At 45.5% G+C, this 288358-nt stretch overlaps 2 protein-coding genes across 2 annotated transcripts in view; one reads left to right on the top strand and one right to left on the bottom strand.

Moving 5' to 3' along the window:
* Nucleotides 1-32274, top strand: part of LOC134353474 (carnitine O-palmitoyltransferase 1, liver isoform-like) — a 138551-nt gene extending 106277 nt beyond the window's left edge. Inside the window, exons 8-10 of the mRNA XM_063061477.1 lie at nucleotides 27601-27714; nucleotides 28339-28431; nucleotides 31575-32274. Of these exons, the coding sequence (XP_062917547.1) occupies nucleotides 27601-27714; nucleotides 28339-28431; nucleotides 31575-31661 (294 nt within the window). The 3' untranslated portion in view covers nucleotides 31662-32274. The remainder of the gene's footprint in view (nucleotides 1-27600; nucleotides 27715-28338; nucleotides 28432-31574) is intronic.
* A 27486-nt stretch (nucleotides 32275-59760) lies between these two features.
* si:ch211-236l14.4 (SITS-binding protein) lies at nucleotides 59761-247554 on the bottom strand. Its single transcript, XM_063062262.1, has 10 exons — nucleotides 246985-247554; nucleotides 229245-229416; nucleotides 189391-189589; nucleotides 170668-170818; nucleotides 131027-131197; nucleotides 111595-111863; nucleotides 108692-108828; nucleotides 89073-89194; nucleotides 77017-77196; nucleotides 59761-61761 (listed from the first exon to the last, which is right to left on the bottom strand). Exons 1-10 carry the CDS (start codon nucleotides 247447-247449, stop codon nucleotides 61540-61542), a joined length of 2088 nt encoding a protein of 695 aa, XP_062918332.1. The 5' UTR covers nucleotides 247450-247554; the 3' UTR covers nucleotides 59761-61539.
* Between the last annotated feature and the right edge of the window lie 40804 nt (nucleotides 247555-288358).

The raw sequence follows: 288358 nt of genomic DNA, 5'->3' as shown, positions 1-288358 counted from the left end.
CAATTTGATATAGGCATAACAGACTGCAGGTGCTGAAATCTGGAGCAACCAACAATTTGCTGCAAGAGCTCAACATTTCACTTAGCATCTTTGGAGGCAAAAGTAATTTTGTCCTCAAAAGACCTTATATTCCATCTGGGTAGCCTCCAACCTGATGGCATGAACATCGACTTCTCTAACTTCCGCTAAGGCCCCACCTCCCCCTCGTACCCCATCTGTTACTCATTTTTATGCACACATTCTTTCTCTCACTCTCCTTTTTCTCCCTCTGTCCCTCGGAATATACCTCTTGCCCATCCTCTGGGTCACCCCCCCCCTGTCTTTCTTCCCGGACCTCCTGTCCCATGATCCTCTCGTATCCCCTTTTGCCTATCACCCTGTCCAGCTCTGGGCTCTATCCCTCCCCCTCCTGTCTTCTCCTATCATTTTGGATCTCCCCCTCCCCCTCCAACTTTCAAATCCCTTACTCACTCTTCCTTCAGTTAGTCCTGACGAAGGGTCTCGGCCTGAAACGTCGACTGCGCCTCTTCCTATAGATGCTGCTTGGCCTGCTGCATTCACCAGCAACTTTGATGTATGTTGCTTGAATTTCCAGCATCTGCAGAATTCCTGTTGTTTGTCCTCAAAATGCTGCATTGGGGCTGAGAGTGAAGATTGGAGTTAGCCAGTTTAAGGAGCGGAGAGGGAGGAATGAACGGGGGTCAGTGACTAATCATGTATTGAGGAGTGATCTGTGACTGTAGTAGTGAGTCTTGACCAAACCTCACTGCTACAGCCATATATTCTTCCGCAGTACCTGATCAACCAAAAGCCACTGTCTCATCACTCTCTCAGCATTAAGGAAGGAGAATGGAAGTCTGGCTGAGTAGAGCCACATCAACAACCTCTCAATCAGTGTCAGTAGGACCAAGGAGCTGATTATTGACCTCAGAAGGAGAAAACAGGAGGTCCATGAACCAGCCTCATCGGGGGAACCAGAGGTGAAGAGGGTCAGCATCTTTAGATTCCTCTGTATTATCACTTCAGAACATCTGTCCAGGTGCAGCATGCAGGTGCCATTATGAAGAAAGTGTGGCGGCACTTCTACTTAGAAGTTTATGAAGATTTGGTATGTAATTTAAACAGGCAAACTTCTATTTATGTGTGGTAGAGAGTATTTTGACTGGTTAAATTGTGGTCTGGTACGAAAACACCAATGCATTGGATGGAAAAGCCTACAGAAAATAGTAGATGGAGTCCAGTCCATCACAGGTAAAGCCCTCTCCACCATTCAGAACATCTACATGGAAGACTGTTGCAGGAAAGCAACATGCATCATCAAGGACCTCTGTCATCCAGGCATGCTATCCTCTCACTGCTGCAGAAGGTATAGGAGCCTCAGGACCTCAACCATCACACTCTTAAATCAGAGGAGATAACTTCACTCGCCCCAAACTTAACATCTTATGGACTCACTTTCAAGGACCCTTCATCTCATGTTCTTGATATTTATTAATAATTTATTTATTTTTATTATTTCTTTTCTCTTTTTTGTATTTGCTGTTTGTTGTCTTTTGTATGTTGGTTGTTTGTCCGTACTGCTGCGTGCTGTCTTTCATTGATTCTATTGCGCTTCTTGTATTTACTGTGAATGCCCACAAGAAAATGAATTTCAGGGTTGTATATGGTGACATACATATATGTACTTCAATGATAAATTTACTTTGAACTTGAACTTTGAACTCTCTCTTTAAACTGGCCATCTTTCCTCTCCACTCATTAACACTGAAGCAAGGTCTCAGCCCAAAACGTTGGCATTTTCTGTCCCCCACTGATGTACTCAACCTGCAGAGTTCCTCCAGCAGATTACAATGTTTACTTGCCTTGATGGTTGAATTTTCTTTTTTTGCTTTGACCTGTAACTCAGCTATGAGTAATGAGGTGTTGGGTGTGGCATTAATCAGCCAAGGCAGCTTGGGATCGGGCTGAGTTGTTTGAGAGTGAGTGGGGGGGGGGGAGGCAGGGCTTGATTTAGACTCTCAGAGCGAAGCAGGAATATGTTTGTTCTTGGAGGTTCTTCAGAGAATTTGTGTCCAAAGAAGAGAATTGTGCAGAGATGTTACAGCTACGGGAAGGATGGATAAGAGGGCAATTCGAGTGGAAAAATTGTAGGAGCCACCTCTACTGTTGGATGTTTTCATCAGGGTCTCCTCTGATGAAGGTGGCAACACTTCTGCAGGCATTCCTCTGGCAGTTCAGGCTCAGGAGTTTTGGAGATCTGGTATTAAGTGACTTGGATGATGGCTGGGGTAGTCACGGAGATTTGGTTAAGAGTCATTTTCAGGGCCCTGCCTGTGACGATGGAAGCTGCTGTGGTGCCTTCAGTGTTGGTAGAATCTGATTCTCTTGTGTGTACATGGTGCCAGTTGCAACTCGGAATAACGAGGTTGAAGATTCTTCAGGTAGTAAAGCAGTTTTGAGGTCACTTGGGTGAGCTGGATTCCAGAATAAATTCCAGGGTACACAAAAGTTCCCAAAGACAAGATCAAGTGCAATCCCCTCCCTGGTAGGACTTTCCACGTACTGCTCAGTAAACATCCATGAAATCATTTTACAAATTCCACGCGACCGAAGCATCTTGTACTAGTCGGGGCATGGAAGTTAAAGGCGATGTGAGGGGCAAGTGTTTTCCACAGAGTGGTAGGTGCAACAATTGTTCATCCCAGTTTGGCAAAAGAATAAATCAAGGAAGGTAGTGCATCCATAGCTGACAAGGGAAATTAGGGATAGTATCAATTCCAAAGAAGAAGCATACAAATAGCCAGAAAAAGTGGCTCACCTGAGGACTGGGAGAAATTCAGAGTTCAGCAGAAGAGGACAAAGGGCTTAATTAGGAAGGGGAAAAAAGATTATGAGAGAAAACTGGCAGGGAACATAAAAACTGACTGTAAAAGCTTTTATAGATATGTGAAAAGAAAAAGATTGGTTAAGACAAATGTTGGTCCCCTACAGACAGAAACAGATGAATTGATTATGGGGAACAAGGACATGGCAGACCAATTGAATAACTACTTTGGTTTTGTCTTCACTAAGGAGGACATAAATAATCTTCCGGAAATAGTAGGGGACAGAGGGTCCAGTGAGATGGAGGAACTGAGGGAAATACATGTTAGTAGGGAAGTGGTGTTAGGTAAATTGAAGGGATTAAAGGCAGATAAATCCCCAGGGCCAGATGGTCTGCATCCCAGGGTGCTAAAGGAAGTAGCCCAAGAAATAGTGGATACATTAGTGATAATTTTTCAAAACTCTTTAGATTTTGGACTAGTTCCTGAGGATTGGAGGGTAGCTAATGTAACCCTGCTTTCTAAAAAAGGAGTGGGAGAGAAACCGGGGAATTATAGACCGGTTAGCCTGACATCAGTGGTGGGGAAAATGCTAGAGTCAGTTATCAAAGACGTGATAACAGCACATTTGGAAAGCGGTGATATCATCGGACAAAGTCAGCATGGATTTGTGAAAAGAAAATCATGTCTGACGAATCTCATAGAATTTTTTGAGGATGTAACTGGTAGAGTGGATAGGGGAGAACCAGTGGATGTAGTATATTTGGATTTTCAAAAGGCCTTTGACAAGGTCCCACACAGGAGATTAGTGTGCAAACTTAAAGCACACGGTATTAGGGGTAAGGTATTGATGTGGATAGAGAATTGGTTGGCAGACAGGAAGCAAAGAGTGGGAATAAACGGGACCTTTTCAGAATGGCAGGCAGTGACTAGTGGGGTACTGCAAGGCTCAGTGCTGGGACCCCAGTTGTTTACAATATATATTAATGACTTAGATGAGGGAATTAAATGCAGCATCTCCAAATTTGCGGATGACACGAAGCTGGGCGACAGTGTTAGCCGTGAGGAGGATGCTAAGAGGATGCAGGGTTACTTGGATAGGTTAGGTGAGTGGGCAAATTCATGGCAGATGCAATTTAATGTGGATAAATGTGAGGTTATCCACTTTGGTGGCAAAAACAGGAAAACAGATTATTATCTGAATGGTGGCCGATTAGGAAAATGTGAGGTGCAACGAGACCTGGGTGTCATTATACACCAGTCATTGAAAGTGGGCATGCAGGTGGTGAAAAAGGCGAATGGTATGCTGGCATTTATAGCAAGAGGATTCGAGTACAGGAGCAGGGAGGTACTACTGCAGTTGTACAATGCCTTGGTGAGACCACACCTGGAGTATTGTGTGCAGTTTTGGTCCCCTAATCTGAGGAAAGACATCCTTGCCATAGAGGGAGTACAAAGAAGGTTCACCAGATTGATTCCTGGGATGGCAAGACTTTCATATGAAGAAAGACTGGATCGACTAGGCTTATACTCGTTGGAATTTAGAAGATTGATGGGGGATCTTATTGAAACGTATAAAATCCTAAAGGGATCGGACAGGCTAGATGCAGGAAGATTGTTCCCAATGTTGTGGAAGCCCAGAACGAGGGGTCACAGTTTGAGGATAAAGGGGAAGCCTTTTAGGACCAAGATTAGGGAAAAACTTCTTTACACAGAGAGTGGTGAATCTGTGGAATTCTCTGCCACAGGAAACAGTTGAGGCCAGTTCATTGGCTATATTTAAAAGGGAGTTAGATATGGCCCTTGTAGCTAAAGGGATCAGGGGGTATGGAGGGAAGGCTGGTACAGGGTTCTGAGTTGGATGATCAGCCATGATCATACTGAATGGCGGTGCAGGCTTGAAGGGCCGAATGGCCTACTCCTGCACCTATTCTCTATGTTTTCTATGTGCCTGGGATGGGTTACCGGGTAGTGTAGAAACAGGTAGTACATTTTGGTGCAGTTTGTACGTGTCTCCTGTCACCCCAGACACCGTGTGTGTCTCCTGTCACCCCAGACACCGTGGTGTTTCTCCCGTCACCGTGTGTGTCTCCTGTCACCCTGGACACTGTGTGTGCCTCGTGTCACTGTGTGTGTGTCTCCTGTCACCCCGGACACCGTGTGTGTCTCCTGTCACTGTGTGTGTCTCCTGTCAACCCAGTCACTGTGTGTCTTTCCGGTCACCCCCGTCACCGCATGTGTCTCCTGTCACCATGTGTGTCTCCTGTCACCGAGTGTGTCTCCTGTCGCCCCGGACACTGTGTGTGTTTCCTGTCGCCCGGTACACAGTGTGTGTCTCCAGTCGCCCCGGTCACCGTGTATCCTCTGTCACCGTGTGTGTCTCCTGTCACCCCGGACACCGCATGTGTTTCCTGTCACCGTGTGTGTCTCCTGTCGCCCCGGACACCGCATGTGTTTCCTGTCACCGTGTGTGTCTCCTGTCACCCCGGACACCGTGTGTGTCTCCTGTCACTGTGTGTGTCTCCTGTCAACCCAGTCACTGTGTGTGTCTCCTGTCACCCCGGACACCGTGTGTCTTTCCGGTCACCCCCGTCACCGCATGTGTCTCCTGTCACCATGTGTGCCTCCTGTCACCGAGTGTGTCTCCTGTCGCCCCGGACACTGTGTGTGTTTCCTGTCGCCCGGTACACAGTGTGTGTCTCCAGTCGCCCCGGTCACCGTGTATCCTCTGTCACCGTGTGTGTCTCCTGTCGCCCCGGACACCGCATGTGTTTCCTGTCACCATGTGTGTCTCCTGTCGCCCCAGTCACTGTATGTGTCTCCTGTCACCGTGTGTGTCTCCTGTTGCCCCGGACATCATGTATGTCTCTTGTCGCCCGGACACCGTGTGTGTCTCCTGTCACCGTGTGTGTTTCCTGTCGCCCCAGTCACCGTATGTGTCTCCTGTCACTGTGTGTGTCTCCTGTCACCGTGTGTTTCCTGTCGCCCCAGTCACTGTATGAGTCTCCTGTCACTGTGTGTGTTTCCTGTCGCCCCAGTCACCGTGTGTGTCTCCTTCACTGTGTGTATCTCCTGTCACCGTGTGTGTCTCCTGTCACCCCGCTCACTGTGTGTGTCTCCTGTCACACCGCTCACCATGTGTGTCTCCTGTCACCCCGGTCACCGTGTGTGTCTCCTGTCACCGTGTGTGTCTCCTGTCGCCACGGACACCGCGTGTGTCTCCTGTCACCGTGTGTGTCTCCTGTCGCCCCGGACACAGTGTGTGTCTCCTGTCACCGTGTGTGTCTCCTGTGGCCCCGGACATCGTGTGTGTCTCCTGTCACCCGGACACCGTGTGTGTCTCCTGTCACCGTGTGTGTTTCCTGTCGCCCCAGTCACCGTATGTGTCTCCTGTCACCGTGTGTGTCTCCTGTCGCCCCGGTCACCGTGTGTGTCTCCTGTCACTGTGTGTGTCTCCTGTCGCCCCGGTCACCGTGTGTGTCTCCTGTCACCGTGTGTGTCTATTGTCACCCCGGATACCGTGTGTATCTCCTGTCACCCTGCTCACTGTGTGTGTCTCCTGTCACTGTGTGTGTCTCCTGTCGCCCCGGTCACCGTGTGTGTCCCCTGTCGCCCCGGACACCGTGTGTGTCTCCTGTCACCGTGTGTGTCTCCTGTCACCCCGGACACCGCGTGTGTCTCCTGTCGCCCCGGACACCGTGTGTGTCTCCTGTCACCCCGGACACCGCGTGTGTCTTCTGTCACCATGTGTGTCTCCTGTCGCCCCGGTCACCCTGTGTGTCTCCTGTCGCTCCGGACACCATGTGTGTCTGCTGTCACCCCGGACACCGTGTGTGTCTTCTGTCACCGTGTGTGTTTCCTGTCGCCCCGGTCACCGTGTGTGTCTCCTGTCACTGTGTGTGTCTCCTGTCACCCCGGACACCGTGTGTGTCTCCTGTCATCGTGTGTATCTCCTGTCACCCCGGTCACCTTGTGTGTCTCCTGTTACCGTGTGTGTCTCCTGTCAACCCCATCACCGTGTGTGTCCCCTGTCACCGTGTGTGTCTCCTGTCGCCCTGGACACCGTGTGTGTCTCCTGTCGCCCTGGACACCGTGTGTGTCTCCTGTCACCCCGGACACCGTGTGTGTCTCCTGTCATCGTGTGTATCTCCTGTCACCCTGGTAACCTTGTGTGTCTTCTGTCACCGTGTGTGTCTCCTGTCGCCTCGGTCACCGCGTGTGTCTCCTGTCGCCTCGGTCACCGCGTGTGTCTCCTGTCGCCCCGGTCACGGTGTGTGTCTCCTGTCACCCCGGACACCATATGTGTCTTCTGTTACCACGTGTGTCTCCTGTCACCGTGTGGGTTTCCTGTCGTCCCAGTCACCGTGTGTGTCTCCTGTCACTGTGTGTGTCTCCCGTCACCCCGGTCACCGTGTGTGTCTCCTGTCACCGTGTGTGTTTCCTGTCGACCCGGAGACCATGTGTGTCTACTGTCGCTGTGTGTGTCTTCTGTCGCTCCGGACACTGTGTGTGTCTCTTGTCAACCCAGACACCGTGTGTGTCTCCTGTCGCCCCGGACACCGCGTGTGTCTCCTGTCACCCTGCTCACCGTGTGTGTCTCCTGTCGCCCTGGTCACCGTGTGTGTCTCCTGTCACCGTGTGTGTCTCCTGTGGCCCCAGTCAGTGTGTGTCTCCTGTGGCCCCGGTCAGTCTGTGAGTCTCCTGTGGCCCCGGTCACTGTGTATGTCTCCGGTCACTGTGTGTGTCTCCAGTCACCGTGTGCGTCTCCTGTCGCTGTGTGTGTCTCATGTCACCCCGGTCACCGTGTGTGTCTCTTGTCACTGTGTGTGTTTCCTGTCGCCCCAGTCACCGTATGTGTCTCCTGTCACTGTGTGTGTCCCCTCTCACCCCGCTCACTGTGTGTGTCTCCTGTCACCGTGTGTGTTTCCTGTCGCCCCAGTCACCGTGTGTGTCTCCTGTCACTGTGTGTGTTTCCTGTCACCGTGTGTGTTTCCTGTCGCCCCAGTCACCGTATGTGTCTCCTGTCACTGTGTGTGTCCCCTCTCACCCCGCTCACTGTGTGTGTCTCCTGTCACCGTGTGTGTTTCCTGTCGCCCCAGTCACCGTGTGTGTCTCCTGTCACTGTGTGTGTCTGCTGTCACCCTGCTCACTGTGTGTGTCTCCCGTCGCCCCAGTCACCGTATGTGTCTCCTGTCGCCCAGGACACCGTGTGTGTCTCCTGTCACCGTGTGTGTTTCCTATTGCCCCAGTCACCGTATGTGTCTCCTGTCACTGTGTGTGTCTCCTGTCACACCGCTCACCATGTGTGTGTCTCCTGTCGCACCGGTCACCGTGTGTGTCTCCTGTCACCCCGGACACCGTGTGTGTCTTCTGTCACCGTGTGTGTTTCCTGTCGCCCCGGTCACCGTGTGTGTCTCCTGTCACCCTGGACACCATGTGTGTCTCCTGTCATCGTGTTTATCTCCTGTCACCCCGGTCACCTTGTGTGTCTCCTGTTACCGTGTGTGTCTCCTGTCACTGTGTGTGTTTCCTGTCACCGTGTGTGTTTCCTGTCACCGTGTGTGTTTCCTGTCGCCCCAGTCACCGTATGTATCTCCTGTCGCCCCGGACACCGTATGTATCTCCTGTCACCGTGTGTGTTTCCTGTCGCCCCAGTCACCGTATGTGTCTCCTGTCACCGTGTGTGTCTCCTGTCGCCCCGGTCACTGTGTGTGTCTCCTGTCACCGTGTGTGTCTCCTGTCACTGTGTGTGTCTCCCGTCGCCCCAGTCACCGTATGTGTCTGCTGTCACCGTGTGTGTTTCCTGTCGCCCCAGTCACCGTATGTGTCTCCTGTCACTGTGTGTGTCTCCTGTCGCCCCGGTCACTGTGTGTGTCTCCTGTCACTGTGTGTGTCTCCCGTCACCCCAGTCACCGTATGTGTCTCCTGTCACCGTGTGTGTTTCCTGTCTCCTGTCACCGTATGTGTCTCCTGTTGCCCCGGACACCGTATGTGTCTCCTGTCACCGTGTGTGTTTCCTGTCGCCCCAGTCACCGTATGTGTCTCCTGTCACTGTGTGTGTCTCCTGTCGCCCCAGTCACCGTATGTGTCTCCTGTCACCGTGTGTGTCTCCTGTCGCCCCGGTCACCGTGTGTGTCTCCTGTCACTGTGTGTGTCTCCCGTCGCCCCAGTCACCGTATGTGTCTCCTGTCACCGTGTGTGTTTCCTGTCGCCCCAGTCACCGTATGTGTTTCCTGTCGCCCCATTCACCGTATGTGTCTCCTGTCACTGTGTGTGTTTCCTGTCGCCCCAGTCACCATATGTGTCTCCTGTCGCCCCAGTCACCGTATGTGTCTCCTGTCGCCCCAGTCACCGTATGTGTCTCCTGTGACTGTGTGTGTCTCCTGTCGCCCCGGTCACCGTGTGTGTCTCCTGTCACTGTGTGTGTCTCCTGTCGCCCCGCTCACTGTGTGTGTCTCCTGTCACTGTGTGTGTTTCCTGTCGCCCCAGTCACCGTATGTGTCTCCTGTCACCGTGTGTGTTTCCTGTCGCCCCAGTCACCGTGTGTGTCTCCTGTCACCGTGTGTGTTTCCTGTCGCCCCAGTCACCGTATGTGTCTCCTGTCACCGTGTGTGTTTCCTGTCGCCCCAGTCACCGTGTGTGTCTCCTGTCACTGTGTGTGTCTCCTGTCACCCTGCTCACTGTGTGTGTATCCCGTCGCCCCAGTCACCGTATGTGTCTCCTGTCACCGTGTGTGTTTCCTGTCGCCCCAGTCACCGTGTGTGTCTCCTGTCACCGTGTGTGTCTCCTGTCACCCTGCTCACTGTGTGTGTATCCCGTCGCCCCAGTCACCGTATGTGTCTCCTGTCGCCCCGGACACCGTATGTGTCTCCTGTCACCGTGTGTGTTTCCTATTGCCCCAGTCACCGTATGTGTCTCCTGTCAGTGTGTGTGTCTCCTGTCACCCCGCTCACAGTGTATGTCTCCTGTCACACCGCTCACAATGTGTGTGTCTCCTGTCGCCCCGGTCACTGTTTGTGTCTCCTGTCACCCTGGACACCGTGTGTGTCTCCCGTCACCGTGTGTGTCTCCTGTCGCCACGGACACCGCGTGTGTCTCCTGTCGCCCCAGACACAGTATATGTCTCCTGTCACCGTGTGTGTCTCCTGTGGCCCCGGACATCGTGTGTGTCTCCTGTGGCCCCGGTCACCGTGTGTGTCTCCTGTCACTGTGTGTGTCTCCTGTCACCATGTGTGTCTCCTGTGGCCCCAGTCAGTGTGTGTCTCCTGTGGCCCCGGTCACTGTGTATGTTTCCGGTCACTGTGTGTGTTTCCTGTCGCCCCAGTCACCGTGTGTGTCTCCTGTCACTGTGTGTGTCTCCTGTCACCGTGTGTGTTTCCTGTCGCCCCAGTCACCGTATGTGTCTGCTGTCACCGTGTGTGTTTCCTGTCGCCCCAGTCACCGTATGTGTCTCCTGTCACTGTGTGTGTCTCCTGTCGCCCCGGTCACCGTGTGTGTCTCCTGTCACTGTGTGTGTCTCCCGTCGCCCCAGTCACCGTATGTGTCTGCTGTCACCGTGTGTGTTTCCTGTCGCCCCAGTCACCGTATGTGTCTCCTGTCACTGTGTGTGTCTCCTGTCGCCCTGGTCACTGTGTGTGTCTCCTGTCACTGTGTGTGTCTCCCGTCGCCCCAGTCACCGTATGTGTCTCCTGTCACTGTGTGTGTCTCCTGTCGCCCCAGTCACCGTATGTGTCTCCTGTCACTGTGTGTGTCTCCTGTCGCCCCAGTCACCGTATGTGTCTCCTGTCACCGTGTGTGTTTCCTGTCGCCCCGGTCACCGTGTGTGTCTCCTGTCACTGTGTGTGTCTCCCGTCGCCCCAGTCACCGTATGTGTCTCCTGTCACCGTGTGTGTTTCCTGTCGCCCCAGTCACCGTATGTGTTTCCTGTCGCCCCATTCACCGTATGTGTCTCCTGTCACTGTGTGTGTTTCCTGTCGCCCCAGTCACCCATATGTGTCTCCTGTCGCCCCAGTCACCGTATGTGTCTCCTGTCACCGTGTGTGTTTCCTGTCGCCCCAGTCACTGTATGTGTTTCCTGTCGCCCCATTCACCGTATGTGTCTCCTGTCACTGTGTGTGTTTCCTGTCGCCCCAGTCACCCATATGTGTCTCCTGTCGCCCCAGTCACCGTATGTGTCTCCTGTGACTGTGTGTGTCTCCTGTCGCCCCGGTCACCGTGTGTGTCTCCTGTCACTGTGTGTGTCTCCTGTCACCCCGCTCACTGTGTGTGTCTCCTGTCACTGTGTGTGTCTCCCGTCGCCCCAGTCACCGTATGTGTCTCCTGTCACCGTGTGTGTTTCCTGTCGCCCCAGTCACCGTATGTGTCTCCTGTCACCGTGTGTGTTTCCTGTCGCCCCAGTCACCGTGTGTGTCTCCTGTCACTGTGTGTGTCTCCTGTCACCCTGCTCACTGTGTGTGTATCCCGTCGCCCCAGTCACCGTATGTGTCTCCTGTCACCGTGTGTGTTTCCTATTGCCCCAGTCACCGTATGTGTCTCCTGTCAGTGTGTGTGTCTCCTGTCGCCCCGCTCACAGTGTATGTCTCCTGTCACACCGCTCACCATGTGTGTGTCTCCTGTCGCCCCGGTCACCATGTGTGTCTCCTGTCACCCTGGACACCGTGTGTGTCTCCCGTCACCGTGTGTGTCTCCTGTCGCCCCAGACACAGTATATGTCTCCTGTCACCGTGTGTGTCTCCTGTGGCCCCGGACATCGTGTGTGTCTCTTGTCGCCCGGACACCGTGTGTGTCTCCTGTCACTGTGTGTGTTTCCTGTCGCCCCAGTCACCGTGTGTGTCTCCTGTCACTGTGTGTGTCTCCTGTCGCCCCGGACACCGTGTGTGTCTCCTGTCACTGTGTGTGTTTCCTGTCGCCCCAGTCACCGTGTGTGTCTCCTGTGGCCCCGGACATCGTGTGTATCTCCTGTCGGCCCGGACACCGTATGTGTTTCCTGTCACCGTGTGTGTTTCCTGTTGCCCCAGTCACCGTATGTGTCTCCTGTCACCGTGTGTGTCTATTGTCACCCCGGATACCATGTGTATCTCCTGTCACCCTGCTCACTGTGTGTGTCTCCTGTCACTGTGTGTGTTTCCTGTCGCCCCAGTCACCGTGTGTGTCTCCTGTCACCCCGGACACTGCGTGTGTCTTCTGTCACTGTGTGTGTCTCCTGTCGCCACAGACTCCCTGTGTGTCTCCTGTCAACCCGGTCACCTTGTGTGTCTCCTGTTACCGTATGTGTCTCCCGTCAACCCCATCACCATGTGTGTCTCCTGTCGTCCTGGACTCCGTGTGTGTCTCCTGTCGCCCCGGACACCATGTGTGTCTGCTGTCACCCCGGACACTGTGTGTGTCTTCTGTCACCGTGTGTGTTTCCTGTCGCCCCGGATACCGTGTGTGTCTACTGTCGCTGTGTGTGTCTTCTGTCGCTCCGGACACTGTGTGTGTCTCTTGTCGACCCAGACACCGTGTGTGTCTCCGGTTACCACGTTTGTCTCCTGTCACCATGTGTGTTTCCTGTCGTCCCAGTCACCGTGTGTGTCTCCCGTCACCCCGGTCACCGTGTGTGTCTCCTGTCACCGTGTGTGTTTCCTGTCGCCCCGGAGACCGTGTGTGTCTACTGTCGCTGTGTGTGTATTCTGTCGCTCCGGACACTGTGTGTGTCTCTTGTCAACCCGGACACCGTGTGTGTCTCCTGTCGCCCCGGACACCGCATGTGTCTCCTGTCGCCCCGGACACCGCGTGTGTCTCCTGTCGCCTCGGACACCGTGTGTCTCTCCTGTCACCCCGGACACCGCGTGTGTGTTCTGTCACCGTGTGTGTCTCCTGTTGCCCCGGTCACTGTGTGTGTCTCCTGTTGCCCCGGTCACCGTGTGTGTCTCCTGTCACCCCGCTCACCGCGTGTGTCTCCTGTCACCGTGTGTGTCTCCTGTCGCCTCGGACACCATGTGTGTCTCCTGTCACCGTGTGTGTCTTCTGTCACCGTGTGTGTCTCCTGTCGCCCCGGACACCGTGTGTGTCTCCTGTCACCGTGTGTGTTTCCTGTTGCCCCAGTCACCGTATGTGTCTCCTGTCACCGTGTGTGTCTCCTGTCACCCCGGACACTGCGTGTGTCTTCTGTCACTGTGTGTGTCTCCTGTCGCCACGGACTCCCTGTGTGTCTCCTGTCACCGTGTGTGTCTCCTGTCGCCCAGAACACCGCGTGTGTCTCCTGTCACCGTGTGTGTCTCCTGTCGCCCCAGACACCGCGTGTGTCTCCTGTCACCATGTGTGTCTCCTGTTACCCCAGTCACCATGTGTGTCTCCTGTCACCCCAGTCACCATGTATGTCTCCTGTTACCGTGTGTGTATCATGGAACCTCAGACACCGTGTGTGTCCCCTGTCACCCCAGTCACCGTGTGTGTCTCCTGTCACCCCAGTCACTGTGTGTATCTCCTGTCAACGTGTGTGTCTCCTGTCGCCCCGGACACACTGTGTGTCTCCTGTCGCCCCGGTCACTGTGTGTGTCTCCTGTCGCCCCGGTCACCGTGTGTGTCTCCTGTCACCGTGTGTGTCTCCTGTCGCCCCGGTCACCCTGTGTGTGTCTCCTGTCGCCCCGGTCACCGTGTGTGTCTCCTGTCACTGTGTGTGTCTCCTGTCGCCCCGGTCACCCTGTGTGTCTCCTGTCACCGTGTGTGTCTCCTGTAGCCCCGGTCATCATGTGTGTCTCCTGTCATCATCGTCACCGTGTGTGTCTTCTGTCACCGTGTGTGTCTTCTGTCGCCCCGGACACCATGTGTGTCTCCTGTCGCCCCGGACACCGTATGTGTCTCCTGTCACGTGTGTGTTTCCTGTCGCCCCGATCACCGTGTGTGTCTCCTGTCACTATGTGTGTCTCGTTTCGCCCTGGACACTGTGTGTGTCTCCTGTCACCGCGTGTGTCTACTGTCACCCCGGACACCGAGTGTATTTCCTGTCACCCCGGATACCGCGTGTGTCTTCTGTCACCGTGTGTGTCTCCTGTCGCCCCCGTCACCCTGTGTGTCTCCTGTCACCCTGTGTGTCTCCTGTCACCCCGGACACCGTGTGTGTCTCCTGCCACCGTGTGTCTTCTGTCACTCCGGTTACCGCGTGTGTCTCTTGTCACCATGTGTGTCTCCTGTCGCCCCGGTCACCCTGTGTGTCTTCTGTCACCGTGTGTGTCTCCTGTCACCCCGGTCACCGTGTGTGTCTCCTGTCACCGTGTGTCTCCTGTCGACCCGGTCACCGTGTGTAACTCCTGTCACCCCGGACACCGTGTGTGTCTCCTGTTACAGTGTGTGTCTCCTGTCGCCCCAGACACCACGTGTGTCTCCTGTCACCGTCTGTGTCTCCTGTCACCGTGTGTGTCTCCTGTCGCCCAGGACACCGTCTGTGTCTCCTGTCACCGAGTGTGTCTCCTGTCGCCCCGGACACCGTGTGTGTCTCCTGTCACCGAGTGTGTCTCCTGTCGCCCCGGACACCGTATGTGTCTCCTTTCACCGTGTGTGTCTCCTGTCGCCCCGGTCACCGTGTGTGTCTCCTGTCACCGTGTGTGTCTCCTGTCGCCCAGGACACCGCGTGTGTCTCCTGTCACCGTGTGTGTCTCCTGTCGCCCCAGACACCACGTGTGTCTCCTGTCACCCCAGTCACCGTGTGTGTCTCCTGTCACCGTGTGTGTATCCTGGAACCCCGGACACCGTGTGTGTCTCCTGTCATCGTCTGTGTCTCCTGTCACCCCGGTCACCGTGTGTGTCTCCTGTCACCGTGTGTGTCTCCTGTCACCGTGTGTGTCTCCTGTCGCCCCAGACACCACGTGTGTCTCCTGTTACAGTGTGTGTCTCCTGTCATCGTCTGTGTCTCCTGTGGCCCCGGTCACCGTGTGTGTCTCCTGTCGCTGTGTGTGTCCCCTGTCGCTCCGGACACCGTGTGTGTCTCCTGTCACCGTGTGTGTCTCCTGTTGTCCCGGACACTGTGTGTGTCTCCTGTCATCGTCTGTGTCTCCTGTGGCCCCGGTCACCGTGTGTGTCTCCTGTCGCTGTGTGTGTCCCCTGTCGCTCCGGACACCGTGTGTGTCTCCTGTCACCGTGTGTGTCCCCTGTCGCTCCGGACACCGTGTGTGTCTCCTGTCACCGTGTGTGTCTCCTGTTGTCCCGGACACTGTGTGTGTCTCCTGTCACCGTGTGTGTCTCCTGTCGCCCCGGTCACCATGTGTGTCTCCTGTCGCCCCGGACACCGTGTGTGTCTCCTGTCACTGTGTGTGTCTCCTGTCGCCCCGGACACCATGTGTGTCTCCTGTCGCCCCAGTCACCGTGTGTGTCTTCTGTCACCATGTGTGTCTCCGGTTGCCCCGGTCACCGTGTGTGTCTCCTGTCGCCCCTGACACCGTGTGTGTCTCCTGTCGCCCCGGATACCGTGTGTGTCTCCTGTTACCGTGTGTGTCTCCTGTCGCCCCGGTCACCGTGTGTGTCTTCTGTCACCCCAGACACTGCGTGTGTCTCCTGTCACCGTGTGTGTCTCCTGTCGCCCCAGACACTACGTGTGTCTCCTGTCACCGTGTGTGTATCCTGGAACCCCGGATACCATGTGTGTCTCCTGTCATCGTCTGTGTCTCCTGTCACCCCGGTCACTCTGTGTGTCCCCTGTCATCGTGTGTGTCTCCTGTCGCCCCTGACACCGCGTGTGTCTCCTGTCACCGTGTGTGTATCCTGGAACCCCGGATACCGTGTGTGTCTCCTGTCATCCCGGACACCGTGTGCGTCCCCTGTCACCGTGTGTGTCTCCTGTCGCCCCTGACACCGCGTGTGTCTCCTGTCACCGTGTGTGTCTCCTGTCACCATGTGTGTATCCTGGAACCCCGGATACCGTGTGTGTCTCCTGTCAGCCCTGTCACCGTGTGTGTTTCCTGTCGCCCCGGTCACTGTGTGTGTCTCCTGTCACCGTGTGTGTTTCCTGTAGCCCCAGACACCGTGTGTGTCTCCTGTCGCCCCAGTAACCGTGTGTGTCTCCTGTCACCGTGTGTGTCTACTGTCACCCCGGACACCGCATGTGCCTTCTGTCACCGTGTGTGTCTCCTGTCGCCCCAGATACCGTATGTGTCTCCTGTTACCAAGTTTGTCTCCTGTCACCGTATGTGTTTCCTGTCGTCCCAGTCACCGTGTGTGTCTCCTGTCACCGTGTATGTCTGCTGTCACCCCGGACACCGTATGTGTCTCCTGTCACTGTCTGTGTCTCCTGCCTCCCCTTGTCACCGTGTGTGTCCTCTGTCACCCCGGTCATTGTGTGTGTATCTCCTGTCACCGTGTGTGTTTCATGTCACCCCGGACAACGTGTGTGTCTCCTGTCAACCCGGACACAGTGTGTGTCTCCTGTCACCGTGTGTCTCTCCTGTCGCCCCAGTCACCATGTGTGTCTCCTGTCACCGTGTGTGTCTCCTGTCAACCCCATCTCCGTGTGTGTCTCCTGTCACAACCATCACCGTGTGTGTCTCCTGTCACCCAGACACGGTGTGTCTCTCCTGTCACCCCTGTCACCGTGTGTGTCTCCTGTCACCGTGTGCATCGCCTGTCGCCCTGGACACCGTGTGGGTTCCTGTTGCCCCGGTGACTGTGTGTGTCTCTGGTCGCCCCGGACACTGTGTGTGTCTCCTGTCACTGTGTGTGTCTCCTGTCGCCCCGGACACCGTGTGTGTCTCCTGTCGCCCTGGTCACCATGTGTGTCTTCTGTCACCGTGTGTGTCTCCGGTCGCCCCAGTCACCGTGTGTGTCTCCTGTCGCCCCGGTCACCGTGTGTGTCTCCTGTCACCGTGTGTGTCTCCTGTCGCCCAGAACACCGCGTGTGTCTCCTGTCACCGTGTGTGTCTCCTGTCGCCCCAGACATCGCGTGTGTCTCCTGTCACCGTGTGTGTCTCCTGCCACCCCAGTCACCATGTGTGTCTCCTGTTACCGTGTGTGTATCCTGGAACCCCAGACACCGTGTGTGTCCCCTGTCACCCCAGTCACCGTGTGTGTCTCCTGTCACCCCAGTCACTGTGTGTATCTCCTGTCAACGTGTGTGTCTCCTGTCGCCCCGTACACACTGTGTGTCTCCTGTCGCCCCGGTCACTGTGTGTGTCTCCTGTTGCCCCGGTCACCCTGTGTGTCTCCTGTCACCGTGTGTGTCTCCTGTAGCCCCGGCCATCATGTGTGTCTCCTGTCATCGTCGTCACCGTGTGTGTCTTCTGTCACCGTGTGTGTCTCCTGTCGCCCTGGACACCATGTGTGTCTCCTGTCGCCCCAGACACCGTATGTGTCTCCTGTCACGTGTGTGTTTCCTGTTGCCCCGGTCACCGTGTGTGTCTCCTGTCACTATGTGTGTCTCGTTTCGCCCTGGACACTGTGTGTGTCTCCTGTCACCGCGTGTGTCTACTGTCACCCCGGACACCGAGTGTATTTCCTGTCACCCCGGATACCGCGTGTGTCTGCTGTCACCGTGTGTGTCTCCTGTCGCCCCCGTCACCCTGTGTGTCTCCTGTCACCATGTGTGTCTCCTGTTGCCCCGGTCACCCTGTGTGTCTCCTGTCACCATGTGTGTCTGCTGTCACCCCGGACACCGTGTGTGTCTCCTGTCACCGTGTGTCTTCTGTAACTCCGGTTACCGCGTGTGTCTCTTGTCACCATGTGTGTCTCCTGTCGCCCCGGTCACCCTGTGTGTCTTCTGTCACCGTGTGTGTCTCCTGTCACCCCGGTCACCGTGTGTGTCTCCTGTCACCGTGTGTCACCTGTCGACCCGGTCACCGTGTGTAACTCCTGTCACCCCGGACACCGTGTGTGTCTCCTGTTACAGTGTGTGTCTCCTGTCACCGTGTGTGTCTACTGTCACCCTGGACACCGCGTGTGTCTTCTGTCACCGTATGTGTCTCCTGTCGCCCCGGTCACCGTGTGTGTCTCCTGTTGTCCCGGACACCGTGTGTGTCTCCTGTCATCGTCTGTGTCTCCTGTAACCCCGGTCACTGTGTGTGTCCCCTGTCACCGTGTGTGTTCCCTGTCACCCCGGATACCGTGTGTGTCTCCTGTCACCCCGGTCACTGTGTGTATCTCCTGTCAATGTGTGTGTCTCCTGTCACCCCGGACACACTGTGTGTCTCCTGTCGCCCCGGTCACCGTGTATGTCTCCTGTCATCCCGGACACCGTGTGTGTCTCCTGTCACCGTGTGTGTTTCATGTCACCCCAGACACAGTGTGTGTCTCCTGTCGCCCCAGACACCACGTGTGTCTCCTGTCACCCCAGTCACCGTGTGTGTCTCCTGTCATCGTCTGTGTCTCCTGTCACCCCGGTCACTGTGTGTGTCCCCTGTCACCGTGTGTGTTCCCTGTCACCCCGGATACCGTGTGTGTCTCCTGTCACCCCGGTCACTGTGTGTATCTCCTGTCAATGTGTGTGTCTCCTGTTACAGTGTGTGTCTCCTGTCACCGTGTGTATCTCCTGTCGCCCCGGACACCGTCTGTGTCTCCTGTCAATGAGTGTGTCTCCTGTCGCCCCGGACACCGTGTGTGTCTCCTGTCACCGTGTGTGTCTCCTGTCGCCCCGGTCACCGTCTGTGTCTCCTGTCACCGTGTGTATCTCCTGTCGCCCAGGACACCGCGTGTGTCTCCTGTCACCGTGTGTGTCTCCTGTCGCCCCAGACACCACGTGTGTCTCCTGTCACCCCAGTCACCGTGTGTGTCTCCTGTCACCGTGTGTGTATCCTGGAACCCCGGACACCGTGTGTGTCTCCTGTCATCGTCTGTGTCTCCTGTCACCCCGGTCACTGTGTGTGTCCCCTGTCACTGTGTGTGTTCCCTGTCACCCCGGATACCGTGTGTGTCTCCTGTCACCCCGGTCACTGTGTGTATCTCCTGTCAATGTGTGTGTCTCCTGTCACCCCGGACACACTGTGTGTCTCCTGTCGCCCCGGTCACCGTGTGTGTCTCCTGTCATCCCGGACACCGTGTGTGTCTCCTGTCACCGTGTGTGTTTCATGTCACCCCGGACACACTGTGTGTCTCCTGTCGCCCCGGTCACCGTGTGTGTCTCCTGTCAGCCCTGTCACCGTGTCTGTCTCCTGTGGCCCCGGTCACCGTGTGTGTCTCCTGTCACCGTGTGTGTTTCCTGTAGCCCCAGACACTGTGTGTGTCTCCTGTTGTCCCGGACACTGTGTGTGTCTCCTGTCACCGTGTGTGTCTCCTGTCTCCCCGGTCACCGTGTGTGTCTCCTGTCGCCCCGGACACCATGTGTGTCTCCTGTCACTGTGTGTGTCTCCTGTCGCCCCGGACACCGTGTGTGTCTCCTGTCGCCCCAGTCACCGTGTGTGTCTTCTGTCACCATGTGTGTCTCCGGTTGCCCCGGTCACCGTGTGTGTCTCCTGTCGCCCCTGACTCCGTGTGTGTCTCCTGTCACCATGTGTGTCTCCTGTCGCCCCGGATACCGTGTGTGTCTCCTGTTACCGTGTGTGTCTCCTGTCGCCCCGGTCACCGTGTGTGCCTCCTGTCGCCCCGGTCACCGTGTGTGTCTTCTGTCGCCCCAGACACTGCGTGTGTCTCCTGTCACCGTGTGTGTCTCCTGTCGCCCCAGACACTACGTGTGTCTCCTGTCACCGTGTGTGTATCCTGGAAACCCGGATACCATGTGTGTCTCCTGTCATCGTCTGTGTCTCCTGTCACCCCGGTCACTCTGTGTGTCCCCTGTCATCGTGTGTGTCTCCTGTCACCGTGTGTGTCTCCTGTCACCGTGTGTGTATCCTGGAACCCCGGATACCGTGTGTGTCTCCTGTCATCCCGGACACCGTGTGCGTCCCCTGTCACCGTGTGTGTCTCCTGTCGCCCCTGACACCGCGTGTGTCTCCTGTCACCGTGAGTGTCTCCTGTCACCATGTGTGTATCCTGGAACCCCGGATACCGTGTGTGTCTCCTGTCAGCCCTGTCACCGTGTGTGTCTCCTGTCGCCCCGGTCACTGTGTGTGTCTCCTGTCACCGTGTGTGTTTCCTGTAGCCCCAGACACCGTGTGTGTCTCCTGTCGCCCCAGTCACCGTGTGTGTCTCCTGTCACCGTGTGTGTCTACTGTCACCCCAGATACCGTATGTGTCTCCTGTTACCAAGTTTGTCTCCTGTCACCGTATGTGTTTCCTGTCGTCCCAGTCACCGTGTGTGTCTCCTGTCACCGTGTATGTCTGCTGTCACCCCGGACACCGTGTGTGTCTCCTGTCGCTGTCTGTGTCTCCTGCCACCCCTTGTCACCGTGTGTGTCTCCTGTCACCCCGGTCATTGTGTGTGTATCTCCTGTCACCGTGTGTGTTTCATGTCCCCCCGGACACAGTGTGTTTCTCCTGTCAGCCCTGTCACCGTGTCTGTCTCTTGTCGCCCCGGTCACTGTGTGTGTCTCCTGTCACTGTGTGTGTTTCCCGTAGCCCCAGACACCGTGTGTGTCTCCTGTCGCCCCGGTCACCGTGTGTGTCTCCTGTCACCGTGTGTGTCTCCTGTCGCCCCAGTCAACGTGTGTGTCTCCTGTCATCGTGTGTATCTCCTGTTGCCCCAGACACTGTGTGTGTCTCCTGTCGCCCCGGTCACCGTGTGTGTCTTCTGTCACCGTATGTGTCTCCTGTCGCCCAGGACACCGTGTGTGTCTTCTGTCACCGTGTGTGTCTCCGGTCGCCCCGGTCACCGCGTGTGTCTTCTGTCACCGTGTGTGTCTCCGGTCGCCCCGGTCACCATGTGTGTCTTCTGTCACCGTGTGTGTCTCCGGTCACCCCGGTCACCGCGTGTGTCTCCTGTCACCGTGTGTGTATCCTGGAACCCCGGACACCGTGTGTGTCTCCTGTCATCGTTTGTGTCTCCTGTCACCCCGGACACAGTGTGTGTCTCCTGTCGCCCCGGTCACCATGTGTGTCTCCTGTCACCGTGTGCGTTTCATGTCACCCCAGACACAGTGTGTGTCTTCTGTCAGCCCTGTCACCGTGTCTGTCTCCTGTCGCCCCGGTTGCTGTGTGTGTTTCCTGTAGCCCCAGACACCGTGTGTGTTTCCTGTCGCCCCAGTCACCGTGTGTGTCTCCTGTCACCATGTGTGTCTACTGTCACCCCGGACACCGCATGTGCCTTCTGTCACCGTGTGTGATTCCTGTCGCCCCAGACACCGTATGTATCTCCTGTTACCATGTTTGTCTCCTGTCACCGTGTGTGTTTCCTGTCGTCCCAGTCACCGTGTGTGTCTCCGGTCACCGTGTGTGTCTCCTGTCACCATGTGTGTTTCCTGTCGCCCCGGACACCGTGTGTGTCTCCTGTCGCCGTGTGTATTTCCTGTCGCCCCAGTCACCGTGTGTGTTTCCTGTTGCCCCGGAAACTGTATGTGTCTCCTGTCACCGTGTGTGTCTCCGGTCGCCCCGGTCACCGTGTGTGTTTCCTGTAGCCCCAGACACTGTGTGTGTCTCCTGTGGCCCCGGTCACCGTGTGTGTCTCCTGTCACCGTGTGTGTCTCCTGTTGTCCTGGACACTGTGTGTGTCTCCTGTCACCGTGTGTGTCTCCTGTCGCCCCGGTCACCGTGTGTGTCTCCTGTCGCCCTGGACACCATGTGTGTCTCCTGTCACTGTGTGTGTCTCCTGTCGCCCCGGACACCGTGTGTGTCTCCTGTCGCCCCAGTCACCGTGTGTGTCTTCTGTCGCCATGTGTGTCTCTGGTTGCCCCGGACACCGCGTGTGTCTCCTGTCGCCCCGGACACCGCGTGTGTCTCCTGTCGCCCCGGTCACCGTGTGTGTCTCCTGTCACTGTGTGTGTCTCCTGTCACCGTGTGTGTTTCCTGTAGCCCCAGTCACCGTGTGTGTCTTCTGTCACCATGTGTGTCTCCGGTTGCCCCGTTCACCGTGTGTGTCTCCTGTCGCCCCGGACACCGCGTGTGTCTCCTGTCGCCCCGGTCACCGTGTGTGTCTTCTGTCACCATGTGTGTCTCCGGTTGCCCCGTTCACCGTGTGTGTCTCCTGTCGCCCCGGACACCGCGTGTGTCTCCTGTCGCCCCGGTCACCGTGTGTGTCTTCTGTCACCATGTGTGTCTCCGGTTGCCCCGGTCACCGTGTGTGTCTCCTGTCGCCCCTGACACCGTGTGTGTCTCCTGTCACCATGTGTGTCTTCTGTCGCCCCAGATACTACGTGTGTCTCCTGTCACCGTGTGTGTATCCTGGAACCCCGGATACCATGTGTGTCTCCTGTCATCGTCTGTGTCTCCTGTCACCCCGGTCACTCTGTGTGTCCCCTGTCATCGTGTGTGTCTCCTGTTGCCCCTGACACCGCGTGTATCTCCTGTCACCGTGTGTGTCTCCTGTCACCGTGTGTGTATCCTGGAAACCCGGATACCGTGTGTGTCTCCTGTCATCCCGGACACCGTGTGCGTCCCCTGTCACCGTGTGTGTCTCCTGTCGCCCCTGAACACCGCGTGTGTCTCCTGTCACCGTGAGTGTCTCCTGTCACCATGTGTGTATCCTGGAACCCCGGATACCGTGTGTGTCTCCTGTCGCCCCAGTCACCGTGTGTGTCTCCTGTCACCGTGTGTGTCTACTGTCACCCCGGTCACTGTGTGTGTCTCCTGTCACCGTGTGTGTTTCCTGTAGCCCCAGACACCGTGTGTGTCTCCTGTCGCCCCAGTCACCGTGTGTGTCTACTGTCACCCCGGACACCGCATGTACCTTCTGTCACCGTGTGTGTCTCCTGTCGCCCCAGATACCGTATGTGTCTCCTGTTACCTCGTTTGTCTCCTGTCACCGTATGTGTTTCCTGTCGCCCCGGACACCGTGTGTGTCTCCTGTCGCTGTGTGTGTTTCCTGTCGCCCCAGTCACCGTGTGTGTTTCCTGTTGCCCCGGAAACTGTATGTGTCTCCTGTCACCGTGTGTGTCTCCGGTCGCCCCGGTCACCGTGTGTGTCTCCTGTCGCCCAGGACACCGCGTGTGTCTCCTGTCACTGTGTGTGTCTCCTGTCATCGTTTGTGTCTTCTGTCACCCCGGTCACTGTGTGTGTCCCCTGTCACCCCAGTCACCGTGTGTGTCTCCTGTAACCGCGGTCACTGTGTGTATCTCCTGTCAAAGTGTGTGTCTCCTGTCACCCCGGACACAGTGTGTGTCTCCTGTCACCCCGGTCACCATGTGTGTCTCCTGTCATCCCGGACACCGTGTGTGTCTCCTGTCACCGTGTGCGTTTCATGTCACCCCAGACACAGTGTGTGTCTTCTGTCAACCCTGTCACCGTGTCTGTCTCCTGTCGCCCCGGTCACTGTGTGTGTTTCCTGTAGCCCCAGACACCGTGTGTGTTTCCTGTCGCCCCAGTCACCGTGTGTGTCTCCTGTCACCGTGTGTGTCTACTGTCAACCCGGACACCGCATGTGCCTTCTGTCACCGTGTGTGTCTCCTGTCGCCCCAGACACCGTATGTGTCTCCTGTTACCACGTTTGTCTCCTGTCACCGTGTGTGTTTCCTGTCGTCCCAGTCACCGTGTGTGTCTCCTGTCACCGTGTGTGTTTCCTGTCGCACCAAACACCGTGTGTGTCTCCTGTCGCCGTGTGTGTTTCCTGTCGCCCCAGTCACCCTGTGTGTTTCCTGTTGCCCCGGAAACTGTATGTGTCTCCTGTCACCGTATGTGTCTCCTGTGGCCCGGACACCGTGTGTGTCTCCTGTCAACGTGTGTGTTTCCTGTCGCCCCAGTCACCGTATGTGTCTCCTGTCACTGTGTGTGTCTCCTGTCGCCCCGGTCGCCGTGTGTGTCTCCTGTCACTGTGTGTGTCTCCTGTCGCCCCGGACACCGTGTGTGTTTCCTGTTGCCCCAGTCACCGTGTGTGTCTCCTGTGGCCCCGGATATCGTGTGTGTCTCCTGTTACCACATTTGTCTCCTGTCACCGTGTGTATTTCCTGTCGTCCCAGTCACCGTGTGTGTCTCTTCTCACTGTGTGTGTCTCCTGTCACCCCGGTCACCGTGTGTGTCTCCTGTCATCGTGTGTGTTTCCTGTCACCCCGGAGACCGTGTGTGTCTACTGTCGCTGTGTGTGTCTTCTGTCGCTCCGGACACTGTGTGTGTCTCCTGTCACTGTGTGTGTCTCCTGTCGCCCCAGTCATCGTGTGTATCTCCTGTCACTGTGTGTGTCTCCTGTTGCCCTGGACACCGTCTGTGTCCCCTGTCACCCCGGACACCGCGTGTGTCTTCTGTCACCATGTGTGTCTCCTGTCACCCCTGTCACCGCATGTGTCTCCTGTCACCGTGTGTCTCCTGTCGCCCCGGTCACCGTGTGTAACTTCTGTCACCCCGGACACCGCGTGTGTCTTCTGTCACCATGTGTGTCTCCTGTCACCCCTGTCACCGCATGTGTCTCCTGTCACCGTGTGTCTCCTGTCGCCCCGGTCACCGTGTGTAACTCCTGTCACCCCGGACACCGCGTGTGTCTTCTGTCACCGTGTGTGTCACCTGTCGCCGCGGTCACCGTGTGTGTCTCCTGTCACCCCGCTCACTGTGTGTGTCTCCTGTCACCGTGTGTGTCTCCTGTCGCCCCGGTCACTGTGTGTGTCTCCTGTCACCCCGGACACCGTGTGTGTCTCCTGTCACCGTGTGTGTCTCCTGTCGCCCCGGTCACTGTGTGTGTCTCCTGTCGCCCCGGATACCGTGTGTGTCTCCTGTTACCGTGTGTGTCTCCTGTCGCCCCGGTCACCGTGTGTGTCTTCTGTCACTCCAGACACTGAGTGTGTCTCCTGTCACCGTGTGTGTCTCCTGTCGCCCCAGACACTACGTGTGTCTCCTGTCACCGTGAGTGTCTCCTGTCACCATGTGTGTATCCTGGAACCCCGGATACCGTGTGTGTCTCCTGTCAGCCCTGTCACCGTGTGTGTCTCCTGTCGCCCCGGTCACTGTGTGTGTCTCCTGACACCGTGTGTGTTTCCTGTAGCCCCAGACACCGTGTGTGTCTCCTGTCGCCCCAGTCACCGTGTGTGTCTCCTGTCACCGTGTGTGTCTACTGTCACCCAGGACACCGCATGTGCCTTCTGTCACCGTGTGTGTCTCCTGTCGCCCCAGATACCGTATGTGTCTCCTGTTACCACTTTTGTCTCCTGTCACCGTATGTGTTTCCTGTCGCACCGGACACCGTGTGTGTCTCCTGTCGCCGTGTGTGTTTCCTGTCGCCCCAGTCACCGTGTGTGTTTCCTGTTGCCCCGGAAACTGTATGTGTCTCCTGTCACCGTGTGTGTCTCCGGTCGCCCCGGTCACCGTATGTGTCTCCTGTTACCACGTTTGTCTCCTGTCACCGTGTGTGTTTCCTGTCGTCCCAGTCACCGTGTGTGTCTCCGGTCACCGTGTGTGTCTCCGGTCACCGTGTGTGTCTCCTGTCGCCGTGTGTGTTTCCTGTCGCCCCAGTCACCGTGTGTGTTTCCTGTCGCCCCAGTCACCGTGTGTGTTTCCTGTTGCCCCGGAAACTGTATGTGTCTCCTGTCACCCTGTGTGTCTCCGGTCGCCCCGGTCACCGTGTGTGTCTCCTGTCGCCCAGGACACCGCGTGTGTCTCCTGTCACCGTGTGTGTATCCCGGAACCCCGGACACCGTGTGTGTCTCCTGTCATCGTTTGTGTCTTCTGTCACCCCGGACACAGTGTGTGTCTCCTGTCGCCCCGGTCACCATGTGTGTCTCCTGTCACCCCAGTCACCGTGTGTGTCTCCTGTAACCCCGGTCACTGTGTGTATCTCCTGTCAAAGTGTGTGTCTCCTGTCACCCTGGACACAGTGTGTGTCTCCTGTCGCCCCGGTCACCATGTGTGTCTCCTGTCATCCCGGACACCGTGTGTGTCTCCTGTCATCCCGGACACCGTGTGTGTCTCCTGTCACCCCGGTCACCGTGTGTGTTTCCTGTAGCCTCAGACACCGTGTGTGTTTCCTGTCGCCCCAGTCACCGTATGTGTCTCCTGTCACTGTGTGTGTCTCCTGTCGCCCCGGTCGCCGTGTGTGTCTCCTGTCACTGTGTGTGTCTCCTGTCGCCCCGGACACCGTGTGTGTCTCCTGTCACCCCGGTCACCGTGTGTGTTTCCTGTAGCCCCAGACACCGTGTGTGTTTCCTGTCGCCCCAGTCACCGTATGTGTCTCCTGTCACTGTGTGTGTCTCCTGTCGCCCCGGTCGCCGTGTGTGTCTCCTGTCACTGTGTGTGTCTCCTGTCGCCCCGGACACCGTGTGTGTTTCCTGTTGCCCCAGTCACCGTGTGTGTCTCCTGTCACCGTGTGTGTCTCCTGTGGCCCCGGACATCGTGTGTGTCTCCTGTCGCCCTGGACACCTTATGTGTCTCCTGTCACCGTGTGTGTTTCCTGTCGCCCCAGTCACCGTATGTGTCTCCTGTTACCACGTTTGTCTCCTGTCACCGTGTGTATTTCCTGTCGTCCCAGTCACCGTGTGTGTCTCTTGTCACTGTGTGTGTCTCCTGTCATCGTGTGTGTTTCCTGTCACCCCGGAGACCGTGTGTGTCTACTGTCGCTGTGTGTGTCTTCTGTCGCTCCGGACACTGTGTGTGTCTTCTGTCACCATGTGTGTCTCCTGTCACCATGTGTGTCTCCTGTCACCCCTGTCACCGCATGTGTCTCCTGTCACCGTGTGTCTCCTGTCGCCCCGGTCACCGTGTGTAACTCCTGTCACCCCGGACACCGCGTGTGTCTTCTGTCACCGTGTGTGTCTCCTGTCGCCCCGGTCACCGTGTGTGTCTCCTGTCACCCCGCTCACTGTGTGTGTCTCCTGTCACCGTGTGTGTCTCCTGTCGCCCCGGTCACTGTGTGTGTCTCCTGTCACCCCGGACACCGTGTGTGTCTCCTGTCACCGTGTGTGTCTCCTGTCGCCCCGGACACTGAGTTGTCCAGCTCGACCCCTCCTTAAGCCATGCCTCCATAACTGCAACGTTATTGCAATCCCACGTGTTGATCTGCACTCATCTTTCTGACTTCTCAGGGTCCTTGCATCCAACGTCCCCTGCCTCTGTCTGCTCTGCCTACTGGACTTGCGTCTCTTCTTGCTGTGCTCTCATTCTGCATCCTAACCTCTGCCTCCCAGGCGACACCAGTAAACCCACCGCCTTGATATTTCATCCCCCCCCGAGTCAAGATGCACCTGGGCCAGGTCACCTCTGTCCCAGACGAGATCCCAATAATCAAAAACCCTCCCTCTTGTCCCAGCACTTCAGCCATATTCATTTACTGTCTTCCTATACTCACTGCACCCGTCTGACCTCCCTCCCTCTGACTGCTGCCTTCATTCCTAACGTGCCTTCCCAGACAAAACTCAGCAGGTCAGGCAGCATCTATGGAGGAGAATAAACAGTCAATATTTCGAGCCGAGACCCTTCATCAGGACTGGAAAGGAAGGGAGCAGAAGGTGGGGAGGGGAAGAATTACAAGTTAACAGGTGATAGGTGACACTAGTTCATGGTGAAGATGAGAGGTGGGATGATGTGAGAAGATAGGTGATAAATGGAAGAGGTAAAATATTGAAGGAAGAATTGTAATAGGAGATGACAATAGGCCAAGATTTGTGATTATCGTTATCATTCAATGATCTGTCCCCCCTGTCTCTCCACTTCCCTGCAGTCCAGTCTCTGTTCTCCCTTTGTTCCAGTACCTAGGCTCTGTGCTCCCCTCTCCAGTCTTAGCCTCTTCCCCGTTCCAACTTCACCCAATACCCACAAACTGGTAGCTCCATTTCACCCCCTCTGTAATTTATTCCGTGCCTTTCCTGTCTTGCAGGTCTTATCCGAGCCGTGGAAACTCTCCACCAGCCAGACTCCACACCAGCAAGTTGACCTCTTTGACTTGAACCGGTACCCTGAGTACGTGTCCAGTGGCGGAGGCTTTGGACCGGTGAGTCTTGTCTTGGTGTGAAGTTAGTCTGGCCCCCTGCCCCGCACTGCGCTGTTATGGCAGAGGTTTATAGGACCCAGACACAGTGGCAGTAGTCTCAGTGTGTCGGGCAGCAGGGACGGATATTTGAACTAGCTCTGTTGTCACTGTCCTGAACCGGGAGGGGCTGTGATCAGTGAGATGCGAGGGTCTATGGGAACGAATGTGTGGTGCTAAGCGGGCTGTACCTGGCAGTGGGTGAAGGGCTGACCAAACAGGGTTACAACAGATGGAGCAGGATGGGGTTGGGTGAGCTGGAGGGTATAGGGAGGTTGGAACTGTGTGAGAGGCGTGGACAGTGCAAAAATAAAAAGGACAAGAGAGACAAGACTCAGGCTACAAAGGTGATGGTGGAGCTGTTAGAGGATACCGAGAGATCGATGACGGACAGAGGGAAAGGGGATGTTGGGGTTTTGCTGATAGTGGGGAGAGGCTGTGACAGGAAGAGAGGTATTTGTGGGATTTGGTAGAGTGGGGAAATGAGAACACTAGTGAGCATGAGGTGTTTCTAGGTTGGTGGAAGTGGAGCCTGTGGTAACTGAGGTAAAGCACTCCGTGATGTATTGTCTATCTGTGTGTTCTCAGGTTGCTGACGATGGCTATGGTGTTTCTTACATCATGGTCGGAGAAAATCTCATCAACATGCACATTTCAAGTAAATTCTCCAGCCCTGAGACAGTAAGTGTCCCCTCGTTGGGAAGGTGAATGCTTGATATGGTGGTGGGGTTGGTGTGTCAAGGGGTAGGTCATGGTGAAGTTAATTAATGTTAATATTGAGGTGTGAGTGCCCATCAGATTGGGACATGGACTTGATTGTGGGCAGTGTCTGTGAAGGTGGGTGTGAAGACAAATCCAGCAATGTGTAGATGGAGATATCAGTGGGATGGAAGCACTGAGCAAAGTATTGAAACAAGTGTGGGAGCCTTACTCATCCAGGCATATTTACAATATTCCTCCTGCTCCGTGTCTTCTACAGAGGCTTTTGGGGTGTCAGGTGAGACACCCACCCAGAACGCAGAGTCTCTGACCTAACCTTGTATTTGGCTGGTCTAGCTGTGTTCCTTGTAAACTTGGGACTTTAATACTGAATGCAGTGGGAGGTGAGCATTACCACAATACTCATCAGCCGGTCATAATCTTGCTCTGTGTGGGCATGGACGGCTTCAATAGCTGAAGAGTTGTGAACTAGGTCCAGTCTTCAGCAAGCACCCCGTTTGTTCAGGCACCTGTGAGGTTCTGTGTCACTGCCTTGTTCTTGTCCCACCCACCAGTAGCTGCTGCCTTTCACTGTGTAGGACCAACTCTGCTGGTGAAGTGTACGTGAGACACAAGAGACTGTGAAATGTTATAACCTGAAGCACAAAAAAAACCTAGGAACTCCGGTCTTCAACCACCTCTGCTTCCACGGATGCTCACCCAACCCCTGAATTCCTCCAGTAGCTTGTTTATCTCCATGGCTGCTTGATGCCACACTTTATAAAACATTGACTTGATGTCAAGGGCAGGCAGTCTCCCCTCCCTTCTGGAATTCAGATCTTCTTTTTGTCCACACCTGTACCAAGGATTTGATATGGATCACTCTGGGGTCAAGAGACGTGGTAAAGACCAAACTGCATCAAAAAACTGTTTGATAGCAAACTGAAAATGTGAGCAACACTCAGGTCAGGCAGCGTCTGGGGAGAGAGAAACAGAGTCAACCCATAAGGTCAATGACCTTTCATCAGAACTGGTAAAGTGAACAGTCAAACGTGTTTTAAGTTGTAGGGGATGGAGATTAAAAAGCGAATGTCTGTGATAGGATGGAGACCAAGACTGACTAAGGCAGTGGAGCTAGCTGAAAGAGGAGAGTGATGGATCATTAATCTGTAGGTCCAAAGCAAGACACACAAAGTGCTGGAGGAGCTCAGCATATCGGGCAGCATCTATGGAAAAGAGTGAACTGTTGACATTTAGGGTTGAGACCCTTTTTCAGGATCTGAAGAAGTGTCTTGGCCTGAAATGATGACTGTTTACTCTTTTTCCATAGATGCTGCCTGGTCTGCTGAGCTCCTCCAGCACTTTGATGGATCATTAATCCCAGCTGATTTGTCCAGAAGAGGTATAAACAGGAGGAAAAGAATGAGGACAGGGCAGATGAGAAATCTGAAATGAAAATACTGTGAATACTTTGCAGATCAGGTAGCATCAGTGGAGAAATAAAGACTGTTTGTCAATGACTTTCATCACAGCTGGCTGGCTCTGGTTATCTGAAATTATTGAAGTGAGTGCTAAATTCCAACGAGAGATGGTGGGCTGCTTACAGTGCACTTAATAGAACAATGTCTGAGGCGTCAGACAGGTTAGAGTGGATGAATTAAGTTGACAGGTGACTAGTAGCCTTACTGGCAGATTGTAGGTGCTCCACAAAATGGTCATGCCATCAGTAACGTGGAGAAGTGTACACTGAGCACTGAATATAGTAGTCTATGAAACACCCTAGCTTCCTTGGCTGCGTAAGTCTACGAAAGACACTCTCAAGTCCCGGCAAACTCATGAGATTGAGACAGCTCGTACCACCCAAAGCCTGGTTTGTGTGGATACTGTGTAATTTGCTACCCTGTTATAAATTAGTGCCAAGAAATAACAGATAGTACACTGCATACGATTAAAGGAATTATATTTATGAACCTTAACTAAGGGGTTAGTGAAGAACAATAAAAAGAAAAGGGCCCATTCTAATTAAACAGTCAAATATGCACAAGTTAGAGCTCATCTTGAACTTCTCTGTCTCTCACGTGTTGGGCCCTCGGTCAGCGTGAAAGCACCCACCACCTTCCGGACGTCGCTTGTAATCCATCTCAAACAAACGGGTCTCCCACCGGATCATATGCTCCCCAGCGTCTTCTCTCTTCCTCTCCTCTCGAACAAAAGCCCAAGACCAACCTTATTGTCCCTCAGCAAGAAAGCTTCCTGCTGATTGGATGGCACACATTCCACATCAACAATAACCCAAACAGGCTGAAAGCGGAACAGCAGCTCCTACAGCATAACAGTAAAAATGTGAACCAGAGCATTACATCTAGATTGGAAGAACTACAGGTGAATTACTTCACTGGATAGAGAGTTTGGGTCCAGGGACACTGGGATAGTAAGAGTTAAGACGCAGGTGTTGCTTGTGCTCTTGTTGCTTGCTGTGAGGAGAGTGGTTATGGAAATGGAAGAGTGAACCAGAAAGTCATGAAAGGAATGGTCCCTTGGGATTGCTGAAAGAGGGAGAAGAATTTGATGTGTCTAGTAGTGGGACCATCTTAACGGTGGCAGAAGTTACACTTACTGTGTTACTAGTGGGTTGGAAGAAGATGACCAGGGAAGCTCTGCCCTTGTGCTTGGTGAGGAAGGGGTTGATAGCTCTCAAATGCATCTAACCCACTTTTGGACCAAAGGTGGGTTAGGTGCAGTTGAGAGCTCTGCCTAACATGCCAAAGACGAAGAAACACTTGTTGGAAAGTCTCATCATCTGATCAAAAGCAATGGAGAAACTGGGAGGATAGAATGGAGCCCCTATCCCCACATGCAGATTCCCTTCCCTTCGCCCCTGGCTGGAATTCAGCCCAGGCAGTAGTGTAGCAGGTGGAACCACTGACTCTCAGCTGCAAGTTCACCGGTTCAATCCTGACCTCCAGTCCTGTTGTTTTCCCTGTGATCATGTGGGTCTTCCCTATAAGATGTGCTAGTTGGCATGTTAATTGGTGCCTGCAAATTGTGGGCGAATCCAGAGTCTGGGGGAAGTCAGTGGGAGTGTACAGTGGCTTGTGAAATGTGACGTTGTCTCTCTCACACAGGATTCTCACCGGTTTGGAAAACATTTCCAACAAGCCATGCTCGATATCCTTGCCCTGTTCGAGCCGGACAAGAGGACCAGCAAGTAGCGGCAGACCTGGTGTCAGAGCTCAGAGGACCGGACCCCGACCCTGGGGCAGATTGTTTTTTGGTTGATGCTGGCACATGGTGTAGAACCATACAATCATTTTGAACACTGACACATTCATTGGCTCCTGGAGCCCTGTGTTGTTATGTGGGTGTGTCGACAGCTCAGGCCAGGCAGGAGCCTCCAGACTGATGTCACTGAGCAGCTCCTTTTAGGAGCTTGTTATACCACTACAAACTGCATCCCCAACTCTTGGTCTTAGAGTTACTGCACGAGATCAGGTAGATAACTTCCTCTCTCTGCTCCATCATGATCATTACATGGAGCTTTTATTTTGATTGTCTCTGAACAGTGCTTGATCATAATTCTCAGGATTGTTCATGTATCAATGCAGGTCCCAGCCTGTGTGGGGAGGCATTATATTACAGCTTCTTCACTGTTTCTATTAGAAAGTTGTCTGACGGGAACAAGGGAATCACATCCCTCCCTAAGACCCTATGTGGAAGTTTGTTGATTTGGTGTGAATATTGTGTACAGAACCAATGAATGTATTGCAGGTGATCTTGGCTATGAAGTAAATAAAGAGCTGTGGACCATTGCTCACTGCCCACTGTGTGTCGAATTTCCTGGAGCACTGTGCATGAATACATCTCAGCTTGAATGCCCTTTAGAAACTGAAGGCTAATTAAAGCTCATGATGACAACTCCAGAAATCTGTTTTAACCGGAGCGGCTGATTGGCGAGGAAGGCTTCTCACAAAACTTCAGAAATAGGAGCAGCAGTGAGTGGCTGAGAACTAGCGCAGGGGACTGGGCTTCAGATTAATGGTTTATTGGGATCTCTTCTGGGGAAGGTATGACATAAACAAAAAGGATAGGTTACACTTGAACTCGAGGGGAATCAATATCCTTGCGGGCAAGGTTGCTTGAGCTACTGGGGAGGATTTAAACTAATTTGGCAGGAGGATGGGAACCAGATGATAGGCTGAGGATGGAGCAGTTGGTTTACAAACAGAGGCACTGTGTAGTGAGATTCTCAGGAAGGACAGGCAGATGATAGGGCACAATTGCAGTCAGTGGAATAAGTTGCAGTGTAACATGGGGACAAAATCAAAAAGGGTCATGAATACAGGACTGAAGGTGTTATTTGTATGCACACAGTATATAGAATAAGCGGAGATCTTTTGTAGCACAGACATTGGTAGATATGACGTTGTGAGCATCAGTGAGTTGTGGCTGAAAGATCATAGTTGGGAGTTTAACATGCAAGGATACACATTGTATCAAAAGGACAAGCAGAAGTAGTGGAGTGACTCTGTTGGTTAAAAAAAATGAAATCAAATTCTTAGAAAGATGCATCAAAAGATGCAGAATCCTTGTGGGTAGAGTTAAGAGACTGCAAGGGTAAAAATACCCTGGTGGGAGGTATATATAGGCCTTCAAACAATAACCAGGAGTTACAAATTACAACGGGAGATAGAAAACACATGTCAAAAAGGCAATGTTACAATAGTCATGGGGGATTTCAATATGTTGGTAGATTGGGAAAATCTAGTTGGCGCTGGACCACAAGAGAGAGCATTTGTAGAATGCCTATGGGATGACTTTCCTCTAGGGGAAGGATATTCCGAATTCGGTGTTGTGTAATGAGCAGCATTTGATTGGGGAGCTTAAGGTAAATAAACACAGTGGAAGCAGTAATCATAAGGCATTTGATAAGGTTCCCCATGCGAGGCTTATTCAGATCAGTGAGATCTTGAGGTAGAGTGGTGTCAGTCCAGGCTCTGGGTGTTGAGGGTTCTGATGGCTTGGGGGAAGAAACTGTTGCATAGTCTGGTCGTGAGAGTCCGAGTGCTTTGGTGCCTTTTGCCAGATGGCAGGAGGGAGAAGAGTTTGTATGAGGGGTGCGTGGGTCCTTCATAATGCTGTTTGCTTTATGGATGCAGCGTGTGGTGTAAATATCTGTGATGGCGGGAAAAGAGACCCCAATGATCTTCTCAGCTGACCTCACTATCCGCTGCAGAGTCTTGCGATCTGAGATGGTACAATTTCTGAACCAGGCAGTGATGCAGCTGCTCAGGATGCTCTCAATACAACCTCTGTAGAATGTGGTGAGGATGGGGGGTGGGAGATGGACTTTTCTCAGACTTCGCAGAAAGTAGAGACACTGCTGGACTTTCTTTGCTATGGAGCTGCTGTTGAGGGACCAGGTAAGATTCTCTGCCAGCTGAACACCAAGAAATTTTGTGCTCTTCAAAGATCTCTATGGAGGAGTTGTCGATGTTCAGCGGAGAGTGGTCGTTCCGTGCCCTCCTGAAGTCAACAAACATCTCTTGTTTTGCTCACATTCAGAGACAGGTTGTTGGCTCTGCACCAGTCTGTTAGTTGCTGCACCTCCTCTCTGTATGCTGACTCATCGTTCTTGCTGATGAGACCCACCACGGTTGTGTCATCGGCGAACTTGATGATGTGGTTTGAGCTGTGTATTGCAGCACAGTCGTGGGTCAGCAGAGTGAACAGCAGTGGACTGAGCACACAGCCCTGGGGGGCCCCCGTGCTCAGTGTGATGGTGTCGGAGATGCTGTTTCCAATCCGGACTGACTGAGGTCTCCCAGTCAGGAAGTCTAGGATCCAGTTGCAGAGGGAGGTGTTCAGGCCCAGTAGGCTCAACTTTCCAATCAGTTTCTGAGGAATGATTATGTTGAATGCTGAACTGAAGTCTATGAACAGCATTCGAACGTGTGTATCTTTTTTGTCCAGGTGGGTTAAGGCCAGGTGGAGGGTGATGGCAATGACTTCGTCTGTTGAACAGTTGGGATGGTATGCGAACTGCATGGGGGCCAGTGAGGGGGGCAGCAGGGTCTTGATGTGCCTCATGACGAGCCTCTTGAAACACTTCATGATGACGGATGTGAGTGCAACGGGACGGTAGTCATTGAGGCAGGACACTGAAGACTTCTTCAGCATGGGGACAATGGTGGTGGCCTTGAAGCACGTAGGAACAACGGCGCTGCTCAGGGAGATGTTGAAGATGTCAGTGAGAATATCTGCTAGCTGGTCTGCACATCCTCTAAGCACTCTGTCAGGAATATTGTCTGGTCCAGCAGTCTTGCATGGGTTGACGCTGCACAAGGTTCTCCTCACATCGGCCACGGTAAGACACAGCACCTGGTCATTGGGAGGAGGAGTGGTCTTCCTTGCCACCACATCATTGTCCGCCTCAAACCGAGCATAGAAGTTGTTCAGCGCATCTGGGAGGGAGGCATCACCTGCACAGTCAGGTGATGTTGTCCTGTAGTTGGTGATGTCCTGAATGCCCTTCCATATGCGCCGCATGTCTCCGCTGTCCTGGAAGTGGCTGTGGATTCGCTGGGCATGTGCACGCTCTGATGGCCCAGGACAATTTGGCCCTCACTGTTGTTAGGGCTGCCTTGTCGCCTACTCTGAAGGCAGAGTCACGGGTCCTCAGCAGCGCACGCACCTCAGCTTTCACATCCTTTGAATAGTGAGGCGACCAGAACTGAGCACAGTACTCCAAATGGGGTCTGACCAGGGTCCTATATAGCTGCAACATTACCTGTTTGCTCCTAAATTCATGATTGATGAAGGCCAATGCACCGTATGCTTTCTTAACCACACAGTCAACCTGCGCAGCTGCTTTTAGCGTCCTATGGATTCGGATCCCAAGATCCCTCTGATCCTCCACACTGCCAAGAGCCTTACCATTAATACTATATTCTGCCATCATATTTGACCTGCCATACTGAACCATCTCACACTTATTTGGGTTGAACTCCATCTGCCACTTCTCAGCCCAGTTTTGCATCCTATCGATGTCCCACTGTAACCTCTGACAGCCCTCCACACTATCCACAACACCCCAACCTTTGTCTCATCAGCAAATTTACTAACCCATCTCTCCTCCACTTCCTCATCAGATTATTTATAAAAATCACAAAAAGAAAGGGTCCCAGAACAGATCTCTGAGGCACACAACTGGTCACCGACCTCCATGCGGAATATGACCCGCCTACAACCACTCTTTGCCTTCTGTGGGCAAGCCAGTTCCAGATCCACAAAGCAATGTCCCCTTGGATCCCATGCCTCCTTACTTTCTCAATAAGCCTTGTTTGGGGTACCGTCAAATGCCTTGCTAATATCTATATACACTACATCTATTGCTCTACCTTCATCTATGTGTTCAGTCACACCCTCAAAAAATTCAATCAGGCTCGTAAGGCACGACCTGCCTTTGACAAAACCATGCTGACTATTCCTAATCATTTTATGCCTCTCCAAATATTCATAAATCCTGCCTCTCAGGATCTTCTCCATCAACTTACCAACCACTGAAGTAAGATTCACTGTTCTATAATTTCCTGGGCTATATCTACTCCCTTTCTTGAATAATGGAACAACATCCGTAATTCTCTAATCCTCCGGAACCTCTCCCGTCCCCACTGATGATGCAAAGATCATCGCCAGAGGCTCAGCAATCTCCTCCCTCGCCTCCCACAGTAGCCTGGGGTACATCTCGTCTGGTCCCCGTGACTTATCCAACAGAAGGCAACTAAAAAATGACAAGATGAGATATGAAGGTAAGTTAGCCAGTGATATCAATGAGTATTCCAACAGTTTTTATTCAGAAATATAAAGTGGAAAAGAGATGCAGGAGTAGAAATTGGATTGCTGGAAAATGATGCTGGTGATAGTAATGGGGAACAAGGAAATGGTGGACGAACTAATTAAGTATTTTGCATCCATCAGTCCCAGCAATCTCAAGACTATTCCAGTTGTGACTGATCCCTGCTGCTTCTCACAGTTTTCTGTCACAACAGCCTTCCTGAGGAAAGAAGGATCCATTTGCTTTTCCCTCAGCCCACAGAAAGCAGGGTGGACACAGGGATTTGCCACCATTCTAGGCATATACAGATCATCTCTGCTCAGTGTCACTCCTTACAAGAAATACTGGCAACATCTTCCCAGAACCATTTACAGCCCTAAAAGGTCTCCGTGGGCAACTCCTCAAACTCCCTGTTAAGAGGCTATGCCACCCATGGTCAATATTCTCCACTGGTCTCTCACCCTGTTTCTGTGGCTGTTTGCAAAGGGAAAGTATTTCAGGATGTATATTGTATACATTTCTCTGACAGTAAATGTATCTTTTGAAACCTATTGCTGCAGCCCATCCCAACCTGTCCCATCACTGCAACTGTTCTTGAGACAGCACTGCTTGTGTCCTGCCTGTCAGCTGCACAATATTTAGACAATGGAAGTATTTAGCAAGTGCTGATGGAAGAACAACATATTTTTACACCAGTAAACTAATATAGGGGGCTCAAATGGACCAAACCTTTTGAACTTAGTGAAGTTCTCAGTGAGGGCAGGTGCTTGGATGCTGCCTATGCTGGGCACAGAGGCTTTTAATCAGGATTTAATCCCAGGGGAAGTTTTATCTAGAGTATGCAGAAAGCCAGATTGGTACATTAAAGTTACCTCCTTCATCTACATTGCTCCCTTCCTATTTTATGCCCATCTGGATGTTTTCTTACCTCAGTCTATATTAACATAATTACTCTCTGGCCTGATTACTCTAGGGCTCAGAAGGGACAGTTTGTTTCCTGTGGGCCGGTTCTCTCTCTCAGCACTGTGCAGGTGACTCAACTTTAAGAACACTCTTCTGAACTCAATGCACTCATCACTTGCATCACTGATGCTTGAGTGAATCTTCTCTTCCAGACAAAGAATGTTGGAAGCAAGAATCATAGTTCCTGTCCAGAGTAGAAAAGGGTCAATCAGCCCCTCAAATTTACTCCAACGTTTGATAAAATCATAGCTGATTCAGCCGTGACCTCAACACAGGCTCCCTGGCTACAGAATTCCAAGGATTTAAGTCCCCCTACCCCATCACCATCTTAAATATATGACTATTTATTTGAAACTATGTCCCTAGTTCTAGATACCATGACCAGGAGGAACATTCTCTCAAAATCTACCTACCAATCTCCCTCAGATGTTTTAATAAAACTACTTCAGTAGTCTCAACTCAAATATCTATAGATCCAGTGTATCCTAATGACACAGAGGGAGATTATTTGGTCCATCAGCTCCATGTTGATTCTTAGGGAGCATTGTCCCATTTCCACCTCAATACATCCCCATGCACTTCTTGATATTGTCTCATAAATGCTCAACAGCCATGGATTCTTCTTATGGTACATCTACACTGTGACTTACGGTGACCAAGAATGTCATCAAAATGTTGGAGGTGCTGGAATTCCAAGAGAAGTCCCTGCAGTCTCAAGGACAACATGTAGGCAATATCTGCGGTCAGGATGAACTAGTTAAGCTTCTAAGCTTCTCTTCCAAAGTCAACACCTTCATCCTGGGAATCAACCTGCTGTAACTTCTTTGCACTGAGTCATGTGTGTGTGTGTGTGTGTGTGTGTGTGTGTGTGTGTGTGTGTGTGCGCACGCGCATCAAACCTTGCCAGCTTTAGAACATAAAGATCATAAAATATCGGAGCAGAATTGGGCCTGCTCAGCTGACCAATTTTCAGTCTCAGCCCTATTCTACTGCCTTCTTCTTGTAACCTTTCATCCCCTGACTAATCAAGAACCTGTCAACTTATATTTATACTCATAACCCATGCAATAAAGACCAACATGCCAATAACCTACCTAATTACTTGCATACCAGCATGCTAACCTTGTTTCATTTACTAGGACCCCCGGATTCCTTTATAACACATTTTCAGTCTCACTTTATTTAAATAATAATTGCTACATTCATCCTTCCAGTGGATAATATCCAAATTTCCCACATTATAGTTGTGTTTGCCAGCTTTCTGTACTACATTCATTAAACCTATCTGTATCCCATTGCTGAATCTTTCTGTACTAATGACTGGCTAATGCAAATGTATTGCAGTACACTCAGTTTTAGAGTTGTAGACTTACATAGCACACAAACATGCCCCAATGCTCAATTCGTCCATGACAACCACAGAGCTTCCCTGAACTAGCCTCATTTTCCTGTGTTTTGCTCCTATCCCTTTTTATCTACATACCTATGAAGTATCTTTCCTGTACCTGGTTCTACCATATCGTCTGGGAACTTGTTCCATATTCCCATCACCCACTGTGTGAAATAGTTGTTCCTCAGGCCACTTTTAAATCTTTTCCCTCTCTCTTAATACCCATACCTTCTGGTTTTAGATTATCTTACCTTGGGACAAAGACTTTGACCAGCTACCTTATCTATACTCGTCATGATTTTATAAACCTTCATAAGGTCACTCCTCAGCCTCCTACACTCCAGGAAAAATAGCCCTGGCCTATACTTACAACTCAAGCCATCCAATGTCAACATCCTTGTGATTTTTTTGCACCCTTTCCAGCTTAATGAGGTCTTTCCTATAGTATGGCAACCAGAACTGCACACAATACTCTCAAGTATGGTCACACCAACATCTTGTACCACTGTAAGATGATGTGCTATCACTTGTAGTCATTGTATTAACTAACAAAAGCAATCCAAACACCTTCACCACTCTGTCCATCTTTGTGGCCATTTTGTACCTATACCCCTACTCCCCCTATTCTACAACACTCTCCAGGACCCTACCATTTATTCTGTAAGCCCCACCCTTGATATGTCCTGCTTCCCTTCCTAATAAGGGATTCTAGCACTTTCCCAAGGACAGTTGTAGGTTTAAAACAAACAAGATGCTAGAGGAACTCAGCAGGTTAGGCAACATCTGCGGAGGGAGTTGGTCAGTTAATTTTTTGGGTCTTGACTGACAGCTGTTAGGATAACTGGCGTATAATTCCAGTTTTCTGTCTTCCTCCTTTCTCTCTCAGTTTTCCTATCCTCTGGGATCTAGGGAACTTTGGTTGTTTATAACCAATGAGCCCAATATCTCAACAGCCACTGCAGTTAAAACCTTGGGTTACAGCCCATCAGATGTAGGGGACTTGTCAGCTTTCATCACCATTAATTTTCAAAAATCAACACCAAACCAACGTATATCAATAGGTGGATAAAGAACACACTATGGCAGGTAATGAGAACAGAAAACAGGATAGGTCATACAGGAGTACAAAGATTGAAGGAGGTACAATACAACTGAAATCCCCTGGGTTCCTTGGCTGTGTAAGTCTGGGGAAACCACTCTGCCGCCCCAAACCTCGGTCTGTGTGGTGCTGTGTCATTTGCTCCCCTGTTACAAATCAGTGCCACAAAATAACAGACGGTACACTGCACACGATTAAAGGAATTATATTTATGAAATTTAACTTAACTAAAGGGTTAGTAAAGAGAAACAAAAAGAAAAGGGCCCATTTTAATTAAACAGTCAAGTGTGTACAAGTTGGAGCTCATCTTGAACATCTCTGTCACTTGTGCTGGACCCTTCATCTGCGTGAAAGAACACACCACCTTCCAAATGTCGCTCACAATCCATTTGGAACAAACGGGTCTCCCACTGGGTCGTATCCTATGACCGGTTCTCCCCAGTGACTTCTCTCTACATCTCCCGCCGAACCAAAAAAAAACCCATAGTGTCTCTCACCAAGAAAACTTCCTCCTAATTGGATGGCACACATTCCACATCATCCCTCATCTTCAACAATAACCCAAACAGGCTGAAAGCAGAACAGCAGCTCTTACAGAGCTTCTAAATGAAATGCCTACAGCATAACAGTAAAAAACTGAACCAGGGCATTCCAGAACATAGAACATTATACAGCACAATACAGGTCCTTCAGCCCACAATCTTGTGCTGACCTTTTAACCTACTCCTAGATCAATCTAAACCTCCCCTCCCACATAGCCCTCTATTTTTCTATCATCTAAATGCCAATCTACAAGACTCACAAATGTTTCTAATGTATCTGTCTCTACGACCACCTCTGGCAGTACATTCCACGCACCCACCATTTTTTGTGTAGAAAATTTTTAATTATGACAACCACACTATACTTTCCTCCAATCACGTTAAAATTATGCCCTCTCAGGTCAGCCATTTCTGCCCTGGGGAAAAGTTTATGCCTTTTACCATCTTGTACACGTCTGTCAAGCCACCCCTCATCTTCCTTCACTCCAAAGTGAAAAGCTCCAGCTCACTCAACCTATGCTTATGCTGTCCAATCGGCTATCTAGGCATCTATCCTGGTCAATCTCCTCTGCACCCTCTGCATCCTTCCAATAATGAAGCAACCAGAACTCGATGTAAGTGTGATCTAATCAGGGGTTTACAGAGCTGCAACTTACTTTGTGGCTCTTGAACTCAATCCCCCGACTGACACACCATATGCCTCCTTAACAACCCTATCAACTTGCACAGCAACTTTGATCTATGATCTCAGTCAAAATCCTGCCGTTGTACATTCTCCCCATGACCATGTGGGTTTCCTCTGGGTGCTCCATTTTCCTCCCACAGTTCAAGGATGTACCGATTGGTAGGTTAATTGATCATTGTAAATTGCCTCATGATTCCGCTAGGGTTAAATCGGGTTTATTGGGTGGCACAGCTTGAAGGGCCTATTTGACTTTCCAAAGTGAATCACTTCACGCTTCTCCAGGCTGAACTCCATCTGTCACTTCTCAGCCCAGCTCTGTATCCTATCAATTACCTTTGTAACCCTTGTTACGTACCCCGTAACTGGGTTGCCAAACCAGCAGAAATGGATCACTCAGTTGGAGTCTGGAGTACTAGAACTAAGAAAGTTTTATTAAAGAAACAAGCAACACAGTAATCGAAAGGATAATAAATGCAACAATTCAACAATGATAACCACACATGTGCACAGAATTAAGATAACAGCATCAATCAAGCTCTATCGTTGTCTAGGGGTAAATGACCAAATTCAAAATGACTCAAAGTTCAGTCCAGTTTGTAGTTCAGTTCGCAGTAATCGTTGCCATGGCGATGGACAAGGTGGGGGAAGAGAGACATAGAATAGGAACAACTCATCATTCAGCACAGCTTCACTCACAGACCAGCGAGATGGCTCACAAACAGCATTTGGGCGGGTCCTTGGTGATGTCACCTGAGGTCACCGACTGTGACCCCTCCTCCAGATGCGGTCGATCCTCTGCAGTGAACCCGGCACCCAGGCAAGGGCGGACACACACCGGGTTCCCGCTGATCGTACCTTTCCACCCTTGTCGTTGTCTGGGACTTCTCACCCACTCGTGAGAAGCGCACCGCTTCCAGGGTCTCGTTACCTCGGGTGGCGTGTGTGTCTGTCTTAGCGAACCTGTCCCTTTTTATCCCCCTGCTGGGGTATCGCCTGTCCATCACTTCAAACAGTTCAGGGTTCAAAGGGGGGGAGCCGCTCCAGACAGCTCTCCCTCCCACATCCCTTCATTACACATCTCCAGACGCTGCTCCATTGTTCCTTATCTCTCCTTCCCCTGAGGGCAGGTGGCAGACCAACTGCTGATGCCACTGATGCTAGCCCAGGCCAGCAAACATCTTAATTTTATGTGTATTCTCGTAACACTTCCCCCCTTTAAGGATTTTTACCGGGAGGTAAAAATTACAAACATGACTACATTATCTGATACATACACAATATACATCTTTAACAGTTATTTAGCTAATACAGAGAATTTGAAATTGTCAACACCTTGACAGACAGTCATCACATTTTCTGTTCCTTTTACACGTGTTATTAATAATCCCTTAGACCAGGCTCCAACTCAGCAAACTTCATAGTGGCCAAAAACACTGATGAATTGCGACCAATGTAACCTCTCATTTGGTTTTGTCCCGGACCACAACAACAAGGGTCGTCCCATTCCGACTCAATTTTCCCTCGCAAGGGCTTAGTAGGAGGGGGACGGGTATTGACCGCAGAGTTATTGCAAAACTTCCTGCAGTACCCCACCATCTCCAAAAGCCTTCTGAGGGCCCTCTTGTCTGTCGGGGTTGGGAGGTCAGCGATAGCCTGCACTGTAGCTTGCATCACTGCCAGCTGCCCCTGTGTCACCACAATTCCCAGGTAAGTGACATTCGTGTGGCCGAATTCATTTTTTCCAAGGTTCACTATCAAGCTGGCTTCAGACAGCCGTGTTAAATTGCCAATACACACCTCTGTGTTCATCAGCCCTTTAGTCACTGAATTACTCGAAAAATATGGGTGTTGTTTACTTGGCTGCCCTATTGTAACAGACATAACCCAACGTCCCAGTTCTTTGCATTTCCTCGGGACAATCAAACACATGGGTGCGAGTCGTTTAATTACTCCTTCGGGGATTAAGGGAGAGACCTTATCAGTAGACCTGGCCAAAACAATAGCCTTCTCCCATCTGACCGATCCCATCCTAATCTTTTCAAAATGGTTTTTTCCTCTTAGCAGGGGGCCCCTAGCTTCATTGATTTCCACGCTAACACCGACAAGGTTTGTTAGCATATCAAAAGCCGGTGACCGTCTCAGTTCGCGTCGGTCATGATCAATAACATTCTTCCCCCTGGGCAGCCGGTAAATCTCTTTCATGATTCCACCAACTGTTTCCTCCAGCACCGCAAAATGTCCACCGGGGGGTACCTCGTGGGCCATGTTAAAAACCTCATCCCCATAACTCTTTTGCACCACCCCCCATTCCTCATCTGCGGGTACTGTACTTGATTTCCCTTTCTTCCTTAGCACCTCCTTATCCGCACAATAGCTTGTCAAGGCTGTGTCAGAGAGAGCGGTCTCGGCAAAAACCATCAGCCCCTCGTCTCGCTCCTGCGTCTGCACAAATTCTTTCCCGGCTACTGCTACGTCCGTCCCAGCTCCCTCACTACCTCTTATCTCACTACACCCTGTCTCATACAAGGTTGGCAGAAATGTTTCAGCCAAATTCACCATCGCGGGCGGGGCCTCCATGCTGGCAGGCTGACCCGTCAATCCCACGACTGGGAACACGATTCCTCCGGCGATGTCATTACCGAGCAAGACTTCCACGTCTTTCATCGGTAATTCGGACCTCACCCCGATCGTGACTAGTCCAGAGACCAGGTTGCTCTGTAAATGTATCTGGTGCAAAGGGACTGACTCTGTCCCTTCCCCAACACCTTTGACCTCTACCTCCCCAGTCTGGGTCTCTGAGCTAAACTCTAATACACTCTTCAGTATTAGTGACTGACACGCTCCCGTGTCTCTCCAGATCCGCACTGGAACTGGTTTTAACCTCTTTTTCACTGACACCAGTCCGGCCGAGATAAACCTCTCGCGCCCTTCCTGGACTTTTTCAGACCTGTCCTTCCCTAGCGGTTCGCTTAACAGCTCGATACAGCCATTCAAAATTTCCGCTTTTCCTTTCCCCGTCTCCTTCCTTGGGGCAAAGCACCTGGCCGCAAAGTGTCCGACTTTCCCACAATTATAACAGACGACCCCAGGAGACTTCCTACCAGACTGCTCCCGGTCTACCTTATCCTTTTCACTAGTCCCCGGCTTACTTTCTGACTTTTCCGGTGGACTCTCCCCGCCGTCCTGACTACCCTTCTGGTAGCCTTTACTCGGGGCAAACTTCATTTTATGCGTCAACGCATACTCATCCGCTAACTTAGCAGTTGCGGCTAACGTGGCTGCCTCTTTCTCATCGAGGTAGGGTCTCATACCCTCAGGGACACAACCTTTAAACTGCTCAATCAGGATCAGCTGTAGCAGTCTGTCATAATCCCCCTCTACCCCCTTCGAGGCGCACCAACGCTCACAATATGTTTGCATCTCACGAGCAAACTCCAAATACGTGCGGTCCCACCGCTTCCTCGCATTCCGGAACCTCTGCCGGTATGCCTCCGGGACCAACTCATAAATCCTGAGGATGGCCTCCTTCACCACCTCATACTTCTGGGCATCTTCCGCGGATAAAGCTGAGTAAGCTTGTTGGGCTTTCCCTTTCAGTACACTCTGAAGTAAGACAACCCACTTATCCCTCGGCCAGTCCTGACTTATAGCTACTTTTTCGAAGTGGAGAAAGTACCGATCCACATCGGTATCGTCAAATGGGGGAACCAGCCTAACCTCCTGGGTCGCCCGGAACCCTCCACCTTGGTTCGGCACGAGCCCCTGCTCGGCCCTTATCTTTAACTTCTCCAGCTCAAATTCCCTTTCCCTCTGTTTCTCCTCTCTCTCCAACTGTCTGTCCCTCTCTCTCTCTTCTCTCTCCAACTGTCTGTCCCTCTCTCTCTCTTCTCTCTCCAACTGTCTGTCCCTCTCTCTCTCTTCTCTCTCCAACTGTCTGTCCCTCTCCTGCCTTTCTAACTCTCTCTCTTTCTCCTGCCTTTCTAACTCTCTCTCTTTCTCCTGCCTTTCTAACTCTCTCTCTTTCTCCTGCCTTTCTAACTCTCTCTCTTTCTCCTGCCTTTCTAACTGCCGTACCCGGAACTCGTGCTCGAGTCTCAGTTTTTCAAGCTGTACCTGTACCGCGTCTCCAGCAGGTTTTTCAATAGACACCACCCCCAGCTCACCTTGGGGAAACACACCTTTAGATACATAGTGCTCTACAATAGCTCTGTGTATCTCCTCTCTCCTCATTGTCGACTTCACCTTAGCAAGATTCACCCGTTTAGCCACAGCTATCAATTCCGATTTCCTGGCATCCTCTAATGCCTCCAAGGTCGGCGCCTTTATAAATTCCTCAACCTCCATTTCTGCTGTTTGTCTTTTCTTTCTTTCGGGAATTTTAACCCAATCAATTTACTCCGTCCCAAATTTAGCGTTCAAAATCGCGGACGAGAACCCCACTTATGTTACGTACCCCGTAACTGGGTTGCCAAACCAGCAGAAATGGATCACTCAGTTGGAGTCTGGAGTACTAGAACTAAGAAAGTTTTATTAAAGAAACAAGCAACACAGTAATCGAAAGGATAATAAATGCAACAATTCAACAATGATAACCACACATGTGCACAGAATTAAGATAACAGCATCAATCAAGCTCTATCGTTGTCTAGGGGTAAATGACCAATTTCAAAATGACTCAAAGTTCAGTCCAGTTTGTAGTTCAGTTCGCAGTAATCGTTGTCATGGCGATGGACAAGGTGGGGAAGAGAGACATAGAACAGGAACAACTCATCATTCAGCACAGCTTCACTCACAGACCAGCGGGATTGCTCACAAACAGCATTTGGGCGGGTCCTTGGTGATGTCACCTGAGGTCACCGACTGTGACCCCTCCTCCAGATGCGGTCGATCCTCTGCAGTGAACCCGGCACCCAGGCAAGGGCGGACACACACCGGGTTCCCGCTGATCGTACCTTTCCACCCTTGTCGTTGTCTGGGACTTCTCACCCACTCGTGAGAAGCGCACCGCTTCCAGGGTCTCGTTACCTCGGGTGGCGTGTGTGTGTCGCCTTAGTGAACCTGTCCCTTTTTATCCCCCTGCTGGGGTATCGCCTGTCCATCACTTCAAACAGTTCAGGGTTCAAAGGGGGGGAGCCGCTCCAGACAGCTCTCCCTCCCACATCCCTTCATTACACATCTCCAGACGCTGCTCCATTGTTCCTTATCTCTCCTTCCCCTGAGGGCAGGTGGCAGACCAACTGCTGATGCCACTGATGCTAGCCCAGGCCAGCAAACATCTTAATTTTATGTGTATTCTCGTAACACCCTCAATGACCCGCCACACTATCCACAACCCGCCAGCCTTAGTATCATTTGCAAACTTACTCACCTACCCTTCTACTTCCTCATCCAAATTATTTATAAACGTCACAAAGAGCTGTCCATTTTGAAACACTCAAACCCTGGAATAGCCATCAGCCCATCCCTGCTCTTGTGACAGCTAAGCCTTGTAATGGCTACAACATTGTAGTTCTGTGTATTAACCAATGCTCTGTTCATCGCCCTTATTTCTGATACATCTTGCATTAAAAAAGGCACACTTGAACCCATCTAACTGTTGTTTTAAATAAGAGAAAATCGGCAGATGCTGGAAATCCAAGCAACACACACTAATGCTGGAGGAACTCAGCAGGCCAGGTAGCATCTATGGAAAAGAGTACAGAGACTTCTTGGGTTGAGACCCAAGGATCCCGGCCCAAAGCGTCGACTGTACTCTTTTCCATAGATGCTGCCTGGCCTGCTGAGTTCCTCCAGCATTTGTGTGTGTAGTTGCCTGCAATTTTGAGCTATTAACTGCCTATCTGTCCTCACGGTCTTTCTACGTACCTGTACAATAATTCCCCATCTTCTGACCTAGCAATCGGGTTATCATCCCCCTGGCAAACTAGTTCAAACCCTCCCCAACAGCTCTAGCAAACCTGCCTGCAAGAATATTGGTCCTTTTGAAGTTCAGGTGTAACCTGTCCTTTTTGTACAGGCCATACCTTCCCCAGAAGAGAACACAATGATCCACAAATCTATAACCCTGCCTGCTGCACCAGTTCCTCAGCTACACATTCATCTGCCATATCAAACTATTCTTACTCTCACTGGCACATGGCACCAGCAACAATTCAGAGATTGCTACCCTTGAGGTCCGGCTTTTCAGTTTCCTACTCAGTTCCTTATGTTCTTCTTTTTTCTACCCATGTCATTGGTTCCAATGTGTACCAGAACATTAGGCTGCTCACCCTCACCCTTTAGAATGCTCTGAACCCAATCTGAGATGTCTGTGATCCTGGATCCCAAGAAGCAACATACTATCTGGGAGTCTTTCTCACAACCACACAATCGGCCATCTGTTACCCTAACTATTGATCACCCCTATCATCACCACTCTCCTCTTCCCTCCACTTCCTTCAGTGCTGTGTCTTTCCCCTGGTCTTGTTCCCCCATCACTCCAACAGTTTACCTGTTATTGAGGGAAATGTCTACAGTAGTACTCCGTACTGTCTGCCTATTCCCTTCCCTCTCATGACGGTCACCCAGATACCTGTCTCCTGCACCTCCAGTGTGACTACCTCCCTGTAACTATTGATCACCTCCTCATTCTCCTTTATGAGCAGAAGGTCATCCAGCTGCAGCTCCAGTTCCCAAATGTGGTCTATAAGGAGCTGCAGCTCGATGCACTTCACATAGATGTAGCTATCAGGGTAACTGGAGGTCTTCCAGATCTCCCACATCTGGCAAGAACACACTACCTACCTCGGAACCATTCCTACTTCTCTAGCTAGTAATTCTGGAACAAATTATGTTTGAGAAGGAAGGGATATTAGCGATTTTAGTGGGATTAAAAGTGTGGCTAAATTCCTAGAGCTTCATGAGATGTATTGCATGCTGTCGCGGGAGGTTACTGGGGCCTTCATAGATGGTGTCGGTTAATGAAGGACAGCAAATCCTATACCTTTATTCAAGAAGGTCAGTAGGGATAAATGAAGGCAGTGAGCTTAACGTCAATGGTAGGAATACATGCCTTCAATAATCTGTGCACTGATTATAAGAGTAGGGAGATTGCAAATATACAATATATTAGTTAGCTCCTAGCTGGAGTAGTGAGTGTGGTTCTATAGGAAAGATGTGATTTTACTGCAGAGAATACAGAGGAGATTCACCAGGATGAAGCAATTATGAGTAGAGACTAGATTTGTTTTCCTTGGGTACCTGACAGAGGCATACAAAATTAATACAGGCATTATTAGAGTAGATAGTGAGAAACTTCACTTCTTAACAGAGATATGAAATGACCAGAGGTCGTAGATTAAAATAAGTGGTAGGAGGGGAATTGGTGATGAATTCTTTCACATAGACAGTGGTTGAAATCCAGGTGTTGGAGGTAGGTACTCCCATAACAGTTAATAACTATTTAAATGAACACAAAATGCTATGGCATAGTAAGCTATTGGCTGAACACTGAAAATTGGAATTAGTACAGATGGGTACTTGATGGCCAACATAGACACAGTGGGCTGAAGGGCTTGCTTCTGCATTATTTTAACTCAATGATAAGGGTGACCCAATAATGACTGGAAATACTCAGCAGTTCAGGCAGCATCTAAGAAGAGATAAACAGAATTAATGCTTCAGGTAAATGCCCTTTCATCAGAACTGTGTAAAATTAGAAATCAGCCTTGTTTTAAATTGCAGAGGAGTTTGGGGGGGGGGGTGAGGTATTGAAGAGAACAAAAGGAAGGCTGGAAGCCAGGAGAAAATGGATGACACCGATGAGTATCAGCTGAGGGAATTTGAAAAGGGGCTTGGTAATGGCAGGAGGGAGGAGGAGGGAGGAGGAGGGAGAGGGAAACAAACACCAGAAAGGAAACACGTTCTAACTGTGACAACATTGCAGCTACTGGAAGACAGGAGGATGCAGAGAAAGCTCAGTGGATCAGACAGCATCTGTGGAGGGAGAAAAACATCAAGTTACATCACAACTAGCCAAGGATTGAAAAGTATAGTAAAGTGCTGGAGGTCGTGGATGAGCTTGAACATGCATTATTATTATCTGGCATCGTCAGTTTGGTTGCAATAATTTGGAAACTAAAAGTTGATACATTTGCCATTTTATTAAATAATTGAAAAGCCTAATTTTGCAAGATAACTGAGTAAACTGTGAAACATCAAAATAAAAAGCAAAGAATTCAAACCTTAGATATGATTGAGTAAATTTGTATCTATTATGAACCAGATGGCACATATTTAAGGTAATTTGTAGAAGAACCAGTGGGAACTGGAAAAGAAAGAGTTGTAAGAGATGTGACAAGGGAGTTACTCTTCGAAAGAGCCATTTCAAACAAAATATCTGTATGGCTTCCTTTTGTGCTGCATTCTCTCCCAGTAAGATGTTGTGCCATAGTTGGTTTTATTGTGATTCTGTTATAGGGACAAGAGTTTAAAGAAATGGGGTTTTATCTGTTATGATCCTGGGAAACAGATTTGAATGACAAGGAGTTTGAGCCCTGTATTACCCAAACAAGTGATAGATCAGTAAGCATTTAGCTTAAAAGAGATAAGACAATAGATCAATGAATGTATAAATAACATTAAGAAAATAAATTTTAAGAGTCTGTAACAGGCAAGACTATCAAGTGGAGTGTAGTCCTCGCAAGATCATAAGACCATATGACATCGGAGCGGTATTAGGCCACTCAGCCAATCGAGCCTGCTCCACCATTCCATCAAGGCTGATTCATTATCTTTCTCAACTCCAAACTTCTGCCTTCTCCCCATAACCCTTGACACCCTTACTAAGAACTGTTTTAAATATATCTTATGACTTGGCAACCACAGATTCACCACCCTCTGGCTAAAGAAATTCCTCCTCATCTCTGTTTTAAAGCAACATCCTTCCATTCTGAGTCAGTGCCCTCTGATCCAAGACTCCCCCATTATAGGAAACATCCTCTGACATCCACTCTATCTAGTCCTTTCAATGTTCAAAAAAGAAGAATATCCAAGTAACAGCTGCAAAATGCTGGAGGAACTTAGCTGGCTAGGCAGCATTTATGGAGAAGAGTAAACAGTCAACATTTTGGGCCAATACCCTTCATCAGGACTCGATGTTCAATAGGTTTCAATGGGTTCCCCCCACCCTGGGTCTAAACTCCAGCAAGTACAGGTACAGAGCCGTCAAATGCTCATCACTACATTAACTCTTTTATTCCCAGATAATTCTTGTGATCCTCATCTGGAATTTTAAGGGATTCTACAGATATGTCAAGAGAAAATGGATTGCAAGGAACAACAATCAGTCCTCTGGAAGGTCAGAATGGTAATCCATGCATGAAGCCATAAGTGATGGGGAGATCTTTAAAGAATTTTTTGCATCTGTGTTTACTCAGGAGACAGACACAGATTCTATAGAAGTGAGGCAAAATAGCATCAACTTCATGAGCCCTATGCAGATTACAGAGGAGGAGATGTTTACTGTCTTGAGGCAAATTAGAGTGCATAAATCTCCAGGGCCTGACAAGGTGTTCCTTGGACCGTGCAGGAGGCAAGTGCAGAAATTACTGGGGCCCTAACAGAGATATTTAAACAAAACACATAAAATGCTGGAAGAATTCAGCAGGCCAGGCAGCATCTATGGAAAAAAGTACAGTCAAAGTTTCAGGCCAAGACCCTTCAGCAGAGATATTTCAATCATCCCTAGCGATAGGAGAGGTACCAGAGAATTGAAGCATAGCCAATGTTGTTCCGCTGTTTAAAGAAAGGCTCTAAAAATAAACCAGGAAATGGTAGGCCAGTAAGCCTGACATCAATAGTGGCAGTTATTGGAAGGTATTCTAAAGGAGCAGATATAAAAGTATTTGGATAGACATTGACTGATGAAGGATAGGCAGCATTGGTGTGGTAGGTCATGTCTAAAGAGTTTTTTGAGGAAGTTACCAGTAAAGTTGATGAAGCCAAGGCAGTGAATGTTGTCTACATGGACTTTACCAAGGCATTTCACAAGATCCACTATGGGAGATTGGTCAAGAAGATCACTCATCATTCAAGATGAGGTAATAAATTGGATTAGATATTGGCTTTGTGGGAAAATCCAGAGTGGTAGTAGATAGTTGCCTCTCAGACTAGAAACCTGTGACTAATGGAGTGCGGCAGGGATCAGTGCTGGGATTGTTTTTTGTCATTCATATCAACGATCTAGATGATAATGTGATTAACTGGATCAGCAAATCTACAAATGACACAAAGATTGGGGTGTAACAGTAAGGAAGACATCTATGACTTGCAGTGGAATCTGGACCAACTGGAAAAATGGTCTGAAAAATGGCAGATGGAATTTAATGCAGACAAGTACAAGGTGTTGCACTTCTGTAGAACCAACCACAGTAGGTCTTATATAGTGAACAGTAGGACACTGACAAGTTTGGTAGAACAAAGGAATCTGGGATTACAGTTCCATAATTCATTGAAAGTGGTGTCACAGGTAGATAGAGTCGTAAAGAAAGCTTTTGGCACACTGGCCTTCATAAATCCAAGTACTGAGTACAGGAGATGGGATGTTATGTTCAAGTTGTATAAGACATTGGTGAGGCCTAAGTTGCAGTATTGTGTGCAGTTTTGGTCACTTATCTACAGGAATGATGTAAAGAAGATTGAAAGACTGCAGAGGAAATTTACAAGGACGTGGCTGGGTCTGGAGGACCTGAGTTACACAAAAAAAAAATAGGTTAGGACTTTATTGCTTGGAACATAGAAGATCGAGGGGAGATTTGATAGAGGCATACACAATTATGAGGGTTATAGATAGGGTAAATGCAAGCATGTTTTTTCTACTGAGGTCAGGTGGAACTACAACTACAGGTCATTGGTTACGGGTTAAAGGTGAAAAGTTTAATGGGAACATCTGGGGAAACTTCACTCCGAGGATGGTGAGAGTGTGGAACGAGCTGCCAGTGCAAGTGGTGCATGTGAGCTTGATTTCAACATTTCAGAGAAGTTTGTTTAGGTATATGGATGGTAGGGGGTGTGGAGAGCTATGGTCCCAATGCAGGGCGATGGGAGTGGCAGTTTAAATGGTTCGGCACAGACTAGATGGGCCAAAGTGCCTTTTTCTGCGCTGTACTTTTCTATGGCTATCGATTCTTATATAAGGGGCCCAAAATTGCTCACAATACTCCAAGTGTGGTCTGACCAATGTCTTATTAAGTCTCACTTTATATATTCTAGTCCTCTCAAAATGAATGCAAATATTGCATTTGCCTTTCTTACCACTGGCTCAACCTGAAAGTTAATTTTTAGGAATCCAGCATGAGGATTTCCAAGTCCCTTTGAACTTTATATTTCTAAATCTTTTCCTCATTAAGAAAATAGTTTATGCCTTTATTCCTTCTACCAAAGTGCATAACCATACATTTCCCTACACTATATTCCATCTGCCACCTCTTTGTCCATTTTGCTAATCTGTCAAAGTCCCTGCTTCGTCAACACTCTGTCTACTCTTGGAGTCTGTGGATTCCAAGAGTTACAGAGAAATTAAACAAAGGGTTTTATTCCATGGAATGCAAGAGTTAAGGAGAAAGCCATTTGGCTGCATTATTACATTCTTTTTATGGCTCTCAAGATATTAAGGAGAACTAACAGGATGAATAGAGATCAACTATTTCTACTTCTTGAGAAATCCAGGATAAAGCCCAAAATTTTGAGACAGGCCTGTCAAGAATGAAACTACAAATGGTTTGTCTGAAAAAGGGAGGTACAAATATGAACATTTCTTCTGCAACTAATTGCAACTGCTAAATCTCAGAATGAGAGATTATTGATAACCAAAGAAAGGATTTGAGGAAAATGTAGATACAAGGGGTTAGGATACAGGTCATTCTTGATCTCACTCAAAGACAGGCTCGAAGGATAAAATGACATGTACTTGTTCCTGTAAGGTAAATCTTGAGTGATGAACAACGTTCAAAGTACATTGAAAGCTTAGGTGTTGAGGATAGAGTTGGAGTAGAACCACTCATCTTCAATATAGGAAAGCATAAGAGATTATCCTCTTCAAAAAAGCAAGAGCAAGTTTCTTATAAAAAAGATCATCACACTGGAACGTTGAATTTCTCTCTCCATAGATGCTACTGAGCATCTCCAGCACTTGGAACGCAAACACGGGGAAATCTGCAGATGCTGGAAATTCAAGCAACACACAAAAAATGCTGGTGAACGCAGCAGGCCAGGCAGCATCTATAGGAAGAGGTACAGTCGACGTTTCGTGCTGAGACCCTTCGTCAGGACTAACAGCACTTTTTGCTTTTATTGATGATGGTTGTGCGGAGGCCAGAGGTTATGGTTTCAAACCCTTCGCCAGAATATAATTGCCCTGAAACTCCATGAATACATTCAATGCTAATCAGTGTGGGGTTTTTTTGGTAGAGGAGGCAGTGGCCTTGACATCACAGGAATCTTAGCAACCAACAGACACACCTGAAAAGGCTAATGGAGTAATTTACTATTTCACTAAAGGACACCCAACCTTCGTTCAGTACTTTGCTGGGGCTCTAGTTTACATGAATGCTTAAGCAGAGAAGGAAGCAACATTGCTGTTATTGTCATCTGAAACTGAAATGATTTTAAGATCTCCCAAACAGCTATCGATATCAGATGAGGGACTACTGAGCGGATATTGAGTCTTGTCGATGGAAACAAGATAAAGAACAAAAGGAACATTCAATAAACCCAATTTTCAGGGTTGATGATGGTTGTGGCAAACATGGAGAATGCATGCTGTGTACCAGCAGTGAAACATTGAAAAAGTGGAACTGTGGTTTCTCACTATTTATTTATTGCTTGCAAATACAGTGGATTCCAGTTAATTGGGGCAGTTGCTTATTTGGGACAACTCTAGAAGAACAAAACCTTATCAAGAAAATAGCCGAGATTCACTTCTTTTATTGGGCTCATGGTCAGTCATGTGCAACCGTGTGGCCATTCGACAATAGACTGCACATAGTGAAAAGTTGCATCCTGTTGCATATGCTTGTGTTGTGTTATCCATTTGGGCCTACAGATGCTGATTCAGAAACAAGTGACTTTTGATATTTTTTTCTGATTTTGACTTTCAGGAAATTGTTTAGACCTTTGCCAGGGTGTCACAAAACGATTTGACACTAGCTGAAAAATTAGCCCACTGAACCAAATTAAAAGCCACTCTTCATCAGCTGGCAGAGATAACTGGAGTGTCAAACACTTGATACATCAGCAAGGTGAACTGTGAGAAGAATGGGCACTACACGAGGGACAACAGGGAACATCCCAAAAACCAAAGTAAGGATCCAGATGTTGAAAAGGCCCTCAATCAATTGTTTTCCATTGTAATTGAATGAGGTGTGTATGTCAGTGGATTAATGTTAAAAAAAAACAAATCAGAGAAAATAGTCAAGAAGCTGGGCTATGAAGATTTTAAAGCAACAGATGGTTGCTGGTGATAGTGCTGATGCTTTAAGTGCAGAAACTTGAGAAGCTACAAAACTCCCTGACTTGCTTCAAAAATTCTGTTCAGATGATATCTACACTGTCAATGAAAGAGGGCTTTTATGTTTTGTGCCACACCTGACGGTTCCCTTTGCTGCAAACATGCGACAACTATCAGGTTTAAAGAAAGGAATGGATCACATAACTGTGTTGTGCAAATATGTCAGGAACTGATCAAAAAAAAATTATTGGTTATAGGGAAAAGCGTTAAACCTCAACAATTTAAGGGACTAGAATGGATAGTTTACTAATTGAGTATGATGCTAATAAGCATGTGTGGATGCTTTCTGAAATTCTTAAGGAATGGCTGATGAGGTGGGATATTGAGCTATAGCTGAAATCAAGCAAAATTCTTCTGCTTGTTGACAATTGTGCAGCGCATCCTAATGTAGAATGTTTGAGAGACATCCATCTGGAATTTCTGCCTGCCAATCCATTATCCATGGAGCAGCCAATGGATATGGGAACCATAAACAAATTAAAGACGTTGTATTGCAGAAAGCTGATGAACCACATTCCTGAAGCAATTGAAAAAAATATTCTGGCATCTTCTTCAACAGCTAAGGAAGTGAGTGCAAGGTTAACCTTTTACAGGCAGTACAGCTTGTCATTGATAGCTGGCAAGAATTCTGAACTATTTCACTCACTGCAGTTTCAAGCATCCCGGCTTAGAGTGAAAATGATTTTACTACTTCAGCAAGTTGGGAACTATGCAGAATGAAGGTATTAACAACCATCTTGAATGTTACAATGAAAATAAAGATCTGAGAGATGCAATAATCAAAAACACTAAGGTGGGGAATATAAAAATGAGGAAAGTGATGAGGATGTCACAATTAAACCCGAGCTAGTGAGTGCTAGTAAAATTATTGTTGGATTATGACAATACTTCATGCTGGAATGAAATACACCAATGTACTAGGTATCTACATTGATTTTGTTCATTTACAGTTAAAGGAACATGCCAGCATACACTGGATGAATTCCTCCTTTGGTAGCTATTGCAAACTATACAGTTTTATAGTACTGTAGTAATATTTAAATACATAATTTGTTACTCAGTTAAATGGTAGTTTATCTTCTTTATACCTTTTTTAATTATTTCCATGAAACTTCAGATTATTGGGGCAGTCGCCTAACTGGGCCAAAATGTACTGGTCCTAGTTTGTCCCAGTTAACTGGAATCTGCTGTATGTATGCAATCTGGGAGTTATAGAAACATAGAAACATAGAAAATAGGTGCAGGAGTAGGCCATTCAGCCCTTCGAGCCTGCACCGCCATTTATTATGATCATGGCTGATCATCCGACTCAGAACCCCGCCCCAGCCTTCCCTCCATACCCCCTGACCCCCCTAGCCACAAGGGCCATATAGAATGATATCAGTGCAATGTTATGGATTCTATACAGGCAAGGTTCTTAAACAGTGAACCCTTCGACTAATTCCTGGAATTATTCCACTGCATACAATAGCTAAGATTTTTTAATATTAATTGGATTAAAGATAAGAAAGATCTTTTACAGTCTGCTAGTAACACCAGAAAAATGTTATATGCAGTATCTGGACATGGGCTTCACTTGGCAGTCGCTAGGATCAAACTTCTAATGAGAGCAAAGGAATTCCTTATTTTCTGTTATCCCAGAGTTCCAGCAGAGGATCCCATTTCACTGTCTCAACCTAACAAGGAGCTTCATTTCCACAATTGATAGCTACTTTGAGTCAATGGATTGGACAATATTCAGGCACTCAACTTAGAATCTGAATGAATATGGCACAGTTGTCGCCAACTTTATCAAGATCTGAGCGAATGAGTGTGAGCCTTTGAGAACATATGGGATGTACCCAAACCAAAAGATATGGATGAACCAGGAGAGTCATAGTCTGCTGAGGGCTAGATGGTATGGCATTCAAAACCCATGATTCAGAGCTATACTAGAAATCCAGGTACGACCTATAAAGGATATTTTAAGGCTGAGAAAACAATTCCAATTGAAGTTAGAGAGAGAATCAGATGCATGTCAGTTCTGGCAAGGTTTGTAGGCCACTACTTCCCACAAGGTAAAACGCAACAGCATGAATGGCTGAGATGCCTTCACTACCAGATGAGCTCAACACCTTTTAAGTATGCTTTGAAAGGAGAATAAAACGCCTATATGAATCCCTGCAGAATCTCAGGGACAAGGGAATGGTGGATGAACTAAATAAATATTTTGCATCCATCTTCACTGTGGAAGACACTAGCAGAATGTCAGAAGTTTGAGAGTCTCAGAGGACAGAAATGATTGCATTCACTATTACTAGGGAGAGGGTCTTGGGAAGCTGAAAGGTCTGAAGGTGGATATGTCACCTGGACCACATGGACTACATTCAAGATCTGAAAGAGGTCACTGGGGAGATTGTGGCAGCATTAGTAGTGATCTTTCATAATCACTAGCTTCTGGCATGTAAAATTGCAAATGTCACTCCACACTTCAAGAAGGGAGGGAGGCAGAAGAAAGGAAATTACAGGCCAGTTAGCATGACTTCAATGGGTGGGAAGTATTTGGAGTTGATTGTTAAAGATGGAGTTTCAGGGTACTTGGAGGTACATGATAAAATAGGCCAAAGTCAGCATGGTTTAAATAAGGGAACATCTGGCCTGACAAATCTGTAAGGATTATTTGAGAAAATAACAAGCAGGATAGACAAAGAAGAATCAGAGGATGCTGTGTACTTTTCAGAAAGCATTTGACAAGGTGCTGCACATGAGTCTGCTTAACAAGATAAGAACCCTAGGTATTACAGGAAAGATACTAGCATGAATAGAGCATTGGTTGATTGGCAGGAGGCAAAGAGTGGGAATAAAGGGACCCTTTTCTGGTTGGCAGACATCAACTAGTGGTTTTCTGCCTGGGTCGGTGTTGGGCCTGTCTCTTTTTACATTATATGTCAATGATTTAGATTAACGAATTGATGGCGTTGTGGCCAAGTTTGTGGATGATAGAAGATAAGTGGAGGGGCAGGTAGTGTTGAGGAAGCAGGGAAGTTGCAGAGGACTTAGACAGGTTAGGAGAATGGGAAAAGAAGTGGTAGATGGAATACAGAGTCAGGAAGTATATGGCCATGTACATTGGTAGAAGGGACAAAAGCGTAGACTATGTTCTAATCAGGTAGAAAATTCAAAAATCCAAGGTGCAAAGGGACTAGCGAGTCCTTGTGTAGGGTTCGCTAAAGGTTAACTTGCAGGTTGAGTCAGTGGTGAGAAAGGCAAATGCAATTTTGGCATTCATTTTGAAAGGACTAGAATATAAAAGCAAAGATGTAATGCTGAGGCTTCATAAGGCCCTAGTGAGCCTCAGTACTGACAGCAGTTTTGTGCCTCTTATCTAAGAAAGGACATGCTGATATTGGAGAGGGTTCAGTAGAGGAGGCTCACAAGAATGATTCCGGGAATGAAAGGGTTATCATATGAGGAACGTTTAACAGCTTAGGGCCTGTACTCGCTGAATTTAGAAGGATGACGGGGGGAATCTCATTGAAACTATCAAATGTTGAAAGGTAAGTGAATGTGAAGAGGATGCTTCAAAGTGGGGGAATCCAGGTCCAGAAGACACAGCCTTGGAATAGAGGGCCATCCATTTATAACTGAGATGAGGAATTTCTTTACCCATAGAGTGGTAAATCTGTGGAATTTGTTGTCCAAAGCAGACAGGTCATTGGGTGTATTTATGACAGAGGTTGATAGATTGTTGATTAGTCAGGGGGTGAAAGGTTACAGGGAGATGGCAGGAGAATGGGGTTGAGAGGGATAATAAATCAGCCCTGATGAAATGGCAGACAGAGCAGACTCGATGGGCTAAATGACCTAGATGTGCTCCAATCTCTCATGTTCTTATGGACCCTGTGATCTCTGTCCCAGAGGCCAATATCAGAACATCTTTCAAGAGGGTTATTGTTGCTCCTTTCCACGCCTTGTGGCACATCGGGCAGCAACCTTACCATTTCTTTAGCAGTTTGTCTTTTTTTTTTAAATGAGGTTGAGTTGCTAGCTCGAAGCTCAGCCCAGCACATATGGAAAGCATGCAAGGAGCCAGCCAGATTTGAACCCGTGACCACTGGCCTCGAAGTCTGGTTCAGATCCCACTGCACCACCAGCCAGCTTCTTTCAAGAAGATGAACCCTTGCAAGGCATCAGGCTTTGGTGATGTACATGGTAGGGCATTAAAAACCTGTGCCAACCAACTGGCAGGTGTGTTCAAAGATAACTTTAATCTCTCACTGCTGTAGTTGAAAGTTCCCACTTGCTTCAAAAGTGCGGCAATCATACCAGTACCCAAGAGCAGGGTGAGCTGCCTCAACAACTACCACCCAGTTGTACTCACATCTACTGTGATGAAGTGCTTTGAGAAGTTGGTCATGGCCAGAATCAACTCTTGCCCAAGGACCTGACCCACTCTGGTTTGCCTACAGCCACAATAGATCTACAGCAAATACAACCTCACTGGCTCTCCACTCCGCCTTGGGACACCTGGGCAACAGAAACACCTACCTCAGACTGCCGTTTATTAACTACAGCTCAGGGCTCAACACAATCATACCCTCAGTTCTAATAAACAATCTGCAAAGCCTATGTCTCTGCAAGTGGAACCTTGGGAGACCACAGTCAGTGCAGTTAGGAAATAACGTCTCCTCTCTGACAGTTAACGCTGGCACACCTCAAGGAAGTGTGCTTAGCCTACTGCTCTGCTCTCTGTGCAGCAGGAATTCCACCCTGGGGCCAACAGACCCCTCAGTTAATGGTAAGATTCCGTGGCATAAAAAAGGTTGGTAACCCCTGCTCTACACCTATGACTATGTGGCGAGACACAGCTAACTTTGCCGATGACACAACTATTGTTGGCAGAACTTCTGATGATGATGATAAGGCATACAGGAGCGAGATAGATCAGCTGGTTGAGTGCTGTTGCAACAACAACTCTGCACTCAATGTTAGTAAGACCAAAGAATTGAATGTAGACTTCAGGAAAGGGAAGTCAGGGAAACACCCACCAGTCCTCACTGAGGCATCAGCAGTGGAAAGGGTGAGCAGTTTCAAGTACCTGGCCCTGAAGATCTAGCCTGAGTCCAACATATTGATGCAACACAGCAGCTATATTTCACTAGAAGTTTTAGGAGATTTGGTATGTCACCAAAGATTCTCGCAAATTTCTACAGGTGTACCCTGGCCAGCATTCCAGCTGGTTTTGTCACCATGTGGTATTGAGGGTCCACTGCATAGGATTGGAAAGAGCTGCAAACAGTTATAAACTCAGCCAGCTCCATCATGGGCACCAGCCTCCCAGCATCCAGGCCACCTTCAAAAGGCAATGCCTCAAGAAGGTGACACCCATCAGTACCGATCCCCATCACCCAGGACATGCCCTGTCCTCATTGCTACTACTGAGGAGGAGGTACAGGAGCTTAAAGGCACACACACAATGTTTCAACAACAGTTTCTTTCCCTCTGCCATGCCATCATATTTCGGAATGGTGAAAGAACCTATGAACTCTGTCTCAGTACTACTTATCTAATTTATATCGTAATTTATAGACTTTTCTTGCAATGTACCACTGCCGCAAAACAAATTTCACGACCTATGCCAGTGATATTAAACCTGATCCTGAAACCCCTCTGCAGGATGTTCTGCGTCAGCTCACCTTTGTCAGCATTTCTGCGTCACTGGAAGGCCAGCATTAACCACCCTTGAGGTAGTGGAGAACCATGTGGCCCTTCTGCTGAAGGTGCTTCCACAGTGTTCTTGGGAAGGGAGTCCACGGGATCTGACCTGACAATAATGTATCCCATGTTGCATGACTCTCAGTGAAATATGGAGATGGTGGTATTCCTCTATACTGCTGCCTATAACCAGATATGATGGGGAGAAGAGGAGTATAAATCTTTCAGACTGTGGGTATGGTGATGGTGAGGGCTCCTTGGCTGCAGTGCCACACACAGACACAGATGGATAAAAGCAGCTTGATACTGGGGTACTGGATAAGTAGTGTTACGAAATAATTCTAGACTCTACTGTTGACATAGACACACGTAACACATGACCTTTTTGCAGGGTAAAGTGTATCCATGCTGACTCTGCCTTGCAAGTATGTCATAGGACAGTGTAAAGACAGCTTTATTCTGTGTCTATCTTGTGCTGCCCTTGACCTGGGAGTATTTGATGTTACAGTGAAAAGAGAGCTTTCCTCTGTATCTAACCCATGCTGTCCTTGCCCTTGCAGTGTGTGGTAGGACGGTGAGGAGTCATGTGCTGACCCTCCCTTGGGAGTAGTTATGAGACAGTGTAGAGAGTTTGAATTTCTATCTGATCTGGGAGTACATTGTGTGATCTTGTTTCTGCCCTGTGATGTTGGATGGGGTGGCAAAGGGAGTCTAACTGTATGTCTTGTCCTGTGCTTTCCCTGCTGATGAGGGTGAGTGACTGAAATGGAGGTGTTTCATTTCTCAATAACATTTTTCTTTGTAAACTAAACATACTGTAAGCTACAGTTTTGCTATCTGAATGCCTGTGAAAAAAAAGTTAAAGACTATGGTGATCTGTGACTGTGCTGGCCCGGAATCGGGCCTGGTCCTGAACCAGAGCCTGGGTCTGTTCAAGCATGGGCCTAAACCTGAGCTTAAAACTGGATCTGAGCCCTAAACCAAGGTATGAGCCAGAGCTTGGCCTTAACCTTGTTTTGGACATGGGCCACTTCCTGTCCTGTACCTGATGAACACTCAGTTCAGCTATCACCAGTAAACAGTTCAGCCTCACAGGCAACATTAAGGCATGATTGTGGAAGGTTTGGGCCAGAGCTGCTGCACAAATTACAACAGGTGATGGAAGAGCCAGGTTTTGCACCATTCCCTTAGGGAGCTGGTGATCACAGACTGGGCTGTTCCTTTATCACAGTCCATTGATGGCACCTGCTGACACTTAAGACAGTGCAGGCAGCCAAGCTATTGTCAGTAGTGAAAGTCCTGTTGACTGTTCAAGAATGGTGAAGAACTTTGGTCCCTCAGTCCTGGGATGTTACTTGCTGGCTCTCTGCAGATGGTAGATCCCGGGACTCCTGTCTGATGAAAACTGCCACGTCAACCAGGGCCACGGGGTAGTCCTGCAACAGGGTGCCACCATCAAACACCTGTGCTGTATTCACATCTTTCCAGCGGTAGTTGCTTCCTGGTAGGTAGATGTTTCTATGGACTCTGCCCGGCTCCGTCACTGGTGCCACCAGTACCTATATGTGGGAAGCATACATGTTACAGAGTGGGCAGCACACGGCAGGAACCACACACACTTCCAGATATTTTCCCACAAAATGCAGCCATGCTGGAACTTCAGGCAAGGTTTTGTCCAAAACCAGAAATCAGAGGTAGATGCTGAGTAGTGTAAGGGACTTCTGATTGATGAGACTGTCGAGCACCCAGTTTTAACCTCTGAAGTCACCTTCACTTCTCTGCATGTGGAAGTATCATCAGTGTGGGGTTACTGGACAGCAGGCACTTGTGAGTGAGAGGTGAGCATAGCTGCAAGCTCTGTGGTCAAAACCTGACAGAATAGCCTCCTATCTATTACTGTCAGTCATAGAACATAGAACAGTACAGCACTGTACAGGTCCTTCGGCCCACAATGTTGTGCCGACCCTCAAACCCTGCCTCCCATATAAGCCCCCACCTTAAATTCTTCCATATACCTGTCTAGTAGTCTCTTAAACTTCACTAGTGTATCTGCCTCCACCACTGACTCAGGCAGTGCATTCCACGCACCAACCACTCTCTGAGTAAAAAACCTTCCTCTAATATCCCCCTTGAACTTCCCACCCCTTACCTTAAATCCATATCCTCTTGTGTTGAGCAGTGGTGCCCTGGGGAAGAGGCACTGGCTATCCACTCTATTTCTCTTATTATCTTGTACACCTCTATCATGTCTCCTCTCATCCTCCTTCTCTCCAAGGAGTAAAGCCTTAGCTCCCTTAATCTCTGATCATAATGCATACTCTCTAAACCAGGCAGCATCCTGCTAAATTTCCTCTGGACCCTTTCCAATGCTTCCACATCCTTCCTATAGTGAGGCGACTAGAACTGGACACAGTACTCCAAGTATGGCCTAACCACACATCGCGACTCTTAAACTTTATCCCTCGACTTATGAAAGCTCACATTCCATAAGCTTTCTTAACTACCCTATCTACCTGTGAGGCAACTTTCAGGGATCTGTGGACATGTACCCCCAAATCCCTCTGCTCCTCCACACTACCAAGTATCCTGCCATTTACTTTGTACTCTGCCTTGGAGTTTGTCCTTCCAAAGTGTACCACCTCACACTTTTCCAGGTTGAACTCCATCTGCCACTTCTCAGCCCACTTCTGCATCCTATCAATGTCTCTCTGCAATCTTTGACAATCATCTACACTAACTACAACACCACCAACTTTTGTGTCATCTGCAAACTTGCCAACCCACCCTTCTACCCCAACATCCAGGTCGTTAATAAAAATCGTGAAAAGTAGAGGTCCCAGAACAGATCCTTGTGGGACACCACTAGTCACAATCCTCCAATCTGAATGTACTCCCTCCACCATGACCCTCTGCCTTCTGCAGGAAAGCCAATTCTGAATCCACCTGGCCAAGTTGGCCTGGATCCCATACCTTCTGACTTTCTAAATAAGCCTACCATGTGGAACCTTATCAAATGCCCTACTAAAATCCATATAGATCACATCCACTGCACTACCCTCATCTATATGCCTGGTCACCTCCTCAAAGAACTCTATCAGGCTTGTTAGACACGATCTGCCCTTCACAAAGCCATGCTGACTGTCCCTGATCAGACCATGATTCTCTAAATGCCCATAGATCCTATCTCTAAGAATCTTTTCCAACAGCTTTCCCACCACAGACGTAAGGCTCACTGGTCTATAATTACACGGGCTATCCATCCTACCTATTTTGCACAAGAGGACAACATTCGCCCCCCTCCAATCATCTGGTACCATTCCCGTGGACAACAAGGACATAAAGATCCTAGCCATAGCTCAGCAATCTCTTCCCTCACCTCGTGGAGCAGCCTGGGGAATATTCCGTCAGGCCCCAGGGACTTATCTGTCCTTAACAACTCCAACACCTCCTCTCCCTTAATATCAACATGCCCCAGAACATCAACCTCACTCATATTGTCCTCACCATCATCAAGTTCCCTCTCATTGGTGAGTACCGAAGAGAAGTATTCATTGAGGACCTCACTCACTTCCACAGGCTCCAGGCACATCTTCCCATCTTTATCTCTAATCGGTCCTACCTTCAATCCTGTCATCCTTTTTTTTCTTCACATAGTTGAAGAATGCCTTGGGGTTTTCCTTTACCCTACTCACCAAGGCCTTCTCATGCCCTCTTCTTGCTCTTCTCAGCCCCTTCTTAAGCTCCTTTCTTGCTTCCCTATATTCCTCAATAGACCCATCTGATCCTTGCTTCCTAAACCTCATGTATGCTGCCTTCTTCCACCTGACTAGATTTTCCACCTCACTTGTCACCCATGGTTCCTTCACCCTACCATTCTTTATCTTCCTCACCGGGACAAATTTAACATCCTGCAAGAGAGCTCTAAACATCGACCACATGTCCATAGTACATTTCCCTGCAAAAATATCATCCCAATTCACACCCGCAAGTTCTAGCCTTATAGCCTCATAATTTGCCCTTCCCCAATTAAAAATTTTCCTGTCCTCTCTCTGGTTCTATCCTTTTCCATGATAATGCTAAAGGCCAGGGAGCGGTGGTCACTGTCCCCCAGATGCTCACCCACTGAGAGATCTGTGACCTGACCCGGTTCATTATCTAATACTAGATGTAGTATGGCATTCCCCCTGGTCGGCCTGTCCACATTCTGTGACAGGAATCCATCCTGGACACACTTAACAAACTCATCATCAAGTTCCCCATCATCATGCTGAAAATATCTTTATGCCTCAGTTTAGTTTGCAGCTAATCATCCATAGGGAGCACTGAGTTAATAACATGTCAGGTCATGTTCCAGTCTGTACTGAAAGCCACCACCTTACGCTCTTTACCCTCTCTCTCGTCCCCGCCATAATCTTGGTGCTCAGACTCCCACTGACACCCAATCATGGATAAGCCACGATTTTCTCCCATTTATTTAATTATTTATTTACAGATACAGCATGGAATATGCTCTTCCAGCCCAGGAACCCACCTAATAAACCCTAGCAACACACATCAAAGTTGCTGGTGAACGCAGCAGGCCAAGCAGCATCTATAGGAAGAGGCGCAGTCGACGTTTCAGGCCGAGACCCTTCGTCAGGACTAACTGAAGGAAGAGTGAGTAAGGGATTTGAAAGCTGGAGGGGGAGGGGGAAATCCAAAATGATAGGAGAAGACAGGAGGGGGAGGGATGGAGCCAAGAGCTGGACAATTGATTGGCAAAAGGGATACGAGAGGATTATGGGACAGGAGGTCTGGGAAGAAAGACAAGTGGGGGGGGACCCAGAGGATGGGCAAGGGGTATATTCAGAGGGACTGAGGGAGAAAAAGGAGAGTGAGAGAAAGAATGTGTGTATAAAAATAAATAACAGATGGGGTACGAGGAGGAGGTGGGGCATTAGCGGCAGTTAGAGAAGTCAATGTTCATGCCATCAGGTTGGAGGCTACCCAGACGGAATATAAGGTGTTGTTCCTCCAACCTGAGTGTGGCTTCATCTTTACAGTAGAGGAGGCCATGGATAGACATGTCAGAATGGGAATGGGATGTGGAATTAAAATGTGTGGCCACTGGGAGATCCTGCTTTCTCTGGCGGACAGAGCGTAGGTGTTCAGCAAAGCGGTCTCCCAGTCTGCGTCGGGTCTCGCCAATATATAAAAGGCCACATCGGGAGCACCGGACGCAGTATATCACCCCAGCCGACTCACAGGTGAAGCGTTGCCTCACCTGGAAGGACTGTTTGGGGCCCTGAATGGTGGTAAGGGAGGAAGTGTAAGGGCATGTGTAGCACTTGTTCTGCTTACACGGATAAGTGCCAGGAGGGAGATCAGTGGGGAGGGATGGGGGGTACGAATGGACAAGGGAGTCGCGTAGGAAGCGATCCCTGCGGAATGCAGAGAGAGGGGAGAGGGAAAAATGTGCTTAGTGGTGGGATCCTGTTGGAGGTGGTGGAAGTTACGGAGAATAATATGTTGGACCCGGAGGCTAGTGGGGTGGAAGGTGAGAACCAGGGGAACCCTATTCCTAGTGGGGTGGCGGGAGGATGGAGTGAGAGCAGATGTACGTGAAATGGGGGAGATGCGTTTAAGAGCAGAGTTGATAGTGGAGGAAGGGAAGCCCCTTTCTTTAAAAAAGGAAGACATCTCCCTCACCCTAGAATGAAAAGCCTCATCCTGAGAGCAGATGCGACGGAGACGGAGGAATTGCGAGAAGGGGATGGCGTTTTTGCAAGAGACAGGGTGAGAAGAGGAATAGTTCAGATAGCTCTGAGAGTCAGTAGGCTTATAGTAGACATCAGTGGATAAGCTGTCTCCAGAGACAGAGACAGAAAGATCTAGAAAGGGGAGGGAGGTGTCGGAAATGGACCAGGTAAACTTGAGGGCAGGGTGAAATTTGGAGGCAAAGTTAATAAAGTCAATGAGCTCTGCATGCGTGCAGGAAGCAGCACCAATGCAGTCGTCGATATAGTGAAGGAAAAGTGGGGGACAGGTACCAGAATAGGCATGGAACATAGATTGTTCCACAAACCCAACAAAAAGGCAGGCGTAGCTAGGACCCATACGGGTGCCCATAGCTACGCCTTTAGTTTGGAGGAAATGGGAGGAGCAAAAGGAGAAATTATTAAGAGTAAGGACTAATTCCGCTAGACGGAGCAGAGTGGTGGTAGAGGGGAATTGATTAGGTCTGGAATCCAAAAAGAAGCGTAGAGCTTTGAGACCTTCCTGATGGGGGATGAAAGTATATAGGGACTGGACATCCATGGTGAAAATAAAGCGGTGGGGGCCGGGGAACTTAAAATCATCAAAAAGTTTAAGAGCGTGAGAAGTGTCACGAACATAGGTAGGAAGGGATTGAACAAGGGGGGATAAAACCTGTCCAGTTATCACCTGTCCAGCTCTTGGCTCCATCCCTCCCCCTCTTGTCTTCTCCTATCATTTTGGATCTCCCCCTCCAACTTTCAAATCCCTTACTCACTCTTCCTTCAGTTAGTCCTGACGAAGGGTCTCAGCCTGAAATGTCGACTGCACCTCTTCCTAGAGATGCTGCCTGGCCTGCTGCGTTCACCAGCAACTTTTATGTGTGTTGCTTGAATTTCCAGCATCTGCAGAATTCCTGTTGTTTGCATTAATAAACCCTAGCCTAATCACAGAATAATTGACCTGCTAACCAGTACACCTTTGAACGGTGGGAGGGAACCAGAGCACCCAGAAGAAATCCACTTGCTCATGGGAAAGATGTTCAAGCTTCTTACAGTGGACACTGGAATTGATCTCCAAACTCCAATGCTAAGCTGTGATAGTGCACACTAACCACTATGCTACCATGGCAGCCGCCATAAACAAAATTATCGTCTTTAATCTTGGCCACAAATCTGTTCCCTAACTACTGAGTCCATCTTCTCTTTGATAACAGTCACAGGCTGAATCAGGCTGATTACAGTCTTTCGGCTTCTGACCCTACACCCTTTACACCAAGAAAACTGGCTAGTTCAGTTATCCATATCTGACTCATCAAATGCTGAGACTTTTACCATGTTTCTGTTCCCTCGGTGCTGTTTCATTCTTCGCTGTCTGGGCTCACCTCTCTTCCATCACCCCATCAGATCACCCAGAACTCTACCGGCAATGCCTCAATTTCCACGTAAGCAGCACCCTGTGCTCACTGTCCGACCAAGCAATGCCCTCCAACTCCAAGCGTTGAGTCTAGTTTTCAGATTTAGACGACAAGACATAGGAGCAGAATTAGGCCATTCACCCCATAGAGTCTGCTCCACCATTCCATCGTGGCTGATCCTGGATCCCACTCACCATATCCTTTGATGCCCTGACCAATCAGGAAACAATCAACTTCCGCTTTAAATATCCTACGGACTTGGCCTCCACTGCAGTCTATGGCAGAGCTTCCCACAGATTCACCACTCTTAGGCTAAAAAAATTCCTCCTTACTTCTGTTCTAAAGGCTCACCCCTCAATTTTGAGACTGTGCCCTCTAGTTCTGGATACCTCCACCAGAGGAAACATCTGTCCACATCTATCCTGTCTAGTCTTTTCAACATTCAGTAGGTTTCAAGGAGGTCCCCTGGCATTCTTCTAAATTCCAGTGCGTACAGGCCCAAAGATGCCAAACGCTCTTCATATGTTAACCCCTTCATTCCTGGAACCATCCTCGCAAACCCCATCTGGACTCTTTCCATCCTTTCTGAGATACAGACCCAAAACTGTTGACAATACTCCAAGTGTGGCCTGCCTAGTGTCTTTTAAAGGGTTAGGCATTATCTCCTTGCTTTTATATTCTACTTCCCTTGAAATAAATGGCAACACTGTATTTGCCTCTTTACCACAGACTCAACCTGTAAATTAACCTTCTGGGAGTCTTGCATGAGGACACCCAAGTCCCTCTGCACCTCTGATGCTTGAATTTTCTCCCCATTTAGATAACAGTCCACACTATTGTTCCTTTTACCAAAATGCATTATCATACATTTCTTGACACTATATTGCCCAAGTCCTTCTGCAATCACATTGCTTCCTCAGCACTACCTACCCTCCACCTATCCTCATATCATCCCCAAGCCATAAAGCCATCAGTTCCATTATCCAAATCATTAAACAAAAAATGTGCAAAATGGCAGTCCCAATACTGACCCCTGACGAACACCTCTAGTCACTGGCAGCCAACCAGAAAAGACTCCCTTTATTCCCACTCACTGCCTCCTGCCTGTCAGCCATTCCTCTATCCATGCCAGTATTTTTCCTGTACGCCATAGAATTTTAGCTTGTTCAGCAGCCTCACGTATGGCACCTTATCAAATGCCATCTGAAAATCCAATAAATGACATTCACTCCCTCTCTTTTGTCCACCCCGCTTGTTACTTACTCAAAGAACTCTAACAGATTTGTCAGGCAAGATTTCCCTGCAGAAACCATGCTGACTTTGACTTATTTTATCATTAGTCTCCAAGTACCCCAATACCTCATTCTTAATAATAGACTCCAACACTTTCCCAACCACTGAGATTACGCTAAATGCCTATAATTTCTTTTCGTTTGCCTTCCTTCCTTCTTAAAGAGTGGATGACATTTGTAATTTTCCAGTCCTCCAGGACCATGCCAGAATTAACTGATTCTTGAAAGATCATGACTAGTGCATGTATTATCTCCTCAGCAACCTTTCTCAGGACTCTGGGATGTAGTCCATCCAGTCCAGGTGACTTAAGGCCTTTAAGTTTGCCTAGCGGGTAGTGCTGAGGAAACAAAAAGCCTGCAGAGAGACTTAGATAGTTTAGGGGAATGGGCAAAGAAGTGGCAAATGAAATACAATGTTGGAAAGTGTATGGTCAATAGACAATAGGTGCAGGAGTAGGCTATTCAGCCCTTCGAGCCAGCACCACCATTCACAGTGATCATGGCTGATCATCCACAATCAGTACCCTTTTCCTGCCTTCTCCCCAGATCCCTTCACTCCGCTATCTTTAAGAGCTCTATCTAACTCTTTTTTGAAAGAATCTGGAGAATTGGCCTCCACTCCCTTCTGAGGCAGAGCATTCCACAGAACCACAACCCTCTGTGTGAAAAAGTTTTTCCTCAACTCCATTCTAAATTGTCTACCCCTTATTCTTAAACTGTGGCCTCTGGTTCTGGACTTCCCCAACATCGGGAACATGTTTCCTGCCTCTAGCGTGTCCAATCCCTTAATAATCTTATATGTTTCAATCAGATCCCCTCTCATCCTTCTAAATTCCAGTGTGTACAACCCCAGTCGCTCCAATCTTTCAACATATGACAGTCCCACCCTCCCGGGAATTAACCTCGTGAACCTACGCTGCACTCCCTCAATAGCTAGAATGTCCTTCCTCAAATTTGGAGACCAAAACTGTACATACTATTCCAGGTGTGGTCTCACCAGGGCCCTGTACAGCTGCAGAAGGACCTCTTTGCTCCTATACTCAATTCCCCTTGTTATGAAGGCCAGCATGTCATTAGCTTTCTTCACTGTCTGCTGTTACCTGCATGCTTACTTTCAGTGACTGATGAACAAGGACACCTAGAACTCATTGTACTTCCCCTTTTCCTAACTTGACACCATTCAGATAGTAATCTGCCTTCCTGTTCTTCCCACCAATGTGGATAACCTCACATTTATCCACATTAAACTGCATCTTCCATGCATCTGCCCACTCACCCAATCTGTCCAAGTCACCCTGCAGTCTCATAACATCCTCCTCACATTTCACACTGCCACCCAGCTTTGTGTCATCTGCAAATTTGCTAATGTTACTTTTAATCCCTTCATCTAAATCATTAATGTATATTGTAAATAGCTGCGGTCCCAGCACCGAGCCTTGCGGTACCCCACTAGTCACTGACTACAATTCTGAAAAGGACCCATTAATCCCTACTCTTTGTTTCCTGTCTGCAACCAATTTTCTATCCATGTCAGTACCCTACCCCCAATACCATGTGCTCTAATTTTGCCCACTATTCTCCTATGTGGGACCTTATCAACAGCTTTCTGAAGTCCAGGTACACTACATCCACTGGCTTTCCCATGTCCATTTTCATAGTTACATTCTCAAAAAATTCCAGAAGATTAGTCAAGCATGATTTCCCCTTCGTAAATCCATGCTGACTCGGACCTATCCTGCCACTGCTATCCAAATATGCTGCTATTTCATCTTTTATAATTGATTCCAGCATCTTCCCCACCACTGATGTCAGGCCAACCGGTCTATAATTGCCTGTTTTCTCTCTCCCTCCTTTCTTAAAAAGTGGGATAACATTAGCTACCCTCCAATCCGTAGGAACTGATCCTGAGTCTATAGAACATTGGAAAATGATTATCAATGCATCCACGATTTCTAGAGCCAGCTCCTTAAGTACCCTGAGATGTAGACCATCAGGCGCTGGGGATTTAACAACCTTCGGTCCCATCAGTTTACCCAACACCATTTTCTGCCTGATGCGAATTTCCTTCAGTTCCTCTGTTACCCTAGGTCCTCTGGCCATTATTACATCTGGGAGAGTGTTTGTGTCTTCCCTAGTGAAGACAGATCCAAAGTACCTGTTCAGCTCGTCTGCCATTTCCTTGCTCCCCATAATAATTTCACCCGTTTCTGTCTTCAAGGGCCCAACTTTGGTCTTAACTAATTATTTCCTCTTCACATACCTAAAGAAGCTTTTACTGTCGTCCTTTATATTGTTGGCTAGCTTACCTTCGTATCTCATCTTTTCCCCCTATATTGCCTTTTTAGTTATCTTCTGTTGCTCCTCAAAAGTCTCCCAATCCTCTGGCTTCCCACTCATCCTTGCTATGTTATACTGCCTCTCTTTTATTTTTATACTGTCCTCGACTTCCCTTGTCATCCACGGTCGCCCCTTACTCCCCTTAGAATCTTTCTTCCTCTTTGGAATGAACTGATCCTGCACCTTCTGTATTATTCCCAGAAATACCTGCCATTGTTGTTCCATTGTCATCCCTGCTAGAGTATCTTTCCAGTCAACTTTTGCCAGCTCCTCCCTCATGTGTCCATAGACCCCTTTGTTCAACTGCAATACTGACACTTCCGATCTTCCCTTCTCCCTCTCAAATTGTAGATTAAAACTTATCATATTATGGTCACTACCTCCTAATGGCCCCTTTACCTCGAGTTCCCTTATCAAATCTGACTCATTACACAACGCTGAATCCAGAATTGCCTTCTCCCTGGTAGGCTGTAATACAAGCTGCTCTAAGAATCCATCTCTGAGGCATTCCACAAACTCCCTTTCTTGGGGTTCCAGTACCAACCTGATTTTCCCAGTCTACCCGCATGTTAAAATCCCCCATAACAACCGTAGAATTACCTTTACGACATGCCAATTTTAACTCTTGATTTAACTTGCACCCTATATCCAGGCTACTGTTTGGGGCCTGTAGATAACTCCCATCAGGGTCTTTTTGCCCTTACAGACTCTCAGTTCTATCCATACTGACTCTACATCTCCTGATTCTATGTCACCCCTCGCAAGTGACTGAATTTCATTCCTCACCAACAGAGCCACCCCACCCCCTCTGCCAACCTGTCTGTCCTTTTGATAGGATGTATATCCCTGAATATTCATTTCCCAGCCCTGGTCCTCTTGCAGCCATGTCTCTGTTATTCCCACAACATCACACTTGCCAATTTCCAACTGAGCCTCAAGCTCATCCACTTCATTTCTTATACTCCGTGCATTCATATATAATACTTTTAATCCTTTTAAAGTAATACTTTTACTCCCCTCACCTTTCACATAGATTCCTATTGCACTTGGCCATACTCTCCGATCCCTTCCTGACCTTTCTGCCCCTTTAATTCTGTTGTCCTTCTTAACTTTTCTTATTTTCTCTTTCCCTTTAACTCCATCCTTATATTTCCAGTTCATCCCCCACCTCACCTCCACTACTTAGTTTAAACACACCCATGTAGCAGTGGGAAACCTGCCTGCCAGAACGCTGGTCCCCCGTCTGTTAAGGTGCAACCCGCCCCTTCTGTACAATTCATCCTTACCCCAAAACAGATCCCAGTGGTCCAAGAATCTAAATCCCTGCCTCCCGCACCAACTCCTCAGCCACACATTCAGATCCCCTATCTCCCTGTTCCTGCCCTCTCCAGCATGAGGAACTGGAAGCAAACCGGAGATAACCACCCTGGAGGTCCTGCTTTTCAGCCTTCTTCCGAGTTCTCTGAAGTCACACTGCAAAATGTCTCTCATCTTCTTCCTGACATCATTTGTGCCAACATGCACCACCACCTCCGGCTGATCACCTTCTCCCCTGAGGATGCCCTGCAATCGGTCCGTGATGTCCTGGATCCTGGCACCAGGGAGGCAACACACCATCCTTAAATCCCGCCTGTTGCCACAGAAACCCCTTTCTGTACTTCTCACTGTGGAGTCCCCTACTACCACGGCTCTGCCTGACGTCTGTCTCCTCGGCTTTATTTCAGCAGCAATTTTTGACTCAATTTTTGGTCATGCACTTTGGTGGAAGAAATAAACGGGCAGACTATTATTTAGATGGGGAGAGAATTCAAAATGCAGAGATGCAAAGGGACTTGGGAGTCCTTGTGCAAGATACCCGAAAGGTTAACCTCCAGGTTGAGTTGATTGTGAAGAAGGCAAATGCAATGTTGGCATTCATTTCTTGAGGTATAGAATATAAGAGCAGGAATGTGATGTTGAGGCTCTATAAGGCACTCGTGAGACCACACTTGGAGTATTGTGTGCAGTTTTGGGCTCCTTATTTTAGAAAGGGATATACTGACTTTGGAGAGGGTTCAGAGAAGATTCACAAGAATGATTCCAGGAATGAAAGGGTTACCGTATGAGGAATGTCTGGCAGCTCTTGGGCTATATTCCCTGGAGTTCAGGAGAATGAGGGGGGATCTCATAGAAACATTCCGAATGGTAAAAGACCTGAACAGATTAGATATGGCAAAGTTACTTCCCATGGTAGAGGATTCTAGGACAAGAGGACACGACTTCAGGATTGAAGGACGTCTGTTTAGAACTGAGATGCAGAGAAATTACTTTAGTCAGAGGGTGGTAAATCCGTGGAATTTGTTGCCTCGAGCAGCTGTGGAAGCCAAGTCATTGGGTGTATTTAAGGCAGAGATAGATAGGTTCTTGATTAGCCAGGGCATCAAAGGGTATGGGGTGAAGGCAGGGAAGTGGGGATGACTGGAACAATTGAATCAGCCCATGATTGAATGGTGGAGCAGACTCGATGGGCCGAATGGCCTACTTCTGCTCCTGTATCTTACGGTCTTATTTTTTCCTTTGTTATAGCAATAGCACTCACTCTTGCTCCCTGACACTCATGGACCTCTGGCACACTGCTAGCATCTTCCACGGTGAAGACTGATGCAAAGTACCCATTAAGTTCATCTGTCATTTCTATGTTCCCCATTACTACCTCAACAGCATCATTTTCCAGTGGTCCAACATCAACTCTTACCTCCCTTTTACTCTTTATATAACTGAAAAAACTTTTAGTATCCTGCTTTATATTATTGCCTAGATTGTCCTCTTATTTCACCTTTTCCCTTCTTATAGTTTTTTTAAGTTGCCTTTTGTTGGATTTTAAAACCTTCCCAATCATCCAACTTCCCTCTCACTTTTACTACCTTATCTGCCCTTTCCTTGGCTTTTATACAGTTCTCAACTTCCCTTGTCAGCCACGGTTGCCTAGCCCTGCCATTTGAGAACAACTTCTACTGTGGGACAATATCTATCCTGCGCCTTTTGAACTATTCCCAGAAACTTCAGCCATCTCTACTCTGCCGTCATCCCCACCAGTATCTCCCTCCAATCCACCTGGACAAGCTCCTCTCTCATGCCTCTGTAATTCCCTTTATTCCATTGCAATGCTGATATATGTGACTTATGCTTCTCCCTTTCAAATTGCATATGAAGTCAATCATATTACGATCACTGCCTCCTTAGGATTCCTTTACATTAAACTGTGTTGGCGGGTGGTCAAGTGGTTAAGGCGTTGGTCTAGTGATCTGAAGGTCGCTAGTTCGACCCTCAGCTGAGGAAGCGTGTTGTGTCCTTGAGCAAGGCACTTAACCAGACATTGCTCTGCGATGACACCAGTGCCAAGCTGTATCGGCCCCACTGCCCTTTCCTCGGACAACATCGGTGGCGTGGAGAGGGGAGAATTGCAGCATGGGCAACTGCTGGTCTTCCATACAACCTTGCCCAGGACTGCACCCTGGAAACCTTCCAAGGCGCAAATCTATGGTTCACAAGTCTAACGGATGCCTATAAAACATTAAACTCCCTAATAAGATCTGGGTTATTACACAACACCTAATCTAAGATAGCCTTTCCCCGAGTAGGCTCAAGCACAAGCTGCTCTTAAAAGCCATCTCATAGGCATTCAACAAATTCCCTCTCTTGTGATCTGACACCAACCTGATTTTCCCAATCCCCCTGCATATTGAAGTCCCCCATTACAATTGTGATATTACCTTTATTTTCCAGCTCCCTTTGCAATCTCAACCCCACATTTTGGCTACTATCATCATCATCATCATCAGGTGCCATGCCCAGTTTGGGCTTTGACTGCCATGACCCACACACTCCTGTTTCGGGTCAAGTGGATCAATTCATTGGTATTCATTTCTAGTTCTCTGGCTGCTGTCTGCATCATCATTTGTCTTTGTCTTCCTCTTGCTTTCTTCCCTTCAATCTTTCCCATAATTACTGTGCATTCTAACTCCTCTTTCCTAATCACATGTCCAATGAAGTTACGTTGCCTTTTCATGATATCATACATTATTTCTCTTTTTGTGTTTGCTCTGTTCATGACATCCTCGTTAGATATTTGTTTCGTCCATGATATTTTTTGCATCCTCCTCAAAAACCATATCTCTGCTGCTTCAATTCATTTCCTCATGTTACTAGAAATTGTCCAACATCCTGAGTCATATAACATAACTAGGTAAATGTAACATTTCAGTACTCTGAGGTGGGTTGTTATGCCTAGTTTAGTATTGGTCAGTATATGCTTCATTCTCGTAAAGGTGTCTTTTGCCATCCCTATTCTTCTTTTGATGTCCAAGTCGCACCTGCCATCTGATGTCATCCAGCTTTCTAAGTAGCAAAAGTTCTGTACTTGTTTTATGTCTTCCCTGTTTATTCTCAGCCTGCAGATAGGATTCTCCTTCTTTTTGGATATCACCATACAGTCTGTCTTTTTGCAAATGATAGATAAACCCATTTTTGCACTTTCTTCAACAAAAATATCAATTAAGTTTTGTAGTTCTTCCTCCTTACTTGTAATTAACACAGTGTCATCTGCATAATCTGAAATTACTATATGGAGGCCTATATATGATTTCCATAATGTTTTCTCTTACCCTTGCAGTTTCTTAACTCCACCCTCAAGGATTCAACATTCTCTAAGCCTATGTCACCTCTTTCTAAAGATGTAACTGCATCTCTTACCAACAAAGCCTCACCACTGCCTATGCCTTCTTGCCTGCCCTGTTGATACAAAGTATATTCTTTGATATTAAGCTCCCAGCTATGGCCTTCTTTCAGCCACGACTCAGTGATGCCCACAACGTCATACAGCCAATCTCTAATTGTGCCATGACTTTGTTTACCTTATTCTGATTACTACACACATTTAATTACAGCACCTTCAGTCCTGCATTCTTTGCCCTTTTGAATTTTGCCTCTGTGGTACAACTTAACTCTTTGTTTTGTCTGTATTTGTACCCAATCGTTGGCTTGTTCTTCTTTAAATTCATGTTCCACCCGTCATCTGCTTGTAAACCTGCTGGCTCATCCTCAGCTCTATCATACTGGTTCCCATCCCCCTGCCAGATTAGATTAAACCACTCACAACAGCTCTAGTAAACCTGCGCACAAGGATATTGGTCCCCCTTGGATGCATGTGCAACTCGTCCCTTTTGTACAGGTCACACCTGCCCCAGAAGAGGTCCCAATTATCCAGAAATCTAAATCCTCGCCTCCTGCTCCAATTCTTCAATCACACATTAATCTAGGATATCTCCTTGATCTCCTCTTCCCTTTGCCTTCCCTTCTGAAATCCCTTCCAATTCACCAAGGTCTCTGTGCTCCAGATTTCCTCTTGTGAGTTCTTCATTCCCTTAGTCCCACCATTCCTTCACTAAACCACTTTGTCTTCGTTCCTTAAACCCAGTTTTGATGGGGATTTTAGCTGTAATCCTTTACTGTACATCATAAGTTTCATCATTCTGTTTATGGCTAGTCATTTTCTATCTTGTTGCTTTATTGTGAATTAATTCATGCTACACCCTCTTACTTTGTCTGTATTTGCACTCAACAGCAAATAAAATCAGCCCAACTATAAAAAACAGCAACTGGAAATTACAGAACATAGGTTAAAGGTAAGGGAGAAGGGGTTTAGTAAGGATCTGAGGAAAAATTATTTCATTCAGAGGGTGGTTGGAGTCAAGAACACGTTGCCTGAGGGAATGGTACTTAGCAAGTATCCAGCACTTGAAGTGCCAAGGCATTAGAAAGCTGTAAAATGGAATTCAAGTACATGAGTATTCAGTGGTGAACTTCAATACTGCAGGACTCTTTGTGGCTGTTGATATTGCATTATCAAGGCAATTATCTTCTCTTGAGAAAGCTGTCAAACAGACTAACAGACAGAGACAAGCCTGGTTATCAACAGCACACACTGACCCCCACCCCCCACCATATGCTAGCTTGTAACTGCCACACAAGTAAATTGATGAACAACCTGTTCTTACCTCGTCACCAATCAGAAACTCGTCATTGATTTTAAATGTATTTGGGTCATTTGGGCTGACCCACCACAGGGGCCTAAACACAGGGTGCCCAAGGGATGCCCATTCCGCAGCATATTTCAACAGAAGTGGCACCACAAAAGCCTGATGTCTGTGTATGTATGACCGGGTCACATTCACAACCTGAAACAGAGATTGCCATCAGCCACTGATCACTCTAATAAAGAATAACAGTCCCGGTTACCTTGCACAGGATGATTTATATATAGAAGCAAATTATAGAGCCAAACCTAATCAAGGACTTCAAATTGTTTATATATAGATAAGCAGATATCAGGCTGGAATGTGAACAAGGGTTTGTATGGTTTAAATATAAAGTAACAGACATGCACAAGTAAGTTCAAATGTGGAATACACTAGGGAGTTAGAACATATATTTTAGAACAATTGATGTCTGGTTTGAATATGAAATCACAGAATTCCTGTTTTTATTAGTTTATGAGTTGCTGACATCATGGATAGTGCTGCATAATAAATGGAGTTTTAAAAAAGAGCTACGACCAGCAGCCAATCTAGACATTGGAAGCTTGGTGAGGCGGGAACTTCAATCAGGTCCACTCCTGAAGGATAAAAAGGCAGCAATAGGTTGCAGCTCCCCAAAAGAGCTTTGACCAGCTATCAATCAATGTTTGGGATTGATTAGTAAGAGCAAATTAAAGGAAGTCAGGGACAAGCACAGTAGCTGTCAGAGTGGACATAGTCAGAGTGGTGATCTTGAGGCTTTAGCTCTTCAAGACTTCATCAAAGAGAGGCTTCACTCAGAGAAAGCAAAGGAAAGAAAAGGTCATGTTTTTTTTTCCTTTTCTTCTTTATATCTGCTCAGCGGGAACAGTAGAGATGACAGACAGGATAGTGCAATGCTCACCTTGTGGGATGTGGGAAGGCAGGGAGACCTCCAGTGTCCCTGATGACTACAAATTGCGAGAAGTGCATCCAGCTGCAGCTTCTAACAAACCACGTTAAGGAGTTGGAACTGGAACTGGATGAACTCCAGATCATCCTGGAGGCTGAGCGGGTGATAGATAGGACATAGAGAAGTAATTACACCCAAGGTGCAGGACACAGGAGACTGGGTGACAGTCAGAAAGGGGAAAGGGGTTAAGGAACCAGTTCAGAGTACCCCTGTGACCATCCCCCTCAACAACAGTATATCACTTTGGATACTGTCAGGGCGGGGGGTGGTAGAACACAACGGAGGAAAGTCACAGTGGTCAGGTCTCTGGCACAGAGTCTGCCTCTGTGTCTAAGAAAGGAAGGGGGTACAAGAGGCACATTGTGGTGGCAGTGGATTCATTAGTTTGGGTAATGGACAGGAAGTTCTGTGGGCGAGAATGAGATTCCCAGATGGTACATTGTCTCCCAGGTGCCAGGATCCAGGATATCTTGGATCGAGTCCTCAGCATTTTTAAGTGGGAGAGTGAACAGCCAAAAGTCATAGTCCATGTAGGTACAATGACATGGGTAGGATAATTGACAAGCTTTGCATAGGGAGCTTAGGGAGTTAGGTGCTAAGTTAAGGGCAGGACCTCCAGGGATATGATCTCAAGATTGCTACTCATGTCATGTGCTAGTGAGGCCAGAACTAGGAAGAGTATACAGTTTAATATGTGGCTAAAAAGTTGGTGTAGGAGAAAGGGCATGATATTTTTGGATCATTGTGCTCTCTTCCAGGGGTCTGTAAAGGGATGGTTTGGAACTGTAAAGAAAGGACAGTTTGTACCTGAACAGGAGGGGGGTTAATATCCTTGTGGGAAGATTTGTTAATGCAGCATGGTGATGTGTAAATTAGAGTTGCAGAGGATGGGAACCAGAATGCCAGAACAGTTAGTGGAGAGGTTGTGGAGGCAGATGTTGGTAAGACTCCAGAGAAAGTTAGGAATTGAAAGGTTGAGCTTGTTGCAGCTAGTATCCTGAGTTGTCTGTATTTCAATGCAAGCAGTATGGTAGGAAAGGCAGAGAATAGGGCTGAAGATAAGGTTTACAAACAGAGGCAATATGTAGTGAGGAGAGGCTGCTGACAGGGCAAAGTTGTAGTCAACAGGATGAGTTGCAATGTAAAAGGTAAGACAATATTGAAAAGGGTGAATACAGGACTGAAGGTGCTGTATCTGAATGTGTGCGGTACATGAAATAAGGCAGATGAATTTGCAGCACAATTGCAGATTGCCAGGTATGATGTTGTAGGCTGCACTGAATCTTGGCTGAAAGATTATAGCTGGGAGATTAATGTTCAAGGATACACATCGTATTGAAAGGACAGGGAGGAAGGCAGAGGTTGCTATGTTGGTAAAAAATGAAATCAAATCATGAGAAAGAGGTGACATTGGGTCAAAAGGTGTTGAACCTTTGTGAATAAAACTCAGGAACTGCATGGGTAAAAAGACCCCGATGGGAGTTGTACACGGTAGTAAGTATGTGGTCTACAAATTACAATGAAAGACAGAAAATGAATCCCAAAAAGGTAATATTACAATATGCAAGTAGATTGGGAAAAGCGGGTTGGCCCTGGGTTACAGAAGGGGGAATTTCTAGAGTGCCTACAAGACAACTTTTTCGAGCAGCTGGTGGTTGAGCCCACTGGAGGATCAGCTGTTCTAGATCGGGTGTTGTGCAAATGAACCAGAATTAATGAGAAAGTATAAAATAAAAGCATCCTGAGGGGCAAGAGATCATAATATGGTCGGATTCACCCTAAAATTTGAGAAGAACCTAAAGTCAGATGTATCTGTATTATAGTGGAGAAAAGGAAATTACAGAAGCATGAGACAGGAGTTGGCCAGAACTGATTGGAAATGAAGTCTGACATGGATGATGGCAGATCAGTAATGGCTGGAACTTCTGGAAGCAATTTGGAAGGCAATTTGGATATATTCCAAAGAGAAGAGGTATCCTAAAGGAAAGATGACCATGGCTAACAAGAGAAGACAAAGCCAATATAAGCCAAAGAGAGGGCATATAATAGAGCAAAAATTAGTGGGAAATTAGAGTATTGGGTTTTAAAAACTAACAGAAGGCAACTAAAAAAGTAATTAAGTTGGTAAAAATGGAATATGAAAGTAAACTAGCCAATAATATTAAAGAAGATACCAAAAAGGTGAGTGGATATCAGACTGCTGGAAAATGATGCTGCAGAGGTAGTAATGGGGGACAACGAAATGGCGGATGAACTAAATTAAGTATTACGCATCAGTATTCAATATTCGAAGAGCAGATAGAGAGTCAGATTCTGGAAAGGTGTAATAATAACAAGGTTGTCATGGTGGGAGATTTTAATTGCCCAAACATCGATTGGCATGTCCCTAGAGTGAGGGGTTTAAATGGGGTGGAGTTTGCTGGGTGTGTTCAGGAAGATTTCCTGACACACTATATAGATAAGCCTACAAGAGGAGAGGCTGTACTTGATCTGGTATCGGGAAATGAACCTGGTCAGGTGTCAGATCTCTCAGTGGGAGAGCATTTTGGAGATAGTGATCACAATGCTATTCCTTTACCATAGCATTGGAGAGGGATAGGAGCAGACAAGTTAGGAAAGCATTTAATTGGTGTAAGGGGAGATATGAGGCTATCAGGCAGGAACTTAGAAACATAAATTGGGAACAGATGTTCTCAGGGAAATGTACGGAAGAAATGTGGCAAATGTTCAGGGGATATTTGCGTGGAGCTCTGTATAGGTACGTTCCAATAAGACAGGGAAAGGATGGTAAGGTGCAGGAACCGTGGTGTACAAAGGCTGCTTTAAATCTAGTCAAGAAGAAAAGAAGAGCTTATGAAAGGTTCAAAAAACTAGGTAATGATAGAGATCTAGAAAAGTATAAGGCTCGCAGGAAGGAGCCTAAGAGAGGATTTAGGAGAGCCAGAAGGGGCCATGAGAAGGCCTTGGTGGACAGAATTAAGGAAAACCCCAAGGCATTCTACAAATATGTGAAGAGCAAGAGGATAAGATGTGAGAGAATAGGACTAATCAAGTGTGACAGTGGAAAAGTGTGAATGGAACTGGAAGAGATAGCAGAGGTACTTAATGAGTACTTTGCTTCAGTATTCACTATAGAAAAGGATCTTGACAATTGTAGGGATGACTTTAAGGCGGACAGAAAAGCTTGAGCATGTAGATATTAAGAAAGAGGATATGCTGGTGCTTTTGGAAAGCATTAAGTTGGATAAATCACCAGGACCAGACAAGATGTACCCCAGGCTACTGTGGGAGGCAAGGGAGGAGATTGCTGAGCCTCTGGCGATGATCTTTGCATCATCAATGGGGACAGGACAGGTTCCAGAGGATTGGAGGGTTGCAGATGTTCTTCCATTATTCAAGAATGGGAGTAGAGATAGCCCAGGAAATTATAGAACAGTGAGTCTTACTTCAGTGGTTGGTAAGTTGATGGAGAAGATCCTGAGAAGCAGGATTTATGAACATTTGGAGAGGCATAAAATGATTAGGAATAGTCAGCATGGCTTTGTGAAAGGCAGGTCATGCCTTACGAGCCTGATTGAATTTTTGAGGATGTGACTAAACACATTGATGAAGGTAGAGCAGTGGATGTAGTGTATATGGATTTCAGCAAGGCATTTGACAAGGTACCCCATGCAATTCTTATTGAGACGGTAAGGGGGCATGGGATCCAAAGGGACATCGCTTTGTGGATCCGGAACTGGCTTGCCCACAGAAGGTAAAGAATAGTTGTAGACACATCATATTCTGCATGGAGGTCGGTGACCAGTGGTGTGCCTCAGGGATCTGTTCTGGGACCCCTTCTCTTCGTGATTTTTATGAGTAATCTGATGAGGAATTGAAGGGATGGGTTCATAAATTTGCTGGTGACACAAAGGTTGGAGTGTTGTGGATAGTGTGGAGAGCTATCACAGCTTACAGCGGATGCAAAACAGGGCTGAGAAGTGGTAGATAGAATTCAACCCAGATAAGTGTGAGGTGGTTCATTTTGGTAGGTCAAATATGATGGCAGAATGTAGTATTAATGGTAAGACTCTCGGCAGTGTGGAGGATTAGAGAGATCTTGGGGTCTGAGTCCATAGGACACTCAAAGCTACTGTGCAGGTTGACTCTGTGGTTAAGAAAGCATACGGTGCATTGGCCTTCATCAATCTTGAGATTGAGCTTAGGAGCCGAGAGGTAATGTTACAGCTATATAGGACCTTGGTCAGACCCCACTTGGAGTACTGTGCTCAGTTCTGGTCACCCCACTACAAGGAAGGATGTGGAAACCATTGAAAGGGTGCAGAGGAGATTTACAAGAATGTTGCCTGGATTGGGGAGCATGTCTTATAAGAATAGGTTGAATGAACTCAGCCTTTTTTCCTTAGAGCAACGGAGGATGAGAGGTGACCTGATAGAGGTGTATAAGATGATAAGAGACACTGATTGTGTGGATAGTCAGAGGCTTTTTCCCAGGGCTGAAATGGCCAGCACAAGAGGGCACAGTTTTAAAGTACTTCGAGTAGTTACAGAGGAGATGTCAGGGGTAAGTTTTTTTACGCAGAGAGTGGTGAGTGCGTGGCATGGGCTGCCAGCGACGGTGGTGGAGGCGGATACAATAGGGTCTTCTAAGAGACTCCCGGACATGTACATGGAGCTCAGAAAAATAGAGGGCTATGGGTAACCCCAGGTAATTTGTACGGTAAGGACATGTTTAGCACAGCTTTGTGGGCCAAAGGGTCTGTATCATGCTGTAGTTTTTCTATGTTTCTAAATAATAAGCAGGACAGACAAAGAAGAATCGGCTGATGTTGTGTATTTGGATTTTCAAAAGCCTTTGACAAGGTGCCACACATGCTTAACAAGCTACAATCCCATAGTATTACAAGAAAGATTCTAGCATGGATAAAGTAGTGGCTGATTGGCCGGAGACAGAGAATGGAAATAAAGGGAGCCTTTTCTGGCTGACTGCCAGTGACTAATGGTGTTCCACAGAGGTCTATGTTGGGACTGATTCTTTTTACATTATATGTCAATGATGTGGATGATGGAATTGATGGCTTTGTTGCAGACTATATGAAGATAGGTGGAGGGGCAGGTAGTTTTGAGGAAGTAGAGAGGCTACAGAAGGACTTAGATTAGAAGAATGGGCAAAGAGACGGCAGATAGAATAGTGTCAGGAAGTGTATAGTCATGCACTCTGGTAGTAGACTTGCGAGTCCTTCTGCAGGATTCCTTAAAAGTTAATTTGCAGGTTGAGCCTGGTGAGGAAGGCAAATGAGATGTTAGCTTTCATTTCAAGAGAATTAGAATATAAAATGGTGTAATGTTGAAATTTTATAAAGCACTAGTGAATTGAATTGAATTGACTTTATTTCTTACATCCTTCACATACATGAGTAGTAAAAATCTTTACGTTACGTCTGTCTAAATGTGCAATTTATAGTAATTTGTAATAAATTGTATGTGGAAGGGGTTTCTTCTTTTATATTACTGCGTAGGCTAATCAAAATGGCTTCTTTGTTATGTTAACTGCTGAGAAAGTTCTCTCACTAGCAGCTTGTTTGGGTTATAGAGGGAGTTGTATTCAGTTGTTAACCAATTGGGATAGATGTTATTCTCTTTGTGTGTCTGTAAGCTATTGTGATGCGCGGGTTTTGGAGCAGAAGGCGCAATGGGGGGAGAGAGAGTGGACGCGATGCTGTGAGCTGGCCAACAGGTAGGACCCTGAGTCGGAGTCCGAGGTCCAGGGTCTTCGGCGAGGAGAGGAGACAAAGACAGACTCGTGTGGAGCGTCTGGTCGACCACCGTGGTTGGTCCCAGGTGGCGGGTGAAGGTGGTCAGAGGGGATCGAATGGTGAAGAGAGGATCGTTACTAGAGCTCCAACTGTTTGTGCACGAAGAGATTGAACTTTGATAAGTTTGGCGCCTTTTATTTTCCTTTTATATTTTATCTCTGTTAATTACATAGTTCCAGTAATACCTATAAATTCTAATTCATTTAATCGTATATGGTGTATTGTCTGTTATTTGGCGGGGTGGGGTACATCACACAGCATCCACACAAACTTAATTACCCAGTTTGGCGGGGCCAAGGGCTGTTTCCCTAGACGACAGTGAGTTGAGTGACACTGAGGCTTACCGGGGGGCTACATATGTACTACAGGACAGTCAATATAACATAGGAATACAATTGTATCAGCATGAATTAATCAGTCTGATGGCCTGGTGGAAGAAGCTGTCCCGGAGCCTGTTGGTCCTGGCTTTTATGCTGTGGTACCATTTCCCAGATGGTAGCAGCTGGAACAGTTTGTGGTTGGGGTGACTCGGGTCCTCAATGATCCTCCGGGCCCTTTTTACATACCTGTCTCTGTAAATGTCCTGAATAGTGGGAAGTTCACATCTACAGATGTACTGGGCTGTCTGCATCACTCTCTGCAGAGTCCTGCGATTGAGGGAAGTACAGTTCCCATACCAAGTAGTGATGCAGCCAGTCAGGATGCTCTCAATTGTGCCCCTGTAGAAAGTTCTTAGGATTTGGGGACTCATGCCAAACTTCTTCAACCGTCTGAGGTGAAAGAGGCGCTGTTGTGAGTTACTCACCACACAGCCAGTATGTACAGACCATATGAGATCCTCAGTGATGTGTATGCCAAGGAACTTAAAGCTGTTTAGCCTCTCAACCCCAGATCCATTTATGTCAATAAGGATTAGCCGGTCTCCATTCCTCCTGTAGTCCACAACCAGCTCCTTTGTTTTTGCAACATTGAGGGAGAGATTGTTTTCTTGACATCACTTCTCTGTAGGCTTCTTCGTTATTATTTGAGATAAGGCTAATCAATGTAGTATCAATGTAGTATTGTCTGCAAATTCAATTAGCAGATGAGAGCTGTGGGTGGCGACACAGTCATGGGTATACAGAGAGTAAAGGAGGGGGCTCACTTGGAGTATTGTGAGTAGGTTTGGGTACTTTACCTTAGAAAGTATGTGCTGAAACTGGAGAGGGTTCACGAAAATGATTCCAGATTTCAATGGCTTGTCACATAAAGAACGTTTGATGGCTCTGGGCCTGTATTCACTAGAATTCAGAAGAATGAGGGGTGACCTTATTGAAACCTGTTGAATGGAGAAAGGCCTTGGTAGAGTGGATGCCGAGAGGACGTTTCTTATGGTGGGAGACACAGCCTCTGTATAGAGGGTGTCCTTTTAGAATGGCGATGAGGAGGGATTTCTTTAGCCAGAGAATGGTGAATCTGTGGAATTCTTTGCCACAGGCAGTTGTGAAGGCAGAGGTTGATAGTTTCTTGATTGGTCAGGGAATGAGGGCATACAGGGAGAAGGTGGGAGATTGGGGCTGAGAGGAAAATTGGATCAACCATGATGAAATGCCAGTAGAGACTTGATGGGCCAAATGGCCTAATTCTGTCCTTATATCTTTTGGTCTTATTATCCATCCCTAATTGCATCTGAATTGAGGGATCAGTTGGGGGTCAACCTCAGGGTTAGGACTGGTATCACAAAAGATTACCTTTCCTGAATGACAAATCAAATAGATTTTTCAGTTATTTCATTGTGTGACTGAGACTGGAGAGATGGTTACGATGGAGGGCTTTACATTCTTGAGGAATAGAGATAATGCTAGGGTAAATGGGACCTCAAAAAAACCAGACAGCTCACATCTTAACAGGGATATGACCAATACCCTTGGGGAGATGTTTGTTTGTGCTGTTGGGAGGGCTAAACTTGTTTGACAGGGAGGTGTACTGTAAGTAGAGTCAAGGGGATAAAAGCTAAGCTAGAGATAGAAGGTAAGGGTTCAGACAAGGGAAGATTTAGGAATTTTTTTTTAAAGTCAGTTGAGCAGAGCAACGACATGGGCGATGATAATTATAGTGAATCAGGAAGGGGATAGAGTGGGGAAGCATTAGAATGCATCAGCAAATAAAGTTGAAGTAAGGAAAAGATGATAAGATAAATTAAAGACAAATGTGCAAAAAGAAATGCAAAAGACCGATCACATAAGGTTGGATGAAATGTGTAGATTTTATGGGGTAAAATTTTTAAGTAATAAATACATATGGTATATTATCTTAGGCAGTACCTCCAGATCAGGCTCCATTCTAGTTTTGTGGATTTTGAGCTTTCTGTATATGTAAAGCTGGTGAATGATGAATGTATAGAGTGACAAATAAGATTAGTCTACTGCAGGCACAAACAGCTGCAAGGGAATATGATGTGGTGTTAATAACAGAAACTTGGCTCAAAGATAAAGTAGGTGTAAGCATTAGATATTCTTGGATAGAAAGTGTTCAGGCAAGATAGGGAAAGAAAGAAAGGAGGGATGGCTGTGTTGACTAAAGAAAGTATGCTATAGATAGCAAATGTGTAGAGGGGTCAGAGACAGAAGAAACAGCTGAAGGAATTTTCTATAGGTTACCAAATAGGAGAGACATATAGGAACAATTATGCAGGCGAAGTAGAGAAGTGCAAAAATGAGATATAATGGGAGTCTTAAATCATCCCAGCATAAACTGGAATAGCAATAGTGTTAAGGGCAGAGAGGCTAAAGCATTTTGAAATCACATCCAGAATACTTTTTTTTTGTTTGATTTTGGTCCTACAAGGAAGGAGGCATGCTAATTCTGATTCTAATGAATACGATAAGTCATGTTTTAGTGGGGAAACATTTAAGAGAAAATTATCATAAGATTTAGGTTGGGTATAGAAAAGGAGAAGGCATGATCAAAAGTAATAAAACTAATTAGAGGAAAGACCATTCCATAGAATGAATGTGTCTGACCCAGGTGAACTGCAACTGAAAGTTGACAGAACAACGAAGAAGAGGTGGTTCAGACACAGTTCTGGCACATTTCCAGGTACAAAAGAAGGAACAAATCCTGAGCTCCCTAGATGACAAAAGTGATACAGAAGCAAATAAAGAAAAAGAAGCTGCATTGATGTATTTGGTTACAAATGCCAACAAGCACTCAATTGATTAGAAAAGAATCAGAGGGGATTCTGATTCTAAACTAAGAGAGTCATTTCTATGAAAATAAGATTAGATGTCAACATCAATGAAAGTCTAAATGTGTTTTACAGGCATATAAATTGTAAAGGAAAAAGTAGGATCCTAAGGTGAGGACAAAGTGTATGGAGGCCGAGGGTCACAGAGGATACTAAATAAATAATTTGAATTTGTCTTCACCAGGGAAGAGGCTGCTTCTGAAGTACAAGTGAAGGAAGAGGTAGTTGAAACACTGCACAAACATGGAGGTATGAAAAAAGTTTTGGCTGAACTTACAGTCTGTAAGTCACCACAACCAAATGAGATGCATTCTAGGGTCTTGAGGGAAGTTAAGAGAAAATTGTGGGGGCACGAATCATAATCTCACTGTGCTCTTTGGATACTGAGATTAGAATCAGAATCAGATTTTAACATCACTGCCATATGTTGTGAGGTGTGTTGTTTTGCAGCAACAGTAAATTACAATACATAATTAAAACTACAAATTACATAAAATATATGTATCTGTAATTAAATAGTGCAGAAAGAAAGGGGAAAATACTAGGATAGTGTTCATGGGTTCATCATCATCTTTTCAGAAATATGATGGCAGAGAGGAAGAAGGTGTTCCTGAAACATTGATTGTGTGTCTTCAAGCTAATGTACCTCCTCCTTGATGGTACCAATGAGGGGAGGGCATGCCCTGGGTATGGGGTCTTTAATAAGGGATACTGCCTTTTTGAGGCTTTGAAGGTGTACTGGACAGTGGTAAGCTAATGCCCATGATGGAGCTGGCTGAATTTACAACCGTCTACAGCTTTTTCTGACTCTCCATACCAGACAGTGATGCAAAAGTTATAGTGCAAAAGGGTGGGAAATAGAAAATGTTATTCCCTTGTTTGAAAAAGAGGGTAAGGTTAAATCCAAAAAAAGCCCCAGTTCAACCTCAGTGGTGGGAAAGCTTTCAGATACATTGATCTGGGATAGAAGCAATAGTTACCTGCGGAGAAAAGAATTGCCTTAGGCAAACCAGCATGGAATTTTAAGGGGAAACTGTTTAACCAATTTATGAATATTTCTGAAGAGATAATAGAGAATTGATGAGGGTGATGCAGTTGATTTCATATAAAAGGCCTCCAGAAGGCCTTTGATAAGATGCTACATATATATCAGCAGAATTGAAGTGCATGGTATAAAAGGGTCTGATAGTATGGATATGAAGCTGGAGGAAAGTAAAGACATTCTACAGAAATGGGTGTTAGAGCCACTGATTTTTTTTGTTGTTCTAAATTAGTAAGCTAGACTTAGGGATACAAATCACAATTTCTAAATTTATAGATGGAATGTAACTCAGCAGTATTATGAATTGTAACGAGGATCATGATCAATTGCAGCTGGATACAAAGGCTAGTGGAATGTGCAGACATGTGGCGGACAAAGTTTAATATGAAGAAGTAAGTGATACTTTTCAGTGGGAGGATGAGACTGTATGTTTAAACGTACATGTGACAAATGAAGTTAATCTGAGGAGACAATATGGAACAAATGCCATTCTAAAAGAGGAGCAGAAGCAGGAAGTACTGGGAGGATGTTGGCAAGTTATTGAAAATGGCAGGTCAGGTTCAGAAATTAGTTACTAAGGCATACACAGCTCTGGGTTTTATCAACGGAAGTTCAAAAACAGGGAAGTCACACCAGGAGGTTAGTAAAATAGCAATCCCATCTCAATTATGGTTATTTCATTATAAGAAGGATGTGAAGTTATTAGAAAGGGAGCAAAAAAAAATCACAATTATAGTTTCGAGGATGAGGGATTAGAAATGATGAGGGTAAGAGAGGCTGGGTCTTTTTTACAATTGATATAGGCTGAGGGAAATCTGATAAACGTATATAAAATGATGTGGAGTGCATGCAGAATGCATTATGGGAAGATACCTCCAGTAGTGGAAGAGTTGAGAATTAGAGGTCACCTTCCCATATTATAACCTCTTTCCGTCACTCTCCCACCTCTCTCTCATGCATTCCCACCTTCCCCCACCATTCTCATCTCTCTCCCACACATACCCAGGTCTTCCCAAATGCCCATGGCGGCATGCTGAAAGACATCACAGGTAGATAAGTTACAACCTGCAGCCACCGGATAAACAGCTCCTCGTCTGCAAGAAAGCCATTTGTCAGAGAACCTCCTGAAAGAACAAGTGCATAGAGCAGAGGTCAGCCAATAGATTGACCCAGAAACATAGGTATGTATAAGTTTGTGTTGTAGAGAAGTACAGCACAGAAACAGGCCCTTCAGTCTGTTTAGTCCATGCCAAAACCACTAACACTACCTACTCCCGTCAATCTCACCGGGACCATAGCTCTCCCTACCAACCATGTACCTATCCAAACTTCTCTTAAACATTGAAAACGAGCTTGCATGCACCACTTGTGCTGGCAGCTCATTCCATATTCTCATGACATTCTGAGTGAAGAAGTTTCCCCTCATGTTCCCTTTTTTTTTTCACCTTTCAGCCTTAACCCATGAGCTCTGGTTGTAGTCCCACCAAACCTTAGTGGAAAAAGCCTGCTTGCATTTACCCTATCTATACCCCTCATAATTTTGCCTACCTCTATCAAATCTCCTCTCAATCTTCTACATCCTAAAGAATACAGTCTTAATCTATTCAATCTTTTCTCATAACTCAAATCCTCCAGACCCGGCAATATCCTTGTAAATTTTCTCTGTATTCTTTCAACCTCATTTTATTTCTTTCCTGCAGGTAAGTGATCAAAACGGCACACAATACTCCAAATTAGGCCTCACCAACCTCTTAAACAACTTCAACATAACATCCCGTCACCTGAACTTAATACATTGATTTGTGAAGGCCAATGTGCCCAAAGCTTTCTATGTCCCAACCTACCTGTGGCACAACTTTCAACAAATTATGTACCGGTATTCCCAGATCCCTTTTTTCTACGACACTCCTCAGTGCCCTGTTGTTCACTGTGTAAGACCTACCCTGGTTGGTCCTACCAAAGTGCAAAACCTCAAACATGTCTGCATTAAATCCCATCCGCCACTTCTCAGCCTATTTTTCCAGAAGGTGCAGATCCCTCTGCAAGCCATGATAGCCTTCCTGGCTGTCCATTACACCCCCAACCTTGGTGTCATCCACAAACTTGCCGATTCAGTTGAACACTTTGTCATCTATATCAATGATCTGGATGATAAACGGCCCAGCACTGATCCTTGCAGCACACCACTAGTCATAGGCCTCCAGTCAGAGAGGCAGCCATCTACTACCACTCTCTGGCTTCTCCCACAAAGCCAATGACTAATCCAATTTACTACTTCATCCTGAATGCTGAGCGACTGAACCTTTTTGACAAACATCCCATGCAGGACCTTGTCAAATGCCTTTGCAGTGTTGCTAAGGATGATTTAAATATCTCTGATAGAGCTTCAGCAATTTCTGCTCTTGCCTCCTGCAGGATCCAAGGGAACACCTTGTGTGGGAGTAATGGACCCTAATTTGCCTCAATATAGTAAACATCTCCTCCCCTGTAATTACTACAGGGTCCATGAAGTTGATGCCACTTTGCCTCACTTCTATAGACTCTATGTCCATTTCGTGAGTAAATACAGATGCAAATAAATTATTTAAGATCTCCCCCATTTGTTTTAACTCCACACATGGATTTCCATTCTGGTCTTCCAGAAGACCAATTTTGTCCCTTGCAATCCTTTTGCTCTTAACATATCTTTAGAATCCTTAACACCATAAGACGTGAGAGTAGAATTAGACCATTTGGCCCATCAAGTCTGCTCCACCACTTAATCATGGTTGATCCTCTTTTTGTCCCTCCGCAGCCCCACTCCCCGGCCTTCTCCCCATAACCTTTGATGCCGTGTCCAATCAAGAACCTATCAAGCTCTGCCTTAAATACACCCAAAGACCTGGTCCCACAGCTGTCTGTGGTAATAACTTCCACAAATTCACCATCCTCTGGCTGGAGAAATTTCTCCGCACCTCTGTTTTACATGACGCCTCTCTATCCTGAGGCTGTCCTAGACTCCCTGACCATGGGAAGCATCCTTTCCACACCTACTCTGTCTAGACCTTTCAACATTCTCCTTTATGTTGTCTGCTAGAAAAATTTCATACTTTCTTTTAGCCCTCCTAACTTCTTTCTTAAATGTTCTCTTGCATTTCTTATACTCCATAAGCACCTCCTTTGTTCCTACCTACCTATACCTATGACATACCTCCTTTTTTCTCTTAACCAAAGCCTCAATATCTCTTGAAAACCCAAGTTTCCCTACACTTGTTATCTTTACCTTTTATTCTGACAAGCACTTATAAGCTTTGTACTGTCAAGATTTCTCTTTTGAAGGCCTCCCACTTTCCAAGTACACCTTTGCCAGAAAACAGCCAGTCCCATTCCACCAAAACACCAATTTAGAATCAGACCTTATCATTTTGCATATTTACTTTGAAACTAATGGCATTGTGGTCACTAGATGCAAAGTGTTCCCTACACAAACTTTTGTCACCTGCCCTGTCTCCGAGAGGGAGGAAGAACAATGGACCCAATTGGATAGATACAGTTAATTACAGGGAATGACTACGACCGAGAGCTAGGATAACAGGCTCTGAGTGTCCAGTGTGTTGTGTGTGGGAGAGCGTTTTCCAGCATTAAAGGTTTACGAGTCCACCAAGCGAAGTTGAAGTGCTATTCCATCTCAGTGGATGAAGATGAAATTACTTCACCAAGCACAGATGATGTGGTCTTTTCAACCACTGACTCACAAGCCACAGCAATTCGCTCTGGAGAGAGTCATCATACTCCAGGTCAGACGAGAGATAACCCAGGCCAGGTTTCAGACCACAGTACCCAGGTAGATCCTTTGTATGATAGTGGTGGTGAGGAGGTCGAGAAGAGGAAGGTCAAGTGGCAGATGAGAAAGCTTGGCGTGTATTTGATGAGGATATCAGTATGATGTTGGAGAACACTCTCAGGAGAACATCAAAGAGAAAGTTGGAAGTGATGGGCGATATGATTTACGATGTTGGAAAGTACAGGTTTGGTTTGGTTGAGTTGAAGAAAACAAAGCCTACACAGCAACCAAGCAGGCACCAGAAGGAGATTAGTAGGTTGAGGAGAGAGCTTAGATCGTTGAGACAGAGGTGGAATGTAGCAAGTGAGGGTGACAAGCCAGGGCTTGCTGACCTCCGAGAGCATTTTCGAATAAAGTTAGCATCACTTTGTCGTGCAGAGTCACAACGTAAAAAGAGAAAGAAGAGAGAGAAGGCAAGAAAGTTGTTCTTTGAGAACCCTCACAAGCTCACAAAGAAACTGTTTGAACAAAGTAAGAGCGGGCAGCTTAACGTCTCTCAACAAGAACTTGAGGATCACCTGGCAAACACTTACTCTAACGAACAGCGGGAGGCTCCTTTGCTTGACATTTCAGGGCTTGTGAAGCCTATCAAGCCAGGAGTGAAGTTAGATCCGTCAGAACCCAAATTGGCAGAATTTGAACAGTTCATCAGAAAGGCAAGGTCAGGCTCAGTGCCAGGACCTAATGGAGTGCCGTATAAGGTGTTCAAGAAGTGTGAAGAGCTGAGGAAATACTTGTGGAGATTGTTAAAGGTGGTGTGGAGACAAGGTGTTGTTCCTTCGTCATGGAGTGAGGCTGAAGGAGTATACATCCCGAAGGAAGAGAATTCTACTACATTGAATCAGTTCCGACCAATTTCACTCCTGAATGTAGATGGAAGATTATGTTTGGCATTCTGGCAGAAAGAATATCTTCATTTGTGATAGAGGATGGATTAGTAAATACATCTGTGCAGAAGGCAGGAATACCAGGATACCTTGAACATTCTAGTATGATATGGCATACGATCCAGGAGTCAAAAAGATTGAGCAGAAATCTGGCTATAGTTTGGCTTGATCTTGCAAATGCATATGGTTCTGTTCCCCATGTCCTGATTGAGTTTGCGAGGGAATTCCTATGGATTCCTGCCAAGGTGAGGAACTTTGTTATGCAGTGCTGCAACGATTTCCGGATGAGGTTTTCCACTCAGCAGTTTACAACTAGGTGGCAGAGCTTGGATATTGGAATCCCAATGGGATGTGCAATTTCACCCATCCTTTTTGTGTTAGCCAAGGAGGTCATTGTGAGAGCTGCAGTATCAGTGGGACCAGGTATTGCACTTGATGGCGGAGGGGAGTTACCACCAAGACAAGTGTTCATGGACAATCTCACCCTTTTGGGTCCCAGTACGGAGGCAGTGGAAAATGTACTATCTAGACTCGAGGAGCTAATGGATTGGGGAAGAATGAAGTTCAAGACCAAGAAGTCAAGGAGCCTTGTTCTCAGGAGAGGAAAGCTGGTTGTCTTTCATTTCACCTTTTGTGGAGAGGAGTTTCCATCCATTCAGGACCAACCAGTTAAGAGCCTCGGGCGATGGTACACAGAGGAGCTGAGAGAGACCAAGAGGGTTCAAGAGACAGGAGAACAGATCAGCAGAGGTCTGATGTCTGTTGACAAGTGTGGCTTGCTTGGCAAGTTGAAGTTGTGGTGCTTGCAGTACGGACTGATGCCATGGATAATGTGGCCACTAACTGTCCATGAAGCGGCATTGTCCCATGTTGTGGCAATGGAACGGAAGTTCAAAAAGTATGTGAAGAGGTGGCTTGGAGTACCGAGCAGCCTCACCAATGTTGCATTTCACAGCAGGCAGACAAAGCTTACCATCCCAGTGCAATCCCTTGTTGAGGAGGTCAAGGTAGTCAAGGTAGCCAAGGTAAGATCATTCTTGATGCTTCAAGACTCAAAAGACCCTGTCATCAAGAACATCCAGCTGGATGTGAGATCAGGCAGGAAGTGGTCAGCCCGTGTAGCAGTTGATGAGGCAGAGTCTAGACTGAAGCACAAGGAGACGGTTGGGGCTATTCAGCTGGGCCGCCAGGGACTTGGATGGACAACCCAAAAGTGGTGATCATCTCCTTCAGGTAAGGAGCGCCGTGAGCTTGTAACACAAGAAGTACGAGAGGTAGGAGCGGTGAAGAGGTTAGCTAAAATAGCTGGCCTAGCCAAACAAGGGGCTTGGACCTGGTGGGAAAGTGTTGAACAACGACATCTATCTTGGAACGTTCTGTGGCAGATGGAACCGCTCCGCATTTCTTTTCTATGCAGAGCAGTGTACAATCTGCTCCCAACACCTGCCAACCTCAGCACCTGGTATGAAGATAGGACAGACAGGTGTGCTGCTTGTAGCAAGAAGGGAGCACTTCAACATATTTTGAGTGCTTGCAGAGTCAATCTTTCCAGTGGCATGTACACTTGGAGACATAACAACGTTCTCAAAGTTGTAACAGAAGCGGTTGAGCAGAGAGCACTGGAGCACAACTTATCTCATGCCCCATGCTGCACAGAACATCGCATGTCATTTGTGAAAGAAGGCTCCAAGTCAAGGGTGTACAGCGCAGGCTCATGATCAAGCATACTTTCTTCAGCCAATGATTGGTGTGTCGAGGCCGACCTGGACGGGAAAGGCAGTTTCCTGGAGCAAATAGCTTTCACAGCGTTGCATCCAGATATAATCGTATGGTCTGACACCAGTAGAGAAGTGGTTATTGGTGAAATCACAGTCCCCTAGGAAGACAACATCGATGAAGCCCATCGGCGCAAGTTAACCAAGTATGCAGAATTAAGATCAGAGTGCAGAGACAGAGGGTGGAAGTTCTCATGCTATCTATTCGAAGTAGGCTGCCGTGGGTTTATTGCGTTCACTTTCCAGAAGTGGCTGCGTGACCTTGGCTTCACTAGAAGAGAGATCAAGTCAACCAGCAGGGCTGTAGCTGAGGCAGCAGAGAAAGGATCAGCATGGGTGTGGACCAAGTATGTCCAGAGGGGCAGATAGTCAGATAGTGTATACATATCTTGCAAACCCTTCAGTAGTTTCATAGACACCTGAACAGCAGACTATCTGTTGGATGGAAGTGACCAATAGAGGCAGATGCCAAGTTTTTAAGCTCACCAGTGGGAGGTGGTGCTTTAGCACTGCTGGCCCACCACCTCGAGGGAGTCTTGATCATAAGCGGGCCGAAACTCCTGAAGACAGGTGGCAGATCAACTGATGATCCCACTGGTGATAGCACAGGACAGTTAACATCTTAGCCCACGTGTATCTTTAATTCTAATTCATACCAAAGAAAACTTTCCTTAACACATTGGATAAACTGACTCATCTAGTCCTTTTACAATATGGGATTCCCAGTTAATATGTGGAAAGTTGAAGTCACCTACTATAACAACCTTATGTTTCTTGCAACAGTCTGTGAGCTCTTTACAAATTTGTTCCTCTAAATCCCTTGGACTGTTTGGTGGTCAGTAATATAGCACCATTAAGGTGGTCATACCTTTCTTATTTCTCATTTTCACCCATAATGCCTCACTGTCCTGACTGAGCACTGCTGTGACATTTTCCCTGACTAGTAATGCCACCCCTCCTCCTTTAATCCCTCCTGCACTGTCATGTCTAAACCAAAAGAACCCTGGAATATTGAGCTGCCAGTCCTGCCCCTTCTGCAACCAAGTCTTACTAATGGCTGCCATGCTCAACCTTTTGATTCTACACCTTGTCTGAGGTCTTACCAACATCTCTCTCCACAAACGCTCCACTAACTGTTCTGGCGCTCTGGTTCCCAACCTTTACCAATTCTAGATTAAACCCCACTGCACAGTATTAACAAACCTTCCTGCTAGAATATTATTCCCCTCCAGTTCAGGTGCAAACTATCCCTTCTCTACAGGTCTCACCTTCCCCGGAAGAGAGGCTAATAATCTGCAAATCTTATGCCCTCCCTCTTACACCAACTACTTAGCCACATGTTAAACTGTATAACCTTCCTAGTTCTGGCCTCACTAACATGGCACAGACAGCAATCCTGAGATCACAACCCTGAAGGGCCTGCACTTTAACTTAGCACCTGACTCCTTGAACTCCCTATGCAAAACTTCATCACTCTTCCTACCCATGTCATTGGTACCTATATGGATCACGACATCTGCTTGTTACCCTCTCACTTGAGAATGCTGAGGACTCGATCTGAGATGTCCCAGACATTGGCACCCTGGAGGCAACATACTATCCAGGAATCTGGTTCTCACCCACAGAACCACCCTTCTATTCCCCTAAACAAACATATCCCCTATCACCACAATGTGCCTCTTCTCCCCACCCACCTTTCTGTCTGAGTCACAGAGCCAAACTGAGTGCCAGAGACATAGTTCAAGGCCAAATATTAAGAAAATGTGTGAATCCTGTCCGCCACGGCACATGCTTCCCTAGTGCATCTATATTCCATCACAAGGCCTTGGGTACCCAGATAGTTGCTGAGTCATAAGCCCCCAATGCCCAGGGCATTGGTAGCAATTCACCATCACAAGCCATTAGCTGAGCTATCAGCTGTCTGGATCCTGCAATAATTGTATCCAAAACCAGTCCAGGATATCTTTAACTTACAAAAGGCAAAAGTGTAGAGGTTACAAAACTGGCTACTGAAATAAAGAAAGAGAGTTAGGCAACACACATCAAAGTTGCTGGTGAACGCAGCAGGCCAGGCAGCATCTCTAGGAAGAGGTACAGTCGACGTTTCAGGCCGAGCCCCTTCGTCAGGACTAACTGAAGGAAGAGTGAGTAAGGGATTTGAAAGTGGGAGCGGGAGGGGCAGATCCAAAATGATAGGAGAAGACAGGAGGGGGAGCGATGGAGCCAAGAGCTGGACAGGTGATTGGCAAAAGGGATATGAGAGGATCATGGGACAGGAGGCCCAGGGAGAAGGAAAAAGGGAAGGGGGGGAACCCAGAGGGTGGGCAAGGGGTATAGTCAGAGGGACAGAGGGAGAAAAAGGAAAGAAAGAGAAAGAATCTGTGTATATAAATAAATAACGGATGGGGTACAAGAGGGAGGTGGGGCATTAGCGGAAGTTTGAGAAGTCAATATTCATGCCATCAGGTTGGAGGCTACCCAGACGGAATATAAGGTGTTTTCCTCCAACTTGAGTGTGGCTTCATCTTTACAGTAGAGGAGGCCGTGGATAAACATATCAGAATGGGAATGGGATGTGGAATTAAAATGTGTGGCCACTGGGATATCCTGCTTTCTCTGGCGGACAGAGCGTAGGTGTTCAGCAAAACGATCTCCCAGTCTGCGTCGGGTTTCCAATAAATAGGCCACATCGGGAGCACCGGACGCAGTATATCACCCCAGCCAACTCACAGGTGAAGTGTCGCCTCACCTGGAAGGACTGTCTGGGGCCCTGAATGGTGGTGAGGGAGGAAGTATAAGGGAATGTGTAGCACTTGTTCTACTTACAAGGATAAGTGCCAGGAGGGAGATCAGTGGGGAGGGACGGGGGGGACGAATGGACAAGGGAGTCGCATAGGGAGTGATCCCTGCGGAATGCAGAGAGAGAGGGGGAGAGAAAGATGTGCTTAGTGGTGGGATCCCGTTGGAGGTGGCGGAAGTTACAGAGAATAATATGTTGGACCTGGAGGTTGGTGGGGTGGTAGGTGAGGACCAGGGGAACCCTATTCCTAGCGGGGTGGTGGGAGGGATGGCAGGCTGGTCACAGGGGTGGGGGGGGGGGAGAGAGCTCAGGATAACACAAGAAGAAGGACCAGGAACAGGCCATCCTTTCTCCCAATCAAAGTTGTGTCTGATCTTCTACCTCAGCATTATTTTACACTGCACTATCACTATATCCTTTGATTGCCTTAATGGCCAGAAAACTATCAATCTCTCTATTAAATGAATCCCATGATTTAGCCTACAGTGCAGAGAACACCAGAAAATCACCACTGTAAATGAAAGACATTTTCCTCACATCTGTCTTAATCCTTCTTATAAGACCATAAGATATAGAAGCAGAATTAGGCCATTTGTCCATTGTAAATAATACAGTACCACTCTACTCAATCTCTTCTCTTATTCCCAAATCTGCCATCCCCAGAAACAAGTACTGGTCACTTAGGTAGAATAAGACAGCTGAATATTGCAGGACTGGTCTCAGAGGAGGTCCATTATCACAGGACTTGCCACATGAGACTTAGTATTAAGATACTGGATACTGGAAAGGACTCAGCATTACAAGACTGGGAGTGTCTCAGAGTTACACTACTGGTCATGAAGGACTCAGTATTATAGAATTTGGCATGGAGGGTGCTCAGTATTACAGGACAGTTTGCTGGGAGAGGCTCAGGATTACAGACTGATCACTGGGAAAGGCTCAGTGTTAAATGACTAGTCACTGGGATAGAGAATAGGAGGAGGAGAAGATGGCGGCACGACGGCAGCGTGCGCGGCCTCTCCGGTGAATGATAGCTGTTATCTGTCAAGTAGGGGACCGTGCACAATCCTGATTTGATGGAGATAGACTTGAGAGTACGGGGGAACATCTGGAAAACTTCTGAAATGTCCACTTTGCTGCCGCTGCTACTGTATGGTAACTGGAATCTCCGGAGCAGAAGGCCCCGAATCCTCGCCTTTGCTCGTTTCAGTGGCCAGGGAGAGGTCGAAGGCGCTCGGCAAAGGATGGCGCTTGGGAGGCTGTATCAGAGGGGCTGGTCGGAGGTTCGAAGTTTTCGGACAGACAGACTCAGTGTCGGCTGTGGTCGGCTGCTTCCAAGGCATCGGTAAGTTGACAGTGCCTGGAGGTTTATGGCAGGGAGTTTCCCTCTTTTGCCACCTGCTATCAGGGACTCGGGGACTCGGGGACTTTGCGACTTTTTTTTCTACCATGCCCATAGTTTGTTCTTCATCAAATTATGGTATTGTTTTGCACTGCTATAAACTATATGTTATAATTATGTGGTTCTGTCAGTGTTAAGTCTTTGGTTTGTCCCGTTTTCTGAGCTATCACTCCGGAGAAACATTGTATGCATTTCTAAATGACAATAAAAGAGGACTGAGTGTTCTCATAATCTAATATATCAAGAGCAGTGACTAAAATGGAGAATGATTTCAAGGAATGATCAGGAACTGAATCAGAAAGATAGTCATGTATAAAGCGCCTTTAGAGTGATAAGCCCAGCAGACATGGAGGAAGTCTGGATTGGAGTAAGTAGGAAAGTGAGAAAGCAGGAGAAATGGTGATCATTAACCCGTCAAAATAGGGAGTGCTTCCTCCACCTCCCAGCAGCTTCAGGCATTCACTGAGATGCCCATCTCCAGCTTTCCAGAATGACCCAGGATGGCCAGCAGTTCTCACAGAATGGCTCACTATTTGACAAGGTGTCTGTTTCAACTAAATGCTTTAACATTCTCATATTTTTTTAGAGACTTCCGGTAGCGCTCATGGAGTGAAGTTGCGTTCTTGACTCGCTCCATTACCTCTGAGTTTTTTTTCTCTATGGTCAGCTATACTTTAATTAACCATTAAGGCATCAATTCTTACAATACTTTGAATTAAACTGAATTCTCCGACAATTGGATGGAACTTAGATCTGCTATGTCTAAGAACGGGAAAAACGGCAAGGATGGTAAACCTCCGGTTAAACCGAAAGCTACGGATCTCCCCCCGACTGAATCACCGGTGACTTTGAAAGCGATATCGGAGTTAATTCAGAGGGAAATTTCAACCTCTGTTAGGGAGATGATTCGTACGGAAATTGCAGGCTCTGTTAAAGACCTGATTCATACGGAAATCTCAACTAATTTCCAGAAAATTGCCGATTCAATTGATAAGATGCAAACATTTATTGCGGAACATCAGTCGGCTATATCTGATCTTCAAAAATTCGCGCAACAAAGTGAGCTTAAGATGGGGAAAATCGAAGAAACAATTAATGTAATGAAGAAGAAACTTGACTTTTTGACTTTTAAAAACTCTGACTTGGAATCTAGAATGCGACGGCAGAATTTACGAATGATCGGGGTGAGGGAAGCCGTGGAATCCAACAACCCCATGAAATATTTCTCCCAACTTTTAAAAGATTCATTCCCTACTGTATTTCCTGACCAACCACCGCTTCTGGATCGTGTTCACAGAATCCCATCATATTCGTCTAGGTCAGATAGACCTAGGCATGTTATTTTACGTTTTCATTATTTTCAAGACAAGGAGAGACTGTTTCGATTCGCTCGATCTAAAGGTTTCATTGATTTTTCGGATCTTAAGTTCCGATTCGTGGAAGATTTCAGTAAACCAATCTGGGACCAACGGGTTCGTTACAGATCCGTGATGTCGGAATTCTACAAGATGGATTTAAGACCAGCGCTGCTGTACCCTGCACGTCTAAGGATTCGCATGTCAGATGGAGCCCTTCGTTTTTTTGATTCTCCATCGGATGCCCAGAGTTATCTGGATCAACTTTCATCTTCAACATCTTAATTGCTTTTTTTTAATTATCTCCGTTGATCGGAGGCTGTGAATTGGTTGGTTTTAACTTTTTCGTGCCCTATTTGGGCAGAAAAGTTTACTTTTGATTTCTTAATATGGTTGCTAAACTTTCTTTTTAACTGCGTCATTTCTTTCTTTTCCCAGGGGATTCTGGGTGGTTACTTCCCTTTTGTCATCTTACGTATTTCCTGTGTGGCCTTAAATTTTGTAGTTTTTTTTAAATTTTATTCTGTTTTGCTTTTTATAACCACTTTATGTCAATAATCTTATTGTTTCTTGTTGCTGTGTCTATTCATGGGTTTGAGGTTTATTGTGGTTTTTTTTTTAATATATATTTTCCGGCTTTTGTTCTGTTCTGTGTGTATTTTAATTGAGCTACCTTTTTTTTTACTTTTTTACTGTTTTACAATTAGCTGATCCTTTTCATATTTATACCTTTTTTTTTAGGGAGCGTATACCGGAAGTCATGGGGGTAGTTTTAGCGCTTGCTTCTTTCTGGCGGGTCTGCTTTAGATTTTGCCTTGGGGTCTTGGGGTGGGGGTGGTGGGAGGGGCTTCACGTTTTAGTTTGTTTCTCTTTGGACTATATACATTACTGAAGTACTGGTTGCGTCCTTTTTCCCGGTATCTTTTGTATGTTCTGTTTCCTCTCCGGGTTTGTGGGTCGCGCCTATCGTCAATCCTCCTTGTTGTGGGTTGACTTTAGGATTTATGGAGTCTATTATTAATTTTGTCTCCTGGAATACTAATGGTCTTAATCATCCTATTAAAAGGAAAAAAGTTTTTAAAGTGTTCCGGAGACTTAAAGCACAAATTTTATTTTTACAAGAGACCCATGTACGGAGGGGGGACAGACTACGTTTTTTCAAATTCTGGAAGGGAAAACAATTTCATTCGAACTCCAATGCTAAGATTCGAGGCGTCTCTATTTTTATAGATTCCTCAGTTACTTTTATACAACAGGATATTATTTCTGATCCGAATGGTAGATTTTTATTGGTTAGTGGTTTACTATTTAATAAAAAAGTAGTTTTGGTTAATGTTTATGCTCCTAATATGGATTGTCCGGAATTTTATAAATCATTGTTCGATCAGTTTCCGAATTTGAACGAGTTTTCATTGATCTGGGGCAGAGATCTTAATACCTGTTTGTCTCCAGCTTTGGACCGTTCGGCTCCTTTACGGACTTTACCTAATAAATCTGCAAATCTGATTAATTTTTTCCTTTCTGATTCTGGGTCGACGGACATTTGGCGTTTTCTGCATCCTCAGGAAAAAGATTTTTCCTTCTTTTCACATGTTCATCATTCCTATTCAAGAATTGATTATTTTTTCATTGATTCTCGTCTTATTCCTTCAGTGATTAAATGTGATTATGATTCTATAACCATTTCGGATCATGCTCCACTTAAGCTTTCTATTAAAATTATGGCCAATATACCGAATAATAGACAATGGCGTTTTAATTCGCTGTTGCTTCAGGACTGGGACTTTGTTAATTTTATGAATGAACAGATTGAGCTTTTTTTTACAATTAACCATACAGAAGATATTTCGGTTAACACTCTTTGGGACACTTTTAAAGCCTATATTCGGGGTCAGATTATTTCGTATTCTGTTGCTTTGAGGAAGAAACAGAAGCAGGAGGAGATGGTAATTGTGGACAAGATTAAAGAAATTGATAAGAAATATGTTATGGCTCCTTCTGAGGAGTTATACAAACAAAGAACTGAACTTCAAATGGAACACAGTTTACTACTCTCGTCCTCGATTGTAAACCAATTAAAGAAAACAAGAAGTGACTTTTATGTTCACAGTGACAAAATTGGCAAGCTGCTGGCTAATCAATTGAAATCTAATTATGTTAAATCTCAAATCAATCAGATTTATAACCAAAATGATCGATTGATACTGGATCATGTGGGGATTAATCAAACCTTTTGTGATTTTTATTCTTCTTTATATCAATCAGAGTCTCCTCGAGATTCTAAATATATGAATGATTTTTTAGATAAGTTAGACTTCCCTCAGATTTCACAGGATATGTCTTCCTTATTAGATACTTCCATTACAATGGATGAGATTAAGAATGTTATTTTTTCTATGAATCTGGGGAAAGCTCCTGGCCCTGATGGGTTTACCGTTGAATTTTATAAATGTTTTGCTTCTTTATTGATTCCTTGGCTCGGTAGGGTTTTTGAGGCTTCTTTGAAACTTGGTAAACTTCCTGAATCTTTTAATAGAGCATCAATTTCTCTAATACTAAAGAAGGATAAAGACCCTGCTCAATGTGCATCTTATAGACCAATATCTTTATTAAATGTTGATTCTAAAGTTTTTTCTAAGTTATTAGCAAATAGACTAGAAAAAGTACTTCCTTCTATTATTTCGGAAGACCAAACGGGTTTTATTAAAGGTCGTTACTCTTTTTATAATATTCGTACATTGTTAAATATCGTTTATACTCCCTCACAAAATGTTCCTGAGTGTGTTATTTCTTTAGATGCCGAGAAAGCTTTTGATAGAGTAGAATGGCCTTATTTATTTAAGGTGCTTGAAATGTTTAATTTTAGCTTGAGATTTATATCCTGGATTAAACTGTTATATCACTCCCCTGTAGCCTCGGTTCGTACTAACTCTTTAAACTCACCTTTTTTTCCTCTCTTTCGTGGTACTCGACAAGGCTGTCCTCTTAGTCCCCTATTATTTGATATTGCATTAGAACCTCTTGCAATTGCTATTCGAGAATCTTCAAATATTACTGGGATAACTCGGGGATTAAAGTCCCATAAATTATCACTCTATGCTGATGATTTACTTTTATATATTTCTAATCCTGAGAGATCCATTCCTGCTGTTTTAGAGTTATTAGCACAATTTGGTCTTTTCTCAGGTTATAAATTAAATCTTAGTAAGAGTGAACTTTTTCCGATTAATAAACATCTTCCCTTATATTATAAATTTCCATTTAAATTGATTAATAATTACTTTTCATATCTTGGGATTAAAATTACTTGTAAATACAAAGATTTATTTAAGACTAACTTTTTACCATTAATAGACCATATTACTCAACTTTCATCTAAATGGTTTCCTTTATATTTAACTTTGATTGGTCGTATTAATGCGGTTAAGATGTTTTTTTTGCCAAAATTTTTATATGTGTTTCAGGCATTACCAATTTTCGTTCCAAAATCTTTTTTTGATAAAGTTGACTCTAAAATTTCTTCATTTATTTGGCAGAATAAGAATCCGAGACTGGGTAAAATACATTTACAGAAAGCTAAGAGAGATGGAGGTTTAGCATTACCTAACTTTAGATTCTATTATTGGGCTATTAATATTCGACATATGAAATTTTGGTTACTTGACCAGGACATACTATCTATTCCTAAATGGGTAGCATTGGAATTACAATCTGTTCAGGGTTATACACTTGGTTCTATTTTAGGCTCCTCTCTCCCTTTTGATTCGAAACGTCTTAAGCAGGTCTCTAACCCGATAGTTAAATATGCTTTGCGCATTTGGTTTCAATTCAGAAAATTTTTTGATCTTAATCAATTCGGGTTAGCGATTCCTATTTTAGGTAACATATTTTTTCCTCCCTCTTTTACGGATCGCGCTTTTCAAACTTGGAAGACTAAGGGTATTTTACGGTTTTTGGATTTATTTTTAGATGGTTCCCTTATGTCTTTTGAACAATTATCTAATAAATATAACTTATCAAGAATACATTTTTTTAGATATTTACAAGTTAGAAATTTCCTAAGTACTATACTTTCTTCCTTTCCAATGCTTCCTCCTACATATATTTTAGATTCGATAATTAACCTTAATCCATGTCAGAAAGGTGCATCGGCTATGATTTATAATATTATTATGAAACTTAGGAAAGCTCTATTTGATAAGATTAGGGTAGATTGGGAACAGGAATTGGGGCTTACCATTTCTGTGGATGATTGGGGGCAGATTTTACAATTAGTTAATACTTCCTCTATTTGTGCTAAACATTCCCTAATTCAATTTAAAGTGGTTCATAGAGCATATATGTCCAAAGATAAGTTAGCGCGTTTTTACTCGCATATTAATCCTTTCTGTGATAGATGTTCGGGGCAGATAGCCTCTTTAACTCATATGTTTTGGTCTTGCCTTGCTTTGGAAACTTTTTGGAGAGATATTTTCAATATTATTTCTAAGGTATTAAATATAGATATCTCTCCTCACCCTATTACTGCTATCTTTGGACTACCTAAAATTTCTAGTAATCTTTCCCCTTCAGCCCGTAGAATGATTGCATTTCTTACTTTAATGGCGAAAAGATGTATTTTACAACATTGGAAAGAGCTTAATGCTCCAACTACCTTTTTTTGGTTTTCTCAGACGATTTTATGCTTGAATTTGGAGAAAATTAGAAGTAACCTTTATGATTCTTCATTTAAATTTGAACAGATTTGGGGACCTTTTATTCGATATTTTCATTTAATGTAATATTTACCCTTCTTGTTTTTTTTTCACTGTTTTTAATGGAGGTCGGGATTGAGGACGTGATTTTAAGTTTAACTCTGTTTGGTTTCAAGTTAGCCCATTGCTTTGCTTTGCTTTTAGTTAGCTGCACGGTGGGTTTTTTTTGGGGGTTTTTTTTTTCTTTTTTTTTTCCATTGATATATATAAAATTTAGTATACTATTATGTTATCTTGGTTTCTTATGTTTAAATTACATTGTTTGTAGTAATTTCTTTTTGGTATTGATATCTTTTGGAATATTATTATACTTTAACATTGTATTCATGTTTATATGGCTTACCTTTTTTGTATACTTACTCAATAAAAAGATTTAAAAAAAAACATGCAGGTTAACTCTTTGAGTGATTATGCAGAAAGTTTGAAGTTAATAACTCCAGTTAATAGCCCATCAGGGGTGATTGATAAGTTCGTGGCCTAAGGTAGGCGATGAGTTATTAACTTCAAACCTTCTGCATAATCACTCAAAAGGTTGACCTGCAAGTGCATGTAACTAGAGCTGTATAACTCATCTCCTTCTACCTTAGGCCACGAACATATAAATCACCGTGTGTGTGTGTGTGTGTGTGTGTGTGTCTCTATATATGTACACACACAAATTTTAAAGCATTTTGTTTGATTTAATTATTTTAGTTTAAGACTTCTATGGGCATTTTTCCATGTTTCTTCAAGCAGGAGGCTTGGCAACAGCTGCTGCTAGGGAATTGCCTGGTTACAGACACACTTCTCAGAAGCAGGCAGACTTTGATGGATTATCCCATTACAGCTGTCAGTTTATTTACTACAGATAAAGATTCCAGTGATACAGTTAGAATGAGCAACAAATGGATATCAGATGGAATAGTTTAAAGATCAGAGGATGAACTTCAGATGCATGTGTATATACTAAAGGGATGAACCTCTGTTCTTGTATACTAGGGGTAAATTGACATTTGAATATTAAGGCCAAATGAGAGAGCATGTTCTGGAAGGAAAGTCTTTCATGAGTGCATGGAGACTCATGATAGGTGGGGTTAAATGAAAGTGTTTAAGTACAAAAAGGATGGGCTTGCATTAGAAGATATACAAAGATAGACTTCAATAGGAGAATTTACAAACCAGTGAACAGCTTGAATGACAGATTATACTTAGATAGATGATCAACTGGCATAGTTAGAAGAGCTGCTGTCTCACACTCCAATGGCCTGTGTTCAGTTGCTACTGGGGATTTTGCACATTTTCTCCGTGACCACGTGGCTTCCCTCTGGGTGCTTGTGTTTCCTTCCACATTCCAAAGATGTGCAGATTGATAGAAAAAATGTAAACTGTAAGTAGTGTGTAGGTAAGTGGTAGAATCTGGAGTAGCTGGTGGAATGTGTCCAGAGGAATAAAATGGAATTAGTGTAGACTTAGCATTAATGGGTGTTAGATGGCTATCATAGATTCAAGTGGATTGAACGACCTCTTTCCACATATGCCAAAAAATGAGCTTATACCTAGAGGAATAAGTTTCAGTGCAACAGTTAACATTCTACAGGAATGAGCTTCAATGGCAGAGTTTATATGCTTGAGGATGGGTGGTGGGAGACTATGTACTGGTAGGGATGGGTCTCTGGGAGATTTTATTAAAATTGGAGGGACGGACTTCATTGGGAGAGTTTATACAGTACATAGAGGACCACTGGAAAAGCTTACATACAGGAAGAATGCTTTTTTATGTGTAACTTTATACATTAATGGGCTTCACTTGGAGGGAATCTACTAGGACTGGTTTCAAAAAAAGAGTTTATAAATAGAGGAATGCACCCCAGTGCCAGAGTTTATTTTCTAGACTGTTGGTCATTCTTTGGGGCACTTCTCTGTTTTTGTGGATGTTTGCAAAGAAAAAGCATTTCAGGATGTATATTGTATACATTTCTCTGACATTAAATTCGACCTTTGAACCTTTGAAATTTTAAGATGAGAGGGGTGGAATTCAATGGGGAGCGGAATGGTGATTATCTGGAATAGCTGCCAGAGGAGGTAGTGGAAGCAGATACAATCACATCATGTGATCACACCTGTAAGGGGAAGCAAGCAGACGTCATTTAGCATAGATAGGCACTACAATCAGTACTGAGGTGGGCTGAGACGGCCAGTTTCTGTGTTTGTCACATATCATAAACTCGAGAGATTCTGCAGATGCTGGAAATCTTGAGCAACACACACAAAATGTTGGAGGTACTTGCAAGTCAGGCAGCATCCGCAGAGGGGAATACACATTTGACGTTTTGGGCTGAGACTACACGAGGACTGGAAGTCTCCAAACAAATGGCATAAACATTGATTTCTTTAACTTCTATCACCTTCCCCTTCTTTCCTTTTCCTTTCCCCATTCTGGCTCCCCTCTCAATGCTTTTCTTTTCCTTACCTGCCCATCTCTTCCCTCTGGTACCCCTCCTTCTTCCCTTCCCTTTCTTTCATGGTCCACTGTCCTTTCCTCTATTCCTCCTTCAGCCCTTTACCACTATCACCTATCACCTCCCAGCTTTTTACTTCATGCCCCCTACCCGGATCTGCCACCTTCCCCCTCATCCCACCAATTACCTGCCAGCTTGTACTCCCCCACCTGTCCTCTTTCTTTCCAGTCCTAATGAAGGGCCTAGGCCCAAACATCGATTGTTTTTTCCCCTCCAGGAAAGCTCGACTAGATGAGTTCCTCCAGCATTTTGTGTGACCAGACCCACTATTCTGTGATACAAAGTGATAAAGGAATGGGAATTTGAAGGTCAGAAAGTCCAGAATTAGAGCAATTCCAAACATATAACTAATTTCTGTAGTGGAGCAGAGCTTTGGCAGTAGGAATGCATCCCAACATCACTGTGACAGACAATATCAGGAGGGGAAGTTACAACCTCTGAAAGATATACAGAAAATTGGTCAAGTTACCAATAACAAACCAGAAAACTATTGAATCCACAAAGTAGAATGACAGATCTTTGCTTAATGTGAAGTAATGAAATTATTCGTTCTATTTAAAGAAAAGACTCGGGGGTGGGGGGGAACCTTTCAGCTATATGGAGGAATTTCTACTCCATGCATAATCTATACTGTTGCTGTACTGAGAGCACTTGATGGGACGGTTTAGAGGATGCAACCATCCTAAATGGTTCCTAGCCTGTGCTGTAGCTGTCTGGATATCTTTATTTATAACCAAATTTTGCCACTCTTGATCAAGAATTAAGAGGGTAGGTTTTGTTTATATCAAGTGAAGCTGTAGTTTTTAATGGATGTGTTCATTTCTCCAAATGGCAGAGAAGTAGCAATATTTTGAATTGCAATGGTGGGAAGATATTCTGGAGAGTGATGAGGATGGCTAATGAAGAAAGAGGGAAAGAGTGGAGTATGTGGAGACAGTGATAAGAGAGAATAAGGAGAATGGGAGAAGAGTAGGGGAGAATGTGAACACAGTGATAATGGAGCAGGGGAACGCGGGAACAGCGGTGAGGGAGCGGGGGAACGCGGGGATAGCGGTGAGGGAGTGGGGGGGAACGCGGGGGCAGCGGTGAGGGAGCCGGAGGAATGCGGGGGCAGCGGTGAGGGAGCGGGGGGAACACGAGGACAGCGGTGAGGGAGTGGAGAATGTGGAGACAGTGATAAGAGAGTAGGGAGAATTGGGGATGGGTAGGGAGAATGTGGAGAAGATGGAGGGACTGGGAGGAGAATGGCGAGTGGAGAACGGCATTATGAGGGAGAGAATGAACAAAGCATCTGTCAAGAACACATCACATATCACTGTTACATTACCTACTGCATCTGGAATAAAGAAACTGTATCCCAGCAAACTGTAGTGAAGGACAGAGGGAATGAGGCCCTTTAATCCTGCATAACTCCAGTCAGACAGTCGAGGTACCATTCGAACAAACATTGGCAAGTGAGCAGACCTAGAGTACACAAGACAGAAGCATTAAATGAGCAACCCTGTCACATCTTTAATTAAATCAACCTAAAATGAAATTGTGTTACATTACATGACAATTTAAGGGGGCAGGAGTAGGTGCGGGCTGGGACCCGGAGTGCCGGGGGCGGGGGGGGGGGTGGCCGGGACACAGAGTGGGGTGGGGGGCCGGGACCCGGAGTGGGGTTGGGGGGCAGGGGCGATGCCAGGACCCAGAGTGCGAGGGGGGGCGTGTGGGACCCAGAGTGCAGGGGGGCGGGGGGGGCGTGCAGGTCCCAGAGTGCGGGGGGGCGGGGGGGGCGTGCGGGACCCAGTGTGTGTGGGGGGGGGCACGGGCTGGGACCAAAGGGCAGGCCGGGAGCAGAGAGGAGGACTGCTGCGTAAATGGTCTGAGTGAATAAAAGTTGAGGGTTACTAGCAAAAGAAAGAAATGGAGCGGAAGGACAGAGTCTCAAAAGATAAAAGGAGGGGGTAGAGACAGAATGCTACACATGTGGTGATAAGGGGTGATAGAAACGATCCTAAATGGAAATGGTTGCTGCACACTGGATGAGAGACAGTGCTGCAAACGTTAAGATCTTATTATTAGATATGCATAGCTATAGCAGAAGAAAGTTTTATTCTGTGAGTTACATTGGAAATGAGGAATTGTACTGCTGCAGAGGGAAATAGAGGGAGAGAGATATGGAATTACTGGGTGAAGGCTGCTATACACACGAGGGCACAGCAGGAGAGATTCGCATAGAGGAATATTGAATGGGAGATTACATTGATACATTATGGAGAACTGACTTGTATATGGTCTCAGTAGTAGAGATCTCTTAGCATCCCAGCTAGTATCTCAATCAAATCCAGAATGAAAACCAATTTTCCCAATGTTATTTGCAAAAGAGTACTGTATTACAGATGGCTGTTACATTTATTATCTTCCCTTTGTGAACTCACCATCCATGGTAAACCATCTGTGAGGAGCAGCAAGGCACTATGGAAAAGCACACCCTTCTTTTCAGTGGACAATATTTACCTTCACATGACTTTCATTAGCAGTGACTGGAAGACAATGTGGTGTAGTCCTCTTATGTGACAGTCTCCATCTAAAGTGCTGTGCCAGATTTGGATTCTGAGCCTTCCATTTCTCTGGTAACTCTTTGTCCAGTCCCAATTCTCTCTGATCCCCACCCTCTCCTCCAGTTTATTCTTGGTCAGTAGTGCCCAGCTCCCAGTGCACCCTCTTCACACTCCTCAGCCCATGTTACACTCCTTGCAGTTCAAGTTTCACTCAGACTGCAGTCTGTTTATTCTTAGACACTCAGTGTAGATACACTTAGCTACAGTCACACTGCTCCAGTACAGGCAACCATCTACATCAATCCAGTTACTCTCTCTGCATTACGTTAACTGAGAACAACACAGTTACTTTCAGTTCACACTCCCTTGTTTCAATCACTCCAAGTTGCAATTTGGGTTAATCATAGTCTCAGTTCCCTGTTTGTGTTACCCTTAGCGCTAGTCCTGCTTGTTGTCGACCCTCATTCCAGACTACTCGTAAGAGTAGGCCCATATAATCAATGACAGAGCACAGACACAGTCCATTAGCCCACTTACCCTGCTGAGCTAGTCCCGATCAAAGTTCAAAATACATTTATTACCATTGACACAATGGTACAACACTGACAATTATTCTCTTGTGGGCACATTCAATACATCCAATAACCATAACAGAATCAATGAAGACCGAATCAACTGGTGCAACCAGTGAGCAAAAGTCAATAAACTGTGCAAATAAAGAAAGAATAATAATAAATAACTAAGCAATCAGTATTGAGCACATGAGATGAAAAGTCCTTAAAAGTGAAACCATAGGTTGTGGGAACATTTCAATAATGGGGCGAGCGACATTGAGTGAAGTTATCCCCTTCGTTTAAGGAGCCTGATGGTTGAGGGGTAGTAACTGTTCCTGAACTTGGTGATGTGAATCCTGAAGCTCCTGTACCTTCTTCCTTGCTTGTGTTTGGGCTATTCTCCTCTAAAGCATTTCTATTCATGTACTGTACATGTATAAATGTATTTTAAACATTGTAATTGCACCACCTCTATAACTTCCACATACCCATCATGGACTGTGTGAAAAGCATGCCCTGATGACCTCTTAAATCTTTTCTTTCTCGTGCCCTCCAGTTTTAGACTCCTCTATCCTGTGGGGGAAAAAACTGTGACATTCACCTTATATACACCCCTCATGGTTTTATAAACTTCTGTAAGGTCAACACTCAGCCTCCTTAGCTCCATGGAAAAATGTTCAAGCATTTCCTTATAATTCAAGCCCAGGCTGCCCTTATAACTCGAGCTCTCCAGTTCTGATAATATTCTCCAAAATCTTTTCTGCATCCTTTCCAGTTTAATGACATCTTTCCAATAAACTGATACCAGAACTACCCACAAAACACCGTGTGGCCTCACCAATGACTAGTACAATTTTAACATGTCTGTGACCCCTGTGTTCAATGCCCAGACCGACAAAGTTAAGAGTGCCAAACACCTTCTTCACAACCCTTTTGACCTGTGTCTCCACTTTCAATGTACTATGTTTGCTGTATCCTTAGATCTCTCAGTTCTACAACACACTCCACGATACTATTGTATGTCCCACCCTAGTTTAAATTATCAGACACGACTACACTCATTCTATAACCATAATTCTGGTTAAACTGTGTCCCATTCTTGTATATTCTCGGTCTCTGGTCTAACATACCTAGTAGCAGCTGATATAATTGTTGCATTTCCCAGCTCCTCTGCCAGCAGTGCGAACTGGTTGATGTATTCATCTCCACACAGCCGGCAGGAATGATGGCATGCCTGTCCCATGTAGGGGCTTCCCACTCCAACTTCCAGACTGATATACTTGATCTTCATTCTCCTCTGTAGGCTGCGCACCTGCTCAATGAACCAGTCCTTTGCCTCCTCATTGCTGATGTTCAACTTCACCGCAAACCTCCCCCTCCACTTCATCAGGATGGGCCCCTGGGCAAAACAAGGAACAGAGTGATTTGGACCTGTACACAGAGTGTCACTATACAAATTCACCAAACAACCCTGTACACAGAGAGTCACTATACAAATTCACCAAACAACCCTGTACACAAAGAGTCACACTACAAATTCACCAAACAACCCTGTACACAGTGAGTCACTCTACAAATTCACCACAGACCCTTGTATACAGAGTGGCACTAAAAATTCACCAAACAACCCTGTACACAGTGTCACTATACAAATTCACCAAACAACCCTGTACACAGAGTGTCACTATACAAATTCACCATAAACCCTCGTACACAGAGTGTCACTCTACAAATTCACCATAAACCTTTGTACACAGAGTGTCACTCTACAAATTCACCATAAACCCTCGTACACAGAGTGTCACTCTACAAATTCACCAAGGACCACTGTACACAGAGTGTCACTATACAAATTCACCACGGACTCCTGTACACAGAAAGTCACACTACAAATTCACCACGGACCTCTGTACACAGAGTGTCGCTATACAAATTCACCAAGGACCCCTGTACACAGAGTGTCACTATACAAATTCACCAAACAACCCTGTACACAGAGAGTCACACTACAAATTCACCACGGACCCTTGTATACAGAGTGTCACTCTACAAATTCACCACAGACCCCTGTACACAGAGTGTCACTATACAAATTCACCAAGGACCCCTGTACACAGAGAATCACACTACAAGTTCACCATAAACCCTCGTACACAGAGTGTCACTCTACAAATTCACCAAACAACCCTGTACGCAGTGTCACTATACAAATTCACCAAACAACCCTGTACACAGAGTGTCACACTACAAATTCACCATAAACCCTCGTACACAGAGTGTCACTCTACAAATTCACCCAGGACCCCTGTACACAGAGTGTCACTCTACAAATTCACCATAAACCCTCGTACACAGAGTGTCACTCTACAAATTCACCCAGGACCCCTGTACACAGAGTGTCACTCTACAAATTCACCAAAGAACCCTGCCCACAGAGTGTCACTATACGAATTCACCACGGACCCTTGTAAACAGAGTGTCACTATACAAATTCACCAAAGAACCCTGCACAGAGAGTGTCACTATACAAATTCACCACGGACCCCTGTCCACAGAGTGTCACTCTATACATTCACCACAGACCCCTGTACATGGAGTGTCACTATACAAATTCACCAAACAACCCTGTACATGGAGTGTCACTATACAAATTCACCAAACAACCCTGTACACAGAGAGGCATACTACAAATTCACCATGGACCCTTATATACAAAGTGGCACTCTACAAATTCACCATGGACCCCTGTACACAGAGTGTCACTATACAAATTCACCAAGGACCCTTGTACACAGTGTCACTATACAAATTCACCAAACAACCCTTTACACAGAGAGTCACACGACAAATTCACCACAGACCCTTGTACATAGAGTGTCACTCTACATATTCACCAGACAACCCTGTACACAGAATGTCACACTACAAATTCACCAGGGACACCTGTGCACAGAGTGTCACTATACAAATTCACCTGGGACCCCTTGTACACTGAATGTCACTCCACAAATTCAGCAGGGACCCCTGTACACAGAATGTCACTATACATATTCACCAGACAACCCTGTACACACAGTGTCATACTACAAATTCACCAGGGACATCTGTACACAGAGTGTCACTATACAAATTCACCAGAAAACCCTGTATACATAGTGTCACACTACAAATTCACGAGGCACCCCTGTACACAGAGTGTCACTATACAAATTCACCAAACAACCCTGTACGCAGTGTCACTATACAAATTCACCAAACAACCCTGTACACAGAGTGTCACACTACAAATTCACCATAAACCCTCGTACACAGAGTGTCACTCTACAAATTCACCCAGGACCCCTGTACACAGAGTGTCACTCTACAAATTCACCAAGGACCCTTGTACACAGTGTCACTATACAAATTCACCAAACAACCCTTTACACAGAGAGTCACACGACAAATTCACCACAGACCCTTGTACATAGAGTGTCACTCTACATATTCACCAGACAACCCTGTACACAGAATGTCACACTACAAATTCACCAGGGACACCTGTGCACAGAGTGTCACTATACAAATTCACCTGGGACCCCTTGTACACTGAATGTCACTCCACAAATTCAGCAGGGACCCCTGTACACAGAATGTCACTATACATATTCACCAGACAACCCTGTACACACAGTGTCATACTACAAATTCACCAGGGACATCTGTACACAGAGTGTCACTATACAAATTCACGAGGCACCCCTGCACACAGAGTGGCACTATACAAATTTACCAGAAAACCCTGTATACATAGTGTCACACTACAAATTCACGAGGCACCCCTGTACACAGAGTGTCGCTATACAAATTCACCATAGACCCTTGGACACAGAGTATCATATACAAAGTCACGAAGGACCCCTGTATACGGAGTGTCACTATACAAATTCACCAGAGACCCTGGTACACAGAGTTTCCCTATACAAATTCACTTGGGACCCTGGACACACAGTGTCACCATAGAAATTCACCAGGGACGCCAGTACTCTACAAATTAAACCGTGAGCCCTGCACACAGAGCGTCACTCTACAAATTCACCAGAGACCCCTGTACACAGAGGGTCATTATACAAATTCACCAGAGACCCCTGTAAACAGAGTGACACCATACAAATTCACCAGGGACCCTTGGACACAGAGTGTCATATACAAAGTCACGAGGGACACTTGTACATAGAGTGTCACTATACAAATTGTAACAGTCAGTGAAAAACTGATTTGGACCTGTACACAGAGTGTCACTCTACAAATTCACCAGAGACCCCTGTACAGAGTGTCACTATAGAAATTCACCAGGAACACCTGCACACAGTGTCACTATAAAATTCAACAGAGAACCCTGTATACGGAGTGTTACAATACAACTTCACGAGGGACCTCTGTGCACACTGTATCACTCCACAAATTCACCAGGGCCCCCATACGCAGAGTGCCACCAGACATATTCACCAGAGACCCCTGTACACGTAGAGTGACTCTACAAATTCACCAGGGACCCCTGTACACAGAGTGTCACTAGACAAATTCACCAGGGCCCCCATACGCAGAATGCCACCAGATATATTCACCAGAGACCCTTGTACACATAGATTGACTCTACAAATTCCCCAGGGACTCCTGTACACAGAGTGTCACACTACATATTCACCACGGACCCCTGTACACGGAGTGTCACTAGACAAATTCACCAGGGACCCAGGTACACATAGAGTCGTTCCACAAATTCACCATGGACCCCTTGGCACAAATTTTAACAGTCAGTGAAAAAGTGATTTGCACCTTAACACAGAGTGTCATTATACGAATACACCAGGGACCCCTGTACAGAGAGTGTCACTCTACAAATTCACGATGGTCGCCTGTACACAGTGCGTCACTATACAAATTCACCAGGAACCCCTATACACAGAGTGTCACTCTACAAATTCATGAGGGACCACTACACACAGACTGCCACCAGACATATTCATGAGGGACCCCTGTACAGATACAGTCACTCCACAAATTCATCAGAGACACCTGTACACAGAGTGCACCCAGACAAATTCTAACAGTCAGTGCAAAAGTTATCACGACCTGTACACAGAGCGTCACTTTACAACTTCACTAGGGACCCCTGCACACAGAGCGACACTCTACAAACTCACCAGAGAGCCCTGTACAGAGTGTCACTCTAGAAATTCACCAGGGAGCCCTGTACACAGACTGACACCAGACATATTCAACAGCAACCCCTGTACACAGAGTGTCACTCTACAAATTCCCCAGGGAGCCGTGTACACAGAGGGTCACTTCACAAATTCACCAGGGACTGCTGTACACAGACTATCACTATACAAATTCACCAGGGACCCCTGTACACAGAGGGTCACTTCACAAATTTACCAGTGTCCCCTGTACACAGAGTGTCACAATACAAATTCACCAGTGTCCCCTGTACACAGAGTATCATTATACAAATTTACCATGGATGCCTGTATACAGAATGTCAGTATACAAATTCACGAGGGACACCTGTACACAGAGCATCACTACACAAATTCTACTAGTCAGTGAAAGAGTGATTTGGACCTGTAAACAGAGTATCAGTAAACAAATTCACCAGCGACACCTGTACCCAAATTGTCACTATACAAATTCATCAGGGACCCCTCTACAGAGGGTCACTATACAAATACACCATGGACACCTGTACACAGACTATCACTATACAAATTCACCATGGACACCTGTACACAGACTATCACTATACAAATTCACCATGGACACCTGTACACAGACTATCACTATACAAATTCACCATGGACACCTGTACACAGACTATCACTATACAAGTACACCATGGACACCTGTACACAGACTATCACTATACAAATTCACAAGGAACCCATGTACACAGAGTAGCCCAAGACAAATTCTAACAGTCAGTGAAAAAGTTATCTGGACCTGTACACAGAGCGTCACTATAAAAATTCACCAGGGAGTCCTGTACAGAGTGTCAGACTACAAAATCACCAGAGTGTCACTCTACAAATTAATGAGGGATGCCTGTACGCAGTGTCACTCTGCAGATTCATGAGGGACGCCTGTACACAGAGTGTCAGTATACAAATTCACGAGGGACACCTGTACACAGAGCATCACTACACAAATTCTACTAGTCAGTGGAAGAGTGATTTGGACCTGTACACAGAGTGTCAGTAAACAAATTCAACAACGACCTCTGTACCCTGATTGTCACTATACAAATTCACCAGAGACCCTGTACACAGGGTGCCCCCAGACAAATTCTAAGAGACAGTTAAAAAGTGATTTGGACCTGTACACAGAACATCACTCTACAAATTCACTAAGGATCCCTGTAAACAGAGTGTCACTCTACAAATTCACCAGTGTCCCCTGTACACATAGTATCACTATACAAATTCACCAGAAACCCCTGTACACATAGATTTACTCCACAAATTCACCAGTGTCCCCTGTACACAGAGCATCACTCTACAAATTCCCCAGGGAGCCCAGTACACAGTGGGTCACTTCACAAATTCATCAGGGACCGCTGTACACAGAGTGTCACTGTATAAATTCCCCAGGGACCCCTCTACATAGAGTGTCACTCTTCTAATACACCAGGAACCACTGCACAGAGAATTCACCAGGGACCCCTGTACACATATTATCACATGACAAATTCACCAGGGACCCCTATACACAGACTGCCACAAGACGTATTCACCAGGGACACCTGTATACATGCAGTCACTGCACATGTTCACCAGAGACCCTGTACACAGAGTATCACTATACAAATTCACCTTGGACCCTTGTACACAGTATCACTCTGCAGATTCACCAGGGAGCTGGGTACACAGAGGGTCACTTCAGAATTTCACCAGGGACTGCTGTACACAGAGGGTCACTATACAATTTCACCAGGGACCCCTGTACACAGTGTCACTATACAAATTCACCAGGGACCCCTATACACAGAGTGCCACCAGACATATTCACCAGGGACCCCTGTACACATAGAGTCACTCCACAAATTCACCAGAGACCCCTGTACACAGAGTATCACTATACAAATTCACCAGGGACCCCTGTACACATAGAGTCACTCCACAAATTCACCAGAGACCCCTGTACACAGAGTATCACTATACAAATTCACCAGGGACCCCTGTACACATAGAGTCACTCCACAAATTCACCAGAGACCCCTGTACACAGAGTACCACTATACAAATTCACCATGGACCCATGTACACAGAGTACATCAAGACAAATTCTAACAGTGAGTGAAAAAGTTATTTGGACTTGTAAAGCAAGTGTCACTATACAAATTCACCAGGGAGCCCTGTGCACAGATGTCACTTCAGAAATTCACCAAGGACCGCTGAACACAGAGGGTCACTCCACAAATTCACCAGAGACCCCTTTACACAGAGTATCACTATATAAATTCACCATAGACTCCTGTACACAGTGCTCCCAGACAAATTCTTTTCAATATTTTTGTTAGTTTTTACATAGAAGAATACAGAGTACAAGAAAGTATATGTAAATGGTCAAAAAAGATAAGAAAAAACTACCAATTACATTATTATTCATAATAAAAATCTTATTACCCCATATTAGGTTAATCAATAGTTATATTGAAATATACTAATTTATTACAAAAAATGAGTCTAACCCCTACCAGGACCGAAGCTGTTTATTAAGGAGAAACAAGGGCAAAATACATTCTCATATGATAAAAATTAATAATAACCAACATCTAAATTTAAACAATGAATTGAGAGCTTTGAAAGTTTGGAAAATAATTCAGAAAGGGTCCCCACAATGTTTGAAATTCTTGACAAGATTCAGAAATTGAACAACGAATCTTCTCTAAATCTAAGCAAGACATAACATCGCATAACCATTGAGCATTAGTAGGAGGAAAAACATCTTTCCATTTAAACAAAAGTGCCCTCCTAGCTATAAGAGAGCTAAAGGCCAAAATATGCAAGTCAGATGTTTTCAGCTTGATATCTTGCCCTGCAACAATACTGAGTAGGGCCGTCAGAGGATTCGGCTTAAAATTGACTTTGAAAAGTAAAGAAAAAGTTTGAAAAACTTCCTTCCAATATTTTTCAAGACATGGACAAGTCCAAAACATATGAATTAATAAAGCTTCTCCATTATTGCATCTATCACAGTAGAGAGATATATCGGAATAAAAACAAGATAGCTTATCTTTAGTCATATGGACTCTGTGTACCACCTTAAATTGTATGAGGGAATGGCGAGCACATATCGATGAAGTATTAACCAGTTTAAAAATCTCATTCCAAGTTTCCTCAGATATTGATGTCTGTAAATTCAAGCATGATGTCTGTAAGTCTTATTCCCAGAGATTCTTAATTTTGTTTAAAAGAACATTCCTCGTCTCCAGTAACATACCATAAATATTAAATATTGAACCATTATGAAAAGGTGTCAAATTAAAAATTACGTCTAGTAAGTTCTTATCTGAGTTTATAGGAAATGTGCATAATTGAGATCTTACAAAGTCTCTGATTTGTAGATATCTAAAAAAGTGAGTTTTGGGTAAGCTATATTTAGCTGACAATTGCTCAAATGAAAAAAGATTTCCTCCAATAAACAAATCCCAAAAACATTTAATACCCAACCTGTCCTATTCTTTAAAAACTAAATCAGTCATGGAGGGTTTAAAAAAAATTAGAATAAATGGGACTAGAAAGAGAAAATCTCAATTTAAAAAAATGTTTTCTAAATTGTATCCAGATCCTCAGAGTAGGTTTACCTATTAGATTATCAGTTAGTTTACTTACAAATAAAGGAAGTGAGGATCCAAGAAGAGAAACAATAGAAAATTTATTAGCAGAGTTAGCTTCTAAAGAAACCCATACCGGACAGTCTACACAATTAATATTATATAGCCGAAACATAGGATTTTGTATATTAACTGCCCAGTAATAAAACCTAAAATTAGGTAAGGCTAATCATCCAGACTTCTTAGGTTTTTGAAGATGAACTTTATTTAAATGAGGACGTTTATTTTTCCATATATAGGAGGATAAAATAGATTCAAGAGAGTCAAAAGACGATTTAGGAATAAAAACGGGTAAAGCCTGAAAAAGATATATAAATTTAGGTAGAATATTTATTTTAATAGAATTAATTTGTCCAATCAACGATATTGAAAGAGGTGATCAATGTAATATCGCAAACACGAAGTAATCTGCAGATGCTGGAATTTCAAGCAACACACATAAAAGTTGCTGGTGAATGCAGCAGGCCAGGCAGCATCTCTAGGAAGAGGTACAGTCGACATTTCGGGCGGAGACCCTTCATCAGGGCTAACTGAAAGAAGAGCTAGTAAGAGATTTAATATCTTTTTTACATGGTTCAATAAAGTAAGAAAGTTTTCTTTAAACAGGTGTTTGTAATTCTCAGTGATTGTTACACCCAAATAAGTAAATTGATTCCTTACAATTTTAAAAAGAAGATTAGTATTAATTGATACCAAATTATTTAAAGGAAATAATTCACTCTTATGTAGATTTAATTTATATCCTGAAAACTGGCTAAAACGGGAGAGTAAAGAAAGTACGCAAGGTAACAAGGTCTCAACATTAGAGATAAAAAGCATCAGTGTAAAGCGAGATTTTGTGGGTGATACCTCTCCTTAAAATACCACAGATGTCATTAGGTTCTCGAAAAGCAATGGCTAGGGGTTCTAAAGCTAAATCAAAAAGCAAAGGACTCAACGAACAGCCTTGTCTAGTTCCGTGGTAAAGTTTAAATGGTTTGGAATTTTGAAAATTAGTAAGAACTTGAGCAGGAGATAAATAAAGTAATTTAATCCATTGAATAAAATCTGGTCCAAAATTAAATTTTTCTAAGGATTTAAATAAATAATTCCATTCAACCCGATCGAAGGCCTTCTCAGCATCTAAGGATATCACACATTCCGATATCTCCTGAGAAGGAGATAAATAACATTTCATACACAATGTATATTAACATGGGAATGTCAGTTTTTAATAAATCCAGTCTGATCATCAGAAATAATAGAAGGTAAAATATTTTCAATCCTACGAGAAAGAACTTTAGAACTAATTTTAGTATCAACATTGAGTAATGAAATTGGCCTATATGAAGAGCATTCAGTTGGGTCCTTGCTCTCTTTCAGGATAAGCGAAATAGAAGCTTCATAAAAAGCTTGAGGCAAACTACCCAATTTGAAAGAATCCAAAAAGACTAAATGTAATTGCGGTATAATTAATGAAGAAAAAGCCTAATAAAATTCTCCAGAAAATACATTTGGACCCAGAGCCTTCCACGAGTGTAATGAACGTATAGCCTCAGCGATTTCCTCATAAGAAATGGGTTGATCTATCTGTTTGCAATTATTTGCAGAGGGTGCACGGATATAATTAATCTAGAAAATTATTCATTACAGTATTATCTTTAGGGGAATCAGAATTATAAAGTTTAGAATAGAGTTCTATAAAGGTATCATTTATTTCAGAGTCATCAGTTGTCCTATCACCCTTAGTTTTGCAAATTTCTTTATTTTGTCGTTTAACTACAGAAGTTTTTAATTGGTTGGCCAATGCTTTGCTTGATTTATCTCCATGAATGTAAAATTCAGTTTTATCTTTAAGAAGCTGAGTTTCAATTGGATATGTTAACAGAAGGTCATATTTATCATATTTAATTTTAACTTCAACACGTCTTTTATATAAAACAGGCTCTGGAGCTATAGCATATTTTTGATCTAATTGTTTCAATTGATTGGCTAATTCAATTCTTTCTTTATTAGTTTTATTCTTAACACTCGCAGTATAAGAAATAATTTGTCCTCTAATATAGGCCTTGAAAGTATCCCATACAATAAGATTAGATGTCTCCTCCTTTTTATTCTCTTCAAAAAACAAAATAATATGCTTCTCTAGAAATTTTTAAAATTCCTTATCAGATAACAAAGTTGTATTAAAACACCAAAATCTTTTGGTTTGAAGAAGACCAGGGAGTTTTAAAGATAGAAATATAACAGGATGATCTGAAACAGCAATCTCTTTATATTCACAGGAACGAACTGATGAAATCATTTGACTATCAATAAAACATAATCAATCCTGGCATATGTATGATGAACATGGGAAAAATGAATACTCCCTATCTAAAGGATGTAAAAAATGCCAAACATCAACTATATCACACTTCAATAAAAAGGATTGAATAAACAAAGCTGATTTATTAAGAGATGCTGGTCTAGAAGATGATCGGTCTAAAATTGGGTCTAGTCAACAGTTAAAATCTCCTCCCATCACCAAAGAATAAAGATTCAGATCTGGTAAAAACGAAAAGAACGCTCAAAGAATCCTGGATCACCTACATTTGGGGCATACACATTGGCAAATTTATTATCTAGTTTTCCTGAAACTATAACAAAACGTCCATTAGTGTCAGACATTACTTTATGTTGGACAAAGGAAAGTGTACTATCTATAAGAATCGAAACTCCTCCAGATTTGGCCTAAAAAGAAGAGTGAAAACAAAGTCCGTTCCAACGGCTAAAAAAAAATTCACACGCGTCACCATGCAAATTCTAACAGTTAGTGAAAGAGTGATTTGGACCTGCACACAGTGTCACTACACAAATTCACCAGGGACCCCTGTACACAGGGTGTCACCAGACAAATTAACCAGGGACATCTGTACACACAGAGTCACACTACAAATTCACCAGAGACCCCCGTACACAGATTGTCACTATACAAATTCACCAGGGACCCCTGTAGACAGGGTGCCCCCAGACAAATTCTAACAGTCAGTGAAAAAGTTATTTGGACCTGTACACAGAGCGTCTCTATAGAAATTCACCAGGGAGCCCTGTACACAGAGCATCACTCTACAAATTCACCAGGAACCCCTGTACGCAGAGGGTCACTATGCAAATTCACCAGAGACCCCTGTACACAGAGTGTCACTATGCAAATTCACCAGGAACCCCGGTACACAGAGGGTCACTTCCAAAATTCACCAGAGACCCCTGTACACAGAGTGTCACTATGCAAATTCTACAGCAGCCCAGTGAAAGTGACAGGGAGAAAACAGTCTTGTGAAAGTAACAGGGAACACTGGAAATATTCAGCAGACCAGACAGCATTGTATGAGATAATAACAAAAGTAATTTTCTGGATTAATTAACTTTCATCAGGCACTGCTGCACACCTGATAAAGGCATTGGCCTCAGAAGTTTTCTCTCAAAGACACACAGACTACTGCGGGTTTGAAGCATTTTCTTTCTGTATTTCAGATTTTCCCTGGCTTCAATATCCTACTTGAACAAATAGGGTTTGATCAGAATTCTTATGGAAGAAAATGAAGATGCTGTAGTCAGCATTCAGGGATTGATTTAAACATATGCACATCCTTCTTTGCTACTTAAGTAACGTGTTTTACTCATTTCAACCCACCAGAGGGCAGCTCCCTTACATCTAGCCTAAACCTGATTCTCTGACACGAATGGTCAAAATAGATCCTCAAGTGGTGTAGGATTAAGCCCAATTTATACTTCTGCGCCAAATGTACACCGTAGGTACGGCGTAGACGCGTACCCTACGCTGTACTCTACGCAGAACCCTATGCCGTAGCCTAAGGCGCACCTCTCCAAAAATGTAACTACGCGTCGAGGCAACGCAGACCACAACTGTGATTGGTCTGCTTGGTAGCATCGCATTTCCTCCTACGCATTTCCGGTTGCTTCTTCTTCTCCGCCATTTCAGAATTGAGAGAGAAGAGAGAAGAACGTGAGTAGAGCATTCTTAGCTCAACATGAGCTCCAACTCCAACACGATGCGCTATTTCAATCGCCATTGTTCGAAGTACAGGAAGAAACTCAACACAGTGGCATAAAAACCCCATCGCCAACTAGCCTTTTGGCGGTGAATTGTAGAGTGATGCAAACACACCGATGCACAAATATAAATGCTCACAACAGCCTAGGCCACTTGCGTAGGCTACGGCGTAGCCCGTATGCACAAGTATAAATCAGCCTTTACTGTGCCTGACCTCACACCTCACACAGCCAGTGCTGAACACTATCTGAGCAGGTACTGCACTGGTTAGATACAGAGTAAACAAACAACTCGCAGAAAAAAATCCGTAATCCGGCACACTTGAGACCTTGGTGATGTCAGATTGGCAGGTGATTTTAAAGAAATGTTACATACCAGAATTATTATTTTAAAGTGGGCCCAAAGGGAACATGGGAAACAAGCTTCAGGTAAGTTTAATGGGAGCATGAGAAACAGAACCAAGGTGACTTTGAAAGGAGCACAGTAAACAGACTCAGGTGACTTAAAAGAGTACACAAGAACGGGGCCTCGAGAAGTGCAAGAGAACGGTGGACCCGAGGCTTTGGTAACTGGACAGAGTGTGGAAGCCCTGGGGAGCAAGCAGCGTGAGTGGACAGCAGTCCCCAGTGAGTGCACGGGGAGGGTGGGGACGGGGTAACTGACGAGTGGACAGGGAGGGTGGGGACGGGGTAACTGATGAGTGGACGGGGAGGGTGGGGACGGGGTAACTGGCGAGTGGACAGGGAGGGTGGGGACGGGGTAACTGACGAGTGGACAGGGAGGGTGGGGACGGGGTAACTGACGAGTGGACGGGGAGGGTGGGGAACGGGGTAACTGACGAGTGGACGGGGAGGGTGGGGACCGGGGTAACTGACGAGTGGACGGGGAGGGTGGGGAACGGGGTAACTGACGAGTGGACGGGGAGGGTGGGGAACGGGGTAACTGACGAGTGGACGGGGAGGGTGGGGACGGGGTAACTGACGAGTGGACGGGGAGGGTGGGGACGGGGTAACTGACGAGTGGACGGGGAGGGTGGGGAACGGGGTAACTGACGAGTGGACGGGGAGGGTGGGGAATGGGGTAACTGACGAGTGGACAGGGAGGGTGGGGACAGGGTAACTGATGAGTGGACGGGGAGGGTGGGGACGGGGTAACTGACGAGTGGACAGGGAGGGTGGGGAACGGGGTAACTGACGAGTGGACAGGGAGGGTGGGGACGGGGTAACTGACGAGTGGACGGGGAGGGTGGGGAATGGGGTAACTGGTGAGTGGACGGGGAGGGTAGGGAATGGGGTAACTGGTGAGTGGACGGGGAGGGTGGGGAACGGGATAACTGGTGAGTGGACGGGGAGGATGGGGACGGGATAACTGGTGAGTGGACGGGGAGGATGGGGAACAGGGTAACTGATGAGTGGACGGCGAGGGTGGGGACGGGGTAACTGACGAGTGGACGGGGAGGGTGGGGAACGGGGTAACTGGTGAGTGGACGGGGAGGGTGGGGAACGGGGTAACTGACGAGTGGATGGGGAGGATGGGGACGGGATAACTGGTGAGTGGACGGGGAGGATGGGGAACGGGGTAACTGACGAGTGGACGGGGAGGGTGGGAACCGGGGTAACTGGCGAGTGGACGGGGAGGGTAGGGACGGGGTAACTGGGGAGGGGACCAGGGTAACTGGCGAGTGGACGGGGAGGGTGGGGACGGGGTAACTGGCGAGTGGACGGGGAGGGTGGGGAACGGGGTAACTGGTGAGTGGACGGGGAGGGTGGGGAACGGGGTAACTGACGAGTGGACGGGAGGGTGGGGACAGGGTAACTGACGAGTGGATGGGGAGGGTGGGGACGGGATAACTGGTGAGGGGACAGGGTAACTGATAAGTGGACAGCGAGTGGACAAAGAATATGGAAACCGGGGTCCCTGGTGAGTGGATGGGAAGAGCAGCAAACACAAGCTTGGACAGGTGCACTTGCCCATTTTGTCTCATTCCTTTCTTTCACTTGAACTGAATTCTGAACTCATTGGGATTTCTAAATAGTCTTGTTGCAGATTACCAGAGTTTTACTGTACATTTGTTAGCACTCAGTAGTAGAGAAAACAGAGAGAAGGTCTCACCTAGCTTAAGGAGACTAGAACCATGCGCAAAATCTCAAAATATGAGACAGCTTGTTTAAGGCTATGAAGAGAAATTTCTTCACTCAATGTGTTAAGAACTCTTGGATTCCTCTACCCCAGAGATCTGTGGAGGCCCATTGTATTCACTTAAAACAGAGTTCGATAGATTTCTGGATATTGAGGGAAACAAGAGATATATTAAGGTAACAGATCAGCCATGATGTTCAAAGTGGTGGTTACAAATCAGAATATTGCAGATGCTGGAAATGTGACTTGTAAACAGACATTGGAAATGCTCGTCAGGATAGAGAGCATCTGCCAAAAGAGAGGATTAACATTTCTGCTCAAAGGTCCTGAAGCTGATGTCCCAGACCTGAGCAAGGGGCTCCATATGGATAGAACTTACCCGCTGCTGGACTCCATAGAATCTTCTGTGCAGAATTTATCTTATTCAACATCCTGGCCTTCATTTTATGCAAGATATGCCTCTCCAATGTGCACCAAGTAGGTAAGGTCAGGCCTCATTGTTTGAGTGTGAAGGTCTTTAGTACGATAATGAATGATATTATCTGGTCCTAAGTTTTGTGATTCTGTGATAGTGGGAATCTCAGGAGAAAATCGAAATGGAACACTTATTCTGCACTTCTGTCTGATCATGACTCAGAGTCATGGTGCATCAAAATATATCCTTCAGCTGCCTGAGTCCATGCTGCCCACCAACCACCTATCTGCAATAATCGACTTTTATTCTTCCCACATTCCCATCAACTCCTCTACACACAATGGGCAATTTACAGTGCCCAAATATCCTACCAATTTGCAGATCTTTAGATAGGTGGCAGAAGCCACAACACCTGGAGGTAACCCACCTGTTCATCCACAGGAAAGACTTGCAGACTCTACAAAGAATTGAACTGGGGTACCAGAGCTGTAAGGCAGCCATTCTACTCAGGGTGCACAGAATGAAGCCTTGTCCTTACCAGTCACATGCAGAGCTCCAGCATCATTGTAGATGGGGATGTTGTTCTCCAGTTGGCTGTTTAAGACTTCCTGTCAAGATGGCGTCAGCGTACAACGCTCCCTTGGTCGACATCTTCCAGGTAGCAAATGAAAGTAGCTTTTTCACTTCTTTTTCATCTGTTTTTCACCTTAAATGTGTTTCTGGGACAGTTAGAGCCTGTTATTTACAGTTTAGAGATCGTTTGAGTAACCAGCACTTTGCTGGCTCTGAGAGGATTCCGGGAAGCGAGTGTGTACTCAGACGGCCTCGATGTGAAGAAACTTCGAGACAGACTGCAAGCCGATGTTTGACTCCATTTCGCTGTTTAAAGCGTCCATCATCAAAGGAAGACTGAGACATCTCGGTGAACCCAGAAGGCGAGTGAGATTTTCAACACCGACCGCCTGCCTTTGGATCGCTGCCGGAGAAGGAGTCTGCGAGCAGCCTATCACCGTGTGGCTTGCTGTGGCAGGCGGGAAGGAGTCTGCAAGCAGCCTATCACCTTGTGGCTTGCTGTGGCAGGCGGGAAGGAGTCTGTGAGCAGCCTATCACCTTGTGGCTTGCTGTGGCAGGCGGGAAGGAGTCTGTGAGCGGCCTATCACCTTGTGGCTTGCTGTGGCAGGCGGGAAGGAGTCTGCAAGCAGCCTATCACCTTGTGGCTTGCTGTGGCAGGCGGGAAGGAGTCTGCGAGCAGCCTATCACCGTGTGGCTTGCTGTGGCAGGCGGGAAGGAGTCTGTGAGCGGCCTATCACCGTGTGGCTTGCTGTGGCAGGCGGGAAGGAGTCTGGGAGCGGCCTATCACCGTGTGGCTTGCTGTGGCAGGCGGGAAGGAGTCTGCGAGCAGCCTATCACCTTGTGGCTTGCTGTGGCAGGCGGGAAGGAGTCTGTGAGCAGCCTATCACCGTGTGGCTTGCTGTGGCAGGCGGGAAGGAGTCTGTGAGCAGCCTATCACCGTGTGGCTTGCTGTGGCAGGCGGGAAGGAGTCTGTGAGCGGCCTATCACCGTGTGGCTTGCTGTGGCAGGCGGGAAGGAGTCTGCAAGCAGCCTATCACCTTGTGGCTTGCTGTGGCAGGCGGGAAGGAGTCTGTGAGCGGCCTATCACTGTGTGGCTTGCTGTGGCAGGCGGGAAGGAGCCTGTGAGCAGCCTATCACCGTGTGGCTTGCTGTGGCAGGCGGGAAGGAGCCTGTGAGCGGCCTATCACCGTGTGGCTTGCTGTGGCAGGCGGGAAGGAGTCTGTGAGCGGCCTATCACCGTGTGGCTTGCTGTGGCAGGCGGGAAGGAGTCTGTGAGCAGCCTATCACCGTGTGGCTTGCTGTGGCAGGCGGGAAGGAGTCTGCAAGCAGCCTATCACCTTGTGGCTTGCTGTGGCAGGCGGGAAGGAGTCTGTGAGCGGCCTATCACCGTGTGGCTTGCTGTGGCAGGCGGGAAGGAGTCTGTGAGCGGCCTATCACCGTGTGGCTTGCTGTGGCAGGCGGGAAGGAGTCTGCAAGCAGCCTATCACCTTGTGGCTTGCTGTGGCAGGCGGGAAGGAGTCTGTGAGCGGCCTATCACCGTGTGGCTTGCTGTGGCAGGCGGGAAGGAGCCTGCGAGCAGCCTATCACCGTGTGGCTTGCTGTGGCAGGCGGGAAGGAGCCTGTGAGCGGCCTATCACCGTGTGGCTTGCTGTGGCAGGCGGGAAGGAGTCTGTGAGCAGCCTATCACCGTGTGGCTTGCTGTGGCAGGCGGGAAGGAGTCTGTGAGCGGCCTATCACCGTGTGGCTTGCTGTGGCAGGCGGGAAGGAGCCTGTGAGCGGCCTATCACCGTGTGGCTTGCTGTGGCAGGCGGGAAGGAGTCTGTGAGCAGCCTATCACCGTGTGGCTTGCTGTGGCAGGCGGGAAGGAGTCTGTGAGCGGCCTATCACCGTGTGGCTTGCTGTGGCAGGCGGGAAGGAGTCTGCAAGCAGCCTATCACCGTGTGGCTTGCTGTGGCAGGCGGGAAGGAGCCTGTGAGCAGCCTATCACCGTGTGGCTTGCTGTGGCAGGCGGGAAGGAGCCTGTGAGCAGCCTATCACCGTGTGGCTTGCTGTGGCAGGCGGGAAGGAGTCTGTGAGCAGCCTATCACCGTGTGGCTTGCTGTGGCGGGCGGGAAGGAGTCTGTGAGCAGCCTATCACCGTGTGGCTTGCTGTGGCAGGCGGGAAGGAGTCTGTGAGCAGCCTATCACCGTGTGGCTTGCTGTGGCGGGCGGGAAGGAGTCTGCAAGCAGCCTATCACCGTGTGGCTTGCTGTGGCAGGCGGGAAGGAGTCTGTGAGCGGCCTATCACCGTGTGGCTTGCTGTGGCAGGCGGGAAGGAGTCTGCAAGCAGCCTATCACCTTGTGGCTTGCTGTGGCAGGCGGGAAGGAGTCTGTGAGCGGCCTATCACCGTGTGGCTTGCTGTGGCAGGCGGGAAGGAGTCTGTGAGCGGCCTATCACCGTGTGGCTTGCTGTGGCAGGCGGGAAGGAGTCTGTGAGCGGCCTATCACCGTGTGGCTTGCTGTGGCAGGCGGGAAGGAGTCTGTGAGCAGCCTATCACCGTGTGGCTTGCTGTGGCAGGCGGGAAGGAGCCTGTGAGCGGCCTATCACCGTGTGGCTTGCTGTGGCAGGCGGGTAGGCCTCTCTGCCTCGTGTGGTGTCCCTTTCTTTCGATGAATGTGGGTGATATTGTAGGACGGTATCGTGGTTCCGCAGTTATGGATTGGACTATTTTTCAGACTATGGTTTTGATATTCTGTTTTTTTTTAAATCGCCCATTCCTTTTCCACTTTGTTGTGTGAGGGGAGGGTGTTTGGGGGTTGATGTTCATTGAGCTGGGCGGGCAGGTTGTTTTGGGGGTCGGTGTTCCTGCTCCCTTTTGTGCAGGGAGGGTGTTTGGGGGGCAGTTGATGATCAGGATGCCGTTCTTTTTTATACGAGTGGGGGTGATGTTTCTCTTGGAATTACTTTCATGTTCTTTCTCTGTTTTACGGCTATCTGGAGAATACAAATTTCAGAGTTGTATACAGATGCATGCCTTGATAATAAACGAACCTTTGAATCTTTGACTAAAGATTAGGTGTGGAAAGATTGCCAGGCTTTGATCTATTGCTGCTTTTATACTGATGAGCATGCCCGTGACCCTGCCTTCATCAGGTTAGAATCTCAGTTTTAAGTATGCCTAGTACTGCTGCCTATCGAAACAGGAATCATTCTTGGCTCAATGGTAATAGTAGAGTTGGTGGGTGGGTGGGAGGAGAAACACTGAGTCACGAGGTTACAGTTTGTGATGGTGTACTTCACTGCCTCTACTGGCAGTCCATAATACCTCGTGGATGACCAGTTTTGAGCTGCCATATCTATCACTGCTAGGTGCTGAGGACAAAGTCAAGTGGGATTTATTAGTTCACTCACTACCTGCGACAAACCCAAAATGGCATTGTAACCTTCAGGACTTTCCCCACTCAGCTCACTGAAGTCCCCCGAATACATTTTGCTTCTTCCCAGTGTTGTTGAACAAAATGAAGCACTGATTTGTCAGCTAAGAGAAGATGACAGCTGGTAATCAGAAGGAGTATTCTTTCCCCTTGTTTGGCCTCTTGTCATAAATGAACTCCTCGAATCTGGAGTCAATGCTGAGGAATTCCAAGGCTACATCCTCCTGCCTGCATTTTATCATAGCAGCCCCTTGCCCTTGTCTGCTACCCAGACACATTGTGGTGAGAGGTGGGTCCATTTGAGGGCTCTTTATGTAGAAGTCATCCCCTTTACATTGAGAACTTCAGCGAGAGAGCAATCAAGCTTATGCAACAGGATTTTAAACAGGGTCACAGATTCCTAGGCTGCTTATAATTCCTGCACACTGGATGTGCCTGTGGAATGTAGGAGGTTTTAGTCGGAGTATTTGAAAGAGTTGCTCATCAGCTTGTGGCTTCACTTCAGTTCCAGATTCATGATCACCTGATGCAGAGAGGGTTGGCCAGGAGGATCTCCTTGATAGTTAAATATTGGGCATACCTAAGATGGCCATTCACAGGTCGAGGCAGTGGGTGGGTTGTCAGAGAATTTATCCATGCTTACTACCTCTCTTTTCTGAGGCTGGGTTTTGTGCTCAGATGAGGGAGCATGTGGTATTCCTTGGAAGTCTTTTGAAATCTTTGGGCAGGGGTTGGAGTTCACTCTGACAGGATGGATAACATTTTAATTGTTTTAACAAAAGCAAAAACAAAAAACAACTCAAAAGGGAGTTTGAGGAATGGGATGGCTATAGGGTAGAGTTTCCTTTTCATCACTGGAATAAAGACTCTGAACGCTCCCCAAAATGATCTTTCTATTTCCTACCAGCAATCCTAAAACTTGGTGGCGCACTCACGTTGACCTCCAGATATTCAAAGCACCACCTGACAAATAGATGGAGCTTTATTGCTGAAATGTGAACTTCAGCCAGTGAGCTGAAGTTAACTGCATGGAAAGATAACAATGACCAGGCAGAACAACACATTTAATGGAGCAAAGACGCTGCTGTAAATAAACCCAGGATATACCTGAGATCCATTTGCTGCTGATGAAAGAGAGAGCCATAAATTCTCTCGTCCTTCTTGTAGGGAGGTCTGGAAGTGGTAGGAATCGATGCTCGTGAAAGGAGAGAGTGTGATGGACAACCTCAGCTGACGTAGGGCACGGAATCTGTTCTGCAAGTGAAGTGATTCATATGCCTGCAAACAGAAAACGTCAATTCAGACTGAAAGCAGACTTCAACAATTTAAACACAGGGGTGAATTGGTACAAGCTGAAGAGACAGCCCAGTAACAACTCCTCCCCTCTGCAATCTCATTGTTGCTGCAACTTCATCACATTTCAGAAAAACAACGGGGAGGGGAGGGGAAAAGTGAGTCCCTCAGCAGTGCTCACACTCTTAATAATATCCTTCTATCAATACCACCCTCCATTAGCACACCCTCAGCATCTCCAACATAACAGTTCCGCACTGCACTCCCCAACAGTCCAATGTGCCCTCAGTAGTATTCCTTTGACAGTCCAGCCCTCCTGCAGCACTGTTCCTTTATCAGTCTAGCATGCCTTCGACGGTGCCCCTGTAGTAATGCAGAGCTTCCTCAGTCCAGCAATAATTCAGCACTGCCGACCCACACTCCCATACTCCCTCAGTTCTGCCACTCTATCAGCTCAGGATGCTCCAAGCACTGGTTTTTGAACTATCCTGTGCTCTCTTAGTACTCCTGTTCTGACAATCCTGCATTCATTGAATACCATCCCTCAGCAGTCCAGCAGTCTTTCAGCTCCACCTCCTCAACCATCCAACACTGCTTCAGCATTGCCCTTCTGTCAATCCAACACTCTCTCAGTATTGTCACTCCAAAAGTGACCGTTCCCTCAGCACTGTCCCTCCAGCAGTACAGTACTCCCTCAAACATATCCCTCTGAATGTTACTTCAGTGACGTGCTTCCAACACTGACCCTTCCAACAGGCCATATTTCCCAGCACAGTTACTCCAACAATGTCAACATCTCATCACCTCACCTCCAACAGATTAGTGCTCTTTCAGGACTGCTTCTCTGATAGTCCAGCACTCCTTCAGAAATTCCCATGGTCTTCACTCCAATTATCCAATTATCATTGTGAGTTTAGAAGAATGAGAGGTGATTAACTTGTAAAGTATAATATTCTTATCAGGGATAAAAAGAAGATGCAGAGTTGAAATTTCCCTGCCTGGAATATCCAGAATTAGAAATCGCATCCTCAAAATAGGGAATTAAGACAATAAATGTCATATCCTACTGGGTAATGGATCTTTGGAATTCAGGATCTGGAATTTCATGGGAGGCTCAATCACTAAGTATATTGATGACAGAGATTGAAAGACTTCTAGATTTTAAGGAGATGAACGAAAACAGGATTAGCTCAGGAATGTGGCACTGAAGTAAAAGTTAAATCTCATTATTATTGAATGGTAGTGTGGGCATAAGGGGCCATATGGCCTCTTCCTATTCCTTCTGTGTTAATCCAATGCCCTTTTTTTTTTACTACAATTCGTACAGCGGAGAGCCTCTGTACTGCTTTCTTAGTGTCAGCCTGAGCTGACTCCATGGATCGAATGTTTTCCAGTGTGAGATACTGCTGGGTGTGAGGCTGGCAGTGTGCCCTGGAGCTCTATGCTATTCACAGCCAACGACTTCATAAGGTATGGGGAAGGGTCAGGGGGGAAAGGGGAGAAATGCAGTCTCTGATGCCTTCTGGAACCAAAACAAATTCAGAAGGTGATGAGCTGTTTTCAGTTTACAACAGCATCCACATGCACTGTCCAACAACTCCCCTCTCTCCACTGGTATGTGAACACAGCTGACTGCAAAAGGTCATCACACCTAAGGAATAATGAGTACACCATTCAGCTCTGCCCCTCAGTTTATTAGGATAATGATTTATCATTAACCTCACATTCCTGCCCTAGTTCCCTAACTCTCGTTTTGCCTGTGTAAGGGGGTTCTCTGTAATGTTAACTATGCTAACTGCTCAGGCTGATAAAATGGCTTCTCTGTAATGCTAACTGCTGAGGTAATGGGTTTTTCTGTAGCTGCCATGTTTGGATTATAACTACAGATAACAGGGAACTAACCAATGGGGGGACATGTTATTCTATCTTGTATGTCTGGGAAACAAGCTGGTTCGCGGTCTTTTCGTTGAGAAGAGTAGAAGAGAAAGGACGCACGTGGAGCGCTCTGGTAGACCACCAGGAGTGGTCCCAGCCAAGGGTTGACGGAGTTCGGAGGAGATCGGTTGGTGGAAAGGAGACCTGGTTCCGTGAGCTCCAACAAATTTACTTGTGCACAGACTGTTTAAAACCAAATAAAGTGGCCCTTTTTCTTTTCTATTTTGTTTCTCTACTAACCACATAGTCACCGAAAGATTTATAAAGTGTAATCATTTTATTGCTTATTGTGTAGTCTGATTTTTGAATTGTGGGTCTATACTGGGGTACATTACACGGCATCCACAGAAATTTGATTACTCAGTTTGGCGGGGCTGAAAGCTGCTTCCCCTGGACAAACACGAGCTGAGTGAGCCTGAGGCTTACATTTGGGGGCTCGTCCGGGATTCAATCCTATTGGATGCTGTATGAGCATCCTGTTTAAATTACTGTTATTATGGATGCAGCTGAGTTCGAGCGCTGATGTGCAGCTGTAGGCCTGCCAGTGAGTAATGCACGCATGTTGAGTGGAGTAGAGGTTAGTGTTTCTTCAATTTTTGAGTATGGTTAAAGCTGTTAGCAAAGTTGAAATCGTATCACGAAAGTATGATAAAGAGACTTCATAAGGTATGGGGATGGATGTACGGGGGTGAGGGGGGGAGGGTGGAGCTACCAGAGTTTATTGGTGACCTAGCAGAGGCGTGTGCAAACTGTCAGGGAGGGAGAGGCTGGAGCTCAGCGAGCTGAGTTGCTGGCAGCTAGGGGCGGAGATTTGAGGGAACAATTTCTCTTGTTACTGAGGGATGAGGGGAAAGAGTGGTCAGATTTGGAAAGTTTGATTAGTTCCCGTCCCCCAGCGAAAGGTGAGGGCTCTGAGTTGACATCTGCCATTACCTCCCTGGCGAGAAAAGCAGAGGGGCCCTGCCAGAAGCTAAGAATTTTCTCCGGAATAACACCCACCCCCAAAGGTGAAGAGGATTATGAGACGTGGGTGGAGCAAACCTCACAGTTGTTAGGTGAGTGGCAGTGCTCGGATGACGAAAAGCCACAGAGATTGGTTGAAAGTTTGCGGGGGGGGGGTGGTGGCAGCTGAGGTAGTACAAGGTGCGAAGGTTAACCAGCCCTTGGCCTCCCTTGCTGAGTATCTGGATACCTTGGGTTGACCAGGAGTTCCTGGGAGCTCCTCGGGGAGGTTTCAAAACATGGGTCTGGAGAAGGGTGAGAAGCTCTCCGCATACCTTTTCCAGCCAGAGAGACAGCTCAATGGGCTGCAGCACTGGAGGTGGGGGGGGGGAGCATCATTCGGGCTGAGGAGGTGGATCAGTTAAGGACGGACCAGGTAACTAGGGGCGCCCAGGCTGAGGACGAGATTGTTTGGAATCTCCGGTAGTCCTATAAAATGCGGCCCCTCCATCATTCGTTCAGCTGATCAGAGGGGTGCAGAGGGATGAGAAGGCGTTGGTCCTGCGGAAGGACTCTGTCAGCAGGGTGCAGTCCTCAGTTGTAGCCCCTTGTGGTGAAGGGATCTGAGCCAGCTCCACCTGGGAGGTGGTGGCAGAGCTGAGAACTGAGAGGTCAAGGGGGTTCAGGGTAGGTGTGGACCCTTCGTATGATAGGACTGGTAAGGAGGAGCCCTCCCCCCCTTAGGGGACAGACCGCACAGAGGGCTGCGGGTGGCGGGCGTTCCGCGAGAGGAGGGGCGACTGGTAGCGTGTGCTATAACTGGGGAAGAGGGACACTTCCGGAGAGAATGTGAGCGGCTCGTCGCGTGTGCTATAACTGGGGAAGAGGGACACTTCCGGCAGGAATGTGAGCCGCTGGTCGCGTGTGCTATAACTGTGGGAAAGAGGGACACTTCCGGAGAGAATGTGAGCGGCTGGTCGCGTGTGCTATAACTGGGGAAGAGGGACACTTCCGGAGAGAATGTGAGCGGCTGGTCGCGTGTGCTATAACTGGGGAAGAGGGACACTTCCGGAGAGAATGTGAGCGGCTGGTCGCGTGTGCTATAACTGGGGAAGAGGGACACTTCCGGAGAGAATGTGAGCGGCTGGTCGCGTGTGCTATAACTGGGGAAGAGGGACACTTCCGGCGGGAATGTGAGCGGCTGGTCGCGTGTGCTATAACTGGGGAAGAGGGACACTTCCGGCAGGAATGTGAGCCGCTGGTCGCGTGTGCTATAACTGTGGGAAAGAGGGACACTTCCGGAGAGAATGTGAGCCGCTGGTCGCGTGTGCTATAACTGTGGGGAAGAGGGACACTTCCGGCGGGAATGTGAGCGGCTGGTCGCGTGTGCTATAACTGGGGAAGAGGGACACTTCCGGCGGGAATGTGAGCGGCTGGTCGCGTGTGCTATAACTGGGGAAGAGGGACACTTCCGGAGAGAATGTGAGCGGCTGGTCGCGTGTGCTATAACTGGGGAAGAGGGACACTTCCGGAGAGAATGTGAGCGGCTGGTCGCGTGTGCTATAACTGGGGAAGAGGGACACTTCCGGCGGGAATGTGAGCGGCTGGTCGCGTGTGCTATAACTGGGGAAGAGGGACACTTCCGGAGAGAATGTGAGCGGCTGGTCGCGTGTGCTATAACTGGGGAAGAGGGACACTTCCGGCGGGAATGTGAGCGGCTGGTCGCGTGTGCTATAACTGGGGAAGAGGGACACTTCCGGCAGGAATGTGAGCGGCTGGTCGCGTGTGCTATAACTGTGGGAAAGAGGGACACTTCCGGAGAGAATGTGAGCCGCTGGTCGCGTGTGCTATAACTGTGGGGAAGAGGGACACTTCCGGAGAGAATGTGAGCGGCTGGTCGCGTGTGCTATAACTGGGGAAGAGGGACACTTCCGGCGGGAATGTGAGCGGCTGGTCGCGTGTGCTATAACTGGGGAAGAGGGACACTTCCGGAGAGAATGTGAGCGGCTGGTCGCGTGTGCTATAACTGGGGAAGAGGGACACTTCCGGCGGGAATGTGAGCGGCTGGTCGCGTGTGCTATAACTGGGGAAGAGGGACACTTCCGGCGGGAATGTGAGCGGCTGGTCGCGTGTGCTATAACTGTGGGAAAGAGGGACACTTCCGGCGGGAATGTGAGCGGCTGGTCGCGTGTGCTATAACTGTGGGAAAGAGGGACACTTCCGGCGGGAATGTGAGCGGCTGGTCGCGTGTGCTATAACTGGGGAAGAGGGACACTTCCGGCAGGAATGTGAGCCGCTGGTCGCGTGTGCTATAACTGTGGGAAAGAGGGACACTTCCGGAGAGAATGTGAGCGGCTGGTCGCGTGTGCTATAACTGTGGGGAAGAGGGACACTTCCGGAAAGAATGTGAGCAGCTGGTCGCGTGTGCTATAACTGGGGAAGAGGGACACTTCCGGCGGGAATGTGAGCGGCTGGTCGCGTGTGCTATAACTGGGGAAGAGGGACACTTCCGGCAGGAATGTGAGCGGCTGGTCGCGTGTGCTATAACTGTGGGAAAGAGGGACACTTCCGGAGAGAATGTGAGCCGCTGGTCGCGTGTGCTATAACTGTGGGGAAGAGGGACACTTCCGGAGAGAATGTGAGCGGCTGGTCGCGTGTGCTATAACTGGGGAAGAGGGACACTTCCGGCGGGAATGTGAGCGGCTGGTCGCGTGTGCTATAACTGGGGAAGAGGGACACTTCCGGAGAGAATGTGAGCGGCTGGTCGCGTGTGCTATAACTGGGGAAGAGGGACACTTCCGGCGGGAATGTGAGCGGCTGGTCGCGTGTGCTATAACTGGGGAAGAGGGACACTTCCGGCGGGAATGTGAGCGGCTGGTCGCGTGTGCTATAACTGTGGGAATGAGGGACACTTCCGGCGGGAATGTGAGCGGCTGGTCGCGTGTGCTATAACTGTGGGAAAGAGGGACACTTCCGGCGGGAATGTGAGCGGCTAGTCGCGTGTGCTATAACTGTGGGAAAGAGGGACACTTCCGGCGGGAATGTGAGCGGCTGGTCGCGTGTGCTATAACTGGGGAAGAGGGACACTTCCGGCGGGAACGTGAGCGGCTGGTCGCGTGTGCTATAACTGGGGAAGAGGGACACTTCCGGCGGGAACGTGAGCGGCTGGTCGCGTGTGCTATAACTGGGGAAGAGGGACACTTCCGGCGGGAACGTGAACGGCTGGTCGCGTGTGCTATAACTGGGGAAGAGGGACACTTCCGGCGGGAACGTGAGCGGCTGGTCGCGTGTGCTATAACTGGGGAAGAGGGACACTTCCGGCGGGAACGTGAGCGGCTGGTCGCGTGTGCTATAACTGGGGAAGAGGGACACTTCCGGCGGGAACGTGAGCGGCTGGTCGCGTGTGCTATAACTGGGGAAGAGGGACACTTCCGGCGGGAACGTGAGCGGCTGGTCGCATGTGCTATAACTGGGGAAGAGGGACACTTCCGGTGGGAATGTGAGCCGCACGAAGCCCCTCGGAGAGCGAGCCCCCGGGTATCCAAGCAGGGAGAGGTGTCGGGAAACTTAGTGGAGACCCAGTGAGTGAACGGCCTGGTGTCTCTGGGGGAACACGTTCCCAGCAATGTACCAAGGAACTCCTGAAAGCAAAAGACCCTATTCCTGATGGATTAGTGGGACCCCGATCCAGCGTGTCGCTACGGATAGAGTGAATCTATGCTAAAGCCATACTCGACACGGAGTCACAGGTCACGTTACTGTACCATTCATTCTACCGTCAATATCTGAAGCATTTGCCCTTGAGCCCATTCAATGCACTGGAGATTTGGGGTATCAGTGTTGGTGATTACCCATACGATAGTTATTTGTCAGTGAGATTGGAGTTTTTGGAGGTCAGTATGGGAGTGTCTGAAGTTCTTGAGACATTGGTGCTGGTTCGTCCGGATCCGGTTGAGACAGGCAGCGTTTCCATTCTGGTGGGGACCAGCATCCCTCTTGTACGAAGGCTCATGGGGGCCTGTAAGGAGAAGGCGGGGGAGAGCTTTTTGGGACCCTATCTGTACACCCAGTGTTTCGAGCTGCATTTGAGGAAGTGCGTGGCCGCAGTGGGCCGGATACTGAATTTAAACGAGGGACTGTGTTGTGCACCCAGTCGAAGCCTAAGGTGATACAGCCAGGGGAAGTGGCGAGAGTACCGTAGGGCCAGCTGGGGTGCTGGTGAGACCCGAGTTGCAGAGGCTTTCAGTGGTACAGGTGAGCAGAATGGCTATGATTGTCAGGAACACTACGAAGAGAGCGCACCTTTAAGAGAGGGATGCCCTGGCGCACTTGTTCCCAGTGACGGTGATGTCTAGCGCCCCCATGAGGCCCACTGGGGAGAAACTATTGGAAAAAAGGGAAAAGCTGACTGCTGAGGCCTTTAACTTTCGGGACTCTCCTGTGCCGCCGGGTTGGAAACAGAGGCTGGTGGAGAAGATGTTGAAGTTGGAAGGTGTCTTTTCCCTTGGCGAGTTTGATGTGGGTTGTTCCAAGAGCACTCAGCACACTATCTGGGTGTCTGAGGACACCCCGTTTAGGGAGAGGCCGCGGCGACTGGCCCCTGCAGACGTGGAAGACGTGTGGCAGCACTTGCGCAAGTTGAAGGAAGCTGGGATTATCACAGAGTCCCGAAGCCCCTATACGTCCCCAATGGTAGTGGCTCGGAAGAAAAGTGGGAAGGTACGTGTGTGTGTGTGTGGACTACAGGACCCTGAACAGGAGCACCGTCCCTGACCAGTATACAGTCCTGAGGGTTGAAAACGCACTGGCCTGTTTGAGTGGGGCAAAGTGGTTCAGTGTGCTGGACTTGAGGAGTGGATATTATCAGATCCCGATGAGTGAGGCCGATAAAGAGAAGACGGCATTTATACGTCCCCTGGGATTCTTCCAGTTCGAACGGATGCCCCAAGGCATATTGGGAGCCCCTGCCACCTTCCAGAGGGTCATGGAGAAGACGGTGGGGGATATGATCTTGCTTGAAGTGCTGGTATATTTGGATGACTTGATAGTATTTGGGCCCACCTTGGAAGAACGTGAGGCAAGGTTACTGAAGGTGCTAGGGCGACTGAAGGAGGAAGGGTTAAAACTTTCCCTGGACAAGTGCCAGTTCTGCAAGACGTCTGTCAGTTATGTCGGGTATATAATCTCATGAGAAGGAGTGGCTACAGACCCGGCTAAGATAGAACCGGTGACCATGGGGCTGCAGCCCCAGACTGTGAGTGCTCTGCGCTCATTCCTGGGGTCCTGTGGGTATTATCGGAGATCCGTGAAGGGCTACGCAAAAGTGAGTCACCCCTTGAACCAGCTTCTGTGTGGTTACCCTCCCTCGGGGAAGAAAGGGAAAAAAGGACGGGAGGTTGGGGATATCTAAACCCTTCGGAGCCCTATGGACAAAAGTGGGATGCAAAATGTGAGGAGGCTTTTCAATCGCTGAAGGAGGTGCTGACTTTTGCAGACCCCCAATTGCCGTATGTTCTACACACTGATGCCAGCCGAGAGGGGCGAGGGGCATCCTGTATCAGGATCAGGGCACCGGGTTGAGGCCTGTGGCAGCTGTCAGCCAGAGTTTGTCGCACTCTGAGAGAAACTATCCCAATCACAAGTTGGAATTCCTGGTGTTGAAATGGGCGATGGTGGATAGGCTGAGTGACTATCTCTACGTGGCCCCGTTTGAGGTGATGACGGATAACAATCCTCTCACTTATATCCTGAACTCACCGAAACTGGATACCACAGTCCATTGGTGGTTGGCAGCGTTGTCCGTATATGTCTTCAGCCTGAAGTGCCGGCCGGGGAGCCGGAACATCGATGCAGATGTTTTGTCCCGATGGGTGCATGAGGGATTGGACAGGGACGAGGATGAGGAGTGGGAGAGTGTTCTTGCGCCTGGGATGAAGGCCATGGGTCAGTTTGTGATCGCCGCGAAGGCCGAGGACAAGGTGAGGCCGGATCAAGCAGTGAATCAACTGAGGGTTTCTGATGACACTCTGCCCCCATTTACTGTAACCTGACTGCTCTGAAGACCAAGCAGTTGCCTGAATTGAGTTCTGGGGAAGTGGCAGCTGCTCAGCAAGATGACCTGGGCATTGGCACTATTTGGTACGCGGTTAAAAAGGGGGATATGGCTCAGGTGGAGAAGACGAAACACGTTTCGGTGCCTTCACTACTGAAAGAATGGCCTCAGTTGAAGAACCAAATCTTATACCAGGTCACGTCACCCCTAGACCGACCTCGGCGTTGCCAGCTGGTCCTGCCTGAGAAGTATTGGAGAATTGTGTTGAGGTCACTTCATGATGAGTCTGGACATTTGGGGGTGGAAAAGACCTATGGATTGCTCAGAGACCGGTATTACTGGCCCCGAATGAAGTCGGAGGTAGAAAAGTACTGCAAGTCGTGCATTCACTGCATATGGCAGAAGTCACTGCCTGCACAGGTAGCCCTTGCAGAGTGCAGGGCCCCTGGACCTGGTGTGTATGGATCTCCTGTCCACAGAACCTGATGCCAGCAACACAGCGAATGTCTTAGTCATCACGGACCACTACACTAGGTATGCTCAGGCTTTTCCTACCAAGGACCAGCAGGCGCCTATGGTGGCAAAAGTGTTACGGGAGAAGTGTTTTGTTCATTACAGCCTTCCCAGGCGGATACATAGTGACCAGGGACAGGACTTCAAGAGTAGACTCATCTATGAGTTATTGGGCATGCTTGGAGTTGAGAAATCGAGGACCACGCCCTATCACCCGCAGGGGGATCCCCAGCCTGAGAGGTTTAATCAGACCCTGCTAGACATGCTTGGGACCCTAGAGATCAGCAAGAGCAGGTGGAGTCAACATATTGGGCATCTGGTTCACTGTTACAACTGCACATGAAGTGACACTACTGGGTACTCGCCCTATTATCTGATGTTTGGGTGCAAGGCCAGCTTGCCCACTGACCTTTGTTTTGGGACTGACGCGGGTAAACATACCACCAAAGCATTATCTGAAGTATGTGTCTGACATGAGAAAAGAGCTGAAAAGGGCGTACGAGCTGGCTGGGGTGGCAGCTGCCAAACAGAATCAGGGAAATAAGAGGAGGTATGATCAGAAAGTGAAGTTCACCCAACTACTACCGGGAGACCAAGTCCTCATAAGGAATTTGGGACTATCTGGAAAGCACGTTGGATGACTGCTGGGCAGTCACACCTTATGAGGTGGAGAGTCGGATGCCAAACCTACCGGTTTTCCGGGTGAGACCAGGGGAGGGGAAGAGGCCTGTCAAGATTCTCCATCGGAACCACCTATTGCCCCTGGGACAAGAGGTGCAAGTAAACCGAGAGCCTACACTGAGTACGACGACTCTGAGGAACCACAGGACGAGGGAGGAGCACACCGCGGAAGAGACTGGGCCGGGCCCAGCCCCTGAAAGGAATACTGATTCGGAGGATGAAGATTCAGATGTGTGGTACACACTGCCGTTCGCTAACTCCCCTTTGATGGAGGAAGAGACTTCTCCCACTGAGTCAGGTGAGTCGGTGGGGGCCATTGGTGGGCATCCTGGGGTACAGCAGGACACTGAAGGAGAGGAGGTGGGGCCTGAACACAAGACAGAGGGCTCCGAGTTGCAGAGGGGCCTGAGTGATAGATCGCGGGAGGTTTCGCCAGGTAAGCCAAAGTGTGCCCAATAGTGTCTGAGCTGGAAGAGTTACGAGAGGAGGTACGGAGGTCTCAGAGAATTAGGAACCCCGCAGATAGGTTGGCAATGTAGTGCCAGGGGAACAGGGTGTGATCGCTACTGTTCTGGGGAGCTATGTCACTGCTTTTTGCACTTGGATCGGGCTCCGTGTTTTGCGGGAAGGGTTGGCAAATTATCTTAATGTCATGAGGGCATGACTAAATTTGGTGGGGGGGTAGTGTAAGGGGGTTCTCTGTAATGCTAACTATGCTAACTGCTCAGGCTGATAAAATGGCTTCTCTGTAATGCTAACTGCTGAGGTAATGGGTTTTTCTATGGCTGCGATGTTTGGGTTATAACTACAGATAACTGGGACCTAACCAATGGGGGAACATGTTATTCTATCTTGTATGTCTGGGAACCGAGCTGGTTCGTGGTCTTTTCGTCGAGGAGAGGAGAAGAGGAAGGACGCACGTGGAGCGCTCTGGTAGACCACCCGGAGTGGTCCCAGCCGAGGGGCGACGGAGTTCGGAGGAGATCGGTTGGTGGAAAGGAGACCTGGTTCCGTGAGCTCCAATGAATTTATTTGTGCACAGACTGTTTAAAACCAAATAAAGAGGCCCTTTTTCTTTTCTGTTTTGTTTCTCTACTAACCACATAGTCACCGTAAGTTTTATAAAGTGTAATCATTTTATCGTTTATTGTGTACTGTCTGATTTTTGAATTGTGGGTCAGTACTGGGGTACATTACACGGCATCCACACAAACTTGGTTACTCAGTTTGGTGGGGATGAAGGCCACTTCCCCTGGACAAACACTAGCTGAGCGAGCCTGAGGCTTACACCTGCATAACAAAAATAGTGAAAAGGGAAGGGTTGCATTGTCTGCCTACATTTGTGATGGATCATAAGTATCAGATAATCTTTTGCCTGGGGATACAGGCAAAGAGTTACTCCAGTAATTTACTTTCTGCATTACTTCCATTGCATCCCCGTACCACCAAACCCCTCTACCCTTAAGATCATGTGTAGCTCAGACAAGGCACTCCATGGGGAATTGGTCTCAAAGACATTCTGCAGGGTTGGGACCAAGTTCAGAAATAAAAGCACTCTCAGAATGTTGTGAAGAATAGTTCATTACTGCCTGGAATAAGTCCTGAGAACTTCAGAATAAATAAGAAAAATGAGTGGGTTTTCCCTCCTGCTGGAAATCTTCCCTTCTTTAATCCCTGTTGATTTTTAATCATAAGGCACAGGGCATCCTTACAAATAATCTTTTGGTTAAAACAGTGCCAAGATGAGGTTTCTGTCATAGTCATAGCTCAAAATTAGTTGTCTTTGTTTCTTTTTTAAGGCTTGTAGGGATGGCTTTGGGGACAGAGGGGGAAATTAGGACTCGAGACAGGGGATATGGAGGAATTAGAGGACAGGCTGGAGTCTAAGTTCCAAGGCAAGTGATGTGGATGTGGTCAGAGGTTGGGCCAGCCGACCAGTAAGGACAAGAGCAAGTGCTCCCCCAGGTCAGTGAGTCATCGGCTGCTTCTGAGATCAGGTTCCATGTGAGCAGGAGGCACGAGAGACAGTGAATCCCCAGGCACATGAAGCAGCAAGACCAGAGTTCCAGGCCTAGTATTCAGGTCCCATCATCTGCGAGTGCAGAGTTCAAGCCCTGAAGTCCGGGTCCTCATTTGTCAAGCAACACACATCAAAGTTGCTGGGGAACGCAACAGGCCAGGCAGCATCTGTAGGAAGAGGTGCAGTCGACGTTTCAGGCCGAGACCCTTCGTCAGGACTAACTGAAGGAAGAGTGAGTAACAGATTTGAAAGTGGGAGGGGGAGGGGGAGATCCAAAATGATAGGAGAAGACAGGAGAGGGAGGGATGGAGCCAAGAGCTGGACAGGTGATAGGCAAAAGGGATACGAGAGGATCATGGGACAGGAGGTCCGGGAAGAAAGACGGCGGGGGGGGGACCCAGAGGATGGGCAAGGGGTATAGTCAGAGGGACAGAGGGAGAAAAAGGAGAGGGAGAGAAAGAATGTGTGCATAAAAATAAATAACGGAAGGGGTACGAGGGGGAGGTGGGGCGTTAGCGGAAGTTAGAGAAGTCGATGTTCATGCCATCAGGTAAGAGGCTACCCAGACGGAATATAAGGTGTTGTTCCTCCAACCTGAGTGTGGTTTCATCTTTACAGTAGAGGAGGCCTTAGATAGACATGTCAGAATGGGAATGGGATGTGGAATTAAAATGTGTGGCCACTGGGAGATCCTGCTTTCTCTGGCGGACAGAGCGTAGATGTTCAGCAAAGCGGTCTCCCAGTCTGCGTCGGGTCTCGCCAATATATTGAAGGCCACATCGGGAGCACCGGACGCAGTGTATCGCCCCAGCCGACTCACAGGTGAAGTTTCGCCTCACCTGGAAGGACTGTTTGGGGCCCTGAATGGTGGTAAGGGAGGAAGTGTAAGGGCATGTGTAGCACTTGTTCCACTTACACGGATAAGTGCCAGGAGGGAGATCAGTGGGGAGGGATGGGGGGGACGAATGGACAAGGGAGTCGCGTAGGGAGCGATCCCTGTGGAATGCAGAGAGAGGGGGAGAGGGAAAGATGTGCTTAGTGGTGGGATCCCGTTGGAGGTGGTGGAAGTTACGGAGAATAATATGTTGGACCCGGAGGCTGGTGGGGTGGTAGGTGAGGACCAGGGGAACACTATTCCTAGTGGGGTGGCGGGAGGATGGAGTGAGAGCAGATGTGCGTGAAATGGGGGAGATGCCTTTGAGAGCAGAGTTGATAGTGGAGGAAGGGAAGTCCCTTTCTTTAAAAAAGGAAGACATCTCCCTCGTCCTGGATCCGGGGAGAAAGACAAGGCCGGGGGGAAACCCAGAGGATGGGCATGGGGTATAGTCAGAGGGACAAAGGGAGAAAAAGGAGAGAGAGAGAGAAAGAATGTGTGTATAAAAATAAATAACGGATGGGGTACGAGGGGGAAGTGGGGTATTAGCAGAAGTTAGAGAAGTCGATGTTAATGCCATCAGGTTGGAGGCTACCCAGACGGAAAATAAGGTGTTGTTCCTCCAACCTGAGTGTGGCTTCATCTTTACATCTTTCCTCATTTGTCATCATTAGCAAGTCCAGGGTCAGTACTGAAGATTAAAGTCAGAAGGTCAATCGGAAGTCCAGATTGAAGCCCAGAGGTCAATGGCAAGTCCAGAAGTCAAGGCCGCACGCTGGAGCCAAGACTATGAAGTTCTGCAAGTCCACTGGAGAAGTTGAAGGCCCAATGTCTGCGAATCCATGAGTCCTCTGGAGACTAAAGATGGCCTGTCCTAGGGTCAGAGGACTGTGTGTGTGCGTGGATGGGTGTGAGGAATGGGAGTTGTTTTGCTGTTGTTCTGTTTTGTTGTATTCTGTCTTGTCCTGCTGGGCCTGATGGATATCCTACATTGGTGCCCGAAGGTGTGGCAACACTTGCAGGCTGCCCCAATTACATCCTTGGCTGTATTGGTTGTTAACACAAGTGACATTGTTGATTATACATTTTGATATTCATGTGATAAATAAATCTGAATCTGGAATAAGAACTCCTGTGAAGTGGCAAACTCTTCATCTGTGCCTCGTGGATTTGGTGATTCCAGCCCTCCTCTGCACTAACATTAGCTGAGAACATAGCACTGTTGCCTAGAGGTAGATACCAGTGTGTTCTCTCAATCCTTTACTGCACTTCACTCACAGGCTCTGAGAAATGAAGTTGAGAAAGTCCTGGAAGGTGGGGGAAGGGGGATCCAGGCAGTATCAGAAACAGTCAGGGAATCTACTACACGGCTAAGTCAGCATTCAGCATGCTAAACATTCCCAAGCTGCTCGAAATGGACTTGGGCAAAAAGCCACTTCGGTGAGTGGCCAGGCCTATGCGTCAGCACACAGCCCAAGGCTGGAAGGCTCATGGCTCAGAACAGACGTTTGTAAGCTCGGCTGCCGTGATTATTGTACATGGTAAGTTACATGAGCTCATCTGTTCCAAAGCTCACATTCATGTTAGGGAGACCGGTCCACGTCGGAAAATCATCAGCCAGCCAGAGGAGCTTATAAAGGTCTCCCTTTGACTGTCTGTTGAAATTGAGCCAGAGTGCTTAGAAGCACAGAAGCTTTGAGCTGCTCCCAGGCAGTCACTAATGTTATATGAGACAACAGTCCTGACACTAACACCGATCTCTTCCATCCATCCAGCACTCGAATTTCTCTCTGTCCATGCACCAGCCCCCGTGCTGACCCCTTCCTGGATTACCCCATCCCTATTGTACTCACCACCACCTCTCAGCTAGCAGTGGCTGTAGGGAGATTCAGTTACTGCCACTGACAGTGTAAGGATTGGAAAACAGTCTCACAATGAGCCCAAGTCAGAGGGTGGAAGTTAAAACTGTTCACTGCTCCATCATGTACTCCTTACAGCCCTGGCTCAGCTCCAACACTTTAAATAGAGTGTGCCATGGATCCCACTGAAACACCTACTGTCCAGTGCCTGTAAATCTGTTTTCAACCTATAGATCCAGGATAGACTCTGGGAGGAGCCTGTCTGATTATTAGGAAAAGTGCTCACTGGGAACCCATAAATCAGTGCAGACCTTCAATAACCCTCATAGCTCCACGCTCACAAGGCCTGTGATAAATGCAGTTTCCCAATCGTTGTTGCTGCACTTACCGTAACGCAGACTACAGACACCAGAATCTAGCACAAAAACCCACTACTTTAAGAGCTCACAAACAAGAGAAAATTGGCAGATGCTGGAAACCTAAGCAACACAAGCAAAATACACTGGAGAAACTCAGCAGGCCAGGCAACATCTATGGAAAAGAGTACAGTCAACGTTTCAGGCCGAGACCCTTCAGCAGGACTGGAAAAAAAAGATGAGGAGTAGATTTAAAAGGTGGGAGAGGGCAGAGAGAAACACAAGGTGATATGTGACACCTGAAAGAAGAGAGGGGGAGCCATGAAGTAAAGAGCTAAGAAGTTGATTGGTGAAAGAGATACAGGGCTGGAGAAGGGGGAGTCCAATAGGAGAGAACAGAAAGCCATGGAAGAAAGAAAAGTGGGGAGGAGCATCAGAGGGATGAGATGGATAGGCAAGGAGATGAGGTGAGAGAGAGAAAGGGGATGGGGAATGGTGAAGGAGGTGGTGGGGCGGGGGAGGGGGGTGGGGCATTACCAGAAGTTTGAGAAATCGATGTTCATGCTATCAGGTTGGAGGCTAGCCAGACGGAATATAAGGTGTTGTTTCTCCAACCTGAGTGTGGTTTCATCTTTACAGTAGAGGAGGCCATTGATAGACGTATCAGAATGCAAATAGGAAATGGAATTAAAATGGGTGGCAACTGGGAGATTCCGCTTCTGGCGGATGGAGTGTAGGTGCTCGGCGAAGTGGTCTCCCAATCTATGTTAGGTCTCACCGATATACAGGAGGCCATATCAGGAGCACCGGACACTGTATATGACCCCAACAGACTCACAAGTGAAGAGTCACCTCCCCTGGAAAAACTATCTGGGGCCCTGAAGGACAAGAGAAACCCTATCCCTGATAGGGTGGCAAGAGGATGGGATAAGGGCAGACATGAGTGAAATAGAAGAGATGTGGTTGAGAGCAGTGTTGATGGTGAAGGAAGGGAAACCTTTTTCATTGATAAAGGAGGACATCTCCTTTGTTCTAGAATGAAAAGCCTCATTCTGAGAGCAAGTGCAGCAGAGACAGAGGAATTGAGAGAAGGGGATAGCGTTTTTACAAGTAACAGGCTGGGAAGAGGTATAGTCCACATAGCTGTGAGAGTCTGTAGGTTTATAATAGATATCAGTAGATAAGCTGTCTCCAGAGATAGAGAGAGTGAGATCAAGAAAGGGGAGAGAGATGTTGGAAATGGACTAGGTAAATTTAAGGGTAGGGTGGAAGTTGGAAGCAAAGTTAATGAAGTTAATGAGCTCGGCATGGGTGCAGGAAGCAGCACCAATGCAGTCGTCGATGTAGCATAGTAAAAGTGGGGGACAGACACCAGTGTTAGCTTGGAACACAGACTCTTCTACATAGCCAACAAAAAGGCAGAATGTTTTTGTTTGAAGAAAGTAGGGAGCTAAAGGAGAAATTATTAAGAGTGAGGACAAGTTCTGCTAGATGGAAGACAGTGGTGGTGGAGGGGACCTGGTTGGGTCTGGTGACCACAAAGAATGGAGAGCTTTGAGGCCTTCCTGGTGGGGGATGGAGGTGTCATTGAAAAGATTCAGAGTGTGTGAAGTGTCACTGATGTAGATAGGAAAAGACTGATCTAGGGGGGATAAGACAGAGTTGAGGTACGCAGATACGAGTTCAGTGGGGCAGGAACAAGTTGAAACAATGGGTCAACCTGGACAAGTGGATTTGTGGACCTTGGGTAAGAGGTAGAAATGGGAGATGCAGGGTGCGGAAATTATAAGGTTGGTAGTGGTGGATGGGAGATCCCCAGAGTCAATAAGGTTGGTGATGGTGTGGGAGACAATGGCCTGGTGTTCCTTGGTGGGATCCTGTTCCAGGAGTAAGTAAGATGAGGTGTCTGAGAGTTGTCGCTGGGCCTCAGTAAGGTAGGGGTCAGTCCCCTTTATCTGTGGGTTTGATGGTGAGGTTAGGATTAGCGTGGACGAAGTGGAGAGTGAAGTGTTCAGAAGGGATAGGTTCGAATTGGAGAGAGAAGTGTTGAAGACCGGAGAAAGGGTCATCGGTGTGGGGTGGGGAGTCCTTGCTGAAGAAGTAGGCTCGGAAACAGAGACGGCAGAAGAAAAGCTCAACTGTACTTTTTTCCATAGATGCTGCCTGGCCTGCTGAGTTCCTTCAGCATTTTATGTGTTTTGCTTTAAGAGTTCAGCAGGTAAAGCAGCATCTATGGAGGCAAAGTTATAGTTAGTTGGATGACAGTTGCTGAAGGGTTGTGTGGGGAGAACAACCTGTTTGAAGTATAAGTTGGTTAATGAAGGACTCCATGTGCTCTCAGCTCCAGTTCACATTCCCCTCTACTGGCAGCCTCCTCCATCAAACAGAATTTGAACTAAACATCTCTTTTGGCTCCTCTCACCTTCTTCAGACAAAGTTATAGCCAGAGATGCACACGAGCCCCAACAATGCCTGCCTTCTCTTTAAGTACTGAGCAGTCCATGTTCCAAACTTAATTTGACACCGCTCCCCACCTCTTTCTTTGCTACATCAACAATAACTTTGGTGCTGCTTTCTGCACCCACATGAAACTCATGTTTCATAACAATCAAAGTGAGGTTTACTATAGAGAAGTACAGCCCATCTCGTTCTTGCCGAAACCATTGAAATTGCCTACTCCCATTGGCTTGCACTGGGTCCATAGCTCTCTATATCCATACTATCCGAGTACCTATCCAAACTTCTCAAACATTGAAATAGAGCTCGCATGGACCACGTGGCTGGCAGCTCATTCCATATTCTCACGACCTACTGCGTGAAGTTTTTCCTCATATTCCCCCTAAATATCTCACCTTTCACCCTTAACCTATGACCTCTGGTTGTACTCCCACCCAATTTCAGTGGAAAAAAACTTTTGCATCTACCCTATCAATACCCCTCAATTGTGTATACCTCTATCAAATCTTCTCTCAATCTTTTAAGTTCTAGAGAATACAGTCCTAACCTATTCAATCTTTCCTTGTAAGTCAGGACCTCCAGACCCAGCAACATCCTTGTAACACACACATTTGCTGGAGGAACTCAACAGGTCAGGCAGCAACTATGGACTGAGTACAGCTGACGTTTCGGGCCGAAAGCCTTCGTCAGGACACATAATGAAGAATTCCTGCTGAAGGGTCTCGGCTTAAAATGTCGACTATACTCTTTTCCATAGCCTCCAGCAGTTTGTGTATATAGCTTGGATTTCCATCATCTGTAGATTTTCTCTTGTTTGTGGTTGAATATCCTTGTATGTTTTCTCTGCACTCTTTAGACATTAGTTATAGTTTTCCTGTAGGTAAGTGACCAAAACTGCACACATTACTTCACATTAGGCCTCACCAATGTCAACGTGTTATAAAATTTCAACATAACATCCCATCTTCTGTACGCAATACATTGATTTATGAAGGTCAATGTGCCAAAAGCTTTCTTTACAACTCTGTCTACATGTGACACCACGTTGAACAAATTATAGACCAGTATTCTCAGAACCTTTGTTCTACCACACTCCTCAGTGCTCTACTGTTCACTGCGTAAAACTTACCCTGGTTGATCCTACCAAAGCGCAAAACTTTGCACTTGTCTGCATTAAATTCCATCTACTATTTTTCAGCTCATTTTTCCAGCTGATGCAGATCCCACTGCAAGCCATGATAGCCTTCCTCACTGTCCACTACACCCCCAATCTTGGTGTCATCCACAAATTTACTGATTCAGTTACCACATTATCATCCAGATCATTGATAGACAGTGCCTATAAAAATTATTCAACCCCCCCCCACCTTGGAAGTTTTCATGTTTTATTGTTTTGTGACATTGAATCACAGTGGATTTAATTTGGCTTTTTTTGACACTGGTAAACAGAAAAAGTGTCAAAGTTAAAACAAAGTGATCTAAATTAGTTACAAAAATAAAACACAAAATAATTGATTGTATAAGTATTCACTGCCTTCAATATGACACGTCAAATCATCACTGGTGCAGCCAATTGGTTTTATCAGTCACATAATTAGTTAAATGGCAATCACCTGTGTGCAGTCACAGTGTTTCAATGGTTTGTAGTAAAAATACATCTGTATCTGGAAGGACCAACTGCTGGTGTGTCAGTATTCTGGCAAAAACTACACCATGAAGACAAAAGAACACTCCAAGCAACTCCACAAAAAGATTATTGATTAGTTTGTGCCAGCATAGACATCAGAAAAGATGGTTGCAATGGAAATGGTAGAGCCAAGATGTGAAATTCCATGGCTCAGCTCCTAAATTAGCAAAGAAACACACATAAAATACTAACAGAAACACAAGAGATTCTGCAATTGCTAGAAAACTGGAGCAATACATACAAAAATGCTGGAGGATCTCAGCAGGTCAGGCAGCATCTATAGAAATAAACAAACAGTTGATGTTTTGGGCTGTGACTCTCCATCAGGACTGGAAAGGAAGGGAAAAGGAGAAGGAGGGCAGACTAGTAGGTGATAGGTGAAGCCAGGTGAGTGGGAAATGTAAAGGGCTGCAGAAGGAAGAATCTGATAGGAGAGGATTCCGAATCAAAATCAGGTTTAATATCAATTATGCAACACATTATAACATTACAGTAAGAATATACAGAGTCTAGGAAAAGTATTCACCCCCCCCCCCGCCCCCCGGAAGTTTTCATGCTTTGTTTTACAGAATTGAATCACAGTGGATTTAATTTGACTTTTTTAATACTGATCAACAGAAAAAGACTCTTTCGTGTCAAAGTGAAAACAGATCTCTAACGAAGTGATCTAAATAATTACAAATTATAAAACACAAAATAATTGATTGCATAAGTATTCACCCGCCCCCCCCCCCTTAACACCAATCAATACCAGTGCAGCCAATTACTTTTAGAACTAATTAAATGGGAGATCAGTTTTTGGAGACCTGTATGCAGTCAAGGTGTCTCAATTGATTGTAGTAAAAATACACCTGTATTTGGAAGGTCCAACTGCTGGTGAGTCAGTATCCTGGCAAAAACTACACCGTGAAGACAAAAGAGCACTCCAGGCATTCCACAAAAAGTTTATTGAAAAGCACAAGTCAGGAGATGGATACAAGAAAATTTCCAAGTCACTGAATGTCCCCAGTTAAGTCAATCATCAAAAATTGGAAAGAATATGGAACAGCTGTAAATCTGCGTGACCATACAGAAAGGAGACGATTAGGGGAGGCCACCAAGAGACCTATAACAACCCTAGAGGAGTTACAAGCTTCAGTGGCTGAGAGACTGCACATACAACAACTGTTGCCCAGATGCTTCACCAGTCGCAACTTTATGGGAGAGTGGCAAAGAGTAGGCCACTGTTAAAAAAACCTCAAATGAAATTTTAGCTAGAGTTTGCTAGAAGGCACATGTGAGACTCTGAAATCAACTGGAAGAAGGTTCTGTGGTCTAATGAAACCAAAACTGAGCTTTTTGGCCACCAAATTAAATGTTATGTTTGGCATAAGCATCAAAACACACCATCCCTACTGTGAAGCATGGTGGTGTCTGCAGCAGGTTCTGGAAGGCTTGTGAAATGAAATACAGCAAAATACAGGGAAATCCTGGAGGAAAACCCGATGCAGTCTACAAGAGAACTGCGACTTGGAAAAGATCTGTTTTCCATCAAGACAATAACCCCAAGCATAAAGCCAAAGCCACACAGGAATGGATTAAAAACAACAAAGCTAATGTCCTGGAGTGGCCAAGTCGGAGTCCAACCCTTGGTCCAATTAAGAATTTGCGATTGTACTTGAAAAGGGCTGTTCACTCACGATCCCCATGCAATCTGACAGAGCTTGTATGACCTTGTAAAGAAGAATGTGGGGGGGGGGGCGGAAATTGCAGTGTCCAGATGTGCAAAGCTGATAGAAACCTATCCACACAGACTCAAGGCTGTAATTGCTGTCAAAGGGGCATCAACTAAATACTGACTTGAAGGGGGTGAGTAATTATGCAACTATTTTGTGTTTAATAATTGTAATAAATTTAGATCAATTTGAAGAAACTTATTTTCTGTTGATCAGTGTCAAAAAAAGCCAAATTAAATCCACTGTGATTCAATGTTCCCACAGTTTCCCACAGTTGATATCAGACTCACTGGCCTATAGGCCCATAATTTTCTGGTTTCTGTTTAGAGCCTTTTTTAAACAGTGGAACAACATTCGCTATCCTCCAATCCTCTGGTATCTCTCCTGTCATTGAAGAGTTTTAAATATCTCTGCTAGCGCCCCAGCAGTTTCTGCACTTGCCTCCCATAGGGTCAGAGTACACCTCCTCTTCTATAATCTGTACAGGGTCCATGAAGTTGATGCCACTTTGCCTCACTTCTATAGACACTGTATCACTCTCCTGAGTAAATACAGATGCAAAGAACGCATTTGAGATTTCTGTCCGTTTTGCTCCACACATGGATTACCATTCTGGTTTTCCCTCCTTGTGGTCTTACCATTCATGTAGAACCTCTCAGGGTTCTTCTTCATCTTGTCTGCTCGTGCAATTTCATGCCTTCTTTTAGCCATCCTGATTTCTGCCTTAAGTATATTCCTGCATTTCTTGTTCTCCATAAACATCTTCTTTTTCTACTTGCCCATACCTGCGATGCATCTCTTTTTCTCTTAACCAGGGCCTCAATATCTCTTGAAAACCAAAGTTCCCTACACTTGTTATCTTTACCTTTTATTCTGACAGGTACATACAAGCTTTGTACTCTAAAAATCTCACTTGAAGGCCTCCCTCTTACCAAGTCTACCTTTGCCAGAAAACAGTCTGTCCCAATCCACACTTGGCAGATCATTTCTGATACCATCAGAATTGGCCCTTCTCCAATTTTGAATCTCAAACTGCGTACCAGACCTCTAAGAACATAAGAAATAGGAGCAGAGGTAGGCCACGTGGCCCACTGTGCCTGCTCCGCCATTCAATAAGATCATGGCTGATCTGACATGTACTCATCTCCACCTATCTGCCTTTTCCCCTTAATTCCCCTACGATGCAAAAATCTATCCAACCTTGTGTTAAATATATTTACTGAGGTAGCCTCCACTGTTTCACTGAGCAGAGAATTCTACAGATTCACCACTATCAGGGAAAAGCAGTTTCTCCTCATCTCTGTCCTAAATCTACTCTCCTGAATCTTGAGGCTATGTCCCCTAATTCTAGTCCCACCAGTGGAAACAACATTCCTGCCTTTATCTTATCTATCCCTTTCATAATTTTATATGTTTCTATAAGATCTCCCATTTTTCTGAATTCCAGTGTGTACAGTCCCAGGCGACTCAATCTCTCCTCATAGTCTAACACCCTCATCTCTGGAATCAACCTGGTGAACCTCCTCTGCACCGCCTCCAAAGCCAGTAAATCCTTCCTCAAGTGAACTGTACTCAATACTCCAGGAGTGGCCTCACCAGTACCCTGTACAGTTGCAGCATAACCTCCCTACTATTAACATAGAAACATAGAAAATAGGTGCAGGAGTAGGCCATTCGGCCCTTCGAGCCTGCACCGCCATTCAGTATGATCATGGCTGATCATCCAGCTCAGAACCCTGTACCTGCCTTCCCTCCATACCCCCTGATCCCTTTAGCCACAAGGGCCATATCCAACTCCCTCTTAAATATAGCCAATGAACTGGCCTCAACTGTTTCCTGTGGCAGAGAATTCCACAGATTCACCACTCTCTGTATGAAGAAGTTTTTCATCATCTTGGTCCTAAAGGGCTTCCCCTTTATCCTCCCCTCGTTCTGGACTTCCCCAACATTGGGAACAATCTTCCTGCATCGAGCCTGTCCAATCCCTTTAGAATTTTATACGTTTCAATAAGATCCCCTCAATCTTCTAAATTCCAGCGAGTATAAGCCTAGTCAATCCAGTCTTTCTTCATATGAAAGTCCTGCCGTCCCAGGAATCAATCTGGTGAACCTTCTTTGTACTCCCTCTATGGCAGGAATGTCTTTCCTCAGATTAGGGGACCAAAACTGCACACAATACTCCAGGAGTGGTCTCACCAAGGCCTTGTATAACTGCAGTAGAACCTCCCTGCTCCTATACTCAAATCCTCTTTCTATGAATGCCAGCATACCATTCGCCTTTTTCACCGCCTGCTGTACCTGCATGCCCACTTTCAATGACTGGTGTACAATGACACCCAGGTCTTGTTGCACCTCCCCTTTTCCTAATCGGCCACCATTCAGATAATAATCTGTTTTCCTGTTCTTGCCACCAAAGTGGATAACCTCACATTTATCCACATTAAATTGCATCTGCCATGAATTTGCCCACTCACCCAACCTATCCAAGTCACCCTGCATCCTCTTAGCATCCTCCTCACAGCTAACACTGCCGCCCAGCTTCATGTCATCCGCAAACTTGGAGATGCTGCATTTAATTCCCTCATCCAAGTCATTAATATATTTTGTAAACAACTGGGATCCCAGCACTGAGCCTTGCAGTACCCCACTAGTCACTGCCTGCCATTCTGTAAAGGTCCCATTTATTCCCACTCTTTGCTTCCTGTCTGCCAACCAATTCTCTATCCACATCAATACCATACCCCCAATACCGTGTGCTTTAAGTTTGCACACTAATCTCCTGTGTGGGACCTTGTCAAAAGCCTTTTGAAAATCCAAATATACCACATCCACTGGTTCTCCCCTATCCACTCCACTAGTTACATCCTCAAAAAATTCTATGAGATTCGTCAGATGTGCTTTTCCTTTCACAAACCCATGCTGACTTTGTCCGATGATTTCACCGCTTTCCAAATGTGCTGTTATCACATCTTTGATAACTGACTCTAGCATAACTCTAGGCTAACTGGTCTATAATTCCGCGGTTTCTCTCTCCCTCCTTTTTTAAAAAGTGGTGTTACATTAGCCACCCTCCAATCCTCAGGAACTAATCCAGAATCTAAAGAATTTTGAAAAATTATCACTAATGCATCCACTATTTCTTGGGCTACTTCCTTAAGCACTCTGGGATGCAGACCATCTGGCCCTGGGGATTTATCTGCCTTTAATCCCTCTGGCAATGAAGGCCGACATTCCAGTTGCCTTCTTGATGGCCTGCTGTACCTGAAAACCAACCTTTTGTGATTCATGCACAAGTACTCCCAAGTCCTTCTGTACACCAGTATGCACAAATCTTTTACCACCTAAATAATATCTGATCTTCCATTTTTCCTTCCAAAATGAATGACCTCACATTTACCAAGATTGTACTCCATCTGCTAGACCCTTCCCCACTCACTTAATCCATCTATATCTCTATGCAGACACTCCATATCTTCAGCATAACTTTCTTTTCCACTCAATTTAGGGTCATCAACAAACACTACACTTGGTCCCCTCTTCCAGATCGTTAATGTATTTCATGAACAGTTGTGGGCCCAGCACTGACCCATGTGGCACACCACTCACCACTGATTGCCAACTAGAGTAATACCCATGTATCCCAACTCACTGCTTTCAATTAGTTAACCAATCCTCTATCCGTGCTAATACATCACCCCCAACTCTATGCATCCTTATCTTATGTATCAGTCTTTTATTTGGCACCTTATCAAATGCCTTCTGGAAATCCAAGTAAATAACATCCATCTGTTCCCCTCTATCCACTGTGCTCGTTCTATCCTCAAAGGACTCCAGTAAGTTTGTTAAACAGGACCTGCCTTTTCTGAATCCATGCTGTATCTTCATGATGGATCCATTTCTTTCCAGATGCCTTGCTATTACTTCTTAAGGATAGCTTCAAGCATTTTCTCAACTACAGATATTAAACTAACTGGCCTATAGTTATGTGCAATTTGCCTACATCCTTTTTAGAACAGTTGCATGACATTCACCATCTTCCAATCCACTGGGACCTGCCAGGGTCCAGAGAATTTTGATAAATTATCACCAAATCCTGTACTACTACTTCTGCCATTTCTTTCAGTACCCTGGGATGCATTCCATCAGGGCGAGGGGACTTGGCTGTTTTCAGGCCCACAAATTTCCTCAGCACTACTCTTGTAGCTATTGATATCTTGGATAGCTATTGTATCGCAGTTCTCACCCCCACCCCTGCCCCCCATCACATCCATATCATCTCTCTTTGGCATGTTAGAAGTGGCCTCTGCCGAGAAGACCAACACAAAATAGTCATTCAAAGCCTCGGCCATTTCCTCATTCCCAATATCAATTCTCCCTTCTCGTCTTCCAAGGGACCTACGTTCACTTTAGCCACCCTTTAACACTTGATATAATTATTAAAAACTTTTACAATCCATTTTTATATTTTGTACTAGTTTATTTTCATAATCTTTCCTTTTTTAATTGCTTGCTTAGTGGTTCTTTATTACTTTTAAATTTTTCCCAATGTTCCAGTTTCCCACTACTCTTGGTGACTATGAACAGATGAGCTTTTAGTTTGGTGTCTTCTTTTATTTCCTTATGTTATCCAAGGCTGGCTCTCTCCACACTTACCGTCCTTGCTTTTAACTGGAATATACTTTTGTTGAGCACAATGAAAAATCTCTTTGAAAGTCTTCCACTGTTCAACTGTCCCAGCTGTGTTCCCAGTCCACACTAGCCAAATCCTCCCTCATCCCATTGTTTAGCATAATACACTGGTTTTAGATTGAACTATTGCACCATTTGTATGAAAAACTCAAGCATAAAGTGATCACTCTTTCCAAGAGGATCCCCAACTACAAGATTGCTAATTTTTTTCAGAATCAGATTTCTTATCACCGGCATGTGATGTGAAATTTATTAACTTAGCATCAGCAGCAGTTCAATACAATACATAATCTAGCAGAGAGAAAAATAATAATAATAAATAAAATAAAAATAATAATAGGTAAACAAGTAAATCAATTAGGTATATTGAATAGATTTTCTAAAACCTGCAAAAACAGAAATACTGTATATTTTTAAAAAGCGAGGTAGTGTCCAAAGATTCAATGTCCATTTAGGAATCGGATGGCAGAGGGGAAGAAGCTGTTCCTGAATCGCTGAGTGTGTGCCTTCAGGCTTCTGTATCTCCTACCTGATGGTAACAGTGAGAAAAGGGCATGCCCTGGGTGCTGGAGGTCCTAAATAATGGACGTTGCCTTTCTAAGACACCGCTCCCTAAAGATGTCCTGGGTACTTTGTAGGCTAGTGCCCAAGATGGAGCTGACTAGATTTACAACCTTCTGCAGTGTCTTTCAGTCCTGTGCAGTAGCTCCACCATACCAGACAGTGATGCAGCCTGTCAGAATGCTCTCTACGATACAACTATAGAAGTTTTTGAGTGTATTTGTTGACATGCCAAATCTCTTCAAACTCCTAATAAAGTATAGCCACTGTCTTGCCTTCTTTATAACTACATCGATATGTTGGCACCAGGTTAGATCCTCAGAGATCTTGACACTCAGGAACTTGAAGCTGCTCACTCTCTCCACTTCTGAACCCTCTATGAGGATTGGTATGTGTTCCTTCGTCTTGACCTTCCTGAAGTCCACAATCAGCTCTTTCGTCTTACTGCGTTGAGTGCCAGATTGTTGATGGTGGCACCATTTCACGAGTTGGCATATCCCTCCCCCGTACGCCCTCTCATCACTACCTGAGATTCCACTAACAATGGTTGTATCATCAGCAAATTTACAGATGGTATTAGAGCTATGCCTAGCCACACAGTCATGTGTACACAGAGAGTAGAGCAGTGGGCTAAGCACACACCCCTGAGGTGCACCAGTGTTGATCGTCAGTGAGGAGGATATGTGATCACCAATCCGCACAGACTGTGGTCTTCCGGATAGGAAGTTGAGGATCTAATTGCAGAGGGAAGTACAGAGGCTCAGGTTCTGCAACTTCTCAATCAGGATTGTGGGAATGATGATATTAAATGCTGAGCTACAGTCCATAAGACCATAAGACAAAGGAGCAGAAGTCGGCCATTCGGCCCATCGAGTCTGCTCCGCCATTTTATCATGAGCTTATCCATTCTCCCATTTAGTCCCACTCCCCCGCCTTTCCACCATAACCTTTGATGCCCTGGCTACTCAGATACCTATCAATCTCTGCCTTAAATACACCCAACGACTTGGCCTCCACTGCTGCCCGTGGCAACAAATTCCATAGATTCACCACCCTCTGACTAAAAAAATTTCTTCGCATTTCTGTTCTGAATGGGTGCCCTTCAATCCTTAAGCCATGCCCTCTCGTACTAGACTCCCCCATCATGGCCACATCCACTCTGTCCATGCCTTTCAACATTCAAAATGTTTCTATAAGGTCTCCCCTCATTCTTTGAAACTCCAAGGAATACAGTCCAAGAGCGGACAAACGTTCCTCATATGTTAACCCTTTCATTCCCGGAATCATTCTAGTGAATCTTCTCTGTACCCTCTCCAACATCAGCACATCCTTTCTTAAATAAGGAGACCAAAACTGCCCACAGTACTCCAAATGGGGTCTCACCAGCGCCTTATAGAGCCTCAACATCACATCCCTGCTCCTATACTCTATTCCTCTAAAAATGAATGCCAACATTGCATTCGCCTTCTTCACTACCGACTCAACCTGGAGGTTAACCATAAGGGTATCCTGTACAAGGACCCCCAAGTCCCGTTGCATCTCAGAACTTTGAATTCTTTCCCCATTTAAATAATAGTCTGCCCGTTTATTACTTCTGCCAAAGTGCATAACCATACACTTTCCAACGTTGTACTTCATTTGCCACTTCTTTGCCCATTCTTCCAGTCTATCCAAGTCTCTCTGCAGACTCTCAGTTTCCTCAGCACTACCGGCCCCTCCACCTATCTTCATCTCGTCAGCAAACTTAGCCACAAAGCCATCTATTCCACAATCCAAATCATTGATGTACAATGTAAAAAGAAGCCTCCCCAACACGGACCCCTGTGGAACACCACTGGTAACCGGCAGCCAACCAGAATAGGATCCATTTATTCTCACTCTCTGCTTCCTGCCAATCAGCCAACACTCTATCCACGTATGTAACTTTCCTGTAATTCCATGGCTCTTATCTTGTTAAGTAGCCTCATGTGTGGCACCTTGTCAAAGACCTTCTGAAAATCCAAATATACAACATCCACTGCATCTCCATTGTCTAGCCTACTGGTATTTTCCTCAAAAAGTTGTAATAGTTTTATCAGGCAGGATTTTCCTTTAAGGAATCCATGCTGAGTTCTGCCTATCTTGTCATATGCCTCCAGGTACTCTGTAACCTCATCCTTGACAATCGACTCCAACAACTTCCCAACCACCAATGTCAAGCTAACAGGTCTATAATTTCCTTTTTGCTTCCTTGCCCCCTTCTTAAATAGCGGAGTGACATTTGCAATCTTCCAGTCCTCCAGAACCATGCCAGAATCTATCGACTTTTGAAAGATCATCGCTAATGCCTCCGCAATCTCCACAGCTACTTCCTTCAGAACACGCGGGTGCATTCCATCTGGTCCGGGAGAGTTATCTACCTTTAGACTATTCAGCTTCCTGAGTACTTTCTCTGTCGTAATTGTGACTGAGCACACTTCTCTTCCCTGCCACCCTTGAGTGTCCGGTATACTGCTGACGCCTTCCTCAGTGAAGACTGATGCAAAATACTCGTTCAGTTCCTCTGCCATCTCCTTATCTCCCATTACAATTTCTCCAGCATCATTTTCTATTGGTTCTATATCTACTCTCACCTGTCTTTTACTCTTTATATACTTGGAAAAGCTTTTAGTATCTTCTTTGATATTATTTGCTAGCTTCCTTTCATAGTTAATCTTTTCTCTCTTAATGACCTTCTTGGTTTCCTTTTGTAAGCTTTTAAAAACTTCCCAATCCTCTGTCTTCCCACTAATTTTTGCTTCCTTGTATGCCCTTTCCTTTGCTTTAACCTTGGCTTTGACTTCTCTTGTCAACCACGGTTGCATCCTTTTTCCATTCGAAAATTTCTTCTTTTTTGGAATATACCTGTCTTGCACCTTCCTCACTTCTCGCATAAACTCCAGCCACTGCTGCTCTGCCGTCTTTCCCGCCAGTGTCCCTTTCCAGTCAACTTTGGCCAGTTCCTCTCTCATGCCACTGTAATTTCATTTACTCCACTGAAATATCGACACATCAGATTTCGGCTTCTCTTTTTCAAATGTCACAGTGAACTCAGTCATGTTATGATCACTGTCTCCTAAGGGTTCCTTCACCTCAGTCTCTCTAATCACCTCCGGTTCATTACACAATACCCAATCCAGTACAGCTGATCCCCTAGTGGGCTCAACAACAAGCTGTTCTAAAAAGCCATCTCGCAGACATTCTACAAATTCTCTCTCTTGAGATCCAGTGCCAACCTGATTTTCCCAATCCACTCTCATGTTAAAATCCCCCACAATTATCATAACACTGCCCTTCTGACAAGCCTTTTCTATTTCCTGTTGTAATTTGTAGTCCACATCCCTGCAGCTGTTTGGAGGCCTATAAATAACTGCCATCAGGGTCCTTTTACCCTTGCAATTTCTTAGCTCAACTCATAAAGATTCTGCACCTTCCAATCCTATATCACCTCTTTCTAATGATTTAATATCATTTCTTACCAATAAAGCCACGCCTCCCCCTCTGCCTACCTTCCTACCCTTCCGATACCCCGTGTATCCTTGGACGTTCAGCTCCCAGAGACATAGAGACATGCATCCTTTAGCCACGTCTCAGTGATAGCCACAAGATCATATCTGCCAATCTGTAGCTGTACAACAAGATCATCCACATTATTCTTTATGCTGCAGGCATTTAAGTATAACACCTTAAGACCAGTATTTGGTACTTTTCGCTTTGATTTCACTGCAACTTTATTGTGCTGCAACTCATCCCAATGGCTACAAATTTGCCCCATCACCTGCCTGTCTTTCCTGACATCTTTACTGCTCACTATCTTAGATTTATTTCTGTTTTTCCCTTCCTCTGCTCTGTCATTCCAGTTCCCATCCCCCTGCCAAATTAGTTTAAACCCTCCCTAACAGCTCTATTAAACTTTCCCGCCAGGATATTGGTCCCCTTCGGGTTCAGGTGTAACCTGTCCTTTTCGAACAGGTCATACTTCCCCCAGAAGAGATCCCAATTATCCAAGAATCTGAAGCCCTGCCCCCTGCACCAGTCTCTCAGCCACACATTCATCTGCCTGATCCTACTATTCTTGCCCTCGCTAGCACGTGGCACAGGTAGTAATCCCGAGATTACTACCCTGGAGGTCCTGCTTCTCAGCTTCCTTCCTAACTCCTGGAAATCTCTGTTCAGGACATCCTCCTTTGTCCTATCTATGTCATTGGTACCAACATGTACCAAGACAACTGGCTGCTCACCCTCCCCCTTCAGAATATTCAGGACCCGATCCGAGACATCCCGTACCCTGGCACCTGGGAGGCAACACACCATGCGGGTATCTCTATCAGGCTCACAGAATCTCCTGTCCATTCCCCTATGAAATCCCCCACGTCTACCGCATTTCTCTTCTCCCTCCTTCTCTCCTGCAAAACAGCGCCAGGCTCAGTGCCAGAGACCCAGTCACCATGGGCGTCCCCTGTCAGGTCATCCCCCTCAACAGCATCCAGAACAAGATATTTGTTGCTGAGGGGGACAGCCACAGGGGTGCTCTCCACTATCCGGGCATTTCCCTTCCCTCTCCTGACAGTCACCCAGTTTTCTGACCCTGGTAGCCTAGGGATGACTAAGTCCCTGTAGCTCCTGTCTGTCACCTCTTCACTTTCCCTGATAAGCAGTAGGTCATCAAGCTGCAGCTCCAGATCCCTAACACGGTCTCTGAGGAGCTGCAACTCGGTGCACCTGGCGCAGATGTGGCCATCAGGGAGGCTGGAGGTCTCCCAGGATTCCCACATCTGACACCCTGAACAAAGCACTAACCCTGCAGACATGCTATCTAATTCTACAGGAATGAAACAGGAAAAGTAAGTCTACTCACCCACTTACCTCGCCAAACAGACGAACTTTTTAAATCGTTAGCTCGTACCGTTAGCTGTAAGAGCCCTGCTGTTCCTGTCTGTCCAGGCCAATTCGCGAAGGGGGGAGGGGAGAAAAAAAGAGTTGGCGCTTTGCTCTCGCCTCTTCCCATTTACCGCCGAAGCCCATTGAAGCCAAAGCCCTACACTCTGCTACCGCTCACTCTGCTGCCCGTTGTATAGGGTGGTCTCCTTTTTTAAACTCTCCGTGCTGTCCTGTTGATGTCACACGCCTGCGCAGTCTCGTCCTTCTTGCACTTGAAGAAGTTTTTAAAAAAACTGCCTTCCTTCAGAATTCAGCTCGCACGATGCTCTGTAGTCCCGATCCAAAAGACAGTCGTTGGTAGCAACCTTCCTTTTCAAACTCTCTGCGCAGTCCTGTTGACGTGGAGAGCCATTGAGATTGCATCTGCTGTTGACCTATTGTAACTATAGGCAAATTGCAATGGGTCCAGTTCCTTGCTGAGGCAAGAGTTCAGTCTAGTCATGACCAACCTCTCAAAGCATCTCATCACTGTCGATGTGAGTGCTACTGGGTGATAGTCATTAGGGCAGCCCACATATTCTTCTTAGGCACTGGTATAATTTTTTCCTTTTTGAAGCAAGTGAGAACTTCTGCCCCTAGCATTGAGAGGTTGAAAATATCCTTGAATTCTCCCACTAGTTGGTTGCACAGGTTTTCAGAGCCTTACCAGGTACTCCATTGGGACCTTCCACCTTGCAAGGGTTCACTCTCTTTAAAGACAGTCTAACATCGGCCTCTGAGACAGAGATCACAGGGTCATCAGGTGCAGCAGGGATCTTCACAGCTGTAGTTGTGTTCTCCCTTTCAAAGTGGGCATAGGAGGCGTTGAGTTCATCTGGTAGTGAAGCATTGCTGCCATTCATGCTATTGGGTTTCACTTTGTAGGAAGTAATGACTTGCAGACCCTGCCAGAGTTGCCATGCATCCGATGTTGCCTCCAACCTCGTTCGAAATTGTCTCTTCACCCTTGAAATGGCCCTCCGCAAATCATACCTGGTTTTCTGGCACAGACCTGGGCCGCCAGACTTGAATGCCACAGATCTAGCCTTCAGCAGACGACGTACTTTCAGGTTCATCCATGGCTTTGATTTGGGAATGTAGGGTAAATCTTTGTGGGCAGGCACTCATCCACACAGATTTTAATGATGTCGGTAACAACTGCACCATACTCATCTAGCTTTGAAGATGAATCCCTGAATACAGTCCAGTCCTCTGATTCAAAGCTGTCCTGTAGGTGCTCCTGTGCTTCCCTTGTCCATACCTTCTTGGTCCTCACTGCTGGTACTGCAGTCTTAAGTCTCTGCCTATACTCAGGGAGTAGAAGTACAACCAGGTGATCAGACTTCCTGAAGTGAGGGCGTGGAATAGCACGGTAGGCATTCTTGATGGTGGTGTAGCAATGGTCCAGTGTGTTGTTTCCTCTTGTATTGCAAGTGATCTGTTGATGGTAGTTGCTTAGTGATTTTTTCAGACTGGCCTGGTTAAAATCTCCCAAAACGATGGTGAAGGCATTAGGGTGCGCTGTTTTGTGCATGTTGATCCCATTGCTCAGACTGACATTGGCCTGAGGTGGAATGTAAACTGCTACCAAAATGACCCCAGAGAACTCCCGTGGTAGGTAAAAAGGATGGCACTTTACTGCTAGATATTCCAGGTCTGGTGAGCATAATTGAGACAGCACTGATATATCTGTGCACCAAGAAGAGTTGATCATGAGGCATACTCCTCCACCTCTGCTTTTCAGAGACTCTACAGACCTGTCCTGACGGTGTATAGTAAACCTGTCGATCTGAATCGCTGCATCCAATATGGAAGGGGTTAACCAGGATTCTGTGAAACAAAGGACACACGCAGTCCTAATGCCCTCTGATTCAGCACCTTAGCTATAAAGTATAAAGTTTAAAGTATAGCTCTGAGATCATTGATTTTATTCACCAGAGACTGCACATTTGCCAGCAGGATAGTCGGTATAGGGAGTTTAAAACCCCGTTTCCTTAAACATACTTGTAATCCAGATCTACACCCACGCTTCCTCCGAGGTTTTCTCTGTGGGCCCTTCCAACCACAATTGGTGTTGCTTCCATCGGTTTTAAGCAGCAATAGTTCGTTTAAACGCATTAAGACATCTTTGTTGACTGTACTGACCTTGGAAGCAATTGTGCTTTTTAGTTGTATCAGGCTGAAACAGGAATACTTACTTGAGTACTACTGCTACTCAAGTCATGCCTAAACGCCCTGGAAGTAATCACTTGTCTCATTGCACAGGACCAGATCCAAGATAGCACTTTCCCTTGTAGGTTCAGTAACCTGCTGTTCAAAAAAGTCATCACAGATGCATTCTATGAAGTCCTCCTCAAGACTGCCTCGACCAACTGGATTCACCCAATCTATGTACAAGTCAGCCCCCCCATGATATCTGCTGTTCCATTCTTACATGCCTCAGATATTTCTCAGTTTATTGCCTCTGCCACTGTAACGTTATTATTCGGTGGCCTATAGACAACTCCCACCAGTGATTTTTTTTCCCCTTTACTATTCCTAATCTCTACCCAGATGTATTCAACATTCTGATCCTTAGATCTTATATTGGCTCTCACTATTATCCTGATATCGTCTTTAATTAAGAGCGCTACCCCACCTCCCTTACCTTCCGTATTACCTGATATCCTTGGATATTTAATTCCCAATCCCTTCCACCTTGCAAACACGTCTCTGTAATGGCCATTAAATCATACCTCTTTGTACTGATTTGTGCCACAAGTTTGCTGACCTTCTTTCGAATACTACAGGCATTCAAATAAAGTGCCTTTACACTCATTGTGCCTTTAAAATCTTGTAATCTTTACTCTTTTGCACTTGATTTTTCTTCACTCCACTCTTACATTTCTCTTTTTTTATTTTTTTACTTTTTATCTTTATGCACACTTTTCTTTTTTACCTTATCCATACTTCTCCGATCTGTTGAACCCACCCCCCTACTATTTAGTTTAAAGCCCTATCCACAGCCCTAGTTATGCGATTCACAGGAATCCAGATCCCATCACAGTTCAGGTGGAGCCTGTCCCACTGGAACAGCTCCCTCCTTCCCCAATACTGGCACCAATTTCCCATGAATTCAAACCCATTTCTCCTAGACCAATCCTTGAGCCACACATTTAACTCTCTAATCTTCTTGACCCTGTGCCAATTTGCATGTGGCTCAGGTAGCAGTCAAGAGATGATCTCTATTTACTTTGAAACTAATGGTATTGTGCTCACTAGGTGCAAAGTGTTCCCCTACACAAACTTCTGTCACCTGCCCTGTCTCATTCCCTAATAGAACATCCAGTATTGCACGCTCTCTCATTGGGACATCTATGTACTCATTAAGGAAACTTTCCTGAACACATTTGACAAACTCTATCCCATCTAGTCCTTTTACAATATGGGATTCTCAGTCAATATGTGGAAAGTTAAAATCACCTACTATAGCAACCTTGTTTCTTGCAACAGTCTGCGATCCATTTATAAGTTTGTTCCTCTAAGTCCCTTGGACTGTTGGGTGGTCAGTAACATAGCATTAGATATATAACATGTATCATTGTCATAGAAAAAGATGAGATTATGAACAGATGGACTGAGTATATTCAGGAATTGTCTGAAGACGATCGAGGCGAAAAACCAGAAATTAAGAAAAACATTGAAGGTCCAAGTATTTTAAAATCTGAAGTTCATAATGCAACAAATAAGATGAAGAAAGGAAAGGCAGTAGGTCCTGATGAATTAGTAAAAGAACAAATTATCACCCTTGAAGATTATGGAATTGAAAAACTTACTGATTTAATCAATGACATTGATGAAACTGGAATAATACCAGAAGAGACGAAAAAAAATCAGTATTTATCACTCTTCCTAAGAAACCTAGAGCAATAGAATGTGAATTACATAGGGCCATAAGTTTAATGAGTCATATCACCAAGATACTTCTAAGAATTTTGATGACAAGAGCTAAAAGTAAAATACAAGCTGAAATAGGCAAAGAACAATGTGGTTTTGTGAAAGACAAAGGTACAAGAAACGCAATATTCATGTTAAGGATACTATCAGAACGAGCTATTCAAGTGCAAAAAGATTTGTTTGTTTGTTTGTTTTATTGGCTACACAAAAGCATTTGATAAAGTGAAGCACAATAAGTTAATTGAAATGTTACAGAAAATTCTAGATCTAGATTTGAAAGACCTCTGCTTAATCAGAAATCTGTACTGGGAAACAAACTGCTGCTGTAAGAATAGATGGAGAAGTGAGTCAGTTTACGAAAATCAAGAGAGGTGTTAGACAAGGGTGTATTTTCTCCCCTGATTTATTTAATGTGTACAGTGAAACAATATTACAAAAAATAAGAGACACCTTGGGAATCAAAGTTGGCGGTGAAAACATCAATAATTTCAGATATGCAGATGACACTGTGTTAATTGCGAGTACAGAGGAAGAACTACAAAGCTTAATTGATATAATTGTTGAAGAAAGTGCAAAAATGGGTCTATCTATCAATTGCAAAAAGACAGAATGTATGGTGATATCCAAAAAGAAGGAGAATCCTATCTGCAGGCTGAGAGTAAACAGGGAAGACATAAAACAAGTACAGAACTTTTGCTACTTAGGAAGCTGGGTGACATCAGATGGCAGGTGCGACTTGGACGTCAAAAGAAGAATAGAGATGGCAAAAGACTCCTTTACGAGAATAAAGAGTATACTGACCAATACTAAACTAGGCATGACAACCTGCCTCAGAGTACTGAAATGTTACGTTTATCCAGTTATGTTATATAACTCAGGATGTTGGACAGTATCTAGTAACATGAGGAAATGAATTGTAGCGGCAGAGATGCGGTTTTTGAGGAGGATGCAAAAAATATCATGGACGAAATAAATATCTAACAAGGATGTCATGAACACAGCAAACACAAAAAGAGAAATAATGTATGAGATCATGAAAAGGCAATGTAACTTCATTGGACATGTGATTAGGAAAGAGGAGTTAGGATGCATGGTAATTATGGGAAAGATTGAAGGGAAGAAAGCAAGAGGAAGACAAAGACAAATGATGATGGAGACAGCAGCTAGAGAATTGGAAATGAATACCAAGGAATTGATCCACTTGACCTGAAACAGGAGTGTGTGGGCCATGGCAGTCAAAGCTCAAACTGGGCACGGCACCTGATGATGATAATGATGATGATCATTGTCATATGTTGTGAATTTTTTTGTTTTGGAGCAGCAGTACATTACAATACATAATAATAGAAAAAAAGTAAATATAATTAAATAAGTAGTGCAAAAAGAGAGGAGATCAAGTAGTGTGTCCATGGATTCACTGTCCATTCAGAAATCTGACGGCAGAGGGATGAAGCTCTTCCTAAAATAGTGAGTGCATGTCTTTAGGCTCCTGTACCTCCTTCTTGATGGTAGCAATGGGAAGAAGGCATGTCCTAGGTAATGGGGTCCTTAATGATGGATTTTTGAGGCATCACCTTTTTAAGGTGTCTTGAATGCTGGGAGGACTATTGCCTATGATATATTGCCTACTTTCTGCAGCTTTTTTCCAAACCTTGCCCTACCAAACCAGCCGATGATGCAACCACTTAGTATGCTCTCCATGATATATCTGTAGAAATTTGCAAGTGTCTTTGCTGACACATCAATTCTCCTCAAACTCCGAATGAAATATAGTCACTGTTGTGCTTGCTTTGTAATTACATCAATATGGTGGGCCTAGGATTAATCCTCAGAGACATTGATACCCAGAAACTTGAAACTGCTCACCACTTCCATTTCTGATCCCTCTGAAGACTAGTGCGTGTTCCCTCAACTTCCCCTTGCTGAAGTCCACTATCAATTCCTCGGTCTTGCTGCCGTTGAGTGCAATGTTGTTGTTGCAACGCCACTCAACCAGCTGATCTATCTCACTCCTGTACACCTCCTCATCACCATCTGAAACACAGCCAATAATTATGCTGGCAGCAAATTTGTAGATGGCTTTTGAGCTGTGCCTAGCCACACAATCACGGGTATAGAGAGAGTAGAGCAGTGGGCTAAGCATGTATCCTTAAAGTGCACCAGTGTTGATCATCAGTGAAAGGGAGATGTTATTTCTGAACCACACAAACTGTGGTCTCCTGGTGAGAAGTCAAGCCACCAGCATCTTCCACCCTTATCTCTAAATCACTTGGTCCATATCCATCACCTCTCTCCCCTTTCTTGGTCTCTCTGTCTCCTTCTTAGGAAATAGGCTATCCACTGGCATTTACTACAAGCCCACTGACTCCTTCATCTATCTAGACTAACTTCCTCCAAACCACTTGTAAAGATGCCACTCCTATTCCTTAGTTCCTTTGTCCCTGCTGCAACTATATTGAGAGTGAGGCCTTCTGCTCTAGGACATTCTCCTTCTTCAGAAAACGGGGTTCTCCCCACTGCAGTTGATGGAGTCCTCATCCACAGCTCCTCAATTTCCTACACTTCTGCTCTTACCCAGTCATGCTCCCAGACAGAACAGGGGTAGATTTCCTTTCGTCCACACCTTTTAACTCATCAGTCTCCCCAAATTCGACTAGCTACAATGTGATACCACCAGCAGCCACATCTTCCCTTCTTCACCCCTTTCTACTTCCTGCAGGGATCACTCTATCCATGATTCACTAGTCAGCTCATCCCTCCTTTTCCACTTCTTCCCCTCCCAGGCACCTTCCCCCGTGGCTATAGAAGTGTAATATCTGCCTACGTCTTGTTCTTTACCTCTATCCAGGGCCCTAAACAGCCCTTCCAGATGAGGTGATATTCATACATATATCCTCTGGCCTTGATTATAGCATTCAGTGGCCCCATGTGGCATCTACACTGGTGAAACAGGGCACAAATGAGGTGACCACTTTGCCAAGCAGCTGCACTCTGTCCACCATGTCATCTGGAGCTCCCAGTTACTAGCCATTTTAATTCTTCTCCCTATTTCCATACCAGCCTGTCTGTTCTTGGACTCCACCACTGTCTGGGTGAGGCTAAATGCAAATCAGAGAAATGGCACCTCATATTCTGTCCTCAGCCTGATAAAATGCACCATGTTCCAGTAAAATGCTTCCCCTCTTTCCTCCTTTCATCTCCTGATCCATCCAGTTCCTCCTGAACTATATTGGATGGATTGAGCGAATGACACAAGTGTGCATGATCGCGTGGTGAATCGATTGGGCATCCTATGCACAGGGGGCACTTTTTTTGGCACGGGATTTTGAGTCCACATATTTTTTGTCTTGGCAGGCCCAGTTCACAGCTCCCACACTGTAAGTTGCTCAGCATGTACAATGGCTAACATGATTCAGTAAAATCGTTTAATCCTACTGCTCCGTTGCAGTTCTTGCTCCACACATACATAACACCTTCTACACCCACCCCATCTGACCATCACCCATCACACTCCTTCCACTGGGTTCCTTCCTCCAACTACCCCCCTCACTTGATTCCACGGTCCACCATCTTCTCCTTTCAGATTGCACTATCTGCAGTCCTCTGCCTCCACCTATCAGGTCCCAGCCTCTGTCACTATTTCCACTTCCCCTACCTTCATCGGCCTATCACCCAACCACACCTGTATCCACCAAACATCTACTGCTTTTGCCCTACCCCTTCCTTTCACCTCTTTATAGTTGGCTATCTGCTCTCTACCTTTAACTCTAGATGAAGGGTCTTGACCCAAAATGTCAGCTGTCTATTTTGCTCCACAGATGTTGCCTGATTCATTGAGTCCTTCCAGCATATACTTTCTTGTTCCAGATTCCAACATCTGCAGTTTCCTACATCTCCAACCCACTTTGCTGGCTTTAGTTGGACTGGCATAGAGCTGTCAGAAATCCCTATCATCCTGCTCCTTATCATTTTCTAGTGATAACTGATATATGGACAAACACCAGGCAAAAATAGGAATAGGTGTGGATGCAATGCACGTCAGTCAATTACACCACCGAACTGTGCGTGAAAAAAGTCATTGGGACAAGTAGACAGAAACAACCTTAAAAATGTCCACTTCCTGTGGGGTATAATGTCATGGAAGGGTCATTAAACAAAATGCTGCTTTATCATCACTAACTGTTATTGCTGTGGAATATTTGGCTCAGCGTGTCTGAGTTGTGACAGATGGTATTTGTACCTCATTAGACAGTAGCAGCGTAGATTGTTCGCTGAGATCCATCACTCCCTCTCCGAGAACATGATGCTTCAGTTTTCTGGACAAAGCCTTCAGATTATGCTCCAGCCTTAATGCAATGTCAGCAACCCTTTGTGACCTCCAGAGCGGTAGCCTGTGCTCAAGATGAAGAGGGACAAACTTTGTATTATATGTAACAAAAGCAAGCATAATCAACATGTACACAGGAGTCTTATGATGGTGAATATCCAAAGCAACACACAAAATGCTGGAGGAACTCAGCAGGTCAGGCAGCATCTATGGAAAAGAGTCCATAGGTGCTGCCTGACCCACCAAGTTCCTCCAGTGTTCTGTGTGTGTTGATAATCAACACATGTTCAGAAAGACAAAGGAACCAGGGAGAGAGGAAACTGGGTGATGAAGGCAGAGAGGAGAGAGGATAAAAGAGAAAAGGAAAAGAAGGCAAAAAAAAGACAATAGGATAAAAAGGGAAGACTAGATTTTAGGAGAAGCCAGAAATTAAAGAAAAGAGGAGACAGAAACAATCATTCAGAGCTGAAAGGAGAGGACAGACAATTGGGGGAAAAAAGGGAAGCAAGTAATTAAGCAGGGCAGAGAATGTGAGTAAGGTCATAGGCCAGGGGTATCTGAGTGTTACTGTTGGGAATTCTAATATGGTTACTGGAAAAGGTTTGGATTCTGATGCATCACTGGGATTTGCAATGTTGCCTCTGCATCATAACTCATGAGTCTAAGTTGGTTAAATAATAATTTGTAAAAACGAAAAACAAAAGCTGGTCTTGCTAAATGTGACCTCAAACCCAATCTTGTTCAGCAATTAATTTTAAGGAATGGAGCTCACTGACTTTATAGTCAAGTCCATTTTTGATTAGATCCATATTATAACTTTTCTCTGCAATGGACATGCAAGCACTCAATAGCACCAAGAATAAATATAGGAATAAAACTGGACAAACTTCACAGTATTAACCTAGAGCCAGATCTGAAAAAGTCAAAAGTACACAATGCAAACACATCCTCATGAATTTCAGAGGTACCTGGAAGTTGGATGGCCTGTCCGACAAACCAAATCAAGGCCTGATATAGTCACACTCAGAATCATACACTTCACCATAGTCCTAGTCTCCTCCAGCAGAGCTCTGGAATGATTTCCATAATTGGATTAATAAATTTCACCCTAAAAAACGACAAGGTTGACTTCATACTGCACAATATCTCATAATATTAGGTTAAACATACAATAGTACTGGCAGGAAAAACAATCATTGTCCTTGCAGACCCCAGTCAGCTTGGATTTGCAACATCTCCTCCATGATCTCCATAAGCACAGGCACACCACAAGGCTGTGTGTTTAGCCCCCTGCTCTACTCACTTTACATTTATGACTGTTATCTCTTACTCAATGTTAGCAAGGAGTTGATTATTCACTTCAGGTGGAAGATATCAGAAAATCACAGGTGGAGAGGGTCAGCACCTTTAAGTTGCTCAGTGTTATTATTTTGGAGAATCTGCAAGTGCAATTGCAAAGAAAGCGTGGCAGTGCTTTTACTGCCCTAGGAGTCTGTGAAAGCTCGGCATGAAGTTTGACAAATGTCTATAGATCTGTACTGAAGAGTACATTGACTGGCTCCATCACAGTGGAACCACTGTGAACCACCAATGCCCTTGAATGAAAAATCCACCAAAAAGTAGTGTATACGGCCCAGTCCATCACAGGTAAAGCTCTCCCCACTATGGAGCACATCTACACGAACGGCTGCTGCAGAAAAGCAGTATCTATCATCAGGGATGCCCACCACCTCGGACATGGTCTTTTCTCGCTGCTGCCATCAGAAAGAAGCTACAAGAGCCTCAGAACTCACACCGCCAGCTTCTGGAAAAGTTACTACTCCTCAACAATCAGGCTCTTGAACCAAAGAAGATAACTTCATTCAACTTTACTTGCCCCATCACTAAAATGTTCCCACAACCTATGGACTCACATTCAAGGACTCTTCATCTCATGTTGTCGATATTTATTGCTTATCTATTATTATTTCTTTTTGTATTTGCACAGTTTGTTGGCTCTTGCACACTGGTTGAATGCAGTCTTTCATTCACTCTAATATAGTGATTATTCTATTATAGATTTATTGAGTATGCCATCAAGAAAAAGAATCTCAGGATTGTTTATGGTGGCATGTATGTACTTTGATAATAAATTTACTTCTACCTTTTGAATATGTGTATACAAGGAGATAAAAATTCTTCCTAGGCCTTTTGCATCAAATGCCCATGTAGTGGCTGTGGTTATACTTCTCTTCCAGGTTTCAGTTCTACTGACTTCAATGAGACTGAATCTCAGAAGACGGCACAAATAAATATCCTCATCTATATATGGTACTTAGCTAAAGTGGAAGAGCAGGATATTGGGTGTTAGAATGGGAGGAAAATGGCTGCCATGTTTAAATGCTCCAAAGAGCTTTACAGCCAAAGAAATATTTTTGAATATAAATAGATAGGTGGAGGAGCAAGTAGTGTTGAGAAAACAGAGAGCCTGCAGAGAGACTTAGATAGTTTAGGGGAATGGGCAAAGAAGTGGCAAATGAAATACAATGTTGGAAAGTGTATGGTCATGCACTTTGGTGGAAGAAATAAACAGGCAGACTATTATTTAAGCAACACACATCAAAGTTGCTGGTGAACACAGCAGGCCAGGCAGCATCTCTAGGAAGAGGTACAGTCGACGTTTCAGGCCGAGACCCTTCGTCAGGACTAACTGAAAGAAGAGCTAGTAAGAGATTTAAAAGTGGGAGGGGGAGGGGGAGATCCAAAATGATAGGAGAAGACAGGAGGGGGAGGGATGGAACCAAGAGCTAGACAGGTGATTGGCAAAGGGGATATGAGAGGATCATGGGACAGGAGGTCCGGGGAGAAAGACAAGGCCAGGGGGAAACCCAGAGGATGGGCAAGGGGTATATTCAGAGGGACAGAGGGAGAAAAAGGAGAGTGAGAGAAAGAATGTGTGTATAAAAATAAATAACGGATGGGGTACGAGGGGAAGGTGGGGCATTAGCGGAAGTTTGAGAAGTCGATATTCATGCCATCAGGTTGAAGGCTACACAGACGGAATATAAGGTGTTGTTCCTCCAACCTGAGTGTGGCTTCATCTTTACAGTAGAGGAGGCCATGGATAGACATGTCAGAATGGGAATGGGATGTGGAATTAAAATGTGTGGCCACTGGGAGATCCTGCTTTCTCTGGTGGACAGAGCGTAGGTATTCAGCGAAGTGGTCTCCCAGTCTGCGTCGGGTCTCGCCAATATATTGAAGGCCACATCGGGAGCACTGGACGCAGTATATCACCCCAGCCGACTCACTGGTGAAGTGTCGCCTCACCTGGAAGGACTGTCTGGGGCCCTGAAAGGTGGTAAGGGAGGAAGTGTAAGGGCATGTGTAGCACTTGTTCCACTTACAAGGATAAGTGCCAGGAGGGAGATCAGTGGGGAGGGATGGGGGGTACGAATGGACAAGGGAGTCGTGTAGGGAACGATCACTGCGGAAAGCCGGGGGGGGGGGGGGGGGAGGGAAAGATGTGCTTAGTGGTGGGATCCTGTTGGAGATTGCGGAAGTTACGGAGAATAATATGTTGGACCCGGAAGCTGGTGGGGTGGTAGGTGAGGACCAGGGGAACCCTATTCCTAGTGGGGTGGCGGGAGGATGGAGTGAGAGCAGATGTGCGTGAAATGGGGGAGATGCGTTTGAGAGCAGAGTTGATGGTGGAGGAAGGGAAGCCCCTTTCTTTAAAAAAGGAGGACATCGTCCTCGTCCTGGAATGAAAAGCCTTATCCTGAGAGCAGATGCGGCGGAGATGGAGGAATTGCGAGAAGGGGATGGCATTTTTGCAAGAGACAGAGTGAGAAGAGGAATAGTCCAGATAGCTGTGAGAGTCAGTAGGCTTATAGTAGACATCAGTGGATAAGCTGTCTCTAGAGATAGAGACAGAAAGATCTAGAAAGGGGAGGGAAGTGTCGGAAATGGACCAGGTAAGAGAAATCAAAATGCAGAGATGCAAAGGGACTTGAGAGTCCTTGTGCAGGATACCATAAAGGTTAACCTCCAGGTTGAGTCAGTAGTGAAGAAGGCGAATGCAACGTTGGCATTCATTTCTGGAGGTATAGAATATAAGAGCAGAGATGTGATGTTGAGGCTCTATAAGGAACTTGTGAGACCACACTTGGAGTATTGTGTGTAGTTTTGGGCTCCTTATTTTAGGAAGGATATTCTGACATTGGAGAGGGTTCAGAAAAGATTCATGAGAATGATTCCGGGAATGAAAGGGTTACTGTATGAGGAACATTTGGCAGTTCCTGGGCTGTATTCCCTGGAGTTCAGGAGAATGAGAGGGGATCTCATAGAAACATTCCAAATATTAAAAGGCCTGAACAGATTAGATATGGCAAAGTTATTTCCCATGGTAGAGGAGACTAGGACAAGAGGGCACTACTTCAGGATTGAATAACATCCATTTAGAACTGAGATGCAGATTAATTACTTTAGTCAGAGGTGGTAAATCTGTGGAATTTGTTGCCACGAGCGTCTGTGGAGGCCAAGTCATTGGGTGCATTGAAGGCAGAGATAGATAGGTTCTTGATTAGCCCAGGGTATCAAAGGGTATGGGGTGAAGGCAGGGGAGTGGGGATGACTGGAACAATTGGTTCAGCCCATGATTGAATAGCAGAGCACAGAAATCGGCCGAATGGCCTACTTCTGCTCCTATATCTTATGGTCTTTTTTGGAAACATGGAAACTAATTTTGTACTGGCTTATAAAGCTTCCAATGAATTTTCAGAAGCCTTTTAATAAAGTGTCAAAAGTGATTAGTAAGAAAAATTAGAGCAAATGGTGTTAGGGGTTATACACTAACTTGAGGATTGGTCCGGTCAACAGACAGAAAACAATGAAACATTAAATAGATCAGTTATGCTACAATACAGGAAGCTGTCACAATACAAGAGGGGACACTTAAAAATTAGGAGGGCAAAGATGGGGCACTAAATATCACAGGTGGACTAAATTAAAGAAAACGCTAAAGCATTTTATATGAGGGGTGATTGATAAGTTTGTGGCCGAAGGTAGAAGGAGTCAATTTTAGAAAACCTAGCACTTTTATTTCTCAACATAGTCCCCTCCTACATTTACACACTCAGTCAAGCGGTTGGGGAGCTTACGGATCTTGGACCTCCAGAAGTGGTCCACAGCAGGGGTGATTGATAAATTTGTGGCCTAAGGTAGAAGGAGATAAGTTGTACAGTTCTTGTTACATCCACATGCAGTTCAATGCTTTGAGTGTTTATGCAGAAAGTTTGAAGTTAATAACTCATCAGGGGTGATTGATAAGTTCGTGGCCTAAGGTAGAAGGCGATGAGTTATTAACTTCAAACTTTCTGCGTAATCACTCAAAGAGTTGAACTGCATGTGCATGTAACGAGAGCTGTATAACTCATCTCCTTCCACCTTAGGCCACAAACTTATCAATCACCCCTGCTGTGGACCACTTCTGGAGGTCCAAGGTCCGTATGCTCCCCAACCGCTGGACTAAGTGTGTAAATGTAGGAGGGGACTATGTTGAGAAATAAAAGTGCTAGGTTTACTAAAATTGACTCCTTCTACCTTCGGCCACAAAGCTATCAATCACCCCTCGTAAGTATATTACTGGAAATCAAAATACAAGCAGTCATCATTAGGCAGTAATGAGGTTGGAGCTGGAGGATACAGATGAGATTTGAAATGAAAATCTCTCCTCTGTATTTACTAGAAAGAAGAGCATTATAATTATAGAATTCAGACAATGAGAGATTACCAATAAAAAGGAGAATGCATTAGACACCTCACTTTTCCTTTCAATGAAACAACATTGGTGATATATATACTTCCAGTGCTTTGAACTGCCTGCTATAAGAACATAAGAAATAGGAGCAGGAGTCGGCCATCCAGCCCATCCAGCCTGCCCCACCATTCAATAAGATGATGGCTGATCTGTCCACAAAATCAGCTCTATCTACCTACCTTTTCCCCATAACCCTTAATTCCCCTATGTAAAGATCTATCTAACTCTATCTCAAATATATTTAGTGAAGAAGCCTCAACTGCTTCCTTGGGCAGAGAATTCCACAGATTCGTCACTCTCTGGGATTTTTCTCCTCATCTCCATCCTAAATCTTCTCCCCTGAATCTTGAGACAATGTCCCCTATAGATAGGTTATGTCTCAATCGTATAGAAGGACAGGGATTACAGGGGAAAGATTGGGTGCCACAGTAGCGTAGCAGTTAGTGTGATGCTATTACAGTGAGTGCTCATTTCCAATGTCATCTGTAAGGAGTCTGAACATCTTCCCTGTGGAATGGGTTGATTTTCTCTGGGTGCTCTGGTTTCCACCACCCACAGTCTAAAGACATACTGGTTAAATTGCCCCGTGGTTGGGCTATGGTTAAATTGGGGGTTGCTAGGTGGTGTGGTTCAAAGGGCTAGAAGGACCTACTTCACACTGTCTCTCAATAAATAAATTACTTGTTTCTAAATCATTTTGTGCCAGGTTTATGGTCTTCAAATAACCTTTTCATAACTGACTAAATTCTGCTAATGACTGAGGTGCCTGTTTAACTCAAACACAGGGGACTATGGGTTTGGAACACTCACAACACGCTGGAGGAACTCAGCAGGTCGGGCAGCATCCGTGGAAATGATCAGTCAACGTTTCGGGCTGGAACCCTTCGTCAGGACTGTAGAGGGAAGGGGCAGAGGCCCTATATAGAAGGTGGGGGGAGGGTGGGAAGGAGAAGGGTAGTAGGTTCCAGGTGAAAAACCAGTAAGGGGAAAGATAAAGGGGTGGGGGAGGGGAAGCAGTGAGGTGATAGGTAGGAAAGGTGAAGAAGGAATAGGGGAAAGCACAATGGGTAGTAGAAGGAGGCGGAACCATGAGGGAGGCAGTGCATGGCAGCAGAGTAGGCCATGTATGGACATATCCAAATGGGAATGTGAAGCAGGCCATGTATGGACATATCAAAACATGTCCACAGATGCTGCCTGACCTGCTGAGTTCCTCCAGCGTGTTGTGAGTGTTGCTTTGACCCCAGCATCTGCAGAGTATTTTGTGTTTATGGGTTTGGAACGTTCTTCTGGGATATGATACACACAGTAGAATTAGATAATGAGCAGATGGAAACAGAGGTATATATATATTTTTTTTACACATACAGGTCCCTCCAGTTTTTGAAAGTCTGACATACAGTTGAAGTCAGAGGTTTACATACACCTTAGCCAAATACACTTAAACTCAGTTTTTCACAATTCCTGACATTTAATCCTAGAAAATATTCTCTGTCTTACGTCAGTTAGGATCACTACTTTATTTTAAGAATGTGGGACATCAGAATAATAGTAGAGAGAATGATTTATTTCAGCTTTTATTTCTTTCATCACTTTCCCAGTGGGTCAGAAGTTTACATACACTTTGTTAGTATTTGGTAGCATCGCCTTTAAATTGTTTAACTTGGGTCAAACGTTTTGGGTTGCCTTCCACAAGCTTCTCACAATAAGTTGCTGGAATTTTGTTCTATTCCTCCATACAGAACTGGTGTAACTGTGTCAGGTTTGTAGGCCTCCCTGCTCACACACGTTTTTTCAGTTCTGCCCACAAATTTTCTATTGAATTGAGGTCAGAAAATGATGTCAAGTCTGGTTCATCCTTGGGAGCAATTTCCAAACGCCTGAAGGTACCACGTTCATCTGTACAAACAATAGTAAGCAAGTATAAACACCATGGGACCACGCAGCCGTCATACCGCTCAGGAAGGAGATGCATTCTGTCTCCTAGAGATGAATGTACTTTGGTGTGAAAAGTGCAAATCAATCCCAGAACAGCAAAAGACCTTGTGAAGATGCTGGAGGAAACAGGTAGACAAGTCTTTATATCCACAGTAAAATGAGTCCTATATCAACATAACCTGAAAGGCTGCTCAGCAAGGAAGATGCCACTGCTCCAAAACCACCATAAAAAAGCAAGACTACAGTTTGCAAGTGCACATGGGGACAAAGATCTTACTTTTTGGAGAAATGTCCTCTGGTCTGATGAGACAAAAATTGAACTGTTTGGCCATAATGATCATTGTTATATTTGGAGGAAAAAGGGTGAGGCTTGCAAGCCGAAGAACACCATCCCAACCGTGAAGCATGGGGGTGACAGCATCATGTTATGGGGTTGCTTTGCTGCAGGAGGGACTGGTGCACTTCACAAAATAGATGGCATCATGAGCAAGGAAAATTATGTGGATATATTGAAGCAACATCTCAAGACATCAGCCACGAAGTTAAAGCTCGGTTGCAAACAGGTCTTCCAAATGGACAATGACCCCAAGCATACCTCCAAAGTTGTGGCAAATTTGCTTAAGGACAACAAAGTCAAGGTTTTGGAGTGGCCATCACAAAGCCCTGACCTCAATCTGATTGAAAATTTGTGGGCAGAACTGAAAAAGTGTGTGCGAGCAGGAAGGCCTACAAACCTGACTCAGTTACACCAGTTCTGTCTGGAGGAATGGAATAAAATTCCAGCAACTTATTGTGAGAAGCTTGTGGAAGGCAACCCAAAACGTTTGACCCAAGTTAAACAATTTAAAGGCAATGCTACCAAATACTAACAAAGTGTATGTAAACTTCTGACCCACTGGGAAAGTGATGAAAGAAATAAAAGCTGAAATAAATCATTCTCTCTACTATTATTCTGACATTTCACATTCTTAAAATAAAGTAGTGATCGTAACTGACCTAAGACAGGGAATGTTTTCTAGGATTAAATGTCAGAAATTGTGAAAAACTGAGGTTAAGTGTATTTGGCTGAGGTGTATGTAAACTTCTGACATCAACTGTACATACATACATACAAATTAGCATTGGGGAGACTGGAGGTATAGATTTGCTGGCCACTATGAAGCTGCAGGCATTTTCTGCCATGTGAGAACTTGGTTCACATCTGAATTTTTGGCTTTCCAATTGCTTGGGTTACAAGCAATTCACAGGAACAGAACCCTGCCATACTTGCATTCAGAAGATAATGCAGACACTATATGAAACTATAATGTCAAAATGTTTGGGGTTTTCCAGTGAAGACTGAAAATATCATGGATTCAATTTCATCACTCAGATTGAGAAACCAAAAGAATCGTAGCATTGGGCAGCAAAAAGATCCAGAAGCCACTCAGGTTTTTGGGTGCCTTGCTCCATCCGTAGAGATCATTGACTGATGGGCTTCAGAGCGCCATAAAGTTTGTAAATCACAATCACTGCCAGACCTATGTTACAGAGTGCAGCTACAATGAAATGATCTTGAAAAGTGAGAAATTGATGGCTACCATCACACTATCAGAAACAGTGAGAGAAGGCAAATCCAGGAAGAGGTTAGAGTACTGGACCTAACGTTGGGTAATGAGCCTGGTCAGGTGACCAACCTTTCAGTGGGTGAACAGTTAGAGAACTGTGACCACAACTCTTTAAGCTTCAAGATACTGCAGCTTTAGACAAGGATCAATATGGAGAGTATTAACTTGAAGCAGGGCAAATTAAGAGAGTATTGAGCAGGAACTAGGCAGAGGTCATTGGGAACAGTTGTTTTTGAGTAAGTCCACATCTGACATATGGATGGTATTTAAAGACCAACTGCTTAGAGAAAAGGACAGACACGTTCTAGTCAGAAGGAAGAACAAGGATGGCAACATAAGAGAACCTTTGTCCTTGACAGAGGTGGTGAATTTAGTCAAGAAGAAAAAGGAAAGCTATGTAAAGCTTGGGAATCTAGAATCAAACAGAGTCTTTTAGGATTATGAAGAAGCCAGAAAATAACTCAAGAAGGGAATTAGGAATGCCAGGAAGGGGCATGAGAGGTGCTTGGCAAGTAGACTTAAAGAGAATCCCAAGGCATTCTATACATACATCAAGAGAATAACTAGGGTAAGGGTGGAACCACTCAAGGATACAGGGGGAGAACATTTGTTTTGATGCAAAGGATGTGATTGAGGTTCTTAATGAGTACTCTACATCAGTACTCAGCAAGAAGAAGGACATGGAGGATAGGGAGAACTGTGCTAATCATATTGATAAGCTAGGGCATTTTGAGGTAAAGGAGAAGATAGTGTTGGGTCTCTTACCGAGCATTAAGGTGGATAGGTCTCAGGGTCTGATGGGATATACCCAGGTTACTGAGAGAGGCAAGAGAAGCGATAACTGGGGCATTGATCAATATCTTCGTGTCCTCTCCAGCAACAGCTCAGGTTCTGAAGGACCAGTGAATAGCTAATGTTGTTCCATTATGCAAGAAGGGAACCAGGATAATCCTGGAAACTGTGGAACCCACCAGTCTATGTCAGTAGTAGGGAAGTTACTGCAGAGAATTTTTAAAGATAGGATTTATGAGCATTTGGAAAACCACGGCCCAATTAGACAGCTTTGTGCAGGCAAGTTGTTTCTTGCAAACTTATAAAACATAGAACATAGAATAGTACAGTACAGGCCCTTCGGCCCACAATGTTGTGCTGACCCTTAAACCCTGCTTCCCACATAACCCCCCACCTTAAATTCCTCCATATACCTGTCTAGTAGTCTCTTAAATTTCACTAGTGTATCTGCCTCCACCACTGACTCAGGCAGTGCATTCCACGCACCAACCACTCTCTGAGTGAAAAACCTTCCTCTAATATCCCCCTTGAACTTCCCACCCCTAACCTTAAAGCCATGTCCTCTTGTATTGAGCAGTGGTGCCCTGGGGAAGAGGAGCTGGCTATTCACTCTATCTATTCCTCTTAATATTTTGTATACCTCTATCATGTCTCCTCTCATCCTCCTTCTCTCCAGAGAGTAAAGCCCTAGCTCCCTTAATCTCTGATCATAATGCATACTCTCTCAACCAGGCAGCAAACTGATAAATCTCCTCTGTACCCTTTCCAATGCTTCCACATCCTTCCTATAGTGAGGTAACCAGAACTGGACACAATACTCCAAGTGTGGCCTAACCAGCGTTCTATAGAGCTGCATCATTACCTCGCGACTCTTAAACTCTATCCCTCGATTTATGAAAGCTAACACCCCATAAGCTTTCTTAACTACCCTATCTATCTGTGAGGCAACTTTCAGGGATCTGTGGACATGTACCCCCAGATCCCTCTGCTCCTCCACACTACCAAGTACCCTGCCATTTACTTTGTACTCTGCCTTGGAGTTCGTCTTTCCAAATTGTACCACCTCACACTTCTCCGGGTTGAACTCCATCTGCCACTTCTCAGCCCACTTCTGCATCCTATCAATGTGTCTCTGCAATCTTTTGACAATCCTCTGCACTATCTACAACACCACCAACCTTTGTGTTGTCTGCAAACTTGCCAACCCACCCTTCTACCCCAACATCCAGGTCGTTAATAAAAATCATGAAAAGTAGAGGTCCCAGAACCAATCCTTGTGGGACCCCACTAGTCACAATCCTCCAATCTGAATGTACTCCCTCCATCACAACCCTCTGCTTTCTGCAGGAAAGCCAATTCTGAATCCACCTGGCCAAACTTCCCTGGATCCCATGCCTTCTGACTTTCTGAATAAGCCTACCGTGTGGAACCTTGTCAAATGCCTTACTAAAATCCATATAGATCACATCCACTGCACTACCCTCATCTATATGCCTGGTCACCTCCTCAAAGAACTCTATCAGGCTTGTTAGACACGATCTGCCCTTCACAAAGCCATGCTGACTGTCCCTGATCAGACCATGATTCTCTAAATGCCCATAGATCCTATCTCTAAGAATCTTTTCCAACAGTAGTCCACCACAGACGTAAGGCTCACTGGTCTATAATTACTCAGACTATCCCTACTACCTTTTTTGAACAAGGGGACAACATTCACCTCCCTCCAATCCTCTGGTACCATTCCTGTGGAAACGAGGACATAAAGTTCCTAGCCAGAGGCTCAGCGATCTCTTCCCTGCCTCATGGAACAGCCTGGGGAATATTCCGTCAGGCCCCAGGGACTTATCCGTTCTAATGTCCAACACCTCCTCTCCCTTAATATCAACATGCTCCAGAACATCAACCTCATTCATATTGTCCTTACCCTCATCAAGTTCCCTCTCATTGGTGAATACCGAAGTATTCATTGAGGATTTCGCTCACTTCCACAGCCTCCAGGTACATCTTCCCACCTTTATTCCTAATCGGTTCTATCTTCACTCCTGTCATCCGTTTGTTCTTCACATAATTGAAGAATGCCTTGGGGTTTTCCTTTACCCTACTCGCCAAGGCCTTCTCATGCCCCCTTCTTGCTCTCCTCAGCCTCTTCTTAAGCTCCTTTCTTGCTACCCTATATTCCTCAATAGACCCATCTGATCCTTGCTTCCCAAACCTCATGTATGCTTCCTTCTTCCACCTGACTAGATTCTCCACCTCACTTGTCACCCATGGTTCCTTCACACCATTCTTTATCTTCCTCACTGGGACAAATTTATCCCTAACATCCTGCAAGAGATCCCTAAACATTGACCATATGTCCATAGTACATTTCCCTGCAAAACATCATCCCTATTCACACCCGTAAGCTCCAGCCTTATCGCCTCATAATTTGCTCTTCCCCAATTAAAAATGTTCCTGTCCTCTCTGATTCTATCCTTTTGCATGATAATGTTAAAGGCCAGGGAGCAGTGGTCACTGTCCCCCAGATGCTCACCCACTGAGAGATCTGTGACCTGACGCAGCTCGTTACCTAATACTAGATCTAGTATGGCATTCCCCCTAGTTGGCCTGTCCACATACTGTGACAGGAATCCGTCCTGGACACACTTAACAAACTCTGCCCCATCTAAACCATTGGAACTAACCAGGTGCCAATCAATATTAGGGAAGTTAAAGTCACCCATGATAACAACCCTATTATTTTTGCACCTTTCCAAAATCTGCCTCCCAATTTGCTCCTCCGTATCTCTGCTGTTACCAGGGGGCCTATAGAATACTCCTTGTTGTTGTTGTTCGTCCATCGTTGACGTCGATGAGGACCTCGACACCATTATGATGGTGTCGAGACTAGCACGTGATCTGGATTTAAGTGAGGGAGAGTTGCGCAGCGTCAGCCTCACTCTCTCTTCCCAATTCCCATCTGGGTCCAGTGGCAAGACGGAGTCTAGACGGCTGGAGATGGGACTAGGCGCAGTGGATGACCAGGACGTCTTCTGTGTCTTGTCCTGCTCTACAGGTTCCACAATGCTTGCAGAGACCGCCTTCTTGACGGTTGGACCTTCCATTGGTCTCGTCCGCTCAATCCGCCGGAGTCTGTCTTCACAAGCTGGGATAGACAACTCCCTATCTCACCGAGGGTCTGAGACCCGTCGGCTACCCTCACCTGGTTTAGCCGGCTTGTCGAAGCCGTTGCCCGGGGTGTGGCCGCTGTCGCATGCAAACAGCTACGGGGAGCCACAGGTGAGAGCTGAGTGCCAGGTGGGGACCAAAGGTGGACTAACCGCCCTGAAAAGGATGCGACATGTTCCCCCACCCTGACACCCCATATACTCTAATATACTCCTAATAGAGTAACTACTCACTTCCTGTTCCTGACTTCTACCCATACTGACTCAAAAGAGGATCCTGCTACATTACCCACCCTCTGTGTAGCTGTAATAGTATCCCTGACCAGTAATGCCACCCCTCCTCCCCTTCCACCCCTCTCTATCCCCTTTAAAGCACTGAAATCCAGGAATATTGAGAATCCATTCCTGCCCTGGTGCCAGCCAATTCTCTGTAATGGCCACTACATCATAATTCCATGTATGTATCCAAGCTCTCGGTTCATCACCTTTGTTCCTGATGCTTCTTGCATTGAAGTACACGCACTTTAGCCCTTCTACCTTACTACCTTTACACCCTTTATTCTGCTTCTCTTTCCTCAAAGCCTCATACGTTAGATCTTGTTTGATTTTTTTTGATGAAGTGACAAGGGTAATTGATGAAGGTAGTGTTGTGGATGTTGTCTACAAGAATTTTAGTAAAGCATTTGATAAAGTCCCTCATGGGAGGCTCATCTAAGAGATTAACATGCATGGGATCCATGGTGAATTGGCAATTTGGATTCAGAACTGGCTTGCCCATAGAAGACAGAGGGTAATGGTAGGTTTGGAAGTTCCAAAGATTCTTGACATATCCAACAGCGAGACCTAACCACTATTTAATTATGAGTTAGTATAGCTCGCTTACACTTGTATTCAGATCCTTTATTAATAGAGCAAAGAATCCTTTACTTTTTTTTTTGAAACAGCCATCTCAAACTTCAGAAATTTATGTTTTCAGACATCTCTGGTGTTGCAGCCATTTTAAAACTGTACAATCTACATTATGTTGTCTTTTCTCATTCATTGTCTTGAAGATATCACTTCACATTTCTTCATGTCAGATTTCAACTGCTACCCAGCTCTCCTGGGTGGTTGGGTAGAGAAACGTCTCTACCAAAAGGAGGTATAAGGCACTCCTTCCCTCCGCTACCTGCAGGTTGTCCTTGGGTGAGGTGTAGGACCTGCTTAGCGACTTCCCCCCAACCCCCATCGATCAGGCTCTGGTGAAGCCATGGGAGTAGGTTGTGATTGGTCATATGAGCAGTTGGTGCATATCACAAGTCCTGGTCACGCGACCATTGACACCAGGTAGACAATCTCTGAAGAGTTTTTGCAATGGCTGGGTCATTTGTCTTGCAAAGAGACTGTCCAGAAGATGGCAATGGCAAACCACTTTCGTAAACTTGCCAAGAATAATCATGGTCATGCACCATGATCGCCCACGTCACATGAAGAGGAATATGACTTAATGCTCCAGTCTCTGTTCTGATAGAAATTTCTAATTTCCTCACATTGCATTTGAGAGTTTCATGTCATCTACAGACTTTAAAAATATGCCCTTACCTCCATCCAATTTAATAAAACAGCTTTGAGGCCTTATTCCAATTCCTGAGAATACTGCTATAGCAGGAGTCAGCAACCTTTTTGCCTCAGTGGGCCGGATTGCGTATTAATGAGCACTTAGTGGACCAGATAAATGCCATAAAAAACTTGAGATATGGGAATTATCTATTTAAATACATCTAGTTATGTTTTGCCTCAAATTAATGAACAACGCATGCTAGAAAATCATTTGTGCTTAACCAAGAATTCCAATTAGTAATCAAACAGCTCAGTTTAGTTGCAATTTATTTCAATCAAGGCATCCTTTGAATCTATTAAAAGTAGACAAAGAATCTTTAAACATAAAACGTATGAACATGATGCATTGAATGTTGGTAAATTAAGTATAATAAAAAAGAAAATTTTAATGCAAACAGTCGATAAATCAATGTGAAAGTTGATGCTGTTTGTTGCTTGAAAGCTTCTCAATATTGGGTGTCAGACTTGTTGATGCCAAGAGCAAGACATTATCCAGATGGGCATCAGTCAACCTTGTTCTCAAATAGTTCTTGGTGTGCTTCATTTTTGAAAATAATTGCTCATGCAGATAAGTGCTGCCAGACAATGATGCCATCTTTTTTGCATGGTCCACTAAGTTAGGATACTTCCCACTTGGATGAATATATTTTCTATAGAAGTCGAGCACTGACACATCTTCAGAATGAAATTTCAATCTCAATATGTCGTCACACTGCATCTCAATCAATTCCATTTGAAAAATTTCTGATGCAGTGTTCACTTCCACATCAATTGGAGTAGCAAACAGCTTGAACTTATTTGCATGCAAGTGAAAATCAGCAAAACGAGATGAAAACTCTTTTCTCAATTCTTGGACCATAAAGATTTCTTTTCAGGACAAACAATATCCATCACTGCCAGTAAACATTCTTTGACAAACTCTCCGTCTGTAAAAGGCTTCATTTTTTCTGCAATACGTATTGAAACTTCGTAGCTGGCACGGGTATTTCCTTCATTTTCACTACTTTTCTTGGCAAAAAATGGCATTTGTTTTCCGAAACTAGGAAACTAGGCAATTGAGTTCATTCGCTCAACTTCATCTTTCCTTGCTTGTCCAGTAAACTTGTTAAAATTTCCACTATGGCGGATCTCAAAATGTCGCCTGATATTTGCCACCTTCTTCACAGCAACATTTTCTAGGCAAATGAGACAAACTGTTTTCCCAGCTTGCTCGATGAAGAAGTAATCTAGTGACCAAGTGTCTTGGAAATTTCGGCGCTCAGTGTCTACCTTCCTGCATTTTGCATTCATTGCCATTGGAATTTTTTTCTTTGATTTTATTTTGAAATGCAAGTTATTCAACAAGTATCGTAGAACATGTAAATATCTGGATACTTTAGCGTGGATTTCTTGTTAAAACACAGTGACGCTGTTTCTGTTTACAAATTTGAACGATCCCATCTGAAAACCTGCGCATGCACAGAGAGTATACATAGTCTGCCTTCCCGTCATTCGTATATACCAATGTTTGGTTTGGAACAAAACAGAACCTGGGGCCAGTGTAACAACACGCCATGCATGTCCATCAGTGTGGCTGCGTGAAACACTCAGAATAAGGAAAAATCGCTTGCGGGCCAGATAAGCATAGTACCCCAATATTTGCTCGTGGGCTGGTCAAAATACCTTCGCGGGTCGTACGTTACCTACCCCTGTGCTGTAGCTTTCCTTTTACTGTGAAAAGCAACCCTTCACCACCATCTTACACTTTCTTTTCTATATCCAGTTTTGCATTTGAATTACTCTGATCATTTTCATTGCCAGAAGTAAAGAAGATGATCAAGATTGTGAATTCCAACAAGCCCATCTATGCACAAAGTACATTATATATTTTTTATTTTTCCATGGGATTCATTTCTTCCAATCACCTTAAACATCCTGCTTACATAAATTTTATCTTCCTAAGTGAGTATACAAAATTTGATCACTTCATACTTCACCATAGGTTCTAGTGTTAAGTGTGCCAGAAAAGATAGCTCTGATTCTCTGATCCCTTGGGCTTTAATATTTATCTAACATTAGGCAATACTCTTAAATTCATATCAAGTGCAATGCCCTTTTGAAACTCATTACACAATAAACAACTCAATCGTTAGTGAAAAACAATGTTCTAAATAAATCCACGTTAAATATCACTAACTCTTATTTTAAAACATGCCAATTAATTTTGTCTCAAATTACTCAGATTGCAAATTTCTACACCACTTGTGTTCGATGAATAGCTGTGAAATTTGTCTCTCCCACCTCCAATCTGCTACTTTCAACCCTGAGATCACCAAGGCTAATGAACAGGGAAAATACCGATCACCTCCACTGATCAGCCACAGTGTAGTCACTTTATTCAGCGCTGTTTAAAACAGAGCCATATTATATTTGCAACCAGTCTCCTGGCACTACCACATATCTAAGGTAAGACTGTGATTGGAGCCTCTGCAATTTCAACCCTCCCTTCCCACAGTAGGCTAGGAAGATTCCATACAGTCTGGGTAACCTTTCTACTTTGAGCAACACACATCAAAGTTGCTGGTGAACGCAGCAGGCCAGGCAGCATCTCTAGGAAGAGGTACGGTCGACATTTCAGGCCGAGACCCTTCGTCAGGACTAACTGAAGGAAGAGCTAGTAAGATTTGAAAGTGGGAGGGGGAGGGGGAGATCTGAAATGCTAGGAGAAGACAGGAGAGGGAGGGATGGAGCCAAGAGCTGGACAGGTGATTGGCAAAAGGGATATGAGAGGATCATGGGACAGGAGGTCTGGGGAGAAGGATGGGGGGGGGGAACCCAGAGGATGGGCAAGGGGTATATACCACGATCCTCTCGTATCCCTTTTGCCAATCACCTGTCCAGCTCTTGGCTCCATCCCTCCCCCTCCTGTCTTCTCCTATCATTTTGGATCTCCCCCTCCCCCTCCCACTTTCAAATCTCTTACTAACTCTTCCTTTAGTTAGTCCTGACGAAGGGTCTCGGCCTGAAACATCGAACGTACCTCTTCCTAGAGATGCTGCCTGGCCTGCTGCGTTCACCAGCAACTTTGATGTGTGTTGCTTGAATTTCCAGCATCTGCAGAATTCCTGTTGTTTGCGCTTTCTACTTTGAGGACTGGCGAACTTTTAACCACTCCCAGTTTTCACCACCAGGCTTTGCTGCAGCCTTCTCCTTTACACTTACTGGCAGCATTCCCTTCACTAGCAAGAACAGATGTTGAATATTTATCTAATATTTATCTAAAATTTATTTAATATCTTACCCAAGGCCTTTGTCTCCGCAAGGTACCATACTGTTTCCTAATAGGCTTCATTCTCCCTTTTGCTATTTTTTTTTACTGTTCACATTCATAGAGAGCTTTGGATTCATTTTTGTATTGGCTGTTATATTCCCATATTCTTTCCATACTTTACATTCACTTTTTGAGATCAATTTTGCACTTTCTATATTGAGTGTCTCTGACTTGCCTTACTCTAATTAACATCCTGTCCTGTCTTCTCTCTCAGTTTAATACCTAGTTCCCCCAGCTCCCCCAAAATACTTGGGCTGTACTCTTTCTGCTGTTTTTTAAAATTACCACGAGTCATCAGGACTATTTCAGAATCAAAGGGAATACTGAAAATGATCAAACAGAGGAAAATCAGTGTGTTGAAATAATGGACACTTCAGTGAGATGACCATCAGAAATGCACACAGACGTGGCAGCATTTCTTACCATAAAATGCTGGTGTCAGGCTGAACCACAGGGATCACACTGCCGAGTTGTTGATGGGCTGATCTCAGACTGTCACTCACACATATCGTATACCTCAAGGGCACCATCTCAGCGTTGGGTGGGATCCCCAGGCACAAATGCTTTCTGCTCTCAATTCCAGCATGTAATGGGACTTCCTGATGAACACGCACAGCCACACCTAATGCCAGAAATTCACATGAGAAGAAATGAGGGCAGAAGCAGATTTCATCTTCATCCCGCCCCAACACCTTCTCATTCCCACACATTTATCACAGGCGTCAGACATACATGGTTGAGCAAATTACGCAAACACGAGTGAACAGCAGTATTCAGTTTAGTTCAGTTTGGTGCCCCGCCACTAACCCACTATAGGCTGCAGGGTCATTTTTCACTGAAGCACCCCCAGTCCACATCGATCACCCAGCTTAAACTTCTCAAAAACAGCAAAAACAAAAAAAGAGTCACCAGAATTCAGGAACACATGCGACATGAACCCCAAAATGAGACCACAGCCTAACCAATCAGTCCTTGCAACATGGATCCCAAGGCTCCTGACAGCAGATAATGAGAGGGAGAGGAAGAACAGTCAAATACAGGTACACAGCGCCAAACACCCACTCGTCCACCACTCTCATCCTCGTCCACTACTGAATTACACAGCAGGCATAGAAGGTTAAGGGGCTCAATTCTGCTCCTACTGCATATGTTTTCATGGACTGCAGACAGCATTGCCAGTTTTCTTCACTGGATGCCCCAAAGAGTACTAGATCAATAGCAGAAATTTTCATTGACCTAAACTGGCCAAGAGTCCCTGTTACAGCCCAGTAACAAAGGGGCCAAATTCAGATTGGCAAATCCTGATTTGTTTTAACCAGAAGAGAGCCTCCACGCTCTCAAGTGCAAGATGAAGAGTTTAATGTTCGTATGTCTATATTTGGTACAGAAAATATTGTAGGGTTCTCCCTTTTGCCTTTGGCACACTCTAAATTTTGATTTACATGTTCTAGCCGGTGTTTGAGATTTTCTCAGCCATGAGTGCTTTACTTAACTGGTCCCCACCCCACCACATGTCCTCAGAAGAACTACTGACCTCTCTCACATTTCTAAGGCTGACATCACCTGATTGCACTCTAATCCTTGTTAAGCTCCCACTAGCATGGGCAGTCCTGTTCAAAATATTGCACAGTGCCAGATGCAGACTGAAAGCAGCCGCACGTTTACTTGAACAGAAAGAATACACTATAGCTGTATTGACCAGTGTTGAGTCTTCTTTTAGCAGACAAGTGCAAGGTGCCTTCTCAAGTCTTATTCTCACAAAATGCTATGTAGATGTGTGGTGGAGAGGATATTGATTTCATAGCCTGATACGGAAATACCAATGCCCTTGAACAAAAAAAACTACAAAAAGTAGTGGACACAGCCCAGCCAGTCATGGATAAAGCTGTCTCCACCACTGAGCACAGCCACATGAAGTACTGTCGCAGAAAAGCAGTATCCATCTTCAAGGACCCCAACCACCCAGGTCATGCTCTCTCCTCACTGTTGCCATCAGGAAGGTGGTACAGGAGCCTCAGGACTCACACCACCAGGTTCAGGAACAGTTATTACCCTTCAATCATCAGGCTCTTGAAATAAAGGGTTTCATTCGACTTCACTGAAATGATCCTACAACCTATGAACTCACTTTCATGGACTCTTCATCTCATGTTCTTGATATTTATTGCTTATCTATTATTATTTCTTTATGTTTTTGCACAGTCTGTTGTCTTTTGCATATTGGTTGAATGTCCAAGTTGGTGTGGTTTTTCAATGATACCTTTATAGTTAATATTCGATTATGGATTTATTGTGTATGCCTGTAAGAAAATGGATGTCAGGGTTGTATATGGTGTCATATATGCATGCACTTTGATAATAAATTTACTTTGAACTCTCTTTTTGCTGCCCTCTCATTCTCCAAAATCTCAGTCAAGAAATTGATGTCACACTGAAGTACATGAGAGGACTGGGCAATAGATTAGTTGCTCACAATCAAACGCAACGTTATCTCTCCCCCTTCCGACACAGTTCTTAGTAAAGCTGATTAGCAAGATTCCTGTCTTATTTATATTCCACAAGCACTCTACCCTTCCAACAAGCCTCCAATTCCATCCCACACCCACATCTTTCTGGTCCAGATATTCACACGAGCAAGAGATTCATTGCACTCTATCCGTCTACAGTATATGACGCACTAACTGGTTACAACTTGAGAAATGGGAGCAGGGAACACTTCACAGAACAAGGGACTCAGTTTACTCTGGGCAGGACACTTCCCACCTGAGTGCCTCTGGGAGATCCCGGACTCAAACAGCACTTCTTGACTTCATCAAGCAAATGGACCAAGGAAACCCAGTGTCTGTCAGTGAGAGATGAGCAGGCCGGCTGTCACAGTTCAAAAGGACGTATCCTTGACACCCCTGCCTTGTCATTAAAACTCAGTGTTCTTTATATCCTCCCAGATATCAGCTTGTTAATGTGTACAAAATTAGCCAGAAGTGAATGCAATTGCAAGCTCACTGGGGGTAGGGACAGGGGGTCCAGATCATGATAATAATTTGTATAAGACCATAGAGCAAAAGACACAGAAGCACAATTGGGTCATTCGGAAATTGAGTGTGCTCCTCCATTTCATCGTGACCCATTTTCCATCTCAACCCCATTCTCCTGCCTTCTCCCCATAACCTTTCACACCTGACTGATTAACAACTTATCAATCTCTGCCTTAAATCCACTCAATGATCTGGCCTCCACAGCACATGTTGTAATGAATTCCACAGATTCACCACCCTCTAGCTAAAGAAATTCCTTCTCATCTCTGTTATAAATGGTTGGCCCTATATTCTGAAGTTATGCCTTCTGATCCCAGACTCCCCAACTATAGGAAACATCCTCTCCACATCACTATCTAAGCCTTTCAACATTTAATAGGTTTCATTGAGATCCCCCCCATTCTAAATTTCAGTGAGTACAAGCCCAAAGCCATCAAATGCTCATGTAATAACTGTTTCCTTCCCAGAATCATTCTCATGAACCTCCTCTGAACTCTCCCCAAATATCAGCACATCCCAAAAGACCAAAAACTGCTTACAATACTCCAAGTGAGGCCTCACCAGTGTCTTACAAAGCCGCACGCACAACACGCTGGAGGAACTCAGCAGGTCGGGCAGCATTCGTGGAAACAGTCAACATTTCAGGCCGAGACCCTTCGTGACCCCAGCATCTCTAGAGTATTTTGGTCTTACAAAGCCTCAGTATTACACCTTTGTTTTTATATTCTAGTCCACTCGAAATGAATGCTAACATTGCATTTGCCTTCTTCACCAGCGACTCAACCTGTAAGTTAATCTTTAAGGAATCCTGTACGAAAACTCCAAAGTCCTTTTGCACCTTGGCTTTTTTAATTCCCCCCCCCGCACAGTTTCTAAAATAGTCTACACTTTTACTCCTTCCACAAAGTGCACTTCCCAACATTGTATTCCATCTGCCACTTCTTTGTCCATTTTCCTAATCAAAGTCCTTCTGCAGCCTCCCTGCTTCCACACTACCTGGCTCTCCACCTATCTTTGTATTGTCCACAAAGCCATCGATTCTGTCATCCAAATCATTGATATATAACATAAAAATAAGATATTCCAACACCGACCTCTGCAGAACACAACCGTCACCGCAAGCCAACCAGAAAAGGCTTCCTTTATTCACATTCTTTATCTCCTGCCTATCAAATACCTTCTGAAAAGCTAAATACATAACATCCACCAATTCTTCTTTGTCTGTCCTACTTGTTATATCCTCAATTCCAACGGATTTGTCAGGCAAGATTTTCCTTTAAGGAAACCATGCTTACTTTGGCCTATTTTATCTTATGCCTCCAAGTACCCTGAGATCTCATCCTTAGAAATCAGCTCCAACATCTTCCCAACCACTGAGGTCAGGCCAACTGGCCTATAATTTTTTTTTCTTCTGCGTCCCTTCCTTCTTGAAGAGTGGAGGGACATTTGCAATTTTCCAGTCCTCCAGAACCATGCCAGTATCTAGTGGTTCTTGAAAGATCATTACTAGTGCCTCCACAATCTCTTCACTGCCTCTTTCAGACCCCCAGGGTGTAGTCCATCTGGTCCAGGCAACTTATCTACCTTCAGACCTTTCAGCTTCCCAAGCACCTTCTCCATAGTAATAGCAACGATACTCATTTCTGCCCTCCTGACACACTTGAACTTCTGGCATACTGCTAGAGTTTTCCACAGTGAAGGCTGATGCACAATACTTATTCAGCTCATCCACCATTTACTTGCCCCCAATACTACCTCTCCAGCATTATTTTCCAGCAGTCTGATAGCTACCTCCCCCCTCTTTTACCCTTTAGATATCTGGAAAAACTTTTGGCATCCTCTTTGATATTATTTGCTAGCTTACCATCATATTTCATCTTTTCCCTCCTTAGGCTTTTTAGTTGCTTCCTAGTCCTCTAACTTTGACTAATTTTTGCTGTATAATATGGTTCAATGGTTCCATTTAATATCAGAGATTGTTCACAATATACAACCTGAAATTCTTGCTCTCTGCAGACATCTTTAAAACAGAAGAAAAACCCCAAAGAATGAATGACAAAAAAAATGTAAAAACCCCAAAGGTCTCTGCCCCCCACCTCCCATGAACAAGCAGCATCAACCCTCTCTCCCTTCCCTCGAACTATTCAAGCCAAAAACATCAGCAGTCCCAACACCTAACATGCAAGCAATAGCAAAGTACCAATGAAAGACCATGATATACAGTCCATCAAAAGCTATCGTTCATCCCAACAGTTTGATATCCCTCAGACTCTCACTCCCCCTAACAAGGGACAGAAAGATATCATTCCTTCCATAGCGAGAGGGGAAACAGTTCCAATGTTACAGTCTGCCTGTAGCACCTCTTTTATTCTGAGATCCCCCCGATGAGGGGATCACAAGAGTGCGGAAGCCTCCGACAGCTGCACTTGCTGTCTCGATGGTCTGGCTCCCTGCAACGCCACCAGCGAGATATCAGGTAAACAGGGCCACACGCCAAAGGTGCTGGAGAGATCGAAAATGCAGCTGAACGGTGAGCTCCAAGAACAGAACCACAGTCTGAGTGCAACTGCAGATCGTGGATTACAACAGAACTCCAGCCACCTTGAAATAGAAAATATGCCCCCTATTTTGCTTTTATATTGTCTTTGACTTCTCTTGTCAGCCACAGTGGCATCATCATACGTTCAAAATACTTCTTCTTCTTTGGGACATATCTATCCTGCACCTTCCAATTACTCCCAGAAACTTCAGCCATTGCTATTCTGCTGTCATGTGTCCTCTTCTCTCTCATACCTCTACAACTCCCTTTACTACACTGTAATACAGATACATCTGACTCTACCTTCTCCCTCACAAACTGCAGGGTGAATTGGAGGAGTGAGGAAAGATGGCACCAGCAGATTCTGCAGACTCAGGCAACTTCTTCCAGTTGCTCCACGAAACAGATTATTCCTCTTCTCTTATGTCTTTCTTTTCTTTTTAAGGTGGCTGTGGTTCTGTCAGAGTCTGTGATCTACAGTTCAACCTACATTTCTTCACAAGCAGTGGGTTTTCAGACAGACTTTGCAGCCTAGCTGAGGTCAGAAGAAGGCCCTTGTACTCAATCATGGATGGAGAGAGAAAGCCTGTCAGTACTAGAGACAGGAGTTTTGGAGCAGCAATGCAGAAGATAGTAACATCGGAACAGTGAGTTGGTGGTCTCTGCTCTTGTTTCAGGAGCGACCTCTCTCCCTCACCAGAAACAGCCAGCCTGTCTGAGATACTAAAGTGCTGGTATAAAAACTGTAGTTTAGTGGATTTTGGATCAATAGACTCTTTGGTACTTCTGCTGCTGCTCGGATGGTGAGGGGTGGTGGGGTTGGTTCTACTGGTGTGGGTGGGGGGAGAGGTCAATGCTTCTGCTGCTGCTCAGATGGTGGAGGGATGGGGGGTTGGTTCTTCTGGTGTGGGTGGGGAAGAGGTCAATGTTTCTGCTGCTGCTTGGGCAAAGGCGGGGGGGCTTCGGGGATTTAATGTTTATATTATTCTATGGGTTTTTTCTGTTTCATGGATGTCCGTGAAGAGAACAATTTCAGTTTGTATACTGTATAGATACTGATATTAAATATACTTCGATACTTTGAAACCTTTAAATTCTATCATATTATGATCACTGCCTCCTAAGGTTACCATTTCCTTACACTCCCTAATCTAATCCAGTTCATTACACAACACCCAATCCAGAACATCCTTTCCCCTACTGGGCTCAACCACAAGCTGCTCTTAAAAGTCATCTCACAGAGATTCTACAAATTCATTCTCTTGGGAGCCAGCACCAAAGTGATTTTCCAAATCTACCTGCATTTTAAAGTGCCTTATAACTATTGTAATATTGCCCTTTTGACATGCCTTTTCTATCTCCCGTTGTACCCCATATCCTGGCTTCTGTTCAGAGGCCTGGATATATCTCCCATTGGGGTCTTTTTACCCTTGCAGATTTTTTTACTCTGTCTTCAAGAATTCTACATCTTCCAATCCTATTACACCTCTTTCTAAGGATTTGATTTAATTTTTTATGCAACAGAACCAAGTCTTCTCACTGCTTACTCTCCCCCTTTAGAATGCTGTGGACCTAAGCCAAGACATCCCTGACGCTAGCACCTGGGAGACAACATACCCTGAGTGTCTCATTCACATCCTCAGATTCTCGCATCTAATCCACTAACTATGGAATCCCCTAACACTACTGCTATTGCTATTACATACTATGTATTAATTGATTTATCCTCATTTTCCTTCTGATTTTTAATTAGCAACCCAAACACTTGTGTGTTCCATCAAAATCTATTAGATCTTTGTAACAGCTAATTTAGAACTTTCCTTAACCATACAGTCATAGAGAGATACCACATGGAAGTTGGTTCTTTGGCCCACCGAGTCTATATCAACCATCAAGAACCTGCTTTTACACTATTGTATCCCAATCCATTTTATTCTCTTCACATCCCATCAATTCTCCCCAGTTTCTACCACGCATTTACATATTTCAAAGTTTTCAGCAACCAGTTGATCTATCAAACCACACACAGAGAAATGCCGCATGGTCGCGGGGAGAATGTGACACAGTGCCACACAAACCGCAGACAGAGAAATGCCGCGCGGTCGCGGGGAGAATGTGACACAGTGCCACACAAACCGCAGACAGAGAAATGCCGCGCGGTCGCGGGGAGAATGTGACACAGTGCCACACAAACCGCAGACAGAGAAATGCCGCGCGGTCGCGGGGAGAATGTGACACAGTGCCACACAAACCGCAGACAGAGAAATGCCGGGCGGTGACAGGGAGAATGTGACACAGTGCCACACAAACCACACTGGAGGTCAGGGTTGAACCCGACTCACGCAAGTGGGATGCACAATTTTACTAACTGTGCTACCCTGCCTTCTGCTGACTTCTCAGCTTTCAGGAAACCAACCCTCACTGATTCCATCTCTCCACATAAGTGAAGTTGTATATCATTGTTATTATCTGGTTAATACCCTCTCCAGGATCATGACATCCTTCCAAACATGTGCCCAAAACTAAAGGGGATTTGTGAGGAGAAAAGGATATTTCAGTTGTCTTGAATGACACAAGTTAAAGTATATAAAAATCTATGTAATGGCAGGAAAGCATTTATAAATAGCTTTTCTGGGGTTGGGTGGTTGATAGGAACACATATGGTTACAGTTGGAAAGATTCCTCTAAAATACTATATACAGATCTAGACACAACTTCCCAGGAAGACAATATTGGCCTTGGTGTGAGGGCAGCAAAAACAAAAAAATTACAAGAATAATTATGAAGCCAAAACCTTCAGGAGAGAAGTTACTAAGCGTCATCTTGGGCAAAGAGTTGAAGTAGTTTGAAAATCAGTCCCAAAAATGTAGTTGATATTATCTCAATTAATACATTTTAATTTATGACAGATACATTTTCATTAGCAATACTTCCAATAGGCTAGTGAACCAAGGTAAATAGAAAAGATTAAGGAACAGAAAGGATTAAGGGAGAGATCTCTTCTAAGATGGATAAACTTACTGAATAACCATTTCCCACTTCCTGAACTCAGGAATCCAGATTTCACTTACCAACGATAAGGTTACTGGTGATCCATAAAAAGGGCTGAAGAAAACACTGGGATGCCATAACGATAACCATATAAAACTATGCTTTCCTAGGTCTAAAGAGTTCTGTGATAATATCAGTTAATCAGGTAAGGCTGTTGTTATAACTCACAGTATAACCAAGAATGAAAGTAGCATGAAATCCTTACCAGCTTGACATTGTTGATTTAACACTACAACTAGCTGATAGTCTTGGTCTGCAGCAGATTGTGTCAGACCCAACAAGGGGGGGGGAGCATATCCTTGATCTTGTTATGATGGACCTACCCACTAAGGCAACAACTATGGCTCTAGAGGGTTCTTCAGACCATAACCCCGTGCTAGTGAAGTTGGATGTTCCAGTTTACCGTGACCAGCCATACAAGAGGAAAGTTTGGTGTTACGACAAAGCCAACTTTTGGAATATGCGTGGTCATCTTTCATCAACTGACTGGTCTAGCATTCTCAAAGACAGGGACCCTGAGAAGGCTTGCACCAAGCTTACCGAAGTTATATGTGAGGCCATGGACATTCACATTCCCAGCAAAATTGTTACTAAGAAGACTGGCGATAAAGTATGGTTTGATGACAAGGACAGACGAGCAGCAAAGAAGAAACGTCATCTCTACCACCACCTAAAGAAGTGCAACACCCCTGCTAATAAAGAGAAGTCTACACAGGTTAGGCAGTCATACAATCGAGCAGAGAGACAGGCCAGAAGAAACCATAACATTAAACTCAAAAATGACAACCAGTGGTAACCTTAGCAGCAAGAAGTGGTGGAAACTTGTGAACTCTCTCTCAAGAACAGGCCACTCTGACATCCCTGTCACTGAGCACAATGGGTCTGTACATACAACAGCAAAGGATAAGGCCAGTGTTTCCTGTTGGGCTTTTGCAGATAAATGTCGGCTGACAAATGCTAATGACCAGCCACCAGATGTCAAGCAGCTTACTACCACCTCGCTGAACAAAATCATCTTCAAACCTAAAGACATCAGGAAAATTATGCAACACCTTCAGCCTGATAAAGCATCTGGCCCTGACCAGATTCCAACTAGGGTCTTAAAGGAATGCAGTGCAGAACTTGCAAGTCCTCTCTGCCACCTCTTCCAACTATGCTTCTCGAGTAGTGTATTCCCAGAACAATGGAAAATAGCATCAGTAACACCAGTACACAAGCGGGATTCCAGAGCTGATCCACCCCATATCCTTACTCAGTGTCATCAGCAAGGTAATGGAAGCAGCCGTCCACAAACAAGTTCAGAATTACCTACTCCGTAACAGCTTAATTTCAAGTAGGCAGTACGGATTTAGACCTGATCACAGTACAGCCGATCTCCTCACCACCTTATCTCAAACGTGGAACACCTTCTTAGACAAAGGTGGAGAAGTGTGTGTCATAGCCCTGGATATCAAAGGAGCATTTGACAAGGTCTGGCATAATGGACTGTGTTAAGCTGAGATCCTAAGGAATATCTGGAAAGCTGCTTAGATGGCTGCAGAGCTACCTTCATGGACGGACCATCAAAGTTGTTATCTCTGGTCAGGCTCCTGATTCTTCAACCATCTGTACCACAGGGTTCAATATTTGGGCCACTTCTGTTTTCCATCTTTATTGACGACTTGGTTGATGCATGCAGTAACGAGCTATACTGACTCCACACTATTTGCACCAATTAGAGCAGGATAGAGTAATACAGTGACAGCAGGCCTGGATAGGGATCTTGACAGGATGAAAGCCTGGGCAGACGACTGGAATGTCACCTTTGAGCTTACTAAGTGCAAGGCGATGGTGATGTCTAGGAAGAGGAATCCATCTAACCCTGACCTGTATTTTGGGAACTGCAAGCTGGATTCAAAGAAGGAGCTAGTAATCCTTGGTGTTAATATTGACAGCAAGTTGGTGTGGGATAAACACCTTTCCACTATTTCAAACAAGGCTGGACAAAGGCTTGGGGCTCTGCGGAAAGTAGCAGCCAAGTTAAACAAAGAGGGCAGAGCCACGGTTTACAAAGCCCAGGTACGAAGTATCATGGAGAATGCCTGCTTATCATGGATGGATACCTCACAGAGTGTCCTCAACCAGCTTGATCCCATTCAAAGAAAGGCTCTCAGGATTATTGGTGTAGATGAAGCACAGCTCGTGAGAAGCTAGCCATCAGTAGCTTACACCACAGACGACAGGTTGCTGCAGCTACTGTGCTATACAAAATACACACCAGCCACAGCCCTGCAGACCTTCACGCCGTGCTGCCTTCACCTTATGAGAGATGGCGCACCACACGATCAAGTTTATCTGTGCCTGCTCATGCTGTTTCCGTGCCTGATGCGAGAACCTACACACTGGATAGAAGCTTCCTTCACTGTGCTGTCAGAATTTGGAACAGCCTTCCAGAAGCTGTGGTTGGAAACATCTGCGACGATGGGGTCCAAGCCTTCAAGAGTCGAGTGCACAAACACCTATCGTCTCTGGGAGGGAAGTCACATGTTTCTTCATAAGCTATCATGAAGGGGACTAGGATGGCAATTCTTGGTTGTTGGTAGGTAGGGTTAATGCCTGACTTTCAAGAGCACTTGTGAGTTATGCTCCGGCTGGACCTAGTCCTTAAACTGCTGGAGAACAGTGCAGAAAGAACAGGTGCTGTTTTTTCCCGGTAGGGATTAGTTTTTAGTTCCAAGTGCTCCTGCCATGTTTTGTCACCCTGCAACCTTATCCTTCAATCTCTTTGAATTATGGAGGACAGCATGTGTATAAATGTCTCTCTCCAGTAGACATCATCATGACTCCAGTATTTCTACTATTTTTTAATGTTTCTTAATTGTACATATGATTTTTTTTGTGTTCTATCGCTGAGCAGCAGTGAACCATCTGATTGGCCTATCAGGCTACGTCCACACTATGCCGGATAATTTTGAAAACGCCAGTTTCAAGTAAAAACGGCAGGCGTACACACTAAGCGTTTTTCAAAATATCTCTGTCCACACTAACACGGATATTTGGGAGAATCTCCTCTACTGGGCACGCACAGAACACACAGAAAACAAGTGAAGAGGAAACAGTGCACATTTGTCCAGTTACAGAGTAAAAAAACTTAAAAGGAATTACTCTTGGCTCTCGCGCAGGAGGACTTAAAACAAAAAAAAAACAAATACTGGAGCATATGGAGGTCACCGACAGGGAGTTCACGGACAGTATGACCCGGCTGACAACGAACATTGAAAAACTGACTAACTCTGTTGCATTAATAAAGCACCTTGTTAAATGTATAAAACATGTCTGCATCAGTGTTATCTTGTATTTCCATACAATGTTACATAAGGTTGTTACACATCTATTGTCAGAGAAGTACTTGCATAAATAGGTAAACCACCTTCATACAAGCAAGGACAGAAAACAGGGCAAAGTGAGCATACCTATTTATTCAGTAAGCTTTATGGGTCAAAGTATTTGGTGAGTACATTTCTAGCTCTTCTGGCTTCAGTCTCATTGCAGTCTGTTCTGAACTTGTTAGGGTCTGCGAAGCACAGAACCAAATATCACTGTGATGAGAGGAGGACGAGGAGGAGGAGGAGGAGGAGGAATAATGCTGGGCTGCCGCCATCTGTTCCGGCACATCATGACAGTGGTTTTAAAAAGCTCCGGTTACCCCGTACACACTGCAACGAATATTAGGCGTTTTCAGATTTATTCACTCTGGAGACAGTTTCTGAAAATCTCCATTTTCGGGGGATGAAAACGCCGTTTTAGTGTGGATAGAGAGTCAAAACGAAGAGAAAAGGCTTCGTTTTCAAAATTATCCGGCGGAGTGTGGACGTAGACTCAGAGTTGTCTTTGGGAACGAGTTGACTTGATCAGCATTTCTGATCTGGCTATTGTTCACGATTGCATTGAATTTTTTTAAAAAAACCATTTGTACTGATTGTAGTGGTCACCCTCTGATGGGTAATGCTGCACCAGCTCAGAAGTCACCAGGGAAACAGGCCCTTTGGCCCATTCAGTCCACACTATCAGACTGCTAGAGTGAGTCTTTGAGTAGCTGATTCATTTACACTTAAATGGCTTGGCCACCAGTCTCCTGTTTGACAAAGTGCTGTGGATTGAGTTCATTTGTAACAATGCATTTCCTAAAAACTGTGAATACCAGACACTGCTGACGCCTCTGGGATGAAGTTTACAGGTAGTTTCGAAGACAGCATTATCTATACTTCATAGATATGAATTGTCTTCTATGTTAGCATGTAAAATGCCAAATAAATGTATTGTGGATTTAACTTGCATTCCTAAAGGCTGAGTACCAATCCAGACATGTTGGTGTTGGAAGGAAAGGATGAAGTCAGAAGGTGTGATGTTTGTATGTAGCTTCAAAAGGAAGCATTGTCTATGCATTGTCTATAACTTTTTAAGTAGCGATTGCCTTTGTGTTTAGCATATAAATATCGAGCCCACATTGGGCTAGCAGACCTTTCTACTGAAAGCGGCTCCGTCTGTATGATCAAGCAACACACATCAAAGTTGCTGGTGAATTCAGCAGGCCAGGCAGCATCTCTAGGAAGAGGTGCAGTCGACGTTTCAGGCCGAGACCCTTCGTCAGGACTAACTGCATCTGCAGAATTCCTGTTGTTTCCGTCGGTACGATGCCTGCTGTACCTTGTTGTATCGAATAAAGAAGCTGCTTTGCATCTACCAGTGACTCCGTCTCTCCAGTGATTTCATCCACGCCATAACATTTGATGTCAGGAGTGGGATGCTTCGTGACCCATCGTGTGGCCAGCGTTCCTAGCAGTCTAATTTGGTGAGTATTTTTCTAAAATAACACTCACACTTGGATATGTTTGGTCGGCGGTACACTGGAACACGAGGTATCACGAACTCAGAGATCTGAACTGGTAGATATAAAAGTAGTGTGTGCGTGTGCACGTGGGTTTATGTACGTGAGGAATCTTTGCCTGTTAACTTGCTTAACTTGGTGAGACTTGGAGCACCAGTTGTGAAAGGTAGTAACCAACAGTACGGTTCAAAACTCCAGAGTGGGAGTGTGTATACTCGTTCGGGAAGCTGCGTTTTAGTGTATGCGTCTGCAAGTGTGATTCAAAGGAATACAGTAGGCATCATGAGTTCAGGTACTCAAAAGTGGCAGATTGTGGAATACATAAGTTTTAAGTATGTACTGTTTAACTGCTACCCGTCTATGATATTTTGCGTAGTGTGGGGATATCTCAGGGAGAGGTTTTACCCAGATAGATCTACCAGATGACACCTATTAAGGTCAGGCAACGTCAGGTTGAGAACCCTGATGATCCGAGCCAGCCCTTGACCTTGATTACGACTATTCATAAGCCCTTCACCCCCAGGGAGAAACAGAGCATCTTGTCTGAGTTGCCCTCACTTAAAGTCGCCTGTGGGAATTCAGAATTCTGGCGCGAGCTCGAGGAAATGGTTGAAATTCACCAGATGCACCCTAAAGATATACACGCATTGGTAAAAGCTAAGTGCCCGAGGAATGTGTGGGACAGGATGGCCCAGGGGGTGCGGGATGGTACATGGGCATCTACCGGGAGCGCCAGTAATGAAGAAAGATATTGCTCTTTTAAAGGGGAAGTGAGGCAGCGGCTGGGGGGAGGTGAGAATAGCTGGGGAACAATAATGGCAGTGATTCAAAAAGCTGACAAGACAGCCATGGATTATGCAGAACGTAAATACCGAGTGTACGAGGAGTATTCAGAGTTGGATAATCCAGGGAGGGACGACCCAGTTTTCCTAAAAATGCTGAAGAAAGGCCTGAGTACAGCCCACCAGGAAGTTTTAGATGTAGGCATAACGGTAGGGTCCACCTACTCTGCGATAGTTTCGTGGGCCAGTGAGATACCAAAGAAAAGGCAAGAGAAATCGTAAAGTGGGTATAGTGGATGCAGCTGCTCTGATGTCCCAAAGAGTTTGTTTTGCTTGCCGGCAGCCAGGGCACCTAGCAAAGGACTGCCAGACCAGGTATAATACAGTGAAGGAGTTGATATGCTACAGCTGTGGCCTATCGGAACATGGCTGGAGACAGCGTCCAAAAGGGAGGGAGAAAACCCAGGCGAAGGTCACGGCAGACACCCAGTCACTCACCCCATCAGCAACCAGTCTGGATCAGATCAAAGAGTTAGTAACGGCGCCTCTTAGGGCAGAAAAAGATGTGGCAGCAGTCTCCACTGCCAGCGCTGGTGACCCGCAACGGCATTGTTAGGGGGCCGGCAATGCAATATGTTAGTGGACACAGGGGCATCAGTATCAATAACAGGCTTACCCTTACCAACAACCGGACAGGCCAGTCATATCAGGGGTGTAGGAGGGAAAACAGTAATGGAAGAAAGAAGCGGGCCACAAATACTAGAAATCAGGAGAGTGCAGCTTCCAGTGTATTTCTGGGTATGTCCAAATAATGAGGGCACGATCCTTGGAATAAGAAAGAGTCACGGTGGCCCCACCCTGGATTAGACAGATACTACTAAAGTTATATCATGGGGTGATGCATCAGGGAAGGCAGAGCATAATCACAACCCTCCGGCAGGAGTGGTGGTGGCCAGGGATGGGTGGGGATGTTGAGAAATTCTGCCGCCGTTGTATCATTTGTACCCAGCATTACCCTGGTAAGGGCAGAAAGCTACAGCTGGCAAATCAGCCTCAGCCGAGGGGACCCTGGGAAAACATCCAGATAGACTTCACAGGGCCCCTGCCAAAAAGCAGGACACCCGGTGGGTAGAGGCTTTCCCAACGAGGGACTGCACCGCCCGCACCACTGCGCTGCATGGATCCCAGTTCAGGAAATCCTCCCAAGGTGGGGAATCCCAGTTCAGGTGGATTCAGATCAGGGAGCACATTTCACGGGGAAAGTGATGAAGGAATTGTGCTGATTCGACAACGGTTCCACGTACCCTACCATCATAATTCCCTCTAAGCTGTGCGCGCATACGCACGCACACGGGTTTTTCAACCAGAGCACAAAGGAAATTAATGTGCGCACAAAGGTTAGTTACCTAAAATAATGTGGTAGTTAATAATTATACTTAATGAAAATAATCTTCTAACTGTTTCTGTTAACTAGTTAGTCGGTTTTTCAAATACCACAATGCACGTCACTAACTTACGTCACCTCACCTTTCCTGTTCCTGTTTGTACAGCTGCATCACCGCGGCAGCCATGTTAGGCGGACAGTGTTCATATCGTAAAGTTTACAAAGATGCAAAGATGGCAGATGGAGATGCGAAAGGATTTAGAAGGAGTGGATTGGAATAATTTGTTTTATGGGAAGGATGTAACAGAGAAATGGAGGTCATTTAAAGGTGAAATTTTGAGGGTTCAGAATCTTTATGCTCCTGTTAGGTTGAAAGGAAAGGTTAGAAGTTTGAGAAAGCCATGGTTTTCAAGAGATATTAGAAACTTGGTTCAGAAAAAGAGAGAGATCTTCAATAAATATAGGCAGCTTGGAGTTAATGAGGTACTCGAGGAATATAAAGAATGTAAAAAGAATCTTAAGAAAGAAATTAGAAAAGCTAAAAGAAGATACGAGGCTACTTTGGCAAGTAAGGTGAAAATAAATCCAAAGGGTTTCTACAGTTATGTTAGTGGCAAAAGGATAGTGAGGGATAAAATTGGTCCCTTGGCTCTGTGCGGAGCCAAAAGAGATGGGGGAGATTTTGAACAATTTCTTTTCTTCAATATTCACTAAGGAGAAGGATATTGAATTGTGTAAGGTAAAGGAAACAAGCAGGCTGAAAGATGGCAGATGGAGTTTAATGCTGAAAAATGTGAGGTGCTACATTTTGGTAACTAATCAAAATAGGACATACATGGTAAATGGTAGGGCATTAAAGAATGCTTTAGAACAGAGGGATCTAGGAATAATGGTGCATAGTTCCCTGAAGATGGAATCTCATGTGGATAGGGTAGTGAAGAAAGCTTTTGGTTTGCTGGCCTTTATTAACCAGAGCATTGAGTATAGGAGTTGGGATGTAATGTTGAATTTGTATAAGGCATTGGTAAGGCCAAATCTGGAGTATTGTGTACAGTTCTGGTCACTGAATTATAGGAAAGATGTCAATAAAATTGAGAGAGTACAGAGGAGGTTGCCTGGGTTTCATCTCCTAAGTTACAGAGAAAGGTTGAACAAGTTAGGTCTTTATTCTTTGGAGAGTAGAAGGTTGAGGGGAGACTTGATAGAGGTGTTTAAAATTATGAGGGGGATTGATAGAGTTGACGTAGTTAGACTTTTTCCATTGAGAGTGGGGATGATTCAAACAAGAGGGCATGGGTTGAGAATTAGAGGACAAAAGTTTAGGGGTAACATGAGGGGGAACTTCTTTACTCAGAGAGTGGTAGCTGTGTGGAATGAGCTTCCAGCAGAAGTGGTTGAGGCAGGTTCGATGTTGTCATTTAAAGTTAAATTGGATAGATATACGAACAGGAAAGGTATGGAGGGTAATGGGCTGACTGCAGATCAGTGGGAATAGGATAGGGTAAGAGTTCGGCATGGACTAGAAGTGCCAAGATGGCCTGTTTCCATGCTGTAATTGTTATATTTCAAATCCTGTAGATAGCTTACTAAGTTTTTATTGGAAAAAATATTGATTCACTATGTCGAATTCAAAAGAAGCGAAGGGCATGAAGCACAAAAGAACTGCAAATTTGTTTAAAGTTGAATGGCTTAACAAAATAGTAGAAACTGTTACACCGAAAGTTCATGAGGTCATGAATGTTCAGCTACGAGAAATATTTATGTATGATTCGGAAACTGGAGTTATCTGCTTGTATTGTCGTGATGAGAAAGTTGCTGGAGAATTTGCTAGTGGAAAGAAGGGGGATGATATTTGGAAACTTGACTTTTTGAAGCATCATTTGGCAAGTAAATGGCATTTGGATGGTGTACAAACGCTCAGGCAACAGAACCTGTCATTACCCGTTACAGGAGTGCTATGCATGTTACGGTTCAGTGCAGATGAGCGAGAGCGAAAACAATCAAACCCAGAGGAGATCAAATTCGAGGTACAAGAATGGTCAGCTTTTGATTTCTCCGCAATTGCAGATTGTGACATCACATTTGTCGATGAACATTTCAGTGACCAGAGGATAAAGGGCTGAAGACAAAGGAATATGATTAAGCTGCAGTCAGCCTGCAAGGAAAGAGCCAACAGGCACACGAAGGAGCCGCATTCCTAAAAACTTGGAACAGCCTCTCTGCTTAACATTTGGTAGGTAGCGATTAGGGAATGCTAGGATAGATATCGAGGTACATAAAATTGGGGAGGGGGGGGCGGAATTTGGAGACAGGGCATTTTTGCTGCCCTATTTGAGCAGATCCTCCTAGGTTGGCCTTTCCTGGTACAAATTTAATTTTTGTCCAGGAGGGCCAAGAGGAGGGGCTGTTAGAGTGAGTTTTTGGGTAGCTGATTCATTTACACTTAAATGGCTTGGCCACGAGTCTCCTGTTTGACAAAGTACTGGGATTGAGTTCATGTGTAACAATGTATTTCCTAAAAGCTGTGAATACCAGATGCTGCTGATGCCTCTGGGATGAAGTTTACAGGTAGTTTTGAAGACAGCATTATCTATACTTCATAGATATGAATTGTCTTCCATGTTAGGACGTAAAATGCCAAATAAATGTATTGTGGATTTAACTTGCATTCCTAAAGGCTGTGGATACAAACCCAGACATAGAACCATAGAACATTACAGCACAGAAACAGGCCTTTTGGCCCTCCTTGGCTGTGCCAAACCATTTTTCTGCCTAGTCCCTCTAACCTGCACCTGGACCATATCCTTCCATAAACCTCGCATCCATGTACCTGTCCAAGTTCTTCTTAAATGTTAAAAGTGAGCCCGCATTTACCACTTCATCTGGCGGCTCATTCCATACTCCCACCACTCTCTTTGTGAAGAAGCCCGCGCCCCCCCCCAATGTTCCCTTTAAACTTTTCCCCCTTCACCCTTAACCCATGTCCTCTGGTTTTTTTCTCCCCTAGCCTCAGTGGAAAAAGCGTGCTTGCATTCACTCTATCTATACCCATCATAATTTTATATACCTCTATCAAATCTCCCCTCATTCTTCTACACTCCAGGGAATAAAGTAGATAGATAGATAGACATACTTTATCGATCCCGGGGGAAATTGGGTTTCGTTACAGTTGCACCAACCAAGAATAGAGTATAATATAACAATATAAAACCACAAATAATTAAATAATAATATGTAATTTATGCCAGATGGAAATAAGTCCAGGACCAGCCTATTGGCTCAGGGTGTCTGACCCTCCAAGTTGTAAGGTTTGATAGCCACAGGCAGGAATGACTTCCTATGACGCTCTGTGCTGCATCTCGGTGGAATGAGTCTCTGGCTGAATGTACTCCTGTGCCCACCCAGTACATTATGTAGTGGATGGGAGACAATGACCAAGATGGCATGCAACTTGCCCTGCTCTGCTGGGGGAGAAGCTGACAGCGATGCAGGTGGATGCTCCCCTGGTGTCATGGATTCTTGATTCCCTGACTGGCAGCCCACAGTACGTGTGCTTGCAACACTGTGTGTCAGACAGAGTGATCAGCAGCACTGGAGCCCCACAGGGGACTGTCTTGTCTCCCTTTCTCTTCACCATTTACACCTCGGACTTCAACTACTGCACAGAGTCTTGTCATCTTCAGAAGTTTTCGGATGACTCTGCCATAGTTGGATGCAACAGCAAGGGAGATGAGGTCGAGTACAGGCTACTGTAGGAAACTTTGTAACATGGTATGAGCAGAATTATTTGCAGCTTAATGTGAAAAAGACTAAGGAGCTGGTGGTAGACCTGAGGAGAGCTAAGGTACCAGTGACCCCTGTTTCCATCCAGGGGGTCAATGTGGACATGGTGGAGGATTACAAATACCTGGGGATACGAATTGACAATAAACTGGACTGGTCAAAGAACACTGAGGCTGTCTACAAGAAGGGTCAGAGCTGTCTCTATTTCCTGAGGAGACTGAGGTCCTTTAACATCTGCCGGACGATGCTGAGGATGTTCTACGAGTCTGTGGTGGCCAGTGCTATCATGTTTGCTGTTGTGTGCTGGGGCAGCAGACACCAACAGAATCAACCAACTTATTTGCAAGGCCAGTGATGTTGTGGGGATGGAACTGGACTCTCTCACGGTGGTGTCTGAAAAGAGGATGCTGTCTAAGTTGCATGCCATCTTGGTCAATGTCTCCCATCCACTACATAATGTCCTGGGTGGGCACAGGAGTACATTCTGCCAGAGACTCATTCCACCAAGATGCAGCACAGAGCATCATAGGAAGTCATTCCTGCCTGTGGCCATCAAACTTTACAACTCCTCCCTTGCGGGGTCAGACACCCTGTGCCGATAGGCTGGTCCTGGACTTATTTCGTAATTTACTGGCATAATTTACATATTACTATCTAACTATTTATGGTTCTATTACTATTTATTATTTATGGTGCAACCGTAACAAAAACCAATTTTCCCCTGGATCAATAAAGTATGACTATGACTAACTTAGACAGCATCCTCTTTTCAGACACCACCGTGAGAGAGTCCAGTTCCATCCCCACAACATCACTGGCCTTACGAATGAATTTGTTGATTCTGTTGGTGTCTGCTACCCTCAGCCTGCTTCCCCAGCACACAACAGCAAACATGATAGCACTGGCCACCACAGACTCGTAGAACATCCTCAGCATCGTCCAACAGATGTTAAAGGACCTCAGTCTCCTCAGGAAATAGAGACATCTCTGACCCTTCCTGTAGATAGCCTCAGTGTTCTTTGACCAGTCCAGCTTATTGTCAATTCGTATCCCCAGGTATTTGTAATCCTCCACCAAGTCCACACTGACTCCCTGGATGGAAACAGAGGTCACCGGTGCCTTAGCCCTCCTCAGGTCCACAACCAGCTCCTTAGTCTTTTTCACATAAACTGCAGATAATTCTGCTCACACCATGTGACAAAGTTTCCCACCGTAGCCCTGTACTCAGCCTCATCTCCCTTGCTGATGCATCCAACTATGGCAGAGTCATCCGAAAACTTCTGAAGATGGCAAGACTCTGTGCAGTAGTTGAAGTCCGAGGTGTAAATGGTGAAGAGAAAGGGAGACAAGACAGTCCTCTGTGGAGCCCCAGTGCTGCTGACCACTCTGTCTGACACACAGTGTTGCAAGCACACGTCTGCCAGTCAGGTAATCAAGAATCCATGACACCAGGAAAGCATCCACCTGCATCGCTGTCAGCTTCTCCCCCAGCAGAGCAGGGCAGATGGTGTTGAACGCACTGGAGAAGTCAAAAAACATGACCCTCACAGTGCTCGCTGGCTTGTCCAGGTAGGCGTAGACACGGTTCAGCAGGTAGATGATGGCATCCTCAACTCCTAGTCGGGGCTGGTAGGCGAACTGGAGGGGGTCTAAGTGTGGCCTAACCATAGGCCGGAGCTGCTCCAGAACAAGTCTCTCCAGGGTCTTCATGATGTGGGAGGTCAATGCCATCGGTCTGTAGTCATTGAAGCCACTGGGGTGCAGCATCTTCGGCACAGGGACGAGGTAGGACATCTTCGACAGTACAAGAACCCTCCGGAGCCTCAGGCTCAGGTTGAAGACATGGTGAAGTACTCCATATAGCTGGGGGGCACAGGCTTTGACCACCCTTGTGCTGACACCATCCAGTCCTGCAGCCTTGTTTGGGTTGAGACGTTTCAGCTGTCTTCTCACCTGTTCAGCCGTGAAGCCCACCGTGGTGGTTTCATGTGGGGGGGGTGTAGTCATGAGAGCAAGGTGGGGGGCTATGAGGAGGGGTAGGAGGGGAGAGTGGAATATGTGTTGGTTGGGGGCCAACAACAGATGGCTCATGTGGGGGATAGGCAGGGGTCACAATGTCAAATCTGTTACAGAACAGGTTAAGTTCGTTGGCCCTGTCCAAACTGCCTTCAGCTCCTCTGTTGCTAGTTTGCCGGAACTCAGTGATGGTCCTCATCCCCCTCCAGACCTCTCTCATGTTGTTCTGCTGGAGTTTCCACTCAAGCCAACTCCTATACCTGTCTTTAGCCTCTCTGATCCTGGCTTTCAGGTCCCTCTGTATTGTCCTCAGCTCCTCCCTATTTCCATCTCTAAACACCCTGTTTTTAGCGTTCAGGGTGTCCTTAATGTCCTTTGTTACCCATGGCTTGTTATTTGAATAACAAAGGACAGTTCTTGTCGGAACATTGCAGTCCACACAGAAGTTGATATAACCAGTGATGCACTCTGTGAGCCCATCAATATCCTCTCCATGTGGCTCACAGAGTGCCTGCCAGTCTGTCACAATCCTGCAGCACCTCATAAGCCTCCTCCGACCATTTCCTCACTGTCTCGAGGTTGCAAGTTTACTCTTCACCAGAGGCACGTAGCAGGGTTTGAGATGCACCAGGTTGTGATCTGACCTTCCCAGTGGGGGGAGGGGAGAGGAACTGTATGCATCCTTGACGTTAGCGTACATCAAATGCTCACATACTGCGTGAAGTTGGGCAGTGTTCTAGCCATGGTAACATGATTGAAGTCACCCGAGATGGTAATGAGGGCACTCAGGTGCTGGGTTTGTAATCTGGCTATGACGGTGTAAATGATGTTACACGCCAACATCGGGTTGGCAGAGGGAGGGATGTACACAACAACCACAATTGCATGAGAGATTTCCCTTGGCAAATAATATGGCCGGAGTCCAACAGCAAAAAGTTCTATATCCGGGCTACAAACACATTCCTTGATCGTAATATGACCAGGATTGCACCATCTGTTGTTAACCAAAACAGCAAGCCCCCCCTCCTTTACACTTAACTGCTCTCAGTGCAATTCCGGTCAGCCCGAATGGTCTATAGCCCTCCATGGAAACGTTTTGGTCGGGTATGTCCTCATGCAGCCACGTTTCAGTAAAATACATAACATTGCTCTCCCGAAATGTTCTCTGACTCCTGGCTAGCGCCGTCAACTCATCCATTTTATTACCCAGCAATCTCACATTGCCCATGAGAGAGGGGAGACACAGCTTATAACTCCTCTTCTCCATAAGTCTCTGTTATCTCGACCCAATCCTCTTCCCTCACCTTTTTGATCCCTCTCTGCATCCTCTGTGTGTTTTCCTCCAGATTTCAGCAGGGGTGTCTGCCGCTCTGTTCGCTAAACCGGCCAGCATAAGCGCAATCAGCTGGTCCCTGGAATAAACAATGTGACCATACTGCTGCCCCACTAATGAGATGTGGCCGAATGTAACTATTTCCAGCACTAAAAACCCAAATAAAACTTTTTCCACCAGCACGTTACAGCGGGCACAGTTTCAATGTGTTACCGTGAAAAAAACAACAACAAATAACGTAAGTTAAAAAGTAAGAAAATTAGTCGGAGCAGCTGTAACGGGCTGCATGCATAAAGTCCTAACCTATTCAACCTTTCTCTGTAACTCAGTTTCTCAAGTCCCAGCAACATCCTTGTAAACCTTCTCTACACTCTTACAACCTTATTTATATCCTTCCTGTAATTTGGTGACCAAAACTGCACACAGTACTCCAAATTCGGCCTCACCAATGCCTTATACAACCTCATCATAACATTCCAGCTCTTATACTCAATACTTTGATTAATAAAGTCCAATGTACCAAAAGCTCTCTTTACGACCCTATCTACCTATGATACCACTTTTAGGGAATTTTGTATCTGTATTCCCAGATCCCTCTGTTCTACTGCATTCCTCAGTGCCCTACCATTTACCTTATATGTTCTACCTTGGTTTGTCCTTCCAAAGTGCAATACCTCACACTTGTCTATATTAAACTCCATCTGCCATTTTTCAGCCCATTTTTCCAGCTGGTCCAAATCTCTCTGCAAGCTTTGAAACCCTTCCTCACTGTCCACTACGCCTCCAATCTTTGTATCAGCAGCAAATTTGCTGATCCAATTTACCACATTATCATCCAGATCATTGATATAGATGACAAATAACAATGGACCCAGCACTGATCCCTGTGGCACACCACGAGTCACAGGCCTCCACTCAGAGAAGCAATCCTCCACTACCACTCTCTGGCTTCTTCCATTGAGCCAATGTCTAATCCAATTTACTACCTCTCCGTGTATACCAAGCCACTGAATCTTCCTAGCCTCCCATGCGGGACCTTGTCAAAGGCCTTACTGAAGTCCATGTAGACAACATCCACTGCCTTCCCTTCATCCACTTTCCTGGTAACCTCCTCGAAAAACTCTAATAGATTTGTTAAACATGACCTACCATGCACAAAGCCATGTTGACTCTCCCTAATAAGTCCCTGTCTATCCAAATACTTGTAGATTCTATCTCTTAGTACTCCCTCCAATAACTTACCTACTACCGACATCAGATTTACCAGCCTATAATTTCCTGGATTACTTTTAGAGCCTTTTTTAAACAACGGAACAACATGAGCCATTCTCCAATCCTCCGGCACCTCACCCGTAGATACCGACATTTTAAACATATCTGCCAGCGCCCCTGCAATTTCAACACTAGTCTCCTTCAATGTCCAAGGGAATACCCTGTCAGGTCCTGGGGATTTATCTACTCTGATTTGCCTGAAGATAGCAAGCACCTCCTCCTCTTCAATCTGTATAGGTTCCATGACCTCACTACTTGTTTGCCTTATTTCCACAGACTCCATGCCAGTTTCCTTAGTAAATACAGACTCAAAAAAAAACATTTAAGATCTCCCCCATTTCTTTTGGTTCCGTACATAGCTGACCACCCTGATCTTCAAGAGGACCAACTTTATCCCTTACTATCCTTTTGCTTTTAATATACCTATAGAAGCTCTTTGGATTATCCTTCACCTTGACTGCCAAAGCAACCTCATGTCTTGTTTTAGCCCTCCTGATTTCTTCCTTAAGTATTTTTTTGCACTTTTTATACTCCTCAAGCACCTTATTTGCTCCCGGTTTCCTATACATGTCATACATCTCTCTCTTCTTCTTTATCAGAGTTCCAATATCCCTTGAGAACCAAGGTTCCTTATTTTTATTCATTTTGCCTTTAATCCTGACAGGAACATACAAACTCTACGCTCTCAAAATTTCTCCTTTGAAGGCCTCGCACTTACCAATCACATCCTTGCCAGGGAACAACCTGTCTCTATCCACATTTTTTAGATCCTTTCTCATTTCTTCAAATTTGGCCTTTTTCCAGTTTAGAACCTCAATCCAAGGACTAGATCTATCTTTATCCATGATCAAGTTGAAACTAATGGTGTTATGATCACTTGAACCAAAGTGTTCCTCTACACACACTTCTGTCACCTGTCCTAACTCGTTTCCTAATAGCAGAGCTAACATTGCATCCTCTCTAGTTGGTACCTCTATATATTGATTTAGAAAACTTTCCTGAACACATTTTACAAACTCTAACCCGTCTAGACCTTTAACAGTATGGGAGTCCCAATCAATATGTGGAAAATTAAAATCCCCTACCACCACAACTTTATGTTTCCTGCAGTTGTCTGTTATCTCTCTACAGATTTGCTCCTCCAATTCTTGCTGACTATTGAGTGGTCTATAATACAACCCCATTAATGTGGTCATACCTTTCCTGTTTCTCAGTTCCACGCATATGGCCTCGGTAGACAAGCCCTCCGATCTGTCCTGCCTGAGCACTGCTGTAACATTTTCCCTGACTAGCAATGCCACCACATCCCCCCCCCCCCCCACCCTTCAACCCTCTGCCTCTGTCACGTCTGAAAATGTTGGCGTCGGAAGGAAAGGATGAAGTCAGAAGGTGTGATGTTTGTATGTGGCTTCAAAAGGAAGCATTGCCTATGCATTGTCTATAACTTTTTAAGTAGCGATTGCCTTTGTGTTTAGCATATAAATATCGAGCCCTCATTGGGCTAGCAGACCTTTCTGCGGAAAGCGTCTCAGTCCGTATGATGCCTGCTGTACCTTGTTGTGTTGAATAAAGAAGCTGCTTTGTATCTACCAGTGACTCTGTCTCTCCTGTGATTTCATCCACGCTACAACACAGACAACCATCCTTTTAGACAAATCCTACACTCAAAACATTTAATTCTCCCAACGCACCTATTGGAAAAATTTGTCAATTTCACCTACAAACCCATATGTCATTGGGATATTGGAGGAAACTAGAATATCCAAGGGAAACCCACTTTGTCACAAGGAGAAAATTCAAATACCACACAGCACTAGAGGTCAGCACATACACCAGATTGCCAGAGCAGGGAAGCAGCAGCCCTACTATCTGAACCATAAATCCATAAGACATAGGAGGTAAATTAGGGGAATTAGCCCATTGAGTCGATAGCACTATTTGATCATGAATGATTTATTTTCACTCTCAACCCCATAACCATTGACACCCGTACTAATCAAGAGCCTATCAACCTCTGCTCTAAATGTACCTCGACTTGGCCTCCACACCCATTATTCTTCTGAACTACATTGAGTGCAGGCCAATAACCAGAAAATGCTCTACATGCATTAACCCTTTCATTCCTGGGATCATTCTTCTGAACCTCCTCCAGACACTCTCCCATGTCAGCACAACCTATCTTAAATGAGGGACCCAAAACTGATCACAATACTACAAGTGAGGCCTCACCAGTGACTTAGAAAGCCTCAGCATTTCGTTTTTCCTTTGATATTCCAGTTCTCTTAAAATAAATGCTAACGTTGCATTTTCCTTCCTTAATACTAATTCAACCTGCAAATAAACCTTTAGGTAATTTCCAAATTCCTTCACACTAGGACTCCCAAATTCCTTTGCAGCTTCAATTTCTGAATTCACTCCCCCATTTAGAGAATAGTCAATGCCTTTATTCATTCTACCAAAGTGCATGATCCTACATTGTCTTCTATCTGCTGCTTAAGTGCTCACTCCTCTTATGTGTCCACAGCTTTCTACAGACCCCTCATTACCTGCCCCTCCACCCATTTTTATATCATCCATAAACCTGGCCACAAAACCATCAATTCCATCACATAGATTATTAGCATGTAACATGGAAAGTAGGGTAGACCCCTGTGAAATACCACTAATGACTAGGAGCCAACCAGAAAAGTCTCTGTTTATTCCTGCTCTCTGCCCAGTCTTCTGTCCATGTTGGTATCTTTCCTGTAAAACCATGGGCCCTTATCTTGCTTAGCAGTCTTATGTGTGGCACCTTGTTAAAGGCCTTCTGAAAATCCAAGTAAACAACACCCACTGACTCTCCTTTGTCTGTCCTGCTTGTTATTTCCTCAAAGAGTTCCAACAGATTTGTCAAGCAATGTGTCCCCTTAAAGAAAGCATCTTACCTTCATCCTATTTTATCATGTACCTCAAAGTCCACCAAAGCCTCATCCTTAATAATGGACAATGACATTTTGACAACTACTGAAGTCAGGCTAACCGCTCTATAATTTCCTTTTTTGCTTCCCTGCCTTCTTAAAGAGTAGAATGACATTTACAATTCTCCAGTCCTCCAGAACCATTCCAGAATCTTAATGTTTCATGAAAGATCATTACTAATGCTCCACAATATCTTTAGCTACCTCCTTCAGAACCCTGGGGTGTAGTCCATCTGGTTCAAGTGACTTATCTACCTTCAGACCCTTCAGCTTCCCAAGCAACTTTTCCTTACTAGTAGCAACTACATTCATGTCTACCCCTGGTACTGTCGAATTTCTAGCATACTGCTGGCATCTTCCACGGTGAAAACTGGCGCAAAATACTCATTCAGTTTGTCCACTACTTCTTTGTTCCCCATTACTGCCTCTCTGATGTGATTTTCCAGTGGTTCTATATCCACTCATCACTCTTCTACTATTTATTTATTTATATATATCTATCAAAAAGACTTTTGGTATCTTCTTTTATATTATTGGCTAGTTTACCTTCATATTTCATCTTTTCTCTCCTTAGTTTTTTTTTAAAGCTGCCTTTTGTTCATTTTAAAATGCTTTCCAATCCTTTAGTTTCCAACTGTTTTTGCTATATTGTATGACCTCCCTTTCGCTTTTATGCTGTGTTTGACTGCCCTTGTCTGTCACAATTCCCTTTAGAATGCATCTTCTTCTTTGTGATGAATTGATCCAGTGTCTTCTGAATTGCTCCCTGAAACTCAAGCCGTTGCTCCTCTCCCACTACCTCCACTGACCACCCCTGCCAATGGGTCTGATGCTTTTCATTTGTATTTTGTTTCTTCTTATACTTCTTGAATGCAGGCAGAGTTATAGAGAGGACGGACAGAATCCAGAGTGCAACAAACACAGACAGATTTGGGATTTGGGGATTATACTAATGCATGAATAGCGGACTAATTACCAAAAGAAAACTGACCCAATAGGGATCAACAAAAATCAGTTTAGATTTGAAATCCATTACCAAAGAGTCATGAATCTACAACAGAAGGGTAAGATAGCAAGTAGCCATGCTTTACTGCACTAGGCATGTAAGAGATAGTGTAAGTGCTTTTCAGTACAGAGACGTCAATACAAATTATTGCACAGATACGAGGGGAGTAATTCAGTCTGATCTCAACTGTTTGAACAGATGTCAAGGGTAAACATATAGTAGACACTCACAAATTATATCGAAAAAGTCTCACATCATATAGCAACTTTCATGATTTTTGGCATGCATTAAACTGTCACAGAGTCAATAAAGGATTTTCAAGGGCAACGCCATTATTGTAATGGAGAAAACACAGCAAGCAAGATGAATACAACTAGTCTTTCCAAAGAACACCAGACCTAATAACCCACATTGAAGTTCAATCACACAGCCCATGACTTTTCTGAACAATGCAGATGAATTAAGATCCAAAAAAGCTGACGAGATGCAACCAGCTATGATTTTTTTACTGATAGCAATGAATCACGGATCTTTAAGCATGTAATGCCTGTGCATTGAGATTGCTCAGTGGCACGATAATAATTTTAACAGTTCTCCAAAGCATACTTGACAACACTGCTGAAATACTAGAGTCCAAGTGTACAGTGAAAAAAGCACTGATCTCGCCCAGAAAAGCAAGTCCTAATGGGAAGATGTATATCCACCTCAATTCTCCTTAACAGCAAGACTGATATCTCTGCCATGGAAGGCAACAATGGATCAGATTTCTTATGATTTTGCAAATGGCATTTTGGGATATTTTCTGACACTCCAGTCTTTTCCTTTGATGATCTCCTCTACTTAATGTGTAAATGATCACTGGAGAAAAAGGGTAGTTGCTTCAATGTCATAACATATCTCTATGTTAGGTCAGTCCAAGTTCTCCTACTACTTCTATCAGTGGTTCCAGGTTAGAACTGCCCCTTTCGGAACACAAGCCGTGGATTTGTTTGAGCTTCTGCCAAATTCCTGAAATTGCACACAGTTGATCCATGCTAAAGACCTACAAATTGAGGCATTTATGCAGATGCTGCTCTGTCCTTCATACACTAACAAAATAATATTTGCATAGCCTGAATGAACTATTCACAAACTACTGTGAAGTGCTACTTTTGTGCCTGTATTCATGGAAGATGCGATGTCATGCTATTTATTTAGTAGCAATAATGATTAATTTTGTAGAATAAATGATCAGGACACTATGTTCTTCTTCCTTCAAGTGTAGTTTTACATCTAAAAGATCGAAAGTCCTAATTCTACATTCATCTGACAAAAAGCACTTCTATAAGTCTAGTTTAAAAACGCAAACACGAGGAAATTTGCAGGCACTGGAAATTCAAGCAACACACATCAAAGTTGCTGGTGAACGCAGCAGGCCAGGCAGCATCTCCAGGAATCGACGTTTCGATCCGAGACCCTTTGTCAGGACTAACTGAAGGAAGAGCTAGTAAGAGATTTGAAGGGGGGGAGGGGGAGGGGGAGATCCGAAATGATGGGAGAAGACAGGAGGGGGAGGGATGGAGCCAAGAGCTGGACAGGTGATTGGCAAAAGGGATATGAGAGGATCATGGGACAGGAGGCCCAGGGAGAAAAAGGGGGGGGGTGACCCAGAGGATGGGCAAGGGGTATATTCAGAGGGACAGAGGGAGAAAAAGGACAGAGAGAGAAAGAATGTGTGCATAAAAATAAATAATGGATGGGGTACGAGGGGGAGGTGGGGCATTAGCGGAAGTTAGAGAAGTCAATGTTCATGCCATCAAGTTGGAGGCTACCCAGACGGAATATAAGGTGTTGTTCCTCCAACCTGAGTGTGGCTTCATCTTTACAGTAGAGGAGGCCATGGATTGACATATCAGAATGGGAATGGGATGTGGAATTAAAATGTGTGGCCACTGGGAGATCCTACTTTCTCTGGCGGACAGAGCGTAGATGTTCAGCAAAACGATCTCCCAGTCTGTGTCGGGTCTCGCCAATATATAAAAGGCCACATCGGGAGCACCGGACGCAGTATATCACCCCAGCCGACTCACAGGTGAAGTGTCGCCTCACCTGGAAGGACTGTCTGGGGCCCTGAATGGTGGTAAAGGAGGAAGTGTAAGGGCATGTGTAGCACTTGTTCCGCTTACAAGGATAAGTGCCAGGAGGGAGATCAGTGGGGAGGGATGGGGGGGACGAATGGACAAGGGAGTCGCGTAGGGAGCAATCCCTGCGGAAAGTGGGGGGGGGAAGGGAAAGATGTGCTTAGTGGTGGGATCTCGTTGGAGGGGGTGGAAGTTACGGAGAATAATATGTTGGACCCGGAGGCTGGTGGGGTGGTAGGTGAGGACCAGGGGAACCCTATTCCTAGTGGGGTGGCGGGAGGATGGAGTGAAGGCAGATGTGCGTGAAATGGGGGAGATGCGTTTAAGAGCAGAGTTGATGGTGGAGGAAGGGAAGCCCCTTTCTTTAAAAAAGGAGGACATCTCCTTTGTCCTGGAATGAAAAGCCGCATCCTGAGAGCAGATGCGGCTGAGACGGAGGAATTGCGAGAAGGGGATGGCATTTTTGCAAGAGACAGGGTGAGAAGAGGAATAGTCCAGATAGCTGTGAGAGTCGGTAGACTTATAGTAGACAACAGTAGATAAGCTGTCTCCAGAGAAAGAGACAGAAAGATCTAGAAAGGGGAGGGAGGTGTCAGAAAAGGACCAGGTATACTTGACTGCAGGGTGGAAGTTGGAGACAAAGTTAATGAAGTCAACGAGCTCAGCATGCGTGCAGGAAGCAGCACCAATGCAGTCGTCGATATAGCGAAGAAAAAGTGGGGGCAGATACCAGAATAGGTTTGGAACATAGATTGTTCCACAAAGCCAACAAAAAGGCAGGCATAGCTAGGACCCATACGGGTGCCAATAGCTACACCTTTAGTTTGGAGGAAGTGGAAGGAGTCAAAGGAGAAATTATTAAGAGTAAGGACTAATTCCGCTAGACGGAGCAGAGTGGTGGTAGAGGGGAACTGATTAGGTCTGGAATCCAAAAAGTAGCGGAGAGCTTTGAGACCTTCCTGGTGGGGGATGGAGGTATATAGGGACTGGACATCCATGGTGAAAATAAAGCGGTGGGAGCCAGGAAACTTAAAATCATCGAAAAGTTTAAGAGCGTGAGAAGTGTTATGAACATAGGTAGGAAGGGATTGAACAAGGGGGGATGAAACAGTGTTGAGGTATGCAGAAACGAGTTCGGTGAGGCAGGAGCAAGCTGAGACAATAGGTCTGCCAGGACAGGCAGGTTTGTGGATCTTGGGTATGGGGTAGGAGGTAGAAACGGGAAGTGCGAGGTGTGGGAACCATAAGGTTGGTAGCATTGGATGGGAGATCCCCTGAGCGGATAAATGTCGGTGATGGTGTGGGAGACAATGGCCTGGTGCTCCTTAGTGGGGTCATGATCGAGGTGTAAATAAGAGGAGCTTTCCATGAGTTGTCGCTGTGCCTCGGCAAGGTAGAGGTCAGTACGCCGATGACGACAGCACCCCCTTATCGGCAGGTTTAATAGTGTAAGGGGGTTTCATCTTTTATGTTACTGCGGAGGCTAATTAAAATGGCTTCTTTGTAATGTTATAATGGGGAATACTTCTTTGTTATGTTAAACGTTGAGAAAGCTTTGCGCTAGCAGCTTGTTGTGGGTTAAGGGGTAATAAGAGGATGTTATGAGCCAATTGGGATAGTTGTTATGACTTTGGTGTATCTGGAAGTTTTTGTATGCACGGGGTTTTGGGGCAGAAGGCGGGAGAGAGAGACAGAGAATGGACCAGGTGCTGTGAGTCCGCTAACGAGGTCGGACCCCGAGCGAGGAGGGGAGACAGAGCCGGACTCCTGTGGAGCGTCTGGTCAACCACCGTTGTTGGTCCCAGGTGGCCAGTCGAGGCGGTCCGAGGGGTCGCAGGGTGAAGAAGAAGGGTCCTGAGCTCCCACTTTTTTTTTGTGCATGAAGAGATTTAACTTTGATAAGTGTGGCACCTTTTATTTTCCTTTTATAGTTTATTCTCTATTAATTATATATTTCCAGTAATATCTATAAACTGTAAATCATTTAATTGTATCTGGTATATTGTCTGTTATTTGGGCGGGGTGGGGTACATCACACGGCATCCACACAAACTATTACCCAGTTTGGCGGGGCCAAGGGCTGTTTCCCTAGACGACAGTGAGCCGAGCGACCCTGAGGCTGGCCAGGGGGCCTACGTTGTGGGGGCTTGTCCAGGATTGGATCTACTGGTATGCTGTGTGGGTGCCCTTTCTTTAAACCAGTAATTTGTGTCTCTGTGGGTTATTTGCTGGTTATTGCTGTATGCGTGGTGGGCGAGTTCCTTGTTCGAGTTCAGACTAGCATTGACGAGTTGGACGTGGAACTCGGGGCTGTCCATGCTGTTGGGAGAGAGAGGAAAGAGTGGTCTGATTTGGAGGTAGTGTCTGCGAATAAATGTTCTAGCTCTGGCAGGCTGTGCCTGGCATTTGGGATAGTGTCCACCTCAAGAGGGGCGGAGGCGTGCGAGACATGGGCGGAGCAAATCTCACAGTTGTTAGATGAGTGGCAGTGCTCGGTGGAGGGAGAGTGACAGGGATTGGTTGTGTAGTCGGGCTGGTGACGGTGTTAGAGCTGTCAGGTTCACTTACGCCGTAGTGACAGCTGTCAGTTATTTGAAAGAGGGGGGAAAGTTTTCAGTGTCTTCTCTGGCTAGGAAGGCGGCTAAATTGCTTGCAAGGCCAGGGGGATCATTTCAGGGGGTCAGCCCCTCCTTCAGTTGTTCAGCTGATCAGAGAGGTTTCGGGAAATTTAGTGGAGGCCCAGTGGGGAACGGCTTGGGGTCTCTAGGGGAGCATGTTCCCAGCAATGTACCAATGAACTTCCGAAAGGAGAAGACCCTATTCCTGAAGGCTTAGAGGGGCCACACCCTAGGGTGTTGTTATGGATAGAGGGAAGCGATGCTAAAGCTATCCTCGACCCCAGGGCGCAGGTCAAGTTGTTATACAGTTCGATTTACAACCAGTGTCTGAAGCATTTACCCTTGACAACTGCAAGAGCACCGGAGATTTTGGGTACCAGTGCCAGTAGTTATCCAGAAGACGATGATTGGTTAATGACCCTGGAGTTCATGGGGGCATTGTCTGGGCACCCAGCGTGTCAAGTTGCTTCTGAGGACGTGGGTAGCAGCCTTGAGCCGGTACCAAATTTAAGCGAGACCCAGCGGTGATATGGCCTGGGGAAAGTAGCTGAGGGTGAGAACCTCTTAGTAGATGCTCCGAACTACCACGAGGGAGGGGAGTTGACCACTGAAGACACCTCAGTGAGAGACAGGTCGCAGCAACTGGACCCTGGCGGCGTGGAAGATGAAGGCAGCGTGTGTGTGGATTATGCGATGTGGTTTAATGTGCTGGATCTAAGGAGTGGATGTTGCTAGTTCCCGAGGAGTGTGGCTGTCGAGCCGAAGACGGCCGTTATTAGTTCCCTAGGATTCTTCCGATCCGAAAAGATACCCAAGGGCATATCTGGAGCCCCTGCATCCTTCCCGCGGGGCATGAGGAAGACCATGGGGGAAGGGAAGGTGTGTGGAGTTTTGGCATATGTGGATGACAGCCTAGAGCTTGGATTCGCCTGGGGGAACTATGAGGCAAGGTGAGTGGCTGAGCCCGGGTGACCGAAGCGAAGTGTCAAATGTGGAGGAGTTTTTGGCCAGAGGAGTTTGGTGCAATGTGAGAAAAATGACCCGACATACCAGTTGAACTTCCTGTTGTTGGAACAGATGGTGGTGGACCTGGGGATGGAAACCCAGGTCGTCAATCTGAATGAGACACAGGGGAGAGAGGGGATTCGCACCGCTGGACTGAGTGCTCAGAAATGCCGGCCGGAGACTGAGTGCCACGCTTGTGGGACGACCATTGCAGACTTGGATTCACGCTCCTCAACGTGGAGAAGGAGCAACGGAATTCCGAGCCGACACTGCAGTCATGTACTGATGAATTAATCCAGCGAGAAGAAACAATGACCCACCTTCGAAGAGATCAGCAGAAACTCAAGACGTCGATTCAGAAAAGATTGGAAGACTTACAAGTTGGGGAAGATCAGGGAAGTGTTCTGACTAAGGCCAACAGAAAACCGAGGAGGTGAAGAAATGGAGGACAGATCTCGGAAAAGGGAGGCGGATGCTTGAAAGGAACCTGAAGATGACTATCACAAGTTTAAATAAAGTGGAAATACTGAAAGTTGACCTGGAAGACGCCAACAGGAAGAAAAAACTGGAAGCTGAACATCCTTTAACTGCTGCTTTTCAGGTCAGGGTGGAAGAAGCTGGTGGGGTAACTGCGTCCCAGATGGAGATGGTCAAGAACCCTGAGTCAGAACTGCGAAGGCTATGGCGAGAGTTGAAGGAGTCCCCAAAGAAGCTGACGTCTCGACTGCAGGAGGCTGAAGGGGTAGCCCCGGCTAAATGTTTCAGTTTGGAGAAACTTAAACAGCAGCTACAGATCGAGGGAATGAGGAAGAATACAGATTTGAAGGATGATGTGCTGGACATGTGGTACGCAGTTACGCAGTTACCCCATTAGCTTCTTCCACCCTGATCTGAAAAGCAGAGAGAGACAGAGAATGGACCAGGTGCTGTGAGTCCGCTAACGGGGTCGGACCCCAAGCAGGGCATTTGGCGAGGAGGGGAGACGGAGACGGACTCCTGTGGAGTGTCTGGTCAACCACCGTTGTTGGTCCCAGGCGGCCGGTCGAGGCGGTCCAAGGGGTCTCAGGGTGAAGAAGAAGGGTCCTGAGTTCCAACTTTTTTTTTGTGCACGAAGAGATTGAACTTTGATAAGTGTGGCGCCTTTTATTTTCCTTTTATATTTTATTCTCTATTAATTATATAATTCCAGTAATATCTATAAACTGTAAATCATTTAATTGTATCTGGTGTATTGTCTGTTATTTGGGCGGGGTGGGGTACATCACACAGCATCCACACAAACTATTACCCAGTTTGGCGGGGCCAAGGGCTGTTTCCCTAGACAACAGCAAACCGAGCGACCCTGAGGTTGGCCAGGGGGGTTACAATAGTAAGGTTAGGATTAGTGCGGAGGGAGTGGAGAGCAGAGCGTTCCGAAGGAGTGAGGTTGGAATGGGGACAAGGTGCGGTGAAGTCGAGATGGTTGATGTCCCGTCGGCAGTTAGCAATAAAGAGATCCAGAGCAGGGTGTCCATGAAGAGGAGGAGGGTTGAAGACGGGAGAAGGGGTCATCGGTGGGGGTGGAAGAGTCCTTTCCAAAGAAGTAGGCTCAGAGATGAAGACGGCGGAAGAAGAGTTCCGTGTCACGGCAAACACGGAACTCGCTGAGGTGTGGGCGAAGGGGGACAAAGGTGAGGCCCTTACTGAGGACAGAGCATTCTGCCTCAGACAGTTGAAGATCGGAGAGGATGGTAAAGACCCGGCACGGATGAGAGCTGGGATCAGAGGGGGGAGGGGGGAGGCTGGGGGTGTCAGTGAAGAGGGGAGGGTTGAGGTGAGAAGAAGGTCAGTGGAGAGGGGAGGGTTGGGGTGAGAGGAAGCTTATATTCCATCTGGGTAGCCTCCAACCTGATGGCATGAACATCGACTTCTCTAACCTCCGCTAATACTCCACCTCCCCCTCGTACCCCATCCGTTATTTATTTATATACACACATTCTTTCTCTCTCTCTCCTTTTTCTCCCTCTGTCCCTCTGAGTTATTCCCCCCTCCCCCTTTTCCTTCTCCCTGGGCCTCCTGTCCCATGATCCTCTCATATCCCTTTTGCCAATCACCTGTCCAGCTCTTGGCTCCATCCCTCCCCCTCCTGTCTTCTCCTATCATTTTGGATCTCCCTCTCCCCCTCACCCTTCAAATCTCTTACTAACTCTTCCTTCAATTAGTCCTGACAAAGGGTCTCGGCCTGAAACGTCGACTGTATCTCTTCCTAGAGATGCTGCCTGGCCTGCTGCGTTCACCAGCAACTTTAATGTGTGTTGCTTGAATTTCCATCATCTGCAGAATTCCTCATGTTTACACACAAAAAGCTGGTGAAACCATTCAGGGCCCCAGACAGTCCTTCCAGGTGAGGCGACACTTCACCTGTGAGTCGGCTGGGGTGATATACTGCATCCGGTGCTCCCAGTGGGCCTTCTATATATTGGTGAGACCCGACTCAGACTGGGAGACCGTTTCGCTGAACACCTACGCTCTGTCTGCCAGAGAAAGCAGGATCTCCCAGTGGCCACACATTTTAATTCCACGTCCCATTCCTAGTCTGATATGTCTATCCATGGCCTCCTCTACTGTCAAGATGAAGCCACACTCAGGTTGGAGGAACAATACCTTATATTCCGTATGGGTAGCCTCCAACCTGATGGCATGAACATTGACTTCTCTAACTTCTGTTAATGCCCCTCCTACCGTTCTTACCCCATCCCTTATTTATTTATTATTTTTTCCCTTTTTTTCCCCCCTCTCTCTGTCCCTCTCACAATAACTCATTGCCTGCTGTCCATCTTCCTCTGGGCTCCCCTCCCCCCTTCTCTCTCTCTCTCTAGGCCTCCCATCCCATGATCCTCTCCCTTTTCCAGCCTTGTATCATTTCGGATCTCCCCCCCTCCTCCTCCCACTTTCAAATCTCTTACTATCTCTCCTTTCAGTTAGTCCTGACGAAGGGTCTCGGCCCGAAATGTCGACTGCTTCTTCCTATGGATGCTGTCTGGCCTGCTGCGTTCACCAGCATTTTGTGTGTTGCTTCTATAAGTCTAGTATTCCCTTGGTATTACTTTGGAGCATCCTTCTATAATTTTGTCTTCAAATTGCCAATGCAGACTTGAATCCACAATCTCATTGCTCATAAATTTACTGCGGCTGATAGGGGAAAAAAAAACACATAATAAACTTTAAAACACTTTCCATATGGAACACTGAGTCTTCAACAGAATAATAAGTCTGAATCTCAAATATGCTATGGGTTTCTCTACCACTTTGAAAATGTAAATCTACCTTTTCACTTTAAATGCTTATCATCAAAGGTCGTCTACCAATCAATAAGAACTGGCTGGGTTGCTCTTGGAGTATTATGAGCATTTCTGGCCGTTATGTTATAGGTGGAGAAGGTGTAGAGGAGTTTCATTAGATGTTCCTGGAATGAAATAATTCTGTTATGATGAGTGACTAGATAGGTTGTACTTGTTTTCTTTGGAGCAGAGGAGGCTAAGGTGGAGAGAGAGAGGAGGTCTCTCAGAAGAACAAAATTATGAGAGACATTTTTAGGGTAAACACTCAAAATATTTATCCATTGGTAGCAATGTAACAAAACAAGGTTGAAGGTTAGGGAGAGAGTATAAAAGGGAACTGAATGAAAGGTTTTTATTACGCGGTGGTTGATATCTAGAATGCCCTGCCAGAGGAACTGGTAGAGATACACTCACTATGGAAACCCCTTTTTACCGGGCGTCTCTAGAGATGCAGCTTGTTAGCTCTTCATTTACAGCCACTGGACACAATGAGAGAAAACCACCTTTCTCACACTGCATACGTCTAGGGTCAATATGACTTTGGTCCCAGCAAAACCGGGAGGTTGGGATGCTTCACCTATCAGAACCCCAATCTGAACAAACACTGTAAATCTGCCCACTTGCAATTACCTGTCAGCATGAAATAACAGATCGTACACTGCATACGATTATAAAGAAAGTATATTTACAAATTTCAAACAAAATAATCTGCAGATGCTGGGGTCAAAGCAATACTCACAACATGCTGGAGGAACTCAGCAGGTCGGGCAGCATCCGTGGAAACGATCAGTCAACGTTTCGGGCCGGAACCCTTCGTCAGGACTGAAGAGAGAGGGGGAAGGGGCAGAGGCCCTATAAAGAAGGTGGGGGGGGGGGGGAAGGAGAAGGCTGGTAGGTTCCAGGTGAAAAACCAGTAAGGGGAAAGATAAAGGGGTGGGGGAGGGGAAGTAGGGAGATGCCACATGCCCCGCCACATGCAAAAATGCCATTCCCTATTCCCAGTTCCTCCGTCTCCGCCGCATCTGCTCCGAGGATGAAGTTTTCTGTTCCAGGACATCTCAAATGTCCTCTTTCTTTAAGGATCGTGGTTTCTCTTCTGCTGTCATCAATGATTCCCTCACCCGCATCTCCTCCATTTCACGCACTTCAACCCTCACCCCATCCTCCCGCCACCACAACAGGGACAGGGTTCCCCTTGTCCTCACCTACCACCCCACCAGCCTCCGAATCCAGCACGTTATCCTCCGCAACTTCCGCCACCTTCAACAGGACCCCACCACTAAGCACATCTTTCCCTCTCCTCTCCTGTCTGCTTTCCGCAGGGATCGGTCCCTCCACGACTCCCTGGTCCACACGTCCCTCCCCACAGATCTCCCACCTGGCACTTATCCCTGTAAGCACAAGTGCTACACCTGTCCCAACACCTCCTCTCTTGCCACCATTCAGGGCCCCAAACAGTCCTTCCAAGTGAGGCAACACTTCACTTGTGAGTCTGTTGGGGTCATCTATTGCATCCGGTGCTCCCGGTGCGGCCTCCTCTACATCGGTGAAACCCGACGCAGATTGGGGGACTGCTTCGTCGAGCACCTCTGCTCCATCCGCCACAACAGACAGGATCTCCCAGCAGCCACCCACTTCAACTCTGCTTCCCACTCCCATTCAGATATGTCCATACATGGCCACCTCTACTGCCAATATGAGGCTAAACTCAGGTTGGAGGAGCAACACCTCATATACCATCTGGGTAGTCTCCAGCCCCTTGGTATGAATATAGAATTCTCCATCTTCCGGTAATTCCCTCCCCCTCCCTTCCCCTATCCCTATTTCACTCTGCCCCCTCCCCCAGCTGCTTATCACCTCCCTCATGGTTCCGCCTCCTTCTACTACCCATTGTGTTTTCCCCTATTCCTTCTTCACCTTTCCTGCCCTTCCCCTCCCTGCTTCCTCTCCCCCACCCCTTTATCTTTCCCCTTACTGATTTTTCACCTGGAACCTACCAGCCTTCTCCTTCCCACCCTCCCCCACCTTCTTTATAGGGCCTCTGCCTCTTCCCTCTACAGTCCTGACGGAGGGTTCCGGCCCGAAACATCGATCGATCTTTTCCACGGATGCTTTACAAATTTCAGCTTTTTCGAACAGTTAGTAGAAAAGAAAAAAGAAAAAGGGGCCCATTGCTGTTAACCCAGTCCAAATGTGCACTTAAGTTGGAGCTCATCTTGAAGTTGGCTTTAACTCACGCGCTGGACCATTGTCTGCATGAAAGCCCACACCATCTTCCGTATGCCACTCGAAATCTATCTCAACCAAATGGGCTCCACCATGTGGGTATTGGTCCTTCCTCCTTGAAGCCATTCATCTGCACAAAGCACCTTGTGCAACAGGGACGGCATCAACAGCCATCATCCCTCGTGTCCTCTCCCAGCTCCCACCAAAAAGTCTTTGACCCACACTAGTGTCCGTCACAAAAAACTTCTCTGCCGAGTGTTCTCTGGAGCCTTCCCCCAAATTCACCATCCTGATTGGACAAGACTACATTCCTAAGTATGAACATCACAGCCCCTTATCTTTAGCTCAAACCCAAACAAGCTAAAAGAAGAACAGACTGCTCTTACAGAACTGCTAAAATGAAATACCTACAGCATAGCAGTAAAACCTTAACTAGGGCATTACAACTATGTTTAAGAAGCACTTGAGTGACCATGGTAGAAAAAGATATGAAGCTAATGAGGTTAAATCAGGGCTCAAAGATTAACATTCTTCGCCATTTACAATTACATATATTAGGAATTTGCTGTGGTGTGGTGGTGCAACATGCAATAAAAACAACATTCAACAATTGTAAGAATAAAGAATTACATTCAAATAGACTGACTTAAAGATCAAAGTATTTAGAGTTAAATGGGATTAGTTTAGATGGGCAAGATGGTTGGCATGGGCACCGTGAACCAAAGGTCCCATTTCTGTGTTATACACATCTAACTCCATCCATAAAAGTACAACTGCCTTATTCAAAGGTTTATTCTACTCATTCCCAACAGGTTCAGAAAGGCAGGAAAGATGATTAACACCCCTCTTAATTATGCTTTTGGCTATGAATTGTTACACTAATTTATTTATGACTAACCTGCATTCAGCTATGGAACTAAGCTAATCGAAATGATGTATAGTAACATCGGAAAGAAAAGTTACCTGTGGATCCAAGGAAGTATCTCTCTAATACTGATCCATAACCAGTGGGTGTGTCCTGTAGATCACTGATAACGAATGGCTGCCAGTCGATGTCTGCATTGTTTATGGGCCAGTAGTGTAAGTGCATACTTCCTCCTCCATACCAGGATACATTCACCATGGAAAAGCAATCCTGTAAAGAGAATCCAATTACTGCACACAAAACCCAGACTATGCAGAAAATCACATAGAAAGAGATCATCGACCCTTATCAATCTACACTGTTATGTTTTGTATCTAACTCAGACTGTGCAACCTACAACATTTCCACTCATGTACTTATCGGGTTTTCTGCTGTAGTCTCTAGTACTCTTTGTGATAGAAAATTCCACTTTTAATATGCACTCTCAGTAAAGCTTTTGCTGAATTCTTTCTTCTTTTTCTTCTCTTATTCCTAGGCAAACCCTCCTGATTGAGGATGCCTTACATCCATTCCAGTTTTGTGGGTTCTAAGGTGACCAATGCGACTTAGAATCATAGAAAAACTACAGCACAATACAGGCCCTTCGGCCCACAAAGCTGTGCCAAACATGTCCTTACCTTAGAACCACCTAGGCTTTACTCATAGCACTCTATTTTTCTAAGCTCCATATCTCCATCCAGGAGTCTCTTAAAAGACCCCATCGTATCTGCCTCCACCGCCACCGCCAGCAGCCCATTCCACGCACTCACCACTCTGCGTAAAAAACTTACCCCTGACATTTCCTCTGTACCCGCTTCCAAGCACATTAAAACTATGCCTTCTCGTGCTAGTCATTTCAGCCCTGGGAAAAAGCCCCTGACGATCCATATGATCACTGCCTCTCATCATCTTATACACCTCTGTCAGGTCACCTCTCATCCTCCGTCACTCCAAGGAGAAAAGGCCAAGTTCACTCAACCTATTCTCATAAGGCACGATCCCCAATCCAGGCAACATCCTTGTAAATCTGCTCTGCACCCTTTCTATGGTTTCCACGTCCTTCCTGTGGTGAGGCAACCAGAACTGAGCACAGTACTCCAAGTGGGGTCTGACCAGGGATGTATGTAGCTGCAACATTAAACAATTCATGAAGGCTAATGCACCATATGCCTTCTTAACCACAGAATCAACCTGCGCAGCAGCTTTGAGTGTCCTGTGGACTCAGATCCCAAGATCCCTCTGATCCTCCATACTGCCAAGAGTCTTGCCATTAATGCTATATTCTGCCATCATATTTGACCTACCAAAATGAACCACCACACACTTATCTGGGTTGAACTCCATCTGCCACTTCTCAGCCCAGATTTGCATCCTATCAATGTCACGTTGTAACCTCTGACAGCCCTCCATACTATCTACAACACCCCCAACCTTTCTGTCAATAGCAAATTTACTAACCCATCCCTCCACTTCCTCATCCAAGTCATTTATAAAAATCACAAAGTGTAGGGGTCCCAGAACAGATCCCTGAGGCACACCACTGGTCACCACCCTCCATGCAGAATATGATCCAACTACAACCCCTCTTTGCCTATGTAGGCAAGCCAGTTCTGGATCCACAAAGCAATGTCCCCTTGGATCCCATGCCTCCTTACTTTCTCAATAAGCCTTGCACAGGATACCTTATCAAATGTCTTGCTAAAATCCACACGCACTACATCTACTGCTCTACCTTCATCAATGTGTTTAGTCACATCCTCAAAAAATTCAATCAGGCTCGTAAGGCACGAACTGCCTTTGACAAAGCCATGGTGACTATTACTAATCACATTATGCCTCTCCAAATGCTTGTATATCCTGCCTCTCAGGATCTTCTCCATCAACTTACCAACCACTGAAGTAAGACTCACTGGTCTATAATTTCCTGAGCTGTTCCTATTACCTTTCTTGAATAAGGGAACAACATCCGCAACCCTCCAATGCTCCGGAACCTCTCATGTCCCCATTGATGTGCAAAGATCATGATCAGAGGCTCAGCAATCTCCTCCCTTGCTTCCCACAGTAGCCTGGGGTACATCCCGTTCGGTCTCGGTGACTTATCCAACTTGATGCTTTCCAAAAGCTCCAGCACATCCTCTTCCTTAATATCTACATGCTCAAGCTTTTCAGTCCACTGCAAGTCATCCTTACAATCACCAAGATCCTTTTCCATAGTGAATACTGAAGCAAAGTGTTCATTAAGTACCTCTGCTATCTCCTCCGGTTCCATACACACTTTTCCACTGTCACACTTGATTGGTCCTATTCTCTCACGTCTTATCCTTTTGCTCATCACATAACTGTAGAATGCTTTGGGGTTTTCTTTAATCCTGTCTGCCAAGGTCTTCTCATGGCCCCTTCTGGCTCTCCTAATTCCATTCTTAAACTCATTCCTCCTGGCCTTATAATCCTCAAGATCTCTATCATTACCTAGTTTTTTGAACCTTTCATAAGCTCTTCTTTTCTTCTTGATTAGATTTACAACAGTCTTTGCAACTGTCAGCAGGCTGGATGGAGAGCAAGGTGTCTCCCAGTGGAAGTTGGTTGTAGGGGATTCGTAGCCCGTTCTTTAGTTAGAGCCTTCAGCGTTTTGGGCATCGAGGGAGAGAGGAAGAGGAGAGCCATCCGCAGTACCACCGATGCGGCAGAGAGGGCCTCAAGATGGCTGTGGCTCAAAAGAGGGGAGCCATGGAGTCATAAGTAGCTAGCCATCTAGACACAAGCTGGGGTCTGATCAGCCCCGGCTGGGTCACCTGGAGGAGGTTGTATGATGTTGAAAGACCCGAAACACCCGATGATTCCAGGAACATCACTGAAGATGTGTCCAGAAGCATCAATAGATGTATGTGCACAGCTTACACCACAGTTCCTGTACCCTACCACCCTTTCTATCTCATTGGAACGTATCTATCCACGCAAATATCCCCTGAACATTTGCCACATTTCTTCCATACGTTTCCATGAGAACATCTGTTTCCAATTTATGGTTCCAAGTTCCCACCTGATAGCCTCATATTTCCTCTTACTCTAATTAAACATTTCCCTAACTTGTCTGCTCCTATCCCTCTCCAATGCTATGGTAAAGGAGATAGAATTATGATCACTATCTCCAAAATTCTCTCCCACTGAGAAACCTGACACCTGACCAGGTTCATTTCCCAATACCAGATCAAGTACAGCCTCTCCTCTTGTAGGCTTATCTACATATTGTGTTTAAAAACCTTCCTGAACACACCTAACAAACTCCACCCCATCTAAACCCCTCACTCTATGGAGATGCCAATCAATATTTGGGAAATTAAAATCTCCCACCACAACAACCCTGTTATTATTACCCCTGTCCAGAATCTGTCTCCCTATCTGCTCCTCGGCGTCCCTGTTACTATTGGGTGGTCTATAAAAAAAACACTCCGTAGACAACCCCTCCATGACTTCCTCCTTTTCTACAGCTGTGACACTATTTCTGATCAACAGTGCTACGCCCCCACCTCTTTTGCCTTCCTCCCTGTCCTTTCTGAAACACCTAAAGCCTGGCACTTGAAGTAACCATCCCTGTCCCTGCACCATCCAAGTTTCTGTAACGGACACAACATCATCCTAATCCACGCTCTAAGCTCATCCGCTTTATTCAGAATACTCCTCGCATTAAAATTGACACATCTCAAACCATCGGTCTGAGTGTGTCCCTTCTCTATCACCTGCCTATCCTCCCTTTCACACCTGCCCCAGAAGAGGTCCCAATGATCCAGATACCTGAATTCCTGCCCCCTGCTCTAATCCCTCAGCCACGCATTTATCCTCCACCTCATTCTATTCCTATAGTCACTATCACGTGGAACAGACAGTAATCCTGAGATTACTACCTTTGAGGTCCTGCTCTTCAACTTCCTTCCTAACTCTCTGTAGTCTGTTTTCAGGACTTCCTCACTTTTCCTACCTATGTCATTGGTACCAATATGTACCACAACCTCTGGCTGTTCTCCCTCCCACTTCAAGATATCGTGGCCGCGATCAGAAACATCCTGGACCCTGGCACCTGGGAGGCAAACTACCATCCGCGTTTGTTTCCTGTGTCCACAGAATCGCCTCTCTGACCCCCTAACTATAGAGTCCCCAGTCACTGCTGCCATCCTCTTCCTTTCCCTACCCTTCTGAGCCACAGGGCCAGACTCTGTGCTAGAGGTGCGGCCACTGTTGCATCCCCTAGGTAGGCCATTTCCCCCCCCCCCCCCAAACAGTACTCAAGCAGGAGTACTTATTGTTAAGAGGGACAGCCACTGGGGTACTCTCTAGCACCTGCTTCTTGCCCTTCCCTCTCCTGACTTCTACAGATGGGCAGAGAGGTTGTAGCTGGAGAGGTAGTTCACACCTTCCCATATACAGAGGGCTTTTGTGTGTTCCTGAGGTGGACTCGGAGACATCAATACTCCCTGTTGAATGTTGAAAGATTGAGACTACCAAGAGTCAATGGGGATATTGCATTTTTCATGGAAACTCTGAGCACATCTTTGAATCTTTTGCTTTGTCTACCTGGTAATCCCTTTCTGTGTTAGGGCATGGAATAGAGTGTCTCTTTCTGGTGTCAGGTAGGCAAATGGTCTGCCCTGCACAATACAGCTGACTGACAGCAACGTTCTTTACTGCATTTGTTAACAAAGAATCATATCTATGGACTACAGCCTTGAATTTCTTTTTGGTGGAAATATTTAATATAATTGTGGAAAATAAATGGTCCTCTGCTAAACAATTATAAAACAGCAGATTAAATGTTCATTAAATATACTAACCATATACATTTCAGTTTTTTCATCTCCTTCCACCCTCCATATCCATTCGATCCTATAATTGTTTGTATTTACTATTTACACTTCGACAATTCCTTGCTATTTTCACACTGTACTCTCCGCTGTGTAATCTCAGTAAAACTTCCATGTAGACACTAACCTTTAGTGGAGTTTCCTCACCAATTTTACCTCTTGTTAATGTGTATGGCCAGTCTACCAAATCGCCTTTGGTAGGAGTAATTCCCCTGCTTAGTTCAGCCTTTGCCTAACATTTGCACTCAAGCTTGCAAAGGGAATGAAGAAGAATGCTGATTATTTAAGGAGAGGCTGTGTCCTTTGGAAGGTCCTGGCATTGGGTGTCCCCACCACTGGTTATTGTATCAACAGCAAACCAACCTCATTCACCCTTCCTGCCTCTAAACTAATTTTCCCTCCCTTTGTTGCACGTGAATTCAACCCAATAGACTGAGTTACAATAGCCTGAGATCTCCTGAATAGGTTACATACAACGCAGTATTTAGTTATTTCACTGGGACACTATTCCTGATGCTTGAATAAACTAGAGGAAGTGAACTCAAATTTCATAAAGTAAAATGGAGTTTTAATTTATTCAATGGAATTAGTCTAGAAACAAAGAGGAGGCATTGATAAAACTAACTAACTGCCATTCTTGGTTTGGACATGAACATGGCAAAATAGTTGAGGGGTGGGGAAGAGGATGAATCATAAATCCACAGTTGCACAATTAGTTTTATTGATAATATCTTAACAAAGACGTAAATTTCTATAGATGTATGGGTGAGAGCATTCTGACTGGTTACATCATAGCTTGGGTATGGAGGCTCTAGTGCACAGAATGAATCACTTTCTGCATAAAATCTCCTTGTAGTAAATCATTCAGTGGTGCTAAAGCCACTGTTCCTGTAAAATTCCATCAACCGCACTGAGAGAAACTGGGTACTTGGGTACAACCCACTTGACGTGTGCATTTTTTTTAAAAGTTCAGCCATATTTTCAGATCTGTCACCTTGCTAGCATCTCAGTTATAGGTTCAATTTGGAGATTTCTGGCTTGGGGATAAACCAGATCAAAAATAATTCTGCACAACTTCTCCTGACCTTCTTTCAAAAACAATGTCTCTCACAATTACAGTATGCTTAACAGATCTACACAGGGAGTCTGAGTAACCAAAGAAATTGACTGCTAATGTACTTGGCTTTTCTGCTTTGCATGTAAAACAGACTCCAAGGTATTAATTACCAGGGAGATGATTCTTTCCCTGTACTCTTCAAGCTCCATATGAGCAGCATGCCGTGTTTTATGGAAGTATCCAAACCAGTTACAAACTTCTAAAACAACAGGAATTCTGCAGATGCTGGAAATTCAAGCAAACACACATCAAAGTTGCTGGTGAACACAGCAGGCCAGGCAGCATCTGTAGGAAGAGGTACAGTCGACGTTTCAGGCCGAGACCCTTCCTCAGGACTAGTTCACCAGCAACTTTTATGTGTGTTACAAACTTCTAAATTCTAATATGGATGAAAGTCTGACCTCTGAATGGTTCATTAATTCACTTCTGCTTCACTTGTGTTAGTGCAGATGTATAAACATTCAAGCAAATATGAACAGATTTAACAAAAAAAGGGCAATATACAATAATTGATATTTCTATAGCACATTATCACACCGTCGAGATGATATTTTGTATAAAATTAATTTACACAGAAAAATGCCACTAAACACAGTATTAACCAAACATCAGGGATAATTCCAATAATTCTGCCTCTGCCTTAACATTCATTTAACTAAGCCAGCAGCACCATAGTAGTGAATGCACATAAATAACATGTTTACATAAAGTCCATAACTATAGTACAGCAGATATATACAACAGTTCAAGCTTGTAACAGTCATTATTTTATTTTGTTTTGCTTGGAGAACAGGCCTTTCCAGCCCTTCGAGCCACACCGCCCAGCAAATCCTAACAACATCGATTTAACCATAAACTAACCACTGGACAATTTGCAATTATCAATTAACCTACTCGGTACGTCTTTTGGTTATGGGAGGAGACAGGAGGACCCAGAGAAACCCCATGCATTCCACAAGAAGGACGTACAGACACTCCTTACAGAGGATGCTGGGATTGAACCCTGAATTCTGACACCCTGAACTGTAATAGCGTTGTGCGAACTGCAAATCTACCATGGCACTCGTATATTAATTACAAATGCTGTAAATGTAAACAATGCAGCAAATATATGTAAAAAATATATAAAATTAAGTTAAGGTATGGAAGTTAAGCTAATGGTTCAGTCTCCACCTGAAGTCCTGTGATAGCAATGCTCACTAGCTCACTAGCACACCAATACACGCATTGAATCCCAGCCTTTTTATGCATTCATTATGCCAGCATGCATTACGATTCAAATGACGTTGAAGCAGGTGATAAGTGACAAGTCTCATTCATTCTACAAGAGTTCCAGGCAAAAACTATTACCAGTGAGTCTAATCACCTACTGTTGACATTCAATGGTTTAACCATTGCAGCGTGCCCCAATAACAATATCCTGGGGGGTCACTATCGAGCTGAAAACTCAATGACTAGCCAATAAATGCTGCAGTTGTTACACCAACTCAGAGGCTGGTTATCCAGCAGTAAGCAACACAACTTCCTAATTCTTCAAATCCTTTTCTATACCTATACAGCATGTAATAGAACATTTAACACTTACCTAGAAGAACTTGACCATTTAAACTCACTTTATTGATAACTAAACTAACTTCAGTTCCTCCATCGCTGATACACAGTGGCTGCAGTGAGTAATATTTATAAAATGTTTTGCAGCAACAAACTGTCCTCTTCCAACTTCCCAAACCTAGAATTACCCGCACCTAAAGGAACAAAGGCAACAGAGTAAAGGAACTTTCACCACTGAACTGCAGCAGTCCAAGGAAATAGCTTGCCTTCTCTACAAACACAGGATAGGCAAACATGCTGATTTTCCAACAATGCTCTTATTCTACAAATGGAATAAATCTGTAGAAAGAGTGAAATAAAGAGAGAATAAATGATTAGATTGAGAGAGATAAAAGACAAGGACAAATAAATATTTCACTGAAATTATTTCATGGGAATGAAAATACAAATTTGCAATCATTTTAATTGTGAAAGGAGATGACAAATATTCAACAATTTCCATTTATACGATACTTTTAGTATAATGAAATAATCCAAGGTATTTAAAAGTTGATATTATGCAAAATCTGGTACTGCACCATATGAGGATTCATCAACACAGATCGACTGGACTCTTATTTTGCTATAATTTTCTAATTTTATGATCAAAAGCTTAATCAAAGGTTTTTAAAGAAAGGAAATGGAGGGAAGAAGATGGAGAAGTCTAGGGAGGGAGTTCTAGATCTTGGCACTTGATGGATGTCCAATGATCCAGAGTTCAAAGTGCACAAACATCAGGGGGCTATAGAGTTGGAGATAAAGGAGGTAACAAAAGCCCGGACCATGAAAGGATTTCAAAACAAAACTTAGAATTTCAGAATTGCGATGTTGCTTATCTGGGAGTGGCAGCAGGTCAGCAGTCACATGACTGATGAATACATAATTCTTGGCGAGAGTAACAGTGTTTTGGGTGAAAGAAAAGAGAGAACCCGACCAGTGAAAAAAAAACTGATGACCCTAGTAGATGTAACAAAACCACAGAAAAGGATTTTAGCAACAGATGAACAGTGGGTGAAGACACTGGGCAATCATCAGGTGATATTACAATAAGCACTTTTAGATGGCATTAATATATGGTCAGAAGCTCATGCTGAGGTTAAATATGGCGTAGACCTTGTGGACACTGACTTTATTTCAAATAGTTGGAGAGGAACAGACACAAGAGATTTTGCAGATGCTGGAAATCCAAAGCAACACATACAAAATGCTGGAGGAACTCAGTAGTTCAGGTAGCATCCATAAAGATAAATAACCAGACAGTGGCCTCATCATGGTAGTAGGGGAGGCAATGCACTGACATGTCAGAATGGAAACTGGATTGGAGAAGAATAGAATTAGTTTTTAGGTACAGGAGTTCCCGACAAAAAATTAGTTTATGGAAATTTCTCCTCATCCACTACTATGCAAAAGGCAATGGTTTAGCACCTTAGAGACAGTAGCAGAAATAAGGTGGATAGTGGTGAGGTGGATTATGACTTACACCTAAAAGGATACTTAAACCGTAACAGTTTTCTGGCATGTTCACTCAATAAAAATGAAATTTTAGGGAAAGCTCTGAAGGGCCTGGGAGGGGGGAGAAGATGGCACGAGGGCAGGGCGCGCGCACGGCCACTTCGGTGGTGATGTCTGTTATCTGTCAAGTAGGGGATCATGCACAATTCTGATTTGATGGAGACAGACGTGCGAGCACAGCCGAACATCTAGAAAACTTCTGAAATGCCCGCTTCGCTGCCGCTGCTACTGTGTGGTAACCGGAATCTCCGGAGCGGAAGGCCCCGAAATCCTCGGCTTTGCGTGTTTCAGCGGCCGGGGAGAGGTCGAGGGCGCTCGGGAGGCTGTATCGGAGAGGCTGGTCGGAAGCTTGGAGTTTTCGGACAGATGGATTCAGTGGGCTGGGGTCGGCTGCTTCCAAGGCATCGGCAAGTTAACAGTGCCCGGAGGTTTATAGCAGGGAGTTTCTCCCTTTTGCCGCCGCTATCGGGGACTCGGGTGTCGATTGACTCGGGACTTTGAGACTATTTTATTTTACTGAGCCCATGGTCTGTTCTTTATCAAATTATGATATTACTTTGCACTGCTGTAACTATATGTTATTATGTGGTTCTGTCAGTGTTAGTCTTTGGTCTGTCCTGCTTTCTGTGATAGCACTCCGGAGAAACATTGTATCATTTAAAGAGGACTGAGTGTTCTCATAACCTATACTTCGAGTCTGATTTTCCAATTTAACAAACACAAGAAAGTCAGCAGATGCTGGAGATCCAAAGAAACAGACACAAAGTGCTGGAGGAACTCAGCAGGCCATGCAGCATCTGTGGAAAAAAGTAAACAGTCAACGTTTTGGGTCAAGACTCTTCATCAGGACTAGAAAGGAAGGGGAGAAGTCAGACTGAGAAGGTGGGGAGAGGGGAGGAATAAGTACGAGGTGTCAGGTGTTAGGTGAACCAGGAGAGGGGGAGGGGGTGAAGTAAAGAGCTGGGAAAAATTGGTGAGAGAGATAAAGGGCTGGAGATGAGGGAATCTGATAGGAGAGGACAGAAGACCATGGAAGAAAGGAAAGGGGAAGGATCACCAGGAGTTGATGGATAGGTAAGGAGAAGAGGTAAGAGGGCAAAATAGGAATGGAGCATAGTGAAGGAGGGGGACGGGCAATTACCGGAAGTTCAAAAAAATTGGTGTTCATGCCATCGGGTTGGAGGCTACCCAGACGGAATACAAGGAGTTGCTATTTCAACCCAAGTGTGGCCTCATCATGGCAATAGAGGCAGCCATGTACTGACATGTCAGAATGAGTATGGGAAGTGGAATTGAAATGGGTGGCTACAGGGAGATCCTGCTTTTTCTGGCAGACATTTTCACGTGAATAACTATGAGTATTGCTAGCTTTGACATGTTTTATACAGTAAGAATCAGATTATATACAGGAATTATTCCATGTATATTCAGTTTTATCAGTTTAGTAATTAGGGATGCAACTGATCAAAGATCCTGCATCGAGGGGAAATGGAAAGGAAGTAAAACAGCCGATTGATACTTATTTTAATAAGCTAATTATTATGACTATACAGATTATGGGAAATTACATACAAGCTCTGTATACTGCACAGTTTTTGGCCATAACATTGATTCCGGAGAGGAACAGATAGACTCTAGGTATTGTACTGACACCTGATCATAACACATTAACTCTGGATCACTGCACACAAAATCTTATTGGTGCTTGAGGCCTGTAATTCATTCCACAGGTGTTTTGAGCCTCAAGCAAACCAGATATGAAAGAGGGCATTCTATTTTAAGACTCAGCTGTAGACGCTTTGATGGACTTGAAGAAGAGAGATCCTCTTTTGCCAGATGGCACAAGAATGCAGCTTGTAGAGCCACTACCTCGCAGCTCCAGCAGCCCAACTTCAATTCTGACTTTGTCTGTCGTCTATGTGGAGTGTCCGTGTTCTCTCTGCACGTTTCCCCAAGTGCTCCGGTTTCACCCCACATTCCAATATATTGGTTTGTTTAATTTGCTGTTACTGACTGTACAGGGCAGTAAGAAAACTAGAAGAGAATTGGTATGCATCTGAGAGGGAACAGCTTACTGGGAAGTAAGTGGAGGAGCTAAATAAGACTGATGGAAGTGACCCAAAAGCTGGCACAGACATAACGGACTGAACACCTGCCTCCTACGTACAGTTGAAGTCAGAAGTCAGTTTTTCACAATTCCTGACATTTAATCTGAGAAAACATTCCCTGTTTCAGTTAGGATCACTTCTTTATTTTAAGAATGTGAAATGTCAGAATAATAGTAGAGAGAATGATTTATTTCAGCTTTTATTTATTTCATCACTTTCCCAGTGGGTCAGAAGTTTACATACACTTTGTTAGTATTTGGTAGCATTGCCTTTAAATTGTTTAACTTGGGTCAAACGTTTTGGGTTGCCTTCCACAAGCTTCTCACAGTAAGTTGCTGGAATTTTATTCCATTCCTCCAGACAGAACTGGTGTAACTGAGTCAGGTTTGTAGGCCTTCCTGCTCGCACACACTTTTTCAGTTCTGCCCACAAGTTTTCTATTGGATTGAGGTCAGGGCTTTGTGATGGCCACTCCAAAACCTTGACTTTGTTGTCCTTAAGCAATTTTGCCACAACTTTGGAGGTATGCTTGGGGTCATTGTCCATTTGGAAGACCTGTTTGCAACCAAGCTTTAACTTCGTGGCTGATGTCTTGAGATGTTGCTTCAATATATCCACATAATTTTCCTTGCTCATGATGCCATCTATTTTGTGAAGTGCACCAGTCCCTCCTGCAGCAAAGCAACCCCATAACATGATGCTGCCACATGCTTCACGGTTGGGATGGTGTTCTTCGGCTTGCAAGCCTCACCCTTTTCCCTCCAAACACAATGATGGTCATTATGGCCAAACAGTTCAATTTTTGTTTCATCAGACCAGAGGACATTTCTCCAGAAAGTAAGATCTTTGTCCCCATGTGCACTTGCAAACTGTAGTCTTGCTTTTTTATGGTGGTTTTGGAGCAGTGGCTTCTTCCTTGCTGAGCAGCCTTTCAGGTTATGTCGATATAGGACTCATTTTACTGTGGATATAAAGACTTGTCTACCTGTTTCCTCCAGCATCTTCACAAGGTCTTTTGCTGTTCTGGGATTGATTTGCACTTTTCACACCAAAGTACATTCATCTCTAGGAGACAGAATGGATCTCCTTCCTGAGCGGTATGATGGCTGCGTGGTCCCATGGTGTTTATACTTGCGTACTATTGTTTGTACAGATGAACGTGGTACCTTCAGGCGTTTGGAAATTGCTCCCAAGGATGAACCAGACTTGACATCATTTTCTGACCTCAATCCAACAGAAAATTTGTGGACAGAACGGAAAAAGCTTGTGCAAGCAAGAAGGCCTACAAACCTGACTCAGTTATACCAGCTCTGTCTGGAGGAATAGAACAAAATTCCAGCAACTTACTGTGAGAAGCTCGTGGAAGGCTACCCAAAACATTTGACCCAAGTTAAACAATTTAAAGGCAATGCTACCAAGTACTAACAAAGTGTATGTAAACTTCTGACCCACTGGGAAAGTGATGAAAGAAATAAAAGCTGAAATCAATCATTCTCTACTATTATTCTGACCTTTCACATTCTTAAAATAAAGTAGTGATCCTAACTGACCTAAGACAGGGTATGTTTTCTAGGACTAAATGTCAGGAATTGTAAAAAACTGAGTTTATATGTATTTGGCTAAGGTGTATGTAAACTTCTGACTTCAGCTGTCTGTCATATAAAAATAAGAATATAAATCAGAATTTAAAAAATATTGTGAAAGCTGTTGAGGTCATAGTAAACTGATGATACAAAGAACTCATCCTAAATAGCAATGATAGCATTGATACCCCAAAAGAAAAGTACAATGACACAGAGTTTAATGATTTATTTGAGTAAAGTTAATCAAAACATCATCAAATCATTTCTCCCAATAATTGCACAGTGTTGCCATACAATGCACAATATACAACAATCACCATCAATCAGGGCTCCACCAGACATTTAAGAGGCCTCTATGACCTCTCACATCAGCCCAAACCTCACAGACACAATGTTATGCCATACTGGTTCTAAAGCATTACACAATGACCTCTGTGAGGTTATTACATACTTAGATGTGATCATTACATACTTGCACAACATCATTACATACTGATTTTAAATCATCGCACACTTCTTTTTAGCTAGTCCCCATGGGATTGAGAAAGACTAGTAGATTCTAAGTTGTTGGATGAGACCCGGATGTGGGAATTGCAGACTTACATGGATGAGGCAGGAGATGCTCGACAGGGTGAACAGGAGACATTGCACACTGACCATAAATATTAAACACTGATTGAGTTTTTACAAGAGGTTACTAAGAAAATTAATGAAGACAGGGTGTAGAGGACTTTGGTAAAGCTTTAGATAAGGTCCCACACAATAGGCTAGTTCAGAAAGTTAAAATTCATGGTATCTAAGGTGTGTTGTCAAACTGCCTCCAAAATTAGCATGGTGAAAGGAGGCAGAGGGTAGTGGTGCAAGGTTGTTTCTCTGATTGGAAGTTTGAAAAAGTAGCATACCACAGGGATCAATTTTGGGACTTTTGTTGTTTGTTATATACTTAATGGTCTTAGATGAGAATGGATGTGGTCTAATTAGTAAATTTGCTGATGACATAATAATGGTGGAGTTATAGATGGCAAAGGTTGTCAGAGGGACATAGGTCAGCTGGAAAGCTGGATGGAACAGTGGCGAATGAAATTCAATCTAGATTAGTGTGAATGTATTTATGTACCGAATGACCTTGTAGTGCTATTCTATGGCTCCCTGAAAATTGTGACACATATGGATCGGGTAGTGAAGAAGGCACTTGTTATGCTTGCCATCATAGGCTAACACACGGACTATAAGAACCAGGATGTCATGGTCCAGCTGTATGAAACATTGGTCAGATGACATTTGGAGTATTGTGTACAGTTCTGATTACTCCATAAGGATGTGATAGCATTAGGAAGAGTGCAGAAGAGATTCACCAGGATGCTTTGGCTACAAGGCTGTGTTTACCCTCACTGAAAGTGAAGGAAGTTGAGGTATGGCCTTTTAAAGGTTAGAAGATATGAGGGACATAAATAAGGTAAATAATAAGTCTTTCCACACAGTATGGGAATCTAAAACTGAGGGGATACAGTAGGTTTAAGGTGAGAGGGGAGAAAGTTAAAGGAGAGGGGCAGGTTTTCCCCTACAAAGAAGGTGGTGATTATATGGAACAATCTGGTGAAGTAGATAGCAGAGGCAGATACAATTATGACATATAAAAAGCATTTGGACAGGTACTCAGATAGGAAAGGAGTAGAAGGATATGGACCTAATGAAGACAAATGAAATTGGCATAGATAGGCATCATGGTTGATGTGGTCTGGTTGGGCCAAAGGTGCCATTTTCTGTGTTGTACTGCTTTATGACTCTAGAACCTTACACAATATCTCCAGATCAATAAACACTGGCACTAGGTCATTATAAACAAAGCCAGAATCACTACACTCTCACACTATTCTGTACTGTCCCGTGATCATTATATATGGTTTTAGAACACTATACACCAAGTGTGACAAGGAGACATACAGGAATGAGATAGATCAGCTGGTTGAGTGGTGTCACAATAGTAACCTTGTATTCAACGTCAGTAAGACCAAAGAATGATTATGGACTTCAAGAAGGGAAAGTCAAAAGAAAACACACCAGTCCTCATAGAGAGATCAGCAGTTGAAGGGGTGAGAAGTTTCAGGTTTCTGGATGGCAACATCTCTCAAGATCTATCCTGGGTCCAACATATTGATGCAATTACAAACAAGACACGACAGCAGCAATTGTTCATTAGGAGTTTGAGGAGACTTGGTACGTCATGTAAGACACTCTCAAACTTGTATAGATGTACCACGGAGAGCACTGTAACGCGTTATTTTGCCGTCTGATATGGAGGAGCCACTGCAGAAGATCGGAGAAACCTGCAGGAAGTTTCAAGCTCAGCCAGCTCCATGTTAGGCACTAGCCTCGCCAGCATCAAGGACACCTTCGAAAGGTGATGCCTTAAGCAACACATTTCTCAAAACATAGCAGTGATATTAAACACGATTCTGATTCTAACCTATTCAATAACTCAGGTCCTGAAGTCCCAGCAACATTTTCTCTGTGCACTTTCAATCTATTGATATCTTTCCTGTTGGAGGGTGACCAGAACTGCACACAATACTCCAGATTTGGCCTCACCAACATCTTATACAATTTCAACATAACGTCCCAACTTTGTGCCAAAAGCTCTCTTTATGACCCTATCTACCTGTGATGCCACTTTCGAGGAATCATGGATCTGTATTCCCAGATTCTTCTGTTTTACTGCACACCTCAATGCCCCACTGTTCACTGTGCAAGTCCCCTCCTGGTTTGTCCAGCCAAACTGCAACACCTCACACTTATCTGCATTAAATTCTATCTGCCAATTTTCAGCCCATTTTTCAGCTGATCCAAATCCTGCTGTAAGCTTTGATGGAAGTGTAGCTGACTTTGTAATGTTGGAACATGACAGTGTATTTGTACACAGTGAAATCTGAACACAGAGAGATAACAAAAAAATCTGTACTGGTTAATTTAGTGTGGGGAAAATATTTTCCTCGGCACTGAGCAGAACTCCTTCAATCTTCTTTAAATAATGCTATGGAATCTTTTCCATTCATCTGAAAGAACAAAAAAGTCTTCACTTAATATCTCACTTCAAAGATTAAAAGGCATTGGTGTACACAGAGACTTGGACGTTCTTGTACACAAATCACTGAAAGTTAGTATTAAGATACACCAAGCAATTAGGAAGGCCAATTCTGTGTTGGCCTTAATTGCAAGAGGATTTTAATACCAAACAAAAGAGCTCTGCTGCAATAATAGTGCTCTGCATCTGGAATATTGTGTAGAAGCCTGATATCTTTACCTAATGAAGACAATGTTTATGATAAAGGGAGTGCAGTAGACATTACAGACTTGTCAGATTTCTCAGATGAGAAGAGAATAAGCCAACTTGATTGAAGGTCTTGAGTTTAGAAAAATAAGAGACAGTGTCATTGGAAGATATAAAATCAATACAGAGTTTGACAGGGCAGATACAGGATTGATATTTCCACTGCCAAGGACATCCAGAAGTAGGGGCTTCAGTCTCATAATAAGTTGACCATTCAGAATGGACCTTAAAATAATTGTGGCACCCAGAGAATAGTAAACCTTTCTAATGCTCTATGCCAGAAAGCCATGAATGCACATTAATTTGATACAAACAAGACAAAGATTGATTTCTAGATATTAAAAATATCAAGCAGTACGTGCTTAAGCAGTGGTGTTAATGTAAAAGATGAACCATGGTCATACTGAATTGAAGTATGTACTGACCTCTTGCTTCTATAAGGTTGCCGATATAATTACAAAGAAGCTACATAGCCAGTAGCTATATTTCATTTGGAGTTTAAGGAGATTTGGTATATCATCAAAGACTCTAGCAGATTTCTACAGATGTACCGTGGAGTGCATTCTAACTGGTTACATCACCATCTGGGATAGAGAGGCACAGGATCAAAAACAGCTGCAGAGAGTAAACTCAGCCAGCTCCATTATGGGCAATAGCCTCCCAAGCATTGAGGACATCTTCAAAAGGCTCAGAAACGTGGCATCCATCATTAAGCATCCCCAACACAAAAGACATGCCCTCTTCTCATTGCTACCATCAAGGAGATGGTACAGGAGCCTGAAAACACACATTCATTAAGTGATTTAGGAACAGCTTCTTCCTCTATGTCATCAGTTGTCTGAATGGACAACAAACTCGTGAACACTACCTCTCTATTTTTATTTGCATTTTACATTACTTATTTAATTTTTTTCATATATATTTCTTATTTTACTTGATAGCATGTTATGTGTTGCAGTGTACCAATGCTGCAAAACAGATTTCATAACATATATCAGTGATAATAAACCCAATTCTGATTCTTTGGTTCTGACCCAAAAAAATGTTCCCCCCAACTCTGCAGTACTACTTCAATAATGTTCTGCCAACAATAAAGCAAAAGTAGTGAAGCACTCAACATTGTCCCAGCACACGGTGTGGCACTGCCCAGCACCGTCCCAGCACACGGTGTGGCACAGTCCCAGCACTGTCCCAGCACACGGTGTGGCACTGCCCCAGCACCGTCCCAGCACATGGTGTGAGTCGACCCCATCATACCTACCCATCACACATTGCCGCACCACCCCAGCACACCAGGTGGCACCACCTCAGGTTTGCCTTTTTACAATATAACTGCCTCTCTTAATGGAGCAGACTTGATGGGCCGAATATCTTATGGTCTTATTGCCTTGTCTCTGTACTGTTTCTCTCAAAGTGCACCACTCTCTCCAAAAATCACAGCAGACTCCTGGGCACTCAGCTTATCTGAGGTCTCAAGCCTAGAACTTGAACCCACAACCTCATGACTGGGGGGGGGGGAAGAAGAGTGATAGCACTGAACCACAGCTGATAGTTATGTAACTAGATGTATCCTTATGTGGCACATTAAGTCGTGTGAAACATAGAGTCTAAATAGACTGTTTTGTTAATTCCATTAAGCGATCAGAGCAACCCCCCCCCCCCCCACTCCCACGGGCTGCCTCTGAGTGATTACCAGTGGAATTACCTTCAGCGCCACTTGGCAGTGGAGGGGTGTCCACTCTACCCGGTAACACTCCGCCACACTCCGATTCTGTGCATCCAGGGACACCTGGAGTTCGCCCACGCCGTCCCATGTGTAACAGAACCGGGTGGTATTGAACCAGCAGAGATTATTTAGCAGGGTGACTCCTTGGCCAGACAAGTGGCGGGCTTCAATGCGAGCGAAAGTCTTGTCCTGGCTGAGGGACATCAGTGAGAAGGACAGGGTCCTCCTGTCCCACACCAGCCCGCTGACCTCACCCCTCAGAATCCAATTGGTGTCCGGCTTATCCACTACCTGCCAGTAAAGGACGCCGATGGTCATCAGGAAAAGTAAGGCGACCCCCAGGCAGGCGACCGTCCCCTTCCACGTCTCGTTCATTTCTTTAATGCCGGGGTCCAGGCTGGAGTCGCCGGCGGCGCTGGCCATTTCTCTGGGCCGTCGCGCCATCTCCCAACGGCGCCGGGCTCAGGAACCGCGGGAGCTACACTGCCCCGCTCCTAGCCTGAGCCCCGAGCCCCGAGCCCCGAGCCCCGAGCCCCGTGCTGTCCGGCAGAGGGCTTGGTGCGAACTACCGCTGAACTGCTGCGGCACTTGACCCGGGCTGGAGCGGAGCCCGATAAAGCAAAACAAACACTTCGCCAGGAATCAGAGCGGGGAGCATGCGAATTTGCCGACCGGGGTAATCCAGTGACAAAGCAGGGATAGTACTAATCGCCCAGCTAACAACATTTATATAGCGCCCTCATTGTGGTAATACGCCCCAGAGCATGAGTTCAGTCGAAACCGATTGAATCATACCGCTGGGGGAGATAAGAGCCATTAGTGGTTAGGCTTAACTGAAGTACCGAGGCTCCCCATGATTCGGCATCAGCCTTTGTGACAGAGTGCCATGAGTTCTCAAGTACCTTGAGCAGAGAGTCGGGGAAAGGGAATTTTAAGAGGAGATCTTGCAACTAAGAATAGAAGCCGGGGTCATCCTGGCAGTTGAGAGTGATACTGAGGTACGGAACAGTTTTAGCTGGCTGTTAAAGTGCAGAAGGTCAAAGTTCAAAGTAAACATTATCAAAGTACATACAATAGCACCATATACAACTTGAGATTCATTTTCTTACGGGCATACTCAATAAATCCATAACAGAATAATAATCATTGTGATCCAGCCAGAGTTGGTAGATGGTTACAACCTGAGGCTGGTTTCAAGTCTCTGAGAATAGAGACTGTACTAGGAAGAAGAATTAGGGTGAAAGTTAAAACTGAAAAAATGCATAATTTTATGTCAATTTTTAAAAAATGGAAAGCTCAGCTGGTCAGTCAGCATTTGTGGGGGGAGAATTAGTCACGTTTCTGGTCACATATTAGTTTCAAGGAGTCAAGCAAATCAAAGGCCATAAGGCACAGAGGCTGAATTAGGACACTTGGCCCATCAAGTCTGCTCCGCCATTCCATCACGGCTGATTTATTGTCCCTCCAAACCCCGTCATCCTGCCTCTTCTCCGTACCTTTGGCACCCTTACTAATTAAAAACCTATCAACCTCATCTATAAATTTATCCAATGACTTATCCTCCACAGCCACCTGTGGCAATCAATTCCACAAATTCACCACCCTCTAGCTAAAGAAAACCCTCCTCTTCTCTGTTCTAGAGGGACTTCCTTCTGTTCTGAGACTGTGCCCTCTGGTCCTAGACACCCCCCACCCTGCTACAGAAAACATCCTCTCCACAGCACTCTACTAGGCCTTTCAATATTTGATAGGTTTCAGTTAGATTCCCCCCTCTTTCTTCTAAACTCGAGTGAAATCAGGCCCAGAGCCATAAAATACTCTACATACATAAAAACTTTCATTCCTGGGAGTATTCTTGAAAACCTCCTCTGGACCTTCTCCCATGCCAGCACATCCTTTCCTAGATGAGGGCCCAAAAGCTGATCACAATACTACAAATGTGGCCTGACCAATGCCTTAAAAACCCTCAGCATTAGATCCTTGGTTTTATATTCTAGTTCTCTCCTCAGAATCAGAATCAGGTTTACTACCACCAGCATGTGACGTGAAATTTGTTAACTTAGCAGCAGCAGTTGCTGCAATACATAATATAGAAGAAAAATAATAATAATAAATAAATTACAGTATATGGATATTGAATAGATTAAAAATCATGCAAAAAACAGAAATAATATATATTTATTATTTGAGTGTATTTGTTGACATACCAAATCTCTTCAGACTCCCAATGAAATATAGCCACTGTCTTGCCTTCTTTATAACTGCATCAATATGTTGGGACCAGGTTAGATCCTCAGAGATCTTGACACTCAGGAAACACACATAAAAAAACACATAAAAAATGCTAGTGAACACAGCAGGCCAGGCAGCATCTACAGGAAGGGGTACAGTTGATGTTTCCAGCCAAGACCCTTTGTCAGGACTAACTGAAAGAAGAGATAGTAAGAGATTTGAAAGTGGGAAGGGGAGAGGGAGATCCGAAATGAAATTTGACACCCAGAACTTGAATGCTAACATTGCATTTGTCTTCCTTACCATCAACTTAAACTTGCAATTTAACTTTTAGGAAATCCTGCACAAGGACTCCCAAGTCCCTCTACACCTCTGAATGTTGAATTTTCACCCTATTTAGAAAATAATATGTCTTTATTCCTTCTACCAAAATGCAAGACCAGACAGTTCCCTACACTATCTCCCATTTGCCACTTCTTTGCCCATTCTCCCAATCTGTCCAAGTCCTTCTGCAACACTAACTGCTTCCTCAACACTACCTGACCTCAATCTGTCTTTATATCATCCAGAAACTTGGCCACAAAGCATCAAATCATTGACATGTGAAAAGAAGCAGTCCCAACACCGATCCTGTGGAACACCACTAGTCATCCAACTGCACCCAGAAAAAGGCCTCCTTTATTCCCAGTCCTTGCCTCCTGCCAATCAGCCAATCTTCTATCCATGCTAGTATCTTTCCTGTAATGCCATGGGCTCTTATATTGTTAAGCAGCACCATGGGTAGCACCTTGTCAAGGCTTTCTGAAAATCCAAGTATACAACATCCACTGACAACACACATCAAAGTTGCTGGTGAACGCAGCAGGGCAGGCAGCATCTCTAGGAAGAAGTGCAGTCGACATTTCAGGCCAAGACCCTCACGAAGGGTCTCGGCCTGAAACGTCGACTGCACCTCTTCCTAGAGATGCTGCCTGGCCTGCTGTGTTCACCAGCAACTTTGATGTGTGTTGCTTGAATTTCCAGCATCTGCAGAATTCCTGTTGTTAACATCCACTGACTCTCCTTTGTCTATCCTGCCTGCTGAATTTCAACAGATTTATCAGGCAAGATTTCCCATTAAGAAAACCATGCTGGCTTCCAAGTACCCGAAAATCTCATGGTTAATCATGGACTCCAAAATCTTCCCAACCACTGAAAACAGGCTAACTAGCCTATAGTTTCTTTTATTTTGCCTCCCTTCCTTCTTAAAGAGTGGAGTGACATAATGCAATTTTCCAGCTCTCCGGACCATTTCAGAACCTAGTGATGATGTTGGATGCTCGATCCAAGATCTAGGCATGGTGATGGTTATTGTGGGGTGAGAGATGGATGGTGGGTTTTTGAGGAAAGGGTGGTGATAGTACTAGTAACATTTTTCACCTGAAAAGGAGGGTGGGGAAGGAAGTTAAGTTGGTCAGTAGTTCAGTAAGAATAGGATGAAATGAGTATGTAGTGATCATGATAGGCTTGAATTCAGCATGAGAGGCAGCTGGAAAGTGCATGATGTAAATTTAGGGGCTAATCTTGGGAATGTTTACCCCAGTAGTTTAGTGTCATAAAGCATGGAAACAGGCCCTTCAGGCAAGCTCATCCATGCCCACTTGAACTAGTTCTGTTTCCCCATTCTCTATAACTTCCTCTGGCAGCACTTTTCATATACCCAGTTAATGGACCAAACCATCAAGGAGAATCTGTTAACTGACTGCCCAGGAAATCCATCACTGATCCTTTAGGGAATCCACTAACTGTCCCATGACAGAATCTACAAATTAACAGCATAGGGAATCCACTAATTATTCCTCCAAAATCTATCAACTGGCCTACTGGGGAATGCATTAACTGACTTCCCTTGAAACCTACTGTTGTGGAATTCTTAACAGATCTTGAGAAAAGTCCTGAAATGAACTAATTGGCCCACCAACTAACCATTCTTATACATCAACCACAAACAAGACAAAATCCGCAGATGCTGGAAATGCAAACAACACACACGAAATGCTGTCAGACTGTATTCTTTTCCAGAGATGCTGCTTGGCCTGCTGAGTTTCCTCCAGCCTTCTGTGTGCGTTGCTTTACATGAAACAATGTGGCTAGCTAGTAAATCTACTCATTCACCAGCCGATGGAATAATTTAAAGGTTTATGTAATTTATATAGGCATCCGTTAGTCTCATGAGACCATGGATTTGCGCCTTGGAAGGTTTCCAGGGCGCAGGCCTGGGCAAGGTTGTATGGAAGACCAGCAGTTGCCCATGCTGCAAGTCTCCCCTCTCCACGCCACCAATGTTGTCCAAGGGAAAGGCATTAGGACCCATACAGCTTGGCACCGGTTTCATCACAGAGCAATGTGTGGTTAAGTGCCTTGCTCAAGGACACAACTCGCTGCCTCAGCCAAGGCTCGAACTAGCGACCTTCAAATCACTAGACAAACGTCTTAACCACTTGGCCACTTTACTCAAAGAATAACCAGGGGAATCTTAACATTTTAGAATTTGATGGAGGAGGCAATTTGGTACAATATGGCTACGCTGACCCTTTGAAAGATGTCCAGTTTAATCCCACTCCCTCTGGGAGACAATCTAGTGCCTTCTTCTTCTTCCATTTGTGTAAATAGTATGATCCGTACATGCCAATCCACTTGTCAGATGAAACTGTTGCTCTCCACTTGTACTCTCAAAACTTTTGCATGAATGTATTTTTCCTTGACCATTTCTGCATTAAGGAGAGCAATCCAACTTATCTATACAATTGAAGTTACTCATCTCCAGTATCAACCCAGCACACTTCTGCACTCAAGCTGCCTAAAGTCCATACAAATTAAAACCAACAATGCTTTATTAACTTCCTTGTTCTTATTTTCAGTACCCTATCTACAACTGCAAATATCTCATGTATTTACTGAATTGTTAATTACTGCTTTCATTTTCAGGCTGCACCCAGTCTCTATACTTACATCTCCTTAAGCTAATACTGTTTAGATTATATCTCTTCTGCATGTGATACCCCGAGGTGCATCTTTTCAACATAACCTCATTAAATTGCATATATCATGTCTGCCTACTTTACGAGTCATTTTTATGAAACCCCTTCCCCAAAGTTTGCTCCCTTCCTATTTGCTATTTACTGCGTAGGCAAGTTTGGTACGTCACATATTTCAAAAGGTACTTCATGGTTATTTGCAAATACCAAGAAAAGCAGTGGCTTAAATGTTGATTCCTGGGGATCACCACTGCACAACACTTAAACACAGAAAACTGTCCACTCCATGCACTTATACTTTGTTTCCAATCTCTTAACCAATTACTGTATGTATCACTGCCCACTTAATACCATATATTATCTTTTGAATATGTCTCTCAGGTACGTTATCAAATATCTTTCAACCTCCATATGTAACAACCACAAGATGCTCTACAGGAGCATTACCAATATTTAACAATCAACCACATAGGACATTATTCAGACCAACAACCAAAAGCTTGGTCAAAGAGTTGCGTATAAGAAGCATCATATGAGGAGATTTAGAGAGACAGATATTAAATGAGAACTTTAGAGTCAAGCCCTGACAGATGGCCACACTGCTGATAATGGAACTACTAAATTCAAAGATAATGAAAGGGTTAGAATTGAAGAAGGCAGTTAATTGAGATGGAAGGGATTTTAGAAATGGAAAGGAAGAGGGACCTGTAGACAGTTTCAAAAACAGGAGTGTAGGCTCTTGAGCTCTCAATCTGCAACTTTACTCTTTTTGAACATTTGTAGCTCTCCATTACCCCTCCATGACCCTGCAGAGCCTGTGTCATTTACAGTCTTAGTTTGCTTAGTAAGTTAGAAATACCCCATTACACCACACCGTTTCAGTAAGAATACTTTTCTCTTTTATTTTCCTTCTTTCTTTCACTTCCCTTCATGATACTTTTTCCCATCATTATCAAGATCAATGCTGGCCAATGGGAACTGTAGAGTGCCCACCTGACTGAAGCTGCATCTGTCTGTTTCCATTGTTATTTATTGAATTATTTCCATAGATTAACCAGCAATGGCTTCTTATCCTGCTCCCAAGTCACGACTTCCTATGTCCATCAAAGAGCCAGTCATAGAGAGAAGGGGTCCATTAGTGATCATCCCCCAAAGTTCCCTAGATTGTGGTACATTGAAAGGTAGAAAATTGTATGTTCTATTTAGGAAAGAATGAAGAGAAAATATTTGACCGGTTAAACTGATATCAATTGATAGAAAAAAGCTAGTAACAATCATTAGGTGTGCGGTAACTAAGCATATATAAAAAAAAAACAGCCAGAAACAACATATTTTCATAAAATCTAAACTGAAACAAATCTAAGGCGTTTTTAGAACTTGAAATGAGGAGGAGCTGTAAATGCCATATATCTGCTTTATCCAAAAAGTTTGTGTTCAGAGATATAGATAGAAACAGGCCTTTCAAGCCAGAGTCCACACCAACCATCAACTACCTCTTTACAGTAATCCAACATTAATTCCATTTTTTATGCTACTTATATTATATTAACTCCCAACAGATTCTACAACTCACCCTCACACCAGGCACAATTTATAGTGATTACTCAACTGACCAAACACGCATGTGTTTGGAAACCTGGGAGCAAACTGGAAACTCACGTGGTCAAAGAGAGAAGATGCAAACTCCACAGAGAGAACACTTAGAAACTGAATATGGTGAGCTCTTTGAAAGGCTATAAGTAAAATTAACAGAATAAACGTTCAGGAATTAGAAGTAATACATTAGCAGAGTGTGGGCACGTGGCCAAGTGGTTAGGGCATTGGACTAGCGACCTGAAGGTCGTGAGTTCGAGCCCCAGCCGAGGAAACATGTTGTGTCCTTGAGCAAGGCACTTAATCACACATTGTTCTGTGACGACACTGGTGCCAAGCTGTATGGGTCCTAATGCCCTTCCCTTGGACAACATTGGTGTCGTGGAGAGGGGAGACTTGCAGCATGGGCAACTGCTGGTCTTCCATACAACCCTGCCCAGGCCTGCGCCCTGGAGAGTGAAGACTTTCCAGGCGCAGATCCATGGTCTCGCAAGACTAACAGATGCCTTTTTCACATTAGCAGAGATAGATGATTGATTAAAATAATGAACAAAAATAAAATCATTTATTTGTACTTTGGCAGACAGGATCAATACCAGCTATACAAATGGTTTAGATGAAAGGTAGAGTGCAAAGCATTCATATTTGCTCATTTTACAGAGCTAGCTGGGAAAGATCTAGAAGATCTTTCAAGAAGGTAAAAAGACACTATAAAATATCTACAATGAAATATTGTCAAACTAAGCAAGTGTGCAAGGCAGTGGCAGCTGTCACATAGTGCAGAAAAATGTGAGCAACAGACAATATGATGGAGGAACTCAGTACATCAGGAGGCATCAACGGAGGGAAATAGACAATCAATGCTTTGGGACTTTTCATCTGTATTGAAAGATAGAAGGGAGATGGCCATTATGCAAAGTTGTTCAATTAATGAATGAGTGTTTATCTTACTAAATCATGTGAGATTGAAGACTGATGGGGTAAACAGGCGACAGTAAAAGTTGGGTGCTTGAGATTCTATGTCAAAATAACAAGTTAGCAATTTAGAATGGAACGTAGTGAAACTTCTTAACTCAGAGGTTAATTGAGTTGCAATGGCTGTGGATGCAGTTGTTGAATAAATTTTTGTTGAGAATTTTAGGATCTTGGCAAGTCCAAGGGTTCAGGCAGAAAGGATCAGCCATGCTACTGAATAGCAGACCAGCCCTGAGAGGTGGGAGGTCCCACATGTGCTTTTGCTAATGTTTTTGACTTTCTCCTGTTAGTCATCAATCATGCTGTTCCTCATCAATATCACCTGAAAGCAAACCATCATCTTCCACATGTATCAAGGCAATATCAAACTTCCATCATCACTGTCCCCAACCTCTCAACAGAAAGTTTGTCCAGTGCTCAAGAAAATTCTTCTAACTACAAGAGGTCATTGATAAGCTCATGGCCTAAGGTAGAAGGAGTCAATTTTAGAAAACCTAGCACATTTATTTTTCAGCATAGTCCCCTCCTACATTTACACAGCGGTCGTGGAGCATACGGATCCCTTCTTTGTAGAAGTGGTCCACAGCAGGGGTGATTGATAAGTTTGTGGCCTAGGTAGTAGAAGGAGATGTGTTATTAACTTCAAAGTTTCTGCATTATCACTCAGAGAGTTGAACTGCACGTGCATGTAACCAGAGCATTTTGGACTTCCAGGTGGTCCACAGCAGGGGTGATTGATAAGTTTGTGGCCTAAGGTAGAAGGAGATGAGTTATACAGCTCTCGTTACCACTTCTGGAGGTCCAAGGCACCGACTTTTACAAAGAAGTGATCCGTATGCTTCACAACCGCTAGACTAAATGTGTAAATGTAGGAAAAATAACCGTGCTAAAATTGACTCCTGCTACCTTAGGCCACGAACTTATCAATCACCCCTCGTATATATTGATAAGACTTAACCCATTGTCATAAACTCTATTTCCTAACTGTAAGCTCTTTCTTTCTTTCTTTCTTTTTAAATCTTTTTATTGAGTAAGTATACAAAAAAGGTAAGCCATATAAACATTAATACAATGTTAAAGTATAATAAAATTCCAAAAGATAACAATACCAAAAAGAAACTACTACAAACAATGTAATTTAAGCATAAGAAACCAAGATAACATAATAGTATACTAAATTTTATATATATCAATGGAAAAAAAGAAAAAAAAACCCCCAAAAAAAAACCCACCGTGCAGCTAACTAAAAGCAAGGCAAAGCAATGGGCTAACTTGAAACCAAACAGAGTTAAACTTAACATCACGTCCTCAATCCCGACCTCCATTAAAACAGTGAAAAAAAAACAAGAAGGGTAAATATTACATTAAATGAAAATATCGAATAAAAGGTCCCCAAATCTGTTCAAATTTAAATGAAGAATCATAAAGGTTACTTCTAATTTTCTCCAAATTCAAACATAAAATCGTCTGAGAAAACCAAAAAAAGGTAGTTGGAGCATTAAGCTCTTTCCAATGTTGTAAAATACATCTTTTCGCCATTAAAGTAAGAAATGCAATCATTCTACGGGCTGAAGGGGAAAGATTACTAGAAATTTTAGGTAGTCCAAAGATAGCAGTAATAGGGTGAGGAGAGATATCTGTATTTAATACCTTAGAAATAATATTGAAAATATCTCTCCAAAAAGTTTCCAAAGTAGGGCAAGACCAAAACATATGAGTTAAAGAGGCTATCTGCCCCGAACATCTATCACAGAAAGGATTAATATGCGAGTAAAAACGCGCTAACTTATCTTTGGACATATGTGCTCTATGAACCACTTTAAATTGAATTAGGGAATGTTTAGCACAAATAGAGGAAGTATTAACTAATTGTAAAACCTGCCCCCAATCATCCACAGAAATGGTAAGCCCCAATTCCTGTTCCCAATCTACCCTAATCTTATCAAATGGAGCTTTCCTAAGTTTCATAATAATATTATAAATCATAGCCGATGCACCTTTCTGACATGGATTAAGGTTAATTATCGAATCTAAAATATATATAGGAGGAAGCATTGGAAAGGAAGAAAGTATAGTACTTAGGAAATTTCTAACTTGTAAATATCTAAAAAAATGTATTCTTGATAAGTTATATTTATTAGATAATTGTTCAAAAGACATAAGGGAACCATCTAAAAATAAATCCAAAAACCGTAAAATACCCTTAGTCTTCCAAGTTTGAAAAGCGCGATCCGTAAAAGAGGGAGGAAAAAATATGTTACCTAAAATAGGAATCGCTAACCCGAATTGATTAAGATCAAAAAATTTTCTGAATTGAAACCAAATACGCAAAGCATATTTAACTATCGGGTTAGAGACCTGCTTAAGGCGTTTCGAATCAAAAGGAAGAGAGGAACCTAAAATAGAACCAAGTGTATAACCCTGAACAGATTGTAATTCCAATGCTACCCATTTAGGAATAGATAATATGTCCCGGTCAAGTAACCAAAATTTCATATGTCGAATATTAATAGCCCAATAATAAAATCTAAAGTTAGGTAATGCTAAACCTCCATCTCTCTTAGCTTTCTGTAAATGTATTTTACCCAGTCTCGGATTCTTATTCTGCCAAATAAATGAAGAAATTTTAGAGTCAACTTTATCAAAAAAAGATTTAGGAACGAAAATTGGTAATGCCTGAAACACATATAAAAATTTTGGCAACCTAACTGTAAGCTCTAACCGCCTCCCTGACCATTGAATCAAATTGAGCAATCTGTTTATAAACCAGTGTTTATACTTAAATCATAAGATGAACTTGGACACATAATCACATCATCACCACAACAACCTATTTCATAGAATGTGGACTGTGCTCAGAATTCAAGCTGCCATTGAAGATAAATTTATGCCCTTTGCTCCTCAGTTCACTCCTAGCCATACATGTCCTAATCCCAGGAAGCTCCAGTTCTCCCTTCACATTTGTGTTGATCACCTTGCATGGACGAGAGTTATGCATTACCTTAAATTTAAAACTCTCATTCTTGTTTTCAAATCCCTTCACGGCCTTGACCCTCCTTAACTCTCTGAAGCCCTCCAACATAACATGCCTGCACTCTAACTCCTGATCAAACCAAATTATTTCACTGCATGATGACATCCCAAGCTTTGAAATTCCGTTGCTAAACCTCTTTGCAATTTTACTTCTCTTTCCTCCTTTGAACCATTCCTTACAATCTTTCCCTTTGACCAAGTTTTTGGTTATCCAGGTCATCCTATCTTCAGATGAAAGCCAACATGAAAATTTGAATGATAAATTTTGTGAAAGATTTAGGAACAATTAATGATGTGAGAAGTTTTTAAAGAATAAATTGTTGTAGCTGTACTCTCTCCATTACATAGTACTTTGCAGATTAAACCTAGTGAAAATCTAATGTTGTACAATGCTGTCCCCTACTGGGGTTGAAAGGATTACTGAAGGCACAAATAAAACTGAATTATACTGAAGACATTTTCTGTTAAGTTCCGAATTCAGGGCTTAGGTAATGCATGGCAATAAATAATGTGACAAAGGAAATGAAGAATATGCTTAAAATGAGACTTGGAGGAATGGAGAGTTCTGGTTCATTTCATGATTGGAGATGTTAGAAGTTAGGGGCAGCTGAGTTTTGGATGAAATGAAAGCTAAAGAAAAGGAAGTAATTGAAATAGTTGTGTTTAGAGGTAGTAAAGACATGGATAAAGGTAGCAATACTGAGGCAAGGTAGAATGAAGTAAGATATTTTTGTGATTATTAGTATTATGGAGTTAGTAGACCAGACTGGAGTTCAAAACTACCCCATTAAATGTGATCCAAGGAGAGGTATGAAGTGAGTTGTTTGGAAATAAAAGCTGTTTGTGGCAAGGACTAAGGACAATCCTTTTGTTGTGGGGAGAATAAAATATGGGATTAATGTAGGATTAGTGTAAATGGGTGGCTGATAGATTGTGCAGACTACAGACAATATTTTCGACAGTGTAGTTGCAGAAACAAAATAAGAAACTTCTCAGTATATCAGTTACCATCTGTAGAAATAGTAAAAGATGACTTTTTTTAAAATCGGAAACAGGTAACATTCTGAGAATGAGCAAAGAAGAGAAGAGAACAAATGGAAAATTCTGTGATAGGGTTGAAGTGTGGAGAAGTCAGATGACAAAAGATGAAAGTGTGTGATTGATTTAGAGGTGTCAGTAAGAGGAGCAGAATCATTGCTCTGAATCCTGTTCTGACAAAGGGACCTGGTCCTGAAACACTAACTGTATCATTCTGCATAAAGCTGAGTGACTTGCTGAGTGTTTCAACATTCAAGCAGAACAATTTTCTGAAATTATCAATGAAAGTTGCTGAAAATCTGGAATAATAACATAACATGCTTATCACCTGAAATTGTTGAAATTACCATTTGAAGATTGTAATGCACCTGGTTAAGAAAATACTGTTTACTTCACTCTCTCTCATCCTCAGCTCAGGATGAAAGATGAGAATAACCCCAGGGACTATAAGATCAATATGCTCAATTTCAATTTGTTTACATCCTTTGTGAACTCATTGTCTTTCTCCCTATTTACTAATGCACTTCTTTACCTTCCATCAAGGAACTCAGGTACATTGCTCTTGGTCATTTTATCAATTAATATAGTTGTTAATAATGGACGTTCACAATGATAGTAGTTACAACTTGACAGCCTGGATTCAAAGGTTCATTTATTATCAAAGTATACAGATCTGAAATTTTTATTCTCCGTATAGTCACAAAACCAAGTAAGAAAAGACCATCAGCAAGATCGTCAACCACCAGATCCCCCGCATACAAACAAACAACACCAGGCAAAAAACACAGAATTCAAAAAATAAAGTCCACAGTCCAAGATCACATTCAAAACACAGCAACCCTGGGGGACATTCTCCCTCTCCATAGCAGAGCAATCTCACTGGTGATAGAAAGGCAGTCTCCCCTCCCGTGATAAAAAGGCAGTCTGCTGCTGTTTCAATCTTCCTCATCGCTTTAATCGATGAACAATGCAAGCTTTAATCTGCAAAACGAATTCAAACGTCGGCTCGCAGCCTTTTTGCCACGAGGTTCCTGCATGGGGCCTCTGCCTCCCGGAATTCCCTCAGAGACTGCAGAACACTGAAACACCCAAAAGATCTCCAAACTGCAAATCACAGGCTCCAACAGTTCCAGATTCACATCAAGATGAAAAACAAATGAAAAAGACATAAAAGAAGTGAAATATATGGTTTCAGGATACTTACTGGGGGAGGGGGTAGAGAGAAGGGGAGGGTAGACAGAAGGGGTTGGTAGAGAGGTGGGAAGGTAGAGAGAGGTGGGGAGGTAGAGAGAGGGGGAGGTAGAGAGAGAGTTTGTGGAGAGAGAGGGCAGAGAGAGAGGGGAGGTAGTGAAAGAGGAAAGGTAGAGAGAGAGGTGTTGAGAGAGATGGGGGCTGAGAGAAGGGGGGTAGAGAGAGGGGGAGGTAGAGGGTGGTAGTGAGGGAGGGAGATAGAGAGAGGGTAGAGAAGGGGTAGGTAGAGAGAGAGTAGGTGTAGAGAGAGAGAGGGGGTAGCAAGAGAGAGGGGTTAGTGAGAGAGAGACGGTAGCGAGAGAGAGAGAGGTAGCGAGAGAGGGGTTAGTGAGAGAGAGAGAGACGGTAGGGAGAGAGAGAGAGAGAGGTAGTGAGAGAGAGAGAGAGGTAGCAAGAGAGGGGGTAGTGAGAGAGAGAGGGAGTAGCGAGGGAGGGGAGGTGGAGAGAGAGGGGGAGTAGAGAGAGGGGTGAGGTAGAGAGAGTGAGGGGGTAGAGAGAGGGGTTAGTGAGGGAGGTAGAGAGAGAAGGTCATGAGTGAGGGAGTAGAGAGCGGGGAAGAGAAGGGGGTGTAGAGAGAGAAGAGTTAGAGAGGGGGTGAGTTAGAGAGAGGGGTGAGTTAGAGAGAGAGGTGCAGGCAGAGAGAGGGGGAGGCAGAAAGAGGGGATGTAGAGAGAGAGGGAGAGAGAGAGAGAGAAGGGGTAGAACAGAGCAGTAGAGAGAGGGAGAGAAGAAGAGAGGTAGAGAGAGAGGGTAGAGAGGGGGAAGAGAGGGGTAGAGAGAGGGGGTGTAGAGAGAGGAGTGAGTTAGAGAGAGAGGGGGAGGCAGAGAGAGGGGATATAGAGAGAGAAGGTTAGAGAGAGAGAGAGAGAGGGGGGTTAGTGAGAGAGAGAGAGAGACGGTAGCGAGAGAGAGAGGTAGCGAGAGAGGGGTTAGTGAGAGAGAGAGAAGGGGTAGAAGAGAGCAGTAGAGAGAGGGAGAGAAGAAGAGATGTAGAGAGAGAGGGTAGAGAGGGGTAGAGAGAGGGGGTGTAGAGAGAGAGGAGTCAGAGAGGGGTGAGTTAGAGAGGGGGGAGGCAGAGAGAGGGGGTAGTGAGAGAGAGAGGGAGTAGCGAGGGAGGGGAGGTAGAGAGAGAGGGAAGGGGTGTAGTGAGAGGGATAGAGAGAAGGGGTGTAGAGAGAGAGAAAAGGGGTAAAAGAGAGGGGTAGAGAGGGAGGAAGAGAAGGAGAGAGATAGAGAGAGGGGGTAGAGAGAGAGAGGGTAGAGAGAGAGGGGAAGAGAAAGAGGGGGACAGAGAGGGTGTAGAGAGAGGGGGTGGAGAGAGAGAGGTGTAGAGAGAGGGGAGTAGACAGAAAGGAGTTAGAGAGGGGGTGAGTTAGATGGGTGAGTCAGAGAGAGGGGGTTAGAGAGAGAGAGAAGGGGTAGAAGAGAGGGGGAGAGAGGGGGCAGAGAGAGGGGAGGAGAGAGAGGGGGAAGAGAGAGGGGTGTAGAGAGAGGGGCATAGAGAGAGGGGTATAGAGAGGGGAGTGTAGAGAGGTGGGGTGTAGAGATGGGGGGTGTAGAGAAGGGTGAGTTAGAGTGGGGGTGAGTTAGAGAGGGGGTGAGTTAGAGAGAGAGGGGGAGGCAGAGAGAGACAGGGGTGTAGAGAGAGGGGTGGAGAGAGAGGGAGAGAAGGACAGAGGTAGAGAGGGGGGCATAGTGGGGGTAGAGAGAGAGGGTCAGAGAGAGGGGGTAGAGAGAGAGGGGTTCGGGAGAGAAGGGGGAGAGGGGGTAAAGAGGGGGTAGAGAGAGAGGGGTAGAGAGAGGGAGTAGAGAGAGAGGAGGTTAGAGAGAGAGGGGGAGAGAGGGGTAGACAGATGGGAAGAGAGAGGGGTGAGAGAGGTGCAGGAGAGAGAGAGGGGCATCTGAGAGAGAGAGAGAAGGGGGCCTGGGAGAGAGTGTGTGTGTCTGGAAGAGAGAGAGGTGGTGTCTGGGAGAGGGAGAGAGGGGGGTCTGGGAGTGAGTGAGAGAGAGAGAGAGAGATGTGTGTCTGGGAGAGGGGGTGTCTGAGAGAGAGGGGTTGTCTAAGAGAGAGAGGGGGTGTCTGGGAGAGAGCGGGGTGTCTGGGAGAGAGCAGGGGGCTGGGAGAGAGAGGCGGGCTGGAAGAGAGTGGGAGAGAGGGAGGGAGAGGTGCAGAAGGGAGAGAGGAAGAGGTGCGGGAAGGAGGGAGGGAGAGGTGCAGAAGGGAGGAAGAGGTGCAGGAGGGAGGGAGAGAGGTGCGGGAGGGACAGAGAGAGGTGCGGGAGAGAGAGAGAGAGAGAGGTGCGGGAGAGAGAGAGGTGCTGGAGAGAGAGGGGTGTCTGGGAGGGAGAGAGGTGTGTCTGGGATGAAGAGAGGGGTGTCTGGGAGGGAGAGAGGGGTGTCTGGGAGGGAGAGAGGGGTGTCTGGGAGAGATAGAGTTTTTTATTTTAATTTTTATTAAACACAAACAAAAACAAAAACACTGAACATATGCTAACAAAGCCAGGGAATCACACATAAGCAGCAACAAATATATAACTATTAACTTTAAATATACAAACAAAAGAAGAAAATCCACTCTAAATACTGCTGGACAGAAGGAACTATATCTAAAGGGAGTCACAAAATAAAAACATTTACAGAAATAACCCGAAATGTTGACAAATTTGTACAATCTTTACAGCTTTCTGGTTATGGGAAGTTTTCAGAGTATTAATGTATAGTTTGAAGTCTAACGTAAAAAATATAAATGAAGGTTTCTTATTGCTGTATTTGCATTTATGGATATAAAATTTTCAAAACAAAAAGTAAAATCCACATTAATATATTGATCTATAAATTGACAAACATCGACCCAATAAGTTTTAACATATTCACAATCCCAAAACAGATTAAATAAATCCTCTGGATATAAACTACAAAAAGAACAGTTAGTTTCAATATCAGAATTAGACCTTGTCAAATAAACATTGTTTGGATAATATCTATGTATAATTTTAAAATAAATTTCTTTAATTTTATTCCTCAATAAAAATTTATTATATAAGCCCCAATTACTTCTGCACCTCAGATTCTCCAAGTGACTATTCCAAAAACTAACAGCCGTAGGAATTGAAGTAATGTCTTTCTGAAACAAACTTCTAATACACCTACCTCTATTATTTTTTTTTAAAGACAGAGGAAAACAAATTTTTCCTACAGCTATACTAGCTGGATCCAAACTGGGTAATTCAACTACCGAATATGATGTATTTCTAAACAATATAATTACACCTGAGGGAATTGCATCCATAACAACAGCAAATTCTTTTGGAGTCACAGGAAATTCAAAGGTGGATAAAAACTCAGTATAACTCAATAAAGTACCACTTGAATTAAATGACTGTTTAACTAGCAAAATATAATTATCAAACCATCCTTTACAAAACAAAGATTTATTCTTATAAGTTATGTTGTGGTTATTCCAGATAAAATAACTATGAGGAGAAAAATTGTGTTTGTAAATCAGAGACCAAGATAAAAGCATCTGTTTATGGAACTGAGATAAACGGAGAGGAACTTTGTCTATTTTGTAATTACATTAATCAGGTAAAAGAAAAAATTTCAATCCACCAACCTGGGAAAAGACAAAAGAAGGAATACAATTCCATATAGAAGTAGGATTAAGTAAAAATTGTTTAATCCAATTAATTTTAAAAGTATTATTAAGATTGTCAAAATCAAGAAAATTTAGACCCCTCTTGTCATAACTATTCATGACAGCAGATTTTTATACAATGAATTTTGTTTTTTCATTAAAAATTAAACAACATGGTGTCTATCAATTTACAGAATTTTTAATCAACATATAAGGGGGGAGTTATATATAAGCCTGGAAAGACCTTCTGCTTTACAAAGCAAAACCCGGCCTTTCAAAGATAAGTCCCTTTGAAGCCACTGGTTTAATCTTTTTTTGGTTTTGTCTATAAGTTGAAAATTATGCACACACCTTATGTATTCGTTTTTAACAATAGTTATCCCCAAATATGTAACTTTATCTTTTACTGGAATATTATTAATTATAGATTGAGTGCAACCTTTAATAGGAAACAATTCACATTTGTGAATATTTAAACAGAGACCTGAGGCTTTGAAAAATACAGAAATACAATTTAAAGCCAATGAAATTTCAGAAACATCATTTAAAAAAGAGTTGTATCATCTGCAACCTGACTAATCAGAAAATCGGAATTTGCACAGGAAATGCCTTTTAGAGGACTAGACTTGATGGAATAGGTGAGCAGCTGAGCACATAAAAGGAATAGATAAGGTGAGATAGGACAACCTTGTCTCACGCACCCCCCCCATTCACATCACACCTCGGTGAAGTCCCCAACTTCAACTTTATCGAACTAATAGCGTTTGTGTACAAAGCCTTAACAGCCTTACAAAATAATGGACCAAATCCAAATTCACCAGGAGCAGAGAAGATACTTAGTAGCATCAAAAGCTTTGTAGAAATCTAAAGACGTACAAAACTATCATTTTGAACAAGATGAGAATAATCAGTAAGATCTAAAACTAATCTGACATTATTAGAGATATGACGACCCTTCATGAAACCTGACTGTGTTTCAGCAATAATAAATGGTAAAACTACTTTCATTCTATTAGCAAATATTTGGGCCAGAATTTTATAATCACTATTGAGATAGGGAGGGAGTGCCGTCGGAGAGAGAGAGGGGATTCTGGGAGAGAGGAGAGTCGTGGAGAGAGGAGAGTCGTGGAGAGAGGGGGATCTGGGAGAGAGACGGGGGAGAGAAAGTGGTGAGAAAGGGAGGTGGGGAGAGGAAGGTGGGGGAGGGGAGGTGGGGAGAGTGGGGCGAGAGGGGGGTGACAGAGGGGTAGAGAGGGGGAGAGAGGGGTGAGAGAGGGGAAGAGAGTGTCTGGGAGAGAGCAAGGGGTGTCTGGGAGAGAGAGAGAGAGGAAGAATTGCAGGAGAGAGGGGGAAGAGAGGGAGGAAGTAGGAGACAGGAAGGGAGAGAAGGGGAGAGAGGAAGGGAGAGAAGGGGAGAGAGAGGTGGAGAGAGAGAGAAAGATGGGGAGAGAGAGGGGGAGAGGGGAGGGGGTGAGAGAGGGGGAGAAAGAGGGAGAGAGAGGGGGAGGGAGAGAGGGGAGAGAGGGATGAGGGGGAGAGGGGAGGGGGAGAGAGAGAGGGGAGAGATGGAAGAGGGGAGAGGGGAGGGGGTGAGAGGGGAGAGATGGGGAGAGAGGGAGGAGAGAGGAGGGAGAGAGGAGGGGGTCTGTTAGAGAGAGGGGGGTCTGGGAGGGGGGTTGGGAGAGAGAGAGGGGGTTTGGGAGAGAGTGGGGGGTTGGGAGAGAGAGAGAGTCTGGGAGAGAGAGAGACAGGGCTAGGAGAGAGAGTGGGGTGTCAGGGAGAGAGGGAGGGGCATTCGGGAGAGAGGGAGGCATGTCTGGGAGGGAGGGAGTCACGTCTGGGAGGGCGGTGTCTGGGACAGAGGGAGGGGCGTCTGGGAGAGAGAGGGTGTCTGAGAGAGAGAGGGGTGGGAGAGAGAAGGGGCTGGGTGAGAGGGGGGCTGGGTGAGAGGGGTGTCTGGGAGAGAAAGAGGGGCATCTGGGAGAGAGAGAGTGTGTCTGAGAGAGGAGAGGGGTCTGGGAGAGAGAGGAGGGGGGTCCAGGAGAGAGGGGGGTCCGGGAGGGAGAGAAAGGGGGTCTGGGAGAGAGAAGGGGATCTGGGAGACAGAGGGGGGGGGGTCTGGGAGACAGAGAGAGGGAGGAGGAGAGAGGAAGGGAGAGAAGGGGAGAGAGAGGCGGAGAGAGATGGAGAGAGAGAGGTGAGGAGAGGGGGGAGGGGGAGAGAGAGAGGCGGGTCTGGGAGAGAGAGAGGAAGGAGGAGAGAGGAAGGGAGAGAAGGGGAGAGAGAGGTGGGGAGAGAGAGGGGGAGAGAGAGGGAGAGGATGGGAGAGAAGGTGGTGTGGAACAAGGGAGGGGTATAGGGGAGAGAGGGATCTGGGAGAGAGCTGGATGTCTGGGAGAGAGAGAGGTTATAGGAGAGAGAGAGATAAGGCTCTCGGTGAGAGAGAGGGGGGTCTGGGAGAGTGAGAGGAAGAGGTGTGGGACAGAGAGATGGGGAGAGGGGGAGAGGGAGGGAGAGGGGGAGAGGGAGGGAGAGGGGGAGGGGGAGGGGGAGAGAGGGAAGGGGGGTGAAAGGGGGAGGGAGGGGAGAGAGGGGGAGAGAGAAGGGGAGAGAGAAGGGGAGAGAGAAGGGGGTCTGTTAGAGAGCGGGGGGTCTGGGAGGGGGGGTTGGGAGAGAGAGAGAGGGTCTGGGAGAGAGAGAGATGGGGCTAGGAAAGAGGGTGGGGTGTCAGGGAGAGAGGGAGGGGCATTTGGGAGAGTGGGAGGGGCATTCAGGGGAGAGGGAGGGAGTCACATCCGGGAGAGAGAGGGGTGTCTGGGAGAGAGGGAGGGGCATCTGGGAGAGAGAGAGAGAGTGTGTCTGAGAGAGGGGGTGTCTGGGAGAGAGAGAGGGCATCTGGGAGGGGGGGGATGGGAGAGAGACGGGGTATGAGATAGAGATGGGGTATGAGAGAGACAAAGAGGTGCAGGAGACAGAAGGGGGCTGTGAGAGAGAGGGGGGCTGGGTGAGAGGGGTGGCTGGGAGATAAAGAGGGGCATCTGGGAGAGAGAGAGTGTCTGAGAGAGGAGAGGGGTCTGGGAAAGAAAGGAGGGAGGTCCGGGAGAGAGGAGGGTCCGGGAGGGAGAGAAAGGGGGTCTGGGAGAGAAAAGGAGGTCTGGGAGAGAGAGAGAGAGGAGGTCTGGGAGAAAGAGAGAGAGGGGTCTGGGAGAGAGAGAGACAGGGCCTGGGAGACAAAGAGAGAGGGGAGTCTGGGAGAGTGAGATGGGGGTCCTTGATACAGAGAGTGGCGTCTGTGATAGAGTGGGGGGGGGTCTGGGAGTAGGAGAGGGATGTCTGGGAGAGGGAGAGGGGCAGGGAGAGAGGGAGAGAGGGTTGGCTGGGAGAGAGGTCGAGGTGGGTGGGAGAGAGAGGTAGGGCTGGGAGAGAGAGATGGGGCTGGGAGAGAGAGAGGGGATCTGAGAGAGCGACTGGGGTGTCCAGGAGAGAGGGAGGGGACTCTGGGAGAGAGGGAAGGGACTCCGGGGGAGAGAGAGTGCGTCTGGGAGAGAGAGGGTGTCTGGGAGAGAGAGAGCGGGGTCGGAGAGAGAGGGGGGTCGGAGAGAGAGGGGGTCTGGGAGAGAGAGGGTGTCTAGGAGAGAGAGGGTGTCTGGGAGACAGAGGGTGTCGGGGGGGGGGGTCGGTGAAGCACCTTCAGTAACTCCAAAAGACTGAGGTTTGGTAAAATACTGGAAGGCTTTTATTCGCTGTACAATACGACCTCCACGGTGAGTGTCTGTCCCCGGACTGAGGGGGGTGCCAAGGCGAAACACCTTTATACGGGACTCTGTGGGAGGAGCCACAGGGACGGTCAGCAGAGGGGTGTGTCCAGACAGTTAACCCAGTTACAACATATATATATATATATATATATGATTTACCACATTCACCCCTCCTTTTTTTAAAAAGAGTCCCGCGGGGTGAAGTGACTGACAATATTTACAACAAGTATGTTTACAGGTTAAGTCTATCAGGCAGTTGAGTCCGTCGCTGTGATCTACGAAGCACCAGTGGTAATTGCACTGGCAATGGCGGTTATGCTGGCTCCGGCCTGACTTGAGATGTCAGGTTAGGCGTTGTTAATCCCTCGTGCGTGTGCATCGCGCCCGGTATGGGAGAGTCGTGTGGTGCCTGTGTAGGGTTTGGAGTGCGCGGTGTCTCGTGGGTACATACGTCAGTGGGTACGGGGTCAATAGTCACCATGGAGTGTCCAGGGTAGGGGCCCGGAGCTCCTGCGGGCGCCAGGTCGCAGATGGAGACCGTGTCCTCCCGCCCATCAGGTAAAACCACGTAGGCATACTGGGGGTTCGCATGAAGTAAGTGGACCCTCTCGACTATCGGGGAGTATTTATTGCTCCTCGCATGTTTCTGGAGCAGCACTGGCCCCGGGGACGTCAGCCAAGTTGGTAGGGTGGTTCCAGTGGTTGACTTTCTGGGAAAAGAAAAGAGCCGCTCATGAGGGGTGGCATTGGTGGACGTGCATAACAGGGAGCGGATGGAGTGGAGTGCCTCGGGAAGGACCTCCTGCCAGCGGGAGACTGGCAGTCCCTTTGACCTGAGGACTAAGAGTGTGGCCTTCCACACCGTGGCATTCTCCTTCTCCACTTGTCCATTCCCCCAGGGATTATAGCTCGTGGTCCTACTGGTTGCAATTCCCCTAGCCAGTAGATATTGGCGCAGCTCATCACTCATAAACGAGGACCCTCTGTCACTGTGGATATAGCATGGGTATCCAAACAGAGTGAAGAGCTTGCGCAGGGCTTTTATGACTGAAGTGGTAGTGGTGTCGGAGCAGGGGATGGTGAAGGGGAACCGCGAGTACTCGTCGATAACGTTAAGAAAGTCCACATTGCGGTCGGTGGAGGGAAGGGGGCCCTTAAAGTCAACACTCAGTCGCTCAAAAGGGCGGATGGCCTTGATTAGTTCTGCCTTTTCGGGTCGGTAGAAGTGTGGTTTGCACTCTGCGCAGACTTGGCAGTCCCTGGTCATCATCCTGATCTCCTCAAGGGAGTAAGGCAGGTTCCGGGCTTTCACGAAGTGGAAAAGCCGGGTGACCCCCGGGTGGCAAAGATCTACATGTAGGGCATATAGCCGGTCGATCTGCGCGCTGGCGCATGTTCCCCGGGATAGGGCATCGGAGGCTCGTTGAGCTTCCCAGGCCGGTACATGATGTCATAGTTGTAGGTGGAGAGTTCGATTCTCCACCTCAGAATTTTATCATTTTTGATTTTGCCCCGCTGTTGGTTACTGAACATGAACGCGACTGAGTGCTGGTTAGTCAGCAGGGTGAACTTCTTGCCGGCGAGATAGTGCCTCCAGTGCCTGATAGCTTCCACTATGGCCTGGGCCTCTTTCTCCACCGCTGAGTGCCGAATTTAAGGGCCTTGAAGAGTACGGGAGAAGAATGCCACTGGTCTTCCTGCCTGGTTGAGGGTAACAGCCAGCGCAAAGTCAGAGGTGTCACTCTCTACTTGGAAGGGAATGGCCTCATCCACCGCATGCATTGCTGCTTTGGCAATGTCCCCTTTTATGCGGCTGAAGGCCGCGCGGGCCTCGGCAGAAAGGGGGAATGTGGTGGACTTGACCAGGGGGTGGGCCTTGTCTGCGTAGAGACCCATTGGGCGTAATATGAAAAGAAGCCCAGGCACCTTTTGAGGGCTCTGAGGGTGTTGGAAAGAGTGAGTTCCAACAGGGGGCACATACGGTCGGGGTCAGGGCCAATGACTCCATTCTCCACCACACACACAAGGATAGCAAGTCGGGTGGTCCCGAATACACACTTGTCCTTGTTATAGGTGAGGTTGAAAGCTTTGGCCGCTTGGAGAAATTTTTGGAGGTTGTTGTCGTGATCCTACCGGTTGTGACCACAGATGGTGATGTTATCCAGATATGGGAACCTGGCCTTCAGTTGCCACTGGTCCACCATCCAGTCCATTGCCCTCTGGAAGACAGATACACCATTCGTGACACCAAAGGGGACATGCAGGAATCGATAAAGACTGCCGTCCGCCTCGAAGGCAGTGTAAGGGCGGTCCTCCCGGCAGATGGGGAGCTGATGGTAAGCGGATTTTAGGTCTATGGTCGAGTACACCCTGTACTGTGCTATCTGATTGACCATATCCGCTATGTGAGGTAGAGGGTACACGTTGAGCTGCGTGAACCTATTGATGGTCTGGCTATAGTCCACAACCATCTTATTCTTCTCCCCGTTCCGAACAACCACCACCTGCGCCCTCCAAGGACTTGTGCTTGCCTCAGTGACCCCCTCCCTGAGCAGCCGCTGCACCTCCGACTTAATGAAAGCTCTGTCCCCCGCGCTGTACCTCCTGCTTTTAGTTGCCACAGGTTTACAGTCGGGGGTCAGGTTGGCAAACAGCGGTGGGGGAGAGATCCGGAGAGTGGAGACACGTGGCGTTGGTAGTGCAGCATTTGGCATGGTGTTGGGTGGGATGCGCAGGTTGGTGTGTGTGTGTGTGTGTGTGTGTGTGGTCAGTAGGGGGTATGTGACATATCTCTACAAAACTGGGGATTTACGACAGTAATTGGCGGGAGGGGCCCATCATACTTCATTGTCACGCTCTTCAGGTGGCTCCGAAAATCGAGCCCCAATAGCACAGGGGCACACAGTTGAGGCAAGACCAGTAACGTAAGGTCTCCATATTCTGTGCCCTGCATCACTAGTGTCACTACACAACCCCCCCACCCCCGATGTCTGTTGCACGCGACCCGGAGGCCATGGTGACCCTCTGACTTACCAGCCGTATCATGAGTCCGCAATGCTGCACCGTGTCCGGGTGGATAAAACTCTCCGTGCTGCCTGTGTCAAACAGGCAGCTTGTCCTGTGCCCCTCCACCAGGATGTCCATCATTGACCTTGCGAGCTGGTGGGGAGCGCTTTGGTCGAGGGTCACGGAAGCCAGGGTGGGGTCGTTGTCTTGGTCCGGTGCTGTGGGGTGCCCCGTGAGCACCCGTTGGTTGAAGGCAGTGGGAGGTGGCGCCGACCAATATGGCCGCCCCCATGTCTCGCACGTGGTGGCGGAGTGCAGGGAAGATGGCGGCAGGGAAGATGGTGGCCCCCATGTCTCGCACGTGATGGCGGCATGCAGGGAAGATGACAGCAGGTAAGATGGCGACCCCCACGTCTTGCACACGGTGCTGCTCGATCCTGCTCGCGGTTTTGACTTACAGACCTTGGCGAAGTGGCCCTTCTTTCCGCAGCTGGAGCAGGTAGATTGTCGGGCCGGGCAGCGTTTCCAGGGGTGCTTCTCGAGTCCTCAGAAGTAGCACTTCGCGGAATCACGACTGGCGGCAGCCGAGGTTGATTCGCCGGCAGGTTGCGGGGTCTGAGGCGCCCACGAGGCCGTCGGGGAATCACATGCCTGGAGAGCCTCAGAGTTGTGCAGAGCAGCCTCCAACGTATCAGCCAGCTCGATTGCCGAACTTAGGGTAAGATCGGCTTTTTCCAGCAGCCGCTGGCGCATGTACACTGACCTGGTCCCCGTGACAAAGGCGTCTCTCACTAGGAGCTCTGCATGCTGCGCCGTCGTCAGCTCCTGGCAATTGCACGAGTGTCTGTAGTGCCCGGACGAACTCAGCTCTCGATTCCCCAGGCCGCTGTTGCCGTGTCGCTAAGCGGTGCTGAGCATTGACGCTGTTTATCGGCCACAGGTATTGTCTTTTGAGAGCGCTCATTGTGCCATCGTAGCTCGGCTGGTCTCTGATCAGCGAATAGACCCGTGGACTGACCCTGGAGAGTAGAACTCTGCACTTCACTACGGGGTCAGTTGCTTTAATCTCCTCTAGGTACGCTTCAGAGCAGGCCAGCCAGAGTTCGAAAGCGTTTCCAGCTTCAGGTGTTTGTGGATCGAGGTCCAATTTGTCTGGTCTCAGAGCATGTTCCATGCTTTAAAATGTACAGCGAATAAAATTGAAGCACCAATAACTCAATAACTCCAAAAAACTGAGGTTTGGTAAAATACTGAAAGGCTTTTATTCGCTGTACAGTACGACTTCCACGGTGAGTGTCTGCCCCCGGACTGGGGGGGGGGGGGTGCAAGGCGAAACACTTTTATACAGGATTCTATGGGAGGAGCCACAGGGGCAGTCAGCAGAGGGGTGTGTCCAGACAGTTAACCCAGTTACAACATATATATATGGTTTACCACAGTCGGAGTTGGGGGGGGTCGGAGAGAGAGGGAGGTTGGGGAGAGAGAGGGGGTTCGGAGAGGGAGAGGGTGTTTGGAGAGAGAGAGGTGTTCGGAGAGAGAGAGGGGTTCTGAGAGAGAGGGGGGTCTGGGAGAGAGAAGGTGTCTGGGAGAGAGAGAGCGGTGTCAGAGAGAGAGGGAGGTCGGAGAGGGGGGGTCGGAGAGAGAGGGGGGTTGGAGAGAGAGCGGGGTAAGAGAGAGAGCAGGGTCAGAGAGGCGGGGGGTCGGTGAGAGAGGGGGGTCTGGGAGAGAGAGGGGGGTCGGAGAGAGAGCAGGGTCAGAGAGGCGGGGGGTCGGTGAGAGAGGGGGGTCTGGGAGAGAGAGGGGGGTCGGAGAGAGAGTGGTGTTGGAGAGAGAGAGAGAGCGGGGTCAGAGAGAGAGGGAGGTCAGAGAGAGAGAGGGGGTCGGAGAGAGAGGGGGGTCAGAGAGAGCGGGGTCAGAGAGAGAGCAGGGTCAAAGAGAGGGGGGGCTCGGTGAGAGAGGGGGTTCTGGGAGAAGGAGAGGCTCTGGGACAGAGAGGAGTGTCTGGGAGAGAGACAGGTGGTGGGTGATATCTGTTATTTTGCCATTAAGTTTATTTGCTGGCATGCCTTTTCTCTGCCGTCACAAGGTCCAAATAGTACAGCTGGATGGAAATCTTGAAATACATATGCATCTCACAATATTGTAATCAATTCAACATTGATGTTGTCAAAACAATCTCCTAAAAGTGGGGTAACGCTTCCAATTAATCCTGGAGAAATATTCATCAATTTATTAATTGTACAACAGCATTTTTAAAATTGATGATCTCAGCGTATTTAAACCACAGACTATTACTTGATCTCCTGGATTGAAAAAAGGGTTTAAAAATGATTTCAGCTGATTTTTGCAGTCAAAGACAGAGATGCACGCAAAGTTCTAAACACAGACAGTTAGTTTGTCATTGTTTGATCATCTATCAGGATTTGCACAAGTCATTCGTTAATTAAACACAAAGGTGATTTTTCTGGATACTTTAGAGCTGAAGGCCTCTGAGATGTGCAAGATGTGTTGTTCTTAAGCCAAAATATTGATGTAATCTACAGGGTTGGGTAAGAGTTGAAACTGATAATAGCTATACTCACTGGAAAGATAATCAAGATGCAGTATACTCTTCACCCATCTTCTTGGTGCTCATTATGGAGCCTACAATTTCATCAAGAATGTTAGCCATTCTTCCTCATAGCCAGAAGAGAATACCTGAAATAAGCACAGTACTGATGTCAATTTCAAGAGCTACTAGAATTTAGTTTTATTGCTCATTGGCTGGTTTTACTTGGGCTGCTGATAGAATGGGAGAACAGAAGATAGTCAGATTTCAGCCAACTGCAGCAGGGGAGAAGAACAGAAGGGGTGAGTGTGAGAGGTGAGTGTCTGGAAGTAGACAGAACACAAACAGCTATAACAGGAGGGGGACAGAAAGGGATGAAGGAAGAAGACTGAAAACAGGCAGAGCACATCCAGCTACTATACGAAAGATGGACAGGAGGAGAGAGTACACATTTTCACATCTCTTAATCATTTTCCAATTTTATAATACAGTGTCCACAGAAATGGGACAAAGATAACCACAGAGAAACAGAGTCAGTGTGTACATTTTTGTATATATTCTAGGGCAGTGCCAGATATTCTCCACGTTACAGAGGTACTGTACTTTCATATGAGAATGCTGCTTAGATCCCTGTCATACCTATTGCAGTGCTCATGTGGGAGAAATGTCAGTTAACATTAAATGTTATGGGCTTAAATCAACTTACACTCAGTGGCCACTTTATTAGGTACCTCCAAATAGCCACTGTGTGTATGTTTATGGTTTTCTGTTGCTGTAGCCCATGTAGTTCAAGGTTCAATGTGTTGTGCATTTAGAAATACTCACCTGCAAACTATTACTGTAACTATTTGAGTTACTGTCACCTTCCTGTCAGCTTGAACCAGTTTGGCCATTCCCCTCTGACTTCTTCACCCATGGAACTGTCACTCACTGGATGTTTTTTTTTGTTTTATGCACCATTCTCTGTAAACTCTAGAGACTGCTGTGTGTGAAAATCCCAGGAGATCAGCAGTTTCTGAGATACTCAAAGCACCCTGTCTAGCAACAACAATCATTCCACAGTCAAAGTCACTTAGATCACATTTTTTCTCCATTCTCATATTTGGTTTGAATGACAACTGAATCTCTTGACCATATCAATACATGTTTTTATGCATTGAATTACTGCCACATGATTGGCTAATTAGGATGGCACCCTTTAGTCTCACGAGACCATGGATCTGTGCCTGGAAAGTCTTGCTTCAGTCTGTCCAGGGCACAGGCCTGGGCAAGGGTTTATGGAAGACTGGCAGTTGCCCAAGAGCAAGTCTTCCCTCTCCACACCACCGATGTTGTCCAAGGGAAGGGCAAGGGCCGATACAGCTTGGCACCAGTGATGTCGCAGGAGTTGCCAGAGCGAGGTTGAAAGCAATGTCGGACTGTCTTAGGGATTCCAGCTCCGTATTTGTCCTCAGGGTTTACTCCCGAAGCCTTTCCCATGAGTGGGTATGGCCGCAAGGCAGCAGAGGATTGAAATCAGAGTTTTCCCTCTCTTAAATGGACTGCCTTCCCGGGCTGACGAGCTCCATCTACTCAAAGCACTCGTTTTAAGGCACCAGGATCCGCCTTCGCCCTTTCTCCTGTCAGTAGAAACAGTTCCACCGGGCTTAGAGGCTAAGCCACACAAGAAGGCCAGGAGTTGGACTTGGTTGTCAGAGGCTATTTGAGGCGCATGCCGTGAGGAGCACTTTTAGGTAGTGGGAACTTGTCCCCACTACCACTCCTCGACTTGACAACCTTGGAAACATTGGCTAATTAGATATTTGCATAAATGAGCAGATGTACTTAATAAAGTGGCCACTGAGTGTACACTTGGAGGCAGCATTCTTGAGAGACATCACTATGCTGCATGTTTTGGAGTTCATCTCACAAGTGGTTAAAGCATCAAGGCAAACCAGCATTAAGACTGCAAGAGCTTGAGACTTGCAGCTGTAGGTAAAGTTTCTAATGATTCTTTTATTTAACCCTCCAGAAGGTTCCATTTCTGTAAATTGGATGGAACCTTCCAGAAGGACAAATAAATGGAATCATTAGAAACTTTGCCACACAAGGCTTTTCATTCTAATGTGCCAAGCTAGTCAAATAAGAGATACCTTCCCTAAAATCACCTTCCTCCTTGAACTACAGCCGTGTGCATCACTACACATCAAATACACACCCAGCACAATATCACTGTAGCACCTTTACTGGAGTCCTATGATCCACTGGGTAAAAACATTTTCCTTCATCTCTTCTTTAATCCAAACAGCTACTTTCACCAGTTTTTGATACCTCAGATACTACCTCTATCTGGAGCACATGGTAGGATTCTGGTGTATTTCAAATCCCAAATTCTTTTAGGAGCCAGGAACGAGGCATTAAACTTGTCGCTTAACAATCGTTTATTAAGAATTAATAGAACAAAGAAAAGAGAAACAGGGCTGTGATAGGGATCTTAGTACCTCAAAGAGTAGCTGAAGAAAAAGACAGTGCCTAACATAAAACGGCACTCCTACCCAGAGGACAGAGAGAAATTCCTTAGATAACAATGGTCCGATCAGAAAATACCTATTACTAAAATCAGCCAATGAGAAAATACTCATTAAATACTGTAATAAAGTCAGCTAATGAGAAAACACTCCTTCAAACAAAGAAGCCTCCAGAATTCTACTTTGGACTGCCTCTAAAGGCATATTAAACTGTTATGTATATAAAGACTACTTAAAATACAAGCAGATAATTGATTGTTAAACTACAAAGGAAATAATAATTAAAATTAAACAGATGGATCCAACAACTCTGCCTTTGATTCTAAATCTCACATTTAGAATCATTATATCTGAAAATTCAGACGCAGAAAAACTTGTTACACATAAAATAATCAAAACTTAGGTTATGAAATATCAAAGGGTATATATATTCTTCACAGTATTCATAGGATTATATCATGGTTAGGCAGATCTGTAGGCATACTTACATGTTTGAATTATTTTGTTAATGATCACCTTTAAACAAGCAAATATGATGTATTCATACTAATGTGTTTTATCATATTTACAACTCATAATATTGAGTAATGCCATCTTCCCAGACGTAAATGAATCTAGTCAAAGAAATCCCATCCACCAGATTGATGTATTTTAGTTACTTCTTTACGAGTATGAGCAGCCAAATTAGTTATACCTTTAGATTTGTCAGGTATGTAAGTACAACACTCCTTGCCGAGAACTACGCACATTTCCCCCTTAATTGCTAAGAGAAGATCTAATACCACACGATTTTGAAGAACCATTCTACGCAGCATGACCTTTTCTGTTGTTACTTTATTGTACCCAAGGCTTTGGCAGTGTGACTGCTTACTCTTTCTAAAGCTGCAATAACACTTTTAACCTCTTTTATACTTTCTGCAACATTGTAAAATGGGAATAGAATTGATGGAAAAGGATCTCCTTCTAAAATGTCTTGTTTGCTTCCAGACTCTGGCAGGTAAGGGTAAGGTGTATGTATGCCTCATGGCAGGAAAAACATACCCAAAAGAACAGGATCCTAAACCATTACATGGAAGAGAGGTGTCGGCTCAACTTCCATACATAAAGTACATATTGTTCCATCAACTTAGGTCATTTCTTACCACTTTACAAGAGCTCTATTGGATTGTAATATTTTTCTGATGGTCAATAAAAATTACTGTATCATTACCCCATTTAAGAGAACGTAGAGTGTAATTATATAAGCTAACCCTTACTGGAATGGTGCCTTCTGCACTCCAAGTAGGACTGGAGTACTTAATTTCCACTGCTCGAGGATCTGTTTTCCGGCATGTCATGCATCTTTCAAACATTTGTTAAGCGTGCACCCTGAACTTCAGATTCCAGTATAATTGAGATAATCTGTTGATTATCTTTTGCAGTCCAATGTGCCATAGGGAGTGCATTTGCTGTGCCAGATAAGGAAGCAATGTAGTTGGGGCCACTAGTCTACGACTTACACCATCTCCAAACACCATCAATTTTAATTTCCCACCATTCTCCATCCATAACTAGTTTTCCCGTCTGGAGCATTGAATTTACATCACTTGGATATCTTTTATGTTGGTCTGCAATACAGAGTTCATGAATTTGCAAAGTCATGAACAACTCCAAAAACACATCAAGAATCTGCGTAGGTCTTACAGGCTTCAGTCAAAACTTTTAGTTCTGCCTGTTGCACAGAGGTACCAGGATCCACGCTTCCTGATGCTAGTACTTCAGTTCCAAAAGCAACGGCCCACCCAGTCATTTGAATTCCTCTCTCAATCATTGAGAAGTCATCAGTGCACAGAATCAGATCTCGGTTCAAAAAGGGTGTTTCTTTGTAATAATTTGCATTTTTTTGGTATATTATAGTTCTTGCACAGTCATGATCATCACAGTCTTCTATGTCAGCCAATAACAAGTGTAGCTGGATTTGCTGGCTCACCCATTAAATGGTGATATTAGATGTCTTAAGAACAGTAAACCACTTGGACCACTAAGCAGCCGTTACTTGACAGACCCTATTCATAGTCAATAAAGTGTGTTCTGAGTGTGGGTATTGAACATTCAAAATACGATCAAGCATAACGCTACAAACAACCCTGACTACATGATAGGTTGACTGCACTGCTCGTAAACTTGGACCCCATCCGAATGCTACATTATTCAATTTGGCAGAGTAATAACCATCAGGACACTGTCAGTCTCCATGTTCTTGAGTTAAAACTGTCATCATTTAGCCATGTTTCTCGTTGACAGACAGGGCAATTGGTTTACCTAAATCAGGGATTCCTAATTCAGGTGCAGTGCACTTTTAAAGTTTGAAAAGCTTCCAGCTGCTTTTCATCAAAAATCACAGGGTCAGTCCACTTACTGACTTTCAGCAGATTGTTGAGTGGTTGAGCAATTTCAGCACATGAATTGACCCATGCTCTGTTGTAGGATCACAAACAAGAGAAAATCTGCAGATGCTAGAATTCAAAGCAACACACACACAAAATGCTGGAGGAACTCAGCAGGCCAGGCAGCATCTATGGAAAAGAATAAACAGTCAACACTTTGGGCCGAGACTGATGAAGGAGTCTTGGCATTTTGTGTATGTATTGTATGTTCTGTTGTAGTTGTACAAACACAGAAATGACCAGAGTTGCTGAATTACTGTAGGAGGTTTTGCTGACTTAACAGCTTTCAGTGACTTCCCATTTATCTTGTGGAAATATTTTGTCCCAAGTAAATTATTTCCTCTTGTTGTAATTGTGCCTAGTCTAGATTTGCTTTGTTACCCTTGGAGTATAGGTGATCCAACAAATAAAGTGCATCAGGTTCATGCTGGTCTGCAATCAGGCATCATCCACAAATTGTATGATTGCTCGTTCAGATGTGGTCTCAAAGCTATTTCATAGACCATGAGACCGTTGTGAAGCACTTATGGTGGCCCCATCCACTGATATTGCTGATCATCAACTGTAAAGGCCAACCATGGTTGAAATTCAGGCATCAATACTCCTGATCAGAATCCATTTGTCATATCAATGACTGTAAACCACTTGTGTGATGGGTTCAGAGTGTTAGGGTGTTTTTGGGGTTAGGACATACAGCAAATAACTTCAGGCACCAATCTTCAGATCTGAATATAGACTGTAGATCAAATTTAAAATACTTTCGACTATTGAATCCTAGAGCCGTGAAAACAGCAGTTGATTGAAAGCCCAGACACTGTTGGTTAACATTGTCTGGAGTGTTGGTGCGAAGAGGGAGTGTGGGAGTTATGTGTAGTTCAAAGAAAGCATGGTAGATACTTCATAAATATAGAATTATTCTTCGATCTTTAGCATATAGAATGTCATGTAATGTTGAGTTGAGCAGGTCTCTTCCTCCAAAAGGGTCTCAAATATGATGCCTGCTGTGTTCCATAATGTCAAATAAAGAGACTACTTCATATTTACCAGCCAGATCTCTCTGGTGACTTTATTTAAGCGACAAAACAGAGCATTGAAAATAGTTGATGGATCTGTCACTATAGTGGTTGACTTGTCAATACATTGATTAGCAATGGGTTTTTTTTTAATTTTATTTTTACTTGGATAAGGTATTCACAAGTAATACACAAACTTTTTTTACATATATAACTTTTTCCATTTTTTATGTGAGTAAATCTACATTTGTATATTAATTTTTACATTCACAAGGGCACATTGAGATAATATAGAAAATAATTAGGCACTCAAATAGATGTTTACGTGCAATTGTAATTCCACCCTATTAAACTAAATAATGATAATAGTTGTTATAAAAGATATTAATCATAATGGTTGAATACTAATTTCTATGCATCTCTTCTGGTCCAAAATTTCCCCAGATCTTTTCTTTACTTGCGTTAATTCCACATTTTCCAAAAAAAAGAACAGTAAACATTCGTGCCAAGGGTGCTTACGTTAACACTATTACTACGTTGGTGAGACAAACAGTATAAACCATTAGGAGAGTCATCTAAAATCTGCTCGCTCTGAGGTCATAAATTCCAAATTTGATAAACTTTTTCCTTCTGAATTCTCAGAGAGTAGGTCATCTTTTCCATTTTAAATATTTCCAAAATGATTTCATGCCAATCTTCTAATGTAGGTGATTAGCAATGGTTTCATCTTCAGTCCTGTTTTTCCTCACTCCCTTGGTCTTTATTGGAGCAAGCTGTGACATAGCTATCAATCTTATTGTTTCATCACTGTCATCATCTTGTGAGTTGTTAAGCGCCACTGTAAAGTCCATGTCATGTCAATCCTGTAATTCTCTGGAGTTCGGATGGTGGCAATGTACACGGAAACTGCTCGATGTGAGCTGTGATTCCTTGGTTGGAGCTTCAGAAGTAGGTGTTTCCCAGGACAGAGCACCAGCAGCTGCGTCACCAGTTGGACCGCCCACTTGAAGTTACAGCTGCGCTTTTGAAGTTGTTTTAATTTGCTTTAAAATGTCATACAATGCATATCGATTGAACTACCGTAATGTTCTCCCACTAATTCAGTTAATGCAAAGATTTGTTCTTTAGGCTTTTTACTGTCTCTGTCACGTTGTTTCTGAAGATTATCGCAAGTTTTGCATTTCTTTCGATTTGTAAAAGAGCATTGTTAACTTTTTCAATCACTCACACATTTGATCAAACTAACCATACATTATAATCTCTAACTCAGTGGCATTCATTTTTTGGATTTTACTGCATTCCTTCTCATTCTCAATAAACTTAAAGCTGTTGGTATTTTTCATCTGGACTTTTTCAACAATTTTAATCAAACTTAAATGTTTCACTTAGGTAAAAGATCAAACCCTCAGCTATGTACTTTAAGTTCACAATAAATTTATTATTGAAGTACATATATGTCACCATATACAACCTTTAAAATTCATTTCCTTGCAGGCATTCTCATTAAATCCAAAGTAGAATAATAACCATAATAGAATAATTAAAAGACCACACCAACATGGGTATTCAACCAGTATGCAAAAGACAACAAACTGCAAATACAAAAAGAAAGAAATAATCATAATAAGTAAATAAGCAATAAATATCTAGAACTTAAGATGAAGAGTCCTTAAAAGTGAGTCCATAGTTTGTCGGAACATTTCAGTGATGGGACATGTGAAGCTGAGTGCAGTTATGCCCTCTGGTTCAAGAGCCTGATGGTTGAGAGGTAATAACAGTTCCTGAACCATGTGGTGTGAATCCTGAGGCTCCTGCATCTTCTTCCTGATGGTAGCAGCGAAAAGAGTGCAAAGCCTGGAAGGTGGTGGTCCCTGATGATGGATGTTGCTTTCCTCTGCCAACGCTCCATGTAGATGTGCTCAGTGGAGCGGGGGGGGGGGGGGGGAAAGAGGGTTCACGTTTTCAGCCACTGTTCTACAAACCCCATTTCCAGAAAAGTTGGGATATTTTCCAAAACGCAATAAAAACAAAAATCTGTGATATGTTAATTCACGTGAACCTTTATTTAACTGACAAAAGTACAAAGAAAAGATTTTCAATAGTTTTACTGACCAACTTAATTGTATTTTGTAAACATACACAAATTTAGAATTTGATGGCTGCAACACACTCAACAAAAGTTGGGACAGAGGCATGTTTACCATTATGTTACATCACCTTTCCTTTCAATAACACTTTTTAATCGTTTTGGAACTGAGGATACTAATTGTAGTAGATTTGCATTGGAAACTTTGTCCATTCTTGCTTGATATAAGACTTCAGCTGCTCAACAGTCCGTGGTCTCCGTTGTCTGATTCTCCTCTTCATGATGCGCCATACATTTTCAATAGGAGATAGATCTGGACTGGCAGCAGGCCAGTCAAGCACATGCACTCTGTGTCTACAAAGCCACGCTGTTGTAGCCCGTGCAGAATGTGGTCTGGCATTGTCCTGCTGAAATAAGCATGGACGTCCCGGGAAGAGACGTCGCCTTGATGGCAACATATGTCTCTCTAAAATCCTAATATACGTCTCAGAGTCAATGGTACCTTCACATACATGCAACTCACCCAAGCTGTGGGCACTGATGCACCCCCATACCATCACAAATGCTGGCTTTTGCACCTTTCGCTGATAACAATCTGGATGGTCGTTTTCATCTTTGGCACAGAGAACTCGCGCCTGTTTTTTCCGAAAACTAGCTGAAATGTGAACTCATCTGACCACAGCACATGGTTCCACAGTATTTCGGTCCATCTGAGATGAGCTCGGGCCCAGAGAACTTGCCGGCGTTTCTGCATAGAGTTGATATATGGCTCCCTCCTTGCGTAATACAGTTTCAAATTGCATTTCTGGATGCAGCAACGGACTGTGTTGAGTGACAATGGTTTTCCGAAGTACTCCCGAGCCCAGGTGGCTATAATTGTCACAGTAGCATGATGGTTTCTTAGGCAGTGCCACCTGAGGGCTCGAAGATCACGCTCATTCAACAGTGGTTTCCAACCTTGCCCTTTACGCACTGAGATGTCTCTGAATTCTCTGAATCTTTTCACAATATTATGTACAGTAGATGTTGAAAGACCTAAATTCTCTGCAATCTTGCATTGAGAAATGTTCCTTTTGAACTGATACTTGAATATTCTGTGCACTTTTCAATCTTATTTTAACTCTGTCCCAACTTTTGTTGAGTGTGTTGCAGCCATCAAATTCTAAATTTGTGTATGTTTACAAAATACAATTAAGTTGGTCAGTAAAGCTATTGAAAATCTTTCCTTTGGACTTTTGTCAGTTAAATAAAGGTTCACGTGAATTAACATATCACAGATATTTGTTTTTATTGCATTTTGGAAAATATCCCAACTTTTCTGGAAATGGGTTTTGTATTTTGATCTTAATTCATGCATACTTTTTACGACCTAGACCATGATCTTGAAATTTAACAGGTTGCCTGCAACCCGAATTTGATTATTTTTCCCCAGTGTTTCACTAGTTTGCACTATTTAAGCTTTCTCATGCACCCCACTGGCTTGCATGCCTCGAATTTTTTTGTCGCACTTTGCTGCTTGTGCAAATGTAATTTTCTGACATTTCATCGGCTTGCAGATGGCTTCACTGGCCTGCATATTTAATTACAGAATTACAGAACTGTTTTTAAACCAGTGACTTAACAATTTCCTCAATCCTAACGCTGATCCAGCTTTCCATTGAACCATAGAACACAACAGCACAGAAAACAGGCCATTCGGCCCTTCTAGTCTGTGCCGAAACTTTATTCCGCCAGTCCCATTGACCTGCACCCAGTCCATAACCCTCCAGACCTCTCCCATCCATGTATCTATCCAATTTATTCTTAAAACTTAAGAGTGAGCCAGCATTTACCACGTCAGATGGCAGCTCGTTCCACACTCCCACCACTCTGGGTGAAGAAGTTCCCCCTAATGTTCTCCATAAACCATATAACCACATAACATTTACAGCACGGAAACAGGCCATCTCGGCCCTTCTAGTCCGTGCCGAACTCTTACTCTCACCTAGTCCCACCGACCTGCACTCAGCCCATAACCCTCCATTCCTTTCCTGTCCATATATCTATCCAATTTAACTTTAAACGACAACGTCGAACCTGCCTCAACCACTTCTGCTGGAAGCTCATTCCACACAGCTACCACTCTCTGAGTAAAGAAGTTCCCCCTCATGTTACCCCTAAACTTTTGCCATTTAACTCTCAACTCATGTTCTCTTGTTTGAATCTCCCCCACTCTCAATGGAAAAAGCCTATTCACGTCAACCCTATCTATCCCCCTCATAATTTTAAAAGCTCTATCAAGTCCCCCCTCAACACTCCAAAGAATAATGACCCAATTTGTTCAACCTTTCTCTGTAACTTAGGAGATGAAACCCAGGCAACATTTTAGTAAATCTCCTCTGTACTCTCTCAATTTTATTGACATCTTTCCTATAATTCGGTGACCAGAACTATACACAATACTCCAAATTTGGCCTTACCAATGCCTTGTACAATTTCAACATTACATCCCAACTTCTATATTCAATGCTCGGATTTATAAAGGCCAGCATACTGAAAGCTTTCTTCACCACCCTATCCACGTGAGATTCCACCTTCAGGGAACTATGCACCATTATTCCTAGATCCCTCTGTTCTACTGCATGTATGTCCTATTTTGATTAGTCCTACCAAAATGTAGCACCTCACATTTATCAGCATTAAACATCTGCCATCTTTCAGCCCACTCTTCCAAGTGGTCTAAATCTCCCTGCAAGCTTTGAAAATCTACTTCATTATCCACAACTCCACCTATCTTAGTATCATCTCCATACTTACTAATCCAATTTACCACCCCATCATCCAGATCGTTAATATATATGACAAACAACATTGGACCCAGTACAGATCCCTGAGGCACACCACTAGACACTGGCCTCCAATCTGACACATAGTAATCCACCACTGCTCTCTGGCATCTCCCATCCAGCCACTGCTGAATCCATTTTACTATTTCGATATTAATACCTAATGATTGAACCTTCCTAACTAACCCTCTGTGTGGAACCTTGTCAAAGGCCTTACTGAAGTCCATATAGGCAACATCCACCGCTTTACCCTCATCAACTTTCTGAGTAACCTCATCAAGAAATTCAATAAGATTTGTCAAACATGACCTTCCACGCACAAATCCATGTTGACTGTTCCTAATCTGACCCTGTCTATCCAGATAATTATATATACCATCTCTAAGAATACTTTCCATCAATTTACCCACCACTGATGTCAAAGTCGCAGGCTGATAATTGCTAGGTTTACTCTTAGAACCCTTTTTGAACAATGGAGCAACATGAGCAATACACCAATCGTCCGGCACCATCCCTGTTTCTAATGACATTTGAAAAATTTCTGTCAGAGCCCCTGCTATTTCTACACTAACTTCCCTCAAGGTCCTATGGAATATCCTCTCCAGACCCGGAGACTTATCCACTTTTATATTCCTTAAAAGCGCCAGAACTTCCTCTTCTTTAGTCATCATAGTTTCCATAACTACCCTTCTTGTTTCCCTTACCTTACACAATTCAATATCCTTCTCCCTAGTGAATACTGAAAAAAAGAAATTGTTCAGAATCTCCCCCATCTCTTTTGGCTCCGCACCTAGCCGTCCACTCTGATTCTCTAAGGGACCAGTGTTATCCCTCACTATCCTTTTGCTATTAATATAACTGTAGAAGCCCTTTGGATTTATTTTCACCTTACTTTGATTTTGAAATCAAAACCCATTTTTCTCTCAGGCAATAGAACGGAAAATAAATAGGAAGTCCTTACCCCTTTAGTTTGGGCGCCTACAATTCTCTCTGTCTTGGAGCTTTCCAAGTAACTGTGGACTTTGAATATTTTAGCCAACTACCACAAACTATAGGATTCTGGTGTATTTCAAATCGCATGTTCTTCTGGGAGTCAGGGTCAAGACATTAAACCAGTCACTTAATTATAATTTATTAAGAATTAATAGAACAAAGAAAACAGGAACAGGAGAGTGATATGGTATCTTGTTAAATTGAAGAAAAGTTAACGAAAAAGATGGGGCCTAACATAAAATGTCTACCCAAATACCGAGAGATAAGAGTAAATTTCCTCAGATAACAATAGTCTGATCAGAAAATACCTATTAATAAAATCAGCCAAGGAGAAAATACCTCTTCAGAATAAAGCTAAGAGGCTTCCAGAATTATACCTTATACACTTACTCGAGGCATATTAAACTGTTATAAAGGCTGCTTAAAATATAAGCAGATAATTGATGTTTGAACTACAAAGGAAATACCAATTAACATTAAACAGCCTGATCCAGCACCTCATACACTCCAGTTAATTTGCCCCAGCCTCCTCTGTTCCAAAGCAAACCAGTACAGTTAACCAAATGTTCCTCAATGGAAGTTGCCAGTCAGCGGAGCTTGTACTCAACTTGAGTCTTGCTGGCCTGGGTACAGGTTCACAACTGGAGAATTTTTGGTGTGAATGTAAAAACTAATACATAACAGGTGTCTTTTTGCTCTGAAACATGGTAATGGCTGCATAGCTCCAGTCACAATTCTTGGACTTTTTAAGGATTTCTGAACAGCGGTTTTTTTGATTGAGTGGCAAGGTTAGAAGATAATGTCATAATTACTGTAACAGCAATCTTTTACAAGGTGTTACAGAACCAATGAATCAATACATAGTTGATTAAATAAAAACAGAACTGCCATAAGAAATTGGCTAGTCAAGCAGCATCCATGGAAAGAGAAATGGGTCAATGAATCAGGTCAGAAACCTTTCCTCAGAACAGGTATAAGGCAACTGAATATTCACAGTGAAGAGCTCGTTGGGACCAGAGAATAGTAAATTGTCAGAATGATAGAGGGCATCAGAGATGTCACAAATGTAAATGCGAGGGGAATAGACCAATGGGGACAGAACCGAGCCAAGGTAGAATAGTCCTTTTTGTAGATCTTGGTTAAAAAAGGGAAGGGCAGGGTTGGGGCATTAGCAGGTTGGAGGATGTGGAAGGAAGATCTCCTGATAAAATGAGACAAAAGCCTGTTGACAGTTTGATGTAGCCTGTTGTGGATTGGGAATACTGGAGACAGAGGAACAGGTTACTGGAGTGGATTAAGAAATGCACATTAAGGTACAGGAAGAATGGTTCGACAGCAAGTCTGGCCTGGAAGTCATTGAGCTTCAGGCATAGGTGTACAAAGCCAAACAATGTCTCTGCCAAGGACTGAATACTTGGTAAAGAGTTGGGGAGAACAGAAGGGATGGGTGCATGTGGGTGGCATTGGGGTAGGTAAAAGATCAAAGGGTGTTAAAGAATTCAATATCCATGTTAAGGATGACCCAGTTGGGACCAGGGAATCAGAAATGAATGATGGGGAAGATCAGTAGTGTCATGGATGTAAGAGGGAAGGGACTGGACCATGATTCAGTCTGGCCAGAAAGAAATGTTTGATAGGGCAAGATTATTCTGAAACAATCAAATACTGAAGCACTCCTCTTTGTGGAGCTTGGGTAGGAAGCAGAAAGTGTGTGATTGGCCACTACCAGGTTGGACACTCCGGAAGAAAAATCTTTCAATGAAATGAGATCTGTAACAGTCTAGGAGACAAAGGCCTGATGCTGGTTGCTGAAATCATGGTACAGAGGGAGGTATGAGGATGTGTCTGAGAGCTGATGTTTGCATAATGGAATAGAACCATGGTGAAAATGAGCTGAAATTATCAAAAACAGTAAATGGCTCTGACCGTTCTTTGATTTAACTCCCTGATGACAACTGACCCCCCGAAATAATTTCATTGATGAGTGTGGATTGAGCAAAGTATTGAGTCCTGATGAAAGGAACAACAAATGAGCAAGAGAAGTAATGGTATACCTTCATCATCTTCTTCTTCAGTCCCTCAGGTCAATGATGACTTGCTTTAACTGCAGTTCTGTTGGTTCCACAGACTCATCACTAATGAAACAAGAAAAAGGTTTGATGGGGCAGGAGAGTTGGTAGTTGAAAAGACAATGCTCTTGCAATGAATGGACTCAGTTTCTAAATGCTATCCTGAAGGCTTCTTTTCCACACCAAGTAGTCACAGACAAGGGATTCCCATGAGCCAGTGAGGATGTTACACTTTTTTATGGTGGCTTTGACAACATGTCAAAATATTTCTTCTATGCATTGAGGGATTTCTGGTTTTCTTGATTAGCTTGAGGTAGAGTGCCTATTTGAAAGTCTGGTGTCAGGCATGGAAATGTGTCCTACCACTGAAGTCAAATATTTAAAATCTGAGCCTCAGATGCTGGGAAGAGTATGCCGTAGCTGGTTCACTCCTTCTGCCTGAGGTTTTAGTAGATTCTGTGGAGACAGCATTTGGTGCTAATTCTCCAATACCGTCTGTGTCCTTCTCTTGCAGGTAGTTCATGTCACAAAAACATACAGCTATTGCTAACAGATGGTTCCTGAGAGATATAAATGGTCTGCATTTTCCTGGTCTTATGGAAGTTCAAGGTTCAAAGGGTATTTATTACAAAAGTATGTATACTTTCACAACATATGCCAGTGATATTAAACCCAATTCTAATTCTGATTCTGATCAACCTTGAGATTCATCTCCTTACAGGCAGCCACGAAACAAAGAAACCCAATAGAACCCATTTTTTAAAAAGAGCATCAAACACCCAGTGTGCAGAGAGAGAATAAGACAAATCATGCAACAATATTCAGAAATGAAGTTCACAAAGCCAGGCACCACCGCAGCTGATCCAGAAGTCCACTGGAGCAGGCCACAGTCTCAGTCCAGCACAGAGATGAGGAAACCCCACAAAACCCAGACATCACTGCAGCCGATCCAGAAGTCCATTAGTTACAGGCCACAGCCCCCAGTCCAGCACAGAAATGAGCAAACCATGTGGTGCAGGGAGCTGAACAAGACTGTCCCTCACCTCCGACCCTGACATCCTGATCATTTCAATCTGGCCCAGCACTTAAATTGTCCAAACCTCAGGTTGGTCCTCACTCTCTGCCACTTTGATACACCCTCGGGCTCTGTCGCTTCATTTCAGCCAGTACCCGACTGTCACGTGATCAGCAACAATGAATATATCGAGTCAGGATTTATAAACAAACAAACATTTATTAAACCCTGATAAACAATGAAAAAAACCGAAAACCCTAACCAGAAGGAAACAGCTATGCAGCCATTCAGTAAACCGTTACTCAGTACTAGTTCTTAAAGCGATAAATGTGAA

The sequence above is a fragment of the Mobula hypostoma genome, chromosome 11 (assembly GCF_963921235.1).
Source record: "Mobula hypostoma chromosome 11, sMobHyp1.1, whole genome shotgun sequence".
Taxonomy (NCBI): domain Eukaryota; kingdom Metazoa; phylum Chordata; class Chondrichthyes; order Myliobatiformes; family Myliobatidae; genus Mobula; species Mobula hypostoma.
The sequence above is the reverse complement of the archived record's forward strand: the minus strand, read 5'-3'. Positions and strand labels throughout refer to the sequence as shown.

Coding starts and splice junctions, on each gene's coding strand:
- si:ch211-236l14.4 (XM_063062262.1), bottom strand. CDS start 247,449: ATGGCGCGACGGCCCAGAGAAATGGCCAGCGCCGCCGGCGACTCCAGC. Junction 131,198..170,667: donor CGCTGCTACTGTCTAATGAG/GTACAAATACCA, acceptor TTCTGTTTGCAG/GCATATGAATCACTTCACTT. Junction 108,829..111,594: donor ATTATATCAGCTGCTACTAG/GTATGTTAGACC, acceptor TGTGTACTCTAG/GTCTGCTCACTTGCCAATGT.